We start from the raw sequence: 204,596 nt of genomic DNA, 5'->3' as shown, positions 1-204,596 counted from the left end.
CGTACGTGTGTGTACGTGTGTGTGCGCGCGCGTGTGGCCGGCGTTCACTCCGGTCCCAACGAGCCGCAGTTTGCTGAGTTGGGGCCCCGCTCGGGGCACCGTCGCCCCCCGGCCTCGAGCACTCCGGCAGGACCCTCCTGGAAAGAGACTCTCGCGGGACTCGGTGAGGGGCTCTTGTCGCGACCACGCCAACGAAAAACGGACTTCACACCTCGGTGGCATTTCACGATTTTATTTACATCGTGAAACAACGTTCACAAAGCTGTCTTCTCAATTTCACAACTCCGCACACGCCCCCCTATAGAGGGCAAAAATATTATACATCTCGTGGTTCTTGCAATTGCCACACTCTTGTCAAACAAGAACAAAATAAATGTGCACATCAATAATTATTAACAATTTCCCCACGAAACTGCTTTATTATTATCACTGCAGTCACGAAAGCATAGAACAACAAAAATCACGACGTTTCGGCCACAACACAAGCGGCCTTCATCAGGTGAAGGGACCAGACTGTCTCGAAGACTGCGCTGGAGTGAAACAGAGCCAAGCTCAGACCGCGGCCTTTAAGCTGTGTGAGAGGGATTAAGGTGAAGGGACAAAACTGTCGGGATGACAGAGCTGCAATGAACGCTGGGTGAGAGGAGTGGGGCACCCCGACAAAGGAGTTTACACATCATCTGTTTAGAATTCAGAAGTGAGTGTGAAGGCGATGGGTATTACCTTGTGGTCGCGGCATCTTTTGAGGAAGGTCAGCGTCTCGAGACGCAAAAGATGCCGTGACCACAAGGTAATACCCATCGCCTTCACACTCACTTCTGAATTCTAAACAGATGATGTGTAAACTCCTTTGTCGGGGTGCCCCACTTCTCTCACCCAGCGTTCATTGCAGCTCTGTCATCCCGACAGTTTTGTTCCTTCACCTTAATCCCTCTCACACAGCTTAAAGGCCGCGGTCTGAGCTTGGCTCTGTTTCACTCCAGCGCAGTCTTCGAGACAGTCTGGTCCCTTCACCTGATGAAGGCCACTTGTGTTGTGGCCGAAACGTCGTGATTTTTGTTGTTTTATTTTTTACCTACGTGACTTTACCTAATAGAACCAAAGAGTATGGATCCTTGCAGTCACGAAAGCTTCAAATCTAGAAGTCACGAAAGCTTTAAATAAAAATTTGCTTTATCATTATTTTTTAAATTGACTGCCGCGTGGAAATCTTCGTCGCGATCCCGCGCTCGTGAACGTTGCGACCGGACGCTCGATGGCACCGCGCGCGCACGCCGATTCCGCTGCGCGGGCCTGCATCAATCATCCAAGCACGAAGCTCGCTGCGATACCCTACGATGCTTCGTACGATAACCCCGCGTCGTACGATACCCGGCCCGCGACGATTGTATCACCCCGATTTGTAAAATACCATTCCCGTGATTCTCGTGCCTCGGTTAATTTTTAGTACTTTTTAGTAATTTATTTAAAAAAGTACTTAATTTTTTGTAGGACGGTTATTACATTTGTAAATTAAAGGTCCACTACCAATCCCACAGCTGTTTTTTGTTGTTGTAATTCCGGAGAAATTGACGGCTTGGGGGTTACATAATAACTTTGAACGCGGCTCTGCCATCCTCTATATATATTAAGATGTTCTCAATTCATGAGCGTTTGTACGTGTCGGAGAAAACCCTGGAGTGCAAGGAGGCAACACTGTCCCGTACTAACTAATAACTGTTTTTATTTTACCAGGTAAGGTCCACTGAGCTATGTAGCTCAACGAAGTGGCTTATAGCATCATCGTCATCATCATCGTCACGTGGACATTCATAAAAGTAGCTAAATACTCGTAAACGTGTGACGTTGATTCTAGATGTGGAGGGAATAACCGGAGGGACCCGGGGATTAAAAAAACACGCAAACTCCAAATATACAGCAGGTGTCAGGGTCGGGATCGAACCCACGACCTCCCGTAGACCAGGTGAGGGAGTTAACATCTCGACACGGTGTCGCCCCATTGCCGGGCCTAGGCCCACGAATCAAGTAGCTTCTTGTTGCTGTTAGTAGGTAATTAAATATTTTATAATTGCACCTCGTAAGACGGGAAGCCGCGTGCGTTGCAGAGCACGGCGTTAAGGCAAGGCGCCCTTTACATTTGCGGCAGCGAGTCACGGGCAAAGGCGCGCGAAACGCAAGCAAGTTGAGAGGCGCGATTTGAAGAGTCGAGGCGAAGCCAACCACCGTCACGCCGTGAAAGTTAACATCGCGTCGCGTTACAATGGTGTCGCGGGCGAGCCTTGCCGTTGCATAATTTAAAACCGAACGAGTGGCAATCAACGCGCCGCCGTGTTCCAGTGTCTCGCAAACAAAAATGTTGGAATCGGCGACCGCCCAAAAAAAACCCACAAAAAACAACCACAACAACGGCCACAACAAGCTGGCCTCGTGGTCCAGTTGGGGAGCCTCCACGTAGTAGTCACCTCCCGGTGTGACCACCTGAGTATTGCTCTACAGATCAGTCGGATCGCACCGCGACAGCTGCGGTGGGAGGGGAGGGGGAAGTCTCAACTCTGTTTCCGCGCGGTGCCGATGGACAGGAGGTGATGGGCAGGCATCGGTGCCGCCACCGACGTCGTCACCACCATCGCCTGCGTCACGCCGGGCCCAGGACGCCGGGCTCAGGACGCGTGGCCGGCGAGCGGGGCCGCCCCGCCCCGGATCGTCGATGCGCAGGGGGACACGTACGGGAACCGGCAAAAACAAACCCACGAAGAAGAAGAATCGTTTTTCACCAAAATGACTTCCGCGTCCAGCGTCCAGTCCCTTTGACGAAGCTCCGGCTGGCGCGTGGAGCCGGAGAACCTCTGACGTCGTGCCGATCGGCGAGCAGGGGGTGCGACCCCCCATGGCAACGCGTCGGAGGGCTGCACGACCAGGAGAAATTGGCGGACGGACGAATGTGCAGCTCTTTTTCAGAAGCAACCACGCGACAACAAACCAACGGAGTGGCTTGTTATAGCGTGGCAAAATATATATGTCAACGGCCAATCACTCTGAGTGCGTGACGTCGATCCTAAATGTGGAGGGGAAAAAACCGGAGGACTCGGGAGAGAAATCCACGCGAACGTGGGGAGAGAGACACCGCAGACTCCAAATATACAGCAGCAGCAGGCGGCGTCGTTGTGGGGATCGAACCCACGACCTGCTGCGTACCAGGAGAGGGAGTGAACGAGCGCGGGTGACTGTGCCACAAACCGCGCAACGTGCCAGCTGCCTCACCTTAACCTGGTAAATTAAATACGTAGATTGGATCAGAATAGAATAGATTGCCGGCAGATTTTAACAGGAGAACGAATATTCACTTTGGGACAGATTTGCCGTTCGCCACCCAGACCTAGCGCCGTGCATTGCCTGCGCTCGGCAGCCTGGGCTAGGAGCGGCGGCGCAGCGCGTCGCTGGGATTGCAGGGGGCTCTCCTGGTGCAGTTGCACCGCCTCCACACCAGCTCGGTACGCCGCTGGAGGGACCCACACGGACTCGCCGAGAAACCCAGACTCACGCAGAGACCCATAGACTCACGCAGAGACCCATAGACTCACGCAGAGACCCATAGACTCACGCAGAGACCCATAGACTCATCACACATAAACCCATAGACTCATCACACATAAACCCATAGACTCATCACACATAAACCCATAGACTCACGCAGAGACCCATAGACTCACGCAGAGACCCATAGACTCACGCAGAGACCCATAGACTCACGCAGAGACCCATAGACTCGCGCAGAGACCCATAGACTCGCGCAGAGACCCATAGACTCGCGCAGAGACCCATAGACTCACGCAGAGACCCATAGACTCACACAGAGACCCATAGACTCAGAGACCCATAGACTCACGCAGAGACCCATAGACTCACGCAGAGACCAATAGACTCACACAGAGACCCATAGACTCAGAGACCCATAAACTCACACAGAAACCCATAAACTCACGCAGAGACCCATAGACTCACAAAGCCCCATAAACTCACACAGAAACCCGTAAAACTGACAGACCCGTAAACATGCATACAAACCTACACAGAAACCTGTAAACTCACAGTGACCCTAAAGACTCACTCAGAGACCCATAGACTCACACAGATACTCTGAAACTCGCACAGAGACCCACTGAATCAGAGACCCAGTGACTCACAGAGAGACCCATACAGAGACCCATTGACTTACATAGAGACCCATAGACTAACAGATACTCTTAGACTCGCATGGAGACCACTGACACCCCACACCCCTTCATAGCCCGGCCCCTGGGCCTCCCTCCGGCCCCTGGGCCCTCCGCTCCGCCCCGTGGGCCCAGAAGCAGCTTCAGGTATCATGGTCATGTGATGCGAATTTGACCAATCGGATAGCGTTCCGCCCATTCGATTCTCAACTGTTTAAAGAAGCGGTTCTTAACCTTTACTGCAGCCTTGCACCCCTTTGGTTCCCAACCGTTAAAACAATGAACGATGTTAATACAAACATAGGGGTTGATGAAACAAGGTAATTGGACGTACGTGCCCGTGCTAAATTTGTATTTTCAATGATTTACCTTCTAAAAAGATCTGTCCACGTCTCGCACGCCCAGTAAGGGCGTCACACGCCCCCACGGTGTGCGTGACGCACCCCAGGTGAAGAACCGCTGGTTTAATAAACACACAACGGAGCGCCGACTCGCACAGGCGGTGCTCATCTCCATTCGTGGCCCCGGGGCCAGTGGTGGTGGTGCATTCCACATTCCTTGCGAGGGCCAGGACATCCACAAGATGACCACTGTTAACTTATCACAAAGTGGTGTCAATTATTTTAACGACCCCTATTACTTGTTGATGATGGCGATCATCATCATCATCATCAGTAGCATCAGTATTCGCATGCGACTGATGATGATGACTGTGATGATGCTGCTGACGGTATTATTTCTGATACTACTGCCACCATCATCACCATCACCGGCAGCACCACCACAACGAAGCTCTTTTCTTTCCCACAACCCCATCCCATTCTTACCCCCAACCCCACTACCATCGCCACCACCATTGTCATCATCACCCCCACCACCACCGTCATCATCGTCACCACTCCCACCACCAACCCCCACCACCATCATCACCCCCACCACCACCATCATTATCATCACCACCACCACCATCATCACCCCCACCACCACCATCATTATCATCACCACCATCATCACCCCCACCACCACCCTCAGTCATCATCACCCCCACCACCACCGTCATCGTCACCACCCCCACCACCAACCCCCACCACCACCGTCATCATCGTCACCACCCCCACCACCAACCCCCACCACCATCATCACCCCTACCACCACCATCATTATCATCACCACCACCACCATCATCATCACCACCACCAACCCCCACCACCATGATCACCCCCACCACCCCCACCACCACCATCATCGTCGTCATCATCGTCACCATCATCACCACCCCCAACCCCCACCACCCACACCACCACCACCACCATCATCATCCTCATCATCGTCATCACCCCCAACCCCCACCACCATGATCACCCCCACCACCCCCACCACCACCACCATCATCCTCATCATCATCACCACCACCAACCCCCACCACCATGATCACCCCCACCACCCCCACCACGACCATCATCGTCGTCATCATCGTCACCATCATCACCATCATCACCACCCCCACCCCCAACCCCCACCACCCCCACCACCACCACCATCATCCTCATCATCGTCACCACCCCCACCCCCCACCACCATGATCACCCCCGCCACCGCCACCATCATCGTTGTCGTCACCACCGCCGCCGCCGCACCTCAGTCGTTATCGGCGCCCGGCACGGGCAGGAAGTAGAGCTGGTCGGCGTAGGAGCGGCCGAAGGAGCGCAGGCGGTACACGCCGTACATGAGCACGCGCATCTGGTTGGGCGAGACGCCGCCGAAGGTGACGGCGAGGTCGGAGCAGCAGCCCTCGGCGGCCTCCCCGCGCTCCGACGCGCGCTGCATCGCCGCGCTCACCAGCCTGTCCACGTGCTGCGAGCTGAACAGCTCCCGCTTCTCCGCGTCCTCCGCGTTGTACACCTGGCGGACGGAGCGCGGGGGGAGATGAGAGGGGAGGGAGGGAGATGAGGGGAGGGAGGATGTGACAACGGGCGACGACGATAAATATTTCTGATAGAGCGGCGCCCCCCTCCTATGGACGCCAAGAGGGACTTGGTCTCCGAGGTTGGCGCCGGTCGGCGCTTTCCCAGCGCGGCGTCCGCGCGGCACGGGAGCTCTTTTCGTCTCGCCCGCCGTTGGTCGAGCCGAGTCCGGAAGCGGAACCAAACGGTGGTGCGTGTGGGCCCCGCAGAAGACGACCGAATCCGCCCGTCCGTGCGTCCGGCGGAGTGACGGGTCGGTCCTCGGCCGGCCGGGGTCGGACGCAGGCAGCCCACGCCGGGTCACCGCCGCACGCGTCGCTGCCCCCGCCCGACCTCCGACCTCCGACCCGCGGCCGCCGTCCCCGCGCGGCTCACCTGCACGCCGACGTTGAGCAGGCACGTCGCCAGCTGCTTCTCCGCCGTGGTCTTCCAGAGGAAGCCGCCGCTCTCGGGGCAGCGCTCACGGTCGTCGAGGGCGGCGCGCAGCCGGTGCAGCGCGCCGCGGCTCAGCACCAGCCCCGCCGCCATCTCGGCGTACTTGAGCTCCCCGGCCGACGCCACTTTGCCGGCGTAGAACGGCTCCTCGGGGTCCCGGAAGCGCTGCTGCCGGTGCACGTAGTACTTGAGGTTCTCCACGATGGCGAACGTGCTGTCCTGCACCAGCAGGAACCAGCCGAACGGGCGGCGGTCGCCGGCGCCCTCCTCGCCGGCGCCCTCCCCGCCATCGGCGACGACGGCGTGGGCGTCGTACGCGTGCCGCAGCGCCCGCGCCGTTTGCGACCACGTGTCCCCGGCGCCCACCGCCACCGAGCGGTAGGCCTTCACCTCCTCGGGGCTGTAGAAGACGGTGCCGTCGCAGTGCCGCGTCCAGGTCTCCAGCGCCGCCGCCCAGTGGCCCAGGGTCTTGGGCTTGGTCATCACCATGCAGAGCACGCGCAGCGCCTCGCTCGCCTCCCGCCGCCGCTGCTCCGGCTGCCGCGGCGGGAGGTCGTCGTGGCGGCCGCGGTGGTCGTGAGATTCGGACGACTCCGACTCGGGCACGTGCGGGTGATCCGCGTGCCGGCGCTCGGCCGGCGTGGGTTTCCTGTGGATGACGTTGCCGACCATCGTGGCCAGCAGGCAGCACAGCGCGCCCAGCAGCAGGCCTGCCGGGGCGGGGGGGCGGCGGCACGCGTTCACCGGGGCGGGCGCACGCGGAGGACCGCGGGGGTGGCGATGGAAGGGTGATGCGGAGGCGAGTGAGTGAGCGAGTGGGTGGGCGAGTGTTGAGTGGGTGGGTGGGTGGGTGAGTGAATGGTTTATTGCGACACACTCACGTTTAGAGACACGAGGCTACGTAACTATCAACTCATATTATTCTACCAGGTAACGACCTAGCGATCACAAATCATAGCTCGACCGAGTGGCTCATCGTGTGTGGAAATTTATAGCAGCCAAATACTCTGATCACATGTCGATGCTGAATGTGGAGGGAAAAACCGGAGGACCCGCTGAAAAATCCAGAGACACGCAAATTCCAAATATACAGCAGCAGGCGTCACGGTTGGGATCGAACCCAAGACATCCTGCATACCAGGTGAGGTAGTTAACATCTCGCCACCGCAGGGCCCTATTGAATTTTACGGACTCGCAGAGACCCATTTTACTTCCAGAGGCTTACATAAATTTCCATAGAATGGCATTCACGGCCAAGACGCTCTTTTTATTTACAACCCGGCAACAGCCTGGCCCATCATGGGGTGCATGCCCAAGAAAGGTCGGTGGGCATGACTCATCACCACGACGAGGGACGGATGGCTGGGTTTAACCTGTAGATCTTGGCTGGGTTAAACCTGTAGTTCATGGCTGGGTTTAACCTGTAGATCTTGGCTGGGTTTAACCTGTAGTTCATGGCTGGGTTTAACCTGTAGTTCATGGCTGGGTTTAACCTATAGATCTTGGCTGGGTTTAACCTGTAGATCTTGGCTGGGTTTAACCTATAGTCCATGGCTGGGTTTAACCTGTAGATCTTGGCTGGGTTTAACCTGTAGTTCATGGCTGGGTTTAACCTGTAGATCTTGGCTGGGTTTAACCTGTAGTTCATGGCTGGGTTTAACCTGTAGTTCATGGCTGGGTTTAACCTGTAGATCTTGGCTGGGTTTAACCTGTAGGTCGTGGCTGGGTTTAACCTGTAGTTCATAGCTGGGTTTAACCTGTAGATCTTGGCTGGGTTTAACCTATAGACCTTGGCTGGATTTAACCTGTAGTTCATGGCTGGGTTTAATCTGTAGATCTTGGCTGGATTTAACCTGATGTTCATAGCTGGGTTTAACCTGTAGATCATGGCTGGATTTAACCTGTAGTTCTTGGCTGGGTTTAACCTGTAGTTCATGGCTGGGTTTAACCTGTAGTTCATGGCTGGATTTAACCTGTAGTTCATGGCTCGGTTTAACCTGTAGATCTTGGCTGGGTTTAACCTGTAGATCTTGGCTGGGTTTAACCTGTAGTTCATGGCTGGGTTTAACCTGTAGATCTTGGCTGGGTTTAACCTGTAGTTCATGGCTGGGTTTAACCTGTAGATCGTGGCTGGCTTTAACCTGTAGTTCATGGCTGGGTTTAACCTGTAGATCTTGGCTGGATTTAACCTGTTGTTCATGGCTGGGTTTAACCTGTAGTTCATGGCTGGGTTTAACCTGTAGTTCATGGCTGGGTTTATCCTGTAGATCTTGGCTGGATTTAACCTGTAGTTCATGGCTGGGTTTAACCTGTAGATCTTGGCTGGGTTTAACCTGTAAATCTTGGCTGGGTTTAACCTGTAGTTCATGGCTGGGTTTAACCTGTAGTTCATGGCTGAATTTAATCTGTAGTTCATGGCTGGGTTTAACCTGTAGATCTTGGCTGGATTTAACCTGTAGTTCATGGCTGGGTTTAACCTGTAGATCTTGGCTGGATTCAACCTGTAGGTCGTGGCTGGGTTTAACCTGTAGTTCATGGCTGGGTTTAACCTGTAGTTCATGGCTGGATTTAATCTGTAGTTCATGGCTGGGTTTAACCTGTAGATCTTGGCTGGATTAAACCTGTAGTTCATGGCTGGGTTTAACCTGTAGATCTTGGCTGGATTCAACCTGTAGGTCGTGGCTGGGTTTAACCTGTAGTTCATGGCTGGGTTTAACCTGTAGTTCATGGCTGGGTTTAACCTGTAGATCGTGGCTGGCTTTAACCTGTAGTTCATGGCTGGGTTTAACCTGTAGATCTTGGCTGGATTTACCTTTAAAGAAGGATCCGTAATCTCCAAACATGGTGCCGGATTTACAGGTCGATGCTGCAACCTGCAGAATCACACACACACACACAGAGTCACACACACACACACACAGACAGAGTCACACACACACAGAGTCACACACACACAGTCACACACACACAGTCACACAAACACACAGAGTCACACACACACACAGAGTCAAACATATACACATGCGGGATTTCCATCATGCCGAGGCCTAGCGATGACTTTTTACCCCGGCCAGGAAATCCTCACCGAGTCTCGGGCCTCGTTTTCAGGAGAGGCCTTCCAAATGTCGTCATCACCTCATCATCACGATCCACGGGCAGACAGCCCCCAGCAGGTATGTCCACTGCACATTTCGTCATTTCTTTTCACTTTCCTCTCTGTCTTGTTGTGCCAATGTGCTCGTTAGGTGGCCACATCTTCCTGGCACCAATCTCTGATATCGCAATCAAGCCATTCTCTGTAAGGTCTTCCCCTCTTTCCGCATCCTTCCATTTTTCCCAACAAGTCACCTTTAATTTTCCTGTTGTTGTCCATCCTACGCGTGGCCAAATAGTGCCGTCACTGGTTTAACACGGAGGAGGAGGAGGCTTTCGCGACCAATATCTGGCTGTCGCCTGATGAAGCTGGTTGTTATTAATTGTAAACGTCGTACTCAGATTGTAAATGTTGTGGATTTGCTCTCCAACACACCGGTGTGCTGTACTCGTGATGAATTGGCACGCTTTGTTTACGTGACAAACCTTACTAATTGGCTGTGTCGGGTGGTGGCGGGTTTAACGACACATTTATATTTATGCAATCTAACCCAAAAAACCTTTATTATGAGTGCCATCACCGCCTGCATTATGTCTTGTTCTATGTGCAACCTTTCCAGATGTACATATTCTTTAAATGTGACTGCATCTATAAACGCTGCGCTGACTCAGTGGGCATATTAATTTCACAGAGAGGTAATTGTTGAAACGATCACACGCCTAACATCCACACCGTGCCAAACGTCTTCACGCAGCACCACCCACACGCTCACTCGCTTGCTCACTCAGCCCGTCCACACATTCACACTCTCACCCTCCCACGACGCACCCATCCATCCATCTATGATTGCCGGGTACAATTCGGAATCGTCAAATATTTTAAATGCGTGGCAAACTTGGACCATTCCACGGGCACCACACGGCACACGGTGGCCTGCGCTTTCAAATGGGGTCGCGGCATCTTAAACGTCCGCTGTGAGTGGGAGCGAGTTTATGGCTTTACAGGCACCACAGTCATAACCAAAACGACGTGCTAGCAAACCGCTGGGCCGCGTCGCCGCCCGTGATGAGAGTAAAAGATGACGATGCAAACGATGGCCCTGATGGTGATGATTATCGACGATGGCGGTGAAGTTGAAAAATTAAGAGTAATTTTTATCCCTCTTTCTAACAGCATATATGTCGTGTGTCTCTTCTTGAATATGTTGTCGTTAGTTGTACTGAGCTTAGTAACGCTTCGTCTGTGCGGCTCCCCAGTTGCCAGGGTGAAAAGTGGGCGAGCTTTTAGCCAATCCTGGACAGTTTGCTCAACAACTTCGTAAACTCTGCTGCTGCTGACGATGACGGGAAAACTTCTATGACAGAGTCGCTGCTGATGATGACTATAACAGTGAGGCTGCTGATGATGACTATAACAGTGAGGCTGCTGCTGATGATGACGGGAAGACTTCTGTGACAGAGTCGCTGCTGATGATGACTATAACAGTGAGGCTGCTGCTGATGATGATGACGGGAAGACTTCTGTGACAGAGTCGCTGCTGATGATGACTATGACAGTGAGGCTGCTGCTGATGATGACGGGAAGACTCCTGTGATAGAGTCGCTGCTGATGATGAAGAGCATGGTGGTGGCGATATGGGGAGCGGTGGTGCAGTGGTTAGCGCGCCGCGCCACGAACCCGGCGACCCGAGTTCGATCCCCGCTCACGGCCAACACCGGTGACCATTATCTCAACCGGTCCTGGGCCTCCCCTAGGTCGACTCAGCCTCAATTAAGTACCTGATGTGATGTGTTAACATCGGTGACAAACGCAGTCGGGCGAGGTGCTGGCCACCCACCCCCATCGGAATCTTTATTTAGATTGGAGGAATTCGATGAGCTATGAAGCTCTTTTCACAGATGTCCCTCGGGTGCCGTGCTGACCCTTCATAGGTGCTGCTGACCTTCAGAATAGCACTTGCCCCGAGTCTGTGAAAGGCTATACGGGGGATCTTTGACGATTCTGATGATGACGACGGTGTTCAGTCTGCCGATGCCGCTCGTGGTGACGATGCTGGGCCTACTGTATGTACAGTATGTTCAACTTCTTTCGCACCGTACGTAACCAACCGTGCTGACGGAAGGACGACAAAGTGGCAGGCTCACACAAAGGCAGGGCCCGTCAGTATAGGCCTCCCTGGACAAGATACGAGGACAGCCGATACATTCCGAATAACGGCGGCAGCAGCAGCAGCACAGGCAGGGGCCCTTCCACGTGGCCACGACCTCGCCTCGAATCTCGGCGGCGGCCGCAGTTGGGACTCGTGGAGAACTCAACAGTCCACACGCAACGAGCGGTGCGGGGGAGAGCGAGGGGAGAGTGAGGGTCAGGAGAGAGGCAGGGGAGAGCGTGGGTCAGGAGAGAGGCAGGGGAGAGCGAGGGGGGAGCGTGGGTCAGGGGAGAGCGAGGGTCAGGGGAGAGCGAGGGGAGAGTGAGGGTCAGGGGAGAGTGAGGGTCAGGGGAGAGCGAGGGGAGAGTGAGGGTCAGGAGAGAGCGTGGGGAGAGTGAGGGTCAGGGGAGAGCGAGGGTCAGGGGAGAGCGAGGGGAGAGTGAGGGTCAGGGGTCAGGGGACAGCGAGGGGAGAGTGAGGGTCAGGGGAGAGCGAGGGGAGAGTGAGGGTCATGGGAGAGCGAGGGGAGAGTGAGGGTCAGGGGAGAGCGTGGGTCAGGGGAGAGTGAGGGGAGAGTGAGGGTCATGGGAGCGCGAGGGGAGAGCGAGGGGAGAACGAGGGGAGAGTGAGGGTCAGGGGCGAGGGTCATGGGAGAGCGAGGGGAGAGTGAGGGTCATGGGAGAGCGAGGGTCAGGGGAGAGCGAAGGTCATGGGAGAGTGAGGGGAGAGCGAGGGTCAGGGGAGAGCGAGGGGAGAGCGAGGGTCAGGGGAGAGCGAGGGGAGAGCGAGGGTCAGGGGAGTGTGAGAGTCAGGGGAGAGCGAGGTGAGAGCGAGGATCACTCACCGTTCGTCTGCCACGTTGTCACTTCCGGGTTGTGGCGGCGTGACGTCACCGCGGAGTTCGCCCGAATTATATATTTATTATTAAACGCATACACAGCCGTCTGTTGTTACAATTGAACACAAATAAAACGATGAAACGTAAGTTTATTGTTTTTTTGTTTGTCAACAACACGTTTTAAACTCGACGGCCAATATTGAGGAAGGTACCTGAGGGTGAGATGGTGGCGTTAAGAGGGAGACCCGGCGGGGTGGTGGTATCCGTGGCTCGTTGGTCTAGGGGTATGATTCTCGCTTCGGGTGCGAGAGGTCCCGGGTTCAAATCCCGGACGAGCCCAGAGTATGAATTTTTTTCAAAATTTGTTATCCCATTTGAAATTCCACATCGGTTAAGACGTCTCCATTTAATTGGTTTAATAAATACGCAAAACATCCCGATTATTTTTGTTACACTTTTGAGCCCGACTGTTCTTCTCCCGATGTTTTATATCAGTGAACGTTTGAAAATGAATTCGGAAATTTTCTTGATTGGAATTTACACGGCGATCACCAATCCTTCCCTCCCTCCATCCTCCCTACTGCGAAAACCTGGCAGGAATTCCCTACACCGCTGCTGCAGCAGGCGAACACAACGTGGCGTCAAGGTGTGACACCAGCAGACATTGGGGCTCCGCAAGCCTCTCCTCCTCAGCGCGTGTCTGGTAAGGAGGCGACTCATCCTTGCCAGGAAAGATCCTGGCAAGGATGAGTTCTCGCTCATCTCACCACCGTGGCGAGATATATTAACCGCCTCGCCTGGTGTACAGGAGGTCGTGGGTCCGATCCCAACCCTGTATGCCGCCTGCTGCTGCTGTATATTTGCAGTTTTCACGTTCTTCCCGTGGGAATTTCTCCGGGGCCTTCGGGTTTGCCCTCCCCATTAAAAAACACGCGTTTAGAGCATTTGGCTGCTATACATTTTCACGCAATGATAATCCATTCCGTTGAGCTATTAATTGTGATGGCCAGGTCGCATCTGAAAACGAGCTAAACATCTCAGTTGGGGCCTTATCTGGTAAAATATAAAAATGGTTTCATCATTTTCTTGACACACCGAGGGAGATGTTCCGATCATCGTCGTTGTTGCAATCGGCGTGGTCTTAAAATGGAGGGCCCACTCACCAAGACATCTTGCCAATCACGCGGTGCCAGGGATGTGGTGCAGGTGGCTGAAATTGTCATCGATCGAGTCATCTTCGTCGATATACGCACGCACGACAAGCAGCAGTCTGAGTAATGATTTGAAAAGTCCCAACATTTATTGAAAATGAGACAACAACGGTACACGAAGTTCACATTTCTGTAAACGTATTCAACGATCGGATTCTCCAGGATTATTAAGACGCTCTGGGAAGCAAAAAAAAAAGATGCGTCCCTAAACTCGTGCCCACTGCCGATAAAGTTCCACTAATCTAATGTCGCGCACAAACATCCCCGTGTAGCCTTCACAGACTCTTGGGGCAAGTGCTGTTAGCGAGCACCTATTTAGCCCGGAACGGTACACGCGGGTGTAGGTGGCCAGCACCACGCCCGACCGCCTTTGTCTCCCCAGTGGCGATGCTTACACACCACACCAGGTACTCATTTGAGGCCGAGTAGATCTAGGGGAGGCCCACGACCGGTTCAGATAATCGTCACCGGTGTTGGCCATGAGCGGGAATCGAAATCGGGTCGCTGGGTTCATAGCGCACCGCGCTAACCGCTACACCACCGCTCTCCACCTACACACACGCACCTACCGGATTGTAGGATACACCCCAAACTTGAGTTTTAAATTACAGGGGGGGGGGGGGGGAGGGCGTCCTTATGACCCAGAGAAAACGGCCCTGGATTTAAACCGACCTCAAATTAACCCACTCGAGCTTTTGCAAAAAATGTAACCTTAAACTTATGCAACGTGTTTAATATATAATCCCATCCACCACCTTGACCATCCCCAGTGGATATGCGCGTAGGTGTGTGTCTGTGTGTGCGCGTGTATAAGCACAGGCAATACTTAATTTGCCACGATCAATCGACTGCTGGAACGAATAGCCACAGCCAAACCGTCGCCGCCACGTAGGCTCGGGATTGCAAATGATCACCCAAGCTCCCGCGCACGAGCAGATTTCACCACTCCGACGTCTCTGCGATGGACGTTCTTCTCGGGCGCACGTCCCCCCTCCATCGTGAGTCTCCACCGCTTGCCGTCGTCCCCCGACTGAGCACGCCCACCCAGGTTTTTAGTTTTTTTACAGATTGTGCCATCCGCGGTCACGGCATCACAAGACGAAGGATCCCATTCGGAAATCCCGCAGAGCGGTGTAACCCCCCCCCCCCCCCCCCGTCGCGTTCCGAGGATGGCCCAGGAAAGCAGAAACCACAGAGTCACATCTCGAGACGATCTCCTCTGCGATATCTAAAGCGGTCCAGCAGCAGAAATCCTCCATCCACTCCCTTCACCAATCCCTCACTGGACAACCATCGCGACCTACACAGCATTGGGAGAACCTTCATCCAGCAGTGGATCAATGAAAACCCGCACACTCTCCCATTGTTTTTGCTCCGCGACATCGACCGCCAAGGGTTCACGAACATTCACATTTCCCCCAAAATCACGCGCGAAGACGACGCCAAGCGAGGGCCAACAACAAAACGAGATGGTGGGAGGGGTTACCTCCGGCTCGTCACCAGCACCACCACCGCGCGTCCCCGGTTGAGCCTCACAGAAACGTGCTCGGCTCTCTGCCCCATGTTGATGCCCCATGTTGATGCCGCTGGGTCAGATATCTAAAGCGGTCCAGCAGCAGAAATCCTCCATCCACTCCCTTCACCAATCCCTCACTGGACAACCATCGCGACCTACACAGCATTGGGAGAACCTTCATCCAGCAGTGGATCAATGAAAACCCGCACACTCTCCCATTGTTTTTGCTCCGCGACATCGACCGCCAAGGGTTCACGAACATTCACATTTCCCCCAAAATCACGCGCGAAGACGACGCCAAGCGAGGGCCAACAACAAAACGAGATGGTGGGAGGGGTTACCTCCGGCTCGTCACCAGCACCACCACCGCGCGTCCCCGGTTGAGCCTCACAGAAACGTGCTCGGCTCTCTGCCCCATGTTGATGCCGCTGGGTCAGTAGCAGTCGGGTTTAAGATCGCATGGTGGCGGGAATCAACCCGGTAAAAAACCCCATCGCTGGTTTGCCGCACATTAGAAATTCTATTTACATATTAAAAAAGTACCTTCCCGTCAACTGAGAGACGAGGAAGGGAGCTGCCACACCGGTGTAACGGTTTGAACAACGGACCTGCAACGCAGAGGCGGCCGGGGTTAGGTTCCACCTCACCGGCGCAGACGCTTGAAATGGGGCACATTTTTTTTAATGAAATTGGTGCAGTCGCGAGTGTAACGCCACTGGAATCGGTGACCGGTGCCTGACTTTCGGAACCGGTGACCGACTTTGAGAGTCACCGAACAGTCGACCGGTTTTCGTTTAACAACGCTAACGAGCCGTGTCAGGTATAGGATCAGTGTTTCGACAGCCGCTGTCTTGTAGCCGTCACGGGCGGTCCGATACACGCACGTAGCCTCGGGCAGCGAGAATCAAGAGAACGTCAACATCACGGGCTCTCGGCCGCGACGACGCCACAGCGCAGTCGGCCCGGCGCCCGGAGCGGGGGTCGTTCGACACCCCCCGCTTTGAAAACAAAATGATCAAGCGGAACGCAATCATCACGCTGGGCGCTGCGCCGCCCTCCCAATTATGAGTTACCGGGGCACTTAATTCAAAAGCGTCGTCACCCCGAGCACGTTACCTTCGTGTGGTTCGTCAGAACCCCGTCGCTGAACTGTTAGAAACAAAATGTAAGGAACAAACTCTCCCTGGCTTACACTTCACCGGCGGGGCTCCCTTGCATCGACAGACCTCAGCGAGTTCTCTTCACCCAGCTAAACAACGACCATCGATTCGATAGAATCGAGCTTTGAAATCTTATATCAAGGAAAATAAATCTACAGTGAGGGAAAAAAGTATTTGATCCCCTGCTGATGTTGTACGTTTGCCCACTGACGTAGAAATGATCAGTCTATAATTTTAATGGTAGGTCTATTTGAACAGTGAGAGACAGAATAACAAAAAAATCCAGAAAAACGCATGTCAAAATTTTTATGAATTGATTTGCATTTTAATGAGGGAAATAAGTATTTGACCCCTCTGCAAAACATGACTTAGTACTTGGTGGCAAAACCCTTGTTGGCAACCACAGAGGTCAGACGTTTCTTGTAGTTGGCCACCAGGTTTGCACACATCTCAGGAGGGATTTTGTCCCACTCCTCTTTGCAGATCTTCTCCAAGTCATTAAGGTTTCGAGGATGACGTTTGGCAACTCGAACCTTCAGCTCCCTCCACAGATTTTCTATGGGATTAAGGTCTGGAGACTGGTTAGGCCACTCCAGGACCTTAATGTGCTTCTTCTTGAGCCACTCCTTTGTTGCCTTGGCCGTGTGTTTTGGGTCATTGTCATGCTGGAATACCCATCCACGACCCATTTTTAATGCCCTGGCTGAGGGAAGGAGGTTCCCACCCAAGATTTGACAGTACATGGCCCCGTCCATCGTCCCTTTGATGCGGTGAAGTTGTCATGTCCCCTTAGCAGAAAAACACCCCCAAAGCATGTTTCCACCTCCATGTTTGACGGTGGGGATGGTGTTCTTGGGGTCATAGGCAGCATTCCTCCTCCTCCAAACACGGCGAGTTGAGTTGATGCCAAAGAGCTCCATTTTGGTTTTATCTGACCACAACACTTTCACCCAGTTGTCCTCTGAATCAATCAGATGTTCATTGGCAAACTTCAGACGGGCATGTGTATATGCTTTCTTGAGCAGGGGGACCTTGCGGGGTCCTTCACGGCATAGTGTGTTACCAATTGTTTTATTGGTGACTATGGTCCCAGCTGCCTTGAGATCATTAACAAGATCCTCCCGTGTAGTTCTGGGCTGATTCGTCACCGTTCTCATGATCATTGCAACTCCACGAGGTGAGATCTTGCATGGAGCCCCAGGCCGAGGGATATTGACAGTTCTTTTCTGTTTCTTCCAATTGCGAATAATCGCACCAACTGTTGTCACCTTCTCACCAAGCTGCTTGGCAATGGTCTTGTAGCCCATTCCAGCCTTGTGTAGGTCTACAATCTTGTCCCTGACATCCTTGGAGAGCTCTTTGGTCTTGGCCATGGTGGAGAGTTTGGAATCGAATTGATTGATTGCTTCTGTGGACAGGTGTCTTTTATACAGGTAACAAGCTGAGATTAGGAGCACTCCATTTAAGAGTGTGCTCCTAATCTCAGCTCGTTACCTGTATAAAACACCTGGGACCCAGAAATCTTTCTGATTGAGAGGGGGTCAAATACTTATTTCCCTCATTAAAATGCAAATCAATTTATAACATTTTTTACATGCGTTTTTCTGGATTTTTTTGTTGTTATTCTGTTTCTCACTGTTCAAATAAACCTACCATTAAAATTATAGACTGATCATTTCTTTTGTCAGTGGGAAAACGTACAAAATCAGCAGGGGATCAAATATTTTTTTCCCTTACTGTATTTACCGCGAAACCGTTTTATGTCATCCCCCTCGGTACCCAGAGCGTTAGTAGACAAAATCCGACTCCCAAGTCGGAAGGTGACACAAAAGTTCAAATCCTGGTCAGGAGTCAATTTTTATCATCATTTATCATACATTTTTATCACCATCAATCATTGTCAATCGATCATCATAATCATCAACTTTCTGACATCAATACAATTGGTAGCACCACCTTGTGTCAGGTCACCAGTGGTTGTCATGCAGATGTTCTGGGCCCTACCAAGGAACTGTGGAATTTACACCACTGGCTCAACGGGCAAGTATGCCCAGACTTAGTAAAAATAAATCTCTGTAATGGGAAATGTCCATCAAAAATATACCCAACTAACAGCCCATCGGCAATAAATGTGTTTAATCTCAATTTATCCAGGCCTCTGACTGCTCTCTCTTTCTGCAAGATACTTTCTAAATTTACAGCTCATTCCTTTAGAACTGCTTTTTGTGTTTAGTTTGTTGTCCTTCCCCCGCACCTCCAATTAGCACGGTTGGCTACGTACGCTGCAAAAGAATTTCAACATACAGGTACATACATCACGTCAACTGGAATGCATTCCCCAAGCTCCCACAGAGCTCATGAGCAGGGCTTCATTCATCACGGATTATATTTGTCTGGGTCTCTGGTAAACCGGAATAGGAATGCGACCGAGTAGCCATGGTCAGAGGCAATGTGGCTGTGGTGCGCTACGTTCGCGAGTTATTTTCTGCATCGCAGGGCCGGCGCAAACCAGCCCTGCTCACGCGACTAAACTATAAGCTAAACAATTTTAATTATTTTACCAGGTAAGGCCCACTCTGAGCTGTATGGCTTTTTTTTCAGAAGCGACCTGGCGATAATTGATAGCTCAAAGTGGGGGATCATCAGAACGTTGAAATTTATAGCAGCAGCCAAATAGTCTAAACGCGTGGTGGTGTTGTTTCTAAACGTAGAGGGAAACAAACTGAAGGGCCCAGAGAAAAATCCATGCAACCACGGGGAGAGAGAGACACACACAAACTCCAAATATACAGCAGCAGGCATTGGGGTCGGGCGCGAACCCACGACCTCCTGCATACCACGCGATGGAGTTAACATCTCCTACCCACCGTGGTGCTACACGCCCCCCCCCCCTCCACCACATAGCCTTTTTCCACTGCCGCATTCGAGCCGAGCCAACACGGCACCCTTCACGGTGAACTTTTTCCACCGGGGTGATTTTGCCGGTGCCGAGCCGTCAGGCCACGAATACGGTGGCTTCACAAGAAGGCATCCGAATCTGAGCCAAACGGGGCGAATCGTTTTCATCGTTACACGCGCGTCTCTTCGCTCGTTCACCGCGTGTGACGTCAAGTTGGTACGTGGTGAGGACGTGCGTACGTGTGTACGTGCGTATGTACGTTGAACTTCTTTGGCAACGAACGTAGCCGACATTGCTAATCGGAGGTGCGGGGAAACCGATCGGTGAGTTTACACACGCAGACTTTCATCATCGGTTTGTCCGCCTGCCTGTGGGCTCCTTGTCTCTTTGATACTGCTGCTATCATCACGGTCATCATCACTACAATTGATCTCTCATCCGCCGCTCTATCTCCCCGTCTCTCTGTTACAGCGACCTACGTCACCACGGCCCCTTTCCCATCGTCGCTCCGTCTCCTCCCCGTCTCTCGGCTATCGCTACTACCAACGTCGCAGCCGCCGTCTCGAGCAGTCGGCCACCCCCATCACCGTCCTCCGACACGCCGTCTCATCGCTTCACGCCCCCCCTCTCCCCTCCCCTCCCCCTCCCCCAGCCCAGACGTCCATCAGAGGTCGTGCGTAGTCGCCAAGTCCGCCATGCCGGGCGAGCCGTCGAGCCAGACCAGCAGCAGCAGCGACAGCAGCAGAAGCAGCACGAGCAGCTTCTGCAGCCACAGCACGCGCTGATTCTGCTGACTCAGCTCCCGAACTGACAGCCGCAGCTGCTGCATCGACCCCATCACAGAGGCCATCTGCGGAGATCGGGGGGAGGGGTATAGGCGGAGCATGTCAGCGGAACATGCGAGCGGAACATGTGAGCAGAACACGTGAGCGAAACACGTGAGCGAAACATGCGAGCGAAAGACGTTAGCGGAACATGCGAGCGAAACATGCGAGCGGAACATGCGAAGCGGAACATGCGAGCGGAACATGTGAGTGGACCACGTGAGCAGAACAGGTAAGCGGAACACGTGAGCGGAACATGTGAGCAGAACACGTGAGCGGAACACGTGAGTGGACCACGTGAGCGGAACAGGTAAATGGACCACGTGAGCAGAACAGGTAAGCGGAACACGTGAGTGGACCACGTGAGCGGAACAGGTAAATGGACCACGTGAGCAGAACAGGTAAGCGGAACACGTGAGCGGAACACGTGAGCGGCACAGCTGGGTTTCACAATCTTCCATCGCTACCACACCCGAACTTCACTCGTCGATTCCTCCGCCTGTGTTGAGGACCAGACATGGACCGAGTCTGGCTAATCCACCACTCTGTGTTCAACCACCACCACCACCACACTGCAGGTTACAACAGCACACTCACCCCCCCATTCATCCACTCACTCGCCACTTCTGCATTGTCCCCTCCCACGGCTCCACTCTACAATTCCCTCATCCCACCGTCTCTTTCCCCCAAGCTCTTACAACAATAACAAGAATAACAATAACCCAGCTCAATTCACAAAAATACATAAACTCGCATCCTCCAAGACCTCCACCACCGATGCTGGTTGTTACCGTCCGCTTGGCGTTTAGGGAGCGTCAGGCCTGTGCTCGTTAATCGTGAATTTAAAAAATCCTGCCGAGGTGCTGGGTTCAAGCCCTGCTCGTCTCCCAGCCACCCTCCCACAGACTCACACGTGGCAACCCGGTGCAGCAGTTGTTCAACGAGCCTGATTCTACTGATGAGACCCACGAAGGTCGAAGCCCGTCCGGATATCGGCTTGCTAAAAAAAAATTGCCGCTCGACGGCATTGACCTGGCAAGCCTCCACTCCAAGGCGACGGACCGAGCGTCTATTTGATCGCTACGTGGAGACACAGACAGCTGATTACAATCATCTGTACCTGTGCCATGAGCTCATCCCTGTCCTCTCCCAATCCTCCTCCTCCTCCATCTCCTGCTCCTCCTGCTCCTCCTCCTGCGCCCGGGCTGTCCCTGTGCCTCCCCCGGCTCAAGCCTCCGTTACGGGCCTCGGCAACTACTCGGCATCGCAGCCTGCGGAGAGGGGAGGCGAGGGGCGCGCCGGTGAGAGATCGCTGGCCGAACTGGGACCTCCGCGACGCAAGCATCCGGCGGTCCGCCAACCTCTCGGCGCAACGTCCCAGAAAAAAACCTCCGTTGTTTCTGACGCGAGCCATCACCGACCGCCCTGCTGCACCCCCCCCCCCGCCCCTGCCACTGACCGGCGTGGTGAAGTATGGTCAAACAGCCCCGACCATTCAAATGTCACGGCGAGGCGTTCCCTTGTGCGCACCGCTCACATTCACTCTGACGAGGCAGACAAATCCGCTCGCGCCACTGCTGGCACAAGCGGCCTCCATCCACTAGATGGTTTTTTGGGTTAGATTGCGTAAATATAAATGTGTCGTTGAACCCGCCACCACCCGACACGGCCAATCAGTTGGGTTGTCACGTAAACAGAACGTGCCGATTCTTTACTAGTTTAGAACGCACACCGGTTGTGTGTTGGAGAGCAAACCCACGACATTTACAATTCGAGTAGCCGTGACGTTTCGCCAGGAAGTACTACAGCAACAACCAGCCTCATCAGGCAGTAGCCAGATATGTGGACGGGGGATAAATGTGATGGCATCACTTGTGAGCCAATCAGGAGCGAGGAACCAGGGGGCGGGTTCAATGTGTTCATATAAATTACAATGGATATCTCTTACCGGTTCTGGTGGTGGCGGTGTTTTACGTGACCTAACCCAAAAAATAAAACCTCTATCATGGATAATATCGGTGGGGAAAGCCTACTGCTACTACTCCTACGTGTTAAACTGTGGTGAAACCCATTCACTCCGCTGCGTGGACAGAGGTGGGCTGGTGGGGGGGGAACAGAGGTGGAACCCAATCCGGCGACCTGCGTGTTTGCAAGTCCAGTTTCGCCACGGACCGTGACACCACTGCAGCTGCATCCCCTGAACCCAGTGACCTGTGTTCGACTCCAGGCCAGGGCTGATGTCAGTGGCGAGCTAAATATGAACCGGCATGGAACGCGTCCGTTCGAGGAGCTAACTGGCCAATGCACACGCAAGAGACAAAGGTCCCACCGTATAGCCTTTAACAGACTATTGGAGCAAGTGCTTTTAGCGAACACCTATGAAGGCGGCACGGCACACGAGGGGGTGGACTGGCCAGCACCACACCAGGCCGCCTTTGCCTCCCCAGTGGCAATGTTTACTACACACCGCACCAGGTACTCATTTGAGGCTGAGTCAACCTAGGGGAGGCGCAGGATCGGTTCAGATAACCGTCACTGGTGCTAGTGGCCATGAGCGGGAACTGAACTTGGGTCACAGGGTTCGTAGCGCAGCACGCTAACCGCTATACTACCACTTCACACACACCACAAGAACAAAGGTCCCCCGTAAAGCCTTAACAGACTACCAGGGCAAATGCTTTTAGTGAGCTGCACCTTCTCCGATGAGCACGGTTGGCTATGTATGGAGCAAAGTTCAACATACATACATGAAGGCCACACATCGCACATTGCACACCATATATGCACACAACACACTACACACGCACACCACATACGCACACCACACACGCACATAATAACCGCCATTCGCCACGAAGTGGCGGTGACGTCACCACGACGCTTGTGCCAGGCCATGTGCACCTTGAGGCCACGTGAAGTGTCGAACGCCCGCTGGCAGGAGGTCACGGGGCAGACCCAAGTGCCACGCGTCGACTGACTAAGATGACTGAGATGGCTGGGTGATGCACCACCTGTGCCCCCTACTGTGCCAACCTGCTGTGCTTTAGCCACCCGGCGCTCCGCTCGTTGTTGTGAGCGTCGCTCCTCCGTCCTCCGTTGTTGTTGGAGAGCAACTGCCTCCAACTGCCCAGTAGCGTCCTTCACGAGCCTCCACCACAGAGGCCGATCTTGACACCGCTGGTACCGATCATCGGCAAGTCCACTCAGCTCCACGTCCTCCTGTACCACATCACTCCATCTCTTCTCTAGCCCGTGCCGCGCCCGTTTAGCCCCCTCGATCCGGCCGAACAAAAGCTGTTTCGGCATGCGGTGGCTGGGCATGCAGGCTACATGACCCAGCCAACGCAGCCTTGCCCGCCGGAGGAGTTCAGCGATGGGACCTTGCCCAGATCTTTCAAGGGTTTGTGAGCTCCTCACACAATCCAGCCTGGTTAAACCCAGGATGGATCGTAGGCAGGCTAGCCTAAATGTTTATAACCGGTGAAGATGTTCTATTAGGGGGGTCCACGTTTCGCAAGCGTAGAGAAGGGAGGGAATGACCGTGGCCGAGAAGACCTGAAGCTTCGTGCGGAGCGACAGACCAAGTAGCTTCCATACAGCGTTACGCAACCGATGAAAAGATATTGCCGCTCGACTGATTCGGAGTGAGATCTCTGCTGTTAAGCTGGAGCCGGTCACACCACACACGCACACACACACAACCTGTGCTCCACGAGGCTCTGCCTTGGCACGTTCTTCCAAAACGCGGAGAGGTCGAAAGGCACCGCTCCCACCACCTCCTCCTTCACCTCTGCCGCGATCACCTGGAACTTGTCCAGCTGCGAGGCCTCGTAGCCTAGGCCCACACACGGAACATCGCGAACAAAAGAAGAGGAAGAATTTTATTCCATACCGGAGGAATCCGATGAGCTAAAAAGCTCTTTTCACAGATGTCCAGTAGGGGGCACGGGGTAAGAACGTTACAACAAAGAATAAAAAAGACGATAGGGGTGCAAAGTATAGGCCAAGATAAACAAGGCACTTATAATATACAAATAAAACTAAACTATTTTTTATCTAACCAGGTAAAGCCCACCCAAGTGTTAACTTATATTTCAGAAGCGACCTGGCCACAAATGGTAGCTCAAAGTGGTTTATCAAAATAACGAGTTTGCCTTCACTCGTAACTGTGTGTCGTTACGACCCTCCGCTATCGCTACCGCCATGGTGGACTACTATTCCTATCGACTCCAACTCGTAGATTCCTCCACTCGTGTTGAGGACTCATCCTAGCAGACACAGTCACGTATCATTCACCACCGCCACCACACCGCAGGCCACAACCACTCACTCGCTCATTCGCACACTTGCCTACACAAAGACAAAGATCCACGCATAGCCTTTAACAGACTATTGGGGCAAGTGCTGTTAGCGAGTAGCACCGATGAAGGCCGGCATGGCACACGAGGGGGTGGGTGGCCAGCACCACTCCCAGGCCGCCCGTTTCCCTCGTGGTGATGTTTACACATCGCACCAGGTACTCATTTAAAGGCCGAGTCGACCTACACGAGGCCCAGGACTTGTTTAAATATTCGGCACTTTTATTGGTCCTGCATGGGAATCTAACTCGGCTCACCGGGTCGTAGCGCAGCGTGCTAACCGCTGCACCACAGCTCACCCGCACCCACACACTCGGACGCCTTCTTACTCGCACACGCTCGCACTCAATCACACACTCACAACAACACCCGCCATTCGCCACTAAGGGATGGCGACGTCACCACAGCGCCCGTGCCAGGCCAAGAGCACTTTGAGGCCACGTGAAGTGTCAAAGGCTCGCTGGCAGGAGCTCACGGGACAGACCCAGCAGGTGCCACAGATTGACTGATTGAGATGACTGCCAGATGCACACCAGTTGTACCCCCAACTGTGCCAAATCACATTACACTCTGACACCTACTCTGCAGGACAGGGGGGGAGAAGACAAACTCCACGCAGAGAGAGGCGCTCGAGTCGGGAATCAAACCCGGGCCTCTCTTGCTGCAAAGCGTGGAGCCAAATGGGGAGCGGAGGGGAGCAGGCGGAACGGAGAGTTGGGGTGGCAGTGGCTGCCCTCGCCCGCCCGCCCGCCCGCCCGCTTGCTCACTCACTGCTGAGCAGGGCAATTTGGACGTCGCAGGAGGCGCCCGGCTCCAGGTTGCCGTTGCTCGGCCTCACGCGGTATTTCTCCGGTGCCGTGGTCTTCACCTGCGCGGAGGGGACGGGAAATGAATTAGCTCCTTCGTTCGTTCGTTTGTTCATCCGCACGCCACCGTTTGTTGTCGCTTGCACGTTCGCCCGGTCAGTCTTCTACCCATCGCATGCTAGCTCATTCAGTCACTCTCGTCGATTTATTCACTCGCTCAATCGTTTTGACCGTGGTTCATTAACTCGCACACCCCTTTTCATTCTTTAACTCGCTTATTCATTAATTCACTTGCCGATTCAATGATTCGCTCTCTCTACAATTCATTCACTCACTCAGTCACTCCATTGCCTGTATACTCATTCACCGAATCACTTGCTCGTTCTTTTTGCTCGCTCACTCAATCCAGTTTAACACGCAGGCTTTCGCGACCAAGATCATCCATTTTCGCTCCCTCACTTGGCAGGTCAACCACGCATTCGCTCATTTATTAATTCGTCTGCTCATTCGTTCCTTCCTCGGTTCCCCCCTCCCACCTTGAACGCAACTGGCGCCTGCGTGGCGTTGGTGAGCACCATGAGACACTTCGTGTCCCCGCCGCTCTCGCGAGAACCAAACTGCAGCTCCTCTGCTGGGCTGGGGTCACGGGGAGACACAGGGAGACACGGGGGTCACGGGGAGACACGGGGAGACACAGGGACAGGGAGGAGTTAAAGAAACACGAGGTGGAGACACAGGCATTAGAGACATGACATACAGATACGTGAGGAGACGGAGACAGGGAGCCATGGGGCCGACATGGAGACAAGGTGACAGTGGAACATGCGGAGACACGTGGAGACACGTGGAAACAACGTGGAAACAACGCCGAGACAACGCGGAGACAACGCGGAGACGCACAGGGGACCACTCGGGCACCGTGGGTACCTGATGTTGAGCAGAGGCCCCCGAAATGTCGACACGGGCCGCTTGAGCTTCCTGGCCCGGCCCTCTCCCGCCAGAGCCTCGCTCGGCTCCGCTGAGAGCGACCTCGCATCCACGTCATCGGAGAACGACACCTGAGTGGAGGCAGTACAGCAAGTAGGTTCCGTAGTGTAATGGTTATCACGTTCGTCTTGCACGCAAAAGATTCCCCGGTTAGTAACCGGGCGGAAACACTTTATTTTAGGTGCCGCGGTGGCTAGGAGATGTTAACTCCCTCGCCTGGTATACACGAGGTCGTGGGTTCGATTCTGACCCTGACGCCTGCTGCTGTATATTTGGAGTTTGTGGTGTCTCTCCCCCCGTGATCGCGTGGATTTTTTTCTGGGTCCTCTAGTTTTTCCCTCCACATTTAGAAACATGCGTTTAGAGGATTTGGGTGATATAAATTTCCACGTGATGACAAGCCACTTCATCGGGCTATCGTTTGTGATAGCCAGGTCGCTCCTGAAAAAGAGCAGAACTGTGGGCATGACCTGGTAAAATAAAAAGTTAAGTTTATGTTTTGATTTAAAGCTTTCGTGACTGCAGGGATTCATATTCTTGGTTCTTTCGGTAAAGTCACGTAGAAGGGAAACAATAAAATAATAAAAATATAAAACAATAAAATTCTCACGACGTTTCGACTGCGACACAAGCAATCATCATCAGGTGTGAAAACCACAGCAAGAAAATTTGAAAAAAGTGGCGATTTTTTAACGTTAGCACCACGGAGAGCGATTTGGCAGTTTGTTCAGATGGACGAGTCCATCTATGTTCGGAAAAGAGGAGGGGGGAGACGAAAAATAATGGATGCGGTCTGAAAGCCACCTTAAGCGTGATCAATCAATTAAGACCCGAAATGGTTTATCAAATCCTTCCAATGATTGCAAAGCCAGAATCCATCTTCTCGGTTGAAATTGTCTCTGTGTTTGTATATGTGGATAGCCTCATGAACGAATCTCTCATGGTAGCCAGATGGCTTTTGAAAGCCTTTCAAAACCATCACTTTACCCTACATTGCGGGGATCATAAAAAAGATCTCCAAAATCTTGAATAAACACAAGATCCAGGTCCGATTCAACACATTACATAAAATCCGTGATCTGGTTCCGTCTGTAAAAGATGTTATTCCGGACATACAGTACCCTGGCGTCTACAAACTAAGTTGCCTCTGTGGTAGTAGTTACATTGGAGAAACCAAACGACATGTCTCGGACCGCATTCGTGAACACAAAGCAGACCTAAAACACGGTAGGACCAACACCTCGGCCGTGGCAGATCACGGTTATAATTCAGTAGGCTCACATGACATTGGCTTCTCCAAGACAGAGGTTCTTTGCAAGCCATCTGGCTAACATGAGAGATTCGTTCATGAGGCTATCCACATATACAAACACAGAGACAATTTCAAGCGAGAAGATGGATTCTGGCTTAGCAATCATTGGAAGGATTTGATCAACCATTTCGGGTCTTAATTGATTGTTCACGCTTACGGTGGCTTTCAGACCGCATCCATTATTTTCATCTACCCCCTCCTCTTCTCCGAACATAGATGGACTTGTCCATCTGAATGACACTCAAATCGCTCTCCGTGGTGCTAACGTAAAAAAAACGCCACTTTTTTAAAATTTTCTTGCTGTGGTTTTCACACCTGATGATGATTGCTTGTGTTGCAGTCGAAACGTCGTGAGAATTGTATTGTTTTATATTTGTATTATTTTATTGTTTCCCTTCTACGTGACTTTACCGAAAGAACCAAGAATATAAGTTTATGTTACCAAGAAACCAACCCGGCCGAACAGAGCAGTTCTGCATCTTGGTGTGTGGTTAGCGTTGTATCGTTTGGGTCTGCGCGTGTACCTTCATGTGCGTGTGTCTGCATGTACGGTTTGTGTGCACACGTGTGCGGATTGTGTGTCGGGCGACCCGAGTTCGACTCCCGCTCACGGCCAACTCCAGCGACGATCATCTCAACCGGCCTCCCCTAGGTCGATTCAGCCTCAAATGAGTTCCTGGTGTGGTGTGTAGTAAACATCGCCACTGGGGAGACAAAGGCGGTCGGGCGTGTTGCTGGCCACCCACCCACCCTCGTGTGCCGTTCTGGCCCTCATAGGTGCTCGCAAACAGCACTTGCCCCAACAGTCCGTTAAGGCTACACGGGGGATCTTTGTTTTTTGGAGTGGGGGGTGGGGGGGTGTGCACAGCGATTCGCTCGCTTCACTACGAACCCAGCGACCCGAGTTGGATTCCCGGCGACAGCTCGCGTCGTTCAGGAGGCCTCCTGCCCATCATCAGCGCCGAGTGCCACTTGCGCTCACCTCCTCATTAGGGCGCCACGGTGGCTAGGAGATGTTAACTACCTCACCTGGTATACAGGAGGTACGTGGGTTCGATCCCGACTCTGACCCCCTGAATATTTGGAATCTGCGTGTCTCTCTCCATGTGGTCGCGTCTCCGGTTTCTCCTTCCATATTTCAATCAACATCACGCGTTTAGAGTATTTGGCTGCTGCTATAAATGTCCACGATGATGATGATAAGTCGCTTCGTTGAGCTTTCATTCGTGACAGCCAGCTCGCTTCTGAAAAAATACAGCTTCATAGCTCAGTGGTGCCTTCACCTGGTAAGAAAGTATTTATCTTTTTTTAAATTTACAATCCCCGAGGCTGTGGTGGAAATTACAACATTCAGATGCCGGGGGGGGGGCAAGTCTACCCGTCACGAGAACCCGATCGTTCGTCCGACCCCGGGCCGTTAGGAACCTGGCGGTGCGCCAGCGCGTCGAGGGCGGCGGGCTGAGCGAGGGGGGCGATGGTCCACGCCTCCTCGGCGTCCTTGGCGTCGCCCGGCTCCTCGTCTTCCGGAGACGGAACCGGACACTCAAAGTGGTCGTCCTCCGGCAGGGGCGGGTAGCTGTAGCGGAACTTGTCCTGCGCACGTGTGGGGCGGTGGGGGTGGGCGCACGCATGCAGACGTTTCCGCGATTATAAAACTACTAACCTGTTTTTATTTTATGACTAAACTATTTTATTTTTACCAGGTAAGCCCCGACTGAGCTGTGTAGCTCTTTTTCAGAAGCAACCTGGTCATGCAAATGATATCTCAACAAAGTGGCTTATCACGTGGAAATTTAAAGCAACAGCCAAATGCTCTGAACGCGTGGTGATGTTGATTCTAAACGTGGAGAATAAAAACCGGAGGACCCGGAGAAGAATCCACGCAATCACAGGGAGAGAGACACCACAAACTACAAATATGCAGCAGGCATCAGGCTCTGGATCGAACCCATGCCCTTCTGTATACCAGGCGAGGGAGTTAACATCTCCTAGCCACTGCGGCGATTGGAGAGTTGTCCGCCATCGGCGACCAACTGCCTAGAATGCAAAGTTTCCTCGCACCTGTAACCCAGCTTACTTGACGCATGTCAAGGGGAGCTTCATAGCTCATTGGATTCCCCCAGTTTTATGTTCTTAGATTCACGTGTGTTTATGGTCACAGTTAAGACTAAAACAAAGAGCTTAATTGCACCTGACGCGTTCTTTTTGTCGGGCGCCAACTGTCTCTCAACGTCATGTTCGCACCGTTTATTTTTTTAAAATTTAAGTTTCTCAAGTGCCCTTCGTTTGCGACCATTAAAAAACCCACCTCGTTTCAAAATCAGAATCTTTATTTAGAATGGGAGGAATCTGATGAGCTATGAAGCTCTTTTGCACACGTAGAGATTGTGTCACGACCAATGATACTCACCTGACGTGGCGGACACCACGTGACACGCACGCATAAAGGAGCCTGAAAGGGAATTGGTTAGAGGCAGGGAAATTGAAGGGATTGGAGGAGAAATACTAAAATGTAAGGAGCGGGAAACGGAGGACGATTGACAGAAAGGACGGTTGGGATCTGTCAGACAAAGTGGAAGGTGATTGGCTGGAGAGAAAGTGGAAGGTCAAGGAACTTTCGGGAAAGGGTCTTGAGGAATATATAAGATTCCCTTCACTCCAAGACGCTTGGAGGGAAGGGAATCCTTGAAGACCCTGCGTGTGTGCCTCATGCAGGAAGAAATAAAGACTGCTATTGTTGAAGACGACCATGTCAGGTGTCACTACACACAGATGTCCAGTTAGGACGTCGTTTGTTGGTTGTGCAATATTCCTGCTGTACTCCTTCTCTGCGGCGTTGACGTTTGTTGTCTTTGTTGTTGTCGCTGCCGCCGCCGGCTGAACCTGGCAGGAACCCCTCCCGAGTCCTCGAGACTTTGTGGGGAGCGAGGCCGTCGCAGGTAAAGCGAGTGAGCGCGCACGGCGGGAGGGGGGGGGCAAATGAAGAAGGGCAGGGGGCTCACCAGGCCGCCCATGTGCGGGGGCAGGTAGTCGGCGCCGATGTGCTGCTGTACGTCTCCGCGCGACACAAACTTCAGGATCTGTATGGCCTCCGGGCCCAGCCAGCCCTTGATGATCTTCCACGCCGCTGAACACAGACAAAGGTGCCCCTAAAGTTTAAACAGACGGCTGGGGGCAAGTGCTGTCAGCGAGCGTACACACAAACGTATGCGTACACACATACAAACACACAAATACAACAGCCGCCATTCGCCACGAAGTGGCGGTGATGTCGCCACGGCACCTATTCCAGGCCAGATGCACATTGAGGCCATGTGAATACAAAGATAAAGATCCCCCGTATAGTCTTAACAGACTGCTGAGCAAGTGCTGTTAGCAAGCACCACTGAAGGCCGTCATGGTACACAAAAGGGGTTGGCCAACACAATGCCCGACCGCCTTTGTCTTCCCAGTGGCGATGTTATTTTACACACCGCACCAGGTACTCATTTGAGGCTGAATTGACCCAGCGGAGGCCCAGGACCGGTTCAGATAATTGTTACTGGTGTTGGCCGTGAGCGGGAATCGAACTCGGGTCGCCGGGTTCTGTAGCGCGGAGACAGACACACACACACACCTACACGCCAGAAAGACATTGAGCCCTCTCGCATGAGAAGGAGCCCATCCATGTGACGCACGCAGTGCGTTGGGTGCAATGGAGTGCGGGGCAGCCTCACTCACCGTTCATGATCCAGGGCATCTCGAACACGATGATTTTGGCTGCGAGGAAATAAAGAACAAACGTACGTCACCGTCGGCGCTCATCGTCGTAATTGTTTGCCGAGCGGCGTTCCACCGCGGAGGTGGAGTGATGAAATCGGCTCGTGCGCAGGGCGCCGTGGCGGCTAAGGGATATTAACTACCTCCCATTGTATACAGGAGGTCGTTGGTTCGATCTCGACCCTGACGATGCCTGCTGTATGTTTGGAGTTTGCGTGTCTCTCTCCCAGTGGACGCGTGGATTTTTCTCCGGGTCCTCTGGTTCTTCCCTCCACATTTATAGAATCAACGTCACACGTTCACAGTATTTGGCTGTTGCTGTAAATCTCCACACAATAACAAGGCACTTTGTTGAGCGATCATTTGTGGCCAGGCCGCTTCTGAAAAAGAGCTATATAGCTCAGTGGGTCTTACCTGGTAAAATAAAATCAAATTTGTTTAGTTGAGGAGCATCGCATTGCAGAACCGTGACAGCTGACAATGGCTTGCAAAGGACTTCATCCAGCAGTGGATAGGTAGTTTAACACGTAGGCTTTCGCGACCAATATTATTCATAATAAAGGTTTTTGGGTTAGATCGCGTTATTTATAAATGTTGAACTAATTGTCTTTTGTCAACGTCACACTTTTTTTTTGCTGATTGGCCGTGTCGGGTGGTGGAGGGTTTCGACACATTTATAAATAACGCGATCTAACCCAAAAACCTTTATTATGAAGTGGATAGGTAGTTATTACTGTGCTTGTTTTGCCCATGTGGGATGCTGCTGCTGCTGTGTGCGATCCGAAACGAGTCATTTTCCGGTTCAAATTTTATCAACATTTGGTAAAAAATTTGGACCGTGACGCTGGCACACAAAGAGCGGCCTACTCTTCGCGAACGACGTCACGGGGATCTCTAACCAAGCAGACGGCACGTAGAACTGCCGCAGACTATTCCGACCGCCGCGGTATTTACCGGGGGATGGCTTGCCAGATTTGAACCCTGGTGAACCTCTACGACAGTGGTTCTTATCATCTTTACTGCAGCCATGCACCCCTTTGGCTCGCAATCGTGTAAAAAATAAATACATGGGGTTTGATGAAACAAAGTGGTTGTAATTACGTGCCCATGCTTAATTGTGTTCTCGATGATTTACCTTCTAAAAAAATCTGGCCATGTCTCGCACCCCCAGGGGGTACGTGCACACCAGGTTAAGAAGAACCACTGCCCTAGGACATAGCTGCCAATTCCGCCCACCACCCGCCCGTCTCTGGGCCGCGTCATGGCCCGGGGCCCTAACCGGGATTTGCCGAACTTCAAGGACTTACCCAGCAGTCCAGGGTAGTAGATCTTGAAGGAGTTGATCACAAATCGAATGAAGTCCAAGTCCTAGGCGGGGAGAAGGCAAATGGGGCAGTTTCCACCAATTAAGACAAATTTACATTCGGTGAATGTGTTGGCGGGTTGAGCGGCCGGGTGGGTGAGTGGACAAGTGAGTGAGTGGGTGAATATTTGCGTGGGTGAGTGGATGAGTGAGTGAGTAGATTAGTGGGTGGACGAGCGTGCACATAGCCTGGCATAAGCGCCGTGGTGATGTCATCACCACTGGCGGTTGTTGTTGTTGTTGAATATTTGAGTGGGTGAGTAGATAAGCGATTGGGAAAGTGAATAACTAAGAACAAGAATAAGCGAGTGAGTGAGTGGATGGATGAGTGCGCGAGTGGGGACAGCGGACAAGTGAGTCAGCGGTTGAGAGCGCGAGATGTTGAATGATTCGGCGGGGGCGACTGGTTATGCGAGTGGGTGGCCGAGTGTGCGAGTCGACATGGCGACTGTACGAGCGAGTGGGTGGTTGAACGAGCGGGCGGCTGGCTCACCACGTTCGAGAGCCCCGTCTCGGCCATGTCGAACATGACGGTGATCTTCTTGTTGGGGTCGCGCTGGGTGTGCCGCTCCACCCAGAAGGCGACAAGGCGCCGCTTGTCGAGGTGCGACTTCACGCCCATGCGCACGTGCAGCCACACTGAGCGTGGAGCATGCGGGCACACGGGCGGGGAAGTACACGGGGCCACACAACCATGAGAACGGGGGAGGGGGGAGGAGGTGGGTGGTTTAGTAGCTACGCGAGCGGGAGGGCAGTTGAGTGGGCGATTGGGCGAGTGACTGAGTCATTGAATGGTTGAGTGGACGAGGGGGAAAGAGGTTGAATCGTTGAGTGGGTGGGTGGGTGGTTGAGTGAGTGGGAGAGAGGTTAAATGATTGAGCGGGTGAGTGTGTAAGTGGGAGAGTGGTTAAGTGGGAGAATGAGTGGTTAAATGTGTGAGTGAGTAGATAAGTGAGTGGTTGAGCGGGTGAGCGAGTGGTTGAATGTGTGAGTGGGTGAGAGGTTGGGCGGAATACACGTCACTCAAAAGCAGCAGTGCGGCAGCAATAGATCGAACGTGCGAGTGAGAGACCATGCATACATGGATCGAACGTGCGAGCGAGAGAGATGCACACAGCGGATCGAGCGTGCATGTGCGCGAGCGTGCATGCGAGCGTGACGCACGTATCCTATTTAAGTCCCTGTCCAGGCCGTGCAGGTAGATGGCGCCGTGCTCCAGCAGCGCCGTGTCGAAGCTCAGCTCTGTGATGTCTGCATGAGGCACACGGACAGGGGTCACCGGCAGGGGTCACCGCCAGGGGTCACCGTCAAAGGGTAACAGACAAGGCCCATTAAGGCCACGGTTCGGGTTTATCGACGGGCTAAAATACCTCAATGATAGGAATCATTCATGAGACCAGCAGCCACTGTGGTTAATCCTGCAGGCGTCACCGTCACAGAGGTGGCATCGGCACACGGTGGCTAAATCGTTATGAAAGACGTCACGGGACTCGTTAACGTCTGCCGCGAAGCGGACGTGTCGTAGTATTTTACGGTGTAATATGCGCGCCCACGGCATTAACCGGGGGCGGCCTTCTGGAAGCGAATCACGAGCATCTGTCGCCGGGCCCACGTCACTCCCCGGAGGTTGCCGGGGGCTACGGTTCGCCCACCCACTCGCTCCTCTCACCGTTGATCTCAAACTCGCGGCGCCAGATCAAGGCGTCGTCCAGGGCGTGGGCCGCCGCCTCCAACGAGCCGTTTCTCGAGCGCAACACTCGGCGTAGGAGGGCGTCATTGGTCCGCACGTACTCGAGGTCACGAGGGTCGTACCGGGGGCCACCCCCTTCCGTCGGTTCTGGGAAATCACCATCGAAGACGACGTTTTGCACGGGACAAATAATCAAACTAAACTATTTTTTTTTACGTTACCAGGTCAAGGCCAACTGAGCTATGTAGATATTTTTTCAGCAGCGACCTGGCTATCACAAATGATAGCTCAACCAAGTGGCTTTTCATCATGTGGAAATTTTTTATCAGCCACATACTCTAAATGCGTGATGATGATTCTAAATGTGGAGGGAAAAACCGGAGAGCCTGGAGAAAAATGCATGCAACCACAGGGGAGAGAGACTTAAGCAAACAGATAGTCCACCGCCGAACTATCTAACTCATTTGAAGGCCAATGTAGACAAATTATTATCGAGGCTTCACCGCCCCCCCCCCCCCCGTTTCCTATGTGTACGTACATTGTCAGACCCCCCCCAATACGCAAGTGTACGCATTTGGGTTAACCCGCCCTCCCCCCTCCACGCGTACGTACTAGGTGGATGGCCCCTACCAGGACAGGTAGTTAACATCTCGCCACCGTGGTGGCCCCACGGCGATGATTGATGGCGACACGCACTGCAAGGCAAGTACCCGCAATGAGACGCAGTGGATTGTTGGGCGAGGCCACGTGGTAATATCCTGCACAAATCTGTGTTGTTAAGATCCCTCCAACACCCCAATGCCTCCAAAACGAATTCAACTGTCACTCACCCACACTCACCATGTCACTCACATCCACACTCACCGTGGGTGAGCTAGACACCAATTCTCACTCACCCACACTCACCATGGGTGAGCTAGACATTAATTCTCACTCACTCACATCCACACTCACCTTGGGTGAGCTAGACATGAATTCTCACTCACTCACATCCACACCTAACTTGGGTGAGCTAGGCATCAATTCTCACTTACTCACATCCGCACTCACTGTGGGTGAGCTAGATATCAATTCTCACTCACTCAGATCCACACTCACCATGGGTGAGCTAGACATTAATTCTCACTCACTCACATCCACACTCACCGTGGGCGAGCTAGACATCAATTCTCACTCACATCCACACTCACCGTGGGTGAGCTAGACATCAATTCTCACTCACTCACTCACATCCACACTCACTGTGGGTGAGTGAGACATCAATTCTCACCCACTCACATCCACACTCACTGTGGGTGAGTGAGACATTAATTCTCACTCACTCACATCCACACTCACCGTGGGTGAGTGAGACATCAATTCTCACTCACTCACATCCACACTCACTGTGGGTGAGTGAGACATCAATTCTCACCCACTCACATCCGCACTCACCGTGGGTGAGTGAGACATCAATTCTCACTCACTCACATGCACACTCACTGTGGGTGAGCGAGACATCAATTCTCACTCACTCACATGCACACTCACTGTGGGTGAGTGAGACATAAATTCTCACTCACTCACATCCACACTCACCTTGGGTGAGTGAGACATGAATTCTCACCCACTCACATCCACACTCACCGTGGGTGAGTGAGACATCAATTCTCACCCACTCACATCCACACTCACCGTGGGTGAGTGAGACATCAATTCTCACCCACTCACATCCACACTCACCGTGGGTGAGTGAGACATCAATCCTCACCCACTCACGTCCACACTCACTGTGGGTGAGCGAGACATAAATTCTCACTCACTCACATCCACACTCACCTTGGGTGAGCTAGACATGAATTCTCACTCACTCACATCCACACCTAACTTGGGTGAGCTAGGCATCAATTCTCACTTACTCACATCCGCACTCACTGTGGGTGAGCTAGACGTCAATTCTCACTCACTCAGATCCACACTCACCATGGGTGAGCTAGACATTAATTCTCACTCACTCACATCCACACTCACCGTGGGCGAGCTAGACATCAATTCTCACTCACATCCACACTCACCGTGGGTGAGCTAGACATCAATTCTCACTCACTCACTCACATCCACACTCACTGTGGGTGAGTGAGACATCAATTCTCACCCACTCACATCCACACTCACTGTGGGTGAGTGAGACATTAATTCTCACTCACTCACATCCACACTCACCGTGGGTGAGTGAGACATCAATTCTCACTCACTCACATCCACACTCACTGTGGGTGAGTGAGACATCAATTCTCACCCACTCACATCCGCACTCACCGTGGGTGAGTGAGACATCAATTCTCACTCACTCACATGCACACTCACTGTGGGTGAGCGAGACATCAATTCTCACTCACTCACATGCACACTCACTGTGGGTGAGTGAGACATAAATTCTCACTCACTCACATCCACACTCACCTTGGGTGAGTGAGACATGAATTCTCACCCACTCACATCCACACTCACCGTGGGTGAGTGAGACATCAATTCTCACCCACTCACATCCACACTCACCGTGGGTGAGTGAGACATCAATTCTCACTCACTCACATCCACACTCACCGTGGGTGAGTGAGACATCAATTCTCACCCACTCACGTCCACACTCACTGTGGGTGAGCAAGACATCAATTCTCACTCACTCACATCCACGCTCACCGTGGGTGAGCTAGAGAACAATTCTCACCCACTCAGATCCACACTCACTGTGGGTGAGCTAGACATCCATTCTCCCATCCACACTCACTGTGGGTGAGCTAGACATCAATTCTCACCCACTCAGATCCACGCTCACCGTGGGTGAAGTAGATATCAATTCTCACTCACTCACATCCACGCTCACCGTGGGCGAGTTAGAAAACAATTCTCACTCACGATGGGCGACAGCCAAGACTAATAACGGTGTGGCGGCCGAGGGATAGAACGCGTCCGAAGGGCACGACCGCGGAGGAGATGGAGCGATGAAATCAGTTCACGGACAGGTGCTGGGCGATTACATTGCAGGATCACAACAAAGTGGTGACGGCTTGGAGAGGCCTTCATCTAGCAGTGGATCGACCATGGCTAATGATGTCTAAAGTGGAGGGTAAATGATCTGAAAGCCCAGACCCTCATCTGGAGAGCTGTTACAATATCCGAGTACACGGTGTTTACATGACGGCGCCTTCGGGAGGACTCACATCCAACTTCCTCCTTCTCCTCCACGGTTTGGTGAGGCGTCAAGATTATAATCGAGGATATATTCTTGTCCGTTCCGTGTATACTGTCCCGTATGTGCTGTATGATGAACTTCCTTCGCACCGTACATAGACAACCGTGCTAATCGGATAATTGATTTTTGTCCCGTGTACGGTCTGACTCGCGTGTACTGTCCGACTCGTGTGAACTGTCGATCTCGTGTGTACCGTCCGTGAAGATGATCAGCATGGTGTGTGCACGGCAATCACACACACACTCACAGACACACACGCGTGAACACCTCCCACACACACACACGCGTGAACACCTCCCACACACTCACACCCACACACACCCACTCACACGCGTGAACACCTCCCACACACACACTCACACGCGTGAATACCTCCCACACACACACTCACACGCGTGAACACCTTCCACACACACACGCGTGAACACCTCCCACACTCACACGCGTGAACACCTCCCATACACACACTCACACGCGTGAACACCTCCCACACACACACGCGTGAACACCTCCCACACACACACTCGCACGCGTGAACACCTCCCATACACACACTCACACGCGTGAACACCTCCCACACACACACGCGTGAACACCTCCCACACACACACTCACACGCGTGAACACCTCCCACACACACACGCGTGAATACCTCCACCACACAGAGCAGTTGCACGGTTCAACTCTTTTCCAGAGTGCCGCGCGTGCTGCTGCTGCTGCTGCGGTGAAGTCGTGAGACTGCATCCACCAAGTAACGCGGACGCCGCCCCCGCGGCTGTACCAGGCTAGGTGCACTTAAAAAAAACCCAGACTCTTTATTGAGACTGCAAGAGGAATCCCATGAGCTATGCAGCTCTTTTTCACGGAGGTCCATGTACGGGCTAAGAAGGGTTCGGCTGAGCTCCTCGTGGAATATTTCCCGGGTATCCCAACCAAGCGCGGGCCCTGCCAGACACCGCGGGGGAAGGAGAGTCGTTCATATTTACCGCAGCTCTGCCAGCCCCCGGCTCAATATAAACCCCTGGGTACAACTACGACCAAGATCGTCCTCCCGTGTGGCCTTGAGAGAGGCAAGAACTGTTCGCGAACGCCGATTAACTATTTAAACTTTGTATTATTTGATTTTACCAGTTAAAGCCGCCACTGAACTACGTTGTTGTGTTTTTTTTTCAGACGCGAACCGGCCATCACAAATGATAGCTCCACGAAGTGACGGCTTTGCATTATCATCGTCGTGGAAATGTATAGCAAAAGACATAACTCTAAACGCGTCGTGTTGATTATAAATGCGGAGGGGGAAAAAAACCGGAGGAAGCCGGAGAAAAATTCACGCGACCATGAGGAGAGAGATATAGACACACAAACTCCAAATACACAGCAGGCGTCAGGGTCGGGATCGACCCCCTGCTCTCCTGCACACCAGGCGAGGTAGTTAACATCTCGCCAACGAGAGAGATAGAGACACAAACTCCAAATACACAGCAGGCGTCAGGGTAGGGATCGAGCCCGTGCTCTCCTGCACACCAGGCGAGGTAGTTAACATCTCGCCCGCCCACACCGTGACAGGGCCGGGCCACAGCACGTACTGGATCCGTAGTCGTCGATGAACCTCTGCCTCAGCTGGCTCACGGCCGGATCCTCGTCCGGGCAGAGGGCGAAGGCGGCGAGCGAGAGGCGGGAGGCGCCGGCGGACGACGCCGACGATGACGGCGGCGGCGAGGAGGAAGAGTCGGGAGAGGGGTCGGAGGTCTCGCCCTCGCCATCCGCGGCCATGGTGAGGCGAGCGATCAGCTGTTCCGCGTAGCGTCACGCGCGTCACGTGGCCACCAGGACCTCCCCCCACTCACCCCCCTTGTGCCCCCCCCCACTCACCCCCCTTGTGCCCCCCCCCACTCACCCCCCTTGTGCCCCCCCCCACTCACCCCCCTTGTGCCCCCCCACTCACCCCCCTTGCCCCCCCCACTCACCCCCCTTGTGCCCCCCCCCTCACCCACCTTGTGCCCCCCTCACCCACCTTGTGCCCCCCCACTCACCCCCCTTGCGCCCCCCCACTCACCCCCCTTGCCCCCCCCCACCCCCCTTGCCCCCCCCACCCCCCTTGTGCCCCCCTTGCGCCCCCCCACTCACCCCCCTTGCCCCCCCCCACTCACCCCCCTTGCCCCCCCCACTCACCCCCCTTGCCCCCCCCACTCACCCCCCTTGCCCCCCCCCCACTCACCCCCCTTGCCCCCCCCACTCACCCCCCTTGTGCCCCCCCACTCCCCTTGCCCCCCCCACCCACCCCCTTGCCCACCCCACCCACCCCCTTGCCCACCCACGTGACCCTTGCACGGGGGAAAAGGCGGGAAATGCGCGGTCCTCGGCACGTAAACATTCGCGTTGTTTTACATTAAGCCCCAGATTTGTCGTAGTGTTGTTAAAGTTATCGACACATAAGCCAAAAGATGCGTGCTTAATAAATTAACTTTTACGTTGAGTTATTTTTTTTGTTTACGTGAGGTAACGCCTTATTATACAAGTACTGTACAGCGATGGTCAGCCAGGCTGACCATCGCTGTACAGTACCCCCCCCCGCGGGATGAGGGCCCATCAAGCCCCCGCTAACTCACGATTCTGCGATGTAACAACAATCTCTCACGATTCTGCGATGTAACAACAATCCACCCAGCAGCAGCAGCTGCATACACCATGAGCTGATCCTCATCATCGCTCCGTCTCCACGGGGCTCGCTCCCTCGGCCGCGTTCCTCGGCGTGAAGTGAGGGCGCGAGGAGACTTGAAAAGTCCCCTCACCACCACATCACTACCACCTCACTACCATATCACTACCACATCACCACCATCACTACCACATCACCACCATCACTACTACATCACCATCACTACCACATCACCATCACTACATCACTACCACATCACCACCATCACTACTACATCACCATCACTACCACATCACTACCACCTCACCACCATCACTACCACCTCACCACCACATCACTACCACCTCACCACCACTACATCACTACCACATCACCACTACATCACCATCACTACCACATCACCACTACCACCTCACCACCATCACTACCACATCACCACCATCACTACCACATCACCACCATCACTACCACATCACCACCATCACTACTACATCACCACCATCACTACATCACTACCACCTCACCACCATCACTACCACATCACCACTATCACTACCACCTCACCATCACTACTACATCACCATCACTACCACATCACCACCATCACTACCACATCACCGTCACTACCACATCACCGTCACTGCCACATCACCACCATCACTACCACCTCACCATCACTACATCACTACCACATCACCACCATCACTACTACATCACCATCACTACCACATCACTACCACCTCACCACCATCACTACCACATCACTACCACCTCACTACCACATCACTACCACCTCACCACCGTCACTACCACATCACTACCACCTCACTACCATATCACTACCACATCACCAGCATCACTACCACATCACCACCATCACTACTACATCACCATCACTACCACCTCACCACCATCACTACATCACTACCACCTCACCACCATCACTACCACATCACCACCATCACTACCACATCACCACCATCATTACATCACTACCACCTCACCACCATCACTACCACATCACCACCATCACTACCACCTCACCATCACTACTACATCACCATCACTACCACATCACCACCATCACTACCACATCACCGTCACTACCACATCACCGTCACTACCACATCACCACCATCACTACCACCTCACCATCACTACCACATCACCACCATCACTACCACATCACCACCATCACTACTACATCACCACCATCACTACCACCTCACCACCATCACTACCACCTCACCACCACTACATCACTACCACATCACCACTACATCACTACCACATCACCACTACCACCTCACCACCATCACTACCACATCACCACCATCACTACCACATCACCACCATCACTACCACATCACCACCATCACTACTACATCACCACCATCACTACCACGTCACCACCATCACTACCACCTCACCACCATCACTACCACATCACCACCATCACTACATCACTACCACGTCACCACCATCACTACCACATCACCACCATCACTACCACATCACCACCATCACTACTACATCACCATCACTACCACCTCACCACCATCACTACCACATCACCACCATCACTACATCACTACCACCTCACCACCATCACTAACACATCACCACCATCACTACCACATCACCATCACTACTACATCACCATCACTACCACATCACCACCATCACTACCACATCACCACCATCACTACTACATCACCACCATCACTACCACCTCACCACCATCACTACCACCTCACCACCACTACATCACTACCACATCACCACTACATCACCATCACTACCACATCACCACTACCACCTCACCACCATCACTACCACATCACCACCATCACTACCACATCACCACCATCACTACCACATCACCACCATCACTACTACATCACCACCATCACTACCACGTCACCACCATCACTACCACCTCACCACCATCACTACCACATCACCACCATCACTACATCACTACCACGTCACCACCATCACTACCACATCACCACCATCACTACCACATCACCACCATCACTACTACATCACCACCATCACTACCACATCACCACCATCACTACATCACTACCACCTCACCACCATCACTACCACATCACCACTATCACTACCACCTCACCATCACTACTACATCACCATCACTACCACATCACCACCATCACTACCACATCACCGTCACTACCACATCACCGTCACTGCCACATCACCACCGTCACTACCACATCACCACCATCACTACCACATCACCATCACTACATCACTACCACATCACCACCATCACTACTACATCACCATCACTACCACATCACTACCACCTCACCACCATCACTACCACATCACTACCACCTCACTACCACATCACTACCACCTCACCACCGTCACTACCACATCACTACCACCTCACTACCACATCACCACCATCACTACCACATCACCACCATCACTACTACATCACCATCACTACCACCTCACCACCATCACTACATCACTACCACCTCACCACCATCACTACCACATCACCACCATCACACCACATCACCACCATCACTACATCACTACCACCTCACCACCATCACTACCACATCACCACCATCACTACCACCTCACCATCACTACTACATCACCATCACTACCACATCACCACCATCACTACCACATCACCGTCACTACCACATCACCGTCACTACCACATCACCACCATCACTACCACCTCACCATCACTACCACATCACCACCATCACTACCACATCACCACCATCACTACTACATCACCACCATCACTACCACCTCACCACCATCACTATCACCTCACCACCACTACATCACTACCACATCACCACTACATCACCATCACTACCACATCACCACTACCACCTCACCACCATCACTACCACATCACCACCATCACTACCACATCACCACCATCACTACCACATCACCACCATCACTACTACATCACCACCATCACTACCACGTCACCACCATCACTACCACCTCACCACCATCACTACCACATCACCACCATCACTACATCACTACCACAGCACCGTCATTACCACCTCACCACCATCACTACCACATCACCACCATAACTACTACATCACCATCACTACCACCTCACCACCATCACTACCACATCACCACCATCACTACATCACTACCACCTCACCACCATCACTACCACCTCACCATCACTACCACATCACCACCGTATCAATACCACTTCAGCACCGCTACCACCTCACCATCACTGTTACCACCACTTCCCCATCGCTACCACCTCACCACCACCACATCATCACTACCACCTCCCCATCACCTCCATCTGCAAACAAATACAGTCCAAAGATACTTCGCATAGCCTTAGTAGACTGTAGGGGCAAGTGCTGTTAGCGAACAGCACTTATGAAGGCCGGAACGGCACACGAGGGGGTGGGTGGCCAGCACCACGTCTGAACTTTGTCTCCCCAGTGGCGATGTTTACACACCGCACCGGGTACTCATTTGAGGCTGAATCGACCTAGGGGAGGACCTGGACCGGTTCAGATAATCGTCGCCGGAGTTGGCCATGAGCGAGAATCGAACTCGGCTCGCTGGGTTTATAGCGCAGCGCGCTAACCGCTACACGACCATCACCATTGTGATTTTAAACTTTCTTGGCTGCAGGAATTCATATTATTGGTTCTTTCGGTAAAGTCACGTCGTTAGAAAATAAAAATACATTTAAAATACATTTCAATAAAAATATATTGTATTTTTATTTTCTATCTACGTGACTTTATCGAAAGAACCAAGAATATACCATCACCATTCTCACCATCACCATTCTCACCATCACCATTCTCACCAACTCACGCCATTCGCAACCAAGTGACGGTGACGTTCCCACGGCGCCCGTGCCAGGCTAGGTGCACTTTGAGGCCACGTGAAGTGTCGAAGCCTCGCTGGCAGGAGGAGGTCACGGGACAGTCCCAGCAGGTGCCATGCCTTGGCTGACTGAGATGACTGCCCGATGCACCACCAGCTGTGCCAGGCTAGGTGCAGGAGGTCACGGGACAGAGCCAGCAGGTGCCATGGCTTGGCTGACTGAGATGACTGCCCGATGCACCACCAGCTGTGCCCTCCTACTGTGCCAGGCTAGGTGCAGGAGGTCACGGGACAGACCCAGCAGGTGCCATGGGTTGGCTGACTGAGATGACTGGCAGATGCACTACCAGCTGTGCCCCCTACTGTGCCAATTTGCTGTGCTTTAGCCACCCGGTGCTCCGCTCGTTGTGAGCGTCGCTCCTCCGCCCTCTGTTGTTGTTGGAGGGCGAGTGCCTCCAACTGCCCAGTATCAGCGTCCTTGTAGAGCAGGGGCGGGGAACCTTTTTTCTGCCAAGGGCTATTCGGATATTTATAACATTCACGGGCCATACAAAATTATCAACTTAAAAATTAACCTGTTATATTTGGTCAAACATTTAATCAACTCACCCCTAATGTGATGGCTAAACCTGCTTCTCTTTGGTGAGGCATGTGATGTTAGCTGGTATTGATGATATTGCAACTCGCAATTGCTTTTCCAGGTTTGCTCCTAGATTGAATTTCGAGTCCCGCCTGCGGTTGCCTTGGCAGGGCCAGACCAAATGATTTCGCGGGCTTTATACGGCCGGCGGGCCGGACGTTCTCCACCCCTGTTCTAGAGTCTCCACAGAGGCTGTTCTTGACCATTCTCACCACCACCATTCTACCACTTTAATGCTTCCCCCATCTTTTCCTTTTTCTACCCCCCACCCCACAAAGCATGAGCATCGGAGATTCAGCCACCAGCGCTGCGGGGCCATTCCTACTGCCGCACGGAAATTTCGTGGTGTTGTTCACAACAGCCACAACAGCCACCGAACAGGGAGAGCGACTATCCCTCACGGTTCAAGCAGCCAAGTTCGACCCAGGGACCCATGTCTTCAAATGGAGCTCAGCTGGGCCTCGCTGGGTGGCCCCAAGCCGGACTCAAACCCTAGAAGTGTTGTTCTGTGGCCGCTCGCCAGTTCGCGGGGCGGTGCGATCGTGCGTGCTGCTGCATGTGCAGCAGCTCCCAGTCGTCACCGACGACGATGTTGACGATGTTGATGAGGTGGACAATGCTGAAAGGAGAATGGGGATTAGGAGGAGGTGTCGGTCCTACGTGGTGCTGTCACTCGAGACCGGGAGATGCAGCCCACACCCTGACCACTTTGAGACGAGGTTGGAGTTTGATTCGCCGTCGGGGCCACGTGGTGCCGACGTGGCGTTGGTGAGCGGCTCTACGGTTGTGTGGTGGCGTGATGGGCAAATCTACGTGGCCACTGCCACCAGCAGCACCAGCAGTGCCACCAGCAGCAGCAACAATGTGATTGTGCAGACATTTGAGCTGCTGTCAGCGATGGATGTGTTTTGGGTTGGCGAGTTTTATGGGGAGCTCACAGCTCTGGGTCGTACGTCAAGCAGCAGCAGCATCATCAGCAGCAATGACTGGGTCTTGTCAGCAGAGTGGATCTCTGTGCCTCTGCAGAAGACCTCTTCACTGCCACTATCACTACCACCATCGGTACCGCCATCTTTGCCTGTGCCCCACGAATACGCAGGCGTCACTCGCTGCCTGTGGACGTCTGACCGCCAGGAAGGGTTGGCAGTGGTGGCCGCGATGGGTGATGATGTTGATGCTCGTGATTGTGATGATTTGGTGGTGGTGGTGGTGGTGATAGCCACCAGCGCGGGACAGCTGCTGGAGTTTGCCAGCGGTGGCAAAGCGCCGCGCATGTGTGCCTTGCCGTTCGGCGATGCGAGAGAGATTTTTGAGATGCAGAGCGGCTGGTGTGGAGATGGAGTGCTGCTCGTGCAGTCGGAGGGCGGGAGCATGTGCGCCGTTTGGCGGGAGACGTTTCAGGTGAGGGGCGGGCGGAGGTGGCCGGGTTGCTCTGGGGGTGGGGTTCATGATGGCCGTGTCGGAGACACTACCGAGCAGCCATGAGAATCTGGATTTGAATCCGAGAAAATTAAATCAGGTTATCAGGTATAGCTAGTTGGTGTTCTCAGACTGCGCACTAATTACTGCATAAAAAAAACGTGACTTTATGTCTGGTTATGCAGTTTATTTGGCTAAATTCCAGCTCTGTGAAATAGATATATCAGCCCTCTACTGACAGCTTAGCCCCGCAGAAGCCTATAACACCTGTCAGTTTAGATGAAGGTTGCCCATCCAAAGGTTGTCCAGGCTCAAGCCTACTTGGCTTTCTAGATCCGCCAAGATCGGACGTATTCAAGGTGATTTTCTCAACGACCGACGAATCTCTATGACTGCATTAACATTGATTTTACTCAACACCGCAATCCTGTGTCCAACCCTAACCTGAGAGCAGGTGGCTGCTTGCTGGGAGGGCGTGAGGGCCGTGCTCGTGGGAGACTTTGCTTGCACAGGGTGCGACCAGGCCATGCTGCTGCACGGCGATTCCGCACCGAGAAATCCACTCCAGGAATTCACCATCACCGACTTGGGCCCCGTCGCTTACACGGTACGACCGGCGCGTGCACGGTCGTGCCTGCAAGTTGTGCTAGGTGGGCAAAACGAAAAACGGTTGCCCCTTCGTGGGCCATAAGAAAGAAGATGACGACGACGAATGTTCTCTCTGTTGGCAGAGTGTGGAGAGCGTGGAGGATATGAAGGAGGAGGCGATGGAGGAGTCCTCGTTGGAGAAGTGTGAGCAAATGGTGCAAGTCCTGGAGACAAGACTACAGGTGGCGCTCGCCGATCAATCCGCATTCTTAATTACCCTGCACATAATTATAAACGTTGAAATGGTGATGATAATATCGTATACAGTAGAATCCCTCTTAACGACAGTGATTGGTTCAACGAAACCGGTTGTTAGGCGAATATAGGAAATGCACGTTAAAGGCTTTTTCACCAAGAAATACGTATTATAATTAAACAATGGATATTAATACGTAAAAATACCAACAACATTATAAACGCTTAATATTAAATAAACACGGTTCATAAATGCATTCATTAATATTTACTGTACCTACAACAGCCCTTCGTTTATAGGGGAATGGTCAGTAAGCAAATACATTGGGCTATATGGAGGCACTACACTACTATACACTACACTATACACTACTATACACTACACTACTATACACTACACGACCATACACTATACACTACGCTATACACTACACTATACACTACACTACTATACACTACACTATACACTACTATACACTACACTATACACTACTATACACTACACACTACAATACACTACACTATACACTACACTACTATACACTACACGACACACTACACTATACACTACACTATGCACTGCTATACACTACACTATACACTACTATACACTACACTATACACTACTATACACTACACAACACACTACAATACACTACACTATACACTACACTATACACTACTACACTACTATACACTACACGACACACTACACTACTATACACTACACTACTATACACTACACGACACACTACAATACACTACACTATACACTACACATTGGGCTCTATGGAGGCCCGTCGTTAAGAGGGGTTCTACTGTACATCTCTTTGACAGTCCACTGCTGGATGAAGGCCTCAACGGTTGGACATTCGTGGAGGCTTGTTTGACCATGCTTCACAGTGGCGAGTGTGGGTTATTTTGCACATGAAGTAGAGCAAAGCAGAAATATTGTGCATTCGCAAAGCGAAACGCAGTTGCAAAGTTAAGGAAACCGACCATCGTGATGTTTGCCATTTCGTGACCTTTAATATCATGTCGTGAAGAATTGACATCGCGGCAACCCTCGGGGAAACAAAAATAAGCTGACAGCACGCCTCCTTCACATGTCTGTCCCTCCACCCACTGAAAGAATGCAGGCTTTTTTTTTTTTACAAATCTTATCCACCACATGGCTGTTTTTGGAGTAAAAAAAAACATTTCAGCAGCATTGGTTTAATACGAGCAAAACTCAGGACAGATCTGGAAGTTCTCCAGCATTGGTTTAATCAGGTTTGCCTGACTTTTGATGAGACACTGAATGTCGAAACTGGCCCAGAGTTTTGATTGTATTAAACCAATGCAAGTGGAAACGAATAACTCCCAGAAGGCCATGTGGCCAATGAGATGTGTAAAAAAATACAAATACAAAGACTGACCCGTGCCGTGAATCTGACAATCTTGCCGGGTGGTGGAGTGGCACACGACAATAACTTTGGTATGAAGCCACTACCACGTGGCCCAACCCAATCACCAACATGGTTCGAGTGTTGCCTGCTTACACGTTACTTGTTTTCCTCTCCGTCGACGCTCGTGGCTATCTGGCGGGCTAACTCTTGTGCGCGTTTGCTGTCCACGCAGGCCGGGCTGTCCGAGCTGCGGGAACTACAGCTGCTGTCGCAGGAGAAGCAGCGCGTTATCGAACGGGCAGCCGGCGCCGTCGCCGCCATTCCGGACGGCGCTCCCACGCCAAGCCTCGCCGCGGCGCCGGTGAGAGGGGGTTCACTCGCTCGCGGGAAAATTAACGTTTCTGTAAGAAGTGGCCCCGGTGGCTTAGGGGGTTCAAGTACGTGTATATGTTGAACGTCTTTCGCACCGTACGTAGCCAACCGCGTTAATCTGGCAACACGCTGATGGCCTTGTTGTCAGAGACACTTGGCCAGCTTCACTGAGAACCTGAGTCCAAGTCCTGGAGATTGCTGTCGCTCCAGTGTTTTCTCTCTGGGGGTTCATAATGGCCATGTCAGAGACACTGAGCCCGTACTCCACCGCTGATATTCTCCGTCTCAGTTGGTTCCCAACGGCTATGTTCGAGACACTCAGCTGGCACCACTAAGAACCCAGATTCACGTTTCAACTCCTCGAGCTGGATTCATAATGGGCTTGTTAGAGACAGAGCCGGTACTGCTGAGATCCTGGGTTCGAGGTTCAAGCCCTGGGTCTGGGTGTCTTTCTCCCTCTCAGGGGGTTGGTAATGGCTGTGTAGCTGTTAAACACATTTGGTTACTGAGATTTAGTCACTGGGTGATCCCAATGAACTCTGCCGGGTTTTGTAAAAACAGGACATGATTGTGTTTCTTTGCAGTCAGGGTTGGTGTCGATGTTTGACGATGAAGTGGGGAACGAAGACCGTGTCCTTGAAGATGTTTTCCAAGTAACACCCGATAACTACAACACCCAGCAGCCCTACCACTACACCGCCTGACACTACCACTACACCACCCTGCATTACCACCACAACACCCGACACTACCGCTGCAACACCCAGCATTACCACTAAAACACCCAGAACTACCACCACCACCCGGCACTACCACCACAACACCCGGCACTGCCGCTACACCCTGATCTACAGCCTCCTAGCAATGTTACAACAACAGCCTGCACTAGAATACCCATAATGCCCCTTAGCGAATGGGACGGGTACGATCATCACACGATGCATATCTCAGCGTCGCCGTTGCCACGGCGAGCCCCTACGTCTCCCCGCTAAGACGCTGAGATCATCTGCAATCTTCCCAGAGGGCAAGCTTTGGTGGTCCCAGACATTTCAAGCTTTTTAAATAGGGGGCTCTACATTCATGATAAGAATACAAATATTTAACGTAATTTATCTGGTAAATATCTAATAAACGCCAATTTTTGAGGTCTCATTGGGGTTCCACCGCTGACAAGAAGAACACCGTTGTGCTGCTCTCTGTGTGTGTTTGGCTGTTGCAGGAGCCGGCTGTTACTCTGACCGTCCGAGTGAAACAAATCTGGCAGCGCGTGATTGATGATTCCTGGGTCATCGGCATTGACGTGGAGTGGACGAATGAACGGTGGGTCCCCGCTTGCTGCGCTGCGCAAGGTCGCTGCACTGTTAACGCACATCCAGAAGCTGCGTTGACGCTTCTGTACGGTGACGAGGCCTTGAGGAGGTCACGTGGACGAGCAGTCGTGCGTTCGGCGCTTCTTGCAGAGGTTCACGGTTCGAATCCAACGGCCGCCCTGAGTAATGCTATGGCTGTATTGACCAAAACAAAACAAAATTGACCACGCCTTTAAAAAGAGTGGGTCATTATTGTGTTCTGGTGTCATGCTCAAACTTTGCTACATTTTCTAAAATCCTGCAAATTACTCAATTGGGATCTCACAAATAAGCAGGCATTGGTTTCGACATTACTGGTAGACCTCATAGCCTGAGAAGTGAATGGTACCGGTTTGTAGCTTCTGTGGTTTCCTACCCGAGCGATCCAGATGGACTGAACAACAACAACAACAACGACGATGATTGCGACGTCGCTGCAAACAGTAAAGATGTTTCCCAACCCTGCCGCACCCACCCTGCCTCGCTCCAGCCGCCCCCGTCACCTCCGGCTGCTCCTCCTCGATGAATCCTCCTCTCCGCGCTCTCCTCGCTGCATCCTCTCCTCGCGTTGTCTCCCCCTGCATCCTCCTGACGACGCCGCCGTCGTCACACCGTTACTCCAACCCCCGTCTTCCGGGGCCCCTGGTCTCCGCTCACCGCCAGCTAAAAGGAGACAGGTCCCCGACTCTCGGGGAATCCGGGACGAAGCCACGTTTGACCGGTATAGTTGGTGCTCCGTATGAGAATTTTGAGATTTTTGAGTTAATTATTGCTATAGTTTTTACACTGCATGAGTAAAATGTACGTTAACCAGGAATGATTAAAGTAAATCACAAAGCTGATGGGCCATGTATTAACTACAGTCTTTCTCACTTTCACCCTGGACTAAATTGATTGCATCTGCTCCACGTTCCACCGTCTCATTAGCGGTAGCGGCTTTGGCGGCTCTGTCGTGGCTGTGACTCCACTCCCCGTGTTCACGGGCGTCGGTGAGCGAGGAGGAGGAGAAGAAGTTGCCGGTCGCTTGTTGCTGCTGGCGCTCGATGCCGATGGAGGAGGAGGTGGCGACGACGACGATGATGGCCGGAACGGCGCGATACGGGAGTCGGTCGGGGGAGACGCCACCAAGGCCTGGACGTGCGGCGCCGTGACCCTTGGTGCTCGCGACGTCTCCGACGGGAAGTTCGCCCCGCGGCTCTTTGAGCAAGAGGACTTGACGCAAGGTGACCATTTGATTATATTATTATGATGACGCTTGTTTACCCAGGAAAGTCTTGCTGAATCTCAAGACGTTTTCTGAAGGGTCCTGGCAAGTTTTTGCAGTAGGTGGCAATGCTGCTACATGTCATCCCCATTGAGTAATTTGCAGGTAAATTTTCGGCATTGGGCAATGCCAGTTAGTTACATTTGATGTTTTTTTTTTTAAAGAAAACCCGGGAACCCAGATGGAACCCAAGCAGAACAGGGCAGGAACAAACATACTCCTGCATGTGGGTTTAACAGCCTTCATCTTCCATCCAGCGGTGTTACAGAGGCCGCTGGGTCTGTGTAAACTTCAGCAATATTCCACTGTTGGTCATCATCATCAATGTCCCATCTGTGCTGATGTTTCCACGTCATTCCTCTCCACTCTTAAGTGCCTCCTCTGATCCATCAGTCCATCCTCTGCTGCCTTCCGCTTGCATCGTTGCCATTGCGATTTCGGGATTGCTGTTTGGTGCCATGCTGCCCACGGGACCGTAGCAGTGTGCGTTCCTCAATTCTCTCTTGTATTGTTACATGACCCATTGACAGCCTTGACCTACAAAGCTGTCATTGGGTTAGCCCCACATTACTTACAGGAACTGATCCACTTATATACACCACCAATGAGGTCCTTGAGATCGTAACATCTCCTTCTTCGTATTCTGAGGTCAAGGCTCCGTTCCTGGGGTGTTCGGGCTTTTTGCCAGTGCAGCGCCAAGACTATGGAGCACGTTTGCCTCTGACAATAAGAATATTTAGAGCTTTTTAAATCTGCCCTGAAAACTCACCTCTTTAAAATGGCCTTTTCCCTATAGTTTTGGTCGTTTTCCGCTGGCTCTTGTCTTATTTCCTGCTTTTCATACACGACACATTGGGATCGTGGGATGAAATGTGGCTTACAAATGTAATTATTATTATTTTGTTCGTTCCATCTATAACGGGCTGGTCTAACCACGCACAAAGGTGTGCGGCATTGTGTATAAAAAAAAGAAGCTCTTGGCCTTGTCCAGACCACAGCTCAAAGAACTATATGTGTGGCCGTGTTTTACACCACTGACTCGCAGAGTTGAGAACTCGTGGGCATTCTAAATGGCAGCAGTGAAACAAAGGCACGACTGCAATGACGTCCTCCTAACGTTTTTATTCATGCAGAGTTCAGGGGACTGCAGCATTTCGATACTCTTGCCTTCTCTTGATCACCAGTTCTGAAGAACTTTCAAGAGTCGTTCTGAGCCACGAGTGAAGCTCCATTCCTACCTCAAAATAAGCGAGGGGACAAGGTTCGTGATTTTCTCTATGATCATGGCGCTGATTTGGCCATGAAATAAAAGTTGACGCTCGCAATCCCACTTGATTGTGTCCCGTTCAGATGAGGCCGCGCACGACGTTCAGGCCCTGTCGGCCGCCCGGCCGTGGGGCTCCCTGTTCCTGCACTCTCGCGACGTCGCTCTCGGCGGCGCCCTCTCCTCCCTCGTCTCCACGCTCGGCCGCGCCATTCCTGCCACACCTACGTCTGTTTCCGCGGCGTCGGCAGCAGCAGCAGCTTCCGCATCATCGTCTCGGCCCACGCTCATTCTGATTTCTCAGCGGCGCCACGGGCCGCTCAGAGACACGGCTGTGCAGTGGACCCAGAAGGGACCCTTCGATGCTCGTTTAGAGTTCATTGCTCGGTGAGCTGTCTCCAGGTGCCACGGTGGTGTGATGCTAACAACCTCGCTTGGTATACAGGAGTTATGGGTTTGATCCCGACCATGACACACATATTCTTGGTTCTTTCGGTAAAGGTACGTAGAAGGGAAACCCTGACTCCTGCTGTATATTTGGAGTTTGCATGTCTCTCCCTGTGGTCAACGGGATTTTTCTTCGGTTTTCCTTCCATATTTAGAATCAACATCACGCGTTTAGAGTATTTGGCTACTGGTATAAATTTCCACGTCATAAGCCACTTCATTGAGCGATCATTTTTGGCCAGGTCGCTTCTGAAAATGAGCTGTATAGCTCAGTGTCATGCCAATAGAGTAATTTGCAGGTAATTTTTCAGCATTGGGATGTTGACCAATACCAGTAAAAAAAAAATATTTTTTTAGCAATGAGAGCAAACCGTAGAAAACCTGTAGAACAGAAAGGCACCCAAGTCCGCAATCGAACCCAGGCCCTTGTTTCTGTGGGGCACGAGTGTGGACACTGCACCACTGCCACCCGGCCCCCCTGAACCTCAACCTTCACACCCCTCACCACTTCCCTCTGTCGCCCCCATCTCTCCATCTCCGTATCGTCAGCTCGTCCGCGTCTCTGTGCGCGTTGATGGCTGCGGTGAGGTCTTCGCTGCCATGCGGAGCCAACCTCTCGTCTCCAGATCCGTCCCCGGATCTCAGCCTCTTGCTCTCGCGCTGCCTCGACATGGAAATCACCGCCTCCCTGTCTCACGGACGTCTCGTTCTGGGCCCCTGCCTCCCGCCAGAACCACGAGGTGATACAAACAAGCCCCCTAGGCCAGTCCATTAAGGGAGCCTCTCGCTTGTGCTCTCACCCGTGTGCTTGGAGACGTAAAACTCCTTACAAATACGCCAATGTGTTGTGCCCCTGCAGCTCTCCGTTGCCTGCTAATTCGATAAACGCATTGCATAACCAATGCGTGTGCATGATTTTTTCTTAACTCGTTTTTACGTCTCGTTTGTTTTGTCCCATCGTCTCGTTTTTATACTTTTTCTCATCACGTCCGTCTCGTTCGTATTCTCCAGTTCCACATTGTCTGTTGCGTCTTGTCTGTACCATCTCATTTGTTTGCTCTCTCTTATCCCATTCAGCCCAAAGGTAACAATCGCTCGTAATGCTCGTGTAACCCGGATGACTTTGTGAACAATCCACTCCGGACTCATCCCACCGCGTCTGGTGTCTTGCGTCATATTTGAACCCCGTCTTTCGCAGGCGGGGCCGGCGGCGGCGATGTCGCACGTGATCTGGAGTCCGAGCGGGGGGCATTCGCCCGGGAGACGGAGCGACGTCGGGGCGCCGCGGCCCGGGGCGCCGCGGAGGAATCGGCCGAGCGGCTGAGACTCGGCAGGAAGAAGGTGGCGATGGCGCACGCGGCAACGGACGCCGTCGCCACACGGCTCGCGGCCGCGATCGTACGCGGCGCTGCACGCTGGCAGTGTTGATACGGGTAGGAGGACACGAGGGAGTGGGACACGAGGGGGTGGGACACGAGGGGGTGAGACACAAGCGTGGGGCGCGAGGGAGCGGGGCGAGAGGGGATTGTATTCAATGGGTGGTACACGAGGCAGAGCAAATATTTTACGCTTGCAATGTTGAGATGAGTTCCAATCCAGGTTTCAGCTGCCTGTGATTAAACTGGGTTCTCATGTGCAGTGAGTTGATCGTCATAGCTGGTGAGTGCTCAATAAACCCCATGGTATTAAATGTGTTTCTTTAAGAACTTTGGCTGTATTCCAGCTCTGGAAAATAAACATTTCAGTTTGACTGCCGTGCGAGAAACACCGTGGGTGGGGAAATTCTGGCATCCACCGCGTGGACCAATGGTCACTTGAAGGAATTTTGGAGGTAGTTCTGTGATATCCGGTTCCGTAGGCCGTTCTCTGCTCTGCAGGGGTTCTGAATGACGTGGCGCCGATAGCACAAATCGCAATGAATTTGGTGGGGGAAGAGACAAAAAAATCTGAGTGTAACTGGGTGAGGGGCGTTGCTCCTGTCCATTCATGGCCATGAGTGTTTGATGGAAATTCCACATTCCTATGACAGGGGTAATTATAATACAGTAGACTCTCGATTATCCGAATGCGGTTTATCTGATTTGCGAATTAACCGCGTACCTGAGATTTTGACAAAAATTTATAACACATGGATGTACCCTTAGGCCCAAATTAATCATCTAAAAAGAGTTATACATTGTTATTATTTGGAAATCTTTATTACAAGTCACGTGCTTCAACCGAACAAATACGTTGCTCCTGCTAATCCGAAATCCACGTGATCACCTCCACAGTAGTTGCATATCTTTACAACAGTTTGATTTTGCTGATTGGCTTGGCTCTGCTATCATCCACTCAGTGGGCCTAGTGTTCTGCGTGGGAGCAGGAAAGTGTTATCACTGAACATGCTCATCGTTCGGTCGATCGTTTGCATTCGTTTTAAATCGAAAGAGTATTGTCTTAACTTTACCCACATTCGTGGTTTTTCGCATCGAGATCCGCGGAAAATGTTTCAATTTTTGGATTATCAGCGATTTTGAATTATGCGCGGGCCGTCCTGCCCGTCATTAGCATGGATAATCTAGAGTATACTGTATGTTATATAAGTGCCTCTGTATATTTGTGATGTGAAATAAATAACCCCTCTGTGTGTGATTGTACATCGTTTGTGTTTGTACGACTCGGGGATGTGATGCATGGGGCATTGTATTCATCACATTTGTACATTTTCATAGCAGCGGGGGAAGCAATATGTACATTTCTTGTGTTCACTGGACTTGTGATACAGTAGATAATCGATTACCTGGTGGCTTCTGGGGAGGAGAGGGGGCACCGGGTTTAAAAAAAACGGCGGATAATCACGACGTTATCTGTTTAACACGTCGTCGGCTTTCACGACCAATATCATCCATAATAGAGGTTTTTGGGTTAGATTGTGTAAAAATATAAATGTGTCGTTAAAACCCGCCACTACCCGACACAGCCAACTAGTAAGGGTTGTCACGTAAACAGAACGTGGCCAATTCGTCACTAGTACAGCACACCGGTGTGTTGGAGAGCCAAGCCACAACCTTTACAAACTGAGTATGACGTTTCGCCAGTAATTACAATTGATGAAGCTAACACCAAACTGAAACCTTTAACAAGGAATCATGTCTGCAGTAACCACAATACTTGGGATCAGAATGCAAACAAAAACACTGATAATATGATGCATTATCTTTGAAACTGAAAGACAATGCATCATTATCAGTGTGTTTTTTGTTTGCATTCTGATCACAAGTATTGTGGTTAATGCAGACATGATTCCTTGTAAAAGGTTTCAGTTTGGTGTTTTAACATCTCAACACCTGTTTTGTTGCCAGAAAAAAGGGGAAAACCTATTCTCATACTCGGATAATTGATGATCAACTGGAAATGTAATGACATCGCATGTGCAGGGATTGATTATTAGCATTTCATCCATATATGTATGCCATCTACCTTTGGGCTCACACCCAGACCCAGGGCCTGAGCCCAGAATCTCAGCGGTGCTCCACAAGTGATTTTGACATAGCCATTATGAAACACCTCCATGTGAGAGAGACCCAGACCCTGGGGCTTGAGCTCAAGATCTCATTGTGAACCCTCAGAGAGGAAGAGACACTCGGAGCAAGGGCTGTGACACAGAATCTCAGCGGCGCTGGCTCAGCATCTCCGACTCAGTTCTACGCTGCCGCTTTTCTGTGCCTCTCACAACCTCGCACCTTCACACGCCTGTGGTCCAATGCTTTGGAGGTAAGGGTTGGTGGATCACATGTAAATTTGTGAGACTCCCAAACCTGCTTGGCCTTTGAAGTCACAGAGGTTGAGGTGCAGGACGTCGCCGTGATGTTTCTGTTGAGTTTTGAGTGTTAGCCCCAAATGTTCGCATTACCATGTTTGGTTTACCCTGGACAGCCTCATTGAGTCTCAAGACGATTCTTCAGGATGGTCCTGCCAAATTGTTTTAGTAGGGGTGTGCAGTGTTGATTTGCGTAATCAAGAATGAAGTAAAATTTCAGTTATTTTTTTGTTAGCACTAAGATGTAGTTTGGCCAAAACCAGTTACATTGTATGAGGGTTTTTTTTTGCTATGGGAAGAAAGCAGAGAAACCTTTGCAGAAGGGGGGAGAACATACAAACTCAACAGACAGGCACCCAGCACCAACTCTTCTCTCTTCCTCCGTGGCCTCCTCTGTGGGCTCCTTCGCTTTACGGGATGAACAAAATAAGTGAATTTTCGATTTAAAGCTTTCGTGACTGCAAGGATTCATCTTCTTTGGTTCTTTCGGTAAAGTCACGTAGAATGAGAATAAAATAATAAAGTAACAATAAAATTCTCACGACGTTTCGGCCACAACGCAAGCGGCCATCTTCGAATGATCTTAAGATTGTGTGAAATCCCCGTAAAGGCGGTTAAATTTTCGTTGTGGCCGAAACGTCGTGAGAATTTTATTGTGTTATTTTATTATCATTCTACGTGACTTTACCGAAAGAACCAAAGAAGAAAATAAGTGAATTTGTTTTTATTATCATTAATCGTGATTACGAATATATCCACGCGCGCACACATATGCACACACACGTGCACACACGCACACACACGTGCTCACACGGGGAAGTGGCAAAGAGGGCTGTCCCGCCTGTTTGGTTCAGGAAAGGAGTTGTTTCCTGTCCAGCAATTGTTTCACTCCGGGCTTCAAAGGCATAGTGCGACGCCTCTGTGAACCCACCTCGCTTACAGTGTGTGTCTGTGTGTCACTGTGTCAGCGTGTGTCAGTGTGAACCCACCTCGCTTACAGTGTGTGTCTGTGTGTCACTGTGTCAGCGTGTGTCAGTGTGAACCCACCTCGCTTACAGTGTGTGTCTGTGTGTCACTGTGTCAGCGTGTGTCAGTGTGAACCCACCTCGCTTACAGTGTGTGTCTGTGTGTCACTGTGTCAGCGTGTGTCAGTGTGAACCCACCTCGCTTACAGTGTGTGTCTGTGTGTCACTGTGTCAGCGTGTGTCACTGTGAACCCACCTCGCTTACAGTGTGTGTCTGTGTGTCACTGTGTCAGCGTGTGTCAGTGTGAACCCACCTCGCTTACAGTGTGTGTCTGTGTGTCACTGTGTCAGCGTGTGTCAGTGTGAACCCACCTCGCTTACAGTGTGTGTCTGTGTGTCACTGTGTCAGCGTGTGTCAGTGTGAACCCACCTCGCTTACAGTGTGTGTCTGTGTGTCACTGTCGCTGTGTGGGGGGTGGTCGTGTAGCGGTTAGCGCGCTGCGCTACGAACCCAGGGACCCAAGTTCAATTCCCGCTCACGGCCAACACCGGTGACGATTATCTCAACCCTCTCCTGGGCCTCCTCTAGGTTGACTCAGCCTCAAATGAGTATCTGGTGCGGTGTGTAAAACATCGCTACTCGGAAGACAAAGGCGGCCGGGCATGGTGTTGACCACCCACCCCCTCGTGTTCCGTACTGGCCTTCACAGGTGCTCGCTAACAGCACTTGCCCCAACGGTCTGTTAAGGCCATACGGGGGATCTTTGTTTTTGTATCACTGCACCTATCTCGCAGTGTCGGCGTGTGTCAGTGCGTCAGTGTGCACCCACCTCGCTTACATTGTGTCGGTGTGTCACTGCACCTATCTCAAAGTGTGTCGATCAGTCGGTGTCTCACTGCACCGATCTGGCGGTATCTGTGTGTCTTTGTGTGCCAGGACTCTGGGTTGTCCTTGGTGCTTTCAGAGTCCCTGACCCATTGCTCACATTCAGTAAGGAGACTTCATGATAGTGGGTAGGAGCCATTTCCTGTTCACCTTGGAGCGGTAGGGATGTCATCTGGCCCCAACACTATTTGACTTGTTTTTGCCCACCTAGTTTGAGGAGTTTTTCACGGTTATACCAGACAAACATCCATCTGGTACAGATGTATCATTCAGCACTGAGCAACATAGAATTTAGCAAAATTACGTTTAATAAACCGAAATATGTGAAAATTAATTTTTTTGGTGAATGAGCTGGAGCAATTAGATGTGCACTTATGCAGCAGGGAGGTGGCTTGTGGCATTTCAGAACCGTGAGGGATGTCGTGATAGGGTGGGGAGGTCGTCATCCAGCAGTGGATAGACTGGCTCATACAGATACTAATAAGGGTTGTGGGGGTCGCAGCTGCTGAGTAAACGCCCAAAGTGTCGAGTGGCTATCAACAAACAGCACTTTAAAAGTTGTGATGAGTACGAGTTGCATTCTTTTTTTAGATTGAGCGAGGTTATTATTCTTCTCAGCTTGGGAGTAAAATAGACGGTGGGAGGGGATTCCAAAATGGAGCCGTGCGAGAGAAGAGGTAGAAGGTTGTGACCTGCAGTGTGGAGAGTGAGTGGGTTGGTGAGTGAGTTGGTGAGTGGGTTGGTGAGTGGGTTGGTGAGTGGGTTGGTGAGTGGTTGAGTGAGTAGGTGAGTTAGTGTGTTATGACCTGCAGTGTGGAGAGTGAGTGAGTGGGTTGGTGAGTGGGTTGGTGAGTGAGTTGGTGAGTGGGTTGGTGAGTGGTTGAGTGAGTAGGTGAGTGGGTGAGTCGGTGTGATGTGACCTGCAGTGGGGAGAGTGAGTGGGTTGGTGAGTGAGTTGGTGAGTGAGTTGGTGAGTGGGTTGGTGAGTGGTTGAGTGAGTGGGTTGGTGAGTGGGTTGGTGAGTGGTTGAGCGAGTAGGTGAGTTAGTGTGTTATGACCTGCAGTGTGGAGAGTGAGTGAGTGGGTTGGTGAGTGGGTTGGTGGGTGGGTTGGTGAGTGGTTGAGTGAGTAGGTGAGTGGGTGAGTTAGTGTGATGTGACCTGCAGTGTGGAGAGTGAGTGGGTTGGTGAGTGGTTGAGTGGTTGAGTGAGTAGGTGAGTTAGTGTGGTGTGACCTACAGTGTGGAGAGTGAGTGGGTTGGTGAGTGGTTGAGTGAGTAGGTGAGTTAGTGTGGTGTGACCTGCAGTGTGGAGAGTGAATGAGTGGGTTTGTGAGTGGTTAAGTGAGTAGGTGAGTTAGTGTGTTGTGACCTGCAGTGTAGAGAGTTAGTGGGTGGGTTGGTGAGTGGTTGAGTGAGTGGGTGAGTTAGTGTGTTGTGACCTGCAGTGTGGATAGTTAGTGAGTGGGTTGGTGAGTGGTTGACTGAGTGGGTGAGTTAGTGTGGTGTGACCTGCAGTGTGGAGAGTGAGTGGGTTGGTGAGTGAGTTGGTGAGTGAGTTGGTGAGTGGGTTGGTGAGTGGTTGAGTGAGTGGGTTGGTGAGTGGGTTGGTGAGTGGTTGAGTGAGTAGGTGAGTTAGTGTGTTATGACCTGCAGTGTGGAGAGTGAGTGAGTGGGTTGGTGAGTGGGTTGGTGGGTGGGTTGGTGAGTGGTTGAGTGAGTAGGTGAGTGGGTGGGTGAGTTAGTGTGATGTGACCTGCAGTGTGGAGAGTGAGTGGGTTGGTGAGTGGTTGAGTGGTTGAGTGAGTAGGTGAGTTAGTGTGGTGTGACCTACAGTGTGGAGAGTGAGTGGGTTGGTGAGTGGTTGAGTGAGTAGGTGAGTTAGTGTGTTGTGACCTGCAGTGTAGAGAGTTAGTGGGTGGGTTGGTGAGTGGTTGAGTGAGTGGGTGAGTTAGTGTGTTGTGACCTGCAGTGTGGAGAGTGAGTGGGTTGGTGAGTGGTTGACTGAGTGGGTGAGTTAGTGTGTTGTGACCTGCAGTGTGGAGAGTGAGTGGGTTGGTGAGTGGTTGAGTGGTTGAGTGAGAAGGTGAGTTAGTGTGGTGTGACCTACAGTGTGGAGAGTGAGTGGGTTGGTGAGTGGTTGAGTGAGTAGGTGAGTTAGTGTGTTGTGACCTGCAGTGTGGAGAGTGAGTGGGTTGGTGAGTGGTTGAGTGAGTGGGTGAGTTAGTGTGTTGTGACCTGCAGTGTGGAGAGTTAGTGGGTGGGTTGGTGAGTGGTTGAGTGAGTGGGTGAGTTAGTGTGTTGTGACCTGCAGTGTGGAGAGTGAGTGAGTGGGTTGGTGAGTGGTTGAGTGGTTGAGTGAGTGGGTGAGTTAGTGTGTTGTGACCTGCAGTGTGGAGAGTGAGTGAGTGGGTTGGTGAGTGCTTGAGTGAGTGGTTGAGTTAGTGTGTTGTGACCTGCAGTGTGGAGAGTGAGTGAGTGGGTTGGTGAGTGGTTGAGTGAGTAGGTGAGTTAGTGTGTTGTGACCTGCAGTGTGGAGAGTTAGTGGGTGGGTTGGTGAGTGGGTGAGTTAGTGTGTTGTGACCTGCAGTGTGGAGAGTTAGTGGGTGGGTTTGTGAGTGGTTGAGTGGTTGAGTGAGTAGGTGAGTTAGTGTGTTGTGACCTGCAGTGTGGAGAGTGAGTGAGTGGGTTGGTGAGTGGTTGAGTGAGTGGGTGAGTTAGTGTGTTGTGACCTGCAGTGTGGAGAGTGAGTGAGTGGGTTGGTGAGTGGTTGAGTGAGTAGGTGAGTTAGTGTGTTGTGACCTGCAGTGTGGAGAGTGAGTGGGTTGGTGAGTGGTTGAGTGGTTAAGTTAGCAGGTGAGTTAGTGTGATGTAACCTGCAGTGTGATGGTTGGATGAGTGGGTGGTGGGAGAGCGGGTGATTTGGTGTTTTGCTGTGACCTGCAGTGTGATGGTTGGATGAGTGGGTGGGTGAGTGAGTGGGTGAGTTGGTGTGTTGCTGTGACCTGCAGTGAGATGGTTGGATGAGTGGGTGGGTGGGTGAGCGGGTGAGTTGGTGTGTTGCTGTGACCTGCAGTGTGATGGTTGGATGAGTGGGTGGGTGAGTGAGCGGGTGAGTTGGTGTGTTGCTGTGACCTGCAGTGTGATGGTTGGATGAGTGGGTGGGTGAGCGGGTGAGTTGGTGTGTTGCTGTGACCTGCAGTGTGATGGTTGGATGAGTGGGTGGGTGGGTGAGCGGGTGAGTTGATGTATTGCTGTGACCTGCAGTGTGATGGTTGGATGAGTGGGTGGGTGGGTGAGTGAGCGGGTGAGTTGATGTGTTGCTGTGACCTGCAGTGTGATGGTTGGATGAGTGGGTGGGTGAGCGGGTGAGTTGGTGTGTTGCTGTGACCTGCAGTGTGATGGTTGGATGAGTGGGTGGGTGGGTGAGCGGGTGAGTTGGTGTGTTGCAGTGACCTGCAGTGTGATGGTTGGATGAGTGGGTGGGTGAGTGAGCGGGTGAGTTGGTGTATTGCTGTGACCTACAGTGTGATGGTTGGATGAGTGGGTGGGTGGGTGAGCGGGTGAGTTGGTGTGTTGCTGTGACCTGCAGTGTGATGGTTGGATGACTGGGTGGGTTGGTGAGCGGGTGAGTTGGTGTGTTGCTGTGACCTGCAGTGTGATGGTTGGATGAGTGGGTGGGTGGGTGAGCCGGAGAGTTGGTGTGTTGCTGTGACCTGCAGTATGATGGTTGGATAAGTGGGTGGGTGGGTGAGCGGGTGAGTTGGTGTGTTGCAGTGACCTGCAGTGTGATGGTTGGATGAGTGGGTGGGTGAGTGAGCGGGTGAGTTGGTGTATTGCTGTGACCTACAGTGTGATGGTTGGATGAGTGGGTGGGTGGGTGAGCGGGTGAGTTGGTGTGTTGCTGTGACCTGCAGTGTGATGGTTGGATGAGTGGGTGGGTGAGCGGGTGAGTTGGTGTGTTGCTGTGACCTGCAGTGTGATGGTTGGATGAGTGGGTGGGTGGGTGAGCGGGTGAGTTGGTGTGTTGCAGTGACCTGCAGTGTGATGGTTGGGTGAGTGGGTGGGTGAGTGAGCGGGTGAGTTGGTGTATTGCTGTGACCTACAGTGTGATGGTTGGATGAGTGGGTGGGTGGGTGAGCGGGTGAGTTGGTGTGTTGCTGTGACCTGCAGTGTGATGGTTGGATGAGTGGGTGGGTGAGCAAGTGAGTTGGTGTGTTGCTGTGACCTGCAGTGTGATGGTTGGATGAGTGGGTGGGTGGGTGAGCGGGTGAGTTGGTGTGTTGTTGTGACCTGCAGTGTGATGGTTGGATGAGTGGGTGGGTAGGTGAGCGGGTGAGTTGGTGTGTTGCAGTGACCTGCAGTGTGATGGTTGGATTAGTGGGTAGGTGGGTGAGCGGGTGAGTTGGTGTGTCGCTGTGACCTGCAGTGTGATGGTTGGATGAGTGAGTGGGTGAGCGGGTGAGTTGGTGTGTTGCTGTGACCTGCAGTGTGATGGTTGGATGAGTGGGTGGGTGGGTGAGCGGGTGAGTTGGTGTGTTGCTGTGACCTGCAGTGTGATGGTTGGATGAGTGGGTGGGTGGGTGAGCGGGTGAGTTGGTGTATGCTGTGACCTGCAGTGTGATGGTTGGATGAGTGGGTGGGTGGGTCGGTGAGCGGGTGAGTTGGTGTGTTGCTGTGACCTGCAGTGTGATGGTTGGATGAGTGGGTGGGTGGGTGGGTGAGCGGGTGAGTTGGTGTGTTGCTGTGACCTGCAGTGTGATGGTTGGATGAGTGGGTGGGTGGGTGAGCGGGTGAGTTGGTGTGTTGCTGTGACCTGCGGTGTGGATGACGCGGCGCAGTCGATCAGCGAGACTGAGTCCTCAACACGGGACACGATGACAACGTAGTGATGATCGATGACCAATGACGACGACGGTGAACTTGACCAAGCTGCTGACCACGTGTGTTGTCTGGCTGTGTCTCTCTGGGCGCGCAGGGGGATGGCGAGCGACAAACAGTTCTGTCGGGAAGAGAGCTCGGGGGGCGGAGGTCCCAAGTTCCACCCCCGAGTTCCACCCCCGAGTTCCACCCCCAAGTTCCCGAGTTGGGGGCGCCGGGGCAGGATGCGTCGTGGCTGCTCCCCACCCCACCCAGCCAGGCCGCCCATCGCCGGAGAGAGCGAGTGGCGGCGAGTCGGTGCGCAGTGGCTTCATGTAAGTGTCTGTGTGCTTCTGTGTGCGTGCAGGTGGCTTCATGTAAGTGTCTGTGTGCTTCTGTGTGCGTGTAGGTGGCTTCATGTAAGTGTCTGTGTGCTTCTGTGTGCGTGCAGGTGGCTTCATGTAAGTGTCTGTGTGCTTCTATGTGCATGCAGGTGGCTTCATGTAAGTGTCTGTGTGCTTCTGTGTGCGTGTAGGTGGCTTCATGTAAGTGTCTGTGTGCTTCTGTGTGCGTGCAGGTGGCTTCATGTAAGTGTCTGTGTGCTTCTGTGTGCGTGTAGGTGGCTTCATGTAAGTGTCTGTGTGCTTCTGTGTGCGTGCAGGTGGCTTCATGTAAGTGTCTGTGTGCTCCTGTGTGCGTGCAGGTGGCTTCATGTAAGTGTGTGTGTGCTTCTGTGTGCGTGTAGGTGGCTTCATGTAAGTGTCTGTGTGCTTCTGTGTGCATGCAGGTGGCTTCATGTAAGTGTCTGTGTGCTTCTGTGTGCGTGTAGGTGGCTTCATGTAAGTGTCTGTGTGCTTCTGTGTGCATGCAGGTGGCTTCATGTAAGTGTCTGTGTGCTTCTGTGTGTGTGTAAGTGAGTTCATGTAAGTGTCTGTGTGCTTCTGTGTGCGTGTAGGTGCACCTTCGTAGGTATTTGCTAACAGCGCTTGCCCCTACAGTCTGTTAAGGCTATACGGGGGGCTCTTTGTCTTGTGTGCCCCTTCGTGTCTATGTTTGTGTGGGGAAATCTTGTTGGGGAGTGGTAGCGCACTGATTCGCGCACTTTGCTGCGAACCCGCCCACTCGCGTTCAATTTCTGCTCAAGGTCAACATCGGTGATGAATTCGTGAACCGATCAGGGCCATCCCCTAGGATGACTCAGCCCTAATTTACTACTGTATCTGGTGCCGTGTGTAAACACCACCTCTAGAGAGACAAAGGCGGCCGGATCTGGTGCTAAACACACCACCACCCGCTCATGTGCCGTGTTGGCCTTCATAGGTGTTTGCTAACAGCGTTCGCCACAACAATCTGTTAAGGCTATATGGGGATCTTTGTCTTTGTATCCCGTGAGAAACAAGCGTAGATATTGAGTGCAGTGTGCTAATCACTGCCCCTCTGCTCCCCACTCCCCAACACACAAGCGCACTTTTACTTACACAATCTAACCCATAAACCTTTATTATGAATAATTTGTATCGTGAAAGCTTGCTACGTGTTAAAGTGACAAGCACACGCACAAAGACAAAGTCCCCCTATACAGCAAGTAGCACCTATGAAGGGGGTTGGGTGGCCAGCTCCACGCTCGACCGCCTTTGTCTCCCCAGGGGCGATGTTTTACGACACACCGCACCATGTATTAATTTGAGGCTGAGTCAACCAAGGGGAGGCCCAGGACCGGTTCAGATAATCCTCACTGACGTTGGCTGTGAGTGGGAATCCAACGCGGATGGACGAGTTCGAAGCGCGGCGCGCTAACCGCTGCACCCCCCCCTTCCCCACAACACGAGCACGCTCACAAAGACACAGACTCGTACACAGACACTCGTGCAGACACACACACACTTCACAACGCTCACGTATGCACAGACACGTACAGCCACACGCATTCATTCGCACGCGCGCACCAGCACGCAAACACGCATCAGCACACACGCACACACCAGCACACACGCACCAGCACGCACGCACACACCAGCACGCACACACCAGCACGCACACACCAGCACACACGCACACACCATCACGCACACACCAGCACACACACACCAGCACGCACACACCAGCACACACACACCAGCACGCACGCACACACCAGCGCCCACACACCAGCACGCACACACCAGCACGTATGCACCAGCACACACACATCAGCACACACGCACACACCAGCACGCACGCACCAGCACGCACGCACACACCAGCACGCACACACCAGCACACACACACGCACACACCAGCACGCACGCACCAGCACGCACGCACACACCAGCACGCACGCACCAGCACGCACGCACCAGCATGCACGCACACACGCACCAGCACACACGCACCAGCACGCACGCGCGCACACACCAGCACGCACGCGCGCACTCTGTCTCGTACGCGAACCTCGCTCGGCATAAACGGCCAAATAAAGGAGAGCGAGGGAACAAAGAGAAGCAAAAGGAAGCGGAATTCCCTGCCCGTCCGTGCCAGCCGCTTTCAGAGCTGCCCCACGCGACGTCGCGGGTCCATTGAGCCGCCTCCGAGGAGACGTGCCCAGGCTCAGAGCTATGCCTGTCTCTCTCCCTGCTTGGCACAGGTTCACAATGGCCCGCGGGCCACGGGGTGGATGAGTTCTAGGAGGTGGCGGCGGTGGGCGCCGAATCTCCACTCGCGCGACTGAAGTTTGAGTTGGGACGTGTAGAGGCAGCATGGGATTGCGGTGAGTTTGTGCGTGTGGGTGCGAGCGAGGGTGAGTTTGTGCGTGTGGGTGCGAGCGAGGGTGAGTTTGTGCGTGTGGGTGCGAGCGAGCGAGGGTGAGTTTGTGCGTGTGGGTGCGAGCGAGCGAGCGAGGGTGAGTTTGTGCGTGTGGGTGCGAGCGAGGGTGAGTTTGTGCGTGTGGGTGCGAGCGAGGGTGAGTTTGTGCGTGTGGGTGCGAGCGAGGGTGAGTTTGTGCGTGTGGGTGCGAGCGAGGGTGAATTTGTGTGTGGCGTGGGCGTGAAACAGAAGGTGAGTGTGAGTGTAAGTGTGCGTGTGCATGTGGGTGCGAGAGAGGGGTGAGTGTGAGAAAGAGCGTGAATGTATATGTGAGAGAGAGCGTGTGTGTGTCGTGTGAGAGAGAATGGGCGAGTGGGTGTGTGTGTGTGTGTGGTGTGAGAGAGAGGGTGAGTATGGTGTGGGTGTGAGAAAGAGGGTGAGTGTAAGAGAGAGGGTTGGTGTGCATGTGTGGTTGTATTCTTGCGAATGTCAATATGAGTTAGATGCCAAATGTCAAGGTCTATTGGCCACGACGAGAAGGCTTCAGGAGAGAGTCTGTGTAGTTTTGTTATCCCTCCTCCGCTGAATGAGCGCAGACCGCAGTGGTTTACTACACGGTCCATAGTTTGGGTTGCACGGCCAATATCGCACTGCTGTGGTTTGTGCCTTTAATGTCGATGGGTCTCTGTGCATCTCTATGGGTCTCTGTGCATCTCTATGGGTCTCCATGTATCTCTGTGGAGCTCCATGTATCTCTGTGGAGCTCCATGTATCTCTGTGGAGCTCCATATGTCTCTGTGGAGCTCCATGTATCTCTGTAGAGCTCCATGTATCTCTGTGGAGCTCCATGTATCTCTGTGGAGCTCCATGTATTTCTGTGGAGCTTCATGCATCTCTGTGGAGCTCCATGTATCTCTGTGGAACTCCATGTGTCTTTGTGGAGCTCCATGTATCTCTGTGGAGCTCCATGTATCTCTGTGGAGCTCCATGTATCTCTGTGGAGCTCCATGTGTCTCTGTGGAGCTCCATGTATCTCTGTGGAGCTCCATGTGTCTCTGTGGAGCTCCATGTGTCTTTGTGGAGCTCCATGTGTCTCTGTGGGTTTACTCTGCGATCCATGAAGGGGATGTGTGCATTGGCCTGTCGGCGTATCTGATGTGCTTGACGATGTGTGGTCATTGTGTGGGTACGAGAGATTGGCTGAGTGTTTGTGTGCTGAGGAGCGGTGGGTGCAGTGGTTAGCGTGCTGCGCTCGGAATCTGGCAAACCCGAGTTCGATTCCCGGCCACGGCTAACGTCACTTGCGAGTTGAGTCCGAGCCAGTCCTGGGCTTTACTTTGGTTGACTCAGCGCTCAACGAGTGCCCAGTGTTGGTGTGTAAACACCACCGCGCGGGGAGACAAAGACGGCCATGCGTGGTGCGGGCCACCCCACCCCTCTCTTTGTACTCCGTGCCGTCCTCAGCAGGTGCTCGCTAACGACACTTGCCCATGACACTTGCCCATGACACTTGCCCATGACACTTGCCCAACGGGCTGCGTGGGTTTCACAGTGGATCTTTGTCTTCGTCTCTTTGGGGAGTTATGGTGACTTGGTCTGCTGATCTTGAATGACTCTTTGACCTCACAAGATCCATCGAGATGTCACTTATTCTTGGTTCTTTCGGTAAAGTCACGTAGAAGGGAAACAATAAAGTAATAAAAATATATAAAACAATACAATTCTCACGACGTTTCGACTGCAACACAAGCAATCATCATCAGGTGTGAAAACCACGGCAAGAAAATTTGAAAAAAGTGGCGGGTTTTTTTACGTTAGCACCAAGGAGAGCGATTTGGCAGTCATTCAGATGGACGAGTCCATCTATGTTCGGAAAAGAGGATGGGGGAGACGAAAATAATGGATGCGGTCTGAAAGCCACCGTAAGCGTGAACAATCAATTAAGACACAGAATGGTTTATCAAATCCTTCCAATGATTGCTAAGCCAGAATCCATCTTCTCGGTTGAAATTGTCTCTGTGTTTGTATATGTGGATAGCCTCATGAACGAATCTCTCATGGTAGCCAGATGGCTTGCAAAGAACCTCTGTCTTGGAGAAGGCAATGTCATGTGAGCCTACTGAATTATAACAGTGATCTGCCACGGCCGAGGTGGATGGACTCGTCCATCTGAATAACTGCCAAATCTCTGTGCGTGGTGCTAACGTAAAAAAAAAACGCCACTTTTTTCAAATTTTGTTGCTGCGGTTTTCACACCTGATGATGATTGCTTGTGTTTCAGTCGAAACGTCGTGAGAATTGTATTGTTTTATATTTTTATTATTTTATTGTTTCCTTTCTACGTGACTTTACCAAAAGAACCAAGAATATGAATCCCTGCAGTCACGAAAGTTTTAAATCAAAAGAGATGTCACTTATTTAAGAATCGGACAAGAACCCGGACCCTAGCAGTGGACTGAGCATAGGCGAATGACTTGTGTGCGTCCTGCAGGCTCGAACATGGCGTGCATCATGTTGCCGATCGACACGGCTCAGGCCCTTCTCTTCTGGTGTCTAGCAGCAGGTTTGTTCCCTCCCCGTTTCTCTGTTGACGATAATATTATTACGACTGCTACTACGACTACCTTTGGATAAAAAGACTCCCCAAGCCATCCACAGCAGGTTGCGCACGCTCATTAAACACACTCTCGCGCCGTAGGGGGGAGATGTTGTTATGTTTATTCCCAATTGAGTAATTTTCATGTAAATTAAAAAAAATGTTTGGCATTGGGATGTGTTTAGCTATGGGCACAAAAGTGGAACACCCAGAGGAAACTCGCGCAGAACAGGGGGAGGACGTAGAAACTCCACGCGGAAAGGCGCCCTAGTCGGGAGTTTAACCCAGGTGCTCTTCTTTGCCGTGAGACGCGAGCGTCACCACCGAGCCACCCTGCCGCTCAAAAACTTTCGTTCGGCAGATCCGTTGCGCGTGACACCCCTTGGTGACCGTAGTTCAACACAACGCCCTGTCCGTCTGTCCGTCTGTCCGCCGTGCGTGCGCAAGCGTGCATGACCTCGTCGCACGCCGCAGGAGGGCGCCATCTGACGCTGACGACGTCGCCGCCGGCCTCACGCGCGTCCCCCCTCGACGCCGCGCCGTCTCCCGGCCCGTCCGTTACGACGCCGGGCGCCCCATCCGGTTGGACATCTAACGACGTCCCATCCGGTGCGCCAGCTGGCTTTCCACCCGGTTGGATAACGGACGGAATATCCGGTAGGCCGCCGGACGCTCCAGCTGGCGAGATACCCGGTGTCACGCTCGGCTGCACTTCCAGTACCCCGTCCGTTAGAATCTTAGACGGCTCATCTGGTGGACCGTCGAATACGCCGTCTGACGGAACGTCCGATGGTAAGACTGGCGGACTATTGGGGAGCGTATCGAGCGAGACACCGGATGTCCCGTCCGGCGTGACGTCTCGTTTTCCGTTGGGTACGTCTGTTATGCCGGGAAGTGCTGCATTTGGTGGAACATCTGGTGGAATGCAAGATGCAACCAGTAGAACTTCTGGTTTGCCATCTGGTGGAATATTGCATTTATCTCGTGGAACACCACACGTCTCATCTGGGACTCCGAGCACGATATCTGGCAGACCGACGGATATACCGCCTCCTAGAACGTCCGGTTATCCACCTGCTGGAACATCGCCCATCATATCTGGCAGATCAACAGACACCTCGCCCAGTATGACATCTGGCGGGACATCTGCCGGGACTTCCGCTCGACCCCCGGATATTAAGCAGCCGGCAAGCGGAACGCAGGAGGCCCTTTCTACAAGTGCACGTGACGGCTTGCTCACCGGCACGCTGTCACCGCTCGGCAGAGCATCACCGGCAACACCGACGGCCGGAGCGGCAACCAGCCCTACGTTCTCGTCCTCCTTGGCCGCTCGCACCTACGGCCCAGCTGCCGCATGGGAACCCGCCGACCGTCCGGTGTCGCCACCGTCGCCGCCGCCGCCGTCGTCGCCGCCGCCGCCGTCGCCGTCGCCGCCGCCGCCGCGGTCTACGATTTCCTTGTGGGCGCCGTCGCATTTTGCCGACGACGGAGGCGGCGGCACCCTCGTCGTGACCGTCGTCTCGTCCGACGGCCCCCTCCCGCCGGGGCTGCGCGTGGATCTGGCGTTCGGCTCCGGCGCCGTCGTGGCGTCCGAGCCGTTGCCGCCGCCGCCGCCGCACCGGCGGCGCTCGGCGAACGTGAGCTTCGCGTGCCCGCCCTTCCCCCGGTCGGGCCGCGCGCGCGCGCTGCTGCTCGCCCGCGGCGACGGCGTCCTGGCCGCCAGCGGCGTCGTCGAGGTGAACCGAACCCGGCGCGGCCACGCGCTGGGCCTCAGCCGGCGCCCCCCGCGCGACGGCGGCGCTCGCCGGCACCGCCCGCGGTGGTGCGAAGGGACGGTCGTGGCGGCGCTTGAGCCCGAGCCGTGTCGGCCGCCGGCACGCGGGAGGGTGACGGCGTTTGCAAGGACGTTGCCCTTTGGGCGACGAGGTGGCGCGAGCGATGACGATGATGATGAGAACGGGGTGGCTGAGGAGGTGTTGTTGGCAGAGCAGGAGATGAGAGGGGGCAGCTGGGAGGCCGAGTTTGACTGCTCGCTGTTCGCCGCCGAGGCTGCGTCCACCTTCTACTGCTTCCGGGCAATCGCGTCGGAGGTGGGAGACGATGGAGGAAGAGGGGAAGGAGGAGGTGGAGGAGATGGAGGAGGAGATGGAGGAGGAGATGTGAGGGCCACCAAGTGTGTGCAGGCCTCATTGCATCTCCCGGCAAATGGCAGTGAGTGTGTGATTGAGTGCGTGTGGAAACATCCCCCCTGGGGAGACCCACCCCCTCGTGTACCGTTCCGGCCTACATAGGTGCTCGCTAACAGCACTTACCCCTACAGTCTGCTCAGGCTATGCCGGGGATCTTTGTCTCTTGTGTTCCAAAATATGGAGAGTGGTAGTGCAGTGGCTAGCGCACTGCACTTTGAACCCGGTGACCCGAGTTCCATTCCCGCCCATGGCCAATAACAGTGACAAATATCTGCACCAGTCCTAGGGCTCCCCTAGGTCAACGCAGCCTTAAATGAGTACTTGATGGGGTGTGTAAATATCTGCCCTGGGAAGAAAAGTGTGGCCAGGCATGGTGTTCGCCACCCACTCACTCATCGGTGTGCCATGCCGGCCTTCGTCGGTGCTCTGCAAAAGCACTTGCCCCAACGGTTTGTCAAAGGCTATACGGGGGATTTTTTTCTTTGCTGCGTGCGTGCGAGAGAGACAATCCGATGTAAAGGCGCGGCCCCGGCTCGTGCTCTATCCAAAACGCCCGCGTCTTCTCTCCCACCCAATCACAGCGCCCGCCGCCGCCGCCGGTCCCCTCGAGGGGGGGCTCTGGGGTCCCTGGTCGCCGTGGTCTCCCTGCTCGGCCTCGTGCGGGGAGGGCACGCGAGAGCGCCGCCGGACGTGCGCCGCCACGGCCGTCGTCGTCGCCGCGGCGGCGGCGACCGCGGCGCAGGGGGCGACGGAAGGGGCGGCCGCCCTGGCAGGGTCGCGGGGAGCTGCGGCGACCTGCGGAGGAGAGCCGGATGCGCCGTGGTCGGAGCGCGAGAGCTCCCCGTGCTCGCTGCTGGAGTGCCGCGATCGCGGCGGCGGCGGCGGAGTCGGTGATGAGAACGAAGGGAGGAGGATGAGCCCCGCAGTGAACGATCGCGCCGGTGAGTGAAGATATGTGGCCTCGGGGGCGGTGGCGTCACCATCGGGGTCATCATAGTGACCTCCGATTAATGCGGTTGGCTACGTACGGTGCGAAAGAAGTTCCACATAGAGTAGACTCTCGATTATAATCCGTGCTAATGACGGGGAAGACGGTCGCGGAAAATGGAAAATCGCAGATAATCCAAAAACTACGAATGTAAGTAAAGTGAAGAAAATACTCCTTCGATTTAGAACAAAGACAAACGATCGACCGATCAATGAGCGTGCTCAGTGATAACATTTTACTGCTCCCACGAAGAAGACTCGGCCCACTAAGGGGATAGCAGAGCAACGCCAACTGTTGTAAATATATGCAACTACTGTACTGTAGAGGCGATCACGTGGATTTTGTTTCCCTCTCTGTGTTCTTCCGCTCCCGTGCGTTCCACCTGTCCGCACAGCGTCTCGTGACACTCCGTCACCGCCGCCGGCACCGCCAGCGGCACCGCCGTCGACGCCACACGGCGTGGTGGAGAGCGCCGTGGCGGTGTTTGGGATGTGCGTGTGTGCGTGCGTCGTCGTCTCGACCCTCCTCGCCGCCGCCCGCGCGTGCGTGGCTCGCTTCAAGCCGGGCGGCGGCGGCTGCGGCGGCTGCGGCAGCGGCGGCGGCGGCGGTGGCTGCGGCGCTGAAGCAGGAGGGGTGGCCCTGAGTGTCGCAGGGGTCTGCAGGGGCGTCGCCCCGGGTCGATCCTCCCAACTGCTGCCGTGTGCGTCCGCTAAGACCACGAGCACGCACGCTCGCGTGCACGCAAACACACAGACCCCTCGTGTCGCCTTGCAGACTGTTGGGGCAAGCGCTGCTTGCGAACACCTACGAAGGCTGGCACTGTAGCACACGAGTGGGTGGTGGCCAGCACGTCCCCACTGGCGACGTTTACACACGTCACCAGGTACTCCTTCGAGGCGAAGAGCCGGTTAAGATAATCGTCACTGATGTTGGCCGTGAGCGGGAATCGAACCTGGGTTGGCGGGTTCGTTGCGCGGCGCGCTAACCGCTACACCGCCCCCCCCCCCCCCCCACGATACTACCGGTTAAGTGACAGACGCTGACACTGCGTGGTAAGCGCAGTGACACAGTGACATGTTGACACACGCGCGGTGTCACGGAGCACTATGCCCAGGCCACCTTTGTCTCTCCATACCGGGTACCCATTTAAGGGAATGCTCCGGCAGGACTTGGCGGGGTTTGACGCCGCGCGCGGGTGCGTCTCTCTGGTGAACGTGCACAGCCGGGGAGGAGATGGAGCTGGACGCGCTCCGTGAATCCGAGTCGACCGTCGCCGCTCGCTCCTCCGGCCGGACGGTGCCGGCGTCGTCGCTCGTCGTAACCGAGGTCTCTCGTCGCTCGTCGTCACCTCGCCACCGTCGCTACTCGCTCGCGCGACTCACCACCGTCGTTGTGTATCCTGTGTTAGTAAGGCGTGTGGTTCACGTTGTGTGTGAGTGCATCCTGTGTTAGTATGGTGTGTGGTTCACGTTGTGTGTGAGTGTATCCTGTGTTAGTATGGTGTGTGGTTCACGTTGTGTGTGAGTGTATCCTGTGTTAGTATGGTGTGTGGTTCACGTTGTGTGTGAGTGTATCCTGTGTTAGTATGGTGTGTGGTTCACGTTGTGTGTGAGTGTATCCTGTGTTAGTAAGGCGTGTGATTCACGTTGTGTTTGAGTGTTTCCTGTGTTAGTAAGGCGTGTGGTTCACGTTGTGTGTGAGTGTATCCTGTGTTAGTAAGGCGTGTGGTTCACGTTGTGTGTGAGTGCATCCTGTGTTAGTATGGTGTGTGGTTCACGTTGTGTGTGAGTGTATCCTGTGTTAGTATGGTGTGTGGTTCACGTTGTGTGTGAGTGTATCCTGTGTTAGTATGGTGTGTGGTTCACGTTGTGTGTGAGTGTATCCTGTGTTAGTAAGGCGTGTGATTCACGTTGTGTTTGAGTGTTTCCTGTGTTAGTAAGGCGTGTGGTTCACGTTGTGTGTGAGTGTATCCTGTGTTAGTAAGGCGTGTGGTTCACGTTGTGTGTGAGTGTATCCTGTGTTAGTAAAGCGTGTGGTTCACGTTGTGTGTGAGTGTATTCTGTGTTAGTAAGGCGTGTGATTCACGTTGTGTTTGAGTGTATCCTGTGTTAGTATGGTGTGTGGTTCACGTTGTGTGTGAGTGTATCCTGTGTTAGTAAGGCGTGTGATTCACGTTGTGTTTGAGTGTATCCTGTGTTAGTAAGGCGTGTGGTTCACGTTGTGTGTGAGTGTATCCTGTGTTAGTAAGGCGTGTGGTTCACGTTGTGTGTGAGTGCATCCTGTGTTAGTAAGGCGTGTGGTTCACGATGTGTGAGTGTATCCTGTGTTAGTAAGGCGTGTGATTCACGTTGTGTTTGAGTGTATCCTGTGTTAGTATGGTGTGTGGTTCACGTTGATTGTGAGTGATCCTGTGTTAGTAAGGCGTGTGGTTCACGTTGTGTGTGAGTGTATCCTGTGTTAGTAAGGCGTGTGGTTCACGTTGTGTGTGAGTGTATCCTGTGTTAGTAAGGTGTGTGGTTCATGTTGTGTGTGAGTGTATCCTGTGTTAGTATGGTGTGTGGTTCACGTTGATTGTGAGTGATCCTGTGTTAGTAAGGCGTGTGGTTCACGTTGTGTGTGAGTGTATCCTGTGTTAGTAAGGCGTGTGGTTCACGTTGTGTTTGAGTGTATCCTGTGTTAGTAAGGCGTGTGGTTCACGTTGTGTGTGAGTGTATCCTGTGTTAGTAAGGTGTGTGGTTCACGTTGTGTGTGAGTGTATCCTGTGTTAGTATGGTGTGTGGTTCACGTTGTGTGTGAGTGTATCCTGTGTTAGTAAGGCGTGTGGTTCACGTGTGTGAGTGTATCCTGTGTTAGTATGGTGTGTGGTTCACCTTGTGTTTGAGTGTATCCTGTGTTAGTAAGGCGTGTGGTTCACGTTGTGTTTGAGTGTATCCTGTGTTAGTATGGTGTGTGATTCACGTTGTGTTTGAGTGTATCCTGTGGTAGTAAGGCGTGTGGTTCACGTTGTGTGTGAGTGTATCCTGTGTTAGTAAGGCGTGTGGTTCACGTTGTGAGTGTATCCTGTGTTAGTATGGTGTGTGGTTCACGTTGTGTGTGAGTGTATCCTGTGTTAGTATGGTGTGTGGTTCACGTTGTTTGTGAGTGTATCATGTGTTAGTAAGGCGTGTGGTTCACGTTGTGTGTGAGTGTATCCTGTGTTAGTAAGGCGTGTGATTCACGTTGTGTTTGAGTGTATCCTGTGTTAGTATGGTGTGTGGTTCACGTTGTGTGTGAGTGTATCCTGTGTTAGTAAGGCGTGTGATTCACGTTGTGTTTGAGTGTATCCTGTGTTAGTAAGGCGTGTGGTTCACGTTGTGTGTGAGTGTATCCTGTGTTAGTAAGGCGTGTGGTTCACGTTGTGTGTGAGTGTATCCTGTGTTAGTAAGGCGTGTGGTTCACGTTGTGAGTGTATCCTGTGTTAGTAAGGCGTGTGATTCACGTTGTGTTTGAGTGTATCCTGTGTTAGTATGGTGTGTGGTTCACGTTGATTGTGAGTGTATCATGTGTTAGTAAGGCGTGTGGTTCACGTTGTGTGTGAGTGTATCCTGTGTTAGTAAGGCGTGTGGTTCACGTTGTGTGTGAGTGTATCCTGTGTTAGTAAGGTGTGTGGTTCATGTTGTGTGTGAGTGTATCCTGTGTTAGTAAGGCGTGTGATTCACGTTGTGTTTGAGTGTATCCTGTGTTAGTAAGGCGTGTGGTTCACGTTGTGTGTGAGTGTATCCTGTGTTAGTAAGGCGTGTGGTTCACGTTGTGTGTGAGTGCATCCTGTGTTAGTAAGGCGTGTGGTTCACGATGTGTGAGTGTATCCTGTGTTAGTAAGGCGTGTGATTCACGTTGTGTTTGAGTGTATCCTGTGTTAGTATGGTGTGTGGTTCACGTTGATTGTGAGTGATCCTGTGTTAGTAAGGCGTGTGGTTCACGTTGTGTGTGAGTGTATCCTGTGTTAGTAAGGCGTGTGGTTCACGTTGTGTGTGAGTGTATCCTGTGTTAGTAAGGTGTGTGGTTCATGTTGTGTGTGAGTGTATCCTGTGTTAGTATGGTGTGTGGTTCACGTTGATTGTGAGTGATCCTGTGTTAGTAAGGCGTGTGGTTCACGTTGTGTGTGAGTGTATCCTGTGTTAGTAAGGCGTGTGGTTCACGTTGTGTTTGAGTGTATCCTGTGTTAGTAAGGCGTGTGGTTCACGTTGTGTGTGAGTGTATCCTGTGTTAGTAAGGTGTGTGGTTCACGTTGTGTGTGAGTGTATCCTGTGTTAGTATGGTGTGTGGTTCACGTTGTGTGTGAGTGTATCCTGTGTTAGTAAGGCGTGTGGTTCACGTGTGTGAGTGTATCCTGTGTTAGTATGGTGTGTGGTTCACCTTGTGTTTGAGTGTATCCTGTGTTAGTAAGGCGTGTGGTTCACGTTGTGTTTGAGTGTATCCTGTGTTAGTATGGTGTGTGATTCACGTTGTGTTTGAGTGTATCCTGTGGTAGTAAGGCGTGTGGTTCACGTTGTGTGTGAGTGTATCCTGTGTTAGTAAGGCGTGTGGTTCACGTTGTGAGTGTATCCTGTGTTAGTATGGTGTGTGGTTCACGTTGTGTGTGAGTGTATCCTGTGTTAGTATGGTGTGTGGTTCACGTTGTTTGTGAGTGTATCATGTGTTAGTAAGGCGTGTGGTTCACGTTGTGTGTGAGTGTATCCTGTGTTAGTAAGGTGTGTGGTTCACGTTGTGTGTGAGTGTATCCTGTGTTAGTAAGGCGTGTGGTTCACGATGTGTGAGTGTATCCTGTGTTAGTATGGTGTGTGGTTCACGTTGTGTGTGAGTGTATCCTGTGTTAGTATGGTGTGTGGTTCACGTGTGTGAGTGTATCCTGTGTTAGTAAGGCGTGTGGTTCACGTTGTGTGTGAGTGTATCCTGTGTTAGTATGGTGTGTGGTTCACGTTGTGTGTGCGTGTATCCTGTGTTAGTATGGTGTGTGGTTCACATTGTGTGTGAGTGTATCCTGTGTTAGTAAGGTGTGTGGTTCACGTTGTGTGTGAGTGTATCCTGTGTTAGTAAGGCGTGTGGTTCACGTTGGGTGTGAGTGTATCCTGTGTTAGTAAGGTGTGTGGTTCACGTTATGTGTGAGTGTATCCTGTGTTAGTAAGGTGTGTGGTTCACGTTATGTGTGAGTGTATCCTGTGTTAGTAAGGCGTGTGGTTCACGTTGTGTGTGAGTGTATCCTGTGTTAGTAAGGTGTGTGGTTCATGTTGTGTGTGAGTGTATCCTGTGTTAGTAAGGCGTGTGGTTCACGTTGGGTGTGAGTGTATCCTGTGTTAGTAAGGTGTGTGGTTCACGTTGATTGTGAGTGTATCATGTGTTAGTAAGGCGTGTGGTTCACGTTGTGTGTGAGTGTATCCTGTGTTAGTAAGGCGTGTGGTTCACGTTGTGTGTGAGTGTATCCTGTGTTAGTAAGGTGTGTGGTTCATGTTGTGTGTGAGTGTATCCTGTGTTAGTAAGGCGTGTGATTCACGTTGTGTTTGAGTGTATCCTGTGTTAGTAAGGCGTGTGGTTCACGTTGTGTGTGAGTGTATCCTGTGTTAGTAAGGCGTGTGGTTCACGTTGTGTGTGAGTGCATCCTGTGTTAGTAAGGCGTGTGGTTCACGATGTGTGAGTGTATCCTGTGTTAGTAAGGCGTGTGATTCACGTTGTGTTTGAGTGTATCCTGTGTTAGTATGGTGTGTGGTTCACGTTGATTGTGAGTGATCCTGTGTTAGTAAGGCGTGTGGTTCACGTTGTGTGTGAGTGTATCCTGTGTTAGTAAGGCGTGTGGTTCACGTTGTGTGTGAGTGTATCCTGTGTTAGTAAGGTGTGTGGTTCATGTTGTGTGTGAGTGTATCCTGTGTTAGTATGGTGTGTGGTTCACGTTGATTGTGAGTGATCCTGTGTTAGTAAGGCGTGTGGTTCACGTTGTGTGTGAGTGTATCCTGTGTTAGTAAGGCGTGTGGTTCACGTTGTGTTTGAGTGTATCCTGTGTTAGTAAGGCGTGTGGTTCACGTTGTGTGTGAGTGTATCCTGTGTTAGTAAGGTGTGTGGTTCACGTTGTGTGTGAGTGTATCCTGTGTTAGTATGGTGTGTGGTTCACGTTGTGTGTGAGTGTATCCTGTGTTAGTAAGGCGTGTGGTTCACGTGTGTGAGTGTATCCTGTGTTAGTATGGTGTGTGGTTCACCTTGTGTTTGAGTGTATCCTGTGTTAGTAAGGCGTGTGGTTCACGTTGTGTTTGAGTGTATCCTGTGTTAGTATGGTGTGTGATTCACGTTGTGTTTGAGTGTATCCTGTGGTAGTAAGGCGTGTGGTTCACGTTGTGTGTGAGTGTATCCTGTGTTAGTAAGGCGTGTGGTTCACGTTGTGAGTGTATCCTGTGTTAGTATGGTGTGTGGTTCACGTTGTGTGTGAGTGTATCCTGTGTTAGTATGGTGTGTGGTTCACGTTGTTTGTGAGTGTATCATGTGTTAGTAAGGTGTGTGGTTCACGTTGTGTGTGAGTGTATCCTGTGTTAGTAAGGTGTGTGGTTCACGTTGTGTGTGAGTGTATCCTGTGTTAGTAAGGCGTGTGGTTCACGATGTGTGAGTGTATCCTGTGTTAGTATGGTGTGTGGTTCACGTTGTGTGTGAGTGTATCCTGTGTTAGTATGGTGTGTGGTTCACGTGTGTGAGTGTATCCTGTGTTAGTAAGGCGTGTGGTTCACGTTGTGTGTGAGTGTATCCTGTGTTAGTATGGTGTGTGGTTCACGTTGTGTGTGCGTGTATCCTGTGTTAGTATGGTGTGTGGTTCACATTGTGTGTGAGTGTATCCTGTGTTAGTAAGGTGTGTGGTTCACGTTGTGTGTGAGTGTATCCTGTGTTAGTAAGGCGTGTGGTTCACGTTGGGTGTGAGTGTATCCTGTGTTAGTAAGGTGTGTGGTTCACGTTATGTGTGAGTGTATCCTGTGTTAGTAAGGTGTGTGGTTCACGTTATGTGTGAGTGTATCCTGTGTTAGTAAGGTGTGTGGTTCACGTTATGTGTGAGTGTATCCTGTGTTAGTAAGGCGTGTGGTTCACGTTGTGTGTGAGTGTATCCTGTGCTAGTAAGGCGTGTGGTTCACGTTGTGTGTGAGTGTATCCTGTGTTAGTAAAGCGTGTGATTCACGTTGTGTTTGAGTGTATCCTGTGTTAGTATGGTGTGTGGTTCACGTTGTGTGTGAGTGTATCCTGTGTTAGTAAGGCGTGTGATTCACGTTGTGTTTGAGTGTATCCTGTGTTAGTAAGGCGTGTGGTTCACGTTGTGTGTGAGTGTATCCTGTGTTAGTAAGGCGTGTGGTTCACGATGTGTGAGTGTATCCTGTGTTAGTAAGGCGTGTGATTCACGTTGTGTTTGAGTGTATCCTGTGTTAGTAAGGCGTGTGGTTCACGTTGTGTGTGAGTGTATCCTGTGTTAGTAAAGCGTGTGTTTCACGTTGTGTGTGAGTGTATCCTGTGTTAGTATGGTGTGTGGTTCACGTTGTGTGTGAGTGTATCCTGTGTTAGTAAGGCGTGTGGTTCACGTGTGTGAGTGTATCCTGTGTTAGTATGGTGTGTGGTTCACCTTGTGTTTGAGTGTATCCTGTGTTAGTAAGGTGTGTGGTTCACGTTGTGTTTGAGTGTATCCTGTGTTAGTATGGTGTGTGATTCACGTTGTGTTTGAGTGTATCCTGTGGTAGTAAGGCGTGTGGTTCACGTTGTGTGTAAGTGTATCCTGTGTTAGTATGGTGTGTGGTTCACGTTGTGTGTGAGTGTATCCTGTGTTAGTAAGGCGTGTGGTTCACGTTGTGTGTGAGTGTATCCTGTGTTAGTAAGGCGTGTGGTTCACGTGTGTGAGTGTATCCTGTGTTAGTATGGTGTGTGGTTCACGTTGTGTGTGAGTGTATCCTGTGTTAGTATGGTGTGTGGTTCACGTTGTGTGTGAGTGTATCCTGTGTTAGTAAGGCGTGTGGTTCACGTTGTGTGTGAGTGCATCCTGTGTTAGTATGGTGTGTGGTTCACGTTGTGTGTGAGTGTATCCTGTGTTAGTATGGTGTGTGGTTCACGTTGTGTGTGAGTGTATCCTGTGTTAGTATGGTGTGTGGTTCACGTTGTGTGTGAGTGTATCCTGTGTTAGTATGGTGTGTGGTTCACGTTGTTTGTGAGTGTATCCTGTGTTAGTAAGGCGTGTGGTTCACGTTGTGTGTGAGTGTATCCTGTGTTAGTAAAGCGTGTGGTTCACGTTGTGTGTGAGTGTATCCTGTGTTAGTAAGGCGTGTGATTCACGTTGTGTTTGAGTGTATCCTGTGTTAGTATGGTGTGTGGTTCACGTTGTGTGTGAGTGTATTCTGTGTTAGTAAGGCGTGTGATTCACGTTGTGTTTGAGTGTTTCCTGTGTTAGTAAGGCGTGTGGTTCACGTTGTGTGTGAGTGTATCCTGTGTTAGTAAGGCGTGTGGTTCACGTTGTGTGTGAGTGTATCCTGTGTTAGTAAAGCGTGTGGTTCACGTTGTGTGTGAGTGTATCCTGTGTTAGTAAGGCGTGTGATTCACGTTGTGTATGAGTGTATCCTGTGTTAGTATGGTGTGTGGTTCACGTTGTGTGTGAGTGTATCCTGTGTTAGTAAGGCGTGTGATTCACGTTGTGTTTGAGTGTATCCTGTGTTAGTAAGGCGTGTGGTTCACGTTGTGTGTGAGTGTATCCTGTGTTAGTAAGGCGTGTGGTTCACGTTGTGTGTGAGTGCATCCTGTGTTAGTAAGGCGTGTGGTTCACGATGTGTGAGTGTATCCTGTGTTAGTAAGGCGTGTGATTCACGTTGTGTTTGAGTGTATCCTGTGTTAGTATGGTGTGTGGTTCACGTTGATTGTGAGTGATCCTGTGTTAGTAAGGCGTGTGGTTCACGTTGTGTGTGAGTGTATCCTGTGTTAGTAAGGCGTGTGGTTCACGTTGTGTGTGAGTGTATCCTGTGTTAGTATGGTGTGTGATTCACGTTGTGTTTGAGTGTATCCTGTGGTAGTAAGGCGTGTGGTTCACGTTGTGTGTGAGTGTATCCTGTGTTAGTAAGGCGTGTGGTTCACGTTGTGAGTGTATCCTGTGTTAGTATGGTGTGTGGTTCACGTTGTGTGTGAGTGTATCCTGTGTTAGTATGGTGTGTGATTCACGTTGTGTTTGAGTGTATCCTGTGGTAGTAAGGCGTGTGGTTCACGTTGTGTGTGAGTGTATCCTGTGTTAGTAAGGCGTGTGGTTCACGTTGTGAGTGTATCCTGTGTTAGTATGGTGTGTGGTTCACGTTGTGTGTGAGTGTATCCTGTGTTAGTAAGGCGTGTGATTCACGTTGTGTTTGAGTGTATCCTGTGTTAGTAAGGCGTGTGGTTCACGTTGTGTGTGAGTGTATCCTGTGTTAGTAAGGCGTGTGGTTCACGTTGTGTGTGAGTGCATCCTGTGTTAGTAAGGCGTGTGGTTCACGATGTGTGAGTGTATCCTGTGTTAGTAAGGCGTGTGATTCACGTTGTGTTTGAGTGTATCCTGTGTTAGTATGGTGTGTGGTTCACGTTGATTGTGAGTGATCCTGTGTTAGTAAGGCGTGTGGTTCACGTTGTGTGTGAGTGTATCCTGTGTTAGTAAGGCGTGTGGTTCACGTTGTGTGTGAGTGTATCCTGTGTTAGTAAGGTGTGTGGTTCATGTTGTGTGTGAGTGTATCCTGTGTTAGTATGGTGTGTGGTTCACGTTGATTGTGAGTGATCCTGTGTTAGTAAGGCGTGTGGTTCACGTTGTGTGTGAGTGTATCCTGTGTTAGTAAGGCGTGTGGTTCACGTTGTGTTTGAGTGTATCCTGTGTTAGTAAGGCGTGTGGTTCACGTTGTGTGTGAGTGTATCCTGTGTTAGTAAGGTGTGTGGTTCACGTTGTGTGTGAGTGTATCCTGTGTTAGTATGGTGTGTGGTTCACGTTGTGTGTGAGTGTATCCTGTGTTAGTAAGGCGTGTGGTTCACGTGTGTGAGTGTATCCTGTGTTAGTATGGTGTGTGGTTCACCTTGTGTTTGAGTGTATCCTGTGTTAGTAAGGCGTGTGGTTCACGTTGTGTTTGAGTGTATCCTGTGTTAGTATGGTGTGTGATTCACGTTGTGTTTGAGTGTATCCTGTGGTAGTAAGGCGTGTGGTTCACGTTGTGTGTGAGTGTATCCTGTGTTAGTAAGGCGTGTGGTTCACGTTGTGAGTGTATCCTGTGTTAGTATGGTGTGTGGTTCACGTTGTGTGTGAGTGTATCCTGTGTTAGTATGGTGTGTGGTTCACGTTGTTTGTGAGTGTATCATGTGTTAGTAAGGCGTGTGGTTCACGTTGTGTGTGAGTGTATCCTGTGTTAGTAAGGTGTGTGGTTCACGTTGTGTGTGAGTGTATCCTGTGTTAGTAAGGCGTGTGGTTCACGATGTGTGAGTGTATCCTGTGTTAGTATGGTGTGTGGTTCACGTTGTGTGTGAGTGTATCCTGTGTTAGTATGGTGTGTGGTTCACGTGTGTGAGTGTATCCTGTGTTAGTAAGGCGTGTGGTTCACGTTGTGTGTGAGTGTATCCTGTGTTAGTATGGTGTGTGGTTCACGTTGTGTGTGCGTGTATCCTGTGTTAGTATGGTGTGTGGTTCACATTGTGTGTGAGTGTATCCTGTGTTAGTAAGGTGTGTGGTTCACGTTGTGTGTGAGTGTATCCTGTGTTAGTAAGGCGTGTGGTTCACGTTGGGTGTGAGTGTATCCTGTGTTAGTAAGGTGTGTGGTTCACGTTATGTGTGAGTGTATCCTGTGTTAGTAAGGTGTGTGGTTCACGTTATGTGTGAGTGTATCCTGTGTTAGTAAGGTGTGTGGTTCACGTTATGTGTGAGTGTATCCTGTGTTAGTAAGGCGTGTGGTTCACGTTGTGTGTGAGTGTATCCTGTGCTAGTAAGGCGTGTGGTTCACGTTGTGTGTGAGTGTATCCTGTGTTAGTAAAGCGTGTGATTCACGTTGTGTTTGAGTGTATCCTGTGTTAGTATGGTGTGTGGTTCACGTTGTGTGTGAGTGTATCCTGTGTTAGTAAGGCGTGTGATTCACGTTGTGTTTGAGTGTATCCTGTGTTAGTAAGGCGTGTGGTTCACGTTGTGTGTGAGTGTATCCTGTGTTAGTAAGGCGTGTGGTTCACGATGTGTGAGTGTATCCTGTGTTAGTAAGGCGTGTGATTCACGTTGTGTTTGAGTGTATCCTGTGTTAGTAAGGCGTGTGGTTCACGTTGTGTGTGAGTGTATCCTGTGTTAGTAAAGCGTGTGTTTCACGTTGTGTGTGAGTGTATCCTGTGTTAGTATGGTGTGTGGTTCACGTTGTGTGTGAGTGTATCCTGTGTTAGTAAGGCGTGTGGTTCACGTGTGTGAGTGTATCCTGTGTTAGTATGGTGTGTGGTTCACCTTGTGTTTGAGTGTATCCTGTGTTAGTAAGGTGTGTGGTTCACGTTGTGTTTGAGTGTATCCTGTGTTAGTATGGTGTGTGATTCACGTTGTGTTTGAGTGTATCCTGTGGTAGTAAGGCGTGTGGTTCACGTTGTGTGTAAGTGTATCCTGTGTTAGTATGGTGTGTGGTTCACGTTGTGTGTGAGTGTATCCTGTGTTAGTAAGGCGTGTGGTTCACGTTGTGTGTGAGTGTATCCTGTGTTAGTAAGGCGTGTGGTTCACGTGTGTGAGTGTATCCTGTGTTAGTATGGTGTGTGGTTCACGTTGTGTGTGAGTGTATCCTGTGTTAGTATGGTGTGTGGTTCACGTTGTGTGTGAGTGTATCCTGTGTTAGTAAGGCGTGTGGTTCACGTTGTGTGTGAGTGCATCCTGTGTTAGTATGGTGTGTGGTTCACGTTGTGTGTGAGTGTATCCTGTGTTAGTATGGTGTGTGGTTCACGTTGTGTGTGAGTGTATCCTGTGTTAGTATGGTGTGTGGTTCACGTTGTGTGTGAGTGTATCCTGTGTTAGTATGGTGTGTGGTTCACGTTGTTTGTGAGTGTATCCTGTGTTAGTAAGGCGTGTGGTTCACGTTGTGTGTGAGTGTATCCTGTGTTAGTAAAGCGTGTGGTTCACGTTGTGTGTGAGTGTATCCTGTGTTAGTAAGGCGTGTGATTCACGTTGTGTTTGAGTGTATCCTGTGTTAGTATGGTGTGTGGTTCACGTTGTGTGTGAGTGTATTCTGTGTTAGTAAGGCGTGTGATTCACGTTGTGTTTGAGTGTTTCCTGTGTTAGTAAGGCGTGTGGTTCACGTTGTGTGTGAGTGTATCCTGTGTTAGTAAGGCGTGTGGTTCACGTTGTGTGTGAGTGTATCCTGTGTTAGTAAAGCGTGTGGTTCACGTTGTGTGTGAGTGTATCCTGTGTTAGTAAGGCGTGTGATTCACGTTGTGTATGAGTGTATCCTGTGTTAGTATGGTGTGTGGTTCACGTTGTGTGTGAGTGTATCCTGTGTTAGTAAGGCGTGTGATTCACGTTGTGTTTGAGTGTATCCTGTGTTAGTAAGGCGTGTGGTTCACGTTGTGTGTGAGTGTATCCTGTGTTAGTAAGGCGTGTGGTTCACGTTGTGTGTGAGTGCATCCTGTGTTAGTAAGGCGTGTGGTTCACGATGTGTGAGTGTATCCTGTGTTAGTAAGGCGTGTGATTCACGTTGTGTTTGAGTGTATCCTGTGTTAGTATGGTGTGTGGTTCACGTTGATTGTGAGTGATCCTGTGTTAGTAAGGCGTGTGGTTCACGTTGTGTGTGAGTGTATCCTGTGTTAGTAAGGCGTGTGGTTCACGTTGTGTGTGAGTGTATCCTGTGTTAGTAAGGTGTGTGGTTCATGTTGTGTGTGAGTGTATCCTGTGTTAGTATGGTGTGTGGTTCACGTTGATTGTGAGTGATCCTGTGTTAGTAAGGCATGTGGTTCACGTTGTGTGTGAGTGTATCCTGTGTTAGTAAGGCGTGTGGTTCACGTTGTGTTTGAGTGTATCCTGTGTTAGTAAGGCGTGTGGTTCACGTTGTGTGTGAGTGTATCCTGTGTTAGTAAGGTGTGTGGTTCACGTTGTGTGTGAGTGTATCCTGTGTTAGTATGGTGTGTGGTTCACGTTGTGTGTGAGTGTATCCTGTGTTAGTAAGGCGTGTGGTTCACGTGTGTGAGTGTATCCTGTGTTAGTATGGTGTGTGGTTCACCTTGTGTTTGAGTGTATCCTGTGTTAGTAAGGCGTGTGGTTCACGTTGTGTTTGAGTGTATCCTGTGTTAGTATGGTGTGTGATTCACGTTGTGTTTGAGTGTATCCTGTGGTAGTAAGGCGTGTGGTTCACGTTGTGTGTGAGTGTATCCTGTGTTAGTAAGGCGTGTGGTTCACGTTGTGAGTGTATCCTGTGTTAGTATGGTGTGTGGGTCACGTTGTGTGTGAGTGTATCCTGTGTTAGTATGGTGTGTGGTTCACGTTGTTTGTGAGTGTATCATGTGTTAGTAAGGCGTGTGGTTCACGTTGTGTGTGAGTGTATCCTGTGTTAGTAAGGTGTGTGGTTCACGTTGTGTGTGAGTGTATCCTGTGTTAGTAAGGCGTGTGGTTCACGATGTGTGAGTGTATCCTGTGTTAGTATGGTGTGTGGTTCACGTTGTGTGTGAGTGTATCCTGTGTTAGTATGGTGTGTGGTTCACGTGTGTGAGTGTATCCTGTGTTAGTAAGACGTGTGGTTCACGTTGTGTGTGAGTGTATCCTGTGTTAGTATGGTGTGTGGTTCACGTTGTGTGTGCGTGTATCCTGTGTTAGTATGGTGTGTGGTTCACATTGTGTGTGAGTGTATCCTGTGTTAGTAAGGTGTGTGGTTCACGTTGTGTGTGAGTGTATCCTGTGTTAGTAAGGCGTGTGGTTCACGTTGTGTGTGAGTGTATCCTGTGTTAGTAAGGTGTGTGGTTCACGTTATGTGTGAGTGTATCCTGTGTTAGTAAGGTGTGTGGTTCACGTTATGTGTGAGTGTATCCTGTGTTAGTAAGGTGTGTGGTTCACGTTATGTGTGAGTGTATCCTGTGTTAGTAAGGCGTGTGGTTCACGTTGTGTGTGAGTGTATCCTGTGCTAGTAAGGCGTGTGGTTCACGTTGTGTGTGAGTGTATCCTGTGTTAGTAAAGCGTGTGATTCACGTTGTGTTTGAGTGTATCCTGTGTTAGTATGGTGTGTGGTTCACGTTGTGTGTGAGTGTATCCTGTGTTAGTAAGGCGTGTGATTCACGTTGTGTTTGAGTGTATCCTGTGTTAGTAAGGCGTGTGGTTCACGTTGTGTGTGAGTGTATCCTGTGTTAGTAAGGCGTGTGGTTCACATTGTGTGTGAGTGCATCCTGTGTTAGTAAGGCGTGTGGTTCACGATGTGTGAGTGTATCCTGTGTTAGTAAGGCGTGTGATTCACGTTGTGTTTGAGTGTATCCTGTGTTAGTAAGGCGTGTGGTTCACGTTGTGTTTGAGTGTATCCTGTGTTAGTATGGTGTGTGATTCACGTTGTGTTTGAGTGTATCCTGTGGTAGTAAGGCGTGTGGTTCACGTTGTGTGTGAGTGTATCCTGTGTTAGTAAGGCGTGTGGTTCACGTTGTGAGTGTATCCTGTGTTAGTATGGTGTGTGGTTCACGTTGTGTGTGAGTGTATCCTGTGTTAGTATGGTGTGTGGTTCACGTTGTTTGTGAGTGTATCATGTGTTAGTAAGGCGTGTGGTTCACGTTGTGTGTGAGTGTATCCTGTGTTAGTAAGGTGTGTGGTTCACGTTGTGTGTGAGTGTATCCTGTGTTAGTAAGGCGTGTGGTTCACGATGTGTGAGTGTATCCTGTGTTAGTATGGTGTGTGGTTCACGTTGTGTGTGAGTGTATCCTGTGTTAGTATGGTGTGTGGTTCACGTGTGTGAGTGTATCCTGTGTTAGTAAGACGTGTGGTTCACGTTGTGTGTGAGTGTATCCTGTGTTAGTATGGTGTGTGGTTCACGTTGTGTGTGCGTGTATCCTGTGTTAGTATGGTGTGTGGTTCACATTGTGTGTGAGTGTATCCTGTGTTAGTAAGGTGTGTGGTTCACGTTGTGTGTGAGTGTATCCTGTGTTAGTAAGGCGTGTGGTTCACGTTGTGTGTGAGTGTATCCTGTGTTAGTAAGGTGTGTGGTTCACGTTATGTGTGAGTGTATCCTGTGTTAGTAAGGTGTGTGGTTCACGTTATGTGTGAGTGTATCCTGTGTTAGTAAGGTGTGTGGTTCACGTTATGTGTGAGTGTATCCTGTGTTAGTAAGGCGTGTGGTTCACGTTGTGTGTGAGTGTATCCTGTGCTAGTAAGGCGTGTGGTTCACGTTGTGTGTGAGTGTATCCTGTGTTAGTAAAGCGTGTGATTCACGTTGTGTTTGAGTGTATCCTGTGTTAGTGTGGTGTGTGGTTCACGTTGTGTGTGAGTGTATCCTGTGTTAGTAAGGCGTGTGATTCACGTTGTGTTTGAGTGTATCCTGTGTTAGTAAGGCGTGTGGTTCACGTTGTGTGTGAGTGTATCCTGTGTTAGTAAGGCGTGTGGTTCACATTGTGTGTGAGTGCATCCTGTGTTAGTAAGGCGTGTGGTTCACGATGTGTGAGTGTATCCTGTGTTAGTAAGGCGTGTGATTCACGTTGTGTTTGAGTGTATCCTGTGTTAGTAAAGCGTGTGATTCACGTTGTGTTTGAGTGTATCCTGTGTTAGTATGGTGTGTGGTTCACGTTGTGTGTGAGTGTATCCTGTGTTAGTAAGGCGTGTGATTCACGTTGTGTTTGAGTGTATCCTGTGTTAGTAAGGCGTGTGGTTCACGTTGTGTGTGAGTGTATCCTGTGTTAGTAAGGCGTGTGGTTCACATTGTGTGTGAGTGCATCCTGTGTTAGTAAGGCGTGTGGTTCACGATGTGTGAGTGTATCCTGTGTTAGTAAGGCGTGTGATTCACGTTGTGTTTGAGTGTATCCTGTGTTAGTAAGGCGTGTGATTCACGTTGTGTGTGAGTGTATCCTGTGTTAGTAAAGCGTGTGTTTCACGTTGTGTGTGAGTGTATCCTGTGTTAGTATGGTGTGTGGTTCACGTTGTGTGTGAGTGTATCCTGTGTTAGTAAGGCGTGTGGTTCACGTGTGTGAGTGTATCCTGTGTTAGTATGGTGTGTGGTTCACCTTGTGTTTGAGTGTATCCTGTGTTAGTAAGGTGTGTGGTTCACGTTGTGTTTGAGTGTATCCTGTGTTAGTATGGTGTGTGATTCACGTTGTGTTTGAGTGTATCCTGTGGTAGTAAGGCGTGTGGTTCACGTTGTGTGTAAGTGTATCCTGTGTTAGTATGGTGTGTGGTTCACGTTGTGTGTGAGTGTATCCTGTGTTAGTAAGGCGTGTGGTTCACGTTGTGTGTGAGTGTATCCTGTGTTAGTAAGGCGTGTGGTTCACGTGTGTGAGTGTATCCTGTGTTAGTATGGTGTGTGGTTCACGTTGTGTGTGAGTGTATCCTGTGTTAGTATGGTGTGTGGTTCACGTTGTGTGTGAGTGTATCCTGTGTTAGTAAGGCGTGTGGTTCACGTGTGTGAGTGTATCCTGTGTTAGTATGGTGTGTGGTTCACGTTGTGTGTGAGTGTATCCTGTGTTAGTATGGTGTGTGGTTCACGTTGTGTGTGAGTGTATCCTGTGTTAGTATGGTGTGTGGTTCACGTTGTGTGTGAGTGTATCCTGTGTTAGTATGGTGTGTGATTCACGTTGTGTTTGAGTGTATCCTGTGTTAGTAAGGCGTGTGATTCACGTTGTGTTTGAGTGTATCCTGTGTTAGTAAGGCGTGTGGTTCACGTTGTGTGTGAGTGTATCCTGTGTTAGTATGGTGTGTGGTTCACGTTGTGTGTGAGTGTATCCTGTGTTAGTAAGGCGTGTGGTTCACGTTGTGTGTGAGTGTATCCTGTGTTAGTAAGGCGTGTGGTTCACGTTGTTTGTGAGTGTATCCTGTTTTAGTAAGGCGTGTGATTCACGTTGTGTGTGAGTGTATCCTGTGTTAGTAAAGCGTGTGGTTCCCGTTGTGTGTGAGTGTATCCTGTGTTAGTATGGTGTGTGGTTCACGTTGTGTGTGAGTGTATCCTGTGTTAGTAAGGCGTGTGGTTCACGTTGTGTGTGAGTGTATCCTGTGTTAGTAAGGTGTGTGGTTCACGTTGTGTGTGAGTGTATCCTGTGTTAGTAAGGCGTGTGGTTCACGTTGTGTGTGAGTGTATCCTGTGTTAGTAAGGTGTGTGGTTCATGTTGTGTGTGAGTGTATCCTGTGTTTTTAAGGCGTGTGGTTCACGTTGTGTTTGAGTGTATCCTGTGTTAGTAATGCGTGTGGTTCACGTTGTGTGTGAGTGTATCCTGTGTTAGTAAGGTGTGTGGTTCACGTTGTGTGTGAGTGTATCCTGTGTTAGTATGGTGTGTGGTTCACCTTGTGTTTGAGTGTATCCTGTGTTAGTAAGGCGTGTGGTTCACGTTGTGTTTGAGTGTATCCTGTGTTAGTATGGTGTGTGATTCACGTTGTGTTTGAGTGTATCCTGTGGTAGTAAGGCGTGTGGATCACGTTGTGTGTGAGTGTATCCTGTGTTAGTAAGGCGTGTGGTTCACGTTGTGTGTGAGTGTATCCTGTGTTAGTATGGTGTGTGGTTCATGTTGTGTGTGAGTGTGTCCTGTGTTAGTATGGTGTGTGGTTCACGTTGTGTGTGAGTGTATCCTGTGTTAGTATGGCGTGTGGTTCACGTTGTGTGTGAGTGTATCCTGTGTTAGGAAGGCGTGTGGTTCACGTTGTGTGTGAGTGTATTCTGTGTTAGTATGGTGTGTGGTTCACGTTGTGTGTGAGTGTATCCTGTGTTAGTATGGCGTGTGGTTCACGTTGTGTGTGAGTGTATCCTGTGTTAGTAAGGTGTGTGGTTCACGTTTTGTGTGAGTGTATCCTGTGTTAGTAAGGCGTGTGGTTCACGATGTGTGAGTGTATCCTGTGTTAGTATGGTGTGTGGTTCACGTTGTGTGTGAGTGTATCCTGTGTTAGTATGGTGTGTGGTTCACGTGTGTGAGTGTATCCTGTGTTAGTAAGGCATGTGGTTCACGTTGTGTGTGAGTGTATCCTGTGTTAGTATGGTGTGTGGTTCACGTTGTGTGTGCGTGTATCCTGTGTTAGTATGGTGTGTGGTTCACATTGTGTGTTAGTGTATCCTGTGTTAGTAAGGTGTGTGGTTCACGTTGTGTGTGAGTGTATCCTGTGTTAGTAAGGCGTGTGGTTCACGTTGTGTGTGAGTGTATCCTGTGTTAGTAAGGTGTGTGGTTCACGTTATGTGTGAGTGTATCCTGTGTTAGTAAGGTGTGTGGTTCACGTTATGTGTGAGTGTATCCTGTGTTAGTAAGGTGTGTGGTTCACGTTGTGTGTGAGTGTATCCTGTGTTAGTAAAGCGTGTGATTCACGTTGTGTTTGAGTGTATCCTGTGTTAGTATGGTGTGTGGTTCACGTTGTGTGTGAGTGTATCCTGTGTTAGTAAGGCGTGTGATTCACGTTGTGTTTGAGTGTATCCTGTGTTAGTAAGGCATGTGGTTCACGTTGTGTGTGAGTGTATCCTGTGTTAGTAAGGCGTGTGGTTCACGTTGTGTGTGAGTGCATCCTGTGTTAGTAAGGCGTGTGGTTCACGATGTGTGAGTGTATCCTGTGTTAGTAAGGCGTGTGATTCACGTTGTGTTTGAGTGTATCCTGTGTTAGTAAGGCGTGTGGTTCACGTTGTGTGTGAGTGTATCCTGTGTTAGTAAAGCGTGTGGTTCACGTTGTGTGTGAGTGTATCCTGTGTTAGTATGGTGTGTGGTTCACGTTGTGTGTGAGTGTATCCTGTGTTAGTAAGGCGTGTGGTTCACGTGTGTGAGTGTATCCTGTGTTAGTATGGTGTGTGGTTCACCTTGTGTTTGAGTGTATCCTGTGTTAGTAAGGTGTGTGGTTCACGTTGTGTTTGAGTGTATCCTGTGTTAGTATGGTGTGTGATTCACGTTGTGTTTGAGTGTACCCTGTGGTAGTAACGCGTGTGGTTCACGTTGTGTGTAAGTGTATCCTGTGTTAGTATGGTGTGTGGTTCACGTTGTGTGTGAGTGTATCCTGTGTTAGTAAGGCGTGTGGTTCACGTGTGTGAGTGTATCCTGTGTTAGTATGGTGTGTGGTTCACGTTGTGTGTGAGTGTATCCTGTGTTAGTATGGTGTGTGGTTCACGTTGTGTGTGAGTGTATCCTGTGTTAGTAAGGCGTGTGGTTCACGTGTGTGAGTGTATCCTGTGTTAGTATGGTGTGTGGTTCACGTTGTGTGTGAGTGTATCCTGTGTTAGTATGGTGTGTGGTTCACGTTGTGTGTGAGTGTATCCTGTGTTAGTATGGTGTGTGGTTCACGTTGTGTGTGAGTGTATCCTGTGTTAGTATGGTGTGTGATTCACGTTGTGTTTGAGTGTATCCTGTGTTAGTAAGGCGTGTGATTCACGTTGTGTTTGAGTGTATCCTGTGTTAGTAAGGCGTGTGGTTCACGTTGTGTGTGAGTGTATCCTGTGTTAGTATGGTGTGTGGTTCACGTTGTGTGTGAGTGTATCCTGTGTTAGTAAGGCGTGTGGTTCACGTTGTGTGTGAGTGTATCCTGTGTTAGTAAGGCGTGTGGTTCACGTTGTTTGTGAGTGTATCCTGTGTTAGTAAGGCGTGTGATTCACGTTGTGTGTGAGTGTATCCTGTGTTAGTAAAGCGTGTGGTTCCCGTTGTGTGTGAGTGTATCCTGTGTTAGTATGGTGTGTGGTTCACGTTGTGTGTGAGTGTATCCTGTGTTAGTAAGGCGTGTGGTTCACGTTGTGTGTGAGTGTATCCTGTGTTAGTAAGGTGTGTGGTTCATGTTGTGTGTGAGTGTATCCTGTGTTTTTAAGGCGTGTGGTTCACGTTGTGTTTGAGTGTATCCTGTGTTAGTAAGGCGTGTGGTTCACGTTGTGTGTGAGTGTATCCTGTGTTAGTAAGGTGTGTGGTTCACGTTGTGTTTGAGTGTATCCTGTGTTAGTAAGGCGTGTGGTTCATGTTGTGTGTGAGTGTGTCCTGTGTTAGTATGGTGTGTGGTTCACGTTGTGTGTGAGTGTATCCTGTGTTAGTATGGCGTGTGGTTCACGTTGTGTGTGAGTGTATCCTGTGTTAGGAAGGCGTGTGGTTCACGTTGTGTGTGAGTGTATTCTGTGTTAGTATGGTGTGTGGTTCACGTTGTGTGTGAGTGTATCCTGTGTTAGTATGGCGTGTGGTTCACGTTGTGTGTGAGTGTATCCTGTGTTAGGAAGGCGTGTGATTCACGTTGTGTGTGAGTGTATCCTGTGTTAGTATGGTGTGTGGTTCACGTTGTGTGTGAGTGTATCCTGTGTTAGTATGGTGTGTGGTTCACGTTGTGTGTGAGTGTATCCTGTGTTAGTATGGTGTGTGGTTCACGTTGTGTGTGAGTGTGTCCTGTGTTAGTATGGTGTGTGATTCACGTTATGTTTGAGTGTATCCTGTGTTAGTAAGGCGTGTGGTTCACGTTGTGTTTGAGTGTATCCTGTGTTAGTAAGGCGTGTGATTCACGTTGTGTTTGAGTGTATCCTGTGTTAGTAAGGCGTGTGGTTCACGATGTGTGAGTGTATCCTGTGTTAGTATGGTGTGTGGTTCACGTTGTGTGTGAGTGTATCCTGTGTTAGTATGGTGTGTGGTTCACGTGTGTGAGTGTATCCTGTGTTAGTAAGACGTGTGGTTCACGTTGTGTGTGAGTGTATCCTGTGTTAGTATGGTGTGTGGTTCACGTTGTGTGTGCGTGTATCCTGTGTTAGTATGGTGTGTGGTTCACATTGTGTGTGAGTGTATCCTGTGTTAGTAAGGTGTGTGGTTCACGTTGTGTGTGAGTGTATCCTGTGTTAGTAAGGCGTGTGGTTCACGTTGTGTGTGAGTGTATCCTGTGTTAGTAAGGTGTGTGGTTCACGTTATGTGTGAGTGTATCCTGTGTTAGTAAGGTGTGTGGTTCACGTTATGTGTGAGTGTATCCTGTGTTAGTAAGGTGTGTGGTTCACGTTATGTGTGAGTGTATCCTGTGTTAGTAAGGCGTGTGGTTCACGTTGTGTGTGAGTGTATCCTGTGCTAGTAAGGCGTGTGGTTCACGTTGTGTGTGAGTGTATCCTGTGTTAGTAAAGCGTGTGATTCACGTTGTGTTTGAGTGTATCCTGTGTTAGTATGGTGTGTGGTTCACGTTGTGTGTGAGTGTATCCTGTGTTAGTAAGGCGTGTGATTCACGTTGTGTTTGAGTGTATCCTGTGTTAGTAAGGCGTGTGGTTCACGTTGTGTGTGAGTGTATCCTGTGTTAGTAAGGCGTGTGGTTCACATTGTGTGTGAGTGCATCCTGTGTTAGTAAGGCGTGTGGTTCACGATGTGTGAGTGTATCCTGTGTTAGTAAGGCGTGTGATTCACGTTGTGTTTGAGTGTATCCTGTGTTAGTAAAGCGTGTGATTCACGTTGTGTTTGAGTGTATCCTGTGTTAGTATGGTGTGTGGTTCACGTTGTGTGTGAGTGTATCCTGTGTTAGTAAGGCGTGTGATTCACGTTGTGTTTGAGTGTATCCTGTGTTAGTAAGGCGTGTGGTTCACGTTGTGTGTGAGTGTATCCTGTGTTAGTAAGGCGTGTGGTTCACATTGTGTGTGAGTGCATCCTGTGTTAGTAAGGCGTGTGGTTCACGATGTGTGAGTGTATCCTGTGTTAGTAAGGCGTGTGATTCACGTTGTGTTTGAGTGTATCCTGTGTTAGTAAGGCGTGTGATTCACGTTGTGTGTGAGTGTATCCTGTGTTAGTAAAGCGTGTGTTTCACGTTGTGTGTGAGTGTATCCTGTGTTAGTATGGTGTGTGGTTCACGTTGTGTGTGAGTGTATCCTGTGTTAGTAAGGCGTGTGGTTCACGTGTGTGAGTGTATCCTGTGTTAGTATGGTGTGTGGTTCACCTTGTGTTTGAGTGTATCCTGTGTTAGTAAGGTGTGTGGTTCACGTTGTGTTTGAGTGTATCCTGTGTTAGTATGGTGTGTGATTCACGTTGTGTTTGAGTGTATCCTGTGGTAGTAAGGCGTGTGGTTCACGTTGTGTGTAAGTGTATCCTGTGTTAGTATGGTGTGTGGTTCACGTTGTGTGTGAGTGTATCCTGTGTTAGTAAGGCGTGTGGTTCACGTTGTGTGTGAGTGTATCCTGTGTTAGTAAGGCGTGTGGTTCACGTGTGTGAGTGTATCCTGTGTTAGTATGGTGTGTGGTTCACGTTGTGTGTGAGTGTATCCTGTGTTAGTATGGTGTGTGGTTCACGTTGTGTGTGAGTGTATCCTGTGTTAGTAAGGCGTGTGGTTCACGTGTGTGAGTGTATCCTGTGTTAGTATGGTGTGGTTCACGTTGTGTGTGAGTGTATCCTGTGTTAGTATGGTGTGTGGTTCACGTTGTGTGTGAGTGTATCCTGTGTTAGTATGGTGTGTGGTTCACGTTGTGTGTGAGTGTATCCTGTGTTAGTATGGTGTGTGATTCACGTTGTGTTTGAGTGTATCCTGTGTTAGTAAGGCGTGTGATTCACGTTGTGTTTGAGTGTATCCTGTGTTAGTAAGGCGTGTGGTTCACGTTGTGTGTGAGTGTATCCTGTGTTAGTATGGTGTGTGGTTCACGTTGTGTGTGAGTGTATCCTGTGTTAGTAAGGCGTGTGGTTCACGTTGTGTGTGAGTGTATCCTGTGTTAGTAAGGCGTGTGGTTCACGTTGTTTGTGAGTGTATCCTGTTTTAGTAAGGCGTGTGATTCACGTTGTGTGTGAGTGTATCCTGTGTTAGTAAAGCGTGGGGTTCCCGTTGTGTGTGAGTGTATCCTGTGTTAGTATGGTGTGTGGTTCACGTTGTGTGTGAGTGTATCCTGTGTTAGTAAGGCGTGTGGTTCACGTTGTGTGTGAGTGTATCCTGTGTTAGTAAGGTGTGTGGTTCACGTTGTGTGTGAGTGTATCCTGTGTTAGTAAGGCGTGTGGTTCACGTTGTGTGTGAGTGTATCCTGTGTTAGTAAGGTGTGTGGTTCATGTTGTGTGTGAGTGTATCCTGTGTTTTTAAGGCGTGTGGTTCACGTTGTGTTTGAGTGTATCCTGTGTTAGTAATGCGTGTGGTTCACGTTGTGTGTGAGTGTATCCTGTGTTAGTAAGGTGTGTGGTTCACGTTGTGTGTGAGTGTATCCTGTGTTAGTATGGTGTGTGGTTCACCTTGTGTTTGAGTGTATCCTGTGTTAGTAAGGCGTGTGGTTCACGTTGTGTTTGAGTGTATCCTGTGTTAGTATGGTGTGTGATTCACGTTGTGTTTGAGTGTATCCTGTGGTAGTAAGGCGTGTGGATCACGTTGTGTGTGAGTTTATCCTGTGTTAGTAAGGCGTGTGGTTCACGTTGTGTGTGAGTGTATCCTGTGTTAGTATGGTGTGTGGTTCATGTTGTGTGTGAGTGTGTCCTGTGTTAGTATGGTGTGTGGTTCACGTTGTGTGTGAGTGTATCCTGTGTTAGTATGGCGTGTGGTTCACGTTGTGTGTGAGTGTATCCTGTGTTAGGAAGGCGTGTGGTTCACGTTGTGTGTGAGTGTATTCTGTGTTAGTATGGTGTGTGGTTCACGTTGTGTGTGAGTGTATCCTGTGTTAGTATGGCGTGTGGTTCACGTTGTGTGTGAGTGTATCCTGTGTTAGTAAGGTGTGTGGTTCACGTTTTGTGTGAGTGTATCCTGTGTTAGTAAGGCGTGTGGTTCACGATGTGTGAGTGTATCCTGTGTTAGTATGGTGTGTGGTTCACGTTGTGTGTGAGTGTATCCTGTGTTAGTATGGTGTGTGGTTCACGTGTGTGAGTGTATCCTGTGTTAGTAAGGCATGTGGTTCACGTTGTGTGTGAGTGTATCCTGTGTTAGTATGGTGTGTGGTTCACGTTGTGTGTGCGTGTATCCTGTGTTAGTATGGTGTGTGGTTCACATTGTGTGTTAGTGTATCCTGTGTTAGTAAGGTGTGTGGTTCACGTTGTGTGTGAGTGTATCCTGTGTTAGTAAGGCGTGTGGTTCACGTTGTGTGTGAGTGTATCCTGTGTTAGTAAGGTGTGTGGTTCACGTTATGTGTGAGTGTATCCTGTTTTAGTAAGGTGTGTGGTTCACGTTATGTGTGAGTGTATCCTGTGTTAGTAAGGTGTGTGGTTCACGTTATGTGTGAGTGTATCCTGTGTTAGTAAGGCGTGTGGTTCACGTTGTGTGTGAGTGTATCCTGTGCTAGTAAGGCGTGTGGTTCACGTTGTGTGTGAGTGTATCCTGTGTTAGTAAAGCGTGTGATTCACGTTGTGTTTGAGTGTATCCTGTGTTAGTATGGTGTGTGGTTCACGTTGTGTGTGAGTGTATCCTGTGTTAGTAAGGCGTGTGATTCACGTTGTGTTTGAGTGTATCCTGTGTTAGTAAGGCGTGTGGTTCACGTTGTGTGTGAGTGTATCCTGTGTTAGTAAGGCGTGTGGTTCACGTTGTGTGTGAGTGCATCCTGTGTTAGTAAGGCGTGTGGTTCACGATGTGTGAGTGTATCCTGTGTTAGTAAGGCGTGTGATTCACGTTGTGTTTGAGTGTATCCTGTGTTAGTAAGGCGTGTGGTTCACGTTGTGTGTGAGTGTATCCTGTGTTAGTAAAGCGTGTGGTTCACGTTGTGTGTGAGTGTATCCTGTGTTAGTATGGTGTGTGGTTCACGTTGTGTGTGAGTGTATCCTGTGTTAGTAAGGCGTGTGGTTCACGTGTGTGAGTGTATCCTGTGTTAGTATGGTGTGTGGTTCACCTTGTGTTTGAGTGTATCCTGTGTTAGTAAGGTGTGTGGTTCACGTTGTGTTTGAGTGTATCCTGTGTTAGTATGGTGTGTGATTCACGTTGTGTTTGAGTGTACCCTGTGGTAGTAACGCGTGTGGTTCACGTTGTGTGTAAGTGTATCCTGTGTTAGTATGGTGTGTGGTTCACGTTGTGTGTGAGTGTATCCTGTGTTAGTAAGGCGTGTGGTTCACGTGTGTGAGTGTATCCTGTGTTAGTATGGTGTGTGGTTCACGTTGTGTGTGAGTGTATCCTGTGTTAGTATGGTGTGTGGTTCACGTTGTGTGTGAGTGTATCCTGTGTTAGTAAGGCGTGTGGTTCACGTGTGTGAGTGTATCCTGTGTTAGTATGGTGTGTGGTTCACGTTGTGTGTGAGTGTATCCTGTGTTAGTATGGTGTGTGGTTCACGTTGTGTGTGAGTGTATCCTGTGTTAGTATGGTGTGTGGTTCACGTTGTGTGTGAGTGTATCCTGTGTTAGTATGGTGTGTGATTCACGTTGTGTTTGAGTGTATCCTGTGTTAGTAAGGCGTGTGATTCACGTTGTGTTTGAGTGTATCCTGTGTTAGTAAGGCGTGTGGTTCACGTTGTGTGTGAGTGTATCCTGTGTTAGTATGGTGTGTGGTTCACGTTGTGTGTGAGTGTATCCTGTGTTAGTAAGGCGTGTGGTTCACGTTGTGTGTGAGTGTATCCTGTGTTAGTAAGGCGTGTGGTTCACGTTGTTTGTGAGTGTATCCTGTGTTAGTAAGGCGTGTGATTCACGTTGTGTGTGAGTGTATCCTGTGTTAGTAAAGCGTGTGGTTCCCGTTGTGTGTGAGTGTATCCTGTGTTAGTATGGTGTGTGGTTCACGTTGTGTGTGAGTGTATCCTGTGTTAGTAAGGCGTGTGGTTCACGTTGTGTGTGAGTGTATCCTGTGTTAGTAAGGTGTGTGGTTCATGTTGTGTGTGAGTGTATCCTGTGTTTTTAAGGCGTGTGGTTCACGTTGTGTTTGAGTGTATCCTGTGTTAGTAAGGCGTGTGGTTCACGTTGTGTGTGAGTGTATCCTGTGTTAGTAAGGTGTGTGGTTCACGTTGTGTGTGAGTGTATCCTGTGTTAGTATGGTGTGTGGTTCACCTTGTGTTTGAGTGTATCCTGTGTTAGTAAGGCGTGTGGTTCACGTTGTGTTTGAGTGTATCCTGTGTTAGTATGGTGTGTGATTCACGTTGTGTTTGAGTGGTTCCTGTGGTAGTAAGGCGTGTGGTTCACGTTGTGTGTGAGTGTATCCTGTGTTAGTAAGGCGTGTGGTTCACGTTGTGTGTGAGTGTATCCTGTGTTAGTATGGTGTTTGGTTCATGTTGTGTGTGAGTGTGTCCTGTGTTAGTATGGTGTGTGGTTCACGTTGTGTGTGAGTGTATCCTGTGTTAGTATGGCGTGTGGTTCACGTTGTGTGTGAGTGTATCCTGTGTTAGGAAGGCGTGTGGTTCACGTTGTGTGTGAGTGTATTCTGTGTTAGTATGGTGTGTGGTTCACGTTGTGTGTGAGTGTATCCTGTGTTAGTATGGCGTGTGGTTCACGTTGTGTGTGAGTGTATCCTGTGTTAGGAAGGCGTGTGATTCACGTTGTGTGTGAGTGTATCCTGTGTTAGTATGGTGTGTGGTTCACGTTGTGTGTGAGTGTATCCTGTGTTAGTATGGTGTGTGGTTCACGTTGTGTGTGAGTGTATCCTGTGTTAGTATGGTGTGTGGTTCACGTTGTGTGTGAGTGTGTCCTGTGTTAGTATGGTGTGTGATTCACGTTATGTTTGAGTGTATCCTGTGTTAGTAAGGCGTGTGGTTCACGTTGTGTTTGAGTGTATCCTGTGTTAGTAAGGCGTGTGATTCACGTTGTGTTTGAGTGTATCCTGTGTTAGTATGGTGTGTGGTTCACGTTTTGTGTGAGTGTATCCTGTGTTAGTAAGGCGTGTGGTTCATGTTGTGTGTGAGTGTATCCTGTGTTAGTAAGGTGTGTGGTTCACGTTATGTGTGAGTGTATCCTGTGTTAGTAAGGTGTGTGGTTCACGTTATGTGTGAGTGTATCCTGTGTTAGTAAGGTGTGTGGTTCACGTTATGTGTGAGTGTATCCTGTGTTAGTAAGGCGTGTGGTTCACGTTGTGTGTGAGTGTATCCTGTGCTAGTAAGGCGTGTGGTTCACGTTGTGTGTGAGTGTATCCTTTGTTAGTAAAGCGTGTGATTCACGTTGTGTTTGAGTGTATCCTGTGTTAGTATGGTGTGTGGTTCACGTTGTGTGTGAGTGTATCCTGTGTTAGTAAGGCGTGTGATTCACGTTGTGTTTGAGTGTATCCTGTGTTAGTAAGGCGTGTGGTTCACGTTGTGTGTGAGTGTATCCTGTGTTAGTAAGGCGTGTGGTTCACGTTGTGTGTGAGTGCATCCTGTGTTAGTAAGGCGTGTGGTTCACGATGTGTGAGTGTATCCTGTGTTAGTAAGGCGTGTGATTCACGTTGTGTTTGAGTGTATCCTGTGTTAGTAAGGCGTGTGGTTCACGTTGTGTGTGAGTGTATCCTGTGTTAGTAAAGCGTGTGGTTCACGTTGTGTGTGAGTGTATCCTGTGTTAGTATGGTGTGTGGTTCACGTTGTGTGTGAGTGTATCCTGTGTTAGTAAGGCGTGTGGTTCACGTGTGTGAGTGTATCCTGTGTTAGTATGGTGTGTGGTTCACCTTGTGTTTGAGTGTATCCTGTGTTAGTAAGGTGTGTGGTTCACGTTGTGTTTGAGTGTATCCTGTGTTAGTATGGTGTGTGATTCACGTTGTGTTTGAGTGTACCCTGTGGTAGTAACGCGTGTGGTTCACGTTGTGTGTAAGTGTATCCTGTGTTAGTATGGTGTGTGGTTCACGTTGTGTGTGAGTGTATCCTGTGTTAGTAAGGCGTGTGGTTCACGTGTGTGAGTGTATCCTGTGTTAGTATGGTGTGTGGTTCACGTTGTGTGTGAGTGTATCCTGTGTTAGTATGGTGTGTGGTTCACGTTGTGTGTGAGTGTATCCTGTGTTAGTAAGGCGTGTGGTTCACGTGTGTGAGTGTATCCTGTGTTAGTATGGTGTGTGGTTCACGTTGTGTGTGAGTGTATCCTGTGTTAGTATGGTGTGTGGTTCACGTTGTGTGTGAGTGTATCCTGTGTTAGTATGGTGTGTGGTTCACGTTGTGTGTGAGTGTATCCTGTGTTAGTATGGTGTGTGATTCACGTTGTGTTTGAGTGTATCCTGTGTTAGTAAGGCGTGTGATTCACGTTGTGTTTGAGTGTATCCTGTGTTAGTAAAGCGTGTGGTTCACGTTGTGTGTGAGTGTATCCTGTGTTAGTATGGTGTGTGGTTCACGTTGTGTGTGAGTGTATCCTGTGTTAGTAAGGCGTGTGGTTCACGTTGTGTGTGAGTGTATCCTGTGTTAGTAAGGCGTGTGGTTCACGTTGTTTGTGAGTGTATCCTGTGTTAGTAAGGCGTGTGATTCACGTTGTGTGTGAGTGTATCCTGTGTTAGTAAAGCGTGTGGTTCCCGTTGTGTGTGAGTGTATCCTGTGTTAGTATGGTGTGTGGTTCACGTTGTGTGTGAGTGTATCCTGTGTTAGTAAGGTGTGTGGTTCACGTTGTGTGTGAGTGTATCCTGTGTTAGTATGGTGTGTGGTTCACCTTGTGTTTGAGTGTATCCTGTGTTAGTAAGGCGTGTGGTTCACGTTGTGTTTGAGTGTATCCTGTGTTAGTATGGTGTGTGATTCACGTTGTGTTTGAGTGTATCCTGTGGTAGTAAGGCGTGTGGTTCACGTTGTGTGTGAGTGTATCCTGTGTTAGTAAGGCGTGTGGTTCACGTTGTGTGTGAGTGTATCCTGTGTTAGTATGGTGTTTGGTTCATGTTGTGTGTGAGTGTGTCCTGTGTTAGTATGGTGTGTGGTTCACGTTGTGTGTGAGTGTATCCTGTGTTAGTATGGCGTGTGGTTCACGTTGTGTGTGAGTGTATGCTGTGTTAGGAAGGCGTGTGGTTCACGTTGTGTGTGAGTGTATTCTGTGTTAGTATGGTGTGTGGTTCACGTTGTGTGTGAGTGTATCCTGTGTTAGTATGGCGTGTGGTTCACGTTGTGTGTGAGTGTATCCTGTGTTAGGAAGGCGTGTGATTCACGTTGTGTGTGAGTGTATCCTGTGTTAGTATGGTGTGTGGTTCACGTTGTGTGTGAGTGTATCCTGTGTTAGTATGGTGTGTGGTTCACGTTGTGTGTGAGTGTATCCTGTGTTAGTATGGTGTGTGGTTCACGTTGTGTGTGAGTGTGTCCTGTGTTAGTATGGTGTGTGATTCACGTTATGTTTGAGTGTATCCTGTGTTAGTAAGGCGTGTGGTTCACGTTGTGTTTGAGTGTATCCTGTGTTAGTAAGGCGTGTGATTCACGTTGTGTTTGAGTGTATCCTGTGTTAGTATGGTGTGTGGTTCACGTTTTGTGTGAGTGTATCCTGTGTTAGTAAGGCGTGTGGTTCATGTTGTGTGTGAGTGTATCCTGTGTTAGTAAGGTGTGTGGTTCACGTTGTGTGTGAGTGTATCCTGTGTTAGTATGGTGTGTGGTTCACGTTGTGTGTGAGTGTATCCTGTGTTAGTATGGTGTGTGGTTCACGTTGTGTGTGAGTGTATCCTGTGTTAGTAAGGCGTGTGGTTCACGTTGTGTGTGAGTGTATGCTGTGTTAGGAAGGCGTGTGGTTCACGTTGTGTGTGAGTGTATTCTGTGTTAGTATGGTGTGTGGTTCACGTTGTGTGTGAGTGTATCCTGTGTTAGTATGGCGTGTGGTTCACGTTGTGTGTGAGTGTATCCTGTGTTAGGAAGGCGTGTGATTCACGTTGTGTGTGAGTGTATCCTGTGTTAGTATGGTGTGTGGTTCACGTTGTGTGTGAGTGTATCCTGTGTTAGTATGGTGTGTGGTTCACGTTGTGTGTGAGTGTATCCTGTGTTAGTATGGTGTGTGGTTCACGTTGTGTGTGAGTGTGTCCTGTGTTAGTATGGTGTGTGATTCACGTTATGTTTGAGTGTATCCTGTGTTAGTAAAGCGTGTGGTTCACGTTGTGTTTGAGTGTATCCTGTGTTAGTAAGGCGTGTGATTCACGTTGTGTTTGAGTGTATCCTGTGTTAGTATGGTGTGTGGTTCACGTTTTGTGTGAGTGTATCCTGTGTTAGTAAGGCGTGTGGTTCATGTTGTGTGTGAGTGTATCCTGTGTTAGTAAGGTGTGTGGTTCACGTTGTGTGTGAGTGTATCCTGTGTTAGTATGGTGTGTGGTTCACGTTGTGTGTGAGTGTATCCTGTGTTAGTATGGTGTGTGGTTCACGTTGTGTGTGAGTGTATCCTGTGTTAGTAAGGCGTGTGGTTCACGTTGTGTGTGAGTGTATCCTGTGTTAGTATGGTGTGTGGTTCACGTTGTGTGTGAGTGTATCCTGTGTTAGTAAGGCGTGTGGTTCACATTGTGTGTGAGTGTATCCTGTGTTAGTAAGGCGTGTGGTTCACGTTGTTTGTGAGTGTATCCTGTGTTAGTAAGGCGTGTGATTCACGTTGTGTGTGAGTGTATCCTGTGTTAGTAAAGCGTGTGGTTCCCGTTGTGTGTGAGTGTATCCTGTGTTAGTATGGTGTGTGGTTCACGTTGTGTGTGAGTGTATCCTGTGTTAGTAAGGCGTGTGGTTCACGTTGTGTGTGAGTGTATCCTGTGTTAGTAAGGTGTGTGGTTCATGTTGTGTGTGAGTGTATCCTGTGTTTTTAAGGCGTGTGGTTCACGTTGTGTTTGAGTGTATCCTGTGTTAGTAAGGCGTGTGGTTCACGTTGTGTGTGAGTGTATCCTGTGTTAGTAAGGTGTGTGGTTCACGTTGTGTGTGAGTGTATCCTGTGTTAGTATGGTGTGTGGTTCACCTTGTGTTTGAGTGTATCCTGTGTTAGTAAGGCGTGTGGTTCACGTTGTGTTTGAGTGTATCCTGTGTTAGTATGGTGTGTGATTCACGTTGTGTTTGAGTGTATCCTGTGGTAGTAAGGCGTGTGGTTCACGTTGTGTGTGAGTGTATCCCGTGTTAGTAAGGCGTGTGGTTCACGTTGTGTGTGAGTGTATCCTGTGTTAGTATGGTGTGTGGTTCATGTTGTGTGTGAGTGTGTCCTGTGTTAGTATGGTGTGTGGTTCACGTTGTGTGTGAGTGTATCCTGTGTTAGTATGGCGTGTGGTTCACGTTGTGTGTGAGTGTATCCTGTGTTAGGAAGGCGTGTGGTTCACGTTGTGTGTGAGTGTATTCTGTGTTAGTATGGTGTGTGGTTCACGTTGTGTGTGAGTGTATCCTGTGTTAGTATGGTGTGTGGTTCACGTTGTGTGTGAGTGTATCCTGTGTTAGTATGGTGTGTGGTTCACGTTGTGTGTGAGTGTATCCTGTGTTAGTAAGGCGTGTGGTTCACGTGTGTGAGTGTATCCTGTGTTAGTATGGTGTGTGGTTCACGTTGTGTGTGAGTGTATCCTGTGTTAGTATGGTGTGTGGTTCACGTTGTGTGTGAGTGTATCCTGTGTTAGTATGGTGTGTGGTTCACGTTGTGTGTGAGTGTATCCTGTGTTAGTATGGTGTGTGATTCACGTTGTGTTTGAGTGTATCCTGTGTTAGTAAGGCGTGTGATTCACGTTGTGTTTGAGTGTATCCTGTGTTAGTAAAGCGTGTGGTTCACGTTGTGTGTGAGTGTATCCTGTGTTAGTATGGTGTGTGGTTCACGTTGTGTGTGAGTGTATCCTGTGTTAGTAAGGCGTGTGGTTCACGTTGTGTGTGAGTGTATCCTGTGTTAGTAAGGCGTGTGGTTCACGTTGTTTGTGAGTGTATCCTGTGTTAGTAAGGCGTGTGATTCACGTTGTGTGTGAGTGTATCCTGTGTTAGTAAAGCGTGTGGTTCCCGTTGTGTGTGAGTGTATCCTGTGTTAGTATGGTGTGTGGTTCACGTTGTGTGTGAGTGTATCCTGTGTTAGTAAGGTGTGTGGTTCACGTTGTGTGTGAGTGTATCCTGTGTTAGTATGGTGTGTGGTTCACCTTGTGTTTGAGTGTATCCTGTGTTAGTAAGGCGTGTGGTTCACGTTGTGTTTGAGTGTATCCTGTGTTAGTATGGTGTGTGATTCACGTTGTGTTTGAGTGTATCCTGTGGTAGTAAGGCGTGTGGTTCACGTTGTGTGTGAGTGTATCCTGTGTTAGTAAGGCGTGTGGTTCACGTTGTGTGTGAGTGTATCCTGTGTTAGTATGGTGTTTGGTTCATGTTGTGTGTGAGTGTGTCCTGTGTTAGTATGGTGTGTGGTTCACGTTGTGTGTGAGTGTATCCTGTGTTAGTATGGCGTGTGGTTCACGTTGTGTGTGAGTGTATGCTGTGTTAGGAAGGCGTGTGGTTCACGTTGTGTGTGAGTGTATTCTGTGTTAGTATGGTGTGTGGTTCACGTTGTGTGTGAGTGTATCCTGTGTTAGTATGGCGTGTGGTTCACGTTGTGTGTGAGTGTATCCTGTGTTAGGAAGGCGTGTGATTCACGTTGTGTGTGAGTGTATCCTGTGTTAGTATGGTGTGTGGTTCACGTTGTGTGTGAGTGTATCCTGTGTTAGTATGGTGTGTGGTTCACGTTGTGTGTGAGTGTATCCTGTGTTAGTATGGTGTGTGGTTCACGTTGTGTGTGAGTGTGTCCTGTGTTAGTATGGTGTGTGATTCACGTTATGTTTGAGTGTATCCTGTGTTAGTAAGGCGTGTGGTTCACGTTGTGTTTGAGTGTATCCTGTGTTAGTAAGGCGTGTGATTCACGTTGTGTTTGAGTGTATCCTGTGTTAGTATGGTGTGTGGTTCACGTTTTGTGTGAGTGTATCCTGTGTTAGTAAGGCGTGTGGTTCATGTTGTGTGTGAGTGTATCCTGTGTTAGTAAGGTGTGTGGTTCACGTTGTGTGTGAGTGTATCCTGTGTTAGTATGGTGTGTGGTTCACGTTGTGTGTGAGTGTATCCTGTGTTAGTATGGTGTGTGGTTCACGTTGTGTGTGAGTGTATCCTGTGTTAGTAAGGCGTGTGGTTCACGTTGTGTGTGAGTGTATGCTGTGTTAGGAAGGCGTGTGGTTCACGTTGTGTGTGAGTGTATTCTGTGTTAGTATGGTGTGTGGTTCACGTTGTGTGTGAGTGTATCCTGTGTTAGTATGGCGTGTGGTTCACGTTGTGTGTGAGTGTATCCTGTGTTAGGAAGGCGTGTGATTCACGTTGTGTGTGAGTGTATCCTGTGTTAGTATGGTGTGTGGTTCACGTTGTGTGTGAGTGTATCCTGTGTTAGTATGGTGTGTGGTTCACGTTGTGTGTGAGTGTATCCTGTGTTAGTATGGTGTGTGGTTCACGTTGTGTGTGAGTGTGTCCTGTGTTAGTATGGTGTGTGATTCACGTTATGTTTGAGTGTATCCTGTGTTAGTAAAGCGTGTGGTTCACGTTGTGTTTGAGTGTATCCTGTGTTAGTAAGGCGTGTGATTCACGTTGTGTTTGAGTGTATCCTGTGTTAGTATGGTGTGTGGTTCACGTTTTGTGTGAGTGTATCCTGTGTTAGTAAGGCGTGTGGTTCATGTTGTGTGTGAGTGTATCCTGTGTTAGTAAGGTGTGTGGTTCACGTTGTGTGTGAGTGTATCCTGTGTTAGTATGGTGTGTGGTTCACGTTGTGTGTGAGTGTATCCTGTGTTAGTATGGTGTGTGGTTCACGTTGTGTGTGAGTGTATCCTGTGTTAGTAAGGCGTGTGGTTCACGTTGTGTGTGAGTGTATCCTGTGTTAGTATGGTGTGTGGTTCACGTTGTGTGTGAGTGTATCCTGTGTTAGTAAGGCGTGTGGTTCACATTGTGTGTGAGTGTATCCTGTGTTAGTAAGGCGTGTGGTTCACGTTGTTTGTGAGTGTATCCTGTGTTAGTAAGGCGTGTGATTCACGTTGTGTGTGAGTGTATCCTGTGTTAGTAAAGCGTGTGGTTCCCGTTGTGTGTGAGTGTATCCTGTGTTAGTATGGTGTGTGGTTCACGTTGTGTGTGAGTGTATCCTGTGTTAGTAAGGCGTGTGGTTCACGTTGTGTGTGAGTGTATCCTGTGTTAGTAAGGTGTGTGGTTCATGTTGTGTGTGAGTGTATCCTGTGTTTTTAAGGCGTGTGGTTCACGTTGTGTTTGAGTGTATCCTGTGTTAGTAAGGCGTGTGGTTCACGTTGTGTGTGAGTGTATCCTGTGTTAGTAAGGTGTGTGGTTCACGTTGTGTGTGAGTGTATCCTGTGTTAGTATGGTGTGTGGTTCACCTTGTGTTTGAGTGTATCCTGTGTTAGTAAGGCGTGTGGTTCACGTTGTGTTTGAGTGTATCCTGTGTTAGTATGGTGTGTGATTCACGTTGTGTTTGAGTGTATCCTGTGGTAGTAAGGCGTGTGGTTCACGTTGTGTGTGAGTGTATCCCGTGTTAGTAAGGCGTGTGGTTCACGTTGTGTGTGAGTGTATCCTGTGTTAGTATGGTGTGTGGTTCATGTTGTGTGTGAGTGTGTCCTGTGTTAGTATGGTGTGTGGTTCACGTTGTGTGTGAGTGTATCCTGTGTTAGTATGGCGTGTGGTTCACGTTGTGTGTGAGTGTATCCTGTGTTAGGAAGGCGTGTGGTTCACGTTGTGTGTGAGTGTATTCTGTGTTAGTATGGTGTGTGGTTCACGTTGTGTGTGAGTGTATCCTGTGTTAGTATGGCGTGTGGTTCACGTTGTGTGTGAGTGTATCCTGTGTTAGGAAGGCGTGTGATTCACGTTGTGTGTGAGTGTATCCTGTGTTAGTATGGTGTGTGGTTCACGTTGTGTGTGAGTGTATCCTGTGTTAGTATGGTGTGTGGTTCACGTTGTGTGTGAGTGTATCCTGTGTTAGTATGGTGTGTGGTTCACGTTGTGTGTGAGTGTGTCCTGTGTTAGTATGGTGTGTGATTCACGTTATGTTTGAGTGTATCCTGTGTTAGTAAGGCGTGTGGTTCACGTTGTGTTTGAGTGTATCCTGTGTTAGTAAGGCATGTGATTCACGTTGTGTGTGAGTCCTGTGTTAGTATGGTGTGTGGTTCACGTTGTGATTCACGTTGTGGTTCACGTCGTGCATCGTTGTGTTTTGTTGTCGCACAGTGGCGCTGACGTTCCCTGCGCACGTTAGAAGCTTCTCCTGCATGGTGTCCGTGCCGCCTTCACCCCTCACCTTGCCCCCCGCCCAGCCCCCCGCCCAGCCCCCCGCCCAGCCCCCCGCCCAGCCCCCCGCCCAGCCCCCCGCCCAGCCCCCCACCCAGCCCCCCGCCTTGCGTCGTTCGCGGTTGTAACGGAGTTCTCTTCAACCAATCGCAATTGTTGCAGGCGCCTGGCAGACGCGCTGCGGACCTACCCAACGGCTCGTCCTGGCTCCTTGCCAAAAACGACTCGGCCTCCGCGTCCGGCGTCCTCCCGGCGCCGCCTCCCCTGTCCCCGGCGTCACCGCCCCCGCGGCCAATCTCGGCGATCTCGCCGCCGCCGCCGCCGCCGTTCAGCTTCTCGCTCGCGCACCGCCAGCTGCGGCGCATGCGGCGCGACGGGCAGACGGAGGGCGTGCGCACGTACCGGCTCGTGCCTCGCCAGCCGCCGCCGCCGCCGGGCCCCGATGGCGCCCCGTGCCTCGCGTCGGATGAAGACTCTGAAAACGGCGCCGCCGGAGCCGCCGGGTTCGCCGCCGCCGGGTTCACTCTGCCGTCGCCGGCCAAGGACCGCGGCGCCGGCCACCGCAAGCTGAGCCTCCCGGTGCTGGCCGACGCGCGCTGGGCGCTGGCGGCGCCGCCGACGACGACGATGTGGCGGCACGAGTGGCGGGCTGTCCCGATGGCTCGGTGGTTGGCGGTCGGCGGGCAGGCCGGCGATTGGGCGGTGCCGCTGCAGCTGTTCCCGCCGCCGCCGCCACCGGCGGCCGCCGCCCCCGCTGGGTCGGCGCCGCTCTGCGGAGAGTGCCGGCGACCGCTGTACTTTGCCGGCGACGGCGACGACGACGAGCGGGTTTTGGCGCCGGCGATCTACCCGACGTTCCGAGGCGATTCGAGACACTCGCTGGGCGCGGTCGACGGCGCCGCACTTCACCAGCAGCAGTTTCGGCCGAGGAAAGGCAGTTGCGGCGTCCTAAGAGGCGCCGCCAGGAGGCTGCCGCCGCTCCCGCGGGCGCCGGCGAGGCCTGGCGGCGCCGGCTCGGAATCCTCCGCGGCGGCCACGAGCGCCGGATCGGAGGGATCGGTGGCAGAGCGGTCGCCGCTTCACCGGATCCAGCAGAGGCTGGAGGGGCCCAGCTTCTCTCACAGCGAGGTGTGAGTGCGGGGAGTGTGGCGAGTGGCCGGCTCCGGCGGGGCCATTGTGACTCACCCTGAGACAGAAACAGAGGGGCCCAGCGCCAGGAATAGAACCTCGCCCTCAGCGGCGGTGACCTCTCCGTGGCTTTAACTCGGCCATTGTGAACCCCTTCGGAGAGAGGGAGAGAGACGTGACCAGGCTGGGGGATTGGCAGCAGTGCCGTGTCAGAGTCTCTCCAAGCCTGCCCTTCATGAACCCGATGAGAAAAATAGGGAAGAGACTGAACCTAGGATCTCAATGACATGGCCATTATGAACCTCCTGAGAGAAACGGAGAGAGACACCCAGACCCAGGAAATGGACCTAGGGTCTTGGTGGTGCCGGCTCATTGCTTCTGACTCGGCCATTGTGAAGCCCGAGGTGATAAAGATTTAACCAGTGGTCACTGCGGCGAGAGAGCTTGGCTCGCGGACGGTCGCGAGTTAAAATCGAGATAACTTTCAATATCATCATCAGCGATTTCATTATAATCTTTAATAGCAAGATCATAATCATCTGTGTCGTTTACATCATCATCAGCAGCATTATCATCATCATCGACAGTTTTATCACCGTCCTTCTTGGCTAGATCAAGTGACCACTTTGCGTCAATTCAACAGTGGTTGTCCTGTGGATGTTATGTCCCCCACCATGGGAATGCGGAATGTCCACCGCCGGCCAGGGGCGCCCACCAGTAGAGACGATCGCCACCCCACGCTTGTTTTTACCAGGGAGACATTTCCTCTCGTGACACCGCAGACAAAAACCCTCCCGGCTCCGCTGCCCCGTTGCCTGCGGCCCATCAAGCGACGTGCAGCTGCCTGGCCCACAACGAGCAAGGTCCGCTGTCAAGCGTCACCCTACCTCGCACGAACCTCACCCCCGAACCGTCTCCGGTCTACACAGCGAAACCACCGTTCGCCGTCTGGCGCCGGGTCCACCGGAAAGCCCGCCCTTCGCTCGGAAACCCGGGCCCTCAGCGCGCCGCCACCCCCGGCCACACCCTGTTGCCCGTCCCCCCGTCCACCACCGCCAGCCGCAAGACCCGCGTGCGGTGCGGGCAGATGCACGGGCACCTGCGGACGGCGCGGGCGACTTTCCCGCGGATGGACGAGCGCCCGAAGATGATGATGAAGGGGCTGAGAGAGTAGTAGACGGAGGTGAAGAAGGCGCGCACGTCGGCCTGCGTGCTCGTCCACTCGGCGCTCAGCCTCTGCACGACGGTGAAGCGCATGCACACGTTGATGCCCCAGCAGACGAACGCCATGACCATGAGGCACCCGATCACCTTGGCCGCGTTGAGGGCGGCGGCGTTGCCGGCGCCCCCGGCCCAGCCCCGGTTCCGCGCCACCAGCCGCCGGTGCCGCAGCACGAAGCCGAGCACGAGCGCGTTGGCGGCGAGGAGGGTGGCCAGCGCCGCCACGTCGAGGACGTTGGAGGCCTCCACGAAGGCCGCGGCGCCATCGGAGGGCGTCACGACGCAGCCCGAGATGTGCAGGAAGCCGCCGGCTCGCCAGTCGCCTCGCGAGCGCACGTCGAACGCCAGCAGCGGCGCCGACGTCAACGCGCAGACGGCGCACGTGGCCCCCACGAGGCGGGCGGCGGCGGCGACGGCGCCGCCGCGCGGGCCCGACAGGAGGCGCGAGAGCGCGGCGGTGAGGCGTCGCAGGCGCGGGCTTCCGCGGGGCTCGACTCGCGCGAGCTGCAGCGCGCTGAGGAGCACCGTGAAGGCGAGGCTGCAGGAGCGCAGGGCGTTGACGGTGTAGAGGAGCGCCTTGCAGGCGCCGTCGCTGAGCGCCAGCGAGTCGAGCGACGCCAGCACGTACGGCGTGTTCTTGAAGACGGACGAGAGCAGGTGCGACGCCGACATGCCGATGACCACGAGGTCGGCGGGAGACGGGCGGCGCGATTGCGAGAAGGCGGCGAGCACGGCCGAGTTGCCGCACACGCCGAGGACGGTGAGCACCACGAAGAGCACGGTCAGCAGCATGCTGGCCGTGCACAGCGAGCGAGAGAGCGGGAGAGAGCGATAGGAGAGCGATAGGTGTGTGTGCGTGAGGGAGAGAGCGAGACGGTGTGTGTGTGCGCATGAGATTGTGGTTGTGTGTGTCCGTGTGAAATCACGTGTTTGTGTGATTGAGTTTGCGTGTGCGCGCGCGTGCGAGTGCGCTGTGAACCCGGTGAATCGAGTTCGATTCCCAGTCACGGCTAACATCAGTGGCGAGTGTTATCTGAACCGGTCCCGGGTTTTACCGCCACCCTGATTCACCAACACACGCTGGGCAGTGGCGCAGTGGCCCGGTCCTAGTGCATTCGCCGATCCGGTGACCGCCCTGGTCATCACTGCGGCGTGCGTAATCGTCGTAATAATGCGACGACTGCTACGCCGCCGTCTGCTTCGCTCACAGCGGACGTTAAAGATCCCGTGACATAATTCGCAAGAGCGGGCCATCGTGCGACGGAGTCACGGTCCTTAGTTTGCCAAATTCGACAATTAATGCCGTAGATGACTCAATCCTCAATTGGGATCGCGTGAAATGCAGCAACGTCGCCCCCACACCCCCCTTTCCTGGTGGCAGACTAATTCCCCAGGCCCCTCCTGCAAATGAGACTCGTGCTGGTCTCTTGAATTCTCACCTGGTTGAACAAACAAACACTTGACCAGCACGGTGAAGTATGATCAAACAAGCCCCATGAATGACAGATTTAGGAGTCCATCATCCAGCAGTTGAGACAATTGGGAAAGTTTCTTAAATCCCCTCCCAACACTGCCTCTGTCCACTTGGCATTGTTGTAATTGGGTCCACCACAGTTGGCCGATGTGCAGGTCCCATGACGTCTGTCCAGCGTGGAGGAGTAGGCCAAAGTACCCTCGAGAGGGCCTCTCTAGAGAGAGCTCTGTCGAGCGAGCGACTGCAGTGGCTGCGCCCTTAGGCCGTGGGAGGTAATTGGCACCTCAATTTACGCGGAGACTTCAACTCCCCCGGGTCCCAATCACAGCGAGGGAACGAGCGTCCGTGTCTACTCGCGCGTGCGTTCCGCTCCTCCGCTCGGCGCTGCCGTCAGGTTTCAATGGCAACCGCCCGCCCGCACGCCCGTCCGCCCGTCTGTGCGATCGTAGTGGTCCAACAAATCAACGCGCCGATGTGCACGTGCGGTGGTGGTACAGGCGCAGCAGTGCAACCGCTTGTGTCCGTGCCGCTGACGGCCGAACAGCCTCCGCTGGAGACAGCTCTCGAGAAGAGCGGCATCTGTTCTACTCTTCGCCGCTGGCCTGACATCTTGGAAGAGCTGGGAGTACTAAGATCCCCCGTATAGCCTTAACAGACTGTTGGGACAAGTGCTGTTAGCGAGGCGGTGGGTGGCCAGCACCACACCCGGCTGCCTTTGTCTCCCTAGTGGCAGTGTTTTTACACACCTCACCACTTACTCAATTGAGGTTGAGTCGACATCGGAGAGGCCCAGGACCGGTTCAGATAATCGTCACCGGTGTTGGCCGTGAGCGGGAATCGAACTCGGGTCGCCAGGTTCGTAGCGCTAACCGCTAGACTACTACCACCACCACCACCACACGCGACCTGCCAATGATCAACTGCCGTGGACAGAGGTGGCGGGGAGGATGACAAACTCATGCCATTGTTTCAGGCGCCGCACCGGGAGCAGGAATCGAACCGGCATCCAATGGATTGCCGGTCCAGCGATGCTGACCCTTGCACCGCTGTGGTGGCAGCATCCCGAGCAATTCACAGCCCCTCCTCAATCCACTACTGGATGAAGGCCTCCCGATGGAGGTTATTTGACCATTCTTCATCATGCTGGTCGGCGCCAGTTGGTTGAAAGGAGAAGGGGGAGGCGCAGGACCGGCTCAGACATCGCTTGCCACTGCTGTTGGCCCTGGCCGGGAATGAAACGCCGGGTCGCCAGGTTCGTAGGACAGTGCTGCTGACCGCTTCACCGCCACTGTGCCCACAACTAATCTCTCAGAATCGCCCCGTTTTTGTTTTAATAACACGAGGGTAACGTTCACCGTTTTTCCACAAACTCCGGTGGTTTCTCAGTGAAAGCCGCTCGCTACTTATGTCGTGTGCTGTGATGTTTCCATCATTTTACAGCAGACGGCTGATTCACTATGTAACACGATTTTTGTTCCTGGTTAGTAAGTGTTACTTTCTAATTGCTTATGCCTCAACAGTATAGAAAATGGCTGTTATTATTCCCCACAAACTTTGATTTTGTGACCAGGACTTTACCTGCAGGAATGACACAAATGCGCACGTTTTCTCATTGAAAATAGGTACATTTCAAAATCTCACTGTCCTGGTCACAAAAGCAAAGTTTGTGGGGAATAATAATAGCCATTTTCTGCACTTTTTAGCATAAGCAATTAGGAAATAACACTTAGTACCCAGAAACAAAATTTTTATATTTTAGTCTTCTGCGTTTGGCGTAGGATATTTGCCGTATTCTCCCGATTATAAGAAGCTGTGGAAAGTAAGAGGCACTCCAGCACCTGTCGCTATTGACGAAACCTGACAGGACCCTCTTGCGGAAACAAGTCCAGTGGTAATAACAGTAACAAGAATAAACCCATGACCAAACACTGTGGATGTGTCCAATCTTGTTGTAACTTGGAAGCTAAGCAGAGTTGAGACTAGTCAGTACTTCGTCACGTATGTATATATTTTTTCGCATCGTACGTAGCCAACCATGCCAATTGGAGGCGCTTCTTGATGATGCTCATCATCATCACGAGGCGCGAACCCCTCGGGGCGTAGCGGTGCCCCACGATCCACTCACCGCCACGCCGAGTGCCGGCCAAGGCCACGGTGCTGCTGCTGGTGGTGGTGGTGGTGGTGAAGATCGGCCTTGATCGTGCGCATTGTCCATTGTCAGAATCAGAATTCTTGTTGTCTGTATTCATCCGGAAGGAATCCGATGAGGCGTGGAGCTCTTTTTGCACAGATGTTCAATGTCAACCGGGGCTACCTCCGATCCTGAGGCGCGCTGTCGATGATCGCTCTGGTGCGGTCAGCTGACGAGGGCTTGCCGGATGTTGTAGGTTCGACGGCACTGCAGTGTGCGCCGCGGTGCTGGGTTGTCTCCTGTTGCCCCCCCCCAACCTCGAAGGCAAACTAATTGTTGTTGTGACTTTCTGACCCCGTGCCCCTACTTGTCACCTGTGACCAAAGAGCTTCATAGCTCATCGGATTCCTCCTCCAGTCTAAATAAACATTCTGATTCTCATCACTCACGGAACTCATGGGCAAACATCCCGATGTAGCAGCACCCTCCTGACAAAGGGAGTCTTTGAGGCTCAGTGAGGCCTTTTTTGGGTAAATAACCGACGCGGTGGCTTCATCGTTGACTTATTATCGGCGGAGCGATGGCGTGCAGTGATTCGGCGTGCCCCACTAGGAGCCAGGCGAACCTGAGTTTGATTCCCGGCCTCGTCAGTGGCAAGTGATATCTGGACCAGTCCCTGGGCCAACCCACGCTGGCCGAGCATGGTGAAGTATGGTCAAGCAACCCCCCCCCCCCCCCCGTGGCTGCCACGGCACGGAGAGGTATTCATCGAGGAAAGCCACACATGGTCCTGAACTCAGGAGGGCCTTAGCACTTTGGGATGTTTGGCCAACACGAATGACATTAGTTTAACATGTAGTCGGAGGAAAGCTTTAAGTCAGTAGGTTTTCGTGACCAATATCCGTAATGGAGTTTTTTTTTGTGTTAGATCGCATTAATATAAATGTGTCATTAAACACCGCCACCACCTGACACAGCCAATTAGTGAGGATTTCCACGTGAACAAAATCTGCAAATTCGTTACTAGTGCAGCACACCGGTTGTGCGTTGGAGAGTAAACCCACAACAACATTTACAATTCAAATACCGTGACTTTTCGCCGGTTATTACAACAACCAGCCTCATCAAGCGACAGCCAGAGTTGTGAGAAGATGTCCCTGCCTCGGTCTTAAATAGACAAGGGATCAATGTGACGTTGCCACTTGTGAGCCAATCAGGTGCAAGGACCAGAGGGGGGTGGGTTAATGTATGATATCAATTACAATGGATATCTGTTATCGGTTTGGTTAGTCACAGTTAATCAACACACATAATGCACATACATAATGTATGTACATTACGCATGCATATTATGCATGCACATTAAGTTTGTACATTATGTGCATCCTGTCGTTTTTGGGTGCAAAAAAAAACTATTATGGACGAATGATATTGTATGTGTTTTAGCTATGGCAGGAAACGGAAAAAACCCAGAGGAAACCCATGCAGAACAGGAGGGCAGAACACACAAACTCCACACAGAATGGCGCGCGAGTCGGGAATTGAACCTAGACCGTTGTTGCTGCAAGGCACAAGCGTCACCACCGCGCCACCCTGCTGTTCGTGTCATGAAACCACTGAGAAGTCCGCACGGATGGGTTCACCAACTTGGCCCTCTTGGCAGCACATCACGGCGATCTCTACGTGATCCACCAACCCCCCGACCCTGCCCCATCCCCGCTGGATCATTGCGTCCATCGCGCCACGCCGAGTATGGCCGGCTGCCATGGAGACCGTAAACGAATGTCCAATCTCGTCACGTCCGATGGTGTTGTGGGCTGCGGGAGGCTTCAGGACATCGTTATGCCGATTTTGTCCCGGGTTTTGGAGAAGCGGTTGTTTTCCTTGTCCGGGCTGTTAGTTTTCCACGGCTAACATCAGTGGCGAGCAGCATCTTAGCCAGTTCTTGGGCCCCCCCCTCACCAACCCGTCCTGGTCAGCCGGGTGACGGATGGCCAAACAACCACCCTGTGACTGTGGAGAGGCCTTCATCCAGCAGCGAATGCCAGGGACCCTGACCCTGTTGTGTGGCGTAGATGAGTCGCGTGCTGGATGGAGCCCCCTCCATTACAACACTTTCCACGCGAAAGGCGACTTGTGTCTCCAACACATTTGCAAGGAGCAACCCCAGCGGCAGCCGTCCCTGTGTGGCCCAAGTTGACTCGGCACTCGGCCTGCAAGCGGGCGTCAGTTTGCCAGAAGGGGGAGATCGTTGCTACGTGTAAATGGAAAATTAAAAACCATCTGGTCAGTATGCTGCGACTGTGGTCACCCAGAACAAGAACCATGGAACGGACAATGGCATGGTGCCGAATTCACAAATACGGAGGGGGCATCTTCACAGCGACGATTCACCACGCCGCTCTCATGACGCAATCATCTGGCCCATCCAACTCAATGTAAAATGTTTTCAAATGTTAGATAATTTTGACAGTGATGAGTAGGCCACACAATGGCCTACTCCTTTAAAACCCCAGCGCCTGTAACTTTCTCTTTTTGGAGTGCCTCATTGCAACATTGCCCCCCCCCTTCCCCGGACTGCAAATTCCTTTGCAGGACACCTCCTGAAAAGCACTTGAATAGCATTATAAAGATAATACTATTATTAAGAGAATCCTATTATTAAGATAATGCCATTATTAAGATAATCCTATTATTAAGATAATATTATTAAGATAATAGCATTATTAAGATAATATCATTAAGATAACATCTTAATAATAATGTTATTATTAATGTAATACTATTAACCTATATGGCTTTAAAATGGGTCACCCCACATTACTTGCAGGAACTAATGCATTATATATTCCATCAAGGTCCTTAAGAGATCGTCTGATCTCCAACGGCTCAGTACCGCCAGGTCTACAGGTTGCGCGCTTTTGGCGATGGGGCTTTTGTTAGCGTGGCACCCAAGCAATGGAACGCCTTGCCACTTGAAGTCGGGCAATCAGAGTTGGTAGATGTATTTAAGTCTGCTTTGAACACCCCATTTCTTTAAAGTGGCCTTCTTGTGTTTGGTCGGTTACCCTGGTTCTGTTTTTGTTTCCTGCTTTTCATGAATTGCGAATTAGGACCCGACTAATAATTCTATTTATATAGTGCTTTTCATCAAGGACCTCAAAGGGCTGTACAGGACACAGCAGCAGCAGACACTCAGCATAAAAATAATCTAAATACATTTTAAGAATAATTTACTAAATAAAAAAGTTTAACAAGAGGGAGCATATAAATCGGTTTTAAGGTGGATAGAAAAAATGTCCACACACTCTGAGATCCTGATACCTCATGGAAGAGCATTACATAGCCTGGGGGCTACACGGGAAAAATCTCGGTCACCCATAGACCGAAGCCTCGACCTGTGAATGCAGAGAAGATCTGCATCCCAGATCTTAGCGACCTTGAGGGGACACATGGGTGCGGTATGTCAGTGATGTAGGCTGGGTCAAGGTGGTTCACTGCTGTGTAAGAAGTTCACAATGTGGTTTTAAACTGTGTTCTACGTGAAACTGGAAGCCAGTGCATTAAACATTTGAATTATTATCCCCCTTGATTTGAAGCTTTCGTGACTGCAGGAATCCATATTCTTTGGTTCTTTCGGTAAAGTCACGTAGGTGGGAAAGCGTGGTCTGCTGCTGAGGCAGACTGTTTTAAAAGGTTAGAAATGGGTGTAGCCCAAGGGTCATAAAGAAGTGGCCGTGGCTAGCGATGTTAATGTTACAATGCTAATTTCTCACATTAACATCACCACACCCATGTCAAACCTTTTAAAACAGTCTGCCTCAGCAGCAGACAATGCTTTCCCACCTGATGACGGACGCTTGTGTTGCGCCCGAAACGTCGTGATTTATTTTATACCTACAGTGAGGGAAAAAAACGTATTTGGTCCCCTGCTGATTTTGTACGTTTGCCCACTGACAAAGAAATGATCAGTCTATAATTTTAATGGTAGGTTTATTTGAACAGTGAGAGACAGAATAACAACAACAAAATCCAGAAAAACGCATGTCAAAAATGTTATAAATTGATTTGCATTTTAATGAGGGAAGTAAGTATTTGACCCCTCTGCAAAACATGACTTAGTACTTGGTGGCAAAACCCTTGTTGGCAATCACAGAAGTCAGACGTTTCTTGTAGTTGGCCACCAGGTTTGCACACATCTCAGGAGGCATTTTGTCCCACTCCTCTTTGCAGATCTTCTCCAAGTCATTAATGTTTCGAGGCTGACGTTTGGCAACTCGAACCTTCAGCTCCCTCCACAGATTTTCTATGGGATTAAGGTCTGGAGACTGGCTAGGCCACTCCAGGACCTTAATGTGCTTCTTATTGAGGCACTCCTTTGTTGCCTTGGCTGTGTGTTTTGGGTCATTATCATGCTGGAATACCCATCCACGACCCATTTTCAATGCCCTGGCTGAGGGAAGGAGGTTCTCACCCAAGATTTGACGGTACATGGCCCCGTCCATCGTCCCTTTGATGCGGTGAAGTTGTCCTGTCCCCTTAGCAGAAAAACACCCCCAAAGCATAATGTTTCCACCTCCATGTTTGACGGTGGGGATGGTGTTCTTGGGGTCATAGGCAGCATTCCTCCTCCTCCAAACACGGCGAGTTGAGTTGATGCCAAAGAGCTCCATTTTGGTCTCATGTGACCACAACACTTTCACCCCGTTGTACTCTGAATCATTCAGATGTTCATTGGCAAACTTCAGACGGGCATGTATATGTGCTTTTTTGAGCAGGGGGACCTTGCGGGCGCTGCAGGATTTCAGTCCTTCACGGCGTAGTGTGTTACCAATTGTTTTCTTGGTAACTATGGTCCCAGCTACCTTGATATCATTGACAAGATCCTCCCGTGTAGTTCTGGGCTGATTCCTCACCGTTCTCATGATCATTGCAACTCCACGAGGTGAGATCTTGCATGGAGCCCCAGGCCGAGGGATATTGACAGTTCTTTTCTGTTTCTTCCAATTGCGAATAATCGCACCAACTGTTGTCACCTTCTCACCAAGCTGCTTGGCAATGGTCTTGTAGCCCATTCCAGCCTTGTGTAGGTCTACAATCTTGTCCCTGACATCCTTGGAGAGCTCTTTGGTCTTGGCCATGGTGGAGAGTTTGGAATCTAATTGATTGATTGCTTCTGTGGACAGGTGTCTTTTATACAGGTAACAAGCTGAGATTAGGAGCACTCCCTTTAAGAGTGTGCTCCTAATCTCAGCTCGTTATCTGTATAAAAGACACTTGGGAGCCAGAAATCTTTCTAATTGAGAGGGGGTCAAATACTTATTTCCCTCATTAAAATGCAAATCAATTTATAACATTTTTGACATGCGTTTTTCTGGATTTTCTTGTTATTCTGTTTCTCACTGTTCAAATAAACCTACCATTAAAATTATAGACTGATCATTTCTTTGTCAGTGGGCAAAGTCCAAAATCAGCAGGGGATCAAATACTTTTTTCCCTCACTATAGGTCTACTCCTCCGCCAGCCGACCCTCGACCCCCGTGTGCACGCGCGACTCAAGTCGCCGTTGAATACGGCCACCATGGGCTCGCCGATTCTATTCGTAGTCAGCCCCCACGGGGCTTTGTAACCCTAGGGATCTACGGGCGCCACACGACGTATTTGTTGTGTACGGCACATTTACGCCATTTAACCCGAATTCGTGTGTGGGAAAAAAAAAATTCGTCCAATTTTGAGCGAAAATGTGTTAAACACATTACGCATTTGTGCCTCTGGCTCGACTTATAAAAACGTCGCATTCACTGTTTGCAGTGCTCATACGTGATCCATAATAATGAGTTTTGGGGGTTAGAGCGCGTAAATTAAAATGTGTCGTTAAACACCAGCTCCACCCGACACGGCCGATTAGTAAGGTTTGTGACGTAAACAAAACGTGCCAATTAGTTACTAGTTCAGCACACCGGTGTGTTGGAGAGTAAACCCATTTATAGTTATGCGATCTAACAAAAAAAAGTGATCATGAGTCCTTGTATTATTTTGTTGAATGTTGGTGGCGAAAGCCTACATGTTAAAAATACAAGGGCCATTTGGATAGTTATAAAATCATTCGCGGGCCATACAAAATGATCAACTTAAAAATTAGCCCGTTATATTTGGTCAAACATTTAATTAACTCGCCCCTAACGCGATGGCTGGAACTGCTTCTCTTTGGCGAGGCGTGTGGTGATGTTAGCTGGTTTTGATGATGTTAGCTGGTATTGACGATGTTAGCTGGTATTGACGATGTTAGCTGGTATTGACGATGTTAGCTGGTATTGATGTTAGCTGGTATTGACGATGTTGCTACTCGCAACTGCTTTTCCAGGTTTGCTCCTAGATTTGTTTAATTTCGAGCCCCGCCTGCGGTTGCCTTGGCAGGGCCACACCAAATGATTTCGCGGGGCCTTATACGGCCCGCGGGCCGGACGTTCCCCATCCCTGGTCTATATAAACACACACACTGCCGTGCATCGTGAAAATAAAACATGCAACGAGGAGTTCACGCGTACGATTCAGTTCATTGTGATTAAACACGATTATCCAATTAAAGATTATTGTTAACTGACCAGTGAGAAAGTTGGTTGTACTAATTCTATTCTTATTCTTCACGAAAGCTTTTAGGCAAGATTTAATTCTATTCTTACGGCGACGTCTGCTGGCCACGGGAGGCCGCTGCTGCATTGTTTCACTGCAAGCCTGCGTTCACGCTGGTGCACGTGATCTGTTCAACGTTCAATTCCACGTTCAACTGTGATGGTTCATCTTCTTAAACGAACAAATGCGGTAACATTTTAAAAGTCTTTTAGACGCGTATAACACAAAATTCACAAGTTACGTAAAGGACACGCCTATACGGTCACTCCTACCGCGACATCCTGGCCACAGATTATAGAGAGGGTCACTGGAGATGTATCGATAACTAGAGGTGATCATCGATTATCCGGTGGTTCCAGGCCGATCCAGCGACACCGGCAAAGCGCCCCAAAGACTGCAGGACCTGTCCGGCGATCGGCACCGCGCTCGTGACAAAAAAGTAGCTACGCTTTATTTCAGTGTCAAATATTACATACGGTACATTATACACTACATACAACTTAAAAAAAATTACAATACTGCACGCATATGCATCACGCCACGCAAGTCTTCGAGATTGGAGTGGTAAGTACGGTACAGTAAACAATATAACCTTTTAAAGTAGGATATTTATTTTAGTTTATTTGAACATCTATGCAAATGTAATATAATAAACATAAACAACACGTAACACCTAAAACATGTCATACAAGAATGTGCAAAAATAAGCTGTTTTAAATTATGATGTGATTAGTGATTATCCGGCGTTTTTGAAAATCCTGCGCCGCGGGATAATCGATGATCTACTGCGTTAGTTAACTTCGATAACTATTATTCTTATTTCAATTTAAAAAACTGACTCGTATCGTCCACTCTGGTCTCTCAATAGGCCATTGCCCGAAACGTCGCTCTTGTTAGATGTGGGTCGCAGGCCTTCACCAAGTAGTGTGGGTGACAAAGGGGCCGTCCATAAATCACGTCACGCAGCTAAGGCGGGAGGGAGGTCAGACATTTGTGACGATGTGTGACGAGGGGGGGTTTGAGAAATGTGACGTCACATCAAAATGCGCAACTTTAAATAAATATAAACAATAGATTTGTTATAATAACACTAATTTTTTTTTTATTAATTTTCATTATTAACTATTTGATTATTTTAATTTACTATGGTCACCTTTTATTTATTCCATGAAGGAGCATTTTGCTTCTCCATGGGAGAATGGAGAAGCATACATTTTGAAAAAATGTTGAATGATTGTGATTAAACATTAAGATTTTAATGAGTCTACCAGGGCTTTTCATTCTGTGGAATGAATATGTGATTGTTATAATTGTACTCTCCATTTTGCTTCGTTCTACTCCAAAGTTTCAAGTATTGTTTTAGTTATAATTACTTTTAATATTTTATAATTATAAGAGAATTTCAATAAAATGCAGTTTTAGTTAGACGTTGAATATTTTAAAGTGAATTTTATGCTAAATTTCAGCTTTCCAACGCCTCCTTTTAAATACGTGTTTTCTCATACAACATCAGAGTGCAGCGCCAAATTAAATACGCACTACAATGACAACAATAGTTTAAAGTGATTTGAAGCATGTTTTATTTTCAAACTGGAAATATGGTTGGGGGGGGGGGCAGAGCTTTGTGACGTCTGTATTGAGGGGGGTCTGACTTTTTGTGACGCCGTGTGACGAGGGGGGGAGGGGGGGTCAAAAATCAGCCAAAATCGCGTGACGTCATTTATGGACGGCCCTTTTGCATCGTTAAAAACCGGTCGATATTTCGATTTAAAGCTTTCGTGACTGCAAGGATTCATCTTCTTTGGTTCTTTCGGCAAAGTCACGTAGAATGAGAATAAAATGATAAATTAATAAAATAAAATAACACAATAAACCAGTCACAAGCTAATCACGCAGCTATTTCAATGCTAAATTATCCGAACCAAACATGAAACTAATTTTCAATGGTACAGTATATTTTTTCAAGTAGTGGTATCCCAAACTTTCGCAGCAGCTTAAATTCCCTTTTCACCCCATCAATATGTAAACTCCCCCTCCCCCCCTCGCCGGTCTGCACAATGTTCACCCCCTCTACACCGTTCATCATGCTAAGTCCGCCAATTAAATGCTAATTTTTTATGCTAATTCCTTTGTCAAGGTGCTCTATTTCTTCTCACACAGCTTAAAGGTCGCGGTCTGAGCTTGGCTGTGTTCGCTCCAGCGCTGTCCTCGAGACAGTCTCGTCCCTTCACCTGATGAAGGCCACTTGTGTTGTGGCCGAAACGTCGTGAGAATTTTATTGTGTTATTTTATTAATTTATTAATTTATTCTCATTCTACGTGATTTTACCGAAAGAACCGAAGAAGATGGACCGGTCGCTACCCGTTTCATCGGACATTGGATCGTAACAAATACTTCGATTCCCGTTCCGGTGTTCCTTATAAGTGCAAAGTCACACCAAGTTACTCCATACATGGGCCCTAAAGCTTGAACAAAATGTATCATTCTTTATTTAATGTATCATTCAGTCTGTCGCGGATTTTATCTGCGGCGTCACAACAGAGACACGTGCCTCCCCCTGTCGGATTTCCCGCCTCCATTTTCACACGGGTGACGTCCTCGGTCACGTGATTTCGGGCGCGCGCGGGGCATGTCGGGAACCGCGGGGTAGCCCCCCCCCCGTCCCCACACGCGAACCCCTTAGCCCTGGACTCCGGGCGTGCTGAGGTAAAACAAAACAACATCTTAACGACGTTTTAAAACCATTAAACTCACAAATATTCATTATTACTTTTTTTACTACGTGGTGAGCGCGTTAAGTACCCAGCGCGTCTTGTCAACGTTTTGTCGTTGTGTAATTTAACGCTGCGTTATATTTTTGTTAAATGTTGCTTGCCTCCGAGGTCTGCCGCTACGCGAGTGTAAAGTTTGACAGCCGTCCGGTTCGCGTCACCCTTTGCTGCTGTTGTTGGAGTGTTTGTTGTTGTTGTTGGAGTGTTTGTTGTTGTTGGAGTGTTTGTTGTTGTTGTTTTTAAAGTGGGAACTTTGTACAAGAAAGCCTCTTAACGGGAATTTGCTGCAGGCTGCCCCCTTTAAAAGCGAAGCTTCGTTAGGAGGCGGCCACCTCGCAGCGTGAATCAACGCGACATCGTCACCTCCATCCCAGCCGCGGGACCACACCTCGTCACTAGGCTCGAACCTCGTCACTAGGCTCACCTCTTCACTGGGCTCACCTCGTCACCGGCCTCACTCACCTCGTCACCGGTCTCACCTCGTCACTAGGCTCGAACCTCGTCACTAGGCTCACCTCGTCACCGGTCTCACTCACCTCGTTACAAGCCATCTCGTTACCGGTCTCCACCTCGTCACCGGCCTCACCTCGTCACCGGGCTCAGCTGTCACCGGCCTCACCTCGTTACCGGCCTCACCTCGTTACAAGCCATCTCCTTACCAGTCTCCACCTCGTCACTGGGTTCACTTCGTCACTGGTCTCACCTCGTCACCGGCCTCACTCACCTCGTCACCGGTCTCACCTCGTCACCGGCCTCACCTCGTTACAAGCCATCTCCTTACCGGTCTCCACCTCGTCACTGGGTTCACTTCGTCACTGGTCTCACCTCGTCACCGGCCTCACTCACCTCGTCACCGGTCTCCACCTCGTCACTGGTCTCACCTCGTCACCGGCCTCACCTCGTTACAAGCCATCTCCTTACCGGTCTCCAACTCGTCACTGGTCTCACTCACCTCGTCACTGGTCTCACCTCGTCACCGGCCTCACTCACCTCATCACCGGCTTCCACCTCGTCACTAGGCTCACCTCGTCACCGGCCTCACTCACCTCGTCACGGGTCTCCACCTCGTTACCAGTTTCCACTTCTGTCTGCTTCTTCTCTCATACACTGCTCATCCGCTTTGCAAAATCCCTTCCCTCTCTTCCCCCCCAAGTTCTCTGAATAATAAAAACGGCAACAGCAACAACCTTGCACCGTTTAAGAAACGTGTTAAATCTTCTCTGTTACAACTCTGATGGTGCTGTTTGATTTTATGGGCGCCGCAGTGGCCAGATGTTAACTTACCTCGCCTGGTGTGCAGGAGGTTATGGGTTCGATCCCGACCCTGACGCCTGCTGCTGCTGTATATTTGGAGTTTGCGTGTCTCTCTCTCTGTGGTGAGATGTTAACTACCTCGCCTGGTATACACGAGGTCGTGGGTTCGATCCCGACCCTGACGCTTGCTGCTGCTGTATATTTGGAGTTTGCGTGTCTCTCTCTCTCCCCGTGGTCACGTGGATTTTTCTTCGGGTCCTCCGGTTTTGCCCTCCACATTTAGACTGAACGTCGCGCGTTTACGACTATTTGCCCAAAAACGGCAAGCTGACTGCTTGCCGTTTTTGGGCATGTGGGCTTGTGCTCAGCCACTGTTTAAAACGAATCCTAAAACTGTGGCGAGCCCACTCCCCCCCCCCCCCCGCTTTAAACCCAAAGGTGCACAGCGTTCGGGACTGAGGCTCGCGGATTTTCTGTAACCTCCTCACCGCGTCTCGTTTTGTGTTCTGTACCGGGCTCCTATTGAAACGCAATAAAAAAACAAATATTTAGATACAAATAAATAAAGAGGAGCACATAACTCACGACTCTTAACAGGTTCACTTTGCGACGCGCTGCATTGGCTCCCACTGCCTCCACTGACGGCGAGCAGCTCGCCGTCACGACTGGTGGCACGCCGCCGCCAACACCACCAACACCACCACCGCCAACACCACCAACACCACCGCCAACACCACCAACACCACCACCGCCGTGCTGCTGCTGCTGCCAATCGGCGCCCGTGAATGGGGGTGGGGGGGGCAACCGGCACGAGAATGACTCCCTTTGTGTGTGTCCCACGCTGCCCCCCCCCCCAAACAGCTGCGCCACGTCTCGTGTCGCAAGCGGGGAGACTTCGCCGCCGCCGCCGCCGTGCGAGAGAGACCAGCTCGGCAGCGTCGCTCCGCCGCCGTCACTGCTGCTGCCGCTGCAGCCACCGTCTCCCCCCTCTCCTCGGACGACTCATGAAGCCGCCGGGCAGTAATGTGATGAATAAATACGAGTTCCTGCAGATCGTGGGAGAAGGTGAGTTGACTGGATGCGAACCCGTGGGGAAATGTTGCAGAGAAGAAGGATCGTAAAAGGGAGGCAGAAAGGAGACCGTTTATGATTTCACCTGTGTCCGGACGTGACTGCATGCGCCGCTTTATCGCATTAGTTTCCTACACTTTGTGTTCCCGTCATAGAGCAAGGCTCTCGTGAAGGCGCTATGTTTTAAAGACGTGATCTCCGCTAGTTTTAAAGTAGGAAGCAATGGTGCTGCATGTAATCCCAATTGAGTAACTTGCGGTGTATCTTTTCTAATTTGGCAGACTGACGCCGGTACACAATGGCCTTCTCTTTTCATATAACGCTACAGGATCTCTAATATTCACGGTGAAGCAGACGGAGCATGTTATATTCATATTCTTAGCTCTTTCGGTACAGTCACGTTGAAGGGAAACAATAAAATATATATTGTTTTATATATATTTTATTATTTTATTGTTTCCCTTCAACGTGACTTTACCGAAAGAGCTAAGAATATGAATTACTGCAGTCACGAAAGCTTTAAATCAAAATTTGGAGCATGTTATGTTTTGGTTAATACACCCACTGCGGTAATAACCGGGGCAGCCTGCCAGAATCGAACCGCAAACCTCTGCAACAAGCGGCGAACACGCTACCGCTCGGGTCCTCAGCGTCACGGACCCCAAATGCGACGGAGAACTGCACAAGAGAGTTGGCGTAGAGGAGGATGATTTGAGATGCCAACTCTGTCCGGGAATGGCCGCGCGTGCGCGACCGCGTTGGCAGTTGTTGCTCAAGTCGCCCCCCTTTCACCCGGTCTCTCGTCAGCCGCGGAGGCAAATGGTGAAATAAATGAGTGGCAGTGTAGCACGACGGTGAATGTCACCGGCGAGTGCAGAAGTGATGCTTGCAGTTTGCGACTCTGCAAACCGCCCGCTGTAGACCAGGTGACCCGTGAAGTGGCAAACACGCGGCGGCAAGCACGCGGCGTCGGCACACACACACACGGCGACGCTAGCGGCAGCAGCAGCAGAATGCACAGCAGCAGCAGCCTGTACAACGGCAGCAGTAGAGCAGTGTAGTTTATGAAGCCTAATCTGGCGATAAGGGCTGGTTGAGTGTTGGATTAGGGGTAGGGCTAGTGATACGAGCTGGTTTGGTTGGTTAGGGGTAGGGATGGTGATAGGGGCTGGTTGGGGTAGGGCATTGGTTGATGCTTGCAGTAGAGTGTTTGGTAGAGTGAGTGATGGGGTCGAGTTACGTTAGGGTTAGTGTTGGGTAGTGATATGATCTTGTTGAGTGATTGGTAAGACTAGTGACAGTCTTGTTAGTTAGGTTGAGGGGGTATTAAGGTGAGTGTTGGGGGCTGTGACAGGGTCTGGTTGGTGAGTTAAATTCGAGTTCAGGGTAGTGCTGCTAGTGTATGCTTGGCTAGTGCAATCTGGTTTAGCACTATGTTAGGGTGTGGTTAACTTTAATGTTTGGGGCAAATGTTTCCTTGGTTGGCGTCGATAGGGTTAGGCAGAGGTCTGTTTGACTCGTGCGGTTGGCGTTAGGAGTAGCGCTACAGTCTAATTTCCAATTGAAGTTATAATTCGGATTACGGAGAGCACAAATCATCACATTCCTACCAACAGACCCCAGGGAGTGATGATAATAACCACGACAATGATTGATGACGACGGCCCAAATCAAACCCAGACTGGGGTCTGAACTCGCATCCTTACGCTTAGGGGTCTAAGCCCTCGGCCAGATTGCCACCGGGCAGCACGGCGAACCGTCACCCTGTCCCAAATGAATCTTTTGGCGGTACCCCGGGGTTCCACAGTACCCCAGCTCTCGCATAATGTCCGTGATGCAGTAATTTTTAGTCTGTTGATGGTCGGCGATGCGGCAATCGACTCATCTCGACGAGCTTTACACGATGCACTACGGTGCATACGAGCGTTCAGGGTTTCAGCGCAATCGTCCTCACTGCGTTTCAACATCGTGGAGTGGCACCGATTTCGGATTGATCGGTACCCCAGTCGCGGAGTTAAGTGCACCCCTGGAAAGAAAGTGTCCCAGAAATAAAATATTTAATTGCCTCGGCAATTTTGTATGATTTGGTACCCCGGGGCACCGCCATTAGGATCAAATGAAGGAAGTGACCCAGTTACTCATTGGTTTTTTCGGTAAAGTCACGTATGTAGAAATACAATACAATTATATTAAAACAAAAAACAATCACGACGTTTCTGTTTTAATATAATTTTATTGTATTTCTACGTACGTGACTTTACCGAAAAAAACCGATGAATAATTTTATGCAGTCGCGAAAGCTTTAATACTTTATGAAGTGACCCAGTGTTTAGAGATCGGCTCATCGCCATAATGGACGTTTTTCCATCGTTGTGATGGACGTTTGTTCACAGTGTGCGCGTGTGCGGTTCGTGGCAGCTGTGGCACCAGTTTTCCTGTGAAATCAGTCCTCGGTTGGATAAACCGATTGCCGATTGGCAAGTGGATTAAACCCATTTAATGTGGCTGTGCCGAGGCGACCTGGTGTTTTATATGAATTTGCAAGCAATGTATGAACTGGTCCTGGTTCTAATGCAGCCCGTTATGAACCCCCTCGGACAAAGTCAACCACCTCCACACTTAAATATAAGAATAGGTTTTTCCATTTTTTTCTGTCAACAAAACAGCTGTGTTAAGATGTTAAAACATCAAACTGTAATGATAGCTCGGGGTGAGCAGCTACATCATGGGACCTCCTTTTCCAGTACCAAAATATGAGAATTGGTCTTACCCGTTTTTCTGGCAACAAAACAGCTGTGTTAAGATGTTAAAACACCAAACTGAAACCTTTTACAAGGAATCATGTCTGCATTAACCAAAATACTTGTGGTGAAAATACAACAAAAAACATACTCTGATAATATGATGCATTGTCTTTGAAACTGATTGGTCCACACCAGAGACAGCTATTTTGACACTGGAAAAGGGGGTCCCATGATGTAGCTTCTCTCATTGTCCTAATAGTGGCATTGTCTTTGTGCCGTTCACCTTTTGGCATTGTCCTCTGGTCTAACACTGTTTGAGACTAGGCTCTAAAGAAAGCTGTCTCTGGTGTGGACCAATCAGTTTCAAAGACAATGCATATATTGTCAGAGCATGTTTTTTTTGTTTGTATTTTCACCACAAGTATTGTGGTTAATGCAGCCATGATTCCTTGCAAAAGGTTTTAGTTTGGTGTTTTAAAATCTTAACACCTGATTGTTGACAGAAAAAAGGGGAAAACATTCTTATATTATGACACTGGCAAAGGAGGTCCCAGGACACCTCCACACAATTAGCCGGTTTGTCATGTTTCACGTTTTTCCGTATCGGAGAGCAGTTTTGCAAAAATCTTGACACCCATCTTTGGGATGGAGCGACAAGATCAGCTGTTGTGCAGGAGTGAGGTGAATTTTGGTGTCGCAGAGCCATGAGGGTTGTCCAGAGCATGGGGGAGGCATTCATCCAGCAGTGTATGTAAATTAGATGATGATGATGATGATGCAGAGATAACCATTGAAGCTTAGGGCACGTAAAAAAGCGACAAATTAACGACAAGAATTGAGTGCAGAAGCGTTTCAGGGGATTAAACGTCATACATCTACCACTGTAATTCTCTTGAGTGCACGTTTAATTTGACTTATTCTGAGTCGCAAAGCATCACTCTTCTCCGGTCCAGTTTCAAAACGAAGACACTTGTAAATACGGCTTGAGCTTTGTAGTTGCCACGAACGGTTTTGTGATGAATTACTACCTTGTGTGGTTTTTGTCTTTTCTAAAACGCGTGCCTCAATGTGGCGGTTTGGTAGCAGGGGTGGAGCCAGGGGGGGTGACAGGGGTGACATTCTGCGTATAAGTGTACGACACTCGGTCTGGCGGACTCCGTGCAACTGCATTGTCAGAGTGTGTCGCCAACCGATGGCGTCTAGTTCAACAGCCTGACTCTCTAATCATTCTTGAAATTAAAATTTGTTGAATGTCACCCCGGCCTGAAATCCTGGCTCCGCCCCTGTTTGGTTGTAGTAGCAGTTGGCGTGCTGCACTACGAATCTGGGCGACCTGAGTTCAATTCCCGCTCACAGCCAGTGACGATTATCTTAACCGGTGCTGGGCCTCCCCTAGGTCGACTCGGCCTCAAATGAGTACCTGATGCGGTGTACAAACATCGCCACTTGGGAGATAAAGGCTGGCGGGCGTGGTATTGGCCACCCACCCCCCTTGTGTGCCGTGTCGGCCTTGATAGGTGCTCGTTAACAGCACTCGCCCTAATAGTCTGTTAAGGCTATACGGGGGATCTTTGTCTTTGTTTGATCGCGATTGGCGTGGAACTCCTCTTCCAGTGTAACAATTTGCGGACGACGGCATCATGATGTCGAAGCGCGTCGCCCCCCCCCCCCCCCCCCCCCCCACCAAAAGCGCGGGGCCCAGGGCAGTCGCCCCCGATTTGCCATATGCCCTTGAGGGCGGTTCTGGTCATAGGGCTGTAAGACTGCATTGGTAGCCAGTAAAGGGCAGTGCAGCAACATCCATTGCTGTACTGTACTTCTATACTGCCACATCTATATCCATCCTCCCAGCCTCACCAACCCGTACTGACCAGCGTGGTGAAGTACGGTCAAGTAACCCCCACGACCCGTCTCTTTGTTAGTTTCCTCACCAAATTGCCCATCTCCCATGGTGAGTATTGGGTCAAGATCAATGGTTAATTTGTGCATTCACCCATGTGATACAATGAAAGTGTTAGTTTGTCGGTGATGCATCCTATGAGATAATTAACACTCACATTCTCTCCCACGTAGGTGCCTACGGAGTGGTTATGAAATGCCGACATAAGGTGAGTTGCCCCGCGCTGCTGTGAGAACTGATACAAACGTGGACGACGGGTGGCTAAGGGGTTCATAATGGCCGTGTTGCGACACTGAGGTGCCACCACTGAGTGCCCGGCTTTGATCTAGGTTTTAGTCACCTGTGATTAAACTGGGTTCTCAAGTCTTGCGAGCTGATGTTTCAACCCGGTCATCAGTTACGTGCGTAGATACCCTTAGACCTACATGGAGACCCATTGACTCATTGTGAAACGTAAAGATTGTTATTGAAGCCCATGGACTTGCAAAGACTAAGTTGTGATTAAACCGGATTCTCAAGTGTATAGTGAGTTGACGGTCTCAGGCCAGTCACCATTTACTTGCGTAGATACCCATAGACATATATAGAGGCCCAAAGACTTACGTATAAACCGATCGACTCTCATAGAGATCCATAGACTCGCCTGGAGAATTAAAACAGTGTCATAGATACGTTTTGAATCACATAGACTGGGTAATGATTGAACCGGGTATTCAAGTGTAGCCAGTTGATGGTCTCCGCCGGGCCAGCATTGACTGCACAACAAAGCAGACCATGAAATTTGGTTGTGAGAATCATCACGGTTGGTTTGACTCTGCCGTGCGACCAGCGTCTCTGCAGCACGGCGCGTGGAGAAGTACGGAGCCCCGAATAATGTTGGGCGAGAGATGCCTGTCGAAATAATCTCAGAAGTAGTTCTGTGACGTCGTCTTCCGGGGGGCCATTCCCTGGCACGCTGATGATGGGGCAGCGACGTGGCCTGGTGGTAGCGCATTGGTCGCTTGTTGCAGAGGTTCGCGGTTGGGATGCAACGACCACCCTGGTTAACACTCTGGTGTGTATTTACCATTAATGCCGCTTGCTGTCCGATTCGGGGTTCACGTGAAAGATCCGGTGATGCCATTGGAAAAAAAGTTGGCTCATTGTGTGCTGGCATCGTGCTCTCAATATGCCAAATTTGAAATCGTACCCGCAAAATACTTATTTGGAATTACGCATAGCAACATCGTCCCACCCATATCCATGAAACAACTTGAGGTGATTGTCTGTGAGACAGCGCATTCCTTCATAATAGTGCTGTGCTAAAAGAGTGGTGTGAATACCAAATGTACAGTGATTTAATTTGATAGTGTAATTGTAATTTTAATTCTATACTAATGCCCTTGCAGCATTAGTATATTTTAATTCTATACTCATGTCCTTGCAGCCCGATTCGAGGTGACAGTGCATAGGGACATTCAAGCTGTCTGTTTGCCACCACGGGCTATTTTCAGAACGGATCGATGTAATACAATGCGACCATTCGGTCTGGCAGTCAAAGTCAGAGTCTCCTTGTTCAAACAAGCGTGGGGTAGCTCTCATCTCCGGGGGTGGGGGGTCTGAACCAGCGTTGTAAATTCTACATTCCTATAGCAGGAGCCGGCCTTTACATCGGATGGGTAGTGTCGACTTGGCACAAAGTATTGCAGTTCATTGGAAGCTTGGGAATGGTAAATATAAGCTGAATGGCACACCCTGTTCTGTCTCCGCATTAAAAAAAAATTATGTTTAAAATGAATCAGCCTATTTGTCTTTCCAGACCAATATTACCAAGCAGCATTTATTAAAGCAGAGTCTGGGCTGGTTTTCACCATCTGGGTCTCATCAGTAGAGTTGGGCTTGTTGAAAAAATGTATAGGGATGATGATGTTAATGATGAGCTGAGTCACCCCCCCTGGACCAGTATTTAACCTCACCACTCTCCGATTGTGAGTTGGAGGAGACCCCCACCACTATGACACGCGGTCAGATAGATACACTCCACCAACTTGGGCATATGACAGTCGATTATCAACGGTTGCGTATTGCGTGCAAAAACGATGTCGCCTAGGTCTCGGAAGCTTGGCAGAATTAAGCCGTGACACTGCAATGGCGAGGGTCGTCGATGAGGCTTTCATATGTAATTGTGCGGAGGCCCCAAGTAAAAGCCTCATCGACGGCCCTCGCCATTGCTCCGCACGGCTTTGATCTGCCAAGAAAACTACGGTGCTTCATTAACCGCTTCAGAACACTAACTGGTCGCTGTGCCCACACCTCACCCTCCACAAGTGGAGAATTACGGGCAGCCCACAGTGTGACTGCGGCCCACCCGAACCAGACAATGGAACCACCGTATCGAAACCAACTGCATCCTACGCCCGCTCTCTGGCGGACTGAGCGGTATTTTTCACGCCAACTCCCGAAGCTATCGCGTGGCTCACAGACTTAAACCCGGACGTGTGTTTTGTACAGACTTTTGCCATACGCTAGAGAGAGACGGGCTTGGATAGAGTGACTGCCGCTCGCGAAACAGATTGTTATAGGCAGCTGCGGAGAGACAACTGGATGAACAGCAGGAAAACATGTTTTTTGTACTGTACTGTGGTCCCTGACTCACTGGCCCGCACTGACCAGTGCGGTGAAGTATGCTCAAATAACCTCGACTCCCCTCGCGGTGTGCGAGGGATGCCGTCATCCAGCAACGAATTGACAGATGGGATGTGCGTGTGATTTTAGAAACATGCGTTTCGAGTATTTGGCTGCGAGTATAAATATCCACTTGATAAGCCACTTCGTTGAGCTATCATTTGTGATAGCCAGGTCGCATCTAAAAAAAGAGCTATGATAGCTCAGTGGGCCTTACGTAAAAATGCCGATGTACATGTGGTCTAATGGAGCAAACAACTCTACGTGTGACGTGCCATATACAAAAATATATAAACAAGGCAGAATAATCGATTTTTGAATCGAGTCAATTCGTCAGGTCGCTTTGGGCAGGGGTTGAATCATTACAGGGTTGCAGCATTAATTTAGTCGGAAAACCGTGATTTCAGTCGGTTCTTGGATGTGTAGATTTGATATACAGTGAGGGATAAAAGTATTTGATCCCCTGCTGATTTTGTACGTTTGCCCACTGACAAAGAAATGATCAGTCTATAATTTTAATGGTAGGTTTATTTGAACAGTGAGAGACAGAATAACAACAAAAAAATCCGGAAAAACGCATGCCAAAAATGTTATAAATTGATTTGCATTTTAATGAGGGAAATAAGTATTTGACCCCCTCTCAATCAGAAAGATTTCTGGCTCCCAGGTGTCTTTTATACAGGTAACGAGCTGAGATTAGGAGCACACTCTTAAAGGGAGTGCTCCTAATCTCAGCTTGTTACCTGTATTAAAGGCACCTGTCCACAGAAGCAATCAATCAGATTCCGAACTCTCCACCATGGCCAAGACCAAAGAGCTCTCCAAGGATGTCAGGGACAAGATTGTAGACCTACACAAGGCTGGAATGGGCTACAAGACCATTGCCAAGCAGCTTGGTGAGAAGGTGATAACAGTTGGTGTGATTATTCGCAAATGGAAGAAACACAAATGAACTGTCAATCTCCCTCGGCCTGGGGTTCCATGCAAGATCTCACCTCGTGGAGTTGCAATGATCATGAGAACGGTGAGGAATCAGCCCAGAACTACACGGGAGGATCTTGCCAATGATCTCAAGGCAGCTGGGACCATAGTCACCAAGAAAACAATTGGTAACACACTACGCCGTGAAGGACTGAAATCCTGCAGCGCCCGCAAGGTCCCCCTGCTCAAGAAAGCACATACACATGTCCGTCTGAAGTTTGCCAATGAACATCTGAATGATTCAGAGGACAACTGATTGAAACTGTTGTGGTCAGATGAGACCAAAATGGAGCTTTTTGGCATCAACTCAACTCGCCGTGTTTGGAGGAGGAGCAATGCTGCCTATGACCCCAAGAACACCATTCCCACCGTCAAACATGGAGGGTGGAAACATTATGCTTTGGGGGTGTTTTTCTGCTAAGGGGACAGGACAACTTCACCGCATCAAAGGGACGATGGACGGGGCCATGTGCCGTCAAATCTTGGGTGAGAACCTCCTTCCCTCAGCCAGGGCATTGAAAATGGGTCGTGGATGGGTATTCCAGAATGACAATGACCCAAAACACACGGTCAAGGCAACAAAGAAGTGGCTCAAGAAGAAGCACATTAAGGTCCTGGAGTGGCCTAGCCAGTCTCCAGACCTCAATCCCATAGAAAATCTGTGGAGGGAGCTGAAGGTTCGAGTTGCCAAACGTCAGCCTCGAAACCTTAATGACTTGGAGAAGATCTGCAAAGAGGAGTGGGACAAAATCCCTCCTGAGATTTGTGCAAACCTGGTGGCCAACTACAAGAAACGTCTGACCTCTCTGATTGCCAACAAGGGTTTTTCCACCAAGTACTAAGGCATGTTTTGCAGAGGGGTCAAATACTGATTTCCCTCATTAAAATGCAAATCAATTTATAACATTTTTGACATGCGTTTTTCTGGATTTTTTGTTGTTATTCTGTCTCTCACTGTTCAAATAAACCTACCATTGAAATTATAGACTGATCATTTCTTTGTCAGTGGGCAAACGTACAAAATCAGCAGGGGATCAAATACTTTTTTCCTTCACTGTATGTACTTTTTTTATCCTGGTCGACAGAGAGTGTATGGGTAGTTGTAGTCGTAATCGCGCTTGACGATTTCGGTGCACTCATAGTCACCATTGACTAAAATATAAAAAACAACTTGGTGGATGAATATTTTTTATCACGAATTTTGTCAAACAAAATGAACACTGCAAGCCTGAATTTTCCCTGTCCCCCATTGGAACTTCGGCTGCTGATTGGAAATCGGCTTTAAGCGACCGACCGGGCGGCCGGCCTTCGGTTGACTTTACTAATTAAAAGCAACCATGACCCTTGCGGGAAGGTTACTAGACCCCTGACTTCCAGTCAACAGTTGCAAAGCGTGACCTCTCTGCGTGGGGGAGGGGGTGAGGGCGGAGGGGAGAGTGTGAGGGGGGCCATCGCTACAGCGACACGAGGAATGTCAACAACACCCTCCCCCCTTCACCCTCTGCCTGTGCCCGTGAGCTCCGCGAGCTCCGGGGCTCGACTTACAGCGCTGGCAGCAACATCGATGGATGGTGCCTCCTATGAAAGCCGCAAGCAATAGGCTGAACAGATGGCGAAGAGGGTGCAGTGCCCGGTGACTTGGGGAAGAGAGGCGAGAGTTGTGTGGCTGACCGGCGCTACCCGTTGTAATGCTAGCACGACCATTAACTCTGTCCAGAATAAAACCGGGCAAACAGACCCTAACACCTAACCCTAACAGAACTAGCCAACTAGACAGTGTCCCTTGCCCTAACCCTCACCTAACTAGCCTATTAGACACTATCCCTAACCATGACAGAACTTGCCCTAATCCTAACCACGGTTGGCTACGTACGGTGCAAATAAGTTCAACATACATACGTATACACACATCTATGAATACACATGCAGACACAGATACATAAACACATACGCACATGTATAGAAAAGACACAGATCTTCCTTTATAGCCTACATATACTAATGGGAGAAATGCTGCTAAGCACCTATTAAGGCCAGAATGTTCACGACCTAGGCGTGGTCCTGGAGAGTTTGTGATACCACTCGCCCGTTGATGTTGGTTATGGCCGAGAATCAAACTCAAGTCGTATCGCGGTGCGCAAACCACTGAGCCGCCCCACACACACAACAGCAGCAGCAGCAGCCACCGCCATTCACGAGGCAACGATGATGTCACCATGGCGCTCGTGCCAGGCCAGGTCCACGTTGAGGCCGTCACGTGAAGTGTAGAAGGCTCTTTGGCAGTAAGTCAAGGGACAGACCCCCAGGTGTTGTTAGGGTTAACCGACTGACGTAATTGCAGGTGCACCACTTGTGCTCCCCCACCACCTGCGTGTCAAAATACACTGCACATCCAAAAACAAAGATCCCTCGTATAGCCTGTAACAGACTGTCGGGGCATGTGCTGTAAGCGAGTAGCACCTGTGAAGGCCGGCACAGCACACGAGGGGGTTGGTGGCCAGCACCACGCCCGGCCGCCTTTGTCTCCCCAGTGACATGGTTACAAACCGCAAAAATAAATAATTTGAGGCTAAGTCGACCTAGGGGAGGCCCAGGACTGGTACAGATAATCGTCACTGGTGTTGGCCATGAGTGGGAATCGAACTCGGGTTGCTGGGTTCGTAGCGCAGCGCGCTAACCGCTAATTTACTGCTCACCACTACACACACAAAAATATGCACATATATGCACACACGTTAATACTTCCGGAGGCAAAAGCACAAACATACCGTATACACAAATACAATAAGCATGTATGGTATTTACAATTGTATAAATAAATATTTTGATTCTCATTCTGTATACATATACACACATACATGATTCAAAATTGATTGACCTAACCTAAAAACAGACAAAGATCCCCCATGTAGCCAACATAGACTTTTGCTGTTTGCAAGCACCTATGAAGGCTGTGAAGGAGCATGGGAATGTGGTGAGGCCAGCACCGCTCCCAGCCAACTATGTCCCCCCAGCGCTGATGTTTTTACACCACACCAGGTACTTATTTCAGGCTGAGTAAATCTAAGGGGAGGCCTAGCCATAGCCAGGAATCGAACTTTGGCCGCCAGGTTCGCAGCACTACACCACAAACTCCCCACATTGGGTTTCGCACAAAAACACGCACTCGTTTTATTGCGTGCGCACGTTTGCTCTCTCGGTTATTTACTCTGGGGGTAACGGTGCGTGGCGGGGTGAGCCCTTGAGGAGGCGGATTGCCGTTGAATGCCAGGATGCCCACGTCCCCATGTCCTGCCGTGCTTGAAGAGAGAGCGCAGCAGGCTTCCCCCGTGCCTTTCCAGCTCCATTGCTGCCGAGTCAATTGCCTGAGAGGACGCCCCTGGCAGCTTGACAAACATCCACACACACAGGCCTGTGTGGAAGATCGAGAGTGATGAGCTTTGCTGGCAGTTACTCGAGGGGGCTCGCAAATGGCCGTGTCCAATACACTGAGCCAATACCGCTGAAATCCTGGGTTTGTATGCTTGTTGCATTTCTTTCACACCGGACGCAGCAAACCGGTTTGAGCCTTGGTGCTGCGTGTTTGTGTGTGTTCATGTGCGCATGTGTAGGGGATTTCAATGGCAGCTACATCCTGCGTTACTGATCTTGTCAAGGCCTATGATATAATGAATAGGCAAGGGCACTCGGTTACTATTCATTCTGTCAGGGTCGCTGACCCTTTGCTCAGAATAATTAAGGACCCTGATTGTGGGTAGGCCCAGGTAAAGCTACGCAGCTGGGAGTCAGGGATGTCATGGCTTCCACATTATTTTACATTATCTTTGACCACGTAGTTTGAGAATCTTTTCATGGCTGTACCAGAGTAATTTACATCTGGTACAGATACAGTGGGAGGCTGACCGATGCCCGGGTGCAGTCAAGGGAAGTCTCCCTATTGGTCAACCATGTTACGTGTGTTGATGATCTGGTAATTGCTGCTCACTCTGAGAAGGAGTTGGAGACTGCTGCTGAACCTGTAGTATGCCACTAAGACATGGGCCTTACCATCAGCCCCACCAAAACTAAGCACCTGCCTGTGTATTTTATGTCATCAGATACTCGATCCCCTCAACTTCCCATGAGTTATGGGGCAGTTGTGGAGAGGGTGGAGAAGTTCACATTCAGTGTGCTTATGACTAACTCCAGTTTGGCAGCCAAGGTCTCACTCCGAATCAGTCCAGTGGCATCTATTCATCAGCTGCATGATGCTTTGTGGAAGCTACCCAGCCTCTCTTCTGGGTCTTCTTGGCCACAGTTATGCCCTCCCTTCTCTATGCTTGTTGTCTCGGAGACATTGAGCCAGCACCGTTGAGTTCTAGGTTTATGTCCTGAGTCTGGGTTTCCCTCTCACTTAGCTCAAAATGTGTCAAAGACAATGAGTTTTTGCCAATGGGACCCTGGTTTTCATATAAAAAAAACTTGCAAACAAGATTTATCAACATCTTTGAGATAATCATGAAGATGCTGCTGCTGATGTTGATGATTGTATGGTGATCATGATTTTAATAATTGGCTGGTGTCAAGCCTTGACCCAGGAGTTGAACCCCTGACCTTCCAATTTGCGCGTCGAGTACTCTGAGCACAACGCCACCCGGCAGGATTAACATCGCAAGCTCGCTGCCAAATACAGCCCCTGGAATATTTACTCTTGCCCGCGTATCCATGTTAGGATCTCCGGAGGTGGTGTCCATGTATTTTTAGCATGAATAAATCATATTTCAATCGCTCGGCTCACCTTTCCGCCGGTGGTACAACCCTGGTCGCGTGAACGGAGACCGCCGCGTGCTGCGTTCCGTGAGAGGACTGACCGCGCGATATTATTATTAGTCACGTTTCATTCCATTCCGTTCACATCCACCTTCTTGTCCTCGCTGGCTTCCACGACAAGAGACCTTTGCAGTCTAAAGTATTTCTCACGTGGGCTTAAATCGAACCCCCACGCTTGCTCGGAACAGTCTCGCTCACCGCGCGCGGCTCAGAATAATGAAATATCATGATAATTTAATTACATCTTCTTTGGTTCTTTCGGTAAAGTCACGTAGAATGAGAATAAAATAATAAATTGATAGAATAAAATAACACAATAATATTCTCACGACGTTTCGGCCACAACACAAGCGGCCTTCATCAGGTGAAGGGACAAGACTGTCTGGAGGACAGTGCTGGAGTGGTGTCCTCCAGACAGTCTCGTCCCTTCACCTGATGAAGGCCGCTTGTGTTGTGGCCGAAACGTCGTGAGAATATTATTGTGTTATTTTATTCTATCAATTTATTATTTTATTCTCATTCTACGTGACTTTACCGAAAGAACCAAAGAAGATGAATCCTTGCAGTCACGAAAGCTTTAAATCGAAATTTAATTACAGTTGTGATCATTGCTTAACCGGCCCGCAATTATCCGGTTTCCAGAATTATCCGGCGGGCCGATCCGGCGAAACCGGCAAAACCGCTCCAAAGGCTGTAACCAGTCCGGCAATCGGCACCACGTGCATGACAAGAAAATAGCCATGCTTGATGTCAGTGTCAAATATTATATACGGTACATTATACACGACATATAACTTAAACAATGAAAATACTGCACTATTTACATCACCCCATGCAGAGTCTTTGAGTGTTGAGTACGGTGCAGTAAATACAGTAACTTTTTAAAGTCGGATATTTATTTTTGTCTATTTATGCTAAATTCATATAGTAAACACATTTAAAACACAAAAAAACACGTAGCAAGGCCTAAAAACATAATGTCATACAAGAATGTGCAAAATTAAGCAATTTAAAATAATGACGATTATTGATTATCCAGCGTTTTTGAAAATCCGGCGCCCCGCCCCCCCGAAGCTGCCGAATAACCAATAATCAGTAGTTATTTACGCCATTCTCATGGCGTAAGGCTATCGTGAATGTATTGTACTATGTTTCGCGCACAGTCTGCAGTCGTCTCACAGTAGGTGGCGATGTTGCGTGAAATCCCAGTTGAATCATTTGGGGGTAAGTGAAATTGGGCAGGTTTTGACCATGACGCCGGCACACAATGTCACACCCCTTTGAAATGACATCAGGCGATCTTTTTACTTCGGTTGCGTGACAGGTGGTACGTAGCGCTGTTGCAGTTAATAAACACCCCGCAATTCACAACCGAGGCAGCCGTCCAGTCTCGAACCGCGAACCTATCCGAAAAGCAGCAAACGCGCATCACAGCCCCCTAAGATCTTTTCGCAACCCGTACCATACTCTTTGGTTCTTTCGGTAAAGTTACGTAGATATAAAAATAAATAATAGATCACGACGTTTCGATCGCAACACGAGCGATCATCTTCAGGTGAAAAAATACAGCAGGCGGACTGCTGAGGCAGGAAGAAATGTAGCGAGAGAGCTACTGCAGTCAAAGGTTATATAGGTTTGAGGTGGGTGCAACCCAAGGGTAACTGAGCGGGGCTAGAGATGGAATTTGCAAGAAAGTGTAAGATCGCAGAGCTCGTCATACCTCGGCTAATCTGAGGAGGGGAGGGTGGGGGTGAAATTCAGAGGGAACAAGGCGAGAGAGAGAAAATAAAGCTCAAACTTAGCAAACTTAGAAATGTAATGCAACTCAGAGAGTCGGCCAGCACAACAGTTAACAGTTTACCTGGTTGAACCCCGTACGTATCAATTGGCGGACAGCTGCAATCGCTATGCGAGCGAGCCTGCCTGCGTGCGTGCGTGTGCGCACGCGGCCTGTTGATGATGCCTCAAGTTCCAGCCGACGTAGCTCATGCTGGTAAGTTTGTTTTGGATAACAGACAAGAGTAGGAATGAAGCGTGTGTGGGTGAACGTAGGGGATGGGTAAGGGCACCCGTTCATAGGATGGCACCGTGGTAACACCTGTGGCTCGGAGCAAGAATAACCTTGGATCGATTTCTGACTGGGGCGTCTTTCTGAGTGGAGTTTGTATGTTCTCGCCTTGTTCCATATGGGTTTTTTGCAGGTTCTCCAATTTCCTCTCATAGCTGATAAAGCATACAATGTAATTGGTGTTGGCTAAATATCCCATTGCAGGATTCTCCTTAAGTGGAGTACGGGCTCAGTGTGGCTTTCCTGGGTAATTAAGTAATTATGATTAAGTTGAATATCTAAAACGTGTCCATCGGGTACGGAAATTATGCGTGGAAGACACTTAAGCAACTAGGATTAGCATTTGTCGTGCCATCTACTTTGTTATCGTCAACCATGATCTATCAACTGCTGGATGCAGGCCTCCCCAAAGCATTGCCATCTGTCAACTATTTAAACGATTAAAAACATTTTTATTTTACCAGATAAGGCCCACAATATTCAGTGCATGTTTCTAAATGTGGAGTGAAAAACCGGAGGACACGGAGAAAAATTCACACGACCATGGGGAGAAAGACATACAATCTCCAAATATCCAACAGGCATCAGGGTCGGGATCGAACCCATGTCCTCCCTCATACCAGGCGAGGTAGTTAACATCTCGCCACTGCAACGAACCTCTCAAGTCGCGCGATGCAACAATCCGTCTCATTCATGCTCATGAGCTGGTCTCATTGGTCCTTGACAGTCCTCTTCTTGGGCACATTCTCTGCTTTGACGCTCGTTCCATTGTTAGTCTCGACCACCGGCCATCGCCCCTTGTCGCAACGTCCACACTCATTTCTTTATGTCTCGTCTAATCTACGCGTTCCCCCTGGCTCTCGGTGTCATTGCAAGCAATATATTTTGCATACTTTTTAACTTGTGTTCCATATTTTTCATCATTGTGTTTCTGATCCTCATCATAGCGGAGAATATGAACCGGTTGAAAATTTTCTTCTTTTAGGAAATTTGTACTTTACAAAATATTATTTCATACTCTTAGGTTCTATTCGGTAAAGTCACGTAGGTAAAAAATAAAACAACAAAAATCACGACGTTTCGGCCACAACACAAGTGACCTTCATCAGGTGAAGGGACCGTGCTGTCACGAAGACAGCGTTGGAATTAAGAAAGTCAAGCCAGGTCGCGTCCTTTAAGCTATGTGGGAGGAAACCAAACGCTTTGACAAAGGAATTAGCATAAAATGCTGATAGAGCACCTAACACGGGGGGGGGGGGGGGGGGGTTTACAAACGTTGTTTTGAAGGGAAATAAGCTGCTGTGAAAGTTTGGTATATCACTACTTGGATAAATATACTGTACCATTGAAAATTAGTTTAATGTTTGGTATGATTTAGAACATCTTTACAATGATTGCTAAATTTGAAACCATCTTCTCGGTTGAAATTGTGTTTGTACATCTGAATTGCCTCGTGGACAAATCTCTGATGATAACCTATAGGTTTGCAAAGGACTTGGTATCGGAGAACACTATATCGTGATCACCCACAGCGTTGTAACAGTGGTCAGCCACGGCAGAAGAATTCGTTCTGCCATGTTTCAAATCTGATTTGTGCTCGTGAATTCGGTCAGAGACATGTCGCTTCGTCTCCCCGATAAAATATAATTTCTGGACTAGAGAAAGAAATAAACAAACTTTCCCCGACACATTTCGTCTTCATCTCCCTTCTTCTTCTTTGTCTTTTGTACGGTTGACGTAGATGCAAAGCAACAACTACAATTTCACATTCAGGCGTTCATTCCAGATAACCGCATCAAGGGCAGCGGAGTGTATCATCACTGCGATGTCTCCTTCTTGTTTGAGGATCGGGGCATTGTGTCATTATATGTTGTACGATCTGTTCTGGATGACCATGGTCACACTACTACTAGAGAGTTTTTAATTTTCTATTTTTGCATCAGGTATCTGCATTGGCCATAGTTTAGGGTGCTTTGTGGAATATTAAACCCAGGGATCTATCTGCGTTGGGTTTTTCAGAACAGGGTGTTCATCTCTTCCGACAGCGCAGGCAGAGGGCAGCGTCTGCGTGTGGTTGCTAGGGTTAGACTTTCACTATCCGGGCGCTGGGAATGGGAGCCTGGCCGTGTCTCGCTTGAGCGACCGCTACACGGACGTCAAAAGCGGGGAAGTCGAGCGTAAAATCTGCCCCGGATCGCGTTACTGCCACTACCTGAGCCACACAGCCAGCGGGAAGCTTCTCGGCAACGCCGTCATCTCTCTTCTGTGGGCAAAGACCAGGATGGTGCAGTGGCAACACTTGTGTCTCGCAGCAAGAACTACCTGGGTTTCAGTCCTGGTCTGGGCGTCCTTCTGCACGCGGATTGTATGTTCTCTCCCTGTTCTGCATAGTGTGAGTGAGTCAACGAGTGTGTGTCTGTGTGTGGGGAGCAGTAGTGTAGCGGTTGGCGTGCTTCGCTACGAACCCAGAGACCCGAGTTCGATTCCCGCCCATGGCCAACACCAGTGACGATTATCTGAACTGGTCCTGAGCCTCCCCTAGTTCGACTCGGCCTCAAATGAGTACCTGGTGCGGTGTGAAAACGGCTGGACGTGGTGCTGGCCACCCACCCCCTCGTGTGCTGTGCCAGCCTTCATAGGTGCTCGCTAACAACACTTGCCCCAACAGTCTGTTATAGGCTATATGGGGGATCTTTGTTTTTTATGTGTGTGTGTTGAGAGGGTACACAATGCAACTGGTATTGGCCAAGCAACCCAATGCAAATGACTCGGTTGAGATTACAGATAGCAAGATCGTGCTCTACTGAAAAAAAACATTTAGCAGGAGCGTCCTGAAAAGGAGTCTTGAGACTCATTGAGACTTTCCTGTGTAAACAAACGTAGTAGTAATAATAATGATATAATACAATGTCACGTTTTTTTTACGTGCACACATAGCTCATGCCATTCCTGCTGTCGTTGGCCCCTGGCCTCGCATGATGATTGGCTGCCTGTGGACTTCGCAAGTTAGAAGCGGTTATTATTATTATTACTACTGCATAAAAACGCCCTTTTCACACTAGATCAGTGGTTCTTAACCTTGTTGGAGGTACCGAACCCCACCAGTTTCATATGCGCATTCACCGAACCCCTCTTTAGTGAAAAATAAAATGTGATTTTTTTCAAATTCAAGACATAGATATGTTTTTTACTGGTACACAAAATGAGCCGTGCATGAACATTACCTTGTTCAAAGAATAAAACCAACACAATGCATAAACTCACAACAAATTACATACCTGGAAATCAATGTGACTTCTGCTGTTGCCTTTGAGAGATCAGTTCAGATATGCGTGGCTTCACTTTGGCAAGTGCCACTCTCATGTCATTTTCACAGCAAAGTCTGTTCCTTTTCTTCGTTTTTATGTCCAGCATCCTCGAAAAGGATTGCTCACAAAGATATGTTGTAACAAATGGTATAAAAAAATCCAGGGCTTTCTTAGCAATAACTGGATACTTGTTCATTTGTCGACACCAAAACGTTGAGAGCGTTGTTGTTCTGAAGAGTTGCTGTTGAACCTGGCTCTGCTGAATTTCAATGATTTCGTCGAGGAATTCATCATTGACATCTGCTGTTTCAACAGCAAACGTGAACGGCTGTCTCACCCATGCTGGATATGACTCTCTTGTAGGGAAATATCCGTCGAGAGACTTTGCAAGCTCATCTAAGTGCGTGGCAATTGTTTGCTTCAGTTCCGTGGATACAGAAATATCTCCGATTCCAGACACATCTTCGATCTTACTTGCACAGTCGTCCAGAAGCGGGAAGTTTGTGAAGTTATTCTTCTCTGTTCGTCGTTTCCATAACGGTAGCTTTTTTTGAAAAGCCTTCAGGTGTTCTTCCGCTTCCATGATATTGACTCCACCACCCTGCATCTGCTGATTGAGATGATTGAGAGCTACGAATATATCAGCCATGTACGCTAAAATGAGAATGAACTCAGGATTTTTGAAGCAATCTGCATGGCAGTGTTGGTGCTCTTGCAAAAACAGGGCTAATTCCACACGCATGGCAAAAACATGATTCAGCACCTGTCCCCGGGATAACCACCGAATATTGGAATGGAGCAGAAGTACCTCAAATTCAGAGCCCATTTCTTTACACAGCTCACTGAAGATGCAGTGCCTCAGAGCACTTTTTCGCACATAGTTCACACATTCCACCACAGTTTTTAATACTTCTGCCATTTTTGGAGGTAAGGTTTTTGTTGCCAACGCATGCCTGTGCAGAATACAATGCGTCACAATGATGTGTGGTGCATCGGCCTTTACTAGCGCACCAAAACCAGACTTTCTTCCCAGCATGACTGGAGCTCCGTCCGTACAAACTGCAGAAACCATATCCCATGAAAGATTGTTGTCTCTGAAGAAGTCATCCACAAGCTTCTTCACATCGGCTGCCTTCGTTGTTGTTGTAAGAGGCTTACAAAATAAAAACTCTTCTTTTATCATGTCGTCTTTCACATAGCGTACAAAAACAGCAAGCTGGCTTAGATCAGAAACGTCTGTGGTTTCGTCGAGTTGAAGGCTGAATTTTGCCGGGCTTGAAATCAGATCCGCGACTACTTGAGCCAAGATGTCTTTACTCATGTCTTCTATTCTGTCACTGACGGTGTCATTTGAAAGGGGAATGTGGGATAATTTACCTTCGGCCGCTGTTCCGAGTATCAGATTCGCCATCTTTAATGCAGCTGGTTTCACAAGTGTTTCACCAATGGTGTGTGGCTTGCCCTGCTTTGCGATCAGGTAAGCAACTTCGTACGATGCTGTCAGGATCGGTTTGTTAACAGGTACAAATCCCCCTTTCATCGAATCTGGTTCTCTTCACCCTGAATTCAGCAAGTGTTGTGTTCTTGTATTCCCCGTCTCCATGCAGCTTCAAGAAGTGTTCCTTTAGTTTTGCCGGTGCAAGACTAGAGTTGCTCAACTTGGCGTTGCAAATCATGCAGATAGGACGCTCACTCCCATCACGTTCCGTGATACATGAGATTCCATGTTGTACATATTCGTCCGACCACTTTCTTCTTTTGCCCGACATAGTATGGATAAAATATTAAAGAAATCACACGACGTACGACAACAACAGTCACACGTTGACTACTGAGTACGCACTAAATTCCCCGCAGAGCTGATTGGCCAAGCAGTGTAGCATGATCATCTGCAGCCAGTGATGGCCAAGCGGGCCGTGTGTGTCATCACAAATTTACACAATAATTCAAGTGTGTCCGGACCTCCGTGGCGGGGGCTCTGCCGAACCCCTGAGATCGACTCACCGAACCCCTGGGGTTCGATCGAACCCAGGTTAAGAACCACTGCACTAGATCATGGGGCCTTTGTTGGCAGTATCAAAGTATGGAAAAATAAGAATAATGGTAATAAAACAGGAGGTGTTAAGATGTTCAAACACCAAATAGAAACCTTTTGCATGCAACCACACGTACTTTTGGTGAACATGCAAACAAACATGCTTTGATAATATATGCATTGTCTTTGAAACTGATTGGCCTACACCAGAGACAGTCTTCCTTATGGCCTAGTCTCACCAGTGTCAGACCAGAGATTGCCAAAAGGCGAACAGTGCTTATTTCCGGAAAGGGTCAAACCTATTCCTTTTCACACTGTTGTCCAAAGGCCCCAAACACGTCAAATTAGCCGTAAACGAACGGCGCTGTCAGGGTTGTCGCAGACAAGAGTGAACACTTTTTTTTTTACAGAAAGAGCATGGGAGGTGAAGAGCCGATGGGAGGGAATTACAAAAGTGTGGAACGGTGCAAGGGAAGAAGCTGAAAACTAAATTCTTATTATTTTACCAGGTACGACCCACTGAGCTATACAGCTCTTTTTCAGAAGCGACCTGACTGTAGCAAATGGTAGCTCAACGAAGTGGGTTATCATCACGTGGAAATTCACAGCAGCCAAATACTCTAAACGCGTGACGTTGATTTTAAATGTGGAGGGAAAACTGGAGGACCTGGAGAAAAATCCACGTTGCCACGGGGAGAGAAACACGCAAACTCAAAATATTACAGCAGGCGTCAGGGTCGGGATCGAACCCACGACCTCCCTCATACAAGGCGAGGTCGATATAAGTGAGGTGACCTGCAGAGTGGTGGACTGGGTGTTGTGTGTTAAGCTACAGTATAGCGGTTGAACACAGCATGGATGTACGTATGTTGAACTTCCTTCGCATAGTGCGTAGTTAACCATGCTAATTGGACGTGCGGGGGAAAGGACAACAAAACTAAACGCAAAAATCTGTGCAAAAGAAATGATTTTTTACAAACTCCCTGATCCACTGGGCCGCAGTATGGATCAAATAAAACACTCATTCTGGTAGACTAAACGGATAATGGTGATGATTAAAGGTGAAATTCTGCTGGAATTCATCAATTTATATAAATTATTAATGTGGCAATACGTGCATGTGAGCAACGCCGTAAAAATAAATAACGCTACAAATAACCTGGTACTGTAATCGGATTCCAATATCCAGCAGTGTGGATTGAGTTGCAGAGGTGGAAATGCTTGTGCTGCTCTAAAGCCGGATCCATGCCTGAGCGGTCGGCGGCGCAACTAGGTTGCGTGCAACTGAATCTATCGTACGTGGACACCCCTGCAACCGGTTGCCGGGGAGCAACTGTGCCACCGGGAAGCGCGTTCGCCCGTTTTTTGTGTGCATTGTTACGCCGCTAAAAAGTATTAAGTATCGAAATGGATCCCTTTGTGCCACCACCAGTCACGGCCCCGCTGTGTTTGGGCGGCGGCGTCGTCGTTGTTAAGGGTTGCTGATTAAAGACTGGGGACTCTCACCTCTTCGGCACCCTTCGCTAATGGATCTCAAGGGGTTTCAGGGGTCGCGCATAGAGGGCAGCAAGAAATTAAACAATTGTCGGCTCGCAATGCTGCACCTGCTGAACTCCAACCGTGTCTGTTTAGATTGGGTGGTCTCTCACGAGCAACGGCCCTAAAGCTATCGACACATGTTGGCGAGGGAGCAAAACATAGCTTTGTGAAACTCCCGAATGGTGGCCAAAGGAATGACAGGGCAAGTGGGTTTTGTGAAACTGCGCGGCGCTTTGATCGTTATCCCTCTCGGACGTAAGTGGGATGGGTGTTTTCCGGGTTCTCCAGTTTCCTCTCGCATGAAGCCAAAGTCTCACTATGGGAATTTTGGCAAACGTCCCAATGTAGCAGCACTCTCCTGTAAAATAATCTCGAGACTCGGTGATGCTTGCTCGGGTAAAACACTTTGTGCAGTGTCTAGCATATGACAGTCCAGCAAGTGGGTTGCTGAAGACTCTCTGTGCAGCCCTTTCAGTTGTTATCGTGTGCTTATTATCATTAGCACGGAACTGGTTAAACAACTCAATGCAGGATCCCCGTGGAAAAATAGTTGAGACTCGGGCTAAGGCTTTCCTGGACGAGTAAATGACATTAAAATGATGCTGTTTGTATTTAAAGAACTGTCCTTGGAAAAACTCACACAATCTCATTGTCCAGAAAGTACGCTGCTGTTGAGTCGTGTGCCACATTGCGTAGATGAATTAAGTGAATGATTAAGTTCAGTGTGTGAAAATTTGATTTTACATTTTAAAAGTGTGTCAAAAAGGATGGCAAGGGTTGTCTTAAAATATAAGTTTGTTATCAACTTCTTCCAGGACACCTGCCTATTATAATGTAAGGTTTATTTGAATTCCTCAGTTTTGATCTGCATTGTATACTCAGCACTTCTGACATGGCCATTGTGAACCTCTGTAAGAGAGAGAGAGACACACGCACACTCAGCTCTATGGCTTAAATAGTGGATCTTATCCATAGTGGCTCTGTGGCTCTGACACGGTTATTATGAGCTCCCTGAGATAAGATCTGCCAGATTCTGCTGTTAGAGATCATACGAACAATAGAAAGGTTCAGATTCTGGTCAGAGCTCAACGCAGCCTATCATCATTGTAATCATACTTATCATCATCCATCTGGGTCGTTACAATGGGTTCTGCCACTTTGTGGGCCTACATGGTGGGCAGCAGAGGGCAGTGCAATAAAATAAATTGTTGTACTGTACTCTGTGATTCCCACGTCTATGCTCCTCAGCTTCACCAAACCCACACTAGCCAGCCTTTTGAATGATCAAAAAACCCCCAAGACCCAGGCAGTGTGGGGAGACCCTCATGCAGCAGTGGAATTGACGCTTGGGCTATACGTGTATTTTGTGGAAAGTGAACTGTAGCTGTCCTTGGTTCTCTGCTGTCATGGGAATGTGGATATTTCCACTGCTGGCTCCTGGACAGCAGGGGAGATGAGTGCCACAACCATGCTTGTTTGAGTCTGGGGGACGAGAGAAAAAAACATTTTTTCGTACTTTTTGAATTTTGGTGACTTGGTTCAGTTGCAGCGCATTTGCCGTTTTTTGCAGAGGTTCACGGTTCGGTTTTTCAGTAACTGCCCTGATGTGAGGGTTACCCGCTCGTATGCCAGAGGGCCGCTTCTGTGGCTCTTTCCTCCGAAATTAGGAAGCCACTTGAGGTTATTCACTTCTGTATCATCCAGATTGAAAACTAATTTCTTTCTAACTGCTTTTTGTGTTTCGTTTGTTGTCCTTCCCCCACACGTCCGATTCTCACGGTTGGCTACATACGGTTTGTGAAGGAAGTTCAACATGCATACGTACATCATTATTGCTGGTGTAAAAACTGTAAGATGCATGCCGTCTCAATCACGGCGGACGTTTAAGATCCCCTGATGTCGTTCTCAACAGTGGGCATTGCGTCCTGGGCATTGCGGTCCAAATTGACCAAATTCTAAAATGTCACGGCGAGTAACTTAATGGGGATTTAAACAAAGCAATTGTATCCGAATCTGTATATATACTGAAGGAATCTGCTGAGCTGTAAGGCTCTTTTTTTCACAGATGTCCAGTCGGGGCGGGTAAGAACGTTACAACATCAAACAATAAAAAACACGATAGGAGCGCAAAGTACAAGAAATGTAAACAAATCACACATGCACATTAAACCAGCAGACTCTATTTCCCCAGCTCCCTCTTGAAAATAAAACTCGTCCCGGCCTCTTGGAGTCCTCTCGCCTGGTTTAAACAAAATTCACGTGAAACTTATTTTTTTTTCATATCTCCCGGTCGCTGTGGCAAAGATGCGCAATTCTTGATCATCCATAATGCAGGTTTTTTGGGTTAGATCGAGTAAATATAAATGTGTTGTTAAACCCACCACCACCCGACACAACCAATTAGTAAGGTTTGTCCGGATAAACAGAGCATGCCAATTCTCTACTAGTACAGCACACCGGTGTGTTGGAGAGCAAATCCACAACATATACAATCTGAGTACGACATTTCACCAGTAATTACAACCGGCATCATCAGGCGGCAGCCAGATTTGTGGTATAACGACGCATATTTATGCCATCTAACCTAAAAAAACCTGTATTATCGATGATATTGGTCGCGAAATCCTACGTATTAAACCAATTCTTGATCAAGTGAATTTAATTAATGATTTGTTTATTTGCAGGAGACGAATGAGATTGTGGCCATCAAGAAGTTTAAAGACAGTGAAGGTACCCGTGCTTTTTAAATATAATTCAAAACCTTCATGATTAGACCTCCTTTGCCAGTACCAAAATATAATAATAGGGTTTTTCCCCTTTTCTTTTGGCACCAATTGATATGAGGCTCAAAAGAAAGCCGTCTCTGGTGTGGACCAATCAGAGTCAAGGACAATGCATATATTATCAGTGTGTTTTTTGTTTGCATTTTGACCACAAGTATTGTGGTTAATGCACACATGATTACTTGTAAAAAGGTTTCAGTTTTGTTGCCAGAAAATAAGGGGAAAAACCCTATTATTAAATTCAAAACCTGTTTGCTACTATCTGTAATCATGGTTGTCATTCATTCACCCAGGAAAACCTCACTGAGTCACGAGACTGACTATTTCAAGAGGGTGCTGCTTCATTGGGATGTTTGGCCAATTCCATTCGTCAGAGTTTGGCTTCGCGTGGCAGAAAACCAGAGAGCCCAGAGTAATCCCACTGCGCATACGAGGGGTGGGGGTTAACACTCGCAGCTTCACGAACCCCCCTTGCCGCACTGCCTTCCTCTGGGCCACCACCTCGCTGCCCAGTGGATTTCACAAATCTCCACGTGATCCACCAACCCTTTCCTTCCAAGTGCTGGATTGCAGGTGGCGCGCCACCACACATGGCCGCATATTGAACAGCAGCGCCGTACCTACATGGGGACTCGATTACAACCAGGCCCTGACGCAGGAAATGCAGCTCGCCATAACTATTTATAGACCGAGCCTTGAAAAACCCCCGAGGTCCTCGGGAATGTGGGTGTATTTCCACTGCTTAAACTTTCCACTGCTCTCTGGGTGTGTGTTCGCGTTGTGCTGGCTCACGTATGCTGGGAGTTTGTAAAGCAGCTTTGTGTCCATTCACCTTTTACAGTTCGGTTCATCTTCACGAGTCGGGAGGGGGGGGTGCAAACAGGATTCGATTCGAGAATTCATCAGCTTCAGGCGTGATCAATACACTGCCGGATGAAGGCCGCCTAAAGTTGCTGCTAGCCCCCGTGATCTCGTTCATGCAACAATCCATGCAGCATCCGCACATGCACTCATCTCTTCGCTCCATCTCCTCGCACTGCGACCCCTTTGGAATTCCCTCCTGTTGTCTCTTTTACCAGGCTCTTATAATAATAATAACCTTGCTGGATTCAAGACGTGTTCATACTGTTACCTATTATAACCTGGATAGTGCTGTTGGTTGTTCGCCGCTAGACGTATTGGGCCTATTGGACCTGTGGCTCAGCAGCTATGGTTTAAAATAAAATGGTTGCCGCTCTGAATCGAAATTTGACAACTCACTGAACACCTAACTCACGGGCGAGCAAAGCAGAGGTCTCCTGCATCTTCTGAAATATCCCTCTGCGATCTATCAACCCCCTCCACCATAATTCCCTGCTACGCCGCAGACCGCGATGATGTCCGGGCGACGACGGCACGTGAGCTGGCCGTCCTGCGGCGCTTGCGTCAGGAGAACATCGTCGAGCTACGGGAGGCGTTCCGGCGACGAGGGAAGCTCCACCTCGTCTTCGAGTATGTGGAGAAGGTAAAACACCGCTGCTCAACGTCGTGACATCCATTGCATTGCTCGTGTCTCCCCTCTGTGTACGGGAAGCCTTAATAGGGCTATAAAGTAGGCTTTAATGTAAATAATGGGGTTTTGTAAAAATGGATACACCGTACTATTGTCCTTAATTATCCAGGAAATCTTCACTGAGTCTCAAATACTTGTTTTCCTCCGATTAGCACGGTTGGCTACGTACGGTGCGAAAGAAAGTTCAACGTACAAAAATACGTACATTGCTAACCCCTTGAGATCATAGAGATCAGGCCGGATGCCGCTTTAGTCAGAGTGATTGACTCGCAGTCGCTCATTCGTATTTCATCGGGAGTTGACTCTTCCCCATCAGCAGTAACAGCACCAACAGCATCGTAATCTTCATAAAAAGCAGCAATATTTTTTTTGAGCAGCAGTATCATCAGCAGCAGCATTATTAGCAACATCAGTCATTATCAACATCACCATAATCAGCAACAACAACATCATTATCATCGCCATTGTTTTAATGAATACTATTTATCAACAGCAGCGTCATCACCAACACAACTACCATCAGAATCATCACTATATTCTCTAACATGACTATTCTACTGAGAGCCAAACACCCAATCTGAAGGTTTTAACCGCAGGGCTCTCAGCCCCCCTGAGCCACTTACACACACAAGCTTGTTGACTTGGCAGCCTGCGACAAAAAATTGCCCACCTCTGCCGAAGAACAACGGCTCACTCATTATCATGGGGGCAGGTGTTTGCCGTGTGAGCGTGAGAGAGTGTGTGTGTGAGACGCGCCGCTTAATTTCATAGCAGCTCAGAGTTGCGTGACTGTGCCTGTCGCACGCGTGCACACACACATCGGCCTCTTTGTCTGCTTGACTGCTTGCCCCGGGGGTTTACAAGGTGTCTTTCGTTATGGGAGGTAGCAAGGCTCATAATGGCCACGTGGTGTTGGAGCCACTGAATTTCCATCGCAGGAATAATGAGTTTAGGCTAGTTTGCTGGATTCATGATGGCCGTGTCGGCACGATTGAGAGCGTATGTTTTAACTCTGGAGCTGGGTGTTTCTCTCTCATAATGGTTGTGTCAGATACTGAGCTAGCACTGCTGGGAACCTGCGTCCAAGCATATGGCCTGGGTAACTGTGTCTTCTATTCACAGGATTCATCACAGCTGTGTCGTAAACACTCTCCAGGGTATTCATGATATCCTTGTGAGCATCATTGAGATGCTGGGTTTAAGCCCGGGTTTCGGCCATGAGTTATTAAGTATGGGGAGCTGATGGTCCCAGAGCAGTCAACAACCACTGCACACAAAAAAAACACATCATCTTACATTTTCTGCATTTTTTTACTTATTTGGCTTATTCAACCTATGAGGACCAAACACTTCTAATTAAAAGTAAACACACCAGCGCCTCTAGCTGTCTCTCCTTTGCTGACGATAGTTCTGAAAAGATGCCTGTGTGTGTTACACAGCGAGCCCTCGTGTTGCTTCATGGTCAGAAGGAAAATATTAAACAGGTGAGGTGGTGCATTCAGAGCCATCGGTGCGGTTCGCTGAGCGTGGCGGCAAGCATTTGTTCCTTCGCCCCATTGTAACCAAGCTTGTCACGTTATAATAGGGAACAACAATAATACCAATCACAATAGGGGTTATTTAACTGTTGTATAGTCCGTGATCAAATTACCTGGAATGTGCCCGACCTCATCAGATCTCGGAATTGTTGCATCGCAGGATCATGAGAGATTGTGGCAGGTTGCCCCCCCCCCCACCCCGGGGTCTTCATCCAGAAGTGGATTGATCACGACTGATGATGACTCGCACCAATTGCCTGCCCCCCGACCCTCCCACGACCGTTCCCGTCTTCTTCAGAACATGCTTCAGCTTCTGGAGGAGTTGCCGAACGGAGTTCCACCAGAGAAGGTCCGAAGTTACATCTACCAGCTTGCGAAGGCCATTCACTGGTGCCACCACAACAACATCATCCACCGAGGCAAGTCGCACCCCTCTGCTGCGAGCAGAGCAGGGGAGCTGAGATTATCTTTCCTATTTATTATTTTTTTACCGTGCCTGGTTAACCCAGGAAAGCCTCAAGACTTCTTCAAGAGGGTTCTTCCAAATTTTCCACTACCCTCAATGTGTCATTTGAGCAGGAAATAACTTTGACCTTGAGGACACTTTCAGGACATAAACACAAATCAATTGTTAAATAATGCATTTCCCATAGCGTATATGTTGGCTTGGGTGTATTATTTTTAACCGGGCAATTCAGTTACGGAAACATGGAACAGAAACACTCTATTGTACTATTATGTAAAATATACAAGGATGCATGTCAAATGCGAACGATGTTACAAAGAATCGACAGCTCAGTGGTAAATTGTGAGTTAGATTGAAAGCGTAACCAAGGACATTTTAAGTGACAGAATTCCAGATGTTTATGTTTTGTCCTCATCAACCATTGTCAGACCCTTAACCCTGACCGCTGAGCTGATGTCAGTGACCCTTTGACCATCAATTCTCTCCTTCACCTCTTGTGGTCGTTTTGCAATCTAAAACTATAAAAAAAACTTTTATTTTGCAAGGTACGGCCCACTGAGCTGTATAGTTCTTCTTCATAAGCGACTTGGCCACAAATGATTGCTCAATGAAGTGGCTTATCACGTGGAAATTTATAGCAGCCAAATACTCTAAACGCATGTTTCTAAATGTGGGGAGAAAAATCGGAGGACGCGGAGAAAAATCCACGCAACCATGGGGAGAACATGCAAACTTCAAATATACAGGTATCGGGATCAAACCCACGACTTTCTGTATACCAAGCGGTGTATTTAACATCTCGCCACAATCAGCTGCTGGATGAAGGCCTCCCCAAAGTTTGAGGGGAGGCCTATACCTCGCTACAGTTGTCCAAATGTCAACTTCCTAGCCATTCCAGACCATCATTATAATTCACTTTAGTCGCTTGATCGCAATTGTCTCTGTGTGTTGTTGACGAATCTGTCTTTGAAAAGTTATTTGAGTTTGTTTTGGAAAGTAAACCAACTATTTTTCTTGCAATCTGTTGCAGACATCAAGCCAGAGAACCTCCTCATTGGCTTGGATGACGTCCTCAAGTTGTGTGACTTTGGTGAGCTCTCATCTGTGTGTCTTATGATACGTGATTTTAATACTGAGAATGTTATTATTAGAATTTTTATTTTCCATTGAAGGCCACAGTGTTGTTGACGAATGTACAGTAAGAGCCCGATATAACGTGGCTCAAGTCATGTCCCCTGAATAAAAATGAGGTCCAAAGATGGATGAATGAAAAATTCCAATTAGGATCAGTTGTTAATGACGTAGATCAGTGATTTTCAACATTGGTTGTGGCGCAGTGTGGCAGAGATCAGCCGTCGGCCCCCACTCCTGCCCTCTCAACCTACTCGGTCGTGCATGCGCAGTTGGGCAAACAGACACGGAGACACGGAGATGCACACAGAGACACGGAGAAATACAAACGGGCACCGAGACACATGAAGACATACACAGCAACACGCACACACATTCATGTTCCATTATAGCGCGGGTCTTATTCATGTCACCCGGCCACCTCCCAGCGATGACGACTGAACGGATGAGAACATGTCTCCTCTCATCTCCAAGGTTTCGCCAGGAACCTGTCTGATGGCAGCAACGCCAACTACACCGAGTACGTGGCCACGCGTTGGTACCGCTCCCCAGAGCTGCTGCTCAAGTAAGTCGCACACTCACCCACTGCTCGCCCCCTCCTCGCCCCCTCCTCATCCCCCCTCGCCTCCCCTCGCCCCCCCCCTCGCCCCCCCCTCGCCCCCCCTCGCCCCCTCCTCGCCCCCCCCTCGCCTCCTCCTCGCCCCCTCCTCGCCCCCTCCTCGCCCCCCCCTCGCCCCCCCCTCGCCCCCCCCCTCGCCCCCCCCCTCGCCCCCTCCTCGCACCCCCCTCGCCCCCTCCACGTAAGAACATTGCCGTGCTACTTTGAAACTACTGCAAACGATACTCGTCTATGAAGCGTAGCACCTTTATGATAATGTAGAGGTGTTAACCACGTACTGTTCAGTAACCTGCATTGCCACCAGGTATCAAGGGGGCAGTACAGCGTTACCTCGGTGTACATAACGGTTTGGGTCAGACGAGGTGAAGTGGATTGTAGCCACAGTTTGGGGAGAACCAATCAGCTAGTTCCACGTGGGAATGTGGGATTGGTTATACCTGGCCACAAACGAGTATAAGAAGGGTGACCGCAGAGAGCTCGGGGAGTTCTGTCCTTACACGAAGACCGAAGCCCGGGCTGAAGACTAGCTAGGACCCTGGACCAGCCTTCCAGCCCTTCTGAGGGCTAAGGCTCGGCGTATCAAGTGGTCAGGACTCACCGGACCAGCGGTGGGTCAGATAGCCTCCCCTAGGTCCCAGCCAGAATACTCTGGGATAGGGTAGCGGTAGACGTGCAAGTCCCGCCAAGCTAGGAGGCTGTACCTCCTCAGGTATTGAGGTTAGCGGTAGGCGTACAAGACCCGCCAAGCTAGGAGGCTGTACCTCCTCAGGTATCAAGGAGGTTAGCGGTAGACTTGCAAGTCCCGCCAAGCTAGGAGGCTGTACCTCTTTAGGTATCAGAAAGATCTGTGTGTAGGTTACGCTGAGTCCGGAGGCTGTACCTCCTTAGGGTATCGGGTGAGGGGACCGTATACCCCTCTGTGTGTGTTAAGGACTTTATGAGGAAGGAATAACAATAGACAGAGTGTGCCTCCTAAGAAGTGTATTCGTCTTTACAACACTACAATAGCAAAGACGCAAATGTCAATGTACTTTTTGTTATTACATTTGTTTATCCCGGAAGCCCTGCCCATAGAATGACAATCTTGCTACCTGTAATCCCAATTGAGTCATTTCCAGGTAATTTTTCAGCATTTTGATGTTGAACCATGAAAAGTTACATTGTGTGTGGGGGGGAGGGGGGGTGGTGGGGAGCCCACGAAGAACAGGGGGAGAGCGTACAAACTCGACACCGAAAAGCGCTCCAGTCCAGAAATGAACCCAGGCCCTTCTTGCTGTGAGGCAGGAGCGCCGCCACCGCACCGCACTAACGGTTTGAATTTGATTCGACAGCGCTCCCTACGGCAAGTCGGTGGACATGTGGTCCGTGGGCTGCATCCTGGGCGAGCTGAGCGACGGGCAGCCCTTGTTTCCCGGCGAGAGCGAAATCGACCAGCTCTACACCATCCAGCGGGTCCTGGGACCTCTGCTGCCTGACCAGAGACAGCTGTTCCTCAGGAACCCACGCTTCCATGGACTGAGGGTGGGAGACGCACACACGTACACCCCTTCTCCACTGGCACGTCCGAGCCGTGATGGCACAGAGGGGCCCTCGCAGTGCGGGTGGTTTCCCCGCTGCCTATTCGCCGAGCCGAGCCTGAACCAAACCGTGCTACTCTGGCCTCACAAGATGTCTGAATCTGGCTCGTGGCCAAGCAGGGCCAGGGGCCAATGAAAAACGAGGTATTCATCTTCGTACGTATGTTGAAACTTCTTTCGCACCGTACGTAGCCGGCCATGCTCATCGGAGGTGAGGAGAGCTGTGTGTACGTGTGTGTGTACGCCACTGTGACATATAAACGAAAGGGGTGGTGTGGGCAGAACCGTGCCTTGCTAACCTTGATAACGATGAAGAGGTTGGTAATGATTATTTTTGTATTGTTTGTCGTAACTTGCTGACCCGCCCCTTTACTAGACAACTGTGAAAAATAACTTAATAGCTCAAGGGATTCCTCCAGTGTAAATAAAACTTCTGATTCTGATATAAATTGACCTCTGGCTGGGATCTGAACTCATGCCCCTTCTTCGGTCTCTTTGTTTCCAGTTCCCGACCGTTGTCTATCCCGAAACGCTGGAGCGAAGATACCTCGGTGTTCTCAGTGGTGTGATGCTCGACCTCATTAAGGTAATGGCTGTTGCTAAGTCAACAACAACAGCAACCACAGTGACAGCAACATTAGCAACAACAAAGATCCCCATTATAGCTTGAACAGACTGTTTGGACAGTTGCTTTTTGCAAGCACCTCATGAAGGCCAACACGGCGTCGAGTTTTCTCATGTCACCACCCCCTCATGTCACACTGCCTCCTCGTGTCACACCACCCCCTCATGTCACCACCCCCCCTCGTGTCACCACCCCCCCCTTGTGTCACCACCCCCTCCTTGTGTCACCACCCCCCTCGTGTCACCACCCCCTCATGTCACACTGCCTCCTCGTGTCACACCACCCCCTCATGTCACCACCCCCCCCCCCCTCGTGTCACCACCCCTCTCGTGTCACCACCCCCCTCGTGTCACCACCCCCCCTTGTGTGACCACCCCCTCCTCGTGCCACCTCGTGCCACACCGCCGCCCCCTTGTGTACAATGGCAGCTTTCATTGGGTCTCGCTCACAGCGCTAGCCGCAACGGTCTATGTGCGCACGTGGGAATCACCCGCAAATTACTCAATTGTGGTTACACACAGCAACGTTGCTTCCTACTGGCAGACTACATCTATCTGTCAAACATATATGCAGGGTGCTTAAAAAAATGTTAACACTTGTATGGGACTATCGTTTTTAATGGAAAAAGAACGGATAATGCACTGTAACATGATAGCAAATGTATTCATAATAAAGGTTTTTGGGTTAGATCGCGTTTATTTATAAATGTGTCGTAACCCTCCACCACCCGACACGGCCAATCAGCAAAAAAAGTGTCACGTTGACAAAAGACAAATAATTCACTACTTCAGCCCACCGGTGTGTTGAAGAGTTAATCCACATTTACAGTTTGAGTACGACGTTTCGCTGGTAAATACATCCAGCATCATTGGGCAATTCGCCAGAATGGTAAAGCCCTCGCTTCCTCCCGGTTTTATATAGAGCAGCAGGGTGACGTCATCACTTAACTCATATCAGGTGCAGTGATTAGAGGCGGAGGGGGGGGTATTGTAATTATATAATCGATTAGTAATCAGTCATTGGTTATGATTAGTAATGAGTTGTAGACTCATTTATAAATAAACGCGATCTAACCCAAAAACCTTTATTATGAATAATATTGGTCGCGAAAGCCTACGTGTTGAATAGCAAATGTATGTTAATAGCTTCAAAAAGTCAGAATCACCACTTGTTCACCATCAACACATGGCCTGGAATCTTCTCCAGGTGGTCTCCAGAGCCCAGAGGCATATTTATTGTGGTATTGTTGGAAATTCTCCGAAGCATTAACATTTTTTAAGCACCTGTATATATGTTGAACTTCTTTCGCAGCGTACGTAGCCAACCGTGCTAATCGGAAGCGCGGGAGGAAGGATAACAACCTAAGCACAAAAAGAGGTTATAAATACATTAGTTATCAGTGGAGAAAAAAAGCACAGCGCCTTCGTGATAGCCCTGCGCGCTCGGACTATGCGCGGATACCAAATTTATTTCATTATAATTAAATTAATTGTCATTAGCTTGTATAAAATGGGTCGAAATTTGACTTTGTGTGCCTATATATGCACACGTGTCTGCGCATCTGTGCGCGCCGTGTCGCTACGCACGCAGAACTTGCTGCGGTTGGACCCGGAGGAGCGTTTCGACGCGGGACTCAGTCTCAACCACCCAGCGTTCCTCACACAGCGCCTGCTGGACCGCCCAACGCGGGACTGCCCTCCCGCCCATCCCAGCCACAAGCACGGATCTCCCGCACAGCACAGGTTCGCCCCCGCGCACACACACACACACCGGTCGTGGTTCCCGTTCTCTCCGTTACAGAGGGACCCGTTCATACTGTTACCACGATATAATAATTTCACGATAGACCGCGATACGAAATAACAGTCTGCAATATGACGATTATCATATAAGAATAGGTTTTACCCTTTCTGGCAATAAAACAGGTGTTAAATATGTTACAAAAACGGAATCCTGTCTGCATTAACCACACGTACTTTTGGTGAACATGCAAACAAAAACATGCTCTGATAATATATACATCTTAACACCTGTTTTATTGTCAGAACGGATAAAACCTATTCTTCTATTTTGATACTGGCAAGAAAGGTCCGAAATAACCATTATCGCCCATATGAGTTTTGACGGTTTAATTTCGCTCCATAATTGTTTTTCAAGTTGTGTTTTTTATCGCTTTCTACTGTCAAACTATGCCTGATTGTCTGCAAAACATTGCCGCTCCATTATAGCATTGGGCTATACAAATTGCTCGAACACCAAATGTACTAAATTATTATTGCTATTAAGCCTTTATACCAGGGCCCCTGCCAACCACGCTTTGCTACTGGGGTGGTTAATAGTGAGGCGCCTATCATTTATTTTCTCTCATTTTATTTCCTTTGCTATTAAAGCCCTCGGGAAAACGAGGATGCCGGGACTGCCCCCTCTGTGGATTACAACTCCAGGAGCGGCGCACAACAATTGGCTACAGCTGCCAGCGTCACCTCCGCCACTCTCCCCGCTCACAACAACAACAACAACAACCACGACCGCGACAACAACAATCGCTGCCCAGGATCGCCCTCCTCCCTGCCACAGCCTCCCACCACCGGCAGCGGCACGCACCCACTGCGGCACCACGACAGCGCCAGCTCCAGCGAGCAACTCAACGGCGCGCTCCCGTCACTCCGAACCAGCGGGCGGTCCCAGGTCTCATCGGGGGAGCCAGCGCCGATCAACGGCACGACCGCACCACTGCGCGTCTCCACGCGACGCGCGCCTGCGCTCGAGAAGCGTCGCTCGTTGGGCGCCGTCCCGGTTGTGCCGACCGGTGCCAAAACCTTGACCAGCAGTGGCTCGGAGCAGAGCCTCAGCGGACGAGAGAAGCGTCTCTCGTGCAGCAGCGACACCGCGGAGCTTGCGTCCACCGCCAATCCTGCCGGTGGCGTTGCCGGCGTCCGTTCGTGGAAGGAAAGCGCCGAGTCGATCGCTACGTCGCCGAGAAGCTCGGAGGCCGGCGCCGGCTGCCGGTACCTTAAGTCGAGCGGGCAGCGTCAGAGGCGGGATGCTTATGCCCGCTCCATGGTGGAGGACCGCTTGCTGCGGGTCGACGTGCCGATCGAACCGAGGGACGAACCGCGAGCCCTCGCCGAGTCGGTGGGTTCACTCGTCCGGCGACCCGCGGCACCGCCGCCGCTGACGGGCGCTGGCGGCGCCGTGAGGAACGGCCGCCAGGTGGGAGTTGCTGGTGAGGGCCGGCTGCTGAGGTGGCGCAATGCTGGACCGGCGGCGGCGGTGCCAGCGCCGGTGGCGGCGGTGACGCCAGGAGCGTTGGGGCAAGTGGCGGCCGGCACGCGGCATTCGTACGGCGGCGCCGAGAGCGAGAGGGAGGGAACGAGGAGGCGCCGGTGCGAGGCGCCGGTAGGGACGCTGACGGGCGGCGGTTCCTGTTCCTGCGTCGACTGTGGTGCGGGAGATGCGAAGGTAGTCGCCGTGGAGACACTGAGCCGACACTGCTGGGATAGTGCGTGTGAGCCCAAGGGCTGCGTGCCTCGCTCTCTCTCTAAGGGGGTTCATCACAGCTGTGTGTGCTGGCCTCATGGTTAGGCAACTTTCCTAACTTAAAAAAAACTACCTGCCAATTATATTCTTAGTTTTTTCGGTAAAGTCACGTTGAAGAGAAACAACAAAATAACAAAATATATATAAAACAATAAAAAATTCTCACGACGTTTCGACCATAACTCAAACGGTCATCATCAGGTGTGTCGGTTTGCATAAATTTATTTAGAAAACGGCATATTTATTTATATATATATAAAAAAATAACGTTTGCGTCACGCGCAACGATTGGCAGTTTGCCCAGGACTAGTCCATCTATTTTTTGAAAAGAGGAGGGGGGAGACGAAATTTGTTTTTATGTATGCTGTCTGAAAGCCACTGTAAGCGTGAACAATCAATCAAGAACTGAAATGATTTATCAAATCTTTCCAATGATTGCTAAGATAGAATCCATCTTCTCGGTTGAAATTGTCTCTGTGCTTGTATATGTGGATAGCCTCATGAACGAATCTCTCATGGAAGCCAGATGGCTTACAAAGAACCTCCGTCTTGGAAAAGTCAATGGCATGTGAGCCTACTGAATTAGAACAATGATCTGCTACGGCCGAGGTGTTGGTCCTACCGTGTTTAAGGTCTGCTTTATGTTCACGAATGCGGTCCGAGATATGGCGTTTGGTTTCTCCAATGTAACTACTACCACAGAGGCAACTTAGTTTGTAGACACCAGGGTGAACATAAAGCAGACCTTAAACACGGTAGGACCAACACCTCGGCCGTAGCAGATCATTGTTCTAATTCAGTAGGCTCACATGCCATTGACTTTTCCAAGACGGAGGTTCTTTGTAAGCCATCTGGCTTCCATGAGAGATTCGTTCATGAGGCTATCCACATATACAAGCACAGAGACAATTTCAACCGAGAAGATGGATTCTATCCTAGCAATCATTGGAAAGATTTGATAAATCATTTCAGTTCTTGATTGATTGTTCACGCTTACAGTGGCTTTCAGACAGCATACATAAAAACAAATTTCGTCTCCCCCCTCCTCTTTTCAAAAAATAGATGGACTAGTCCTGGGCAAACTGCCAATCGTTGCGCGTGACGCAAACGTTATTTTATATATAAATAAATAAATAAATATGCCGTTTTCAAAATAAATTTATGCAAACCGACACACCTGATGATGACCGTTTGAGTTATGGTCGAAACGTCGTGAGAATTTTTGTATTGTTTTATATATATTTTGTTATTTTGTTGTTTCTCTTCAACGTGACTTTACCGAAAAATACTAAGAATGTGAATTACTGCAGTCACGAAAGCTTTAAATCAAAATTTACCTGCCAATTACTTGAATGGGAAAATCCACATAGCAACGTTGCCCCCTACTGGCAGACTATACTCATTTGCAAGCCTGTGCAACGTACAACTTGTGCCACGTAGAGATGTTTGCCACCGTGGGTCCCTGAGACTGCTACAGGGCATTGTAATGATTTAAGTAATGGCAATGGGATATGCTATTCTCTTATGGCAACATGTTCAGGAGCTAAATGCTGATGTAGTGGGTTCAATTGAGACGCACACTCAACTTGGAGGCAACACTATTAACGCATAACAACCAACGTGAACATTATATACAGGGTGGTGACCACCGTTCCTAATCTCACACTCGGGGAGTACTACACAGCGTGACCAGGGCAGGTGACGGGTTGCCTGGTCACGAACGACAATCGGAGACTCGAGGACCGCTGATGGCGTCTTTATCTCAGGGTTGAACAGCCCAGCTCTCTGTTCACACCCCGCTTGTAACTGCCGTGGCGTGGCCGACTTCGCCCCAGGCCACTCTCCCCTTCTCGATCCTTTGGGAAGGTCCGGGCCCCCAACCACGTGACCCCCAAGCTCCCCCCTGGGGCCCCTAGCCCCCCTTTGTCCAGTCACGTGTCCTGTTGGGTTCACGCAGAGTGTCACGGCCTGACCTGACCTCCGTGACACCCGCCTACAGCACCCATACCGAGCCAACACAGTAGTGACGTCATATGTCCCTATGATAGTGACGTCGTATGTCACTACATCAATGTCGTATGTCACTACATCAATGTCGGTGGTATGCTAGCCACAAGAGGGCTTCAGGAGACAATTGGGTTAATTTTGCTCTTCGCTGAAGGAGTGTAGACTACAGTGTTTACCATTCGGTCCATTGTTTGGGTTGTATGGATTACAATCACACGACTGTGGCTTGTCTTTAGTGGATGTGCGCATCAAGCCTGTTGATGTTCTGTTGTGGTTAATAGTTACACCGGTGTCTTTGAGGAATATCAAGGCCAGGAGGTGCACGATGTGTGGGGTCTCGAATTAGGCATTTTTTCTGGACGTCTGCATTGTTCCACTGTTGGCCACCGTTCTCCCGGAATTTGGGTGAGGTTTTAGGATGGTGAGAGCGCAGTCCCAGAACGGGGGGAGCGGGGAGGGATCAGGACTTGAATGCGTTGTGCTGTGTGTACGCAGGCTGTGCAGAGGCGCGTGAAGCCGTCGTTTCTGAGAGTGCTTTCTCGACAGCCTGCGCGGGCCCCCCATCATCGACACACGGTGAGGATGAGAGGCGCCCCCCCCCACCCCTTTTGTAACAATGATCGCTGAACTTTTTGTAATCTAGTCCACGGTAATAATGGCAAATACAAGAGCAAGCAGTTGGTATCTAGATTTTTTATTGTACACACTTTGATTTGTTTGGCTCTGTCGGGTGGGGAGGGGAGGGTCTTTTGACACAAACATGGCGAGACGCAGTTTCCCAAAAAGCTTTACTGAATAATATTGGCTGTGAAAACCTCAGTGATAAGTTACCTTATGTTATGGGCGCACACCAAGCCACTCCAATCGCTCCATTTCTGTCGTGGACGTCCTCTCGGGCGCATTCTCTGCTTGGCCGCCACTCTGTCGTTCAGTCTCAACCGGCGGGCATCGTCCTGCCATATCCCACTTTACAAAATAAGGATAAATAACACCGTGTGTGCAGGCTGTGCAGAGGTCTGTACGGCCATCATTCCCAAGGTTGTTTGCTTTGTTGTTACTTATATTTTCCATAGCGATACTTATCCGCGTATTCCTCTCCCGGTTGCTACATTGTGAAACCATGAGAGTTGGCGACGGCTTGGGAGAGGCCTTCACCCAGCAGAGGATTTGGTCGTAGCTGATGATGATGATGATAATGTCATTTTCAGATGGCCTGTCCGGGCGATGTTGATTTCTTGGCATTGGCGGGAGCCTCCAAAGAGAATACTCCAGTGTGTCGGGAATCGAGCAACGGGGTTCACAGATCCAAGCCCCAACTCGGATCAGGCAAGCGGACTTTTTGTTTCTTCATCTTCTTGTCACCCTTAGTGGGCAGGGCCTTGGCTGCCTTCTTCTTCATCATCATCATCCTTCTCTTCTCGACCCTTTCCTTCAGATCCTCCAACATCCCGATCCTCGGCCTTCCTTTCGTTCTTTTCCCTTCGATATAATAAATGTCTTCACCGAACCATCCCCTCGTACATTGTGTCCCACGCCCTTACTGGGCATCTCTGAAAAAGAGGTGCAGTCTCATCGGATTCCTCCTGCAGTTTAAATAAAGTTTGTGATTCCCATTGTGTCCAATCCAGTTCCTCTTTCTCATAGATTACAGGCCTTGTGCAGTTTAACACATAGGCTTTCACGACCAATATTATCCGTAAGAAGTTTTTTTTGGGTTAGATCACGTAAATATAAATGTGTCGTTAATTGACACGTTGTGTTATGTGACAAACCTTACTAATTGTGTAGGGTGGTGGCGGGTTCAACGACACATTTATATTTAAAACCTAAAAAAAACCTTATGGAGACCCATGTGCAGCGTAGTCTCCAGTGCCCATATCTGGCGGTGCCTGCCTACCTACTGTTCCCTTTATTTTGTTCACTCATTCGCCCTTTCAGATCTGCCTGCATTGGATGGTGCCACCAGGATCACAAGCCGAGACTCGGACGCGCACGGCTGCCCCAAACGGATGTCTACCTTTGACCTCTGGTGAGTGTGGACCGGCCGCTGGCAATTCCCGTGTAGATCCTGTATTTGTATCCATTGAGACTCCACCATGGAGATGGAGCCGCGGCATTGATTCACGTGCCAGAGCGAGATGCAGTGGTAGCAGCAATGGGCCATGGGGGGGGATGACGTTAGCTTGGGGGGGGGGGGGAGGTGTGCATCCAGCAGTGGATAGATCGTGGCTGATGATGAATGGATATCAACATTTCTGGCTTCTGCAAGTCTGACTCTCTCTGCCCATTGCTGTGTGCAAGGAGAGGACTGGATGTTTCCATAAGCAGTGGTGCCGCCGCAACCACCACCACCGCCGCCGTCTGCCGCACCAAAGAGGAGCGGCTGGGCTTCCTGCAGGCCATCCGCAAGAAGACAAAAAGCCAGGTTTGGAAGATCTACACCAAAAAAATGCACGAAGAGTGAACGCATTTTTTTGTTTGTGCACTTGATTTTTCACGCGAGAATTTGTTCGCTTGCGTATTTGTTGCTTGGCTTCCGAGAGCTGATGAGATCAGGATAGATTCTGGGTGATTTTGCCATCAGCCATGACAATCTCACAATCACCCGGTCTCTGAATCCCCTGCGTGCATTAGGTTCTTGAGCCAGATGTCTTAAAGGACAGAGGCGGTGCTGTTCGTGGTGGCGGCGGCGGTGATGGCGGCGGTGGCGGCGGCGGCGGCGGCGGCGGCGTGTTGTTGTGCCGCTCGACAGATCCACCTCCACGCATGCGTCGCTATAACGGCGAGCGCAGCGCCGACTCGGTCTCATCCACCGCCTCCACGACCTCCTCCTCCACCTCGCACGCACAGGTCTGTGCGTAACTTGCGGTGACACTGCCGCCCGCGTCTCTCCGCACTAGGTTTGGCTTTGCGTCGGTTCTAACGATACAATAGTACGTTTCACAATTTGATGGTTATCGCGCTTTCAGTGTCCCTTCACTTTGTAATCGGTTTTTTTGTCCTTTGGTGAGCTTCCTGCACAAATAGAGGCACCAAGGCTGCTGCGATTTGGCGACACTCGGTTATGTTGTACGATATAAATCCTGATGATTATCGGGTCGTCCGATTTTTTAAATATCGTCATGACATGAATATCCGTTGTTCATATCAGTTTTGTTAAATATTTCATGCCTTGACAAAAAGTTTAGGAAACAAATGTCCACAATAACAATAAAAATATATATTTTAGCCATGATATTAGATTGCCTGCCAACACACACCCTGAAGTGGATCTCTAAACAAAGAATAACCCTGGGTGGATCGGTGGGCAGAGACACTGATGCCCGCATTCTTGAGTCACGGCTCAGCTCAGGCTTGGTTCCCAGCTCAAGTGAGCCGGCTCAAAGCCACCCTTAACTTGAACCGGCTCTGAGCATGGTCCCAGTCGTGCTCAGGATTCCCATGAGCTGAGCCTGAGCTGGTCCACGGCTGAGCCGCTCGTACGTCTTAGAAAGCAACCGAGAGCGGCTCCAGCCTGAGCCTAGCCTGATTGTTAGAGGCCGACTCAGAGTTGAGCTGTGACAAACTATACCGCTCTGAGCTGGCACCGCAGACATCTTGGGTTCCACTGTGGGTTTTGTTTACCGGCGATTTAACCAAGGTAATTTGTGATCTTAATTAAGGAACAGAAGTTATATCATGACATTTGTTAATTAAGGAAAAAGAATAACAATAAAATGGGAAGACGTGTATTTAAAATAGCAAATTGGTTATCTTGATTCAAGATTCATGCTCTCCCCCGTCTCGTGTCAACAGCCAATCAGACTGTTGGGCCGACCTTCTGCGACGGCGGCAGCATCCGCCAATCCCGTCGTGGCTCCAGAGCCCCGCCTACAACCTTTCTTCCACCACCACCATCATCATCAACAGCATAATCAGCAGCAGCAGCAGCCAGTCCGGAGCGAGCGGCGCCACCTGCAGCCGTACCCTCTAAGGCAAGCGACGTGGGGCGACCATGCCGCAAAACCGCAGAGGCCGACGTTGGCGTTGGCGACGTCCACGGCGCCGGCGCTGGGCGGCGGGAATCACAGCGCCCAGCCCGTGCAGCGCTCCGTGGCGCCGGAAACTTTGCCAAAGAAGCCGTGGGATGTGAAGGCCCGCCTTGCCGGCGGCGCCCAGTACAAGAGGCACGGCGTGAGCGAGCTCAGAGAGACGGCGCTGTGAGCCATGGGCCTGAGAGTGATTTGTAGAGTATTGGCAGTGGGTGTTGGTGTTTTGCAATCGCAGGGATTGACTCCGAGAGTGGCTGAACGAGCAGCAGCTGCCAAATAATAATGATCATCATCAGCAGCAGACGTATCATTAATCCATCATTATCATCATTATCAATCCATCCACCCATCATCGCCTTAGGGGCAGATGAAATGATTTGCCCCAATTTCTGCAGTCTGCAGTGGGTGCTCTATAGGGAGACTGGTCCTTGCCATAGGAATGTGGACTTTTCCCTTCCAACTCAGCACCCCCTGTGGAGATGAGCACCACTCTGCACACATGGCACAAGTGTTTGAAAAAAAAAAGATTTTCTTTTTAATTATTTTTTACATTTATTGAACATATTGGAGTTTTTGTTCCTTTAATTTCTTTAAAGCATGCAATGATAATCAACTCTCAATGACTGCATTCCTCAAGGATGCGAATCATTTAAGTCGCCTAGCCCCACCTTAAGAAGCAAAAAAGCTTTTAATCGTTAATGTTCTCTGAAAAATATTTTGCAATAATCCTTGTAAATATCGCGACGGAAAGATTTGTTTGGTTTTCGTGGTAATTTTTGTTCGCGTCTTTGCTTCGTGTGTTGCCTGTCACTGCGACGCACGCGCACATGTGTGCCTCCTCTTCGTACAGTTATTTATGCGGTGTGCTGTTACCCTCTTTTTTTTATTGTACCTCGTTTCGTCCGATCTTTTGTTTATCACTTTAATTAGCACGCACTTTTGCAATAATCTTTGACCGAATGAAAGCACCAATCCGCGAAATGGACGGGTCGTGGAGTCACGAGTCTAGGCTGTGCGTCCGGCGTTTGAAATTTCGTTAACCGAGAAGTCGTGTGTGTTTGTGTTGCATCGCTTGACTGTTTCGTCCCGTCTGTGCTGTCTGTGTTCAACCACCATACCGTAGGCCACAACTCACCGCACTGCAGGTCATAACTCTTCTTATTCTGCATCGTAGAGGTTTTTTGGGTTAGATGGCGTAAATATAAATTTGTTGTTAAACCCGCCACCACCCGACAATTAGTAAGGTTTGTCACTTAAACAAAACGTGCTAATTAGTTACTAGTCAGCACACCGGTGTGTTGGTGAGTAAACCCACCACAATATTTACAATTTGAGTAAATGTAGGTTTACTCTCCTACATACAACCGGTGTGTTGGAGAGTACAACGAGACCCCGGTGTCTGTCTCGCTTTTACTGCACGGGTTGTCACGAAGGAAGGCGCCGCCGGTTCTGCTGCGGTAATTTCACAGTGGGGGGGGGGGGGGGGGGTGGTGGGGGGGACGGGCGATGTTGCCATGCGGTTCATCCCAATTGAGTAATTTGTGGGTACATTTGTAAATTTGGACCGTGTAGACCCGGCATGCAATGGCCGACCGTTTTTGAAAAGACATCACACGTGATCTGAAGCAGGCAGACGGCATGTAGTATTGTGCAGTGAATACACCCTGCAGTATTAACCGGGGGTGGCCCGCCAAATTTCAAACCGGGTACCTCTTCAACAAGCGTTGAACGCTGCTGCTTGCACAGTGGGCCTTGTCAACGCCCTGAAAATATCCCGCCCCAGGTCGCGATCAGTGCGGCTAACTAAGATGCTTACGGTGACGAGATGAATATTGCTTTGGCGGCCATTTCAAAGTGCAGTGTCGCTGCTCCACCATTGCCTCGGTGACTTCATCACAAAGTTTGCTCAACAACGAAGCTTCGAACTCGTGCATGGGTCAGCCTGGGCATGCGGCCCCAAGGCATGTGGCTACAACATGAGAGCTGTTTTGTGTTCTACTTGATACTTTGAACAGCAATAATATCTAAGTGCACTCAAGTATAGCTTTTGATGTTTACCTTGGCAGAACTATTATTGTTACTATAGCAAATCTATCTTCTCTCCTGTTTTGTAAAGCGTTACTAAGACGTCATGCAATTAAAGAGCTGGTTGGTTCTGAATCACACGTGCGCGTATGTGTTCATATATTTTGATTAGCAAAACAATCGATCGACAGCCAATGCCATCACTTCCTTCCCTTTGCTAGATTCTGCTATTTTACAGTCAACCTCCGAGGACCGCTTCCTTCCGTCTCGTCGCCACTGTGTGACTTTAGGTCTTCTTCTTGGTCCTTTCAAAGACCACTCAGATTCTCACCACCACCACCACCACCACAAATCTGGCTTTGTATTTTCCCCTTTGGATCGCAACCTCTGGAGTATTCTAGATTTTAAGCTTTCGTGACTGCAAGGATCCATACTCTTTGGTTCTATTCGGTAAAGTCACGTAGGTAAAAAATAACAAAAAATCACGACGTTTTGGCCACACAAGTGGCCTTCATCAGGTGAAGGGATTGGACTGTCCAGAGGACAGCGTTGGAGTGAAGACAGCAAGCCCAGGTCGCGTCCTTTAAGCTGTGTGGGAGGAAACAAAAAACGCCTTGACAAAGGAATTAGTATAACATTATGTACTGGACCGGCACGGTGGGGGGGGGGGAGTTTACATAATGTTGGTGTGAAGGGAAATAAGCTGCTGTGAAAGTTTGGGATACCACTACTTGAATAAATATACTGTACCATTGAAAATTAGTTTAATGTTTGGTTTGATTTAGAACATCTTTCCAATGATTGCTTAATTTGAAACCATCCTCTCGGTTGAAATTGTGTCTGTGTTTGTAAATCTGAATTGCCTCGTGGACAAATCTCTGATAAAAACCCGTGGGTTTGCAGAGAACCTTGGTATCGGAGAAAACTATTTCGTAATCACCCACAGCGTTGTAACAGTGATCAGCTACAGCAGAAGAATTCGTTCTACCGTGTTTCAAATCTGATTTGTGCTCGCGAATTCGGTCAGAGACATGTCGTTTCGTCTCCCCGATATAGCAGTCACCACAGGTGCAGCTCAGTTTGTAAACCCCGGGGTAATGTAAGTCAGGAACGACATCCTTCACAGATGGGATCAGGTCACGGATTTTGTGTACTGTATTGAACCGGACCAGGATCTTGTGTTTGTTTAGAATTTTGGAGATCTTTTTAGTAACGCCTGCTATATATGGTAGTGTGATGGTTTTGACCGGAGTATCAAGTGGTTGTTTCTGTATGGAGGGAGAAACAGCTTGGCGGATGGTACGGTCAGAGTATCCGTTTCTCTTGAGGGCCAGGTGTACATGTTTTAATTCACTGGTCAGGTGGTGTTGGTCCGAAATGCAATGTGCCCTGTGGTATAACGTGGAGAAAGATGGCAAGCTACCATTCTTGGATGTTCTGTTTGAGAGGAGACCTGATGGCTCACTGGGGCATTCTGTCTACAGGAAACCCACCCACACAGATTCCTACTTGAAACCTGAATCCCACCACCACCCAGCTCAAAATAATTCTCTCATCAAGGTTCTCTGCAAACCCACGGGTTTTTATCAGAGATTTGTCCACGAGGCAATTCAGATTTACAAACACAGACAATTTCAACTGAGAGGATGGTTTCAAATTAAGTAATCATTGGAAAGATGTTCTAAATCAAACCAAACTTTAAACTAATTTTCAATGGTACAGTATATTTATTCAAGTAGTGGTATTCCAAACTTTCACAGAAGCTTATTTCCCTTCACACCAACATTATGTAAACTCCCCCCCCCCCCACCGTGCCGGTCCAGCACGTCATTGTTATGCTAATTCCTTTGTCAAGGCGTTTTTTGTTTCCTCCCACACAGCTTAAAGGACGCGACCTGGGCTTGCTGTCTTCACTCCAACGCTGTCCTCTGGACAGTCCAATCCCTTCACCTGATGAAGGCCACTTGTGTTGTGGCCGAAACGTCGTGATTTTTTTGTTATTTTTTACCTACGTGACTTTACCGAATAGAACCAAAGAGTATGAACCTCTGGAGTGTTTGCCTCGGTAACCTGCCCTCCGCCACCCTGCACACCTGTCCCACTCATCACAACCTAGTTTTCCTTATTACATCTCCAACGCGTTCTTGTGACTTTTCATTCCAAACGTACGAGTTGTTCACCTAAACCTGCCTTGACACTCCAAACATACTCTGCATGCTACGTGTCTGAGGCTCACTTCCAATACGAAGTTATTTGTGGGGGTTTGTAAAAGGAAACGTTGATTTCATTGGGCACTCACCATATTTTTTAACTGACCAGGGGAGTGGCCAAACCTCGTGACTCCTACGAGCCACATACTAAACTTTCCATGTGGCCAAGAGCCACGAGACACACTCGGCTAAGTTGGGGTGGTCACGTGGGGGTGGTCAGGTGGTCATGGGCAGTGGTCACATGTCGGTGGTCACGGGCGCTGGCCACGGGCTGTGGTCACGGACAGCCACGCAGGGTGGTCAGGTGGGAACGCGTCCGAGGTAGCGTCGAAAGGGGAGATGGAGTGACAAAATCAGCCCGTATCTGTGCAGGTAAGTGCTGTGTGGATTATTTACCGTATTCTCCCGCTTGGAAAATGCACTGTGTGCCCCCCGCATTTTGAAGAATAGGTTGGGGGGTGCATCTGATAATCCGATGTGTGTGCATGCGAGACCAGATTTCCTATGACTTATTGGCACCGGGCACCTGTTTGGGGTAAATCTTACTCTTTCCGGAGCGTCGTAGAGTCTTGAGAATACGGTCCCAAACACGTGTCCTGTGTTTGAGTCCACCGGGAGAGTGCATGGAATGTAATGGACGGCGAGGGAATGAATATCCCGGTGATGTCTCCCGACCGTAACTTTGGAGTATATAAATGTTTAACCTTAATCGTAATCTGGACAGGCGTCGGACAGGCTGGGACGCCCGGTCCAGGTGTGCGTCTCTACGAGGTAACACGACGTCTTTTGAGTCGTCCTTTCATGTCGCGTCTCCCCTTGTTCTCACCGCTCGTTGCAGAGCTCCGCGGTTCGAACATTGGCAGGCCGCCTCGGTTATTACCGCGGCCTCTCCTACGCTGAGGCGACAAAAAAAATTGATCTTGCGATGTAATTGGAAATGAGGAGGCCCCCACCGTGTGCAGCCATCACGGTCCAACTTTTTGCGAAATTAATCAAAATTAGCACCTCAAAACTACTCAATTGGGATCGCGCGCGGCATCAGCAGCGTCACCCCCTACAGCTAAAGCTCCGTGAAAAACATCAGCTCCTTCGTCACCATCGCCATGTGCTGTCGGGGCCCACAGCGCCAACAGCAAATTGTACTGAATTGTTACCGTGACTTAATGTACGTACGTTCTTTGTGCTCTCCATGGACCCCCCCACAGCTAAGAAGCGAACATTGCACGTCTGGGCAGATGGTGCCGTGGTGGGAGAACCGGACTCGCCATCGGAAGGTCACGAGTTCAAAGCTTCATTCGGGGGTCAAACTCGACCTTTTATTATCGTCACTTATCGTAACCTGATCATCGTTATAATCAATAATCTGATGGTCATCATGTTATCACCACAACCACCACTATTTTCAGATTCTCATCATCATAATCAGATCACTGTCATAAATGTATCCAGTTATCCATTGGTCATCATCATCATCATCTGTTATCCACCTTTAATCAGGAATCAATAATTTGACCACATACTAATTTAACTGGGCAAATGATTCACGTTCTATACGTAACTTATGTGTTCATTTATCACACAATCAGTAGTCATCCGGTAATCATTTTGATCATCAAGCACCATTCCATCAATCATGATCATCGTTATAATCAATAGTTGTCCATCACCTTTATAATTAATGGATCATCAACCATCTATTATCACCATCAATGTCATCACCTCGAGGATGGAAAACACATATCGCTACTTTATGGTTGTCCTACAGACAGTATGGCTCTTGCCATGGGAATGTGGAATTTCCTAAATTGGGTACAGGGCCACAGATATAGGAGAGTGCCAGCCCAAGCAGGTTTGAGTAGGAAAACTCTTAAATTTAACGTCAAAAATGCCTCGTCACCTACCCCGGCTAATACCCGTGCCAGATTAATCGCAGCGATTGCCTTCGCACGTCAACCAACATTTATTGTTCTGCCGTGAAGACGGGAACACTGAGCGCGCACGCACGAAGCTTTCTCAACCGGCAGAGGGAACTTTCAAAACGCCTGAAAAAAGGGGAACGACTAAAGCATATAATGAAATAAAGGTCGTCGTTAAATGATAATATAACGGCGTGAACACGGCTCGGGTTAGTTTTCAGACGGCTGCTTGAGAGCGTCTTCCAACATGGACTTGAGCTCCTTGTCCTCCGTGTCGACCTGAACGAAGAAGCCGTCTTGGTCCAGCGTGACATCCACCTGGATCTCCCGGTCGTCTCCGTCGGGTGGGAAACCGTCCCGATCCTCCTCGTCGTCGTTGGCGGCGGCGTCTCCGTGACGTCCCTCCTCCTCGTCGGCCTCCTCCCCCCCCGTCGAGGCTTCCCCTCCGTCGGCGTCCGCGCCCCGGCCGGGCGTCGACGCGGCGCCGCCCACCGTTGACGTCTCCCGCCGCGGCCCGGCGTCCACGCCGGCCCTTCCGGCCTCCGTCTCGACTTCGTCGTCGGTCGCCGGCGTCCCCTCGTCGCCGTCTGCTGGCCTCTTCCCCGACCCTTTGCCACCGGCGTCCGGGTCCCCCTCCTCATCGCCGGCATTGTCGCCGGGAGGGTCGCCGGGAGGGTCCACGGCGAACCCGCCCGCAACGCCGCCTGTGACGCCCTCGTAAGGGGCCGTTGCCGCCGTCTCCGCCGTCTCCTCCGCGAACCTCCGGCGGATTTCGCCGTCGTCGTCGTCGGAACCGTCGGGGGAGACCGGTTGACGGCCGGAACAGTTGCAAGCGATTTGGGCCGTCTGGAGGTCGAGGTTCTGGCTGCCGAGCTCGGCTTCCGGGCGACTCGTGCTGCTTCCCCGCTTTCTCTGCTCTTCTGCTTCCCGCTGCCGCTGCTGCCGATGATCATCGTGACGGTGGCTGTGCAGCGTTGCTACTGAGTGCAAGTTGTCCGAGACCGCGTGTTTCTTAACCGCTTTACCTAAGGAGGGCAGATTCCCCACGTCAAAATAACTTAGAACTCAACGCCTGGCGGTAATTAAAACAACAAAATCATGTCAAGTGCTACCGTGCTTGGACTAATGGACTTTTATTTGAATGAGAACGCGGGTACATTAGGGGTGTTTGTTAGTGGTGTGCAGCGTTTCCTCGAAATGCCGGTGCGTCTCTGGGGATAGGCGTGGGGCACACCGGTGTATATCCGTTTTTGTTATCAAAACCACGTTATTTAGTCACTACAAATATAAAAATCAATAAGGACCCAGGTTGTAAAAAATAAAATAAAAACACCAGCATTGAACAGCGCAAATAACAAGCCAATCATGGAGCGCACAGTCCAGCGCTGCACTGGCTGCTGGGCGGCACCCGGGCGGCACCTGGGGGTCCACCTGGGGGGTACCGGGACGGCATCGGGGTGGCACCGGCACGCGGGGCGCTGTGTTTGTGTGGGGCGCTGTGTTTGTGCGGGGCGCTGTGTTTGTGCGGGGCGCTGTGTTTGTGCGGGGCGTGGTGTTTGTGCGTGGTGCTGTGTTTGTGCGTGGTGCTGTGTTTGTGCGGGGCGCTGTGTTTGTGCGGGGCGCTGTGTTTGTGCATGGTGCTGTGTTTGTGCGTGGTGCTGTTTGTGCGGGGCGCTGTGTTTGTGCGTGGTGCTGTGTTTGTGTGGGGCGCTGTGTTTGTGCGGGGCGCTGTGTTTGTGCGGGGCGCTGTGTTTGTGCGGGGCGCTGTGTTTGTGCGTGGTGCTGTGTTTGTGCGGGGCGCTGTGTTTGTGCGGGGCGCTGTGTTTGTGCGGGGCGCTGTGTTTGTGCATGGTGCTGTGTTTGTGCGTGGTGCTGTGTTTGTGCGGGGCGCTGTGTTTATGCGGGGCGCTGTGTTTATGCGTGGTGCTGTGTTTGTGCGGGGCGCTGTGTTTGTGCGGGGCGTGGTGTTTGTGCGGGGCGTTGTGTTTGTGCGGGGCGCTGTGTTTGTGCGGGGCGCTGTGTTTGTGCGGGGCGTGGTGTTTGTGTGGGGCGCTGTGTTTGTGCGGGGCGCTGTGTTTGTGCGGGGCGCTGTGTTTGTGCGTGGTGCTGTGTTTGTGTGGGGCGCTGTGTTTGTGCGGGGCGCTGTGTTTGTGCGTGGCGCTGTGTTTGTGCGGGGCGCTGTGTTTGTGCGGGGCGCTGTGTTTGTGCGGGGCGCTGTGTTTGTGCATGGTGCTGTGTTTGTGCGTGGTGCTGTGTTTGTGCGGGGCGCTGTGTTTGTGCGGGGCGCTGTGTTTATGCGGGGCGCTGTGTTTATGCGTGGTGCTGTGTTTGTGCGGGGCGCTGTGTTTGTGCGGGGCGTGGTGTTTGTGCGGGGCGTTGTGTTTGTGCGGGGCGCTGTGTTTGTGCGGGGCGCTGTGTTTGTGCGTGGTGCTGTGTTTGTGTGGGGCGCTGTGTTTGTGTGGGGCGCTGTGTTTGTGCGGGGCGCTGTGTTTGTGCGGGGCGCTGTGTTTGTGTGGGGCGCTGTGTTTGTGCGGGGCGCTGTGTTTGTGCGTGGTGCTGTGTTTGTGTGGGGCGCTGTGTTTGTGTGGGGCGCTGTGTTTGTGCGGGGCGCTGTGTTTGTGCGTGGTGCTGTGTTTGTGCGGGGCGCTGTGTTTGTGCGGGGCATGGTGTTTGTGCGGGGTGCTGTGTTTGTGCGGTGCGTGGTGTTTGTGCGTGGTGCTGTGTTTGTGCGGGGCGTGGTGTTTCGAGGACACGCTGCATCTGTTGTGTTTACGATTTGACCGTCTTAACCATTTTCTACGTCGACAGCGATTGAGGAGGTAGCAAAATGCAGATCCACCTTGTGCGAGGATGATCTGGCAGCGATGCTGTGATGGTTTTAGCACTGACGAAAATATGATGATTGTGGTAACAATGAAGATGATGCCTGGAGTGCGGCTGATAGTGGTGATGATGTTGTTGATGATGTTGCTGTCGGCGCTGATTATAGCAATGATGGTGATAATACTGGCAGTCGTGCTTATAGGGCTGGTAGTGATTATGATGATGGCGATGGTGATGCTGGCAGTGTTGTTAACACTTGTTGGTAATGATGGCGCTAGCAGCCTAAGTGACGACTGGTTTTGGTATTCATGACGATTCTGTTGACGGCGATGACGACGACGATGCCGATGATCGAGATGACAATGACGTTAATCGTGACAACGATGGTGATTCCGATGACGACGCCGCCGGCGACGACGATGACGACGCTGACGATTACGACGACGACGTCGGTGCCGCTGACGACGACGGCGGCGACGATCGCGACGGCGACGGACCCCGGTGATGGGCGCGGGGGGTGGGGGGCTACGCGGCGAGTGGCGTGGGGGGGGCGGGCGGCACTAACATTTGCTCATGCACTCCAGCAGCTCGATGCGCACGGCGACACGCACGTGCCAGCCCAGCGGCAGCAGGCGGATGAAGCGCGCCACCAGCGGAGGCCGCAGCAGCGACTGCACCGACGAGGAGCGGTCCGAGTTTCCGTAGAAAACCTGGCAGTGGCACGCGGACGTCAGTGACACAGCGGTCGCCGCCGCCGTCGCCGCCACCACAACCATCAGCACGAGTACCACCACCAACACTACCATCCACACGAGTACCACCACCAACACTACCATCCACACGAGTACCACCACCAACACTACCATCCACACGAGTACCACCACCCACTGCCACCACCACCACAACCATCAACACGAGTACCACCACCAACACTACCATCCACACGAGTACCACCACCAACACTACCATCCACACGAGTACCACCACCCACTGCCACCACCACCACAACCATCAACACGAGTACCACCACCAACACTACCATCCACACGAGTACCACCACCCACTGCCACCACCACCACAACCGTCAACACGGGTACCACCACCAACACTACCATCCACACGAGTACCACCACCCACTGCCACCACCACCACTATCATCAACACGGGTACCACAACCACTCACTGCCATCACCATCAACACAGTTACCACCACCGTCACCACCATTCACCGCTACTGCAGCCGCCACCACCTCTTATCACCGCCACCACCGCCACGGCAGGTACTACAGACACCACCACCGTGACCACCACCGCCGCATGCTGCCATCTCGCCACTGCCACCACTACCGCCACCACCACTAATATCATCATTGATAGCAGTGTCAACATCCGTAGCAATGCCAGCAGCAGCATCATCATCATAGTCAGCATCATCGCCAACATCATCGGCAACATCGTCAGCATGAGCGTCGTCATCATCGGCATCATTGTCGGCATCATCGTCGGCATCATCGGCGGCAGCATCATCGGCAGCATCATCGGCAGCATCATCGGCAGCATCATCGTCATCGGCATCATCCGTTTCAGCCGCGTTGGCAGCAAGTGTCGCGCACGAGGGAACCTCCCAGCAAGACGGGGTGCACTGTAATGCTCGCACATCATCAGCAGCTGAAGCATCATTGTGATGAACATGATCGTCACTGGGCGGTGCTGACTACGCTGCACGTGGCTGCCTGTAATCCGGTGCGTAACCGACAACGGTTCCGTTGTGAACCCCAGCCTACCCGGTTGTTGCCGAACTGGTCCTTGTAGTAGACCCAGTTGAGCGCCTCATGGGAGCGGTGGACGACGCTGTACTTGGTCATCCACTCGTCCGTGTCGCAGCGTCCCTGCGTGATGATGCCCGAGATGACTCGCTCCTCGAGCATGTCGAACTGCAGCCACTGCTGCATGTCCTGGAACTTTGAGAGCCACGCGCAGCTGTGCCAAGAGAGGATGGCGGTGGCGGTGATGGCGATGTGATTGAATGATGATGGTGATCGTGGTGATGTGACGATAGTGATAGTGGTGATGGTGATGGTGGTGATGAGATGGAATGGTTGTTGCGATTTGTGATGGTGGGTGGAAGGGACGGTCGGGGTTGGGAGAGTGGAGATGAGCGGATAGGTGGAGCGGTGGATGGAAGGAGGGGTGGGGATGAGATGATTAGAGGATGGAGATGACGGTGATGATGATGATGATGTTGGGCAGAGGAGAATGTGGAAGATGGGGAGAGTGGAGTTGAGAGGGCGGAGACGGGAGAAAGGAAGATGGTGATGCTGCTGGTGGGCAGAGGAGAAGATGGGAGGATGAAAGTGTGGCAGGAGAGGAGAATTGGTGGATGACGATGGGAAGGTGAGAGGGCGAGTTCAGGAGAAGACGGGGGACGAGAGCGAGACATTCAGACATAGAACACACACGTGGCCACTGTGTGAGTCTGTTATGGTGCGTTGCGTATCGCTGTCCGTCTGCATATGCGTGACTTTCAGTGTCGATTGCCCAGTGTTCGTGAGGGCCCATTTCCTTGACACAGCAGGACTCAATTGCGGAGTTTATCTGCGCACTACCACCGGGCTCGTCATTCTCCCACCGCGGTGGTGGGCGTCCACCTAGGACCTCATTCAAACCCCAGATGCCCTGGTCTTGGTTGGCTGATGAAAGCTGCTCGCGAGAATTTCATCACCGCAGCTGGAGTTGGCATGCCCCCCCTTCACCCGCCTTGTCATACCGGGGGGAAATTGGTAAGGTTCAAGACTGACTCAAGACTGACTGTGTGGGTCATGCAGCTGTTCTGGCTGGTTTGGGTACGCGCTCCGGACCTCCTCAGAAACCCCGGATGACGAAGGAGGCGTTGGGCCAGCCGAGAGGAAACCGGCAGGAGCCGACGCTCGCTCAGGGGTTCGGCGCGTGGCCGTGTGTGTGTGTGTGTCTGTGTGCGTATCTATCTATGGGGAGCGGTGGCGTCGCGATTAGCGTGCCGCGCTACGAACCTGGCGACCCGAGTTCGATTCCCGCTCACGGCCATCACCACTGACGATTATCCGAACCGGTCCTGGGCCTTCCCTAGGTCTACTCAGCCTCAAATGAGTACCCAGTGTGGTGCGTAAAAACATCACCACTGGGGAGACAAAGGCGGCCGGGCGTGCTGCTGGCCACGCACCCGCTCGTGTACCGTGCCTGCCTTCATAGGTGCTCGCTAACAGCACTTGTCCCAACAGTCTGCTAAGGCTAACTGGGGGATCTTTGTCTATCTCTGCTTATGAGCGAGCGGGCGGGCGGGCGGGCGGGCGGGCGTCTCTCGTACCCGAAGCCTTGTGCGTTGAGCCTGGCCCGATGCGGAGTCCACGAGGTGTACCAGCCCGTGTACTGATCCTCGTGCGAGCACGAGATCTGAGAGTCCTTCACGGCCCCGGACTCGAACCCCAGCGCCTTGTGGTAGGGGCACTCTGGCGCACGGAGACAAACGCGACTGTTGGCACGGAGCACCGGGTAAAGGTGCAGCCCTACCATCGCCACCGCTGGTGGAAGCGCCTCCGCTTAGAGGGAGCTATCGAGAGCTCCCACTTGATGGTATTTGGCCTACTCTTCCACGCTGGCCATACCCCCCACCCCGCCTCCAAAGGGGGGTTAATGTAAATCTGAGAATCCAACCGGTTATGTGTACTGCATATTCTCAGACAAACCTTACTAATTGGCTGTGTTGGGTGGTGATGGGTTAACGACACGTTTATATTTACGCGCTCTTATCCATAAAAAGAAAAACCTTCATTGTGGAAGTTCCAAATTTCCCACCCGTGCTTGCACTGGCTGCGCGTTGTGTGACACATCACACATCACACCACACACACACACACGGGTGTTTGTGTGGTGTGACACATCAAGTCACACACACGGGTGTGGTGTGGTGTGACATCACGTCACACCACACACGGGTGACACATCACACAACACATCACACCACACACAACACACGCGTTGTGTGTGGTGTGACACATCACGTCACACACACACGGGTGTGTGGTGTGTGTGTGGTGTGACACCACACACAACACAAGCGTTGTGTGTATTCCTGTGCCATGAAGAAGGGGCCATTACCCATAACGAGACTCGGTGTGGCTTTCCGGGTTAAGCAACCGCAGTGGTTGTAATGTTGTTATTGTTGATGATGATGATGACATCGCTGGTGGATGTGGCTGTGTTGCGGTAATTGCCGTGCCCTTTGCTCACCACGCTGAGGAGGAGGAGGCGGCGGCTTAGCGGCTCAGCGGGATTAGCGAGCGCCTCTTTATCTCGGCGTGGGTCCCTAAGCTCCCAAGTGTCGGTGATGCGCCGGTGATGTACCGGTGATGCGTCGGTGATGCACCGGTGATGTACCGGTCATGTACCGGTGATGCACTGGTGATGTACCGGTGATGCGTAAGTGATGCACCGGTGATGTGCCGGTGATGTACCGGTGATGTACCGGTGATGCGTACGTGATGCGTAAGTGATGCGTAGGTGATGCATCGGTGATGTACCGGTGATGCACCGGTGATGCGTAAGTCATGCGCCGGTGATGTACCGGTGATGTACCGGTGATGTACTGCCTCGGGGCCTTCGCCTGCACGCCAGCGGCGTGGCCATCCGGCGTGCAGTGTAACGACTCAAGGGCCAACGTCCCCATGGGGCTCCGGGCCCAGGCCACTCAATCTCTGCGTCTTCGTCTGTGTCATTCCACATCCATGTAACTAAAAATAACTTTTCATTTTTTATTTTACCAGGTAAGGGCCCACTGAGTTGCTTTGTGTGGCTCTTTTTGCAGTAGCGACCAGGCTATCACAAACGAGAGCTCAACACGGTGACTTATCATCGCGTGGACATTTATAGCAACCAAATACTCAAACTCGTGTGTTTTCTAAATGTGGAGGGAAAAAACCGGAGGACCCGGAGAAAATGCACGCGACCACGGGGAGAGAAATACGCAAACTCCAAATACACAGCAGGCTTCGTCAGGGTAGGGATCGAACCCACGACCTCCTGCATACCAGGCGAGGTAGTTAACATCTCCTAGCCATCGTGGCGCTTTTGTCTCTCAAATCACCCCCTCTTAATTCTCAGTTTGTCTCTTTACTCAAGCCTGTCTCTGCATCCCTTAGTCTCACTCGGGGGTCGCGTGATGTACGGGAGGCTTGAGCTCGGTAAGCAGAATACATATTTACTTGTCAGAATCAGAATACATATTTACTTGTCAGAATCAGAATATATATTTACTTGTCAGAATCAGAATATGTATTTACTTTTCAGAATCAGAATATGTATTTATACTGGAGGGGAATTCGAGCTGATCTATATAGAGACGTTTCCGTAGCTTAGTTACGTAATTGTACCGTGATCAGTCTGTGTTCTATCCATGGCGACGCGCACTCCAAGGAAAATTATTACGACATATGGATTTATGTTTGAGCAATATTTTTTATGTTTAAATTGTTTTGGTGTTCCCATTTTGGTGACCCCAGGATACAGCCACATTTGTAAATGTGATTTGTAAATGTAATCCTTCACAATGTATTGAGACTCAATTTGAATGGACAATGTTGTATCGAGGGACTGTGTGGTGTTGTTTTGGTGTGGTCTGGCACTGTTGTTGCTGTTGTTTTTACTACTGCCTCCTTTCCGAAGCTTGGGAATTGATTATGCAATTATAAATGATATGCTTTATTCACTTATTAAAGGGGTGCCACGGTGGTGAGACGTTATCTCCCTCGCATGGTATACAGGAGGTCGGGAATTTGATCCCGAACCTGACGCCTGCTGCTGTATATTTGGAGTTTGCGTGTCTCTCTCTCCCCGTGGCCGCGTGGATTTGTTTCCGGGTCCTCCGGTTTTTCCCTCCACATTTATAAACATTCGTTCAGATAATTTTGATAATTTTTATGCTATGTCCAAATAATGCGACACTTTGTTGAGCTATCATTTGTGGCCGGGTCGCTGCTGAAAAATACGTTCATATCTCAGTGGGCTTTGCCTGGTAGGATGGGGATGGTTTAGTTTTAATTCTGTGTTTGGGTGATTTGTTTACTTTTCTTGTACTGGTCAACTCTATCGTGTGTTTTTGTACTGCTTGTTGTTGTGGCGTTCTTACCCGCCCCTACTGGACATCCGTGGAAAAGAGCTTCACAGCTCATCGGATTCCTCCACTATAAATAAACATTCTGGTTCTCTAGTCCCTCGGCGGATTTCACTTGGTCACCCAAAGTCCGCCTGACACTTGTCACTTGAACAAACGTGTGTGCACGTTTGCTGAACTTGTTTCACGCCGTGCGTAGCCAACCGCGCTAATTGCAGGCGCAGTTGGGGGAGTGTGGACCGTGAATTGGTCGGGGGCCGAAGGGCATCGCCCCTCGCGTTGGCAACTTGCCTGGGATGCAGTCGAGCGCCGGCCGCGTCGATCCGGACTCGAGGCAGCTGCACTGGCACACTTTGTCTCCCAGCTGCTGCCCCACCTGATTGTCCTGAGGCAAGACGACGTTTCTCTGTCAGGCGAGCGCCGTGCCGAGAGAGGTCGGCACGCCCCGCGGCGCGGCGCCGAAGGGGGCGCCGTCGGTGTGCGGCGCACGCGACGCAGGAGCCTGCCTCGACCGGGGTTGTGTTTTCGGCCCGACTCTTCCAAGTTGTACAGATGTCTTGGAAGAGGAAGTGAGTGCCCCCACACTTTCCCCCACCGCGCGCCACCTGCCGATCATCGACTTTACTAGGCGCCACGGTGGCTAGGAGATGTTAACTACCTCGCCTGGTGTACATGAGGTCGTGGGTTCGATTCCGACTGTGACGCCTGCTGTATATTTGGAGTTTGCGTGTCTTTCTCTCATCATAATCACACTGACGGGATGTTAGCTACCTCGCCTGGTATGCATGAGATCGTGGGTTCGATCCCGACCCTGACGCCTGTTGTATTTATGGAGTTTGTGTGTCTTTCTCCCCATGGTCACGTGGATGTTTATCCGAGTCCTCAGTTTTTTTCTTCCACATTTGGAATCAACATCACACGTTTAGAGTTTGTGGCTGCAATACATTTCTACACGTTGATAAGCCACTTCATTGAGCTTCTATTTGTGGCCAGGTCGCTTCTGTAAAAGAGTTACATAGCTAAGTGGGTGTTACCTGGTAAAATAAAAATAGTGAAGTTGTTTTTACACTGTGGCTGGGTGGACGGAGGCGATGGAGTGGGGAGGCAGGATTCAAGAATCTCGACCCATTCTTTCAACTGCCGTGTCAGGACATGGAATCGAACCCCGACTTGTGTGTGGACGGTCAGTCCAGTGCGCTGTTATTAAACATTAACGGTTCAAAAGGTTACCGTATTCTCCTTGTTACCACACGTTTATATCTGAAGGCCAAACCGGTAAAATAAAAATAAACTTGCCGATGTTTCAAGCGGTTACTGGTAATGTAAATAACCTGATTGTAACAACCCTGATGCTTTACTTTGAATACTCACAACGACGAATGTGACGAGGCTGTGTTGTGTGTCAGCGAGTTTTGCGTCGAACGAGGATCCGCATGGAACGGAGACGGCCCTCGCCGATACCGCCTGGCAGTTCCCCAGCGTTGACGCAAGACGGCCCTGACTCCGCTGATGAGACGCTGAATGTCGAAACTGGTCCAGCGTATTCTTGGACTGAACCAATGCTGCTGTAGTGGTGCACCCCAAAAGCATATGCACACGAGGTGCACTACCGTTGCCTGGTTATCAAATTACACCTCTACAGCATTCGTTTATAATCACCGGCCGAGTTATTAGTCTCCGTATTTATGCATTAAAATATCTAAGTGTTCTGTTTTGTAAGTTTTGTCTTAGCAGCGCATCTTAGGTTGTATAATGGGACCTTGTGGGAAAACACGTTTCTATGTATGGTGCGATTTTTCACTTTACGCTCAGGTTTTCAAAGACGCAACCCAAACAAACGTGTGTCGAGGAGCACCCGTAACAATGTTTGTGTGTGTGGGGAGCGGTGGTGTAGCGGTTAGCGCACTGCGCTACAAACCTGGCGGCCCGAGTTCAATTCCCGCTCGTGACTATCATCAGTAACGATTATCCAAACCGGTCCTGGGCCTTCCCTAGGTATACACAGCCTCAAATGAGTACCCGGTGCGGTGAGTAAAAACGTCGCCACCGGGGAGACAAAGGCGACCGGGCGTGATTTTGGCCACCCACCCTCTCGTGTGCCGTGCCGGCCTTCATAGGTGCTCGCTAACAGTACCTGCCTCAACAGTCTGTTCAAGCCTACACGGGGGATCATTGTCTTTGTGACGAAACGGCGGTGTGCGGGTCGATGTTGGCATCACCACGGTATCCTCACGAGGACTTGGCTGAGTGCGGGGGCTCGTGCGAACCTGTGAGTCCCAGGTGTCCGTAGCTCCTGCGAGGCAGATAGCTGCTGGGGAGAGACGGGGAGACAACGTCGCTCATGATGCCGCACCGGAGCCGGGAACCAACTCAGGCAACCGGAACCCGGGCACCCGGTGTTCACTGCTCATTTTCGAGAAATTGAAACCAAATACGGAACCATCATTTTAAATTGCACGCTCCGAAACGAACGGATTGGGTTGGGTTACCGGATGAATCCGGTGAGCGCCACGGTGGCGAGATGTTTACTCCCTCGCCTGGTATACAGGAGTTTGTGTGTTCGGTCCCAACCCTGACGACGCCTGTATACTTGGAGTTTGCATGTTCTCCCCGTAGTCGTGTGGATTTTTCTCCGGGTCCTCCGGTTTGTCCCTTCACGTTTAGAAACATGCGCTTAGAGCATTTGGATGCTCTACATTTCCACATGATTATAAGACACTTCGTTGAGCTATCATTTGAAATAGCCGGGTCACTTCCCAAAAAAATATACATAGCTTAGTGGGGTCTTACCTGGTAAAAATCTAAAACAGTTTTCTCAGTTTTAAGTGGTTAATCGAAACTGATAAACCTTCCGCTTGAGTTGTATATGACCGGCCCCCGAAAATCAATGGGATCACCTCCCTGACACGGCCACTCATGCGGCAGTGATTGAGGCCTCGCTCTCCCACAACACGTGGACACTCCACCGCCCGCGTCGACCTGGCCACGCGCTGCTGACAAGCGCCGGATTAGTTGAGACCGACCCAAAGGTTTTGTCGGCCGTGAACACAACGCAACAACAATATATGTGTGGAAGGTCGCCAGGCTGACGTACCTCAATTTAATGTGATGTATTCTTCGTGATAAGATACACGCGTGTCTATTATAATTGTTATAAATGTATTACTGGCGTTATACACCGCGTCAATGCCCGATACATTGTGTACTATGCTCATAGGACGAGTCTTTTAAGAGTCACTCTTCTAATAGGGTCAGTATATTAGATAGACACTGGTCTAATAGGGTCAGTATATTAGATAGACACTGATCTGGTAGGGTCACTATATTAGATAGACACTGATCTGGTAGGGTCACTATATTAGATAGACACTGATCTGGTAGGGTCAGTATATTAGATAGACACTGGCCTGGTTGTCTCAGTATATTAGATAGACACTGGTCTGGTAGGGTCAGTATATTAGATAGACACTGGTCTGGTAGGGTCAGTATATTAGATAGACACTGGTCTGGAAGGGTCACTATATTAGATAGACACTGGTCTGGTAGGGTCAGTATATTAGATAGACACTGGTCTGGTAGGGTCACTATATTAGAGAGACACTGGTCTGGTAGGGTCACTATATTAGATAGACACTGGTCTGGTAAGGTCACTATATTAGATAGACACTGATCTGGTAGGGTCTCTATATTAGATAGACACTGGTCTGGTAGGGTCAGTATATTAGATAGACACTGATCTGGTAGGGTCACTATATTAGATAGACACTGGTCTGGTAGGGTCACTATATTAGATAGACACTGGTCTGGTAGGGTCAGTATATTAGATAGACACTGGTCTGGTAGGGTCACTATATTAGAGAGACACTGGTCTGGTAGGGTCACTATATTAGATAGACACTGGTCTGGTAGGGTCACTATATTAGATAGACACTGATATGGTAGGGTCACTATATTAGATAGACACTGGTCTGGTAGGGTCACTATATTGGTGCAGGAGAGGTCACCGGCGCAAGTGGTGCCACGGTGCCTACGAGATGTTAACTCCCTCGCCTGGTCCACAGGAGGTCCGTGGGTTAGATCCCGACCCCTGACAACGCCTGCTGTATATTTGGAGTTTGCGTGTCTCTCTCGCCGTGGTCGCATGGATTTTTCTCCAGATCCTCCGGTTTTTCCCTCGACATTTTTTTAGTCTCTTATAATTGAGAGTTATTTAGAGTATTTGGCTGCTGCTGTAACAAGCCACTCCGTTGAACTATCATTTGCGATGGCCAGGTCGCTTCTCGAAAAAGAGCTACGCAGCTCAGTGGCGTCTTAGCTGGTAAAATAAACAAAACGAACATAGGAAGGGCTCACAAGTGATGCCATCGCATCTACCCCTCCAAGGAACAAAACGGGAGGATTTCTCCACAAATCCGGCTGTCGCCTGATGAAGCTGGTTGTAATTACTGGCGAGACGTTGTACTCGGATTGTAAATGTTGTGGCTTGGCTCTCCAACACACCGGTTAGTGCTGTACTAGTGACGAATTGCCCACGTTCTGTTTACGTGACAACCCTTACTAGTTGGCTGTGTCAGGTGGTGGCGGGTTTTAACGACACATTTATATATTTACGCGATCTAACCCCAAAAAACCCGTGTTATGGATAAGCATAGTTTAGTTTAAAAAATAAAATAAACATTTAGTTTAGTTTGGCGTTGCCGTGTCGTGGCGAAGTCACCGTGTGCCTTCTCTCACCTGTGCAGGTGAGGAGCGCCAGCGCCATCGCTCGCCCTGTCGCCATCGCCACCGCCGCTGCTGCTCGTGCCTCCTGCCCAAACCTCCTGCCCGACCTCGGCGACAGCCAAGCGGAGACCTCTCGCTCATCCGCAGATTAGAGCAGCCTCCAAGACATCCGTCCGCTAAGTCCCAAAGACATCCGCTAATCCGGATTGGGACCGCCGTCCGATGTCGTGGGCCCTGAAGGTGAGCGCCTCCGCCCCGCGCCTGCGCTGCTGCCGTGCCACGCAGCCTGCGTCCCCTCCCGCGTGCGTCCCTCCCGCGTGCGTCCCCTCCCGCGTGCGTGCGCTCGTGGTGCCTGCGTGTTGGCGCTTAGCGCGCGGTGGTCACACGTGCGGGCGGCTCTCCAGGCTGGACCGTGCTGCAAACGCGGCCCGCTATGCCGATGGGGGGAGCGGTGGCGCAGCGGTGGGGGCGATGCGCTGCGAACCCCGGCAAGCCGAGTTCAATTCCCGCTCACGGCCAACACCGGTGACGATTATCTGAACCGGTCCTGGGCCTCCCACGACGTAGACTGTTGGGGAAGTGCTGTTAGCGAGCACCTATGAAAGCTGGAATGGTACGCAAGGGGGTGGGTGGTCAGCACCACGCCCGATCCCCGGTGGCGATGTTTACACACCGCACCAGGTGCTCATTTGAGGCTGAGTCGACCTAGGGAAGGCGCAGGACCGTTTCAGATTATCGTCACCGGTGTTTGCCATGAGCGGGAATCAAAGCCGGGTCGCCGGGTTCGTAGCGCAGCGCTTCCCTTCACCCACACACACCCCCACACACACACCCACACACACACACCCACACACACACACCCACACACACACACACCAACAACAACCAACAACCGCCATTCGCCACTAAGTGGCGGTGACGTCACCACGACGCTTGTGCCAGGCTATGTGCACCTTGAGGCTACGTGAAGTGTCGAACGCCCGCTGGCAGGAGGTCACGGGGCAGACCCAGGTGCCACGGGTCGACTGACTGAGATGACTGGCTGATGCACCACCTGTGCCCCCTACTGTGCCAACCTGCTGTGCTTTAGCCACCCGGCGCTCCGCTCGTTGTTCTGAGCGTCGCTCCTCCGCCCTCCGTTGTTGTTGGAGGGCGACTGCCTCCAACTGCCCAGTAGCATCCTTCACGAGCCTCCTCCACAAAGGCCGATCTTGACACCGCTGGTACCAGTCATCGGCAAGTCCACTCAGCTCCACGTCCTCCTGTACCACATCACTCCATCTCTTCTCTAGCCCGTGCCGCGCCCGCTTAGCCCCCTCAATCCGGCCAAACAAAAGCTGTTTCGGCATGCGGTGGCTGGGCATGCGGGCTACATGACCCAGCCATCGCAGCCTTGCCTGCCGGAGGAGCTCACCGATGGGACACTGCCCAGATCTTTCAAGGATTTGTGAGCTCCTCACACAATCCAGTCTGGTTAAACCCAGGATGGATCGTAGGCAGGCCAGCCTAAATGTTTCCAACCGGCGAAGATGTTCCATTAGGGGGGTCCACGTTTCGCAAGCATAGAGAAGGGAGGGAATGACCATGGCCGAGAAGACCTGAAGCTTAGTGCGGAGCGACAGACCAGGTAGCTTCCACACAGCGTTACGCAACCGATGAAAAGATATTGCCGCTCGACTGATTCGGAGTGAGACCTTTGCTGTTAAACTGGAGCCGGTCATAAGCACACTGCCCAGGTATGGGAAACTCTCCACTCTCTCCACAACTGCCCCATCACCGATTGGGAGTTGTGGGGGTGGAGTGTCCGATGGTACAAAATACCCAGGCAGGTGCTTAGTTTTGGTGGGGCTGATGGTAAGGCCCCACCTCTTAGTGGCACGCTCCAGTCTCAGCAGCAGCGTCTCCAACTCCTCCTCTGACTGAGCAGCTATTACCAAATCATCAGCATACATAACGTGGTTGAGCAATAGGCAGCCATCCTTTGACCGCACCCGGGCATCGATTAGCCTCCCATTATATCTGTACCATATGGAGATTCCCCCGGTACAGCTATTGAAGGCTTCACGAACTAAGTGGTCAAAATAGATGTTAAATAATGTGGGAGCCAGAGGACATCCCTGTCGCACCCCAAGGTGTACAGGGAATGGCTCTGACTCCCGGCCACGTAGTTTTACCCGGGCCCGCTCACCATCATGAAGGTCCTTAATGATCGTGAGCAGAGGGTCAGGTACTCCAAAAGCACGAAGAACGACCCAGAGCCCAGGCCTACTGATGGTATCATAGGCCTTGACCAGGTCAATAAAGCAGAGATGTAGGTCTTGTTGGAATTCCCTACACCTCTGCTGTAGCAGACGGACAGAAAATATGGCATCCGCATTGGGGCTCCGCAAGCCTCTCCTCAGCGTGCCTGGCAAGGCGATGCTGAATAATCCTTGCCAGGATCTTTCCCGGCACACTGAGGAGTGAGATGCCCCTGTAGTTGTTACAGTCTGTGCGGTCCCCCTTCTTAAAAAGGGGGACCACCAGGGCATCCTTCCAATCCTGCGGAACCCGTCCAGTGGTCCAGACTGTTGTTATGATGTCATATCGGGCAGTCTGTGCACAAACGCCACCCTCCCTCAGCATTTCGCTTGGGAGATCATCTCTGCCCGCTGCCTTTCCTGGTCTCAGACTCCGGATCGCCTTCAATACTTCCTCAGCAGATGGCACCTCAGCCAGCCACTCACAGGGGGTGACTTCTTCCAATATTTGAGGCACCGCAGCCTCAGCAGGGTCATCCTCACTTTGTGCCACGATGTTTTCCTGGCGGAGGGATTTTCCCTCCCCCAGGACCTCACAGAAATGCTCAGCAAATCTGCGAACCTGTTCCTGGGGGTCGGAGATTGGATCACCGTTTTTTCCCCTAATGATGGTAATAGGTGTGGCGCTGCAGGTTACTTTTTTGATGGAGTTAAATAGAGATTTGTGATCCCGGGCCACTGAGGCAGACTCCATCTCCTCAGCAACCCGCGACCACCACCCATCCTTGCAGCGCCTCATGGCTCTCCGAACCTCCGAGCGAAGGCTGCGGTAAGCCTCCTCATTCTCTGACGTGGGATTCTGTAGCCGATGACAGTGGGCCTGTCGCTTTTTCTCAACCATCCTGAACACCTCCTCTGTCAGCCAGGGTCTCTGGGGAGGTCTGGACCGCGTACCCAAAACAGCCATTGCAGCTGCATGAGTCACAGTCCTAAACCTCGCCCATTTACCCTCGACATCAGGAGGAGTCGGGGACGATGCCAACCCCAGCCGCAAGCGATGTTGAAATTCTCGCTTGCAACTTTCATCAGATAACTGAGACCAGGCCACTTTATGTTGGAATGGGGTCCTGGGTGTACACCCACCACCGGAGTGATAGAATGGCAGGCGCATCTTACAGATGACTAGTCGATGGTCAGAGGGCAGATCAGCTACACGGTAGGTCCTGGTGTCAAGGACATGGGCTCGCATTCGCTGGTCCGTCACTATGTAGTCCAACAGATGTTCTTGCTTGGACCCGGCATGCATCTATGATGTTGTGTGGATACGCCGATGCCGGAACAGCGTGTTGGTAATTACAAGCCCATGGGCTGCACAAAAATCTAGCAGCCTCCTACCGTTGTTATTGAGCTGATCTTGCCCATGCCCTCCAATCACTCCAGACCAGGTGCCAGTATCATGACCAACTCGGGCATTGAAGTCACCCAACATGATGACTCTATCCCGAGGGGCCACTTTAGCCAGCACCTGTGACAGGAGGTCATAGAAGGCATCTGGCTCATCGGCTTTGCCTGCATCCCTCCACGGATGTTCATCTTCGGTGGGGGCATAAGTATCCACGACCACCATTCCTCGCCTCCGGTTGATGGGAAGGGGAGCCCAAAGTAGCCTGGGGCTTACAGCTTCCCACACCTCACCGCCACGCTCCCACGCCCCCTTCATTCTTTTGTTCAAAAGAAGACCCACACCCTGTTGTTTGGCAGTCTGCTGCCCCGAGTAGAGGACTGTCTACCCCTCATGGTGGCAGGAGCCAGAGCCGGTCCACCGGACCTCCTGAATGCCGCATAGATCCAGGCGGTACCGGTCCAGCTCCCGACAGAGGAGTGGCAGCCTCTCCTCTGCAGTGAGCATTCGAACATTCCACGTGGCCACCCGTAGTGGCTTTTCGTTGTTTCTGGAGTAGCCCCGAGGGTAGGTATTCAATCTCCTGGCTCCGCCAATTGGGGTTTGGCCAGGAGACGTCATAGACGCCTGGCCCCCCCGGGGCCTCCGGCACAAGCTTATTAGTTTCATATTTCAGTTTAATTCGTGGTTTCGTGGTAATTAATTGAAGGTGGAGGGGTTACCAGCCCCTCGCACCCGTCCAGAGCCCCCGTTTAGCCCCTGTGGTGGACACATATGCCATGAGGGGAGGAGCCAATCAAAATTGGATCTCCCCCCACAGCACTGTCCACGACAGAGTTGCCCGTCCGGCACCGCGAGGAGGTAGGGGGTTGTTTTGCCGGACACACCCACACACACACCCACACACACACACACCCACACACACCCACACACACACACACCCACACACACACCCACACACCCTCACAACAACAACAACCGCCATTCGCCACTAAGTGGCGGTGACGTCACCACGACGACGCTTGTGCCAGGCTATGTGCACCTTGAGGCCACGTGAAGTGTCGAACGCCCGCTGGCAGGAGGTCACGGGGCAGACCCAGGTGCCACGGGTCGACTGACTGAGATGACTGGCTGATGCACCACCTGTGCCCCCTACTGTGCCAACCTGCTGTGCTTTAGCCACCCGGCGCTCCGCTCGTTGTTGTGAGCATCGCTCCTCCGCCCTCCGTTGTTGTTGGAGGGCGACTGCCTCCAACTGCCCAGTAGCGTCCTTCACGAGCCTCCTCCACAGAGGCCGATCTTGACACCGCTGGTACCAGTCATCGGCAAGTCCACTCAGCTCCACGTCCTCCTGTACCACATCACTCCATCTCTTCTCTAGCCTGTGCCGCGCCCGTTTAGCCCCCTCGATCCGGCCGAACCAAAGCTGTTTCGGCATGCGGTAGCTGGGCATGCGGGCTACATGACCCAGCCAACGCAGCCTTGTCTGCCGGAGGAGCTCACCGATGGGACCTTGCCCAGATCTTTCAAGGTTTTGTGAGCTCCTCACACAATCCAGCCTGGTTAAACTCAGGATGGATCGTAGGCAGGCCAGCCTAAATGTTTCCAACCAGCGAAGATGCTCCATTAAGGGGGTCCACGTTTCGCACGCGTAGAGAAGGTAGAGAATGACCATGGCCGAGAAGACCTGAAGCTTAGTGCGGAGCGACAGACCAGGTAGCTTCCACACAGCGTTACCCAACCGATGAAAAGATATTGCCGCTCGACTGATTCGGAGTGAGACCTCTGCTGTTAAACTGGAGCTGGTCATTAGCACACTGCCCAGGTATGGGAAACTCTCCACTCTCTCCACAACTGCTCCATCACCGATTGGGAGTTGTGGGGGTGGAGTGTCCGATGGTACAAAATACCCAGGCAGGTGCTTAGGTTTGGTGGGGCTGATGGTAAGGCCCCATCTCTTAGTGGCACGCTCCAGTCTCAGCAGCAGCGTCTCCAACTCCTCCTCTGAATGAGCAGCTATTACCAAATCATCGGCATACAAAACGTGGTTGACACACACACACACACACCCACACACACCCACACAACCACACACACACCCACACACACACCCACACCCATACGCACACACAGGCACACACACACCCACACACCCACGCACACAACCACACACACACAACCACACACACACACCCACACACACCCCCCCACACACACACCCACACACACAACCACACACACACACACCCACTCAACAACAATAACAACCGCCTTTCCACCACTCAGTGGCGGTGACGTCACCACGGCGCTTTGTGCCAGGCTAGGTGCACTTTGGGGCCGTCACGTGAAATGTTGAAGGCTCGCTGTTGGCAGGAGCTCACGGAACAGACCCAGGTGGTGCCATGGGTTGACCGAGACCCACTCATCCACACGCACACACGCTCGTGCATACAGTGTGGGCTGATGTTTGCATACACGGTGTGATTAGGACACGGAGCAGATGGTGGTGGTGCTGCTGCTGCGATTTGGCTCGGGATTAGTCATTATGATGCTGCTGCTGTCGAGCTACCGCTGACATCATCCCACTTGTAGCGCTCGGACGTAATCCAGCTATTTAGAAATCGGGGTTGAGGTTGGTGGATCGGACAGAGATTCATTAAGCTCCCAAACCTAATTGGGGTTCATGAATCCGTATTCATTGCGGAGATTTTTATTGTCTTATGCAGAGACCCACAGACTCACACAGAGACCCACAGACTCACACAGAGACCCACAGACTCGCACAGAGACCCACAGACTCACACAGACCCACAGACTCACACAGACCCAAAGACACGCACATAGACCCACACACTCGCACAGAGACCCACACACTCGCACAGAGACCCACAGACTCGCACAGAGATCCACAGACTCGCACAGAGACCCACAGACTCACACAGACCCACAGACTCACACAGACCCACAGACTCACACAGACCCACAGACACGCACATAGACCCACACACTCGCACAGAGACCCACACACTCTCACAGAGACCCACAGACTCGCACAGAGACCCACAGACTCGCACGGAGACCCACAGACTCACACGGAGACACACAGACACACACGGAGATACAGACTCACATAGAGACCCACAGACTTGCACAGAGACCCACAGACACGCACAGAGACCCACAGACTCACATAGAGACCCACAGACTCGCACAGAGACCCACAGACTCGCACAGAGACCCACAGACTCACACAGAGACCCACATACTCGCACAGCGAACCACAGACTCGCACAGAGACCCACAGACTCGCACAAAGACCCACAGACTCGCACGGAGAACCACAGACTCACACGGAGAACCACAGACTCACACGGAGACACACAGACTCACACGGAGACACACAGACTCACACGGAGACACAGACTCACATAGAGACCCACAGACTCGCACAGAGACCCACAGACTCGCACAGAGACCCACCGACTCACACAGACCCACAGACTCACACAGAGACCCACAGACTCGCACAGAGACCCACAGACTCGCACAGAGACCCACAGACTCGCACAGAGACCCACATACTCGCACAGAGACCCACAGACTCGCACAGAGACCCACGTACTCGCACAGAGACCCACAGACTCGCACAGAGACCCACAGACTCGCACTGAGACCCACAGATACGCACATAGACCCAGATACTCTCACAGAGACCCACAGACTCGCACAGAGACCCAGAGACTCGCACAGAGACCCACAGACTCGCACAGAGACCCACAGACACGCACAAGGACCCACAGACTCGTACATAAACCCACAGACTCGCACGGAGACCCAGAGACTCGCACAAGGACCCACAGACACGCACGGAGACCCACAGACTCGCACGGAGACCCACAGACTCACACGGAGAACCACAGACTCACAAGGAGACACACAGACTCACACAGAGACACAGACTCACATAGAGACCCACAGACTCACACAGAGACCCACAGACTCGCACAGAGACCCACAGACTCGCACAGAGACCAACAGACTCGCACAGAGACCCACAGACTCGCACAGAGACCCACATACTCGCACAGAGACCCACAGACTCGCACAGAGACCCACGTACTCGCACAGAGACCCACAGACTCGCACAGAGACCCACAGACTCGCACTGAGACCCACAGACACGCACATAGACCCAGAGACTCGCACAGAGACCCACAGACTCGCACAGAGACCCAGAGACTCGCACAGAGACCCACAGACTCGCACAGAGACCCACAGACACGCCCAAGGACCCACAGACTCGTACATAAACCCACAGACTCGGACGGAGACCCAGAGACTCGCACAAGGACCCACAGACACGCACGGAGACCCACAGACTCGCACGGAGACCCACAGACTCACACGGAGAACCACAGACTCACAAGGAGACACACAGACTCACACGGAGACACAGACTCACATAGAGACCCACAGACTCACACAGAGACCCACAGACTCGCACAGAGACCAACAGACTCGCACAGAGACCCACAGACTCGCATAGAGACCCACAGACTCGCACATAGACCTACATACTCGCACAGAGACCCACAGACTCGCACAGAGACCCACAGAGACGCACAAAGACCCACAGACATGCACAAGGACCCACAGACTCGTACATAAACCCACAGACTCGCACGGAGACCCAGAGACTCGCACATGAACCCACAGACATGCACAGAGACCCACAGAGTCGCACGGAGACCCACAGACTCGCACAGCGACCCACAGACTCACACGGAGAACCACAGACTCACACGGAGACCCACAGACTCACACGGAGACCCACAGACTCACACGGAGACACAGACTCACATAGAGACCCACAGACTCACACAGAGACCCACAGACTCGCACAGCGACCCACAGACTCACACGGAGAACTACAGACTCACACGGAGACCCACAGACTCACACGGAGACCCACAGACTCACACGGAGACACAGACTCACATAGAGACCCACAGACTCGCACAGAGACCCACAGACTCGCACAGAGACCCACAGACTCGCACAGAGACCCACAGACTCGCACAGAGACCCACAGACTCGCATAGAGACCCACAGACTCGCACATAGACCTACAGACTTGCACAGAGACCCAGAGACTCACAGAGAGACGCAGTGCAGTCAGTTTTCTCTGGGTTCTACACTTTACTAAAAAACGAGGCGATCATTTTGTCGGGGTTGTTTATATGTATATGTTTATATTGGCGAAACATCCCAATGTAGCCTAACCCTCCTGAAAAACAAAGTCTTGAGACTCGGCGAAGCTTCCCTTGAGAAATAAAATGATTTATTGTCGCGACCGCAACTCCCATTGCAGGATGACGAGAGGTGGCGACGGTGGCTGGGGAGGAGGCCTTCATCCAGCAGTGGGTGGAGCGTGGCCGATGACTCCAGCCCTCGTCGTGGCTCGCAAGGCCGTCACCAAATCGCCCAAACTCAGAAGCTAGGCGGAGGTTGAGCCCAGAGGGCGCTCGGCTGGCGGGCCACCTTGCAGAACAAGGTGCTGTAGGCTGGTGATGCTGCGGGGGGGGGGGGGGTGGGGGGCGGCTACGTGGTGGGCAGCAGAGGGCAGCGCGCCAACAGTAATCATTGTTGTGCTGTACGTCTATGTTCCAATGTCCACATTGAAAAACCCTCACCAGCCCGCACCGGCCAGCGTGGTGAAGTATGGTCAAACATTCCCCCATGACCCGATCGCCATAGGGAGGCCCTCATCCAGCAGTGGATTGACGTAACGCCCGAACGTACATATTATTATCCAAATAACTTTAGCCACAACTCGCTCCTCTGGTCCGTGGGGCTCTATGACAGTGTTTGGGGTCTCTACGTAACTCTGTGCGAGTCTATGGGTCGCTATGTATCAGAATCAGAATCTTTATTTGGACTAGAGGAATCCGATGAGCTATGAAGCTCTTTTTCATAGACGTCCAGTAGGTTCCACAGATATCCAGTAGGTTCCACAGATGTCCAGTAGGTTCCACAGACGTCCAGTAGGTTCCACAGATGTCCAGTAGGTTCCACAGACGTCCAGTAGGTTCTACAGATGTCCAGTAGGTTCCACAGATGTCCAGTAGAAGTAAGTCACTGGCGGCCAGTAAATCCGCATCAACTCGCTCCGGTTGAGAACCCAGCGGCTCTACAGTGAGGGAAAGAAGTATTTGATCCCCTGCTGATTTTGTACGTTTGCCTACTGACAAAAAAATGATCAGTCTATAATTTTAATGGTAGGTTTATTTGAACAGTGAGAGACAGAATAACAACAAAAACATCCAGAAAAACGCATGTCAAACATTATTCTTTGGGGGTGTTTTTCTGCTAAGGGGACAGGACAACTTCACCGCATCAAAGGGACGATGGACGGGGCCATGTACCGTCAAATCTTGGGGGAGAACCTCCTTCCCTCAGCCAGGGCATTGAAAATGGGTCGTGGATGGGTATTCCAGCATGACAATGACCCAAAACACACAGCCAAGGCAACAATGGAGTGGCTCAAGAAGAAGCACATTAAGGTCCCGGGGTGGCCTAGCCAGTCTACAGACCTTAATCCCATAGAAAATCTGTGGAGGGAGCTGAAGGTTCGAGTTGCCAAACGTCAGCCTCGAAACCTTAATGACTTGGAGAAGATCTGCAAAGAGGAGTGGGACAAAATCCCTCCTGAGATGTGTGCAAACCTGGTGGCCAACTACAAGAAACGTCTGACCTCTGTGATTGTCAACAAGGGTTTTGCCACCAAGTACTAAGTCATGTTTTGCAGAGGGGTCAAATACTTATTTCCCTCATTAAAATGCAAATAAATTTATAACATTTTTGACATGCGTTTTTCTGGATTTTGTTGTTATTCTGTCTCTCACTGTTCAAATAAACCTACCATTAAAATTATAGACCGATCATATCTTTGTCAGTGGGCAAACGTACAAAATCAGCAGGGGATCAAATACTTTTTTCCCTCACTGTACGTCTCTGACACGGTCATTATGACCCCCTCCCCTGTGTCCTGAGTCATCCGTCCACTTCCCCATGCGGCTTTGAAAAACACGATTCTGAGGTCTGCCTAATGAGCTCGCACGAGACGTGAGACGGTCAGCGCATTGACAGACTCCCAGTAGCCCACGCAGGGCCGAGTGCTAGGCTCGTGTTTCCGTCGGGCACAATGGCACGAGCGGCCAAAAGTGCTTTGCCTTTTAACTCTCATAGGTGAAAGCGTTTATGCATTAGCTCTGTCCGTCCATCTCTCGTGTGCCGGTCTATCCGTTCCATCTCACCGTCCATTCATCCGTCCGTCTCTCTGTCTGTTTCTCCACACGTTTGTCCGTCAGTGCCGACGTGACTGATCCTTACGTCATAGCAGGCAGTGCATGCTGAGAAATAATGGAGCAGTCAAAATTCTGATTGTGCAGACGTTAATCCGGAGCGTAATTGAGTTCCATGTCTGAATTCCCGTCCTCTTGTGACCCACATGGTGCTGGCACAAGTCACGTGGTCTCCTCGTGCTCCTGGGTTTTCTCCGGGTACATCGGTGGTCACTGGCTAAGGGCCGGCGGTAGGGACCAGCGGTAGGGCGGCTCTTGCCGCATGTCGCGAACGCTCGCGGTTCGAGCCCGACAAGAATTTGTGGTTTGTTAATTCTTCAAAGCGGGTAAATTTGGTGCCACGGCACGGGCTCACAATGGTCTCTTCGTTTTAAATGACGTCACGAGATCTGGAACTTTCCAACGGGATGCTATTGCCGCACGGTACTTTATGGTTAATCCACTCGTGGTATTAACCAGGGTGGTCCCGCGCTGAAGCTCCGCATTACAAAATTGCAACAGGTTTCTACTTTTCTTGGGTCAGATCATCGCATCGAAATCAGCAGGGGATGAAATACTTTTTTCCCTCACTGTATACATACACACACGCGCACCATTTCCAGAGACTGTACATAGTAGTGGCGATCGTAAAACCCCTTTAGCGGTGTTTGCACGGCACACAGCTTTACTCCCCTTATTATTTGTGAGCCATCTCGCCCAGGCGAGAGTTGGCCTGGGTGGGGTGAGTGGGGCAGTGGCCCTCAGAATCCTCCATCTTAGAGCAGCGCGAGATGACAACAACATCAACAATAACATCAACATCAACAATAACATCATCAACAACATCAATAATATCATCAACAACATCAACAACATCAACAATAACATCAACAACATCAACAATAACATCAACATCAACAACATCAACAATAACATCAACAACATCAACAATAACATCATCAACAACATCAACAATAACATCAACAATAACATCAACAACAACAGCGACACGCAGCGGGAGGCTTTCGCTGCCAATATCCACAGCAGAGGTTTGTGTTATATCGCGTAAATAAATATAAATGTGTCGTTAAACCCGCCACCACCCGACACGGTCAATTACTAAGGTTTGTCACGTAAACAGAACGTGCCAATTCGTTACTAGTACAGCTACTAGTACTATTTAAGACCGAAACAGGAGGATTTCTCCACAACTCTGGCTGTTGCCTGATGGTGCTTGCTGTTGTAATTACCCGAGAAACGTCAGGCTACTCGAAGTGTAAACATTGTTGTGGGTTTACTCCCCAACACACAACCGGTTAGTGCTGAACTAGTATACTACACTATACACTACACTATAGTAGTAAATGTTGTTGTGGGTTTTCTCTCCAACACACAACCGGTTAGTGCTGTACTACTAATTCATTGGGCACGTTCTGTTTACGTGGCAAACCTTACTAAATGGCTGTGTCAGGTGGTGGCGGGTTTAACAACACGTTTATATCTCTGCGATCTAACCCAAAACAACTCTCAAAAGCAGCAATAATAATAATCATGGATGTTGCATAGCCTCGCTTTACGCACATTCCACATGTGCAGCTCTTTTGACAACTGCTGGATGATGGTGACCCAAGACGAGAGTAAGGACGGTGCAGTTCTTCAGGAAGTGCTGATGGTTTGTGTTTTATTCCACGTGTATGTGTGTGGACTCCTTGAACACCCCACTGGGAAAACACTCAAAAGTGCAATCCCGACCTCTGAGCCCGACCTTTGAACCCGACCTCTGAGCCCGACCTCTGAACCCGACCTCTGAGCCTGACCTCCGAACCCGGCGTCCTTTGCTCACGCCACTGCAGGCGGAAGCGCCATGGGTACCAGAGGGAACTTTGGCCACCTCTCCCGCACTCAGCGGGCTTGCTGCAAGAGGCCTGGCGTGAGGGAAGTGGACGGAAGATGGCCCAGGGGGAGGAGGTGGTTCAGAATGGCCGTGTCCGTGACGTTGAGCCGGCACGGCTGAGATCCTGGGTTCAAGCCCTAGGACTGGCTGTGTCTATCTCAGCGTGTCTCTGACCGGACGTGTTGGAAGAGGTGGGAGCACCCACACTTTACCCCACCAGCCAATTTAAAGGGCTGTAATAGGAGCTAACCGCGGGTTCATTAAACAAATCAATAATGGGTTTGGTTTAATTGTCACCGGAGGGAACATTGTGGTGTTGAAACTTTGACCTGAGATTAATAAATAATTGGCCATTATTTTTAATTGTCTTTTCGTTACGTAATAATAATAACAACGACGGTGATCGGCCGTGTGTCAGTCAACTGCTGGATGGGGGCCTCCCTCAAGCCGTGTCGGCCATGAGGGTGGTTGTTCACCAAACTTCACCACGCCGGCCAGCGCCGTTTGGCGAGGGGAGACGTCGAGGAGGAGGAGGTAGTGATGGGTGGGACGAGTGGTGTGCAGGGTGGAGGCGGTAGTGATGGGTGGGACGAGTGGTGTGCATGGTGTAGGAGGAGGTGGTGATGGGTGGGACGAGTGGTGTGCAGGGTGCAGGAGGAGGTGGTGATGGGTGGGACGAGTGGTGTGCAGGGTGCAGGAGGAGGTAGTGATGGGTGGGACGAGTGGTGTGCAGGGTGCAGGAGGAGGTGGTGATGGGTGGGACGAGTGGTGTGCAGGGCCCAGGAGGAGGTAGTGATTGGTGGGACGCGTGGTGTGCAGGGTGGAGGAGGAGGTAGTGATGGGTGGGACGAGTGGTGTGCAGGGTGGAGGAGGAGGTAGTGATGGGTGGGACGAGTGGTGTGCAGGGTGGAGGAGGAGGTAGTGATGGGTGGGACGAGTGGTGTGCAGGGTGCAGGAGGAGGTAGTGATGGGTGGGACGAGTGGTGTGCAGGGTGCAGCAGTAGGAGGAGGTGGTGATGGGTGGGACGAGTGGTGTGCAGGGTGCAGGAGGAAGTAGTGATGGGTGGGACGAGTGGTGTGCAGGGTGCAGCAGTAGGAGGAGGTAGTGATGGGTGGGACGAGTGGTGTGCAGGGTGCAGGAGGAAGTAGTGATGGGTGGGACGAGTGGTGTGCAGGGTGCAGGAGGAGGTAGTGATGGGTGGGACGAGTGGTGTGCAGGGTGCAGCAGTAGGAGGAGGTGGTGATGGGTGGGACGAGTGGTGTGCAGGGTGCAGCAGAAGGGCAAGGTGCGGCATTGGAGAGGCACCCAGAGATCAGTGACTAAGGGGAAGAGAAGCCCTGAAGCCAGATGGGGGTGGTGGTGCCGGTGGTGATGATGGTTGTTGTGATGGTGGTGGTGATGGTGATGATGGTGGTGGTGATGATGGTGGTGATGGTGATGATGGTGGTGGTGGTGATAGTGGTGGTGATGGTGGTGGTGCCGATGGTGATGATGGTGGTGGTGGTGGTGATGATGGTGGTGGTGATGATGGTGGTGATGGTGGTGATGGTGGCGGTGATGGTGGTGATGGTGGCGGTGATGGTGGTGGTGGTGGTGGTGGTGATGGTGGTGGTGGTGATGGTGGTGGTGGTGATGGTGGTGATGATGATGGTGATTATGATGGTGGTGGTGATGGTGGTGGTGTTGATGGTGGTGCTGATGATGGTGGCGGTGGTGGTGCCGGTGGAGATGATGGTGGTGGTGGTGGTGATGATGATGATGGTGGTGGTGATGATGGTGGTGGTGATGATGGTGGTGGTGGTGATGATGGTGGTGATGATGACGATCGTGGTGATGGTGATGATGATGATGGTGGTGATGGTGATGATGGTGATGATGATGGTGGTGGTGATGGTGGTGGTGATGGTGGTGGTGATGATGGTGGTGGTGATGACAGTGGTGGTGATGGTGGTGGTGATGATGGTGGTGGTGATGATGATGATGATGGTGGTGATGGTGGTGATGGTGGTGATGATGATGGTGATGATGGTGGTGATGGTGATGATGGTGATGATGGTGGTGGTGATGGTGGTGGTGGTGGCAGTGGTGGGGGCGGTGGTGGTGCCGGTGGTGGTGCCTGTGGTGGTGATGGTGGTGGTGATGGTGATGATGGTGGTGGTGATGATGGTGATGATGGTGGTGGTTATGATGGTTGTGGTGATGGTGATGATGCTGATGGTGGTGGTGGTGGTGATGATGATGGTGATGATGGTGGTGGTGGTGGTGGTGATGATGGTTGTGGTGGTGATGATGGTTGTGGTGGTGATGATGGTTGTGGTGATGGTGGTGGTGATGATGGTGGAGGTGATGGTGGTGGTGGTGGTGATGATGGTGGTGGTGGTGATGATGGTGGTGGTGATGATGGTGATGATGGTGATGGTGATGATGTTGGTGGTGGTGGTGGTGATGGTGGTTGTGGTGATGGTGGTGGTGGTGGTGATGATGGTGATGGTGGTGGTGATGGTGGTGGTGGTGGTGGTGATAGTGATGATGGTGGTGGTGGTGATGATGGTGGTGGTGATAGTGGTGGTGATGGTGGTGGTGGTGATGATGGTGATTATTGTGGTGGTGGTGATGATGGTGCTGATGGTGGGGGTGATGGTGGTGGCGGTGGTGATAGTGTTGGTGATGGTGATGATGATGTTGGTGGTAGTGATGGTGGTGATGGTGATGATGATGGTGGTGGTAGTGATGGTGGTGATGGTGATGATGGTGGTGGTGCTGGTGATAGTGGTGGTGATGGTGGTGATGATGGTGGTGATGATGGTGGTGGTGGTGGTGGTGGTGATGGTGATGATGGTGGTGGTGGTGATGATGGTGGTGATGATGATGGTGGTGGTGGTGATGGTGGCGGTGATGGTGATGATGGTGGTGGTGATGGTGATGATAGTGGTGGTGGTGAAGGTGGTGGTGGTGAAGGTGGTGATGGTGATGGTGATAGTGGTGATAGTGGTGGTGATGGTGGTGGTGATGATGGTAGTGATGGTGGTGATGATGATGATGGAGATTATGATGATGGTGGTGGTGGTGATGATGGTGGTGATGATGATGATGATGGTGGCGGTGGTGGTGCCGGTGATGATGATGATGATGGTGGTGATGATGATGATGGTGATGATGATGGTGATGATGATGGTGGTGGTGATGATGGTGATGATGGTGATGATGATGGTGGTGATGATGATGGTGATGATGATGATGGTGGTGATGGTGATTATGGTGATGATGGTGATGATGATGATGGTGGTGATGGTGGTGGTGATGGTGGTGGTGATGGTGATGGTGGTGATGATGGTGGTGGTGATGATGGTAGTGATGGTGGTGATGATGATGGAGATTATGATGGTGGTGGTGGTGATGGTGGTGGTGGTGATGATGGTGGTGATGATGATGGTGGCGGTGGTGGTGCCGGTGATGATGATGGTGGTGGTGGTGATGATGATTATGATGGTGGTGATGATGGTGGTGATGATGGTGGTGATGATGATGATGATGGTGGTGATGGTGATTATGGTGATGATGGTGATGATGATGATGGTGGTGGTGATGGTGATGGTGGTGGTGATGGTGGTGGTGGTGGTGATGGTGGTGGTGATGGTGGTGGTGATGATGGTGGTGGTGGTGGTGATGGTGGTGGTGATGATGGTGGTGGTGATGGTGGTGGTGATGATGATGATGGTGATGATGATGGTGGTGATGGTGATGATGGTGTTGATGATGGTGGTGATGGTGGTGGTGATGGTGGTGGTGATGGTGGTGGTGGTGGCGGTGGTGGTGCCGGTGGTGATGATGATGGTGGTGATGATGATGATGGTCATGGTGGTGGTGATGATGGTGGTGGTGATGGTGGTGGTGGTGATGGTGGTGGTGGTGGTGATGGTGGTGGTGATGGTGGTGATGGTGGTGGTGATGGTGGTGGTGATGATGATGATGATGGTGGTGATGATGATGGTGATGATGATGATGGTGGTGGTGATGGTGGTGATGATGGTGGTGGTGATAGTGATGATGATGGTGGTGGTGATGATGATGGTGGTGGTGATGGTGGTGGTGATGGTGATGGTGGTGATGGTGGTGATGGTGGTGGTGATGGTGGTGATGGTGGTGGTGATGGTGATGATTGTGGTGGTGGTGATGGTGGTGATGATGGTGGTGGTGGTGATGTTGGTGGTGGTGATGGTGGTGATGATTGTGGTGATGGTGGTTATGATGGTGGTGATGGTGGTGGTGGTGATGATGGTTATGATAGTGGTGGTGGTGGTGATGGTGGTGGTGATGGTGGTGGTGGTGATGGTGGTGGTGGTGACGATTGTGGTGGTGGTGATGGTGGTGGTGGTGATGATGATGGTGATGATGGTGGTGATGATGGTGATGATGGTGGTGGTGATGATGGTGGTGATGATGGTAGTGATGATGGTGGTGGTGATGATGGTGATGATAGTGGTGGTGATGGTGGTGGTGGTGATGGTGATGATGGTGGTGATGATGGTGGTGATGATGGTGGTGATGATGGTGATGGTGATGATGGTGGTGATGATGGTGGTGGTGATGATGGTGATGGTGATGATGGTAGTGATGATGGTGGTGGTGGTGATGGTGGTGGTGGTGATGGTGATGATGGTGGTGATGATGGTGGTGATGATGGTGGTGATGATGGTGATGGTGATGATGGTGGTGATGATGGTGGTGGTGATGGTGATGATGGTGATGGTGGTGATGATGGTGATGATGATGGTGGTGGTGGTGGTGATGATGGTGGTGGTGATGATGGTGGTGATGAT

At 50.7% G+C, this 204,596-nt stretch overlaps 8 protein-coding genes, 1 long non-coding RNA gene and 1 other non-coding gene across 15 annotated transcripts; 5 read left to right on the top strand and 5 right to left on the bottom strand.

The window, feature by feature from the left end:
• Nucleotides 1-216: 216 nt before the first annotated feature.
• Nucleotides 217-12,964, bottom strand: LOC116955724 (C1GALT1-specific chaperone 1-like). The gene is made up of 5 exons (XM_032976990.2): nt 12,698-12,964; nt 9,423-9,483; nt 6,551-7,320; nt 5,849-6,113; nt 217-2,906 (listed from the first exon to the last, which is right to left on the bottom strand). The coding sequence occupies exons 2-4, from the start codon at nt 9,451-9,453 to the stop codon at nt 5,850-5,852; spliced, it is 1,065 nt and encodes a 354-aa protein (XP_032832881.1). The 5' UTR covers nt 9,454-9,483; nt 12,698-12,964; the 3' UTR covers nt 217-2,906; nt 5,849.
• TRNAP-CGG (transfer RNA proline (anticodon CGG)) lies at nt 12,959-13,030 on the top strand. The gene has a single exon. It is a non-coding gene; the product is annotated as a tRNA-Pro (tRNA).
• Nucleotides 13,031-13,966: 936 nt separating this feature from the next.
• Nucleotides 13,967-39,613, bottom strand: MOSPD2 (motile sperm domain containing 2). Of its 2 annotated transcripts, XM_032977110.2 has the most exons (14): nt 39,398-39,613; nt 34,556-34,723; nt 34,051-34,137; nt 33,380-33,525; nt 32,831-32,891; nt 31,485-31,523; nt 30,767-30,891; nt 29,190-29,357; nt 26,393-26,523; nt 26,002-26,101; nt 25,431-25,527; nt 24,004-24,136; nt 21,422-21,572; nt 13,967-20,327 (listed from the first exon to the last, which is right to left on the bottom strand). In XM_032977110.2, the coding sequence occupies exons 1-14, from the start codon at nt 39,582-39,584 to the stop codon at nt 20,142-20,144; spliced, it is 1,779 nt and encodes a 592-aa protein (XP_032833001.1). In that variant the 5' UTR covers nt 39,585-39,613; the 3' UTR covers nt 13,967-20,141. The 2 variants fall into 2 exon arrangements, with proteins under 2 accessions (XP_032833001.1, XP_075909520.1); XM_076053405.1 differs by lacking the exon at nt 21,422-21,572 and having other exon boundaries at nt 20,175-20,327.
• A 509-nt stretch (nt 39,614-40,122) lies between these two features.
• On the top strand, nt 40,123-55,973 carry FANCB (FA complementation group B). The gene is made up of 12 exons (XM_032977108.2): nt 40,123-40,568; nt 45,277-46,399; nt 46,872-47,024; nt 47,149-47,247; nt 48,881-49,009; nt 49,605-49,673; nt 50,240-50,340; nt 50,860-51,090; nt 51,297-51,592; nt 52,984-53,284; nt 53,894-54,084; nt 54,543-55,973. Exons 2-12 carry the CDS (start codon nt 45,278-45,280, stop codon nt 54,770-54,772), a joined length of 2,922 nt encoding a protein of 973 aa, XP_032832999.1. The 5' UTR covers nt 40,123-40,568; nt 45,277; the 3' UTR covers nt 54,773-55,973.
• LOC142906033 (uncharacterized) lies at nt 48,267-64,144 on the bottom strand. The gene is made up of 2 exons (XM_076053406.1): nt 63,224-64,144; nt 48,267-63,162 (listed from the first exon to the last, which is right to left on the bottom strand). Exons 1-2 carry the CDS (start codon nt 64,142-64,144, stop codon nt 62,842-62,844), a joined length of 1,242 nt encoding a protein of 413 aa, XP_075909521.1. The 3' UTR covers nt 48,267-62,841.
• Nucleotides 64,097-116,990, top strand: LOC116955733 (uncharacterized). The gene is made up of 8 exons (XM_032977002.2): nt 64,097-64,190; nt 66,479-66,601; nt 69,128-69,199; nt 69,680-71,443; nt 72,003-72,362; nt 72,804-73,109; nt 73,632-73,735; nt 107,617-116,990. The coding sequence occupies exons 3-8, from the start codon at nt 69,136-69,138 to the stop codon at nt 108,586-108,588; spliced, it is 3,570 nt and encodes a 1,189-aa protein (XP_032832893.1). The 5' UTR covers nt 64,097-64,190; nt 66,479-66,601; nt 69,128-69,135; the 3' UTR covers nt 108,589-116,990.
• LOC116955732 (uncharacterized) lies at nt 109,362-169,215 on the top strand. Its single transcript, XM_032977000.2, has 18 exons — nt 109,362-110,563; nt 124,929-125,132; nt 129,956-129,990; nt 149,871-149,916; nt 151,337-151,473; nt 153,358-153,478; nt 154,556-154,615; nt 155,131-155,221; nt 156,607-156,796; nt 157,358-157,438; nt 159,068-159,219; nt 159,868-160,939; nt 163,520-163,600; nt 164,233-164,350; nt 164,963-165,053; nt 165,326-165,449; nt 165,659-165,874; nt 166,820-169,215. The coding sequence occupies exons 2-18, from the start codon at nt 125,072-125,074 to the stop codon at nt 167,225-167,227; spliced, it is 3,084 nt and encodes a 1,027-aa protein (XP_032832891.2). The 5' UTR covers nt 109,362-110,563; nt 124,929-125,071; the 3' UTR covers nt 167,228-169,215.
• LOC116955689 (olfactory receptor class A-like protein 1) lies at nt 109,582-110,595 on the bottom strand. Its single transcript, XM_032976945.1, has one exon. The coding sequence runs from the start codon at nt 110,593-110,595 to the stop codon at nt 109,582-109,584; it is 1,014 nt and encodes a 337-aa protein (XP_032832836.1).
• Nucleotides 169,216-172,584: 3,369 nt separating the features above from the next.
• Nucleotides 172,585-187,009, bottom strand: LOC116955678 (uncharacterized). Of its 4 annotated transcripts, none has more exons than XM_032976920.2 (7): nt 186,909-187,009; nt 184,394-184,482; nt 182,466-182,559; nt 179,373-179,514; nt 177,814-178,009; nt 176,595-176,739; nt 172,585-174,231 (listed from the first exon to the last, which is right to left on the bottom strand). In XM_032976920.2, the coding sequence occupies exons 1-7, from the start codon at nt 186,952-186,954 to the stop codon at nt 173,417-173,419; spliced, it is 1,527 nt and encodes a 508-aa protein (XP_032832811.1). In that variant the 5' UTR covers nt 186,955-187,009; the 3' UTR covers nt 172,585-173,416. The 4 variants fall into 4 exon arrangements, with proteins under 4 accessions (XP_032832811.1, XP_032832813.1, XP_032832810.1 ...); XM_032976922.2 differs by having other exon boundaries at nt 184,442-184,482; XM_032976919.2 differs by having other exon boundaries at nt 184,394-184,485; nt 186,909-187,004.
• LOC142906034 (uncharacterized) lies at nt 176,726-196,116 on the top strand. 2 transcript variants are annotated; one of them, XR_012930033.1, is made up of 3 exons: nt 176,726-176,813; nt 186,917-187,136; nt 195,910-196,116. It is a non-coding gene; the product is annotated as an uncharacterized LOC142906034 (long non-coding RNA). The 2 variants fall into 2 exon arrangements; XR_012930032.1 differs by lacking the exon at nt 176,726-176,813 and adding an exon at nt 182,553-182,743.
• Nucleotides 196,117-204,596: the final 8,480 nt, after the last annotated feature.

This window comes from Petromyzon marinus, chromosome 61, assembly GCF_048934315.1.
Source record: "Petromyzon marinus isolate PM22_M1 ecotype Great Lakes invasive population chromosome 61, UKy_Petmar_22M1.pri1.0, whole genome shotgun sequence".
In the NCBI taxonomy this organism is placed as follows: domain Eukaryota; kingdom Metazoa; phylum Chordata; class Hyperoartia; order Petromyzontiformes; family Petromyzontidae; genus Petromyzon; species Petromyzon marinus.
Note: the sequence above shows the minus strand (reverse complement) of the source record. Positions and strands in the feature narration are given on the sequence as shown.

Excerpts from the sequence above, each read along its gene's own strand:
- MOSPD2 (XM_032977110.2), bottom strand. The coding sequence starts at position 39,584 with ATGGCCGCGGATGGCGAGGGCGAGACCTCCGACCCCTCTCCCGACTCT. Across the intron at positions 30,892-31,484 it reads GATGCCCTGGATCATGAACG|CGGCGTGGAAGATCATCAAG; the intron begins GTGAGTGAGGCT and ends GTCTGTGTTCAG. Across the intron at positions 25,528-26,001 it reads AGGCGCCAGTTGCGTTCAAG|GTGAAGACCACGGCACCGGA; the intron begins GTGGGAGGGGGG and ends CCCTCCGCGCAG.
- LOC116955724 (XM_032976990.2), bottom strand. The coding sequence starts at position 9,453 with ATGTTTGGAGATTACGGATCCTTCTTTAAAG. Across the intron at positions 7,321-9,422 it reads TTACGGATCCTTCTTTAAAG|GCCTGCTGCTGGGCGCGCTG; the intron begins GTAAATCCAGCC and ends CCGCCCCGGCAG. Across the intron at positions 6,114-6,550 it reads TGCTCAACGTCGGCGTGCAG|GTGTACAACGCGGAGGACGC; the intron begins GTGAGCCGCGCG and ends TCCGTCCGCCAG.
- LOC116955678 (XM_032976919.2), bottom strand. The coding sequence starts at position 186,954 with ATGGCGACAGGGCGAGCGATGGCGCTGGCGCTCCTCACCTGCACAG. Across the intron at positions 184,486-186,908 it reads GGCGCTCCTCACCTGCACAG|CAGCTATCTGCCTCGCAGGA; the intron begins GTGAGAGAAGGC and ends GTCTCTCCCCAG. Across the intron at positions 179,515-182,465 it reads GGCGCTCGACTGCATCCCAG|AGTGCCCCTACCACAAGGCG; the intron begins GCAAGTTGCCAA and ends TCCGTGCGCCAG.
- LOC116955732 (XM_032977000.2), top strand. The coding sequence starts at position 125,072 with ATGAAGCCGCCGGGCAGTAATGTGATGAATAAATACGAGTTCCTGCAG. Across the intron at positions 125,133-129,955 it reads CCTGCAGATCGTGGGAGAAG|GTGCCTACGGAGTGGTTATG; the intron begins GTGAGTTGACTG and ends TCTCCCACGTAG. Across the intron at positions 156,797-157,357 it reads CACGCTTCCATGGACTGAGG|TTCCCGACCGTTGTCTATCC; the intron begins GTGGGAGACGCA and ends CTTTGTTTCCAG.
- LOC116955733 (XM_032977002.2), top strand. The coding sequence starts at position 69,136 with ATGGCGTGCATCATGTTGCCGATCGACACGGCTCAGGCCCTTCTCTTC. Across the intron at positions 71,444-72,002 it reads GCATCTCCCGGCAAATGGCA|CGCCCGCCGCCGCCGCCGGT; the intron begins GTGAGTGTGTGA and ends ACCCAATCACAG. Across the intron at positions 73,736-107,616 it reads CGTCGCTCGTCGTAACCGAG|GCGCCTGGCAGACGCGCTGC; the intron begins GTCTCTCGTCGC and ends CAATTGTTGCAG.
- FANCB (XM_032977108.2), top strand. The coding sequence starts at position 45,278 with ATGAGCATCGGAGATTCAGCCACCAGCGCTGCGGGGCCATTCCTACTG. Across the intron at positions 49,010-49,604 it reads CAAGCCTCGCCGCGGCGCCG|TCAGGGTTGGTGTCGATGTT; the intron begins GTGAGAGGGGGT and ends GTTTCTTTGCAG. Across the intron at positions 51,593-52,983 it reads GCAAGAGGACTTGACGCAAG|ATGAGGCCGCGCACGACGTT; the intron begins GTGACCATTTGA and ends TGTCCCGTTCAG.
- LOC142906033 (XM_076053406.1), bottom strand. The coding sequence starts at position 64,144 with ATGGGCGGCCTGGCTGGGTGGGGTGGGGAGCAGCCACGACGCATCCTG. Across the intron at positions 63,163-63,223 it reads ATCCAACCATCACACTGCAG|GTCACAGCAACACACCAACT; the intron begins GTCACAGCAACA and ends ATCACACTGCAG.
- LOC116955689 (XM_032976945.1), bottom strand. The coding sequence starts at position 110,595 with ATGCTGCTGACCGTGCTCTTCGTGGTGCTCACCGTCCTCGGCGTGTGC.